This window comes from Taudactylus pleione, unplaced genomic scaffold, assembly GCF_031769625.1.
Source record: "Taudactylus pleione unplaced genomic scaffold, aTauple2 ptg000482l, whole genome shotgun sequence".
NCBI lineage: Eukaryota > Metazoa > Chordata > Amphibia > Anura > Myobatrachidae > Taudactylus > Taudactylus pleione.
Genome location: NW_028284884.1, coordinates 1,035,447 through 1,289,062, shown reverse-complemented (window position 1 = coordinate 1,289,062; position 253,616 = coordinate 1,035,447). Strand labels below are relative to the sequence as shown.

Sequence of the window (253,616 nt, the reverse complement as noted above, 5' to 3'; positions counted from 1 at the left end):
GCAGCTGACCCGGGCCACTTTCAGGCCCCTCCAACAAACCCGGGCCTGGGTAATTAGTATAATTAGTACCTGCCCCCGCCTCCCTGTCTGCGTCCCTGATAGCATGTACTATATAATAAGGGCCAAAGGACATTTTTTTATATTCCAGTTTTTAGCTATGGGGGAGATTCAATTAGCCACGATTTGTACTGTGCGTCCCCTGTTCCCAGATCAAGTGCCCAGAGTTATTTAATTAGAGGTACCTGTCTAGTCCCGATGCAGCACTTAATGTGGATTTTAACTTGCACCTCAACCTTAGACTAGAGATTTTTTCATTTTATCACACTTTTGAGAAGTTTTGAGAAGTTACATTTACATTATATTTGTTTGTCAGGGCCGTAACTAGTTATGGGCGTCCAGTGCTGTCGCACAGAGCTCAGAGGGTCTGAATCCTATGCATTATATGCAGTCGATGAGGCGTCTTGAGGACGCCCGGTCAGCGCTCCACTTACCGAAGCAGCCTGGCATGCCCCCTTTGCGAGCCATCATGACGTCACGCACTCAGTCGGTGAGGCCAGCACAGAGCACTGATGTGCCCAGTTATGGCTCTATTGGTTGCTATATTCATGTTCATATGCCAGAAATGTTCAGAGCAAATGCATTCATTAGATCATCATTATAGCAAAATACCATAATGTGGGTTGGGTATGGGATGCCGGTGTTCGGCATCCCGGCGATCAGAATCTCGACGCTCGCACCCTGACAGAGTTAGGATACTTGTCGGTCAGTATCCTAACCCTTCCCCTCTCCCTACCCCGAATCCTCTCTCCCTGCTGCCAAAACCTAACATCCCCCTTAGTGCCAAAACCTAACCTTCCCCTCCCCGCACCCTAAACCTAACCTTCTCCTAGTGCCTAACCCTAGTACTTACTGTCAAATTGCCTGCGGTCAAGATGCAGGTGCTAGGATTCTGACAGGTGTCAGGATTCCGTCGCCGGCATGATAAACGCCGGCATCCCGACAGTCGGTATATTGACCGCATTCCCCCTTAATGTACTTATAATCAAATTACAGTACAGTAAATTGTGTTAGCAAAGTCTGACAAAATTGAGACATCCAACTATGAGGCAGCGGCCGCATGGCCGCCAATCTCAATCCCGACAGCGTAATCCCAGCAAGGGTTTTAACATAGGCGTCGAAATACCGACGCCTATGTTAATCCCGACGCTGGAACGCCGAGGACGCCGGACCAGTCGTCCTCTCTGCCGGGTAAGTATTCACTTAGCCCGGGGATGAGGGGGTTAGGTTTAGGGACCCCCGGAGTGATTTAGGTTTAGGCACCCCCTTGGGGAAGGTTAGGGGTAGGCTAGGGGAAGGGGAGTTAGGGTTAGGCACTAGGGGGGAGGTTAGGGTTAGGCACCCCCCCACCCGGGAGGGTTAGGTTTAGGGTGCAGGGAGGGGGGGTAAAGTTTAGGCACCCATGGCGGTGAGGTTAGGTTTAGGCACTAGGGGAGGTTAGGATTAGGGGGGAGAGGGGAAGGTTAGGGTACTTATCTCCAGGTGTCGGGATTTCGACCCACCGGGCAGCCGCTGTCAGTATTTGATCTGGCGGCATTACATACCGATTCCGTCCGGGTCCATGTTCTCTGTCCCTGTGCAGCAGCTTGTACTTGCATTTGATGTCCGGACCCAGGGATGACAGTCACTCTGAAAATAAGCATGCTGCATCTATGACTGTCAGGCAATTTCCATTCTGGGTCTGTTTTATGTTGAACTAGAATAAACCAGTAGCTGATATCACATTAGAGGTGGTTACACAAGGGAAAGAAAGTGCTGATAGGACTGTTTCACATGTGTCCTCAGTATGACTTCAACTTATTCCAGAGCATTATCTCCATTGTAACTCTAGACTTCAGGTCCAAAAATGTTGATCACTTTTATGTTTATATATGATTACCTTTGGAATGTCACTTGCACATATTCTGATGAACAATATCATGCTTTCCAACATGATCTATTATGTCATCCTGTACACATTGTTCTGCACAAGTTTGTTTTGCCACTAATTTTCCAATTAAATTAAGTTTGGCTGAAAAACACCTTTGACATCAATTATTTAATTGAATTATTGTCACTGCAATTAGAGGACGTGCCACATCCATTCTTAAATAAGAATCTTTTATAAATTGCTCTGCCAAAGACTTAATGAAAATTGCACCTTAATATGAACAATGTTATTTAAATAGCAGGGCATAAATGAGGTCCCCATATATCTGCGACTGATTCCCACAATGGCCCATTCTGCTGACGTCGTTGCTGGAGGATCAGGAATATGCAACATGTTAAAAGATCTTGATTCCCCCGATCCTGACCCAGAAAATCCCAGAACCAGCAAGTCAGGGATTTTGCCCAAACTGCCAAAGATCAATCAATGATTTTGGTATTAGCAGAACAGGGATTTGTGGCTCAGATGTATGGGTCCCTTTTAATGTAGTTTTACCTGTGAAAAGCAGTAAGTCAATGTCCTACTCGCTAGAATAACCTACAGTATAGGGCCTGATTCCGAGGTGCACGCTAACAGTACCTGCATGCAATGGCAAAGTTCACAAAGTTGGCCAATGTTGGAAGTACTGCGCATGCATCCGAGTCGCACTGTGCATGCGCCCTGATGGTTTCCGCAGGAAGATACAGACTGAAATTGTACGCAGATCTATGCAATTTCGGTGTGTTTCTGGGAGGTAACAGGGGGGTGGCTAGCCAGAAGCGGGCATGCCCTAGTCAGTGACTGCGTCCAAAGATGCAATTGCACTCCCTGGCAGCCATGTTCAGATGGAGGGATTGCACCTCCGTAGGGTTGGTACAATCTCCGATGGTGCAATTATTGGTGCATTTTAAGACATACAGCAATGGATTAGTGCCGCAGCCAGTGGGCTTCTCACTAGGGTTGGTGCAATCTCAGATGGTGCGATTATTGGTGCATCTTAATACATACAGCGATGGATTAGTGCCGCAGCCAGTGGACTTCCCACCAGGAAGCCCATCAGTTGCTACATTAGCATAAAGACGCAGTAGCAGCAGCGTAAAAGACGGAGCCGCGACTGCAGTAGCGTGCACCACTGAATCAAGCCCATAGTGTAGATCAGTATGTGGTTTTCCTTGGTGGAAGCCAAATGTTGCTAGGAGGAAATTTAGTACAATGTGCAACTGTGATATCCAGCTGCACACATTACAGCTAAAAATGGTAACTGAACATTGCTACTTTTCCTGGTCATCTCTATGGGGTACACGGTAAAATTAATGATGTTACTGGTCATGAAGTGTCTTCACCCAACCGTTCTGGATCCACTTGGCATTCCTTGTGATGAATTGGACTCCCCCTTAGTATTTAGTTTATTGGATTTGATGAATCTGTACTGGAGCTGGAAAATTAGTGGCGGGACATTGTCTCATAGATATCAAGATTATGTGGGTCATCTTGGAAAGTACTGTATGCAGTTCGTGTGTGTGTTTGTTGTGTGAAACTTTAAATTATTGCATATTTTAGATGCAGCCTTGGATTTTTGTGTTCAGTATAATATTACGCAACCTACAACTGTTATATGGTTTAAAGGACTACTGTTATTTCTAATAACCATGTATGTAGGGAGTGCGTTATTCTATAATCCCATATATAAATATATTTTCTACACGAAAGTCAATACAGATATTATTTACATGTTGTTTGAGAGCTCAGGAGGTGTAAATAACAAATCAGTGTTGTATTCTAGTTGTAGAAATGTTTTCCTAAGAAACATAACAGCCCTTGTCCAACTTAAAATAGTGCCTGTACACAGAATGTTATTTATAAATAAATCACAGTTCTTAAGTATTTGTGAATGTGTGTCCAGTGTCCATACATTATTATAAAACAGGCATTTGCAGGAAGTTGCCACTAGTTACAGACAAGTAAACGTTATAGTCTTTAGATAGGTACACACGCACCTGACAGATAAGAGGAACGGTCCACAATTTTTTTTCTTTTTGGCTGACAGCTGAAAAGATACAGAGAACATCCTATTTCCTGTATACAAACTAAACCAGTGGTTCTTAAACTCGGTCCTGAGGATCCCACGCACGTCACATTTTCCAGGTCACCCAGCAGGTGTACAGGTGTATTCATTACTCACTGACACATTTTAAAAGATCCACAGGTGGAGCTAATTATTTCACTTGCAATTTTGTGAGACCTGGAAAATATGCACTGTTTGGGGTCCCAAGGACTGAGTTTGATAACCTGTGCACTACACAATTATCTGCACAGCATCGGCTCTTCAGGACCAACGTATGTCGTGCAACACTCCTCAGTGGCCTCTTTAAATGGTACACCTTTTTAGTACTGGGTTAGGCCTCTCTTTGCTACATGGTGAGATCATAGCATCATGCAGTTGCTGCACATTCTTGCTGAAAATCATTTGTTCTACCACATTTCAAAGGTACTCTACTGGATAGAAATCGGACGTCTGTGGAGTTCATTAGATATTTGGATTACACTGAACTCATTGGCTACATCCAGCAGGATAATTTTGACAATGGCGGCTCTTAGCTTCCTTGAGGAGGGGAGTTGCTTTCCTGACTGTAGTGCCCGTGTCTCACCCACTGTCAGATCAATTGCGCATGCACAATGAATCTGGCAGGCGCAGGAGCCAACTCACAAACACAGGCTGAGGCAGACCAGCTCAAGCGCACAACACCGGCCTTTAGTGACTGCATTAGGAGCCGGGTAAGGCCAACGGGAAGGCAGGAAAGTGACTTCCCACTGGAAGCACGCTCTCTGCTAATTGCTCCCCGTAATGCCCATCTTTCTTTTTCTTCTTTTTCTTTGTCAGGCACTAATATTCTGCCTGGCAACACTTTCTAATTGGCCAGCTGTGGTCAATGCTGCCTTTTATCCAGGGCCGGCTCTAGGGTTGTTCGACCACCCGCTGATCCACTCGTGGCCCGTGGGTGGTCAAATCAGGAGGTTGGGGACCCCCACTGATGCAGCTGTGCGGCGGTACCGGACCCCGGAGTCTGAATGGATGCTGCGCGCATGCACGTGGCATCCATTCAGTAACGGGAGGGGGCTGGGGGAAGCCCAGCTAGTGAGGCTCCCCCCCAGCATGACGTTATTTGGAGGCGTGCCATGCGGGCAGGCCTCCAAATACCATCACGTAGGGGGCATGGCCTATGGTAATTAGGCCACGCCCCCATTCTCGGCCGCGCAAGATTGTTGGGGCGCACTGTAGAGAGCCGGCACATGGTGCTCCGACCCCTGGAGCCGGCCCTGCTTTCATCTACCCTCTCGGCAGGTCAATATTTAGCACACCCCTTTTGTAAATCATAAATAAAGAAAGTGGGCTTCAGCTCATTCAATTAACAACGAGACCTAACCCTTTAGCACTCATTCTGTTGAGAATTTGAAAATACAGGAATAAGATTAGCTTACCACTGTTTGTCACTGTATCGCTAACAGCAGCCTTTTCAGCTTAGGCTTTGCTGAGACCTGTACAGTGAAAGTGCAATGCTCAAAGGCCATTACACAGCAGCCTATCGCTGGCAGTGGTCGGCTGCCTGCAATAGAGGGGGATATCGCTGGACCTGACCGAAGAGATAAGTTATAATTTAGCCCATTGTGTAGTATAAACAATAAAAATTACATTTATGAAGTGAGTAAGGTAACATTAGTATAAAATGTATGTGCATATATTAAAATCGGGTTGGGTATGGATTACCGGCGGTCGGGATGCCGCTGGTCAGAATACCGACAGTCAGTATCCCGACACCCATAAGGAAGCAAGGTAAGTCTAACCCTAACCCCTACCCTAACCCTCCCTTCCCAGTGCCTAAACCTAACCTCCCCCTTTAGTGACTAAGCCCAACCTATCCCTCCCCGCACCCTAAACCTAACACTTCCTCCCCAGTGCCTAAACCTAACATCCCCACCAGTGCCTAAACCTAACCTTCCCCTCCCTGCACCCTTAACCTAACTCTCCCTCCCCTAGTGCCTAAACCTAACCCTCCCCTAACTGGCGGTATTTACCTTCGGGATGCTGGCGGTTGGGATACTGTGCCGGGATCCCGACGCTGTCTGGATTTTGGCGCCAGTATTTAGACGGTCGGCATTCCGCACACATCCCATCAAAATATTGTCTATATTGGAATGTTCTATGGACACAGCTTTAAATGAGGATCAACCCTAAAAGAATGTAGAAAAACACATATAATCCCCTAAAATGTTAACAGAGTTTTCTTTATTACAAATGACCCTTACACAGATTGTTCCCTATTATATTTTTATTGGAACAATCAATCAATATTACCAACTGGAAGTGTCTGTTAATACCAATAAAAACATATATTTAGCCTGTAAAAATAATATTACCTGCAGAGCAGTGAATTACTGGCTGATATGGCCTTATATTTAATGGATTATTTTTAAATTATGTTCTATTACATCAGCACTATGGGTTATATATTTCTAGTCAATATTTGTGGGTGAAAGTTTTTATTTAGATTAATATATGTTCTTCTAATCTTCTCTATGTTATTATTAGTGATCCACATACTACATGCCCAGTTTTCACTCAGAACAACATAAATGACACACAAGATCCATACTGACGGTTACGCCCCGTCCAATGCCTGTATGCACGTTCCCAAACATAACTCAGTTTGGTCATTTCTATGTAACAGTGAGTGTGTGTCAGAGCTCATCAATGAGTAAAGCCACACAAATTCCATCATTACCTCTAGTTTGTAAACACATTTTATTTTTCCAAATGTTAGCAAGTTGTACTAAATTGCTATATAATATATGTAACTTTTTGTCCCTTTGTGGATAGAGCTGGCAGGTGGAATTGCAGCAGTTCAATTTCAGGCATGTCGTACATTGCTTGTAGTTAGTAATATATAGCATTTTTTTAACACATTTGTGCATACAGGACATGTACAATGATGCCTGATGCAAGTCCAGGAGGCAGAAAAAGAAATGCGGAAGGAGGATATCAGGATACTTGGAATCGTGTTTGGAGAAGCAGAAGCACTGATCTTGTCTGTTTTGTTGTTGGAGCTGGCAGATGGAATTGCTGCAGGTGGAGTTTAGGATTGCCTTATAATCCTCCTAGTTGGTCAAAGGGTATTTTGTCCACATATCTGTGCACATATTTGAGCAATTCAAGCATAGACCAACAAATGCTACACAGGCTGCCACAGCAATCAACAGCCACTTGACCATTCCAAAAAAGAATTCCTGGGTGAACCTACGCAGCTGATGACCTTCCTGATGGCACACATGATGCTGTGCCTACAGAGGTTCTATAGAAGCATCATCCATAGAGGCGTTTGTCTGTCCTGTTGGAAGAAGCCTGGGTGTCAGGTTTGCCATTGTGGAATCCCTTACTGAGGGGTTGTGATCTTGGATTTGGAAGAATTTGGGGTTAGAGGCCTGGATATCAGAACTCCTCATCCACAGATCTTGGACTTTGGCGAGACCTGGTCAAAGGTGCGGAGTCTAACCTGCAGGGAGGTGTTCACCAGTGACCCCTCCAAGTGGGATAAGGGTTTAGCTGTACCCTGCAGGCAGGTCGCGGTCCTTTGATCAGGTATCCAAAATCTGTGGGAATAGAGACTCGAGGAGTACTCCAGGAATAGCGTACAGATGCACTTTTGCACAATTGGATTGCACTTGAAAGGTACTTTGGAATTGGCACTTGAGAGGTACACTGGAAGTGGCACTTGAGAAATGCACTGAAAGTAGCGTGCTAATGCAATTTTGCACCACAGGGTGGCACTCGAGTAATACACAGGTAGTGGCATGCGGACGCACTTTTGCACCACGGGATGGCACTCGAGTTGTACACTGGTAGTGGCGTGCGGACGCACTTTTGCACCACGGTACAGCACTCGAAGGATGCACAGGTAGTGGCGTGAGAACGCACTTTTGCACCATGGGATGGCACTCGAAGGATACACAGGTAGTGGCATGCAGATGCTCTTGCACCACGGGGTGGCACTCTAAGGATACACAGGTAGTGGCGTGCGGAAGCACTTTTGCACCATGGGATGGCACTAGAGGGATACACTGGTAGTGGTGTGCGGACGCACTTTTGCACCAAGGAACGGCACATATAATGCACACAGGCAAAGATATAAGCACACTGTCGCTGGAGGTGAAGCACTCAGGCAAAGATGTTAGTCGCACTGCTGCTCCGGAAGACACTGGTAATTTGTACACAGGCAATTTGTATGTTGGTCGCACTGTTGCTCAAAGGAAACGCTGGAACTAATACATAGACAGAGATGTAATCGCACTGTTGCTCAAAGGAAACACTGGAGACTAGGCACACAGGCAGGGATGTTGGTCGCACTGTAGCTCCAGGAAACACGGGAAAACGAGAAAACCAAGGGAACCTGGAACAAGACTCTACTAGCACAGTAGGAGTGACAATTGTTGATCAGGCAACTTCCTGTTCCAGGATTCGGTCCTAAATACCCACAACCAGCTGGTCATTGGATCCTGAGATCAGCTGAGACACTAGCAGGACTGCCATTGGAGGAAACTGGTCAGGTGAGATGAACCAACATGGTTGCGCCCATGCCTGCTAAAACAGGAGTCTGGACGCATGAATGGAAGTCCAACTGGACCCCAGGGAGAATCCTCAGCCATAACCCACCACTGCCACTGACGTCTGAACACCTCGGAGCCTAAAGACACCAGTTCAGCGGTAAGTAAAGACAGATCCCAGGCCGGATCCTGACAGTACCCCCCCTTTCAGGGTGGACTCCGAACCCCAAAGACACGCACAAGAATACCTTCAAGAAAAATTTCCAGGAATGCAAGGAGGCTTCAAAAAACTTGAAGAATTCTTCACTAGGAGTACAAAAAAAAATGTTTGCTTAGTGCTAAGAACCTTAGCTGAAGAACTGGTTTTATCTATAGAGGAAGGTGGAAGATCTGATCACGAACACGAAGTCTCCTTGGTCTTTCATTTGGAGCCTTTTTCTTTCAGAAATGTAGATACCTCAGATATTTTAGTCAAACAAACTGGAATGGACAAGTCACTATCAGGAGTAGACATGGAACTACATTGAAAATCCACAGACTGATGAACAGAGGACATGAACGATATCGGTTGATGTTCCTTACTCAAACCAGTGTCACCTAATTCGTTATTATCAGTGAGAATATGTTCAGGAACAGATTCATCGCTGGACGAGGAATACATAGATTCAAATAACTCATTCTCATCTATGACCTTGATACCAAGACTCTGCCATTTTTCGTTTGGATTTATTACCGTCCCGGCTCATGACGAGTTAATTGGTTTCTTTGCTAATATCTTCCACAACTTTACCCCCAACGGCCTCTACTAGAGACTTCAGTCCTTTTCTCCCCAGAAAACCAGAGATTTCCGAGATCACAAATGTTAAATTTCCCATGTGATTATCCACTCCCCGAGAAGTCTGTTTGACTACAAAAACTTTAGGCCCAATTTTTAGAGAGATAGGGGTTTGTAAAGATCCTTCGGAAGTAGGAAAATAAGAATTCATAACTGAGATGGATAGATCACCGGAGGTTGCCTGCTCAGGCATAGTACTCGAAAACCCCTTCTGGGGTACAACATTTGAAATCCCCTTCAGGGGGATGAAACTTGAATCATAGGCCCATTCTTGGGGTGTGGTACTTGAAATGGAAACTCTCTCCTGGGGCATGAGACTTGTAACCCCCCCTTTGGGATGAGAGACTTGAAACTCTCTCTTGGGATGAGAGATTTGAGACCCCCTACATGGGGTACAGAGCTTGAACCCCCCTTTTGAGGTAATAGACTTGAGACCCCCTTCTGGGGTATGGAACTTGAAAAATCCTGCTGAAGTATGGGACTAGAAACCCCTTCCTGGTTTAAGACACTTGCAAACCCCTCCTGAGAAATCACACTTGAACCCCCTGTGTCACAGTGACACAGACTGCCCGCGGCCCGCATGACGCTGCTGCCCGGGGGGACATGGCACCCTGCCCAGCCCGCCACTACATGTGGATATAACTGGGACGCCAGTAACGCCAGTATATCACTCACCGCTGCAAGTGTATGTTTCAGGCTTGTTCTTTGAGACCATTTAATATTGCAACAGTATAGTTACTTGCTTTCAACTATAAGAAACAAAGATTCTCTTGTTACTACTAACATTTAATGAGCTGGGAACTCTGATTATTTCCACACAGGAGTGGTGATTTAACAGCTCTGCATGCATTTTAAATTATCCATTTACTCTTAATTCCATATGTCAATTTTGGCATATTAAGATCAATATTGTCTTTTTATAAAATATGCTATTATATCAATTGTGATTTTATTTTTTTATTTTATATTGTTTAGGTACTTATGTGAATAAAAGTATTTTGCTCACTATATACAAGCTTTCTGTATCCTAACAGAAAGCAAACACCAATATATGTTAAAATTTGATTGTGATTGCTCTATATCACTATGCACAGTATCTAAAGTTTCTTCTTAGGTACTATGCACATCTAATACCAGCATAGCTGTTATGGCGTCAGTAATCCGCTGTGCAACTGGGTGTTTGCCGTCATACTTTTTCACCAAAGGACTGTGTGACAGTCAATTGTTTGGTTGAACTTCTTGAACTACTAAAAGTAGTCTTCTTCCTGGTCCCCTTCTGGGATGAAGATCCACTCATAGCAACAGCAGCAGCAGCAGGCGTAACACTCAAGGATCCTTCTGAGGAACAATGGATAGGAGAGGAGCCAGTCCTTATTATATTGGATGCAGGACTACTTCCGATCACGAATTAGGATGTTGATGATGATGCAGGTGTTGGTGGTGGATATTGCAAGCGCTTGGATCCAGATAGAAGGGAGCAGCTAGGTGACACTGGGCTGATTGTTGTTTGTTTTTTTGTCCCCAAAGTTTCAATACCCTTTCCAATTTGATGAATGCGCTGCAAGCGATGTAACAGGGAAGAGGTTCCAAGATGGTTAAGGTCCTTACCTGTACTCACTGTTACATGGCAACAGTTACAAATGGCTTGGCAAAGGTTGTCCGGATTTAGTTGGAAATGATTCCACATGAGATGTGGATTTTTTGGTCCTTTGCCAAGGCATGCCAACAATGGGATTTTTCCCACCATGGGCAACAACTATTGCCTGATTGTGATTTACAGTTTTTGCACAAACATCCTTTGCATCAACATCCTCATCATCTTTGTTGTTATCGCCAACTACATAAATATCATTCTCATCCAATTCCACAGAAACATCCTCGATTTCTACGTCAGCATGTTAACTTGTGCTGCTCATCCCCACATTTGCAGAGGGCAAACAAATGGTGGAAGTAGGATCCTCTTCAAGTACAGTATTAGAAAGGTCAGGCTCACACATGGCAACCGCAGACACACTTGGACTCTCGTCTGGGAATCTATGACTTTTCGGAGATAATTTAAAACATTTTTGTACCTCTTCTACAAGCAGAAGGGCTTAAATCATCACAACTAGAACTGCCAGTCATAAATAAAGGCCAAGGCCTTATCCTTTCCTTGCCACTTCGGGTAGTGAATGGCATATTGCCAATTTTTTGTTTCTCTAAAGCTGACTTAGCTTTAGATTTTCCTTTAACAGAGTAAAAGTAGATTTTTTTAGCCTGACTTTTTGGCCTGACTTAAGCCCTGGTACATCGGCCTTCATAGATGACGTTGACAGCCTTGCATTGTCATCATGACTGCTGCCGGCAGCTACAAGACTGGTATGTGGATCCTGCTCTAATGTCATGTGACTGTCCTCCATACTCACTGCGGTCTTACAGCAGTGTCACCAAGCAATTATAGCGCAGCTAACGCACACAACCAACCACACACACAAAAAATTGATTTTATTTTCTCACTGGTGGTGTGGCTAATACGCAATTACGCAAACACAAAAAATTGTTTTTATTTTCACACTGGTGGTGTGGCAGGCTAACGCACACACACAAAAAAAATATTTTATTTTTTTCACACTGGGGCTGAAGAGCACCCCTGAACGAGGCAGCAGCCCCTTGATAAATGAGACACAGGTAGCACGGCACCACTGCGCACCTACGTTGCTGATAAGTGTGGCTAAAAGGTGCGCACACACACAGAAATAAAAATAAAATACTTAATTTTTTCGCACTGGGGATTAATAGCACCCCTGTTGGACAGAGCACCCTCTGGACAACACAGCAGCACAGCCAGCCCTTATAGACAACAGCCAGCCCATATGGAGTGGACAGGACAACAGCCAGTCCCAGTATATACGGATATTATAGACAACAGCCAGCCCCTATGGAGTGGACAGGACAACAGCAAGCCAGCCCCAGTATATTGACAACAGCCAGCCCCGCCCCCTATGGACATAAGCAGCCAGCCCCTGACACAACAGTAGCCTAGCCAGCCCCTATGCACATATGGAAATAAGCAACCAGCTCCTAACACAACAGTAACCAGCCCCTATGCACAGCAGAACAGAACAACACAGCACAGCTCCCAACTCCCTCTTCAATCTCCAAAGCCGGAATGAAAAATGGCGGCGATCAAAACCCGCGAGAATCCCACAGCGGGATGATGATGTTTTGCCTCGTTTTCAGATCCGAATCAGGCGGGAAAACCCGAACCGACTCGGATCTGACTCGGGTCCCCTTAGTTTGGGTGGGTTCGGATCTCTGAGATCCGAACCCGTTCATCCCTAATTGCTTTCCAAAGTTGGGGAGGGGTTAATGGAACTGGACCCTTTTCAAGTTATAGAGGTTCATTTAATAATCTTCAGCAATATGAGAAAATGTACTGTATGGACACTTCCCCCAGAATCACGATGGAGTGTACATAAAACTGTAGCCTCCGAGCTCGTATGGCCCTAGCAAGCATACCGCCAGGTTTATTGTCCCATAGGCAATATTTGTGCCTACATTTGCGCATACTGTATCTATTTTAGTCCTGTCTTGGAAGAATTTGTTAATGGATAAACTGGCCTAAGTGAGTTTGCATAGAACGCCTATGCCAAGAGAGGATTTATGGGAAGTTTCAAGGGTTTTGATTTCCGCTAAAATTTCAGTTTTTAGGGCTAACCTCTCTCTTTTCAGCTAGGACCATAGTTTTACCCCTAATCATGCAGTTGTGCACCTCCCACACCGCGACCACAGAAGTAGGTGAGACATCATTGAACGAGACATATTCAGAGATAGCAGAGTTAAGCTCATCTTTAATGCGAGGGTCATGAAGTAAGAGCTTGTTAAATCGCCAAGTCCATGGCCTGGGAGATGCAGGCGCAAAGTAGCTAAAACCAGGATGTGATCAGAAAACGTAATGTGGACAATTTCACTGTGAGAAAAGAACTGCAACCAGGAAATAATTAATACGTGAATACATAGAGAGGGGGGGTGGGGGTATAAAAAGTGACATCTTTCACAGTAGGATGCAAAATCTTCCACAAATCAACTAACTGATATTCGTGGAGATGCTGACAAATCCTACTATGGTCATGTAAAGGAAGATGGGGTAGTTGTGAAGAGCGATCAAGATGAGAATCGAGAGTTCCCTCTCTCAGTGCCTCCAAAAGTAGCAACACCTTGCTAAGAAACTGTCGCTGGCTTTGATTGGGAGAATAAATATTAACAAAGATATATGCCTGACTAAAAAGTTTACACGTAAGGACCTGGCATCTTCCATCCCCCAGGACATAGGTCGGGATGTACAGATGTAGCCAGCATCATTCTTGCCGCGATGCGCCTGTACAAGCACACGCATCAAGGCATAGCGCAGCAATCGCCAGGCTGCGAACACTCGCAGCTGGCGATTACCCCATTGAAGTCTATGGCGTGCACGTGCAACCGGCATGAAAGCAGAATCACCAAAGCTAGAGACTTTCCTGCAGGATTATTACTATAAAATATTTGTGGATAATAATAATATCCGAGTTTAGGGGAAGCTAGGTGTTTAAAGTAGGGATGTGCAGGCTCAGATAGGTTAGAATTTTCCCGCCAAGTTCTGATTTTTCCCGCCAAAAATCGGGTCTCAGAAAGAGGCAAAACATCATCTTTCATGGACAAACATCATCATTCCTGGACAAAGGTCCATGGAAGATGATGTTTGTCCATGAAAGATGACGTTTTGCCTCTTTCTGAGACACGATTTTTGACAGGAAAAATCTGAACTTGGCAGGAAAATTTTAATCTATACGAGCCTGCACATCCCTAGTTTAAAGTGAATTATCTGTAGAAAAGTTACATCCACTTGCTCAGTCCAAAGTTCCCATTTCAGGAATGCCGAGTCCCTTCACATATAAGGAATATAATTTTACATCAACAATCGACCAGGGGGCCATGGGAATAGAACCAGGAGGGGCCAGAAAAATCTGTCAGGGCAAGGTTACATATAAGTTTACACAATATAGAGGCCCTTGAGAAAAATGGTGCGGCAACACTGGAGGGAGGAGAAGGTGAAAGAGAAAAGAAGGAATAGTGAATAGAAAGGAAAAAGGAAGAACATAAGAATCAAAAGACATATACTTTCAAATGAGCAAATAGATAATGGATACATGAAGGAAAACCATATCCACCAGTGGACCAAGTGGGTCGAAACAAAGGACTCATGGGACAAAAAAGGTAGGCGGCAAAACAAAACTGGGGTTTAGCGGTAATGGTCACCAGTTGGGAACCTGCAAACAGTATACAGTAAGTATCTAGTTAACGATTACACAAATAAACATTTAGCAAGTATCACTAACAATACAAATGAAGACCTACAAGGCAAATGTAAAGAAAGCTGCAAAAATGTCAAAACAAAAATAGCAACATCCAGAGAAAAGGGTGAAGACTGCGGGGTATAGGGTGCACCCACCTATTCAGTGGAAGAACTGTGCAAACAGCAATGAAATGTACCGATAGCAAAGAAGAAATACATGCAGGGCCAAGCTCCAGCTGGAGCAGTGCCCTGTGCCAGTATTGGTTGGTGCCCTTAACCTCCCACTTGCGCCCATCCATTCAGTGCAGGGAGACAGCTGGGGGCAGCAGAGCTGATGATTGACTGCTGGGCTCGCCCCCTAGATAACGTTATTTGGGGGCATGCTTGTATGGCAAGTCCAGCACTCCGTCAGCAGCTGAGCTGCCCCCAGCTGTCTCTCTGCACTGAATGAATGCCGCACGCAGGGACTCACCGCTACAGTGCTGGATGGTGCAGAGGCTGCCACCCAGATCACAGATGAAGTCAGTGGTGGATCAACAGGAGGGCCCCAGATGTGAACCAAATAGCAGCCGCAGTGTCTCAGGAGCCGGCAGGGAGCACCAGGGAGAAGGGACAGCAGGCAGCCCACACAACCAGCACTTACGGTCACGGCTTGCAGGGAGAGATGCCGCAGGAGGTCTTCAACTTCAGAAGGCTGGTATCACGGTACCCTGGTCAGCACACCGCTCCGCTGGTAGATTGGGGCAGCAGTAGGTCTGTAGAGGAAGGGAGAGTCACAGTCCCGGACCCCCATCACAAAGGAAGACGTTGCTGGCACTGATCCTAAATTGAGGCCCTGACTTCAACTGGGTGAGTAGGCCACAACTTGTAAGGACGCAGGATGAATTCCCAGCTCTGTGGACCTTACTACCTGGCGTGGACAGGACTCAGAAAGCTGGAGGAGTCCCCAAGGGGCCTAAAGGGGAGATAATTGCAGACCAACCAGGAGCTCAAGCAAGGCATGTGTGCCCCAATTGCCTGCCAGGCCATATACAATTTGTCAATCTTTATTTATCCTTAAGCTGTGTACACACCTGTACAATCACACTTTCAATGAGATTGTACTTTCAAATTCACTTCTGATATGCGTGTACACACAAATAAAAAGGGGATTGAGACAGAAATGGGAGCTGGAGAGAGAGATAGGACAAAAGGGGCAGAGAGAGAGTGGGAAAAAATGGGAAGAAATATGAAAAGGTGGGGAAAGAGAGAGGAAAAAAAAATCTGCAACTCCAGCCACAAAAGCTAGCAACTCGGCAAGTGACGGGTCCACAATACTAGTGTGTCTATATATATCTTTAACCATTCATCAAGGAACTGTATACCATGGGCCTGAATCATAGATTTGTGTTAGTGGCACCACTGCTGCATCTTTGTGTGCACTATTTGTGTTAAAATGCACAAAGGCCACAGGAGGTGTCTTAAGTAAAGAGGCACTCACTACAGGCTTCTGTGATCCATTGGCTGAGTCCAAAGACTCAGCATTGGATCAACTGCCTGAACGTCGGACATCTGATTAAACCTCAGGCTACTCAGGATGTTCTGCAAAATCACCCTGTCTGGGCCAGTAAAGCTACAAAAATGGGCCTGACACACCCAAAGTTTTCTGGAACACTTCTCGCAGCCGCCCTTAAACGCCAACAGAACCAGATCTGCAAATGCGCAGTTCGGCTCCTGCGCTTGTGTATATCATTAAACATTGGAGATTTGCATAAATATCAGATTTACAAAAATGTCTGAATCATGCCCTATATCAGAGTTTCCAAAACTCTGCCTTTACAGTCCAAGTATTAAGGACATCCATGCTTGGGTCCAGAGGTACTAATTAAGGGCCTGATTCAGAGATGGATGGCAGGTGTATATCTAGGGGTCAGAGCGCCCTTGCAAAGTAATGGACTGGTGCCCCCTCCCCCCATATTTCTGAATTACATTCTGTTATTATAACATCTCCCCAGCCAACCCCCTTCTGTCTCCCCAACCAACCCCCTTCTGTCTCCCCAGCCATCCCCCTTCTGTCTCCCCAACCAACCCCCTTCTGTCTCCCCAGCCATCCCCCTTCTGTCTCCCCAGCATCCCTCTTCTGTGTCCCCAGCCATCCCCCTTCTGTGTCCCCAACCATCCCCTTTCTGTGTCCCCTGCCATCCTCCTTCTGTCTCCCCAGCCATCCTCCTTCTGTCTCCCCATCCATCCCCCTTATTTCTCTCAAGCCCATGTCCTACCACCCACATTTAGCCCCCAAAGCTCACATACTTACCATCTCTTCTGGCTGGGTAGTGGATTGATCCCATTCTGGCTGCAGCTGCGGTCAGCTCCTCAGTCTCACACGCAGCTATATGGCGCTTGTGACGTCATGACGCCACGCTCACCTTGTCTCAAAAACCCCCCCAAAACTTTATTCACTCATTGTACCAGGCAGCCGAGCTGCTAGGTTACTAAAGTTTCAATTAGTGCTTGCGGGGTCTTTTCATAGAGCAGACAAAAGTCCTGTTTTGTGGAAAACACAGCTTTTCTCTGCTTTGTACAATTTGCATAGCGGGGTTACCGTGGAGAAGTTTAGCGACGCCCCTGCTCTATAGCTGAATTGCATAACCATACTTTAGCTCTGCTTTCCGCTTCTCCTTTGTGTTCAGATTTCGCCATCTCAGGGTAGCGTGATCTGAACACCGCCACAAAGCGGGCAGGAAGTTGCTTACCTCCCTGTCTTCTGCCTGCAGTCTCCGGCGCTGGCTCTGCCCCCTTGATGCCCCAGCAGCCACTGCAGCCTCCCCTGACATGAGCCGCTATCGCATGCATAGGGAGGACCTGCCTTCGCCTCCCGGCTGCTCACCCTGGATTGCAGCCGAAGACAGGATTGCCGGACCCCTGGACAGCGCATGAAGACGTCGGAGAGGTAAGTATGCATGACTTGCTACTTAACAAAACTATATATCGCATCGAACCAATGCGATATATAGTGAAAAGTAACAATTAATTTTTTGTTATCTTTATGAATAGACCCCTGTGTCTCTTATATTCTGCCCTGCAGCACCTATGTGCACAGTGATCGTGGGGGAGGGTTGCGGTCGCGGGGGTGGGGGGGTTGTATGGTGAGACTGCAGATGAGATTCCCAGGGACAGAGCTTTATCGCAAGCTGTCCCTGTAGGGGATTTTTGATAAATCCATGTGATATTGCCTAAATTCGCAATGTGAATTTAGGTGAAAATATCACACTACAATCTGCATTTAAAATGCGGATTGTGGTAAATAGAGCCCTTAGTAAGATCTATTTGTTGATGGAAACAGACTGATGCTTTTCATTTGCTAATGTTTACAGGGATCACCCGAGCATAAAGACGCCCAGTGCTGCCTTATTACCGGCTTGCGACGACGCATACCAGCGTAAATATTGATAACATTGGCAGCCATCTTACCTGCTGCAGCCTTGGGAGCTCTTCTGACATGCAGAGCTGCGTATGCACTGGCAGTGGCTAATTTACGCATGCCCATGTAATGGCGTTTAAACGGACAGACACGGCTGCGTTTCTCAGACCACCACTGTCATCACCCCCAAACACTGTCAACCTGTCACTCACTCTGTGATGGATTCCTGTGTGCGTCCATAATCGCATGCAATTGCTGTGCGTGCGCAGTGCGACTTTCACACATGGGCAATAGCAAACAATTGCTCGATCTGCGAAAATATCTGCTTTGCATCAATCTCGGAATCAGGCCCATAATGATGACAATATGAATGTCATAATTGGCCGAATGTCGACATTTAATATGTTGACATTCACAATGTCAACAATGACAATATTGACATGACATAATGGGCCTAATTCTGAGGTGCATGCACTGTCATAGTTGAGCGATTATTTGCTACTGCGCAAAAATATTCAGAAAAACCCTACGCATAAATGTGCTGTTGCGCAGGGGAGCACTGGTATCAGAACTGGTGAGGGAAAACCATGGGCATACTGGGCCTGATTCAGACACGGTCGCAAGCGCTGTGCGCTCGCAACCAGGTCGATGTTGAGTGACAGCTCGCCCCCTTTGGTGGGCGGGCGGGCCGGGGGAGTGGCTGCCCAAAACGGAGGTGTTCCCATGTGAACGCCTCCATTTGGGGGAGGCCCCACTGACATCACAAGTGATGTCAGTGGGAGAGATTTCGGCTCTAAATATCTCTGGGGCTTGCGGCAACGAGACCCTACCACAAGGGTCTCGTCGCAAGCCCGATGGTCGCGATGGTTTTGACCATTGCGACCATCTTCCTGGCCGCTCGCTATAGCTGTGGGTGGTCACCCACAGCTATGCGAGCGGTCAGGAGGCCGTTCTAAAAAAAAAAAAAAAAAAGACTGGCCCTGATTCAGAGCGAGCGCTCTGTCAGAGCGTCCGGCTCTGAATCAGGGCCACTGGGTGGTGACTGGGAGGTGGCCTGAAGTGAATGCAAAAAAAATGTATTGCGTGGGCGTGTTATGGGAATTTCATGGGCGTGTCAGTGATAGCAGCTGCATTCTTAGACAAAGAGCTGCAGCCATAGAGGCCATGTTTAGACGGAGTTCAGACAGAGACACTGCACCTGCCATAGGCAAGTACAAGTGTTGATGGTGCACACAATAGTGTGCCAATGGTGCAGTGGATGGTAAGGAGTGTCTTGAATTACCGGCAATGTTGCACCTTTCAGCACAGCTGAAAGTAGGCAGTTTAGTCCTCACACATTCAGGTGCACGCTAACAGGGGCGGGGGTGAGCGATTGCGCAGTAGCATTTGCATTTTATCGCTGCCGCGACACCACTAAGATATGCATCCGCAGTGACGACTGCGTACACCTCTGAATCAGGCCCAATGTCAAATTGTGGATGTCAACAACAGAATGTTGAAAGACAATTTTTGCAGGTTTTTAGGGATATGGTTATTGTTAGTATTAGGCTTAGGCTGTGATTAGGTGTAGACAGGGCTATTTTTCTGGGAAAATAGGTTCAGGAACTGTGGGTGCAGCTACTGTGGGTGGAGCTATAGAAAAACTATTTTATATATGTATTTTATATACATATATATATTATACATACACATATATATATATATATATATATAGTGTTTAGAAAAGAGGGCACTCAAAAGGGACTTTAAAACAGTGGCATCCCTCCCCCGTGGTGACACAGACAAAAAAGGGGTTTGGCCTTGCAGGCAGGGGCATGGCCTCATAGGTAGGGGCTGTGGCTTCGTGGACCAAACCCCCCATTTTAGTCACTCCAGGGGTCCCGGAGATGCGGACTGCCCCCGGGGACCAGTCTGTGCAGTGCTGGCTCTCTCACTGTGTCAGGAGCCGAATGCTGCATGTAATGCTACAGTGCAGCAACGGGCTCCTGTCACTGAGGAGTCGGGACTGTGGTGTCCCCCGATGGCGGGTGACACCCGGGTGCAGCCCGCACCCCCCTTGTGACGTCACTGCTTTAAAATAAAACTTATCTTGTGGAAAATACATTTTGGCCCAGTACATTACGTCATAGTTAATGAGAGGTTCAGGAACTGAGGGGTCGATTCAGACCCGGACGCTAAGCTGTGCTCTCTTGCTGCCAAAAGGAGACGGGTATGCAAATTCCATGATCGCAATGTCTGGTGTTTGGACACCCTCTATGTCTTAGAGAGCGATGGCACAATGAGCGCACGCCGGTATAAAGACGCCCACTTTCCTTTCTTAGCACACGTCATCTCCAGGAAGTGTATGAACCATCGAGAACCATCGGAGCTGCTCGCAGCCCTTGAGGTAGACCCTACTCCATCAAAAGCACTGCGATCACTGCAGGCTGAAATACAACCAAGTGACGTGTACAATGACGCTTCCATGCCAATTATGCACTCCCATAAACCTCAGGGCCTGATTCAGACCCGGTCGCAAGCGCTGAGTGCTCGCAACCGGGTTGATGTTTGCCCACTGTGCATGCGCACGACGGAGCCGGCTCCGTTGTGCGCATGCGTGAGACCCGGCTAGTGAAGGGTGCTCCGTCGCTCTGGGTCTCACACCAAAGGGGGTGAGCTGTCGATGGTGATTGACAGCTCGCCCCGTTTGATAGGCGGTCAGGGTGGGTGGCTGGCCAAACGGAGGCATTCCTGAAGTGGGGGCGGCCCCACTGACATCACCAGTGATGTCAGTGGGAGAGCTTCCAGCTCTATTAGAGCCAGAAGCTCTCTGGGGCTTGCAGCCACGAGACCCTACCACAAGGGTCTCGTCGCAAGCCCGATGGTCACGATGGTCTTGACCATCGCGACCATCAACCTGACCGCTCACAATAGCTATGCGAGCGGCCAGGAGGCCGAAAAAAAAAAAAAAAAAACGCCCTGATTCAGGTGCGAGCGCTCGTACAGAGCGTCCGTCTCTGAATCAGGACCTCAGTTTTGACGGCCAGACACACCTGCGTTTGCAGCACCACTCCCCCATTCACAAGCACCTTCCCTTGTTACAACTTACCACCCACAAACGGCAAATTCTGTCACTCAAAGTAGTGCTCAGTCTTTGTGTTAAGAGCGTTCGACTCCCGATCGCAATGACTGGTTCGCGGCTTAGCATCCTTGTCTGAATCGGGCCATGAGTTCCTGCTGAAAAATAGCACTGGGTTTAGGCATAGTCACCTCACCAATGTAAATCTGCATGGTCGATATGCTGTCGACATTCACAATGTCTACATTCTCGCAATGCCGACATTATTTCAATGTTGTCATTTTGAATGTCGACATTTGACATTCCTATTCCTGTAGACATTCCTATTCCTGTAGACATTCTTAATGTGGACATCTTGAACATCAACATTTCATACCACACCGGTTTCTCACATCATCCAATATGTGAGAAACACTACGCAGCGCTGCAAAAGTTTTTTTACCTTTTCATTAGCTCAAGAGGGTGTGACCACGCCTCCTGCATTTAGGCCACGTCCCTTCACATGGGCCCGGCCGGGCTTTCTACGCCCCTGATCACGGCCACCCAGCAGCAGCAGGCAACTGGGGTGTGTGTGTCAGGTTGCAGCCTAGGATCGGCTGTTACTCACCTCAGCGCCGGCTTCTCCTGACCTCCCGACATCAGGCGTGGTGGCGGGTGGCACGCTGAGGATTATACCTGGGGTCTGTTAGGATATCCATGTGCTCGCTCCGCGATGTGGTTTCTGCGGTTCTATATCCTGATTAGCCCTTTACCCAATGGTAGCATTGGTTGCGGTCAGCTGACACTATCCTCCAATGGACTGCTACCTTAGTGTATTTAGCCAGGCTCTGGACAACAGGAAGTTGTCTGTACAATGTCATTACTTCCAGTGAAGACTTGCTGTTGCAGCGTTCCAGGTCCCAAGCTCCGTTGCTTCTAGTGATTTGTTCCTAGTGTTTATTCACGGTGTGTGTACTCAGGGCTTGATTCAGGTTGGTTAGCAAGGCTGCGTTCGCACGCAGCCAGCTGGTTTGTATTCTGCGCATGCGTATAAGATGCAGTGCGTGTGTGGGAAGCGATCGCAGTGAGCACGCAGAGTCTTCACATAGTGATTGACAGAAAGTGACCGTTTGAGGGTGGTGACGGGGGGTGGTCAGCGAAACACAGGCGTGCCTGGCCGTTTAAACGCTGTTACAGGGGCATGCATAATTAAGCCCCTGCAATAGCATACGCTGGCAGAGGTCTAGATGGCGACAGGAAGTTTAGCAGTTTCTGCGGTAGGGTCAGGTCAACCACAACTGTGCGAATGGTTCCGATGTTACTGATGTTTTTGTTGACTTGTGGATGCATGTCATGGGAAGTGGGCAGCTTTATACAGTGGTGGGCATCTTGGTATAGAGTTGCAGATGCCGTGCGTTATCATACAATTGGCATATTTTCGTAGCGAGCGGGGTGCGTGCGAACGCAGTCTTGCGATCTAACCTGATTCAGGCCCTTAGTACGTTATCCAAGTACCATCTCATCATACCATTCTCCTGTGCCAGTTCTGCGTCTGAAGCCACAGTGCATGTACTTAGTACGTCATCCAAGTACCATCTCATCATACCATTCTCCTGTGCCAGTTCTGCGTCTGAAGCCACAGTGTGTGTACTTAGTACGTCATCCAAGTACCATCTCATCATACCATTCTCCTGTGCCAGTTCTGCGTCTGAAGCCACAGTGTGTGTACTTAGTAAGTCATCCAAGTGCCATCTCATAATATCATTCTCCTGTGCCAGTTCTGCGTCTGAAGCCGCAGCGTATGTACTTAGTACGTCATCCAAGTACAATCTCTAGTACCATTCTCCTGTGTCAGCCTTGGGTCTGGGTCAACAGAGTGTGTTCTCATTACATTACTCCAGTACAAACTTCCAGTATCTTTTTCCTTTGCCTTCCCTGTCCTATGATAGTGTTCTTCCATTTGCCACATGTGCCGAATACCTGACCAAAAAGGTGCTTTCTGGTTGCAGCTTAAGCCCAAATACCACTTGGAGGGGTCACTGGTGAACACCTCCCAGTAAGTTAGACTCCAAGCCTTTGGTCAGGTCTAGTCAACATCTGGTACTAGTGGATAAGGAAGTCATTTATCCAGGCACCTCACCTCCTGTTCCTTTCCCAATCTGGATCCACGTCTTCCATAACCTCGGCAGATGGTCAGCATAGCCTGAGCATGACAGTGTATAAGTATGCTATGCGTATGTATGTGTTTGTAAGTATGTTGTGTGTGTATATATGTATGTGTTATATATATATATATATATATATATGTATATTATGGAACCCCCCCTAAAAATCCTGTGTTTGCCCCTGACTCAGCATGGAGCGGAGGATACAGACCATCAGACGGTGACTGTATGTTGTAGTGGTGCAGGATACAAGAGGTGAATAGTGTTTGGAATGCAATCTATATCTATATATCTGAGCTAAGTGGAACAGATCTATCAAGGCCAACTCAGCAGTGCGGCCGATGGCAGCTGTATATGTGTATGCAGTTGCATGGATTTGCCATGGCCCCGGTGGGCATCTCAATACATATCCCAACATCTGAGACATTGCATATGTTGGCACAGCAGCTGTATGCTGGGTCACAGCTGTGATTGCATTAGCGTACATATCTGAATCAGGCCCTATGTCCCATGTTGAGTAGTACTTCGATGTCATGGGCCAAATAAGACTATACCTCGTAATAGGCTTAAGTAAATCCTGTTCTCTGAGAAACCGGGGATAAGTAAAGTGAGAGCTGAAGCATATGCTCTTGTGGATGAGGCTAGTCCTGAATTGTATTTGTGTGCCAGGATGTCTAAGGCTTTATGTAGTAAAGAATTATGTTGTGATGCCTCTGAATTAGAACAGCATTCATTAAATTCTAAGAGCATAGTTCTATAAATGTAGCAGAGGCCGCGGGGAGAGGGCGTGACAGGCCCCCCGGCCAGATGATGGTTGTTCAGTGTGTATGAACAACCATCATCTGCATATATATCTGTTAGGTGTGTACCCAGCTTCAAGGTAAGTCTGTGAGCAGCCTAGTAATGTCGCCATCCACATAGCCTGGGGCAGTTTGTTATGGTGCTCCAAAATGAAATGTCTTGAAGATGGGTGTGGCCTGATAACTGCGGCTTTGCATGGCAGAGTAGCAGTAAACAAGTGTCGAAGCAACAAATGAGTATTTAGAGCTGAGTGAAAGAGCTTAAGCACTTGTCAAGCCCGGTAGTGAGGTGTTCTGGTATAAATTTAGACTAGGAAAAGTGATAGACGTAAACAGTTATATGTCACAGGTTGTAACAAAATATGGCAATATGACACTTGCTTCAATATTTCTTTATTAAGGAGACATTTTACAAAATAACAAAGACAACAATAAACTCACACAAACATCAAACACATTGAGGTGAGGAGGAAAGCACAGCCCATAAAGAGATACTCCTATGTACCTCACCCCATTCATTTCCTGAAAACATAAGACAAAGACAATATACATGCATATTTAGTCTGAGTATCCCCCACCTGGATACCCTTCTCTCAGAATATATGGCTTTTATATCTCAGCATGGCAAAAAATATTATACAGACAGCACGAGACGCAGGAGGGATCCACCCCTATTTCAGGGTGAAGGCCAGGATCTATTGCATGGATAAAAATCCGTTAACATTTAGCAGGTTACAAGACATCACTTCGACGCACACAAATGGGAAAATAATGAAAGTAAAACATACACCCACCCTTTTATACCCCTTTCTCTATGTATTTATATATATATAGATAGATAGACATTTTTATCTATTTATATATTTATCTATATACTTTAATTTCCTCTGTAGCATGCATACATTCAAAAATATAAATTAAAATGGAACACAAACCCCACTCTTAAGATTTATCCAAACATCTACCTTTCAAATTAACCTGTTTACTGTCAGTAAAGCCTACAACCTCCTCTGGCAGCCATGTGTTTTAAAAATGTTACCTATTTAACCTGTTTACATCATGGCAGATCTGATGGTTAATAGTCAGGAGATCAGAGGTCAGCACAGATTGTAACATCACTAAACAGGGATTAATACGTATATATGTGTTCTGATATAAAGCTATGTTACCTTCCTGTTTGTGGACATATGTTATCAGAAAAGATCTGCCAATGTAGTAAAGAGGTTAGAAGACCGGTATTATTCTGGTCTCATTCAATCTCTCAATCATACACCTATCCCCCATGCTGATATCTACAAGGTCTTACATGCATTTTATATACAGAATATCAAACACGCATCCCACTCCCCAGCAGACACACAAATATATCCGGGTACACAGACAGGTCTCTGATAATGATGTGAAGAATACACTGCCCCCTAGAATTTATTAAGATGCTTAATATGGCTGGTCTCCATTATCCATCTTAGCCTACCCTGTATAACCCATATTTTCCCATTTTACTTCATATACAATTCTTCTTTCTACATTTCCTATATAACCTAATTTTCTGCAGTTTTGCCATAAGATTTAAAGCACTGGTTTTATTAAAAGGCAAAACATGGCATGTATTGCCTACATAAACATCTCTGCTTTAAACCTGTCATTTAGTAAAGAACCCCCTTAATGTACAACCAGTTAAAGTAGTACATTTTAGGAAGCATTATTACCCATCTGACGACCCAGACATCCTTTCTAAATGAAAAGAAATACTGGAGTTACACTAGTTATCTATATAAAAGATTGATTCAAATAGTACTGCTTTGGGATGGTACGAGTATAGACTTCAGTGTATTCTAGTTAAAGATTCATATAATACAGCTCTGGAAAACCATCCTTGAAAGGAGATCTCCACTCCACAGCGGCAGAGAGGTACTTGCCACTGCTTTACTAAATGGCGGGAGAGAGGTACTTGCCACTGCTTTACTAAATGGCGGGAGAGAGGTACTTGCCACTGCTTTACTAAATGGCGGGAGAGAGGTACTTGCCACTGCTTTACTAAATGGCGGGAGAGAGGTACTTGCCACTGCTTTACTAAATGGCGGGACAGAGGTACTTGCCACTGCTTTACTAAATGGCGGGAGAGAGGTACTTGCCACTGCTTTACTAAATGGCGGGAGAGAGGTACTTGCCACTGCTTTACTAAATGGTGGGAGAGAGGTACTTGCCACTGCTTTACTAAATGGCGGGAGAGAGGTACTTGCCACTGCTTTACTAAATGGCGGGAGAGAGGTACTTGCCACTGCTTTACTAAATGGTGGGAGAGAGGTACTTGCCACTGCTTTACTAAATGGCGGGAGAGAGGTACTTGCCACTGCTTTACTAAATGGCGGGAAAGAGGTACTTTCCACTGCTTTATTAGATGGCGGGAGAGAGGTACTTGCCACTGCTTTACTAAATGGCGGGAGAGAGGCACTTGCCACTGCTTTACTAAATGGCGGGAAAGAGGTACTTTCCACTGCTTTATTAGATGGCGGGAGAGAGGTACTTGCCACTGCTTTACTAAATGGCGGGAGAGAGGTACTTGCCACTGCTTTACTAAATGGCGGGAGAGAGGTACTTGCCACTGCTTTACTAAATGGCGGGAAAGAGGTACTTTCCACTGCTTTATTAGATGGCGGGAGAGAGGTACTTGCCACTGCTTTACTAAATGGCGGGAGAGAGGCACTTGCCACTGCTTTACTAAATGGCGGGAGAGAGGTACTTGCCACTGCTTTACTAAATGGTGGGAGAGAAGTACTTGCCACTGCTTTACTAAATGGTGGGAGAGAGGTACTTGCCACTGCTTTACTAAATGGCGGGAAAGAGGTACTTTCCACTGCTTTATTAGATGGCGGGAGAGAGGTACTTGCCACTGCTTTACTAAGTGGCGGGAGAGAGGTACTTGCCACTGCTTTACTAAATGGCGGGAGAGTGGTACTTGCCACTGCTTTACTAAATGGCGGGAGAGAGGTACTTGCCACTGCTTTACTAAATGGCGGGAGAGAGGTACTTGCCACTGCTTTACTAAATGGCGAGAGAGAGGGATTTGCCACTGCTTTACTAAATGGCGGGAGAGAGGGATTTGGGAAAAATAATTACGAGTGGAGATTTCCTTTAAAACATGGTTAAAGGCAAGTTTGAGTGAAATTATTAAACAATTGTATTTTGTTTTGTCAATGAAAAACCAATGCTATGCCTTCCACTGCACAATCGTATCATTAGTTTACTAAACTAGACACTCAGGTTATGAGGACTAAATGCACCAAACACCTACCCCCAAAAATCTCCTTTCCAAAAACAGCACCTGATTACAATAAAGAAATCTTAGCCCTGCACCTTTTAAACATTTAAGTATCAGGCAACAGTTTCATAAAATGGGTTGTGTATATACAGTATGCTTTGTTTTACATAATAAAAATAATTGGAAATATAAGTATATCAAGTTTTCTGCAAAGAAAGACTTTGCCTAAAACTTCAATAAGTAGAAGCCTCTTCTGCAAGCTTTTAGTATATACAGTGAAATTGCTATTTATTATTTCCTATACAAACTATGAACACTGATTATACTATTACCATTGAATTTGAAGCTTTCAGGGCTACTACAGTGCATACTATATATACATACGTATAAGAACCAGAGTGGCGTTCTTATTTTTCATTTATATATTTTTATTTTGTTTACAAGTGATAGATATATATTTATTAAAGCAGCTCACACAAGGGATTTTAGGTTGCACTCAACACAAACCTTAACTAGATCTGACTGGAGCTATGGAGTTGTATTGACTTCAACTGTTATGGGAGATAGTTGCGTTGGAAGTTTTTTTGTATATATTTTTTTTACACCTTGCTTGGCTTAAGGTTAACAATAAAGTGAACGTTCCATAAGTCATACAAACTGTTCTATACATTACTAATGCTCTTTGCTTTTACATAAAGTATCTTACCATATAAAAGACAGTCATGCAAGCAGGTAGTACAACTGTCCCCATGACGTGACTAGTACCATGAATATAGTGACTTCTGTTCTGACCATGTACAATAAATCTATATATATATTACATTTATATATATAAAATACTGTATTTGCATGTACAGTTTAGACAACTCATGCACAATACATATGGTTCTAAACTTTAAAAAAAAAATGAGATTAGCACCCATTGGGGCCAATTCAAAGTTGAACGCAAGCCGGCCATAGCTATACCCGTATTGCGTGCAGGGAACTAAATGCAGATATTTGCCCGTTTGCTGAATTGTATGCATCTATGAAAGTATACATACATACATACAACTCAGCAAAGTCCGCAATTCTGTCTACATGCCCTTGCTCCGTTCTCACAAACCTTAGCCCACAAGTGAATGCCCCATTACCACTCACTTACGCCCTTTCAGCCGAAACTCCCAATTGCCCGTAGATGGATGCACTTGGCCACAGAGCACACACGATCCATCCGCAAAACGGACATGCATACAACTCTGCATCAGCCCCATCCTCCTTACAATAAATTAGATCTATTAGTATTCAGTCTCCTCTACTGGTGCAGTGTTTTACATTTCAGCCATTTATTGTATTCTACTTATACATGTACATACGGAATGAGCTTCAGGCATTCCACCTTACTACATAAGGAATATGCACTATGTCTTATATCCTGGCTCTGTCCAGTCACTAGAAAAAATAATGTGAGTGTGTTATATCTGAATGGACATATAACACATGCAGTGCAACTTGTGCTATGTTATGTTAATTGTCACTCCATCTGTATTATGAGCACAGAAACATTGTTGAGTACAGTATACAATTTTAATTAATTTTAAAAGGAAGGCTAAAATGTCCCATACACCATATTAAAATTGTCCATATGCTAAATATATAATCATCCCAAAAGGAATATTAAAAACTCCACCACTCTTTACTCCAATCAAATTTTTTTTTGTAGTGCCTATTAAGCCACCATTCCATTGTCCAAAGTTCATGTGCACAGCAGCTCTGTAAGATAAATTGTGAGACTGAGTATACTGCAACAACCCCCTAAGCAAGTACAATTGCACCTTTTTATCCTTTTTTTTAACATAAAAAACAAATCTTGTTTTGTGCTCGCCAGCAAAACCAAACACATTAGTGTAGGGCTGTGCAGCTATCCTGTACTGAGCATGATAAACCCCAATCTGCTCAACTCTCTCTCCCGCAGTCTATGCTTGGAGAATCAGTTACAAAATTACAAATGCAATGAAATAGATACTTGATGTCCTAAATCAAGGAAAATTGCATTTGCCTGTTCCTTTTTATACATTTGTACATGACCTATTATTATTTAGACATCACAATTTGGAAATTTCTTTAGTTTAGATTTCATATTTGAAAACAATATTACATAAATGTATAAATAGTTTACTACAAGAGTGCGTACTTGAGTCAATGGGTTGTTGCAACAGTATTTGATTTAGTCTTTAGTCTCTTTGGTGACAGGAGAAATTGGACAAAAGATTGGCATTTGGTATTGTGACTATAAAATACAGGTAGCAAGGAGTGCCTTACTAATAGGTTCATTAATAACACAGTTACTAGCAGGACTCATTAGCACAGTGTATGGGATATTTTAAAATTTAGATTATACACTAAACTATTATATTTTATTCTAGTTCATTTAGTCTGTTTGTGTTTTGTACTATGTTCATCACACTGGAGAAGTTGCCCATAGCAACCAATGAAATTCTAGCTAACGTTTATCAAGTACATACTATAAAATTATAGAATCTTATTGGTTGTTATAGGCAACATCGCCACTTGTTTTCTTTGGAATGTTTGATAAACCTCCCCCAAGAGACTAATAGCACTTCAGAATCATACTCTCAACTCTCTCTCTTTTGGACTGTAGCACATCTGGTCCCTTTTTTTTTTTTGCTGGATACAACTGAATGAATTCCAAGCGCCTTGTTGCTATATTATGCTTAAGTAGGCGACTGGTGATGAGAACAAACACGGAACACATTACGCCTCGTCTTTTTTGCTACACTCCTATGTACATTTGCTATTAGTGAATCCTAAAACTCTGCATCCTGGAATCATGTGATTATTATTTCCCATCTGTCCAACAGTTCTTAGTTACACAACCCCACTTAGTATGATAGCCATACAAAAACAATTTAAGGACCAATTTTGGCTCTCTTTACCTAAACCTGATTTTCTGCACAATAGCTCATCTGCTAATATTTATATAACACTTCACATGATTTTCCAAAACCACCTGCTGACAATGTAAACTTCTAATCAATGATTTTGTTTCCTTTTATTATTGGTAAGGAATTTGGTGACATATTTAAAGAAATATGTAAATTCATCCCAAGAAAAGAATAAAGCTGTTTGAGCTTTAATGTATAGGTAATTATGCTCCATCCTTGGCGGTATATCTGATGCTTGCCTTAAAAAAAATGGAAGACGTGTGATTCTGGTTAGGAGAGAGCTAAGATGACAAAACGCGCTCTGCCACTGGTGTACAGCACAGGGATTGATTTAAGAATTTGGTGGTTTGAATCGTGAAGTCTAGGACAGTAAATTGAAAATGCCTAAGATATACATATTATAAAATGAAACATTAAAATAAAACTGTGAAATCTATTTGTAAGTTACTATTATAAAAATTAATTTGCAAAAACTTATATTAATAATTTATTACACTTAATGCATAAGAATATAGTTCCTATGTTAGAATCATTACTCAATCCTTACTAAATTCTTACAAGAGACTGTATGATAAGAATGGTGCTTAAAAAAGTCATGTAATGAATTGGGGTGTCCCTCACTGAGATGACCTGTTTTATGAATGGCCCAGTAACTGTCTACAGCAATAGAATTTCAAACATGTATGTTTTGGAAGACCGGTATGTCAAACATTTTTCTTTTCCCACCAACTTAAAAGTACAATAGAAAAATTGTCTAGAACACATGAAAGAGGAGTACAATTGTCTACCATTCCTGTTCATCTTCAGGAGCTCGTTTACAATGGTAGGAATCATCCTTTTAAGAACCTATTTTTCCAGATTTGTTTGTAGCTACAAGAGTCTTCTATACAATTAAATTGCCTTATTTTGTTCTGCCACCCCTTAGATGTGTTCCATAAGTCCTGGCTGCTGTGATAGAGATAGCCGGTGGGTGAGCAGAAGGGGCTTGTAGCTTAAAGTCTGCACAGCAGAGTGTGAGGGTTGAAGTAATAGGACAAGGGGAATATTGTGTGTAAAGTGGCTCTTTACTTCTTACTGGCGAGTGCATGATCCACTTCTTCTTCTGGCTTCAGTGGGTGCCACTGGGCAATGGGGCGCCGTGGGTTGGCCAGCATATCTGACCAATGCCGGAGCTCGGTTCCTGAGGCACTGCATCCAACAAAGATCTTGCCAATAGCTTCATTCTTACCAAGTTTGTCGTAGTCCAAGACAGTGATTACAACTTGCACTTTCTGCAGAGTAGAAAAAAAAATTCAGTATTTATATATAAAACAATGTAGGCACAAGTACAGGTTTGATGGCTGAATAAGAGTAATGTGTCTATAAGCAATTATGTTAGAGATTAGTACCCAGTACAATTGGAAAGCTGTGTTAAGTTCTGCAGAATATGGTTATGCTGGTTTGTTTCACTGAAAGGTCTAAGCAAATTTGTGTTACTAGTCTTCAATTGAGAGTATGATTCCACAGGGAAATGGTGCAGGTTAATCTTTAACTAGGGTCCATTCCTGGGAAATGCCTGCAAACTAAAAGTGCAGTTAAATGTGCAGCGAGGAAGTAAAATCTCCAAAATTAAATGTGCAAAACTAAACGTTACATCACAGCTCAATATCCCATCCTTTTCAATGAAATAAATGTTTTCCTTTTTCTTCTAAATACTCCTTGGCTTAGCTTTATTTAATGGTTAAGTAAATCATAAGAGTAAAGGAAAATGAGTCATTTTAAGAATTGTATTCTAATGCACTTCTCTGTGAGCTATGGCAAAATGCAAGCCTTTTGTGCGGTGAGTATGGGCAGGCAGGGCTGCACACAGCAATGTACAGAAGAAGGCTTTTCCAGATGACACTTAGGGCCGGATTTAATTAGCTGCGGTACTTACTGCGGGCTTATAGCCCTGGATTTTAATGCCAGGAGCTATTCAATTACAAGCCCATTACCTTCGCACGAAGAGTCTGCGGCCATTGCGCATTAACACATAGATTTTGGCTTAAGTGCCCGGAGTTATGGGTTAACGTGTTTGCTGCAGCCGTGATAAGGGCAGAAAGACCACCCTTAGTTACACTTGCACCTCTTGTTTCAATTCTACTATTTCCCCACTAGATTGTTAGCATTCCCTGGGACCCATCCCTACCATTTTTTCACATCTCCATATAGTTTGTCTACCTTGTATGTTCCTGTTTTATATACAATCTGTTTTCCCTCCCACCCTCTGACACTGTTGTGCCTTACAAGAACAACAACAACATGAAGACTGAATGCACTATGTATGGAATACAGTAGACCTGTGATCTAGCAGCCTGCACAGAGAATTGGAAATACAGCAGGAATCAGGATAAATGGCGCCTGAGCAACTTTCACACTATGATGTGACCAAGCCTCGCCCCCGGCAAAACATACCTCATCCTATGAGGTCAGCTGCTAACGGCCGGGCACCATAGTTGCCAAGTCCGCTTATAACAAGCGGAATTGGGCTTGTTTTTTCCCCAGTTGCTTGTTTTTTGGCTTATTTTTTTTAGGTAGCTTCTTTTTGGACTTGATAGCCAGGTCCCACTACTAAGGTGAGCAAATGTTATATAGCTCTTTCACCAATCCATTTATGTTTAGCTGTCTGTATGTATATCTCTCTGTATATGTAGTTATATAGATTTGGTTAACTAGAAAGACTCGTTTAAACGATCAATAGAAGTTACATTTTCCCATATGTCAGTTATTTTGTTTTGACATGTTTGTTTAAATTACTTTTTTGTCCTGTACTTTACCGCACAGAGGGCCTGATTCAAGTGCACACTAGTTGCTTGGGAATCTGCGCAGGACCCATTCTGCGCATGTGCAGAACGGGTCCTTCTATATTGCACAGGCACCTGTATGCATTTGCCTGATTGACAGGCAGAGGAGTTTGTGGGGCAGAGACGGCCTGCGTTCCTGGAAACGGGGGCATGTTGCCTCTGTTTTCTGCATTCCCGGAAAAGGGGGCATGTAGCCCCCGTTTTCCGGGAGTGGCAAGGCTAGGAACTGCATCCATGGACGCAGACTTCCTGGCCTTGCATGATGACAACACGGCCAGCTTCAGCTACTGCGTCCTGACCAAAGGTGCAACCATCGCGATCAGTGGTTGCAATGGTGATCTCAGACTGCAACCTTGGACGCAGCCTGGGATCACAGATGCAGCAAGGAGATTTCAGGCACCTTCTGCTGCATTTGCATTTTAGGAAGGACAGAATTACAAAACATAATGTGTGCGGCTTTGCAATTCCATCCTATGCTGAATCAGGCCCCGAGTGCCCTGCGCTTTACTTCGCACATTGGAGTCTATTCGTAGAGCAGGGAAAAGCCGTGTTTTTGCAAATATTTATATGTATTTTAATAAAATGAACAATAACTTTGTGGTTTTCATTAAATTACCCCCACCCCCGTACCACCATATTACGTTGGACTTATGTTTTGGGCTTGTTTTTCACTCAAGAGTTGCTTGTTTCTCATTTCAGAGTTGGCAACAGTGCCGAGCACCTTCCTGAGATGCAGCGTGGAGATCCCCTCTGCCTTAGATGCCCGCTACTGTACCTCACACACATAACCACTGTACTGAGCAGCAGCATGGTGAATCTGCACCTACCGACAGCCCAGCACCAGCTAAGCTAAGTGGTGACCTGCAACTCTTGTCTGTACTACTCTCAGCGCTCTCTCATCAGCGCTGCACCCAGAACTGCGCCTGCAATGTACCATACAATAGGGGGAACTGCAGCAGATTAGCGCTGACTAGAAGTGCTCTCCTCTTTCTTATTTCTTCTTTCTCTTTCTTTCTCTTTGAGCAGCCTTGCCCGGTTCTATCATCCCTCATCCTCTGGCTACATGACGATGTGACAGCAGAAATAGGGTAATTAGTTGCTGTGTACACCTTTTTCTTGATTCACAATTGGATATGTGATAATCTATGCTACTTGTTATTCTGAATTGGATTTGTGATAATCTATGCTACTTGTTGAATATATAAGGAATGCAAAATCTCTCTACAACAATATATACAATTGAGAGACTAATAAGTCCTTAATGAGATAAGTGATTGATTGCTTTCATGTGTATGTGGAATACCGATGTGTGAATAATAAATTAGCTTAAGGTGTGCAAAGTTTATGCAATTACAATTAGAGATGAGCGGGTCTGGTTCCCTGAGAACCGGACCCACCCGAATTTCGGGGATCCGGGGCGATCCGAGCACAGCTCGGATCTCCCTGCCTGCCCCGGATCCCTGACCCGAGGCAAAACCTCGCGACCCCTCTGTCGAGTCGTGAGGTTTTGTTTTCAGCGGGCTTAACGCTGATTGGCTGAGAGAGCCGTCTGTCACGGCTCTCAGCCAGTCAGCATTAAGCCCATTGAAAACAATAGAAAGGAGGAAAAAAAGATGGCGACCGCCATCCCCGCTGCCTGACACCGCCGGAACCCCCCGCTGCCGACACCACCAGCACCCCCACTGGCAGCATCCCCCGCTGCCGACACTCCTGCACTGCTGCCCAACGTACTGAGGACAACGTCACCGACCCCCACACTGCCGACACTCCCACATTGAGGTAACCACCAGCATCCCTGCACTGCCGAAACAGTCAGCAAACCTGCACTGAGGACACCGCTGGCACCCCCGCTCTGCCGACACCGCCGGCACCCTGCATTGAGAACACCCCTGAACTGCCGACACAGTCAGCAAACCTGCAATGAGGACACCGCTGTCACCCCCGCACTGCCGACACAGCCTGCAAACCTGCACTGAAGACACCGCTGGCACCCCTGCACTGCCGACACAGCCAGCAAACCTGCACTAAGACACCGCTGGCACCCCCGCACTGCAGACACAGCCAACAAACCTGCACTAAGGATGCCGCTGACACCCCCGCACTGCCGACACAGCCAGCAAACCTGCACTAAGACACCACTGGCACCCCCCGCACTGCCGACACCACCAGCAAACCTGCACTAAAGACACCGCCAGCAACCCCCGCACTGCCGACACAGCAAACCAGCAATGAGGACACCGCTGGTACCCCCGCACTGCTGACACAGCCAGCAAACCTGCACTAAAGACACCGCTGGTACCCCCGCACTGCCGACAGAGCCTGCAAACCTGCACTAAAGACACCGCTGGCACCCCCGCACTGCCGACATCACTGGTACCCTTCACTGAGGACACCGCCAGTACCGCAGCACTGCCATTCCATGTACTGAGGACACCGTCAGCAATCCCGCCACTGCTGTCACAGTAAGTGCACTATTGGTGTATCCAAACCACACTGTATCCATGTTGGAAATTAGAAACTGAACTGCCACATATTAGTGCCGCCCACTGTGTCACTTAGCTTAGTCAGCCAGCTAGCTGGATGCAACCTTTTGGCCTTAACTAGATGAAAAAAATTATATTGTGAGGTGGTCAAAATTGATTGGAAATTACTGGAAATAAATGTTATTGAGGTTAATTATACTGTAGGATCAAAAACAGGCCCATTTTATGTGATTTTAGCTGCTTTTATGATTTTTTAAGAAAAAATCCAGATCCAAAACCAAAACACGAAAACAAAACATGGAGGTGAGGTTTTGGCAAAACCAATCCAGATCCAAAACCAAAACACGGGGGTTGGCACACATCTCTAATTACAATGCCTGTTGATCAATGTAATCAAACTATGTTTATCAACATCCATCAATAAGGAGACATATAGGAGATATACCATGTAATTGATATCTTTACAATTATCATACTTGTGTTGACAGTTGAGGCAACTGTGAGTTGGAAGGCTATCATCATATATCTAAGGTATACTATTTACAATTGCAGTAATCATTGAATGAGCTGGTTCAATCGCACGTGCAGGGTGTTTTGTGTTTTTTTTCAATATATAATTTTGCTGAAAATGCTTAACAATTACTCAGTTATCTGACTGGAATTTCGCTATGAAAATCTGCTATTAATACTGTATTGTCACAGAAGGGTATGGATTTCATATAGGAGGATCTTCATATATGGTTTTCTTTTTATAATGATAATTCTTTTTTTGTGACCAACTATATTTTAAAACTATATCATTAAAAGCTAATTTTTAATACCTTAATATTACAAACAAGCAGCACCCCCAAAAAAGAGTCTTCTTTTTCTTCTGACCAATTTGAGCAACTTTCACACTATGCCAGAAAATGCAATATGTGCTGGTCCAATAGTTAAATGATCCTTAAAGGATAATATATACATTAGAAGTGAGCAGAAGAAGAGCGGGGTTATAGTCTGCACTGACAAGACTGGGCAGTACTGTCATTCAGATAACATTTGACAAATCCCTGAACTGTAATTGACCTGATAATGGAGGTAAGTCCTCTATTATTGGTGGTACTTGTCTAGCTGAAAAGCATTAGGTGGACTCCCGGCAGTACCTTCTCATAATAGGCAGCTCAATGGTTTTTCTTTTTCGTTAGGTTTATGCATCTATCATATTGAACAAACCCTGCCCCTTGGTGACTGGTTCCCTTAAGAACTAGAAGTCATCTACCTGGATCTGCTCGAATGGAATCTCAAAACTGAAAGACTCATTAAAGTATGGGTTCAAAGTCTTCTTCTTCACTGTTGTCTTCTTCTTCTTCAAGCGCTTTCCATTCTGCATCAAATGAATCTTTACATAGGGATCTAGAAGGGAATAAGATTAAACTAAAAAGGGGCAAAGATAGCGATAACAATGATACATAAAATACCATAAACTCCTTATCATTGCTGTATATAACTCCATCCTCACTGTTCTTCAAGTTCACTTTCTATATGACCAGTTAGTCCAATGTGAATAGTTAGTTAACTGTTATATTGTCCAAATCTGCATAAATCTATTCCACACATTTACTTTAATGTGGCATGTAGTAAAATCCCATTTTCATTTAAAAAGCAAGAAAAGGCAGCATTTGACATTACTTATATGAAAGTTTGTTTATTAATTAACTGAATAATATAACTGGATTAACTAAAAGATATCTGCTTAGCTATTAATGCTTTTGGTACTAAAATGGCCGACAGTGACTGACGGTTTGGCAGACATGTTTTGGAGAAATCCAACGTGTAGATTGGTAAATTCATACAGAGGGGCAGAGTCAGTGCCGACCTAGCAATTGAAATGAGTAAAGTCTCAGCTTTTTGATCTGCATCACATTCCATCAAGAAGACACAGCACTAAACATAGGAGAGAAGCTTCCACTATCTGTAATAGAGTTTGGCACTATATGTGAGGTTACAGTGAACTATGTATTTTACCTTCCTGTGATAGAGTTTGGCACTATATGTGAGGCTACAGTAAACTATGTATTTTACCTTCCTGTAATAGAGTTTGGCACTATATGTGAGGCTACAGTGAACTATGTATTTTACCTTCGTGTAATAGAGTTTGGCACTATATGTGAGGCTACAGTGAACTATGTATTTTACCTTCCTGTAATAGAGTTTGGCACTATATGTGAGGCTACAGTGAACTATGTATTTTACCTTCCTGTAATAGAGTTTGGCACTATATGTGAGGCTACAGTGAACTATATATTTTACCTTCCTGTAATAGAGTTTGGCACTAAATGTGAGGCTACAGTGAACTATGTATTTTACCTTCCTGTAATAGAGTTTGGCACTATATGTGAGGCTACAGTGAACTATGTATTTTACCTTCCTGTAATAGAGTTTGGCACTATATGTGAGGCTACAGTGAACTATATATTTTACCTTCCTGTAATAGAGTTTGGCACTAAATGTGAGGCTACAGTGAACTATGTATTTTACCTTCCTGTAATAGAGTTTGGCACTATATGTGAGGCTACAGTGAACTATGTATTTTACCTTCCTGTAATAGAGTTTGGCACTATATGTGAGGCTACAGTGAACTATGTATTTTACCTTCCTGTAATAGAGTTTGGCACTATATGTGAGGCTACAGTGAACTATTTATTTTACCTTCCTGTAATAGAGTTTGGCACTATATGTGAGGCTACAGTGAACTATGTATTTTACCTTCCTGTAATAGAGTTTGGCACTATATGTGAGGCTACAGTGAACTATATATTTTACCTTCCTGTAATAGAGTTTGGCACTAAATGTGAGGTTACAGTGAACTATGTATTTTACCTTCTCTGTAATAGAGTTTGGCACTATATGTGAGGCTACAGTGAACTATGGGAGTCATTCAGACCCGCTCGTGAGCACAGCACGCTCGCAAGCAGGTCGATGTTACCCCAATGCGCATGCGCACGACGGAGGAAGCTCCGTCGTACGCATGCGCGAGATCCGGACTGCGACAGCCAAGCTGTCGCTCCGGGTCTCGCACCAAAGGGGGCGTGCTGTCGATGGTGACTGACAGCACGCCCCCTTTGGTGGGCGTGCTGGGGGCGTGGCTGCCAGACAGAGGCGTTCCCATGGGAACGTCTACCGTCTGAAGCCGGCCCCACTGTCATCAGTAATGATGTCAGTGGGAGTGATTTTGGCTCTGATAGAGCCAAAATCACACCTGGGCTTGCGGCAGCGAGACCCTACCGCAGGGTCTCGTCGCAAGCCCGATGGTCGCGATGGTCAAAGACCATCGCGACCATCTTTTTGGCCGCTCGCATATGCAGGAGGCCGCTCCATTTTCAGGTAGGAGGGCACTGATTCAGAGCGAGCGCTCTGGTCAGAGCGTTCAGCTCTGAATCAGGCCCTATGTATTTTACCTTCCTGTAATAGAGTTTGGCACTATATGTGAGGCTACAGTGAACTATGTATTTTACCTTCCTGTAATAGAGTTTGGCACTATATGTGAGGCTACAGTGAACTATGTATTTTACCTTCCTGTAATAGAGTTTGGCACTATATGTGAGGCTACAGTGAACTATGTATTTTACCTTCCTGTGATAGAGTTTGGCACTATATGTGAGGCTACAGTGAACTATGTATTTTACCTTCATGTAATAGAGTTTGGCACTATATGTGAGGCTACAGTGAACTATGTATTTTACCTTCCTGTAATAGAGTTTGGCACTATACGCTCGTTTATTTGTTAAAAACGCCCCCTGGCCGCTCGCACCATACGTCATGTCCGCTATTTATTAGATTAATCGAGTACATCGACCAGCGTATGAACTGCTCGCTATTCTTGTGGTTGGTGTTTGCTACCACAAATTTGCGAGCAGTTCTGGCTCTAAAATAACCCAGTGACGTGGTCATTGACGCTGCTGTTTTAAATATACACACCCATAAAACGCCCGTTTTGACCTTTAAGCACGCCTGCGTTTGGATCTCCACTCCCCATTTTCAAGCACCTTCCCCTGTTACCACCCACATACGCCTCATTCTGTCACTCAAAATAGCAGGCACTTGCTATATAGCGTACAAACGATTTTCGGCCGCACTGACTGGTTCGCGCATGCGTACTAAAAAGCGTACGCATGCGCAGATGTGCAAACATCGCTCGGAACGAGCGTACTGCCGCTAACGAGCGGCTCTGAATGAGGGCCTATGTATTTTACCTTCTCTGTAATAGAGTTTGGCACTATATGTGAGGCTACAGTGAACTATATATTTTACCTTCCTGTAATAGAGTTTGGCACTATATGTGAGGCTACAGTGAACTATGGGCCTGATTCAGACCCACTCGCGAGCGGCTGTCCGCTCGCAAGTGGGTTGATGTTATGGACTGAGCATGCGCACGACGGAGGGAGCTCCGTCGTGCGCATGCGCCAGACGCGACGAGCGAAGGAAAGTCCTTCGCTCGTTGTGTCCGATCAAAGGGGGCTTGCTGTCAATGTTGATTGACAGCACGCCCCCTTTGGTGGGCGTGCCTCCCTGACGGGGGCGTTTCCACGGGAACGCCTCCCGTCAGAAGCCGGCCCACTGACATCACTAGTGATGTCAGTGGGAGTGATTTTGGCTCTGATAGAGCCAAAATCACTCCGGAGCTTGCGGTTGAAAACCTCAACCGCAGGCTCCGGCTCGCAAATTCGATGGTCGCGATGGTCTCGACCATCGCGACCATCACAATGCACGCTCGTATAGCCTGTGGGTGGTGACCCACAGCTATACGAGCGTCCAGGAGGACGCTCCATGAAAATGGAGCCCGGCCCTCATTCAGAGCGTGCGCTCTGCTCAGAGCGTACGGCTCTGAATGAGGGCCAATATATTTTACCTTCCTGTAATAGAGTTTGGCACTATATGTGAGGCTACAGTGAACTATATATTTTACCTTCCTGTAATAGAGTTTGGCACTAAATGTGAGGTTACAGTGAACTATGTATTTTACCTTCTCTGTAATAGAGTTTGGCACTATATGTGAGGCTACAGTGAACTATGTATTTTACCTTCCTGTAATAGAGTTTGGCACTATATGTGAGGCTACAGTGAACTATGTATTTTGCCTTCTCTGTAATTGAGTTTGGCACTATATGTGAGGCTACAGTGAACTATGTATTTTGCCTTCTATGTAATAGAGTTTGGCACTATATGTGAGGCTACAGTGAACTATGTATTTTACCTTCCTGTAATAGAGTTTGGCACTATATGTGAGGCTACAGTGAACTATGTATATTACCTTCCTGTGATAGAGTTTGGCACTATATGTGAGGCTACAGTGAACTATGTATTTTACCTACCTGTAATAGAGTTTGGCACTATATGTGAGGCTACAGTCAACTATGTATTTTACCTTCGTGTAATAGAGTTTGGCACTATATGTGAGGTTACAGTGAACTATGTATTTTACCTTCCTGTAATAGAGTTTGGCACTATATGTGAGGTTACAGTGAACTATATATATTTTACCTTCCTGTAATAGAGTTTGGCACTATATGTGAGGCTACAGTGAACTATGTATTTTACCTTCCTGTAATAGAGTTTGGCACTATATGTGAGGCTACAGTGAACTATGTATTTTTCCTTCCTGTAATAGAGTTTGGCACTATATGTGAGGCTACAGTGAACTATGTATTTTACCTTCCTGTAATAGAGTTTGGCACTATATGTGAGGCTACAGTGAACTATGTATTTTACCTTCGTGTAATAGAGTTTGGCACTATATGTGAGGTTACAGTGAACTATGTATTTTACCTTCCTGTAATAGAGTTTGGCACTATATGTGAGGTTACAGTGAACTATATATATTTTACCTTCCTGTAATAGAGTTTGGCACTATATGTGAGGCTACAGTGAACTATGTATTTTGCCTTCCTGTAATAGAGTTTGGCACTATATGTGAGGCTACAGTGAACTATGTATTTTACCTTCCTGTAATAGAGTTTGGCACTATATGTGAGGCTACAGTGAACTATGTATTTTACCTTCCTGTAATAGAGTTTGGCACTATATGTGAGGCTACAGTGATCTATGTATTTTACCTTCCTGTAATAGAGTTTGACACTATATGTGAGGTTACAGTGAACTATGTATTTTACCTTCCTGTAATAGAGTTTGGCACTATATGTGAGGCTACAGTGAACTATGTATTTTACCTTCCTGTAATAGAGTTTGGCACTATATGTGAGGCTACAGTGAACTATATATTTTACCTTCCTGTAATAGAGTTTGGCACTATATGTGAGGCTACAGTGAACTATGTATTTTACCTTCCTGTAATAGAGTTTGGCACTATATGTGAGGCTACAGTGAACTATGTATTTTACCTTCCTGTAATAGAGTTTGGCACTATATGTGAGGTTACAGTGAACTATTTATTTTACCTTCCTGTAATAGAGTTTGGCACTATATGTGAGGTTACAGTGAACTATGTATTTTACCTTCGTGTAATAGAGTTTGGCACTATATGTGAGGCTACAGTGAACTATGTATTTTACCTTCCTGTAATAGAGTTTGGCACTATATGTGAGGCTACAGTGAACTATGTATTTTACCTTCCTGTAAAAGAGTTTGGCACTATATGTGAGGCTACAGTGAACTATGTATTTTACCTTCGTGTAATAGAGTTTGGCACTATATGTGAGGTTACAGTGAACTATGTATTTTACCTTCATGTAATAGAGTTTGGCACTATATGTGAAGTTACAGTGAACTATGTATTTTACCTTCCTGTAATAGAGTTTGGCACTATATGTGAGGCTACAGTGAACTATGTATTTTACCTTCCTGTAATAGAGTTTGGCACTATATGTGAGGTTACAGTGAACTATGTATTTTACCTTCCTGTAATAGAGTTTGGCGCTATATGTGAGGTTACAGTGAACTATATATATTTTACCTTCCTGTAATAGAGTTTGGCACTATATGTGAGGCTACAGTGAACTATGTATTTTACCTTCCTGTAATAGAGTTTGGCACTATATGTGAGGCTACAGTGAACTATGTATTTTACCTTCCTGTAATAGAGTTTGGCACTATATGTGAGGCTACAGTGAACTATGTATTTTACCTTCCTGTAATAGAGTTTGGCACTATATGTGAGGCTACAGTGAACTATGTATTTTACCTTCCTGTAATAGAGTTTGACACTATATGTGAGGTGACAGTGAACTATGTATTTTACCTTCCTGTAATAGAGTTTGGCACTATATGTGAGGCTACAGTGAACTATGTATTTTACCTTCCTGTAATAGAGTTTGGCACTATATGTGAGGCTACAGTGAACTATGTATTTTACCTTCCTGTAATAGAGTTTGGCACTATATGTGAGGCTACAGTGAACTATGTATTTTACCTTCCTGTAATAGAGTTTGGCACTATATGTGAGGCTACAGTGAACTATGTATTTTACCTTCTCTGTAAAATATATTGAAAATTGCACATTTTAATTTTGAGGCTTAGTGGTTCTGAAAGTTCCATTGTGTTAATGTCTAACAGGAACATTCTGGAAATTTTTATTATAACTAGAACCATTTTTTGTACATACACATTATGAAACTGTATTATTAAATGTATGTACACATGGATGTATAAAGTTTCTTAAATAATATAGGTGACAAGGTAAAGTAACACATTATCTGAAATTAAAACAAATCATAACAAATCAAATTTCGTGTCTCTGTCTTGGAAGGATTTCAAGGAATTAAGGCCCTCATTCAGAGCCGTACGCTCTGAGCAGAGCGCACGCTCTGCATGAGGGCCGGACTCCTTTTTCATGGAGCGTCCTCCTGGACGCTCGTATAGCTGTGGGTCACCACCCACAGGCTATACGAGCGTGCATTTTGATGGCCGCGATGGTCGTGACCATCGCGACCATCGAAATTGCGAGCCGGAGCCTGCGGTTGAGGTTTTCAACCGCAAGCTCCGGAGTGATTTTGGCTCTATCAGAGCCAAAATCACTCCCACTGACATCACTAGTGATGTCAGTGGGCCGGCTTCTGACGGGAGGCGTTCCCGTGGGAACGCCCCCGTCAGGGAGGCACGCCCCCGGCACGCCCATCAACATTGACAGCACGCCCCCTTTGATCGGACACAACGAGCGAAGGAAAGTCCTTCGCTCGTCGTGTCTGGCGCATGCGCTCGACGGAGCTCCCTCCGTCGTGCGCATGCTCAGTGCAGACCATCGACCCACTTGCGAGCGTACAGCCGCTCGCGAGTGGGTCTGAATCAGGCCCTAAGTTAAGACTACAGAAATGAGGAGAAGACCAGCCATGCCAGGAAACTTACACATAGGGGTATGGTAGTCACAGAAAGCAAAATGTTGAAGGATAAAATAATGACTGTATTTATCACTGATACATTAATCATAGAGAATAACAAAAAATCAGATATCACTTTTTAAGTGGATGCCATGAGGAAATCTAGGTTCAGAGGAAGCTGCAGTACTGGAGGTGAAATAGAAAATTGACTTGAACAATCATTTATCACTACTTCTCACCTGACAAGCCACCTACGTCCATCTTTTTCAGATTCTTGGCTTCCAGGATACAGACAGTCAGTTTTCCAGCCGTGGGAACATAACGTAGGGAAATGCAAATATCACCTAGCTTCTCAGGCTGAAAGTAAGGATCAGCAACAAAGTGATTGAGAACAGATAAGCATTTATGAAATACAGTTATTTAAAAGTGAATTTCTTTATCTATAACAGTTTACTACAGTGTCCTCTTGCATCCTTGCCGCTCGCGATGCAAACGTGCGCACGCATCACACCATGCGATTTGCCGTAGCTGCGTGCGCCACGGTACGCCATGCTGCATGCTGCGTTCGCACCATGCAATTCTATTGGCAGGTGCAAACGCAGTGCACGTCTCTCGCCATATGTGGCGCAATTTGCCGCACATTGCGGTAAAGATGGAAGTAGACATAACTGTATATACATTTTCTCATTAGTACACTTAGGGCAACATTTACTAAGCAGCGGTTTGACGGCGGGTTCTATTCTATTATAAACCCCGGCGGTTTGGTGGCGGGTTCCAGGGCCGGACTGGTCATCGGGCAGTTCTGGCAATTGCCTGAAGGGCCGATGGCCAGTGGGGCCGATTCAGCCGAGAAGCAGCAGTTTTGTTTTGAAGGAAAAGCACAGGAGCAGTGAAACGTGTTAAGCCACGCCCCCTTCATGACGTCATCGTCCCAGTTCTCTAGCAGTCCGGCCCACCTCTCAGTGTGTGGATGTGGATGGAATGGAGCCTTCTGCATGAGCTTCTTCCTCCCCCACGCAGCCCTGCACTCATAGCAGACACCTCTGCCAGCAACTTCTGATGGGAGCAGCACAGCATGTAAGCTGACTTTCATTGCAGCACAGAGAGATAACAAGACTGAAGGTAATAATACACACACTTGCAGAGTGGTATTATGTTAACCCCTGCAGTGCCTTTCAATGTGTACTTTAGCTGCCTGTCTTGACTGTACCATTTTCCCCTTTATTATTAAACAGGCTTTGAGCTGTAAGGGAACTTACAAATATCATTGCTTAATAGGAGACAGGGAGATTTAATTTGCAGATTCCTATCTTCTCTATTTGTATTCCATGTAATAAGGGGCAATACTACTGTGTAGCATAAAGAGAATGGGGAACACAACTACGGTGTTGCAAACTATGAATGGGGGCAGTACTCTTTGTCTTACTATAAATTGGGGGCCCTAATGTGTGGCATACTATGAATGGGGGCCCTATGTGTTACTTTGAATTGGGAGCCCTGCTGTCTCCCATGCTTTGAATCAGGGGGCCCTGCTGTGTAGTATAGTCTTGTTTGGGGGAAGGTGGTCAGTGATATCGCTTCAGCATCAGGCAAGCTGTCACTATGAGAAACCAGGCTCAGTGTCAATTGCCGCAGCCCCCTAACATGAGTTCAGGTGTGACTGTCATCAGGGCTGAAACTGGGAATTTTGTTACCCGGCAGACAGTAATTTGGCGCCGCCCAGCCCATCATAAGATGACCTTTTCTGACATAAATTTAATATCCATCCCTTAAATATATTAGTTAAGGTTCCTTAAATAAAACCATCAAATGTCCAAAAGATTTTATTAAAATTACAAATATCGACAGAACAAACATATTACACATAATGCCACATATTGTAATGCCCATTTACTCATAATGCCACATATTGTAATGTCCATTTACACATAATGCCACATATTGTAATGCCCATTTACACATAATGCCACATATTGTAATGCCCATTTACACATAATGCCACATATTGTAATGCCCATTTACTCATAATGCCACATATTGTAATGCCCATTTACACATAATGCCACATATTGTAATGCCCATTTACTCATAATGCCACATATTGTAATGCCCATTTACACATAATGCCACATATTGTAATGCCCATTTACACATAATGCCACATATTGTAATGCCCATTTACACATAATGCCACATATTGTAATGCCCATTTACACATAATGCCACATATTGTAATGTCCATTTACACATAATGCCACATATTGTAATGCCCATTTACACATAATGCCACATATTGTAATGCCCATTTACACATAATGCCACATATTGTAATATCCATTTACACATAATGCCACATATTGTAATGCCCATTTACACATAATGCCACATATTGTAATGCCCATTTACACATAATGCCACATATTGTAATGCCCATTTACTCATAATGCCACATATTGTAATGTCCATTTACACATAATGCCACATATTGTAATGCCCATTTACTCATAATGCCACATATTGTAATGCCCATTTACACATAATGCCACATATTGTAATGCCCATTTACTCATAATGCCACATATTGTAATGCCCATTTACACATAATGCCACATATTGTAATGCCCATTTACACATAATGCCACATATTGTAATGCCCATTTACACATAATGCCACATATTGTAATGCCCATTTACTCATAATGCCACATATTGTAATGCCCATTTACACATAATGCCACATATTGTAATGCCCATTTACACATAATGCCACATATTGTAATGCCCATTTACACATAATGCCACATATTTTAATGCCCATTTACTCATAATGCCACATATTGTAATGTCCATTTACACATAATGCCACATATTGTAATGCCCATTTACTCATAATGCCACATATTGTAATGCCCATTTACACATAATGCCACATATTGTAATTCCCATTTACACATAATGCCACATATTGTAATGCCCATTTACTCATAATGCCACATATTGTAATGCCCATTTACACATAATGCCACATATTGTAATGCCCATTTACACATAATGCCACATATTGTAATGCCCATTTACACATAATGCCACATATTGTAATGCCCATTTACTCATAATGCCACATATTGTAATGTCCATTTACACATAATGCCACATATTGTAATGCCCATTTACACATAATGCCACATATTGTAATGCCCATTTACACATAATGCTACATATTGTAATGCCCATTTACACATAATGCTACATATTGTAATGCCCTGAACACATAATGACCCCCCCTGCAGCAGTGCCCCTATAGTAATGCCCCTGTAGTAATGCCCCCTGCAGCAGCGCCCCTATAGTAATGTCCCCTGTAGTATGCCCCTTGCAGCAGTGCCCCTATAGAAATGCCCCCTGCAGCAGTACCCCAATAGTAATGCCCCCTTCATTAGTGCCCCTATAGTAATGCCCCTGTAGTAGTGCCCATATAGTAATGCCCCCTGAGATAATGCCCCTGTAGTAGTGCCCATATAGTAATGCCCCCTGAGGTAATGCCCCCATAGTAATGCTCCCTGTAGTGCCGCTTATACAGGAAAAAACAAACAAACAAATCTTACCTTAAACCCCGTTCCTGCGTCTGCCACCATCCGATCCGCCCGGCTGCTTCTCGGAACTATGGGATAGACATCATGATGTCTCTCCCACAGTGCCCGTGGGGGGACTACAGGGGCAGTAGCAATGTAAACATTGAGGAGTGGGCTGCATTGTAGAGATACATGGAGAGGGCTGCAAAGGAGACACATGGAGGAGGATTGCAAAGGGAGACATGTAGGGGGCTGCATAGGGAAACATAAAGGAGGCTTGCAAAGGGAGACACATGGGTCTCGATTAAATTAAAAAACAATGCAGAATAGCCCCGTGATGGATCTTCCAGAGTTATTCAATTCAGCGCGATGTTTGGACCGACTATGATATGGCCACCAATGTAGCAATGTATATTATCCATGTCCTTGTCCTGCTTTGTATTGTATTGTACTGTGAGTCACTTTTTTGGTTATGTACTGTGTAAGGCCCTGCGGAACACTTGTGGCGCCATATATATATAAATGATAATAATAATAAAGGGAGACATACAGGGGGCTGTAAAGGGAAACATGGAGGGGGCTTGTAAAGGGAGACACATTTAGGAGGCTGCAAAGGAAGACACTTGGGGGGTCTGCAAAAGGAGATGCATGGAGGGGGCTGCAGAGGGAGGCGCATGGAGGAGGCTTACAAAGGGAGAGAGGGAGACACAATAATATTCTTTTTCCTTGGATTTATGTGTAATATTTTTACAAACAAGTTAATAAGTATTTGTGTCCTGACCTAAATATTTATTATGTAATTTTGAACCAACTACTAAAAAGGGACCGCTTGGTAATTAATTTGGCTTAGGGGTGCCTTGAAAAAATCAATGAGACCCTAAGTTTGGGAACCACTGGTGTAGCGGTTTGGGTAAGGATACTAGGGTTAGTTTATGGGTTTGGGTTGGTGCATTAGGGATAAGATATTAGGGTTGGTATAGTGGTATTACATTATTGTTCAAGTACTGTATATACATGCGTTACTCTGACTACATTTCTACTTGGGTATTAGGGTTAGTTTCTGAATTTGGGTTAGGGTATTACAGTTAGGGTATTAGGGTTGGTGTAGCAGTTTGGGTAAGGGTTAGTTTAGGGGTTTGTGTTAGGATATTAAGAATAGGTTATTAGCGTTCGTTTAGCAGTATGGGGTAGTGTATTAGGGTTAGAGGTTATGGCTAGGGTGAGGTCTGTGGTTATGGTTCAGCTAGGGTCAGGATTAGGGTAAGGATTCATGTCATGGCCATTTACGGGGCATGTTTCTGTCTTCAGATGAGATCATGTATGTAGAGAAACATGGCATCAGCATCGTTACTGCCGCAACAAATAATGTAAAGGCCATGATTCAGGAATGAAAATATAGTGCTATGGATTGTTTTAGGGAGGGGGGCCCCATCTGGTATCTTGCCTAGGGACTTATGAGGTCTAAATTTGTCTCTTAATGAAATGCCAGCTTTACTTAATAGAACCAACCAAATAACAATGTCTGACTATGGCACATGTTTAAATCCCCTGCATGATAAGCTCTGTTGTGTGTTTAATTTAATACAGATAATGATGTATACCTGTATGTTGTACTAATATGAATTATGGGGGTCATTCAGACCCACTCGCGAGCGGCAGTATGCTCGCAAGTGGGTCGATGGTCCCCACTACGCATGCGCACGACGGAGGGTGCTCCGTCGTGCGCATGCGCGAGACCCGGCGAGCGAAGGACTTTCCATCGCTCCGGGTCTCGCACCAAAGGGGGCGTGCTGTCGATGTTGATTGACAGCACGCCCCCTTTGGTGGGCGTACCGGGGGCGTGCCTGCCAGATGGAGGCGTTCCTATGGGAACGCCTACCGTCTGAAGCCGGCACCACTGACATCACTAGTGATGTCAGTGGGAGTGATTTTGGCTCTGATAGAGCCAAAATCACTCCTGGCCTTGCGGTTGAGAAACCCGACCACAGGGTTTCACTCGCAAGTCCGATGGTCGCGATGGTCAAGACCATCGCGACCATCTTGTTGGACGCTCGTATATGCTGTGGGTGGTGACCCACAGCTATACGAGCGTCCAGGAGGACGCTCCATTTTAATGGAGGTGGGCCCTGATTCAGAGCGAGCGCTCTGGTCAGAGCGTCCGGCTCTGAATCAGGGCCTATATTTGTAAGCGCATACACTAATAAGTGGGAGGAGTCAGGAATAGTAAGGGGGAGGAGCCAGATGCTGACACGCGGTGGGCCTGTGTGCTTTAAGTGCCAGGGCCTATTTTTAGTCCCAGTCCGGCCCTGGCGGGTTCTATTCTGTTCTAAACCCCGGGGGTTTGGTGGCGGTTTTGCAGCAGTTTCTAAATGACAGCCCTGTTCTATTCTATTCTAAAATGTGTTTTGACTGTGGTTTGGCGGCGGTTTTCCTATCTGCAGATTTACTAAGGACAAAACCGCTGCAAAACTGCCATCAAAACACATTTTAGAATAGAATAGAACAGGGCTGTCACTTAGAAACTGCTGCAAAACCAAACCCCGGGGTTTAGAATAGAATAGAAACCGCCACCAAACCCCCGGGGTTTAGAATAGAATAGAAACCACCACCAAACCGCCGGGGTTTAGAATAGAATAGAAACCGCCGTCAAACCGCCGCTTAGTAAATTTTGCCCTTAGTTTCTCTTCTTTCATTTGTCCTAATATTCTCTATCCCTTTAACGCTTGCTTATCCCATTCTGAAAAATAAGCTATATCTAGTAAAAACTCTGGTACAACCTGTTGTCTACGGACTGGAGACATCTCTATACAAATAAAATGTTTCCATTGATTTAAAAATTAAATACATCTGTCTGTGAGTCTGCTTTAATAGTGTTTTTCTAAGCGTGAGCTTCATCATGAACCTCAATAAAATTCAAAACCGATCCTAAGCATTTTACTGAACAGCACCAATCAAGGGCTAAATCAAGTGAATTTATGCCTCTAAATATTTTTTGGGTCAAATTGGACAGGGGAGGAGAGTATATGTAGACATAAAGAAAAGAAAAACTTACAGGGTCTACACACTACGGGGTAAATTTACTAAGATGAGAGTTTGGAAGAGTTTGCAAACTCTGGAGAGTTTGGGCATTTTTTCCCACTCTCAAATTTACTAATGTCAAACTCGGGGGAGAGATCTCCTTTGCTACGATAAAATACTGGAGAGTTAGCAAACTCTCTTCAATTCACCATCAGCAAAGCTTGAGAACCTTTTCACTGGTGAAGATAGGATTCTGGAATTTACCAATCAGAGAGTTTCGAAACTCTCATGAGACGGGCAAACTCTCCTGTAAAAACTCGTGAAAAAAATACACCTGCCTGTGATCTGAGAGTTTGGCAGAAACATACAGAGATCGCTGTGATCCATGTATATTTCTGCCTGGAAATATAGAAAATAAATGTAAATATCAGAAAAAAAATTACATAGGGTTCCCCCCCTAAAGCTTAACCAGCCCCAGGCTTGCCAGCCTGTCCTGGTTTCTAAGATTACGTAGAACAAAATGTGTACGGTTCCTCCGTAATTTAGAAACCAACACCAGGCTGCAGGGACAGTCCTGATTTTAAATGTAGGGGGGAAAAAATTGCATAGGGTCCCCCCTATATTTAAAACCAGCACCAGACCCAAAACGGGCGGGCTGTAATGCCACAGCCCGGAGACCCTTTCACCGGGGCTCCGGGTCCAAAGCATTAGCAGCCCAAGCCGTCAGGCCAAGCCGGGGATCTCAGGGGAGGTTGGGACCCCCCCTCTCCCTTAACCCCAGGCTTGGTCTGAAGCCTGGGGCTCTTCCCTGCACCCCAGGAGCGTTGGGTAAACTATTGTATTTTACAGTGGGACTACAGGTGCCAGCATGCCTGCCCTTTGGCACTTGTGGAACTACAAGTGCCAGCAGACAGGCGACACCTGTACCTCCACTGTAAAATAAATAGTTAAATAAACACAAAACACACACACCGTGCAAAGTATAACTTTATTACACACACCTACCCATTCACAAATATTCACACATATACTAACCTATACCAGATGTTTCTGTCCCCTTCTCCAGTAGAATTCGTGTTGACTGGCCCTGCAAAAATGATTTCATACTCACCTATATTCTGGCGCTGGTCTCCGCAGTAATCCATGGCCTTTGTAAAACAAAAAGACGAACTTTCCGCACCACGCACAGGGTCTCAGTATGTGTGCTGCCACACATACTGATACCTCCCGAATGCCAGCTGACGGGACTGCACAGGGTTTGCATGTCCCGCCAACCAATCAGCGGCCGCGCTGACTGTAGAGCGGACGCTGATTGGCTCCGGCTACTGACAGTTCCCACGTGGGAGTTGTCAGTAGACAGAGCCAATCAGCCGCCGGTCTACAGTCAGCACGGCCGCTGATTGGCTTCGGCTACTGACAGTTCCCACGTGCTTCACCATCGGCCATCTCACTCTCAGCTAAACTCCCTTGTTTGTAAATTTGAGAGTCTCAGGAGCTTCAAATCACCCGAGTTTAGGTGACGCTAATCGAGTTGAAAAAAATGCAAACTCTCCCAGACTCGATTCTTAGTAAATTTAGCCCTACAAGTGCACTTAGTTGAGAGAGACGGAGAGCTGAAGAGGTTAGAACATGTTCCATTCGATTCAAGCAAGTACACATATGTGCACTATATGTGTTCACTGAACTCTATTATTCACATGTGCCTTTATGCTACGAAGTATACATACAATTTGTTTCCTCAGTCATTTGGTAGGTGTCATTACCTGTAAGTTTAACTTTATTTGAACCAGAATATTTTTGCATACAATATTTTTTGGTGCATTTTTTACAACATTATTCTAATGTTTTCACTGAATAATTGGAACCTGTGGTGGAAGTGTGGAGTTCTATAGGTCCAGAGAGCTTTCCCTTTCATCTTATCAATAGGGCTGAGTGAAATATGCATTCTGTTGGTATCTCTGTATGGTGCAGAATCACATATGAATGCAGGTCAGTCGACGCATTTCATTCCCAGCGCCAGGAACATTTTCAATACTCAGCAAGGAGAAGATTTCATTCACCTTGCAATGTCCACAGAATCCTGTTAGTGCGCATTGATCCATGCACAGGGCATCTTGGTATTCTCACTGAGAGAACCATAACAGGCAAGTTTTATCTGTCATATGGGACAGTTTATGAGCTGCATGTTTTTCCTGTGGATCCTTACATGCATATCATATAATGATTGATTTCACTATGTGTTCCTAAGTAATTGTTTATCCCTGGCAACCAATATACAAAGTTGAGGAAACTACAGAATCAGTAATGTTGTTGATTCATGTTGTATTGGGTGCTTCCCTAATTCAATTTAACTACAATCAATCATATAATTTTTAATACGATTTTATTTGTTTGTGTTATTTTTATTTAATATTTGGATTTTTAATGCATATCATATATTAAATATTGTTAATTTTGAGTAAGAGGCCTCCTTGCATTAAATAAAAATAATGCAGGTATATAAAAATGTACAGTTGGAACCAATGTCCATGTTGTTTAATATTTTGTAACAGTTTAAAAATTATTCCACAGAGAAAGAAAAGATGAAACACTGAATAAAGAAAAGAAACAACAAACAGACAAAACTAATTAAAATACAAAAACAAAGACACAATCGCTTTAGGCTGGTTGAAATGGATATATTATCACTGCAAAGTAACATCTATTTCCCTTTGTTCCCAGGAACGTAACATTGGATATCACATTAAAAGGACTCCTCTTAATATTTACCACTACTAATTCACTCTATGTTACATGTTCCTTATTTTTCCCTGTTGATTTGCTTCTATTTTTCTGTCACATTAGGTTTTATCGAGATGTCACTTTCTCCATTTCTTACCAATTTCTATTCCTGGAAATGCATCTTTTTACTCACCTCCTCCTTTTCTGCACTTTGCAAGTCCCTCCACTCTTCAATTGGCTGCCCCAGGTCTACTGTGTTCATAGTAACCTTCACCTCCCCAATGATGTCATGTTTGGAAAATCGATCAAAGTCATATATGGACATACATAGGGTCTTTCCACCAAGTTCTTGATACGGAATCTGTGGTAAGTTAAAATACAAATTGATTTAAAGAGTATCCACACAATGGGGCTAATACAGTGTTGAACAGTCCACCTATGGAGCGTATCTTATGTGAATTCACCATGTGTATGTACAAAAGAAAGGGCAATGCGGAGTCAGACGCATTTCAATTGCATCTACACATATCACTGAAGAGGCGGGGCTAGGGCATGAAGGGGTGTTCTCACATTGAGGGTGTGTTTAAAAATATGTGGGTGAGGCAGACCCAGATGTAAGCAGAAATACACCTTTTTGGATGCATATAGTTTGCAACTAGTATAGGGCAGGAGCAAGTGTTCATAGACGCAGACTGTTATTTTGAACAATGTACGCTTGTTTTGCTTCCAACTCTGCATCGAACACCATGTTTTCTCCTAACGGAATTGGTATGAAATACCGACAGATGGGATCAAGGAGGTCAGAATCCTGATGCCTGGATCCCGACAGGGTTAACATAACGACACTTGGAGGTCAGTATGCTAACCCTCCCCCTCTCCCTACCCTAACCCTCCCTCCCTGGTGCCTGAACCTAACCTCCCCCCAAGTGCCTAAACCTAACCTCCCCCTCCCCGCACCCTAAACCTAACCCTCCCCCTAATGCCTAACCCTAACTCCTAAACCTAAATGTATTACATCAACCCAGTGTCAAATGATACCTGTTATTCTACCTGATATATTTAAAATCTAAAAACTGGTTAAGCATACCACATGTGGACTAACTGCCACCAGCACCAACTACTGCATTATACATCTAATCAACATCACTCTGGCCAGTTATATTATACACTGGTGTATCAATTTATCTGGAGAACTACTGCTCCCAGCAAATTCCGCATGTGCATCATTGTGACAGTTTACACTATCACCTAGTGTCACCATCATTTCTGCTAATAATAATGAAGTGGTGTCAAGGTTACTGCTGCAAATAACTGATGTGTACAGTGCCTGTCTCCCATGTCACCGGTAGAAGAACCTTTTATTAATTAGGACTTTCACTATGTATATATCTGGGCACTAGGGCTACTGTGGGGTACGATATGGTAATATGGAAAGCAAGGAGATAATGTTGCACAGAAACTATTCAAATAGTTGCTTCTAAAGCTATTTCTTACAATGGGGTAATATGCTGGACATTACAGCTTTCGGGGACCACAATGATGCAATACAGGGGCTATTTTGGGACACACTGGTGTTTCCCACAGCAGACCGAAGGTTACTTAGAGGTGCATAGAGAAGAAATAGGTTTGCACTAGTGTTATTGTGTTGCACAATGGAGTAATAAGTGGGAACATCGAGTTACAAAATGATTGTAATTTGATTTAAACAAGATAGTTCCATAATGACAAATGTGTGCTAAAAGAGGGCCATTGTGACAAATTCAGAGCCAATATGAGACACTTAGATCCCAATGAGGTACATAGTTTTGCAAAGGCAAAGAAAATGGCTGCATTAGGGTCAGATATAAATACAGGTTAGACATAAATGAAGCGATAGGCTGGAAAACATAATTGATTTATTTCAGCTCATGCCTGTGGGGGAGATGTATCAAATCTTGGAGAGATTATAGCAAACAGCTTCTAACTGTCAATTTATAGGCTGTGCTAGATAAATTACAACAGCTAATTGGTTGCTATGAGCAACTTCTCCACTTTGGGCCTGATTCAGAGATGTATGCAAACCTGATGGTGTACATCTCCATGGTTCTGTTTGATATGCTGCAGCACCTGGGAGGGCACCGGAACTGTTCTTCAAAACAGATTTAGAGGTGTGCTGAGTCCAGGCTCTGTGTCATCAGACGTATACTTCTTGGATCCGGCTGTAAGTCTCAGCTTACTCATCCTGGCCAAAACAGCAGCTATCGTGACAGATGGTTGCAATGGTGATCCGAGGCAGCTTCTAAGGACGCTGCACTCGGATCACAGGTGCATGCAGGAAGTGTCTATTTCCTACAGACACCTCCTTCTGCATTTGCATTTAGTTGGGCGGTATTGAACAGCCGCTTCCTTGTGGCTGTGTAATACAGTTTATCTCTGAATCAGGCCCTTTATCTCTCTCTCTAAGATTTGATAAACTTCCTCCTGTGAGTCTATAGGCTTAATTCAGACTTATACGCAAACCCGATGATATGTGTGCAAGTACGATGGTGTGTGGTCTGTGCGCATGTGCTGCAATAACACTGCGACCCTGCTCGCCAAATCGGAGATGGGGACCGTTCCACAAGAGAGAGGCATGTCGCCTCCGTTCTGTGGGAGTGCCGAGGCCAGGGCCTGTGTCTTCTGCCGCAGACTTCCTGGCCCCGGCTAAGCAGTTCTGGAGGTCATTCTGAGTAAGCTTGTTCTTACTCAGATGTCCAATGACTGCGTCCTAAGACGCAGCTGCTGTGTGCATAGCGTACAACTCTGAATCCGGACCTATGTAACTTACATACCAATAAAGTAACACAATGTTAGAGGGAGGCTTCATGTGCACTGTGAGGATACGGGGTTCTCTCAATCACCCAGACACCGAGCAGATGAAAATAAAGTGATGGTTTATTTTTCCACAACGCACAGAAATAGATAATATGTAAGGACAAGAGGTAAAATACAGTGAACAGGCAGTATGCAGGTAGCAGTCCAGATAGGGCCAGTCCCATGAGAGGGTACCATTCTAGGACAAGTCCACAAAATAGCTAACGACACAGTTTCACACAGGAGAAACTATTACCCAATCCTCACAGCGGTAATAGCGTATTCGTCCACCCCAGCGTTTCCGGGATAACACACAGTAGAAACTATCACAGATCACACAGCAGTGATAGAGTACTCTTTCCACACAGAATATCCAAACATATATGTCCACACAAGCGTTTCTGGGGTACTACAACGTCGAAACTGTCACCGATCACGCAGCTGTGAATAGCGTATAAGTCCACCCAAGCGTGTGTGTTTGTCCACACAGAATTTCCAAATGTATACGTCCACACAGGACTGGCGATGCGTTCCACTAAGCACCTTGGTAGAAAGTCCCTTCTTAGCCAAGGTCAGCGAACTAACATGAGGAGCTGCCTTCTGTGACCTCTTTTGAAACCTTCCAATTTCCCATGATATTATGACCACCCAGAGGAGTTGCACCGTTCCCTGATTGGTGTGAGTCACTCATCCTCTAACTTTCTCCTACCTCCCCAGATACTACTTCCCTGAAGAACACCTGCTGGGTTGGCTCAGTTTAGTCTGCCAGACTCCCGTGAGGCACAAAGACAGGCAAATGGAAGGAGGTGTAGGTCCTGAGCGTTCCCTGCGGAGTTGGAAATTAACTTAGGAGGTCTTTTGTTCTGGGAGGTGTTACATTGCTCTGCTGGCCATGTATACAACAGAGATATGCACACGGCTAAACGTAAGGTCTTTTGTTCTGTGAGGTGTTACCAGTGGTGGGCTGGGCCAGGGGGCAGGGTGCCATGTGCCCCCCGGGCCGCAGCGCCATGCTGACCACGGGCAGTCTGTGTCTCTGTGACACAAGCTGCACCGGTGTGTAGCGCTGACCTGACAGAGTTTGGTCAGCGCTACATTGACTAACACACAGCCGCCGGCTCTGGCAGCTGTTTGTTTTGATCAGCAGCCAATGAAAGTCTCTCATTAGCTGCTGCTGCTGCGCCCACTGCAGGAGCCGCTCCGTCTTCCGGCTCCTGCAGTGGGTAATGGGAGAGGCGTCATGACGTCTCTCCCATAATGCAGAGTGGCCCGACCCGGGAGGACAGTCGGAGGAGCGGATGGAGGCGGCGGGTGCGGGGATTCAGGTAAGTGGGCTTTTTTTTTAAATTACGTGTGTCTACTGCGGGGGGCTGGCACTACAAGGGGAGACTACTAGGGGCACTACAAGGGGAGGGTACTACTACTAGGGGCACTACAAGGGGAGGGTACTACTACTACTAGGGGCACTGCGTAGGGGGGAGGGGACTACCACTGGGGGCACTGCATCGAGGGACCACTGCTGGGGGATCTATATAAAGGGCAATACTGGGGGTACTGCATAGGGGGGAGACTACAACTGGGGCCACTATTTAAGGGGCACTACATAAGGGTTACCACTATTGGGGGCACTGCATGGGGGTGGACTGCTACTGGGGGCACTGCATAGGGGGTACCACTATTGGGGGCACTATATAAGTGGCTTACTACTGGGGGCACAAGGGGCACTGCAGAGGGGGGACCACTACTGGGGGCACTACTGGAGGCCTGCATATTGGGGTCCTCTCCTGGGGCACAGGGGGGCACTACATATGGGTACTATGACAGGGGGCTGCCCCTAATCTTTATTTTTACTTTACATTAATCCCATATGGACCCGTCTCCTCCCTGGAACACTTGAGGGGGGGGGCCGTAGCACGCACGTTCTTCAGGCACCCTGGCTACACGCTACTCCTCTGCCAGGGCTGCCTGCATGCATTTTCCCCCCAGGCTAAAAGTTGCCAGCCAGCCCCTGGGTGTTACCTTGCTCTAATGGCTATGAATAAAACAGACGTATGGACAATGATAAACATCAAGGCTTACAAAGTATTAAAAATTACATTTACTTACATTATTACAGTATATAATATACCTGCTGCTGTAAAAGTATGTCATGTGAATGAACACACATACACTAGCACACGGAAGGGGAACACAAAGGGCTATTGCTGCAGGGACTGAGATGCTGCAAATACATTTCTAACACATAGCTCATGTCCTTACATTCCTCCCTCACTTTGTAGGCCTTGTTCCCAGGGTGGATCCCAAACATTACTGACTGGGCGAGGTGGGGTGCAGGGTAAAGAATTGTGTGGGTTAGTGGGCCACAGAGTAATGTAACATAAGACCCAGGCTCTGAGAAGCAGCCTAGTTAGGCAATGCGCAAGTACAGAATTACAATATAACATGTCCCCTTTTACCACCAGAGGATTTAGCAATTCCCTCAAGTCAGACGTTAGGTGTTCCCCCTTCACATTATCACAAACCTTTCTCCAAAGCATACCAATCGGACATTCTATTACCCTCACTTCTGGAACACAGGGGCAGTGGGTACCTTCCCCCACCCCACCTTGTACAAGTAATAGCTGCCCGGGGGCAGTCAAATATTGGGGCTCTGTACATGGCACTTTCCGTGGCAGTGTCCATTCCCTCCTCCCCCAAACACCAACTGGGGGGCTGACAACTTTCAGTGCAACATGTAGGCTCCTCAATGCCCAGGCCCCAGGATGAACCTTCTATCTGGAACAATGCAGTTGGTGGCTGCAGGGGAGCCACCAGGACAGGCTTGTCCTGTCCCAGCCCTCCCCCATCAAAAGCCAGTGTCTCACCTGTAACTTATTCTGGGCTGTCCTCCTCCTTGGTAACTACCTCTACTAGCCCGGTCGGCTGGATAACTGGTGGGGTACCACTCAGGGTTTTAATTGCTGAAAACTCCAAAATTATCTCCACAAATGCCTCGTGTTCTGTGAGATGCAGGGGGGCAGGTTGTGCAGTCCCTTCTCCCTGGGGTGGGAGAAGGGGTTGCAAGCGCTGTCTCCTGACATCCACCTGGTCTGTACTTGCTGGAATCTTACTAAGGGTAGGCAAATCCCGTGGCACATAGTTACAGTCCACACCACTGTCAGTGTTATTACAGGGTGATAACATATCCTCTTCTGGTTTATGCTCTGATGTTATGTTAACAGTTTTGGCTGTCCAAGTTCCGTTTAAATCACATGGTACGTACCAGCATTTTGCCTGCAACTCCTCAGTTTCCAAATAGCTAAACAGGAACAATTCTTCATAACATTCAGGTGGGGTTAGGATAGCAGGATATACACAGGGCAATTTCTCCTCAGCCTCCCCCAATGAAATAAAAGAGTCTGCCATTGCCACTCCATCATGATGGGCCTCTCCCAGCTGAATATGCTGAACAGCCTGGACCACGATGCCATCTGTGGTCGGGAAGTGAGATAGTCCTCCCCCAACCTCTGTGATCTCCTCTCGGACATAGATCTCCTGGCAGCTGGTTAATAGTGAATGCTTTGGTGGGGTCCCCCTGGTCCTGGAGTATACACTAGAGGATTTCCCTGCGAGTGCCGAATTGGACAGGGATGCCTTGCAGTTGGCATTCTGCTATCAACTCCTCCATGCTCATTTCTTCCAGAGGGGTTAGGGGCCCCACTGACAATGATTCTTCTCCACTGGTAACAGATAATTGCGGGGCAGACCCCTCAGTTGTCTGCCCGGGTTCCAGTGGTCCTATTTCGGATCTATCCAGGAGAACAATTTATCCTGGACTGGCCCTTCTGTCGTTGGAAATTGGCTTCTTTGTGTCATTTGGCCACTGTAGCAATCACTTCCTCCGTGAATTCTGCAAACTCTGGTTCATCCAGCAGATCCCATGCGACTGCTTCACTTCTGCAGTGCATGAAAGCATCCCCCAGATAACACAATTTGCCTGGTAAGCTGGATACTCTCCGCCCGCTAATCATCCTCCGAGCTTCATTCCAGTACTCCCACATGTACTGCATCTTTGTAATAATAACTAACATATCCGGCTTCCCAGCCTGCCGACATGCCAACGTACAACAGAGATATGCACACGGGTAAACGTAAGGTCTTTTGTTCTGTGAGGTGTTACCTTGCTCTACTGGTTATGAATAATACAGACATATGGACAATGCTAAACATCAAGGCTTACAAAGTATTCAAAATTACATTTACTTACATTATTACAGCATATATTATACCTGCTACTGCAAAAGTATGTCATATGAATGATCACACATACACTAGCAGACAGAAGGGGAACACAAAGGGCTAAAAAGTTAATTAATCGCTGCAGGGACTGAGATGCTGCAAATACATTTCTAACACATATCTCATGTCCTTACATGCACTTTTAGATTCTGGTGGAAAAACAAGAGATGTAGAAACGAATGGCATGCTCTTTTACTTCTATTAACAATATATATATATAGATATATGGATGGTTACTGACCTTAAAAGTGAACGTCTCATTAAAGATGGGGTTAAGTGTCTTCCGATGAACTTTGGTCTCATACTTCTTCTTCTTATCTGGCAAAAAGAAAATCTTCACATAGGGATCTGATGTACCTCCCATGTCCAATGCAGGTAATTCCGTGGCCTGTATGACCCCAACTTGGATCTATTTGAAAGGATAGAAAGGGATAGAAAGTAAATTGCATATAGGAGTGTAAAACAATGATCCTCACTGTAAATGTAACATGGCTGATATTATAGCTGATAAATGGTGGTGTTGCTATAAAATACATCTAACAACATGTGCAATATTATTAGCCATCTTTAAATGACTCAACATCTTCCCCATTCCCAATACGTGTATTTCTTTAGACTCAGTCGGACCTGCCGTTTGTGTACGCTCCGCAGAACCTTGACCCGGGGATGCTGGGAAGAACTTTGACCCTGGGAGCCTGTTCTGGGCCTTCCACTGGATGGATTTGGAGGAAAACTTCACAGAGGGGTGACAATTGGTCTGGGATGCCTAATACAGTGGTTGGGGTCCCAGTCAGACCTCACGGCGGAGTGAACTGGACAGAACTTTGACCCAGGGAGCCTGTTCTGGGCCTTCCACTTGATGGATTTGGACACCACCACATAATATAACTTAATAACTTGAAGATTTAAACCCGGTCAATGCCGGGTACTTCAGCTAGTTACATAATAACAAGAAGATAGATATGTGGCATAATGTTTCGTAACGTATATATTTGCTACCTACACAGAGAGATTTGTGGCATAAAATCTATTGCTATGACAATATTATTAGAAATTGTATTGATAACAGCAAGGTCAAGAGAAAGTCTCCAAAATACCTGGTTATTTTGGAAGTCATAGTCCAGTGAGAATTGTAGCTTTCCAAGCTTCTCTTCTTCCTTCTCTTCCTCCTCCTTATCCTCACCTTCTGTTAAACCAGTCTCTGCATCATCATCATCATCCTAAGAAATCTGCAAAGTAAATGTAACTTTTGTTGACTTTATTGTTACTGGATCAATTCATTAGCCAAGGAAACTACTATAGTCTTCACTGTGCAAACCCATTACTAGAGCTCATACATGATCTGCAGGTGTCTTGTCTACATGCATCCTGTCCACATGGTACCAAACAAGATACATCCCTGTGTGTTCTCCTTGCCCATCACAAAGTAGCAATAAGAGGTAATATTATCACTGTACTCCAAGTTAAAGATAATTGGGTCTGATTCTGATTTACAAATTATGTAAGAAAGAAGAAGTAACTGTGCACCTGGACAAACCATGTTGCAATGCAAGGGGTGCAAATACATACTTTATTTGCATGCAGGGTAAATACTGGCTACTTCTGCTTGCAGCCAACAAATGCTGTAGTTTTATAATTGGACTGCAATTTAGATTTGAGCTAGGACACACCCTTCTCAAATCTAAATCTCTCTGCACTTTTTACATCTTCCCCACCTGCAGTGCAACATGGTTTTACCAAAGTGTACAGTTGTACCCCTTTCAGACTTAAGCCTAAAACCCATGTCCCGGGTCTGGCGTAAGTCTGAAAGGTGTGACCCGGGTCCATGACCTTGCTCGTTAGTAGGGTTTTTCCCAGGACTCGCAACCCGGGTCAACAACTTGGCTCAACTGTGAAAGGTGTGAACTGGGTCTTGATGACCTGGGTCACAATTAAAACAAATTAATTGGCCGGGGACAGTGGCGCTTGGAGATGAGATCATCTCCAAGCACCTACTGAATGCCGGAAGACATGGGTCACTGCAAGACCCGAGTCCGGTGTGAAGCGTGGCGACCCAGGAATAACCCGGGTCGTAGCCCTAAGTGTGATAGGGGTAGCCCGGCTTCAACTCATGCTCGGTGTCCTGGGTCCGAGCTGGATTAAACCCAGGATTTTAAGTCTGAAAGTGGTATAAATTGCTCTTTCTTACTTTATTCCCAAATCAAAATCAGGCCCATTGTACATATAATGCAATACTTAAGCAATTGTGAGCCAACTCCAAATGCTGTAATCATGCTATAATCTGTATGAGGTAAAATTTACTAAAGGTCGATTTAAAAATCGTTCTAAATTGATCAACATCAATGGTTTTTCCTAATGCAAAATCCACATATTTATCATCCCTACAGATACTAAGTATGCGGATTTAGCATTAGGAAATCCCATCAATTTTGATAAATTTTAAATCGATCAAAATCGACCTTTAGTAAATTTAGTTCTATGTCTGAAGGATTGAAGGTGGTATATGCAGTGATTCTGGAAGCATAGCAAGTAACCGTGCATGTTATATGAAAGTGAGAGCTGGTAGCAACACATGCCAGGAGCAGAGCATGCATCATTCCCCTATGAAGCCCGCTCAGATCGGCCTACAAGTTTCCCAATTTAGGGTTTTATGTATCAAGTAGTGAAAAGCGTGGACTAGTGGAGAAGTTGCATCCAATCAGCTTTGAAGTAGCATTTAAGTACAGTCTATAAAATAGTAAATAGGAGTTGATTGGTTGCTATGGGGAACTTCTGCAATGGTCCACTTATCCATGCTTTTCACTGCTTGATACATAAACCCCTAAGTTTTTGTTTATTTATAACTGTCGCCTACTGTGAATTACTAGCTGGTAATGGAAAAGCGATCGTGGGGCATTATCAAAGATGAATACGCACATTTTTACATCTACATCAAATCCTAAACCATATTGAAAATATGTGTTTCTATAGCTTACCACACCTTCTACCTATGCAGTAACCCACAGTGTAAATATATATTCCATCAATAAGTCACATTTAGCAATAACTATAAGGAGCAGGGCCGTAACTAGGGTGGTGCGACCAGTGCCATGGCACAGGGCACCGCAGGGCAGGGGGCGCTGTTTGGGCCTGTCAATTTTATTGTTTATTATCATTCACACTTGTAGCTTCCTCTTCTTTTATCCCCAGCATCTCCTGGCCTTCCCTATCTCTTCCTCGCTCTTTCCCATGAGGCCATGGCCCTTCTTCAGGTGCACTATCTTATGTCCCTATTTAAAAAAATATGGGGGTGGCGCCAATGCTCTCTCTGGCACAGGGTACCAGGGTGCAGGGCTTTGGTTTGTGCTTCTATTCACAGAATATGTGTCATACAGTTCCTGCTACTCTTATGTTTTTCTCTAAGATGCAGCTTTAATGAAGACTCCTAGGGATTACAAACAGAGACAAATAAATTACCTATATATTTGGCTTCCTATATTAACTGTTTTTTATATATAGTTTTGGAGGGTTTACAGTTCCTATATTGTCTCAAATTATTAGAAATAAGTAAACTGTAGATCAGAACCATTTACCACAAAAACATTTTACAATCTGAGAAGATAGAATATCTACTGAATAGCGTATCAGCCCAGTTGATGGACCCAGCATTGCTCAAAATGTCTGCTTCAAAAATCAGCACATACAGATAGTGTACAGTATTTGCTCTCATACAGTATGCTGATATGCTGAGGAGCAGCATGCATCACATGAGGCATGCATCTGGTCTATACTTGCCTACCCTCCCAGAATGGCCGGCAGGCTCCCGAAAATTGGGTGGTGCTCCCGGCCACCCACCAGAAAGGTGGATAAGTCTCCCAGGTTTGGGGCCACCCAGCCGTACACAGGCGCCCGATGATGCGATTCACGTCATCGTAGACCACCCCCCCCCCCGTTCCACAATGCCGGTAATATCGGTATTGAATGGTGGGAGCGGGGCTACGAAGTATATTCCGAAAATCATAATATATGCCTGGGCAACAAAGAAAGCAGCTATATTTTTGCAAGCAACCAATAACAAGTAATTCACTAGTGCTGGGGACTGCCGTCATCGTCATCATCAGGTATATGCATGTCCCCCCTGACCTCCTGCATGTATTATGGCTAACTCAGGCACATATATGCATCTGTGTCCCGATCTACATGACCATTCTCTCTGTGTCACCCCTCTCCAGGCGCAGGCGGATGTAAGTGCCAGTGTCACAGAAGTCTGCATAGGTGTGTGTGGGCAGCACAGATGGTGTAATGGTTAGCATTACAGCCTCACAGCACTGAGGTCGTTGGTTCGATACCCACTACGGCCCTAACTGTGTGGAGTTTGTATGTTCTCCCTGTGCTTGCGTGGGTTTCCTCCGGGTACTCCGGTTTCCTCCCACACTCCAAAAATATACTAGTAGGTTAATTGGCTCCTAACAAAATTACCCCTAGTGTGTATGTGTCTGTGTGTGATAGGGAATATAGAGTGTAAGCTCCACTGGGGCAGGGACTGATGTGAATGGCCAAATATTCTCTGTAAAGCGCTGCGGAAAATGTGTGCGCTATATAAATAACTGGTAATAAATATATATATATATATGTGTGTGTGTGTGTGTGTGTACCCCTTGTGGGAAAATGCAGAGCGATTTCACACAAGGATATGGTACCCACATTGGCGATACTCATCAGGGACGTGCAGTCAGGGTAGGAATAGGCATAGCCTCCCCTGTCATACTCCTGAGAATTGATATAAAAAAAAATTAGAATAATGCAAAGAAAATATTTATAACTTATAAACACCTTCTTTATTTATTGTAATCAGTTTTATAGTTAACACTCACCAGCTTTGTGGAGCTCCCTAGGACTCCAGTATTGTCAGAAACTGCTTGCAGAGCAAGGGCTGTAAGCTGCACAGAAAGAGAGCTAATAGAGGCATGTCTCCGAGTATGGGGGCGTGTATTGAGTACTGATGGACACCTTGGATGTTTCATGTGACCAGAAAGTGCACTGCAGTCTTTAGAGATCGGAACTCAGTCAGCAGAAGCAAGAGAAGACACAGTGATGCAGGTGAGAGAATCAATGGACACTGAAGCCTAGTGTAGTGAGGGGAGAGTTACAGTGAGTAGGAGGTGAGACAGGATCCCATCTCCAAATGTGCCTCCCCAACCATTGACCTTACCGCACATCACTGATTCTAACTCTGCATCAGCCCAGTAAGTTTATTATATTGATTGCTGTCAATTGTAATTGCTTCTGCCATCTCTATTCCTGATTTATTGATCTCTGCTGCCTCCTTGGTGATCGTAGCTGTCACAGAACAACTGTCCTGACTCTTATTCAGTAGAGCACCGAGCTGGATACAGTTACGCCAATTGAATAGTTATGGTTGCCACCAACTTATTGGTTTAAAATTTCTGCAGTGGCAGCTTCATGTTTCACATTACCACCTTCTGCTGTCTCTAATCCAACCATACAACACCAATGGTTGTTACACAGCAATGCCAGTGACCAATGACTGCTTTATTATTAGCGGCTGATAATGCTTCTGTGCAGCCACACACACTTTCCCCACCAGCAATTATAATTGCTCTTCAGCTACCTTATGTATTATGTGCTCCCCACATCACTCAGGTTGTAAGCCTGTTTGGGCAGGGCCATCTTTATCTGAAATATGTGGTGAATGGACAATATGCATTATTATTAATTCAAACATTTCAGTTTTCTCTTATAATATTGTGCTCAGTTTAGCATCATTTATAGCTTAAACTGATCTCAAGGGAACCGGTATGTAACCCCGGTAGCTGAATAGCTGCCGTATCATACACCGACACCAGAAGACCAAAGGAGGCAAATCCCGACTTAGGCTGGAAAGGACACTAACCCTCCCCCTACCCTACCCCTCCCTTAGTGGTGCCTAACCATAAACTCCCCCCTAGTGCCTAACCCTAACCTCCCCACTTTAGTGCCTAACCCCCTCTCCCCACACCCTAAACCTATCCCTCCCGGGGAGGTGCCTAACCCTGACCCCCCTTTTCACTACCCTAGCCCTCCCGGGGGGTACCTAACCCTAAGTCCCCCCAGGAGTCCCTAAACCTATTATGATACCCCTAAAGTGGTTACTGTCCAATTTATAAATATATATGTATGTACTGTATGTACACTGAAAGAAAACATCTGCATGTTTGATTCAAAATCAGTATATGTCTTGCACTGTGTTAAATAGTAAAAAATGGAAATTAATATGAATGCACAGTTCATAAGTTTAAAAAAAGCCTGTCAGTTTATTTATATATTAAACCCCCCTCATGGAAGGGACATTGGGGCAGGCTGCACTCGCTGGACTGTGGGAGCTGAGAGGCACGCAGCACAGGACACTGCAAATGTAGTCGCAGTCCAGTGGGCTAAAGCGTCGCGTGCGGGTGGCGGGAAGAGGACCCGCACGTCACCGCTGCTATAAGAGAGCACTCGCGGGGGCCGTCGGGAGTAGAGCTGCCTGAGGGGCACAGGAGAGCGGGTGAGGTGCGCCGTGCTTACCGGAGGCTGTGTGCAGGGACAACAGCTTCCAGATTCCGCCCCAAGCAAGTTTCCGATATAATGACCAAGCAAGTTTCCGATATAATGGCCAGTACAGCTACTGTATGGTACTTTTTGTTAATAGAGGAATCGACTGAACTGATATACCCAGTCTCTAGCTAAACAGCAAGTTGAACACTTCACCATTAGTAGTTAAATAAACAGCAAATTCTCTCCTTATACTATCTACGGGATCGGTAGAGCAGATCCCGACAGGTGAGTTTTTTAAGTATTACTAACCCTAATCTCCCCTAACCCTCCCTTAGGGGTGCCTAACCCTAACCCCCCTGTAAGTGCCTAAACCTAACCTCCCCTTTCCCTAGCCTAACCCTCCCGGGGGGGTGCCTAACCCTAAGTCCCCCCCAGGAGCACTTAACCTAACCCCCCGCCTGCGAGGCTGTCCGCACCCGGCGCCCAACGCCTGTCATTAGTCCCCCGTCAGGATTGCACAGTCGGGAAGCCGGCAGTCGACATTTCGACTGTCGGCTTTCTGACTGCATCCCCTGTCTACTGAGAAGGGGCAGAGGTTAAACAGGCCCATTGATAATCAAGCTTTTCCTGAGGTAAATCGAACTGACAAGAGAGTATAGAAGGATCCTTCAGTGAATATAGCCAAACAGCTCACTGCTGCTGGAATGCACATTTGCTACATATAACCTGAGAGACAGTGACAGGAAAGGGCAGCTCAGGTTCTAAATAAATAAAAATAGTAAAGGATTGTATTATTAAATAATGAAAGATCTGACAAGATTCAGCTTATTATATAAAGAACCATGAGTAAGGTCAGAATATTACGTTGATGCTAGGCAGAGTCAGCCACATTGAGAGAAAACCACAGGAGTATATTCAAACTAGGGAGGGTCAGTTGTCTTCAGGGACAGCTACAGCCTACCTAAAGTACTTCACAGGCCCGGGCTTGCAACTATCAAGAGTAAGCATAAGAGTCAGTGCAGTAGTCACAACTATCACCAGGTAACAAGAAGAAACATTGTCAGGCAGCTATTTATTCAAACGTGCACCAACACAAGGGGTACTGGCCAGACTCTGAGGGACTTGAGAACTCCTAAGACTTGTTATCTGTTGGAGCATAGGGCCTGAGTCAGACCTGTTCGCACGTAGCCCGCGATGTTTGCAATCTGTTAGACGCAGTGAGCGTACTAGACCATGAGATCGATAAGCGTTCGCACCCTGTATACAGACGCATCACTAGCAGGAGTGACAGGACGTGCCTTTAGTGGGAGGTGACAGGGGGCGGTCAATGGTAACGGGGGTGTGGTGGTGCGAACGCATGCATGTCTGAACTCTATTTCAGGGGCGTACATAATTAAGACGCATCGTCAGCATACACGTCACATGGCTGATTTACACACAGCAGCATAGTGCTTGCTGTAGGGTATGGTCAGCCACAAGTGCTGCGTATGGGTTCGATGTTACTCAATGTTACTGATTGTTTAATACACTTCCTGGAGATGACGTGTGTTACGAAGGGAAAGTGGGCTTTTTGCGTCAGGCTGGTGGGCGTCTAAATACATACCGCGAGCGCACAGCAAGACATAGTGGGCGTGCTAATGTCTTGCTAGCGATCATAGGATTTGCATACTTTGGCAGGTGACGGCTGCATGCGAACGCATCTTAGAGAGCAGGTCTGAATCAGGTCCATAGTGGGTCGATGGTGCTCTAGTGCGCATGCGCACGATGGAGGGAGCTCCGTCGTGCGCATGCGCGAGACCCAAATAACGACGGGGTAGCCGTCGTTATGGGTCTCGCACCAAAGGGGGCGTGCTGTCGATGGTGAGTGACAGCACGCCCCCTTTGGTGAGCGTGCCGGGGGCGTGGCTGCCAGATGGAGGCGTTCCCATGGGAACGCCTACCGTCTGAGTCCGGCCCCACTGACATCACTAGTGATATCAGTGGGAGTGATTTTGGCTCTGATAGAGCCAAAATCACTCCAGGGCTTGCGGTCACTGAGACCCTACCGCAGGGTCTCGTCGCAAGCCCGATGGTCGCGATGGTCTTGACCATCGCGAACATCATCATGGACGCTCGCATAAGCTGTGGGTGTTAACCCACAGCTATGCGAGCGTCCAAGAGGCCGCTCCAATGTTAGGTACGAGGGCCCTGATTCAGAGCAAGCGCTCTGGTCAGAGCGTCCGGCTCTGAATCAGGCCCTTAGTTCACTAATAGAGATATTTCTGTTATTGCATGTATAGAGTTACTTACATTTAAGGTTAACCGTTCGTTTCCACAGTACAAGAACAGAAGTGTTCCGGTTTAATAAAATCTCCAAGACAAAGCTTGTGAATTAATATGACTAATGTTATTAGTGTGACAATACTGTTATTGTTATAAGTAATTGATACTTTGTGAAACGAACATTGTTGAATAAATTCACCCAATTGTTCAATTTATTGCCTTGATCTGACTCGAATAATTTGGAAGATTCCCAGACGAACCAGAGACCGTGTGCCTGGTAAGAAAACAATCTATTACACCACATCTAGAAATATCCGTATCGTGTATATAGGTTGAGTCTCCCATATCCAAAATGCTTGGGACCAGGTGTATTTTGGATATCGGAATATTCCATACTTTGGAATATTTGCAAACCATATTGAAATGTCTTAGGAATAGGGCCCAAATCTTAACACAGAATGCATTTATACTTTATATACACCTTATACACACGGCCCGCAGGACATTTTATACAATATTTTTAATAATTTTGTGTATCAAAATAAGTTTGTGTACATACATGAAATTAATTTATGTTTCATAGACACCTTATACACACAGGGCCTGATTCAGAGCCGCTCGTAAGCGGCTGCTCGTTTGCCCACCTGTACATGCGTACAGATCGTTATACGCATGCGCGAACCAGTCAGTGCGTTCGAAATTCATGTGCTCGCAAAATAGCGAATGCCTGATAATTTGAATGACAGGAGTAGGCGTATGTGGGTGGTAACGGGGGAAGGTGCTAGAAAACGGGGAGTGGAGATCCGAACGCAGGCGTGCTTAAAGGTCAAAACGGGCGTTTTATGGGTGTGCATAATTAAAACAGCAGCGTAATTGACCACGTCACTGGGTTTTTTTATAGCCAGAACTGCTCGCAAAATTGTGGTAGCAAAAACCAACCCCAAGAATAGCGAGCAGTTCATACCCTGGTCGATGTACTCGATTAATTTAATAAATAGCGGACATGATGTAGGATGCGAGCGGCCAGGGGGCGTATTTTTTGAAAAAACGACCGCAAGTTTTGTTCGCTCGTTCAGACCTAGAGGCGTGAACAGACCGCAAAGAGCGAACGGTTGATTTGAATAGCCACCCCTATTTTCTGGACGAGCGAGCGCTAATTGCGTCCGGCTCTGAATCAGGCCCACAGCCTGAAGGTTATTTTATACTATATTTTAATAATTTTGTGCTTTAAACAAAGTTTGTATACATTGAACCATCAGAAAGCAAAGGTTTCACTTTCTCAGTCATGCTAATATTCCGTATTTCGGAATATTTGGATATGGGACACAACCTGTATCACACTAACCCTTCTTTTATTGTCACTTTGACATTTTTCTTAAATTGTAATGTGACAATATATATTTACAATTCATTCTATTCTTGCATCATTTTTTAAAATCTTGATTATAGAACATTTATTGCTTTTATATATAAACATTTTATCTAATGACAATTATATTAATTACAGATGTTTGCACTAGGCGGGTATCCACTAATAGATATACAAACGAGAGCACGATTACGACATTCCAGTCGTGCTCTCGTTTGTATATCTAGTGATGTGCCTAGACTGAACATTCACTCGTTCAGTCCCGGCACATCCCTCCATCCCCGCACATGCTGAACCTGACGAGATCGTCAGGTTGACCAGCATGTACGGGCGATGTTGGGTGTCGGAAGCGACCAGCGGGCACGCGCATTGCTGGATGCTGGACCAAAACATGCCCGATGCATGCACGATTTACAAGCGATTGCACAATAACGACGTCGTTATCGTGCATTCGCTTGTTAAAATCGCCTAATGGATACCCCCCTTTAAAGTAGGTGTTTCTTTGTACCGAGGTGAAAAAAGAATAAGAACCACTGTTATAGTACACTCTGGCTCCGCCATCTGACCAGGGGCAGTTTAAGAGAGGAGGGGGCCTGTGTGTAGCCTCCGTGTGGTCCCCCCTCCTCTCCGGCAGCGAAGTAGACTGCTTTTGTGCATGGTGCCCGTGCTATGTTCCTGAAGACATCCACACTACAGAGAGGTAAATATAATTATATGGGTGCAGGGTGTGCAGTGTAGGCCCCCCTGGTCCCAGGGGCCCATGTGCATCGCACGCCCTGCACCCATAATAAATACGCCAATGCATCTGACTACCTTTATATCTACCTTTTCTCTGTGCTTTCTATTTGCTAGATTACTGTGACTCAACTGTACTACATCTTGCTGCTGCTTTTAATTCAGTTGCCTTTCTCACCAATACTTGTTCATTGTTTTACTTGGACTGTTACCAAATAAGCTTCTGCCTTACTCCTATTATAAATTTGACTTGAATTCAGAGTAGAATAACATCAGTGCCAATGTTTCCTCAATCAATGCCATATATTTTTCCAGATGCTACTCAGTGAGTTTAGAAATGAAAGGCTGAAGGTACTGATCATTATAAATCATCTGACAGAAGACAGATCGGAATTCTTCCTATGTGGGAAAAGACTGTGATATTCTAGATCTCCATGCTTTTATAACTGGACTGGATCATGTTTTTGACAACTAAACTTGCTGTAATGTACTACTGAACTATTATCATCATCAGTTTATTTTCATCAATGTCTAGATATGTGGGTGTTCATCTCAAGGTAAGGTAGGATATTTCTGTGTGCTTATCTGATCTGTTACAGGGCAAGATTTAGATCTAGAGATTACATTAGGTAAAGCTGGGTACACACCTAACAGATATATCTGCAGATCAACTAATCTGCAGATAGATCTGCTGATGATGGTTGTTCATACACACTGAAGAACCATCATATGTCATCTGGCCGCGGCGCGTCCCCTCCCCGTAGCCTCTGCTGCGAGTGTACGAGCGGCCGGATAACCGCCCATACATACAGCACGATGGACAGGTATATCTACAGATATATCTGCCATTGGCTGTACAAAACAGCCGAAATGATATGTCTGAACAACTTCGTTCACAGACATATCGCTGGTACACACTGGCCGATGAGCACACGATATATTGGCCGATCAATTGATCGGCCAATATATCTGCCAGTGTGTACCCAGCATAAGAGATAAGTCAGACAAAGACCAACCATTGGTCATTCAAATCTCGATTTTTCTACTGCAGCATGCAGATGGTAGGGTCAAGTGGCGTATCCAGGGCAGGGCACGTGCCCATAGCGCCGCGGCAGCCCAGAATGTGCACGTTATTTCTATCTGCCAGGGGCCGTCAGGCTGTCCGCGACTACCACCGAGTGCCTTTTTTTTCCCACTCCCCGTCCCTGTGTGACACAATGCATTATGTATCATCATGTCTGTCCCCCGCTGGTTAATAGGGTATTTTTAGGAGGTGGCGGGGATGTAAGCGCTGCCCGGCCAATGGCAGTTAGGAGGGGGCAGACCGCGGTTGATGCCTCATAGTAACAGCAGCAGGATGTGAGGCCACATGTCAAGGGTGGGCGGGGATGTCCCCTCAAGTGACTCCCTGTGATCCTGGTCCCGCCTGACTGGCTCTGCCCCTGCATGGTGGTTTGTGTGTGTGTGCGTGCGCTAGGAAGGGGGAAGGGGAGTGGGGAGAGCAGCGATCTATGTAGGGAGATACCTATCTGTGTCGGGGGCTGGGGGAGATCTGTGAGGGCTGAGGGGGACTTCTATACTAGGGGGAGATCTGTGGGGGGGGACTTCTATGCTAGGGGAGATCTGTGTGAGGTTGTCTGAGAGCGGACTTCTATACTAGGGGGAGATCTGTGTGAGGTCTGAGGGGGGACTTCTATACTAGGGGGAGATCTGTGGGGGGACTTCTGTGCTGGGGGAGATCTGTTTTAGTAGGGGAGACTGCTGGGGAAAATCTGTGGGGGAGGGGAACTTCTGTGCTGGGGGGACATCTGTGTGCGAGCTGAGGGGGGACTTTTATGGTAGGGGGAGACCTGTGGGGGGAACTTCTAATGCTAGGGGGAGATCTGTAGATCTGTGGGGGGCTTCTATGCTGGGGAATCTGTGAGGTCTGAGGGGAGACTTCTATACTAGGGGGAGATCTGTTTGAAAGAGGGACTACTGTGCTGGAGGAAATCTGTGTGTGTGGAGGCCTTCTGTGCTTGGTAAGATCTGTGTGAGGGCAGAGGGGAGACCTCTACGCTGGGGGAGATCTGTGTATGGGGGGGGGAATTTCTGTGCTACGAGGAGATCTGTGTGTTAGAGAGGAGCTGCGTGTGATGGAGGGAAAGCTGAATATGAATTTTTATATATATATATATATATATATATATATATATATATATAAAACACAGGGCCCCAAACTAGTATCTTGGCTAGGGCCTTGTGAAGTCTTAATCAGACTCTGGGGTATATTTACTAAAGTGTGGGTTTTTAGAAGTGGAGATGTTGCCCATAGCAACCAATTAGATTCTACTTGTTTATCTAGAACATTCTTCTCATTTATCTAGCACCTTCTAGAAGATAATAATTTGAATCTGATTGGTTGCTGTGGGCAATACCACCACTTTGAAAAACCTGCACTTTAGTAAATATACCCCCCTGTCCAGCCTCCTGCAGTCTCTGAGGTGTGAGGACTAGGAGACATCACAGGAGTAAGTGGGGAGTGTGGGACGTTCAATGTCATGGGAGGGGTTAGTAGGAGTAGGAAAGGGTGGGGAAGTAGCCTGCCGGAGCCAGCGTCATTGGTTATGTGGGGTGTAGATGGAGGCATCATGTTTGCGTAGAGATCTCAATCAACAGGGTCCCGTGCCCAGATGTCCTGACTCAGCATCACTGTGTAGTGTGCAGGGATAGTTCCATAGAGGAGCTGATGGCTTGAAAAGCGCACCAAACCAAGGGCAAGATATAATTAGCCACAAAAACATAACATTTTCGCATGTGCAAACTTTTCGCATCCTTCGCCCAAATATGTTACTTTTCACTGCTATTGCGCATGCGGCTTTTCGGGCAATCCTACTACAAAAGACTCGATGCGGCATTTGCCCAAAAATAATACGGTGAAAAGTGCACCTGAAAATGGGGAAATGTGTCTGTACCCCCAAAAAAGTTAAACTAACATTGGGTTATTGTTTAGAAGTGTATTGGGCAAAATCAAAAGGTTTTGGGTTTTTAAATTGTGTCAAATGGCTGTTATATGCATTTTTCCTTAATAGTGGAAAATAATAGAAAGCAAGTTTTTTTGGACAAAATAAATGCTGCAGTTAAATTAGAGGTACATAAAAATGTGTGCAAGTATATTTTTGTGTCATTTTAGGATACTTTAAAAAGCAGTTAAAAATACACCTGCTACAGCCACCTGCAATCCCATAAACACTTGTCCCATCCATACAGCCTCCCAAATTACCTACCACACTACTTTAAACCCATTTTCCAATACTTTTTACATTTTCAAACCAAAAATTACGTCATTATTAGGGGGAATTAAGTTATTTAAAAATATTTTTTGCCTAAATAGTCATTAGGAGGGGTGTCCAAAGGGTTCTGAACCATGGGCCTGGTTCAGAGCCGCTCGTAAGCGGCCGCTCGTTTGCTCCGAGCGATGTTCGCACATCTGCGCATGCGTATGGGTTGTAGTACGCATGCGCGAACCAGTCAGTGCGGTCAGAAATCGTGTGCTCGCAAAATAGCGAATGCCTGCTATTTTGAGTGACAGGATGAGGCGTTTGAGGGTGGTAACAGGGGAAGGTGCTTGAAAACAGGGAGTGGAAATCCGAACGCAGGCGTGCCAAACGGTCAAAACGGGCGTTTTAAGGGTGTGCATAATTAACAAAGCAGCGTCATCAACCACGTCACTTGGTTGTCTTTTAGCCTGAACTGCTCGCATGATTGCGGTAGGAAAATGCTACAAGCACTGCGAGCAGTTCATAGGCCTTTCGATGTACTCGATTAATCTAATAAATAGCGGAGATGACGTATGATGCGAGCGGCCAGGGGGCGTTTTTTCCAAAATAGTGAGCGCATGTATCGTTCGCTCGTTCAGACATAGAGGCGTCAACAGACCGCAAAGAGCGAGCGCTTAATTTAAATAGCCAGCCCCTTTTTCTGAACGAGCATCCGCAAATAGCGTCCGGCTCTGAATCAGGTCCCATGTCCTCACATTTGTAGCCCAAAATAGGGGTTTTGCACATTTTTTCACGTGATCTGAGATGGTGAAAACTATTAGCCGCTTTTAGCTGCGCAAAATTTACATGTGCGAAAAGATGCGGCTAATAGGATAGCACGATACGCATTTTTGGGGAAAAGTGCGCACAAGTGTAAACTTTTTGCGGTTAATTGAATCTAGCCCTATATGTCTTACATCATCCACTGTGAGGAGATTGAGGGAGAAGCCTGCAGAATCAGGACAATCCAGAGCTCTCAGTGTCAGCTCAGCTACTCACTGCCTGCAATTTTCTTCTGCTTGTGTGCACTGCACTATTTTGATTAAGAGAAGAAGACTGTCTACTTTTAGGAGCCTGGTCCTGGAGGGTTTATGATCGTAGCTCAACTGTAAGTAAACTCTGCGCTGGAGTGACACATGAGCAGCTAGAGTGTATTACAGTATGTGGCCCTGGCTTTTTCAATGTATTTTATGTGGACCTGTTTTTTTCAATACATTTATGTGGATCTGGCTTTTTCAGTGTATTTTATGTGGATCTGGCTTTTTCAGTGTATTTTATGTGGATATGGCTTTTTCAGCGTACTGTATGTAGATCACGGGTTCCACTAACCTAACATACATACTCAGACATGTTGAGGAGGATAGTGGGCCTGCGCTTGTAACATTCTTAGTGAAGAATTAAGGATGTGTCAGGAGGACATGCCCCTTCCCTGGTCAGCAATGCCCCTTTTGGGAGCGCGCGCAGGAAAAATAATCCCACACCTCGGCGCCCAGCCCTCCCGCCGGTCTGCCGTGAACACTAGTTTCTACACATTATGCTTTCATAGAATTTTTTCTTTCTCAGGGGGCGGCGCCATTTTTTTATTTGCCCAAAAACTCTAGTTACGCCTGATTTGATATAAACAACATGAATTCATAGAACCATGAAATGTTTTCTTGGCACACAGCAGGCCTAATTAATACCAATTGAGCATCATTTAAATGCGCCACGTTAATACAGTACTGTTGCTGACTATTCCTGGTCACAGTCTACCCATCATTTAACTCCAGCAATGGAGGAGATGTATCAAAAGAGATAAAGTACCAAGCAATCAGCTTCTAGCTGCCATTTTACAGGCTGCGGGGGAGATGTATAAAGGGGCGATACTGCCGCTGTGAAATCGGTAATTACTCTGACCATTCTGACAACTGTAGCTATCGCTTTTGACAGCTGCAGCTGTCGTTGCCGCACCACATAGCACTGTCCCTGGCTGTTGGACCCGACAACCAGGGATTGTGCATACAAAAAATAATAAAAGTTTTTTTTATTGAACCGTGGGTGCTGCTGGGAATTCCTGACTGGCGCATTCGCAGATTCACTGAAAGCGCCTTCACATGCAGAAAGAGGGAGACTGCTAATCGCCGGAGAGGTGAGTTAACACTCTACCTCTTCGGGAAATGAAGTTGTAAAACATCCGGGTGGTATCTGGGCCTGCTTAACCACGATAATGGGCGAAGAAGGTCTAGAAAATCAACGATCTTTAGCCGCACTTTCATACTTCTCCCCCTGTCTTTAAAAAATGACAGTTAGGAGCTGTTTGCTTGGTACTTTATCTCACTCCAATATTTGATAAATCACCCCCTAAGTCACAAAGCACATAAAGTCTCCAGCTGATTCCATGAGAAAATGACAGAGAGTTCAGTGTTCTTTAATTGCCTACATAGTTACCAGATCTCAATCCAATAGAGCACATTTGGGATGTAGTGGAGTGGGTGATTTGCAGCATGAATACACAGCAACTGCATGATGCTGTAGTTTCAACAAGGACCAGAATATCTAAGAAATGTGTCCAGCAGATTGTTGAATTCATATCATAAATAATTTAGGCTGCCTGGGGGCAGGGGAGGTAATGGTAGGTGGCGTTCCAGTACTGTGACGTCTTGAAAATACCCAGACCTGCATAAGTTGTTAACTGACATCTCACGAGTCCATGGCAAGGCAACGTGAATTATCTGAGTTTGAACCGGGCATGATAGTAGGTACACAACGGATTGGACATTCCATTTCCGAAGTTATGCGAACATTTAACATTCCTCGATCTACAGTGTCACATATGTACCGTGAATACCTCATGGAAAGCATTACCACCCACAGTGGACAGCGCAGTGGGCGACCACAGGTGCTTAATGATCGTGACCAGCGGCGCCTGGCCAGAATTGTCCGTGGTAACAGACAAGCAACACTGGCTAAAATCACAACCACATTCAATGCAACAGGTACTAGATGTATATCCAGCAGGTCAGTGCAGCGTTAGTTAGCTTCCATGGGATATGGGAGCAGAAGACTCACCACAGTTCCCCGATTAACACTACGACACAGTGCCTCACCCAGGCTTGTGGGCTAATTGGACCTTGGAGGACTGGCAAAAGGTGGCGTGGTCTGGATGAGTCACGGCTCCAGATGTTTCAGGCTGATGGTAGGGTTTGGGTGTGGCACAGACTCCATGAGGCCATGGACCCCAGTTGTCAACAAGGCACCGTGCAGGCTGGTGATGGTTCTATAATGGTGTGAGGTGTGTTCATGTAGTATGGATTGGGTCCACCTGAACACATCATTGCAACTGCTACGTTGCATTGCTTAAAGACCATTTGCAGCCCTTCATGGACTTCATATACCCCTATAATGAAGGAATATTCCAGCAGGCATTGTGTCATTGTCCCAAGTTGTCCAAAAATGGTTCAAGTAGCATTCTGGAGAGATCCGATGAATAGTGTGGCCACCACGTTCACCCAACATAAACCCAATCGAGCACTTATGGGATGTGGTGGAGAGGTCCATTCGCACCCAACATCCTGCACCTACAAATATCAGGGAGCTGTGGGAACCTATCTAGACGACATGGGTCAACATCGCTCCAGAGGTCTTCCGTCACTTGTGGAATCGATGCTACACCGAGTTGCTGCACTTCGCTGGGCTACAAGGGGTCCTACGCGATACTAGCCATCTATCTCATGATTTTTGGCACTTCAGTGTATATGACTATGATTAATGAGCTAAAAGACAGATTTTCTAGTTTGGATTAAAAAATAACAGATTCACCAAAGTAATTGTCTTAATATAGAACAGGATTTTGCATTGCAGAGAATCATGGGAAAAAGAAGATACTGTGGGCGGAATGCATGACATCAGCAACACCGGTATGCATAAAGAACACCGCAAAGGACCGCTCTCTCGGTAAAAGCGGCCCTTTGAAATGGAGGGACTTCCGGGTCTATAACCCAGTCCCTTTGGCATCCTTCTACGCATGAGCAGAAGGACGCACGCGCCGCGGGGGGTGCAGGCAGGGATTTGATTGGATCCCTCTCAGAGCACTCTCCCGATAGAAGCCCATAGGCTTCTATAGGCTAATGCCATCTCCTGGAGATAGTGTTACCCACTGCAACCAAGCCCCGGAGTTATCCGGGGCTTGGTGCATATGAGAAATTTCTTTATTTATTATCAGTTATTTATATAGCGTACACACATATTCTGCAGTGCTTCACAGAGAATATTTGGCCATACACACTAGGGTAAATTTTTCTTGAGGGCCAATTAACCTACCAGTATATTTTTGGAATGTGGGAGGAAACCGGAGTACCCGGAGGAAACCCACGCAAGCACAGGGAGAATATACAAACTCCACACATTAGGGTCGCAGTGAAAGCGGTCATAACCGCATTTTCGGGGTTTGGCCGCATTTCTACCTTTGCTGCATCTCGCCCTGTATGTTAAAAGGACATGTACAGCCAATGGAGTTGAAGGGTACAATCATAAGGTACTTGAATAATGAGATCTGTCTATTATGGTGTAGGACAAATTAAGAGCTGGTGCCCGAATAGACATACATACATACATATAGTACTAACAGGGTAGCAGTTTCCTAAAAATATTAGTTTTGTTACTTACCTATGCAAAAAGTATTTTCTGTAGAGATTTTAACCCCCCCAAAGAGTACAATATTAAGTTAGACTGTAGATTAATGGTGCAACCTGCAATTCTTTGCTTAGGTAAAGATGACAGCAGTAGTGCAAGTAGCAGTGAGGTAAATGGCTATGGAGGCACTGCTAGTTTCAGAGCCAGATTTACACATACATATATGAACCCAAGGGTTCATGTGGGCATTATACAAAGGTGCACCAGTATATAGTGCTGGAAGTTTGGTGTGTTTTGATTAGGGATGTGCAGAAAACAGGGCGGATTAAGGTCTGTGAGGGCCCCTGGGTAACAAACATGTGGGGGCCCTTATTAAATATGGATGAAATGGGAGTATGCGCAATGGGGACAGTATCGCTCTTAAGCGATACTGTAGATTGACAAACAGCGATAAGCTAAGCTTAGCGCTGTTTGTTAAATACTGAAAGGAGGACATAACCCCTTTAGTGAGTGCTAAAGGGGATATGTCCAGTGGCGGATTGGCCATAGACTTCAGCGGGAACTTTCCCGGTGGGCCGACGGCTCAGGGGGCTGCTGGCTGCAGATTTTGTTCATATACAGTCAGGTCCATAAATATTGGGACATTGACAGAATTTTCAGATTTTGGCTCTATTCACCGCCACAATGGTTTTGAAATGAAACAAACAAGATGTGCTTTAACTGCAGACTTTCAGATTTAATTTGAGGGTAATTACATCCAAATCGGGTGAACGGTGTAGGAATTACAACAGTTTCAATATGTGAATCCCACTTTTTAAGGGGCCAAAAGTAATGGGACTATCAACTCAAAAGCTATTTCATGGACAAGTGTGGGCTATTCCCTCGTTATTTCATTATCAATTAAGCAGGTAAAAGGTCTGGAGTTGATTCTAGGTGTGACATTTGCATTTGGAATCAGTTGCTGTCAACTCTCAATATGAGATCCAAAGAGATGTCACTATCAGTGAAGCAAGCCATCATTAGGCTGAAAAATCAAAACAAACCCATCAGAGAGATAGCAAAAACATCAGGTGTGGCCAAATCAACTGTTTGGAACATTCTTAAAAAGAAAGAACACACCGGAGAGCTCAGCAACACCAAAAGACCCGGAAGACCACGGGAAACAACTGTGGTGGATGACAAAAGAATTATTTCCCTGGTGAAGAAAAACCCCTTCACAACAGTTGGCCCTCAAGAACACACTCCAGGAGGTAGATGTATATGTGTCAAAGTCAACAATCAAGAGAAGACTTCACAAGAGTGAATATAGAGGGTTCACCACAAGATGCAAACCATTGGTGAGCCACAAAAACAGGAAGACCAGATTAGAGTTTGCCAAACAACATGTAAAAAAGCCATTACAGTTCAGGAACAACATCCTATGGACAGATGAGACAAAGATCAACTTGTACCAGAGTGATGGGAAGAGAAGAGTAAGGAGAAGGAAAGGAACTGCTCATGATCCAAAACATACCACCTTATCATTGAAGCATGGCGGAGGAAGTGTCATGGCGTGGGCATGTATGGCTGCCAATGGAAATGGTTCCCTTGTATTTATTGATAATGTGACTGCTGACAAAAGCAGCAGAATGAATTCTGAAGTGTTTCGGGCAATATTATATGCTCATATTCAGTCAAATGCTTCAGAACTCATTGGACGGTGCTTCACAGTGCAGATGGACAATGACCCGAAGCATACTGCAAAAGCAACCAAAGAGTTTTTTAAGGCTAAAAAGTGGAATGTTATGCAATGGCCAAGTCAATCCCCTGACCTGAATCCGATTGAGCATGCATTTCACTTGATGAAGACAAAACTGAAGGGAAAATGCCCCAAGAACAAGCAGGAACTGTAGACATTTGCAGTAGAGGCCTGGCAGAGCATCACCAGGGATGAAACCCAGCGTCTGCTGATGTCTATGCGTTCCAGACTTCAGGCTGTAATTGCCTGCAAAGGATTTGCAACAAAGTATTAAAAAGTGAAAGTTAGATTTAGGATTGTTTAGTTTGTCCCATTACTTTTGGCCCCTTAAAAAGTGGGAGGCACATATAGAAACCGTTGTAATTCCTACACCGTTCACCTGATTTGGATGTAATTACCCTCAAATTAAATCTGAGAGTCTGCAGTCAAATCACATCTTGTTTGTTTCAATTCAAAGCCATTGTGGTGGTGAACAGAGGCCAAAATATGAAAATTCTGTCAATGTCCCAATATTTATGGACCTGACTGTATATGTATGTATATATGAGTTGGCACTTCCAGGTACAGATGCGGCCGCGGGTCATAACAGAGCAGGAGAGGCGGTCCGGCCGGAGTAGAGGAGGGTGGCCCCTTCCCTACTCCTTTCTGACACTGCTTATTGCTGGGGCTTTGAATACCGACTCAAGACACTGCCTGTCCAAAAAGGATCAATTTCTCCAGAGGTTCCTCATTGCTGAGATATCATATAGGTAAGAAAATAACCATTCACATGCGCGCTCTGTTTTTCCACTGGAGAGGGACTGGGGGCATGCAATTCAACTCCCAGTGAAGAGGGCATGCCCCCAGCATGACTAAATGGGGGAAAAATGGCTCGCAAGCACAAAGCCACGCCCCTTGTCACAAAACCACGCCCCTTTTCATGCACATAGGCCCACTGTAGGAGACTTTTCCAGGGCCACTTTAAATTCCCAATCCGCCCCTGGTTATGTCTCATTGTAAAATGGGGCTCCACATGAAAAAAAAAAAAAAACACAGACACACGAAAAAAAACACACTATAAAAACCCACAGGAAAAAAAAAACACATATAGGCAGCTACATGATATATTACTCACCAGTTGCGCAGTCTAATCCACATTGCAATGCACATACTGCCCCTGATTCACATTACACCACATAGTAGTGTCTCTTATTCATGTTACGACACACAGCAGTGCCACTTTTACACAATGCCCACAGTAGCGCCCCTTATACACAATGCCCTCGGTAGTAGTGCCCCTAATACACATAATGCCCACAGTAGTAGTGCCTCTTACACAAGGCCCACAGCAGTAATGTCCCTTATGCAGTGCCCCGAGGTAGTGGTAGTGCCCCTTATGCAGTGCCCCCAGTAGTGGTAGTGCCCCTTATACAGTGCCCCCAGTGGTAGTGCCCCTTATGCAGAGGCCACAGTAGTGGTGCCCTTTAGGCAGTGCCCCCAGGAATGGTGCCCCTTATGCAGTGCCCCCTATGTAATGCCCCCATTAGTAGTGTCTCCAGTAGTCATGCCCCCTCTGGTAGAGCCCCCAATAGTAATGCCGCAGTAGTGATGCCCCCAGTAGCAATGCCCCCTGTAGTAGTGCCCCCAATAGTAATGCTGCCTGTAGTAGTGTCCCCAATAGTAATGCCCCCTGTAGTAGAACCCCCTGTAGTAGTGTCCCCAATAGTAATGCCCCCTGTAGTAGTGTCCCCAGTAGTAATGCCCCCTGTAGCGAAGCCACGTACACGAAAAAAAACAAAAAAAACCCCTCCACAATACTTATTATACTTATTACCTTAAGCCCCGCTCCTGCGTCCATCTGGCTGGCCACTCCTCGGAACTATGGGAGAGACGTCATGATGTCTCTTCCATAGTGCACTGCACACTGCATAAGCTGGAGCTCAGGTGTGAGCTCCAGCCTCTGGCTGCCGCTGCGGGGTGAGAGCCAGGCGCCCACTGGTAACAAAATCTCAGCGGGCGCCAGGCAAATGAAGCCTCCCTGCTGTGCCAGAGTTAGGTGGGCCGGAGAAGGCGTCTCCCGTTTCAGCCCACTTTAACCCCTAGTGGGTGTGGGGGCCCCTTATGTGTGGGGGCCCCAGGACAACCACCCCTGTCGCCCCCCCCCCCCCGTTAATCCGGCCCTGGCAGAAAAGGTAGACAGGGGAGGCAGTGCCTCACCTGTCATTCACTTTTTACTCCAGGGTTTTGACCACAAAACCCATCAGAACAATATAAAGAAGACACTTATAATATTTTCTTTAAATTCTTCCCATAACCTCTATAGTTAAAACTGTGGGGTATACCTAAGTATGACAGAATAGGCTCTGCCTCACCTCACCACACGTCACTGTCAAGTAGATACATTTCTTGCCATAGCCAGGCGCGCACACAGGGGGGGTTTCCAAGTACCTAGAAACCCCCATGCCCGCCGATCCAATCGCTACACACAGGACTGGCGAAGGATTTCTCTGAAAGAGGCATCCTTCATCTATATGATATTGGCTGCGGATCTTACCAGCCACAGCCGCCGCTAGCGCTGCTCTGTACCCCAGCTTCCTGGTCCGGATCAGGCTGGTGGTCACAGCACTGACAGTCACATAACATGTCATTTACTGTAATGAGGCTGCTCCCTCCTCTCCTTCCTCAGCTGAAGTGCATGGGTTCCCTCCTCCACTCCTCTGCTCGCCCCATTTACACTTTCATCTTTCCCCTGTCCGGGTTAGTTTGCAGATCCTGTGCATACAATATATCCTGTTAATAACAGGACATATTATTAACAGGACATTTTGTATGGACAGAATCTGCAAATGTCTCATTTTCTCAGATTGCATTTGTCTTATTGTCACAGGGTCCATCCTTCACATCAACACAATACAAAACCAGATTCACTGAGCAGACACTTCATCAGCCAGGTGAGACCTGTAAGTAAGAAGATCTAGTGTCCCTAAATGCAGAATAGACGCATTAACCATTGCTGTATACAGACAAGACTTCAGTACATATATTCCAAATTTCCAATCATATACACTTTTATTGGCCTGTTAGGGATCTTTATGTGTGCTGACAGCTAACCATGGCTGGAACACAAATATTGTAAATCTATACTGATTTCTTACTATTCAATAAAGATGGGAGGGTTGTGAGTCCTCTGAAAAGCAGGATACAAAACATGCATTTATATTTGCTGCTGGGCCTATGAATAGCAAGCTAGTTGATGAGCTATGTTTCATACCAAGGTATATTTGACACTATATTCTTCACGTATGAATCTGACAGGATCCTCATATCCCTGCTGTCTGTAGCTGCCAGCTCTACCATTTCTACATATTGAAAATGAATCCTAAAACTATCAATAAATGTTTAGAACATTTATTTTCTATTCGCAATCACACAAATGGACTGGTAACTTCTAATGTGTCTAATGATAAGGAGAGTAAGTTGCTATTGCTCCACAACTGGCTTACTGGAGTTGCAGGTGCTGTCCGATGCATAGGCAAACACCAGTGGGTTTCAAGTTGCCCAGAACCCCCTCCTCCCCTCCCTCCAGGCCAGCGGCTGAAATCATGACCACAATAGCTATATTGTATAAGAAGATTTTACTAGAACTGTGACCACAACATGCAGTATAAGAACTGAGCACACTATTAGCACACCAGACTAGACTATAAGTGCTCATTATGCCCCCTCCTTGGGTTGGCCACACTATAAACTGAAGCATATGGAAACCCCCCTCTACAAATCCTGCGTTTGGCACTGATAGCCACACTAAACAAGGGGTGTGGCCATGTGTCAGAAGGCGTGTCCGCTCAACACTCCCAGTTTCTCTGCACTCCTGGGTAAGCCCAGCAGCTCACGAGTCAGTCTGGGTGTCAGGGTACATCTCACCGCCGAGCACTGTAACTAAGGTAGTAGGGGTAGGTATGGTGCTACCAATTTCTTAATGGTATTTCGTAACGGCCCGTACCGGCCTACTTTCACTACTAGATGGCATCTCATATTTTAGATTAGACACTGGTTATAATAAAAATTTAGCTACCTAGATTTAGACATACTGATGTTTGGAATCAATATTTTTGGACCTATAGCCGGATCTTTGGAATCTAGTTCTTTGAAGTGCTTGCTTTTACAGTGATCATGGCACAAATCACTTAGGGCAGAATGCATGACGCATTGCGATGCGATGCATTCCGCCAGTCATCGCAAGCATGCCGGCGTTGGCAATGCCAGCATGCATGATGATCCCCCAAAGGACCGCTCTGTCAGTAAGAGTGTCCCTTTGCACTGAAGGGACTTCCGGGTCTGTGACCCAGAAGCCCCTCCGACATCCTTCTGAAGGACGCACGTGCCGCTGGGAGGGATCCGAGCACTCAGTGGAGAGAAGCCCATAGGCTTCTATGGGTAACGCCATCAAGAGGATGGCGTTAGCCACCGCAGTCAAGTCCCGGAGAGCATCGCACTCCGGGGCTTGGTGCATATGAAAAATGCGGGCAAACCCGCATTTTCTGGGTTTGACCGCATTTTTACGCTTGATACATCTCGTCCTTAGTGACATTTTTGTGTGGGAACAATCTATTTTACAAGCAAGATACATTACTAACGGCTATATTTTAGAATGAGCTTTGTTCTGTATTTAGAAAATAATGGTAAGCTTAGCTTACTGCTGTTTGTGACTATACCGCTTATGCCATCTATAGATTTGCCGTCAATGGGAACCTAGCAAAATCCTTTGCAGCTTGAGCGATGCCTTCCAGCTTTTGCTGAGTCCCTGCTGGGTGAAAGTATAATGCAAATGCGCAGATGGCCGACAGGAATGTGCAATACTCAGCAGCCCATCGCCGGACACCACGGGATCTTGCCGGAGATGTAAGTTATGTTAAGTACCGGCTGCATATTTGTTAGTATCACTGGGATCCTAAACAAAATATGCCTTCTGTAATAAGGACTATTATTTAATGGAGCCATAAAATGTAACTGATAGTTTGCTGACCCCACATACCCTTATTAAATTACAGACCATCCTGATAGTATAGGTAATTGTTGACAGAATGACCAAAGAGACTACTGTAGCTAATATTGGATATAACGTGTATCCAGTGAGAAGACAGTTAAATGGTTAATGGTTTTCTACCAGCTCTAGCAATAAGGTTTGGAAATGTCTTCTCTTAGTGCTCCATCCCTCCAGGGAACTGTTATAAGACACAGTGTATTCTTTTGTTCCTTAGATGGTGACGTAGTCTGTTTTAACCATGGTTAAATCAAGGTTAAGACAAGACAGAGATAATTTTTCTAATCTCATTGACATAATAGGAAACATTTAGTGATAGTTATTTCAGGTTATTAACAATGTGCTCCTAACTGATGAAGGAATGTTAAAATGCAATCTGATAATGTGAATGTGTTTTTATTTTCTAAATAATAATTAGATTAATAATTAGATTAAATTATGTGATTATGGGTCCTGTGAAGGTGTAGAGGATGTTTAAAATATAATTTATTTTTAAAAGGTACATTCTAACTTTGAGTAAACACTGTGATGAAATGTATGTCTTATCTTCTTTCAGAATAATATAAAAGGTAAAAAAAAAATCTCTTCCCTTCCGTAAATACTAGTTGCTAGTATTCGTTGCTAAAGTCTATAAATTGGATATTCAGGACCATTATTAGGAAATTATATAGGAAAAAATTTAAAATTGAGAAATTTAATTTGTCATTGTATGGACAACAGCTAATACTATATTTCTGGTACAATGAGTATAGCACAAAATACATTAATTTAAAAACATACTGATTAAAATATATTTATTAAAATATGTTTTGTATCACAAGTGATACTGCTGTTTGTTCTTGCTCAATGTGCTGGAGACATTCTATGGGAAACTGCATCCTACCTGCCTTTGAGCAATTCAATATGAAACGCATTACAGAGTACAAGGTTTCTTATCAGAATTCTTTGGAGAACTTATTAAGAGAAATTGGATTATGCTATATTCTGATATTAGATAATTAGTTAAGATCTCTTCAGGAGGTCAATCAACACCAGTTTTTGGGGGATATCCGCAAATATTTAGTATCATCCCAATGTATGAAGGAGGGACCACAGCAGATATCTCAGATATCTGCTGTGGTCTCTCCATTTCCCACATCAGCAGCAGCACCCAGAGGTTTCTATGGAGGATGCAATGCTGTTGGATTTACCAAGCTCTGGAATGCGAAGCTCTCCGGAGTTTGGTACCCACAGCTAATGTGATCTGAAGATGGCGTTGTGCTGCTGTAGCGTACAGGCTACACTTTGTAAAATTTACCAGAACCCTCCCAAGCAATGGCTACATTGCATGCATGGTTAGCAGACCGCACATGTGCAGGAGTCACGGCACAGGAGTGAAGAGACAGCTGATGCGTGCCAATAACAGGAGAAAGGTGGAGGCATTGCCCCTAGTAAACAATCATATTCTAGTTCACATTTATTTACCTGCATATACTAAATAAATTAAAGCTATTTTGACTAAAGCTGCAATATCTATTGATACCACTAGATGGAGATGATGTACATGTTTAACAGAAAGATTGTGTAAATTAGAAAGAATGTGTTCCCTACAGCTTAACATTTTGAATGTTTGAAAATCATTGGATATAGATAGAATGCTGCATGTATAGATAGATATCTGTAATTAGGGTGTGTCATTTTATTGTGACTTGCAAAGGCACCAGTGGCTGTGGTGGATGGAGGGGAGAGGTGGTGTGGAGTGGATAGATGGTGATCCTGGAAATGTAGGTGTATTATTATTATCCTTTATTTATATGGCGCCACAAAGGTTCACACAAGAAAAACAGTTATTAACAGTATAAAACAATGAAGGACAAGAACATGGTTTATAAACATTGCTGCATAACACAGAAATAAACAGCAGGGTGTCATCAACCAAGTGTTAGGTGCCATTGTGGGGAGTTAGGAGTAAATGATAGTATAAGTATAGGAAGGAGAAGCTTATGCGGGAAGAGGGTATGTGATACTATAAGTAATCTGGTGATGTATAGTAGGGATGAAAGGGTGGGGTTCCCAGTGCTCAATCTGTGTAGAGATGTGTGTGCTGGTGTCTGTGTTGGTGTGTGCGCATGGCTACAACCTGACAGTAGAAGCGATCTGCTCTATAACTTCTGCCTGCTACTAAGAAGGGCTTACTTTCTCTCATCCACCGTCCACTGGGCCTGATTCTGAGTCAGACACTGATTGCACGCAATACCAATATGCACGCAGTTGGCCAATGCTGTAAGTGCTATATTTGTGTCCGAGTTGCACAGCGCATGTATCCCGATAGTTACCGCACTGAGATGCAGAACAAATTTAGATGCAGAAACTGTGGATTTTATTGGGAAGTAAAGAGGGGTAGCTAGGCAGGCGCTGTTAGCAACAAGCCCGCATCTAACTGTTCACACAGGGCGCCATGTTCAGACCGAGAAATTGCATCTGCCATAGGGCTGCACCTGCCATAGCTGGCAGCGCGAGTAGAGACTCTGGGGGCAGCCCAGCATCTCCGAGAGTGCTGGGCACACCCCCAGAGTGATGAAACGGGGACTATGCAATGAGACCACTCACGTCCCCCTGCCAGCGATGCTACGCCCTCTCTTCGGTCACGCACGCAGGGGTCCATTGGCTACACTGGGGGGGGGTCACTGATAAGTTGTATCTTTTGATTGGCTATCTGCAATTGGAATCTGTGTCCGCAGGATCATGACTGAGTTATTTATTGGTACTATAGATTCCTTATACATATTTTTTGAAAGAGGTAAGAAATGTATGACTACTTATTAATGATATTCTGCTTTTTTGTCTCTTATTTTATTTTCTGCCCTGCAGCCTTTCTCATTGACCATTCACTGCCTTTCATTAGGACTCTTTTGTTCCTTCCCCTACACCTATCTCATATGGTAACCCCTTAAAATTATCATGCATTATACATAATTATATACTGAATTGCGATGATTGACCTTATAAAGCAAAAGTCAATAATTCTAAATAATAATTGAAGAATTGTGAAAAAGGTATTATATGTTGTTGATACTTGTTTTTGGACCATGGAAATATTTTACTGAAATGGTAAAATACCCAAAAAAAAGTTATGCAGTCAGGTCCATAAATATTGGGACATTTACAGAATTTTCATATTTTGGCCTCTGTTCACCACCACAATGGCTCTGAAATGAAACAAACAAGATGTGCTTTAACTGCAGACTTTCCGATGTAATTTGAGGGTAATTACATCCAAATCAGGTGAACGGTGTAGGAATTACAACGGTTTCTATATGTGCCTCCCACTTTTTAAGGGGCCAAAAGTAATGGGACAAACTAAACAATCCTAAATCTAACTTTCACTTTTTAATACTTTGTTGCAAATCCTTTGCAGGCAATTACAGCCTGAAGTCTGGAACGTATAGACATCACCAGACGTTGGGTTTCATCCATGGTGATGCTCTGCCAGGCCTCTACTGCAAATGTCTACAGTTCCTGCTTATTCTTGGGGCATTTTCCCTTCAGTTTTGTCTTCATCAAGTGAAATGCATGCTCAATCGGATTCAGGTCAGGGGATTGACTTGGCCATTGCATAACATTCCACTTTTTAGCCTTAAAAAACTCTTTGGTTGCTTTTGCAGTATGCTTCGGGTCATTGCCCATCTGCACTGTGAAGCGCCGTCCAATGAGTTCTGAAGCATTTGACTGATTATGAGCATATAATATTGTCTGCTTTGTCAGCAGTCACATCATCAATAAATACAAGGGAACCAGTTCCATTGGCAGCCATACATGCCCAGGCCATGACAATACCACCACCATGCTTCACTGATGAGGTGGTATGTTTTAGATCATGAGCAGTTCCTTTCCTTCTCCATACTCTTCACTTCCCATCACTCTGGTACAAGTTGATCTTTGTCTCATCTGTCCATAGGATGTTGTTCCTGAACTGTAATGGCTTTTTTACATGTTGTTTGGCAAACTCTAATCTGGTCTTCCTGTTTTTGTGGCTCACCAATGGTTTACATCTTGTGGTGAACCCTCTATATTCACTCTTGTGAAGTCTTCTTTTGATTGTTGACTTTGACACATATACACCTACCTCCTAGAGAGTGTTCTTGATTTGGCCAACTGTTGTGAAGGGGTTTTTCTTCACCAGGGAAATAATTCTTCTGTCATCCACCACAGTTGTTTTCCATGGTCTTCCGGGTCTTTTGGTGTTGCTGAGCTCTCCGGTGCGTTCTTTCTTTTTAAGAATGTTCCAAACAGTTGATTTGGCCACACCTGATGTTTTTGCTATCTCTCTGATGGGTTTGTTTTGATTTTTCAGCCTAATGATGGCTTGCTTCACTGATAGTGACAGCTCTTTGGATCTCATATTGAGAGTCGACAGCAACTGATTCCAAATGCAAATGTCACACCTAGCATCAACTCCAGACCTTTTACCTGCTTAATTGATAATGAAATAACGAGGGAATAGCCCACACCTGCCCATGAAATAGCTTTTGAGTTGATAGTCCCATTACTTTTGGCCCCTTAAAAAGTGGGAGGCACATATAGAAACCGTATTAATTCCTACACCGTTCACCTGATTTGGATGTAATTACCCTCAAATTAAATCTGAAAGTCTGCAGTTAAAGCACATCTTGTCTGTTTAATTTCAAAGCCATTGTGGTGGTGAATAGAGGCCAAAATATGAAAATTCTGTCAATGTCCCAATATTTATGCACCTGACTGTATATACTTTAGACTGTATATTGCATTTTCATGATTTATATGGACATAAGATACTTTAATTTGATCTTACTTTTTCTTCACTCAAAATATTTTAATACTTGTTGATCAATATATGTTCATACTTGTTGGTCGGTTTTTAGAAATAAGTTATTAAAAAGTTTTATCAATCTACAACAGAGTGCCCCACAAAGCAGAGTTGCTCTTTCATTTCTTTGCTATTGATACATAACCTTACTCTGGGGAGCACCACCAGACCGTTAAATCTACCTTAGACATATTTGTCAATAACGAACACATCATTTTAGTATAACTGTTAACAGAACTACTCTTCCTGGGCAGAATGCAACAAGCATCGCATTTTCAATGTGATACATCCTGCCACTGTTTATGACCCGGAAGTCTTTCTGCGGATGCGCGGTTGTTGGCCTGTGCATGCGCAAGCCATGGTGGCCACTGGGAGGGATCTTATTGGATCTCTCTATAAATTATGCGGTAAGAAGTCCATAGGCTTCTATTAGACAATGCCATTTATGGATAGTGTTGCCTATGGGGTACAAACTCTGTAAAGTTTTGTTTTCCGGATCTTGGCGCATTCGAGGAATGAGGTTAAATTTTAGGAAATGGTAGTTTTCGTAGTTTCGACAGCATTTTGGGCTTGATGCATCCTGCCCCTAGCCCAATGCAGGAAAACTCCCCTTTTCCCAGGATTTTTACAATGATGGAACATATCAAATGAGTATTCACAAAAGAAGGAGAATTACATGAATTACATGATTTAATCACACAACCAATTCTCTCAGCCTGTGAAGTCCATTGAAACTACCACTAGACTAAAACTACAATGTACTTCTACTAATATTTCACAACTGTGTTGAGAAGTGATTTTCCAGGGTGATATACGTATATAAGTAGCTGACTAGTTTGTTATGCAGGGAATATTTATATTTAATCGTTCTTCTAACTGAAGTAGGATTTGTTTTTGAGTTTTTATTTGGGGTGAGGGCATTTTACCCACAACGCAGAGTAAATCTTGTACAGAAAATAACCACTGTAACTACTACTGACACAATACAGTGCCCTCCAACTAGCCCATTAACAAACCATGAATGATATGTACAGTGGTAAATGGCACCACCTTATTGTATACCCATAAAAACTGTAAGGGGTCTATTTACTAAGCAGTGTTAGCTAAGAAGAGTGAAAAGTGATAAGAAAGTGATTAGGTGCCAGCCAATCAGCTCCCAACTGTCATCTCACAGGCTGTGTTTGAAAAATGACAGTTGGGAGCTGATTGGCTGGCACCTTATCACTTTCTTATCACTTTTCACTCTGTCTCCTAACACTGATTAGTAAATAGACCCCTAGGTCTTTAGCTTATTGGGAAGTACTGAGTATACCTCATGTGATAAGCATCATTGAAGCAGTAAATTTCTCTTACCTATGTATCCTATTAATTAATAATTAATAACAGTGCATTCAAATATGGCTATGTTTCTGTCTTGTGTATACATCAATGCACACTCACATACATGTTATTTAGGATTACTTTTGCAGTAATTGCATGTTCACTTGCAAATGTGCTTGCTTAAAATAGCAACATGTAACATCACTTCTTACATGCTACCATTTTAAGACCAACCTTTTGTTCATTTTAACTTTGTAATTTTTTCTATAAATGGGGCTTCATCAACCAGGGCCAATTTATTTAAGGATTAACTGAAAATTCAGGTTTGTGTGGAAATATCCTTTAACTCACGAGATGTAAGGGGAAATCCTCCAGTACAAGAGAGGGGAGCGCTTCTTCATAGTAACAATAAATGAACAGCTGCTGCTGCCTCTGAGACAAACTGCATCATTACCATCATAATTGGATTACTCTTTGTGCCCGTTATTGTGCATTATCTGCACATACACTGGAGGAAGCCTACTGGACTATACCTATAAGGAGCGGTGAGCCCCCATATCCTCATACACTACATTTGGCAGAACACTATAACAACTTTGCATACCGCCATTTCATTATACTACTAGTGACTACTAGGGTTAGGCACTAAGGGGGGAGGGTTAGGTTTAGGCACTAACGGGGAAGGTTAGGGTTAGGATGCAGGGGAGGTTATGGTTAGGATGCAGGAAGGGAGTGTTAGGGGGTGAAGGAGGGAGGGTTACTATACTTACTAAGCCCCTCTTGGACTCTCAGCATCGGGATGCCGCTGTTGGTATTTTGACAGCCGGCATCCTGACTGACGGTCTCCCATACCCAACCCCTATAAACACCTAGCATTACATAACCAGCATTTATTTGTTTTTGTTTTTTCAGTTTTCCTAAAATAACAATCACCTAATTAACTATCTAAAAGGACAAGCTCAACAGAAGAATAATTGTAGATGAGATGGCTCAGTGTTATGTGACTAAAGGGAAAATATATTGCATGAGTTGAACTTTTATGTTTAATGTGCCTTTGTTACATATACGCCTCATACAATTTCACCTAATTACATTTGTTTCAGGAGTCGGGCTGCCGGATCACAGCGGAGGGTCCGGAAAGCTGCGCTCCGTCTGACCGGGCTCTGGCACACTCTGCTGTGTGCGCGCTTTCCCCGCAGCTGTAAGCGGCGTCCGCTGCACGGGACTTCCTAATGCTGCTGGAGGGATTGCCGTTAGCCCCGATTCCTCTCTCTTCCTCTACGCTGACTTCTCCTGTTCATGGGCGCAGCCATCTTGGATTGGTCACCTGATTCAGCATCTGCTAATCCTGCTTAACTCCGGGGTCAGCTGTGAGTAGTTGTCCAACCAGCAACATACCCTTCCTGGACTCTCAGTCAGTGCCTGTGCCATACTTGCCTACCCTCCCGAAATGGTCGGGAGCCTCCCGAAAATCGGGTGTCGCTCCCGACCCCCCGGAAGAGGAGGCAAGTCTCTTGGCCGGTGCAGCCCACCCGCACACCCCGCTTGCGTCTGCCCCCTGCTAGCATCACCACTTACCTGGTCAAAGTGGCTGGGTTAGCAAGGCTGATGACGCGATTTGCGCTGAATCGCGTCATCCTGGCCGCGCCCCCAGCTACACAACGCCGATAATATATGTCCCGCCCCCGAAAATGGGTCACGCCCCCTTTCTCCCCCCCTCCTGGAAGAGGCAGCCAGATTGTCGGCAAGTATGGTCTATGCACGTCTCCTAAGGTTTCCTTTCGGCTCCTGCTGGATCCATGTTTGTTCCTGACCCAGTACACCTTGTCTATTTACTGAACCCGGTTCAGTACTCCTAAACCAGCTTTCAAGTCATCATTTTACTGAGCATTGCTCAGCACCACTTTGTTATCTTTAAACTGAGTCTGTCTCAGTAAGGACTTTGGACCTCATTCAGATCCGCTCGCTAGATGCGATCGCTCGCATCCAGCGTATGCAAATTTGTCAAAGTGACGACATGGGAAGCGATCGCTCGCCAAGGCATAAGCACACCCACTTTGGCTGTGCGAGCAATCACTCTGTGTATGCAGACACCCATTAGCGTATGTTGAGATGCCCACTAGCGCACGTCATCTCCAGGAAGTGTATTAAAACATTGGTACATCGACCACCATTGGTAGCGAATGCAGTGCTTGTGGTTGCCTTACCCTGCCGCAGGCACTGCGAGGACTTCAGTGTAAAAAGCAGCCATATGACGTGTACTATGACGCTGCCTGTTAATTATGTGCCCCTTAAAAACGGAGTTGAAACACTGAGGCACACCTGCGTTCGCACCACCACACCCCCTTTATTAGTGTCCTGCCCCTGTTACCACCCACAAACGGCCTCTCCTATCACTCATTTCACTGGGCTGTCTTTGGTGAGACAGAGTAGTTCACGCACGCGCAGAACGAAGCGTGCGCATGCGCGTTCGCTAACCATCGGGCCGCTTGTGAACGCACAGCGCTAGTGAGCGGTTCTGAATGTGGTCCTCTGTCTTTTACCTTGGCTCAACACAGTGCTCCAGTATACAGTCTCTGGTACCATCCACAGATCCAAGGTCCCCAGCATCTATCAAGTGGAATACTCCCAGTTCTGCTACTACGGATCCCTGCTATTCTCGACTGAGTATAATCCTATACCAGGACTGGTACTCCACCTTTACCACTTCATCCAACTGCAATCATCCTGAGCGTCTCGTGTCAAGTTCCAGCTTCTATACAGCCTGCCTTTGCCTATTGTCCCTATAACCAGCTCTCCTAAGCCTGTGACGTCCTATAAGGAAAACATATCTCAGACCTCCTCAGTTTGTGCTGCCGGTATCACAGTCAGCAAAGCCTGTTCCATCACGTGAGGCCAATTTCCCTAGAATCGTAACAATTTGTGGGTATAGAGCTCTAGCACACATGCCCACTAAATTCAGAAAACATCCCTTCCCCGGCATCCTCTTAAATATTGAATTAATGTAGACTCTGAATGCATGGTGGAAACATGTGTCTGTGACTGACTGTCCTTATGGTAAAGCTGGCCACACATCTACAGATTATCATTCCAAATGGCCAATAATTTGGCTGGTTGGAACGAAAATCTGGTAATGTATGGGTGCAAATGACAATTGACTGTTTGCTCACAAACGCCACAAAACGGATGAAAAGGGTCGTTCAGGCAGGTTTCGTTCCAACCAGCAAACTCGTATGAACTGTGCACTTATGCACCCAATATAGATGTCCAAAAATAACCTTGTCCTCTTAAACAAGTAAATAGAAAAGGAGGCTTCCTTAAAAGTGTGAACAATTTGCTACATCTCAAAAAACTAGAAGGAATTCAATGTAATATACTACGTTTTAAACATTTGTCCTTTATTATTCAGTAAAGTCTATGTTATATCCTGAAAGTCTATATTTACACATACTTCACTTACAAGAAAATAACACTTCATTAGTAAATCATTAATATCAAATTATAATTTCTCAGGAGTTGTAACAGAAAATATTGAGTCAAATAACATAGAAGGGAAGTAACCTCAGTGTATACTGCAAGTGTCTGGCACAGTGCATCCAGAAAGTATTCACAGCGCTTCACTTTTTCTACATTTTGTTATGTTACAGGCAGCCTTATTCCAAAATGGAATAAATTCAGTTTTGGCCTCAAAATTCTATACACAATACCCCATAATGACAACGTGTAAAAAGTTTTTTTTAGATATTGCAAATTTAATAAAAAAAAAAAAAAACTAAAAAAATCACATGTACATAAGTATTCACAGCCTTTGCCATGAAGCTCAAATTTGAGCTCAGGTGCATCCACTGAACATCCTTGAGATGTTCCTACAGCTTAATTGGAGTCTATCTGTGGTAAATTCAGTTGTTTGGACATGATTTTGAAAGGCATATTCCTGTCTATATAAGGTCCCACACTTGACAGTGCATGTCAGAGCACAAACCAAGCATGAAGTCCAAGGAATTGTCTGTAGACCTCTGAGACAGGATTGTCTCGAGGCACAAATCTGGGGAAGGGTACAGAAAAATTTCTGCTGCTTTGAAGGTCCCAATGAGCTCAGTGGCCTCCATCCGTAAATGGAAGAAGTTCGGAACCACCAGGACTCTTCCTAGAGTTGGCCGTCCGTCTAACCTGAGCGATCGTGGGAGAAGGGTCCTAGTCAGGGAGGTGACTCTGTCAGACCTCTGTGGAGAGAGGAGAACCTTCCAGAAGGACTACCATCTCTGCAGCAATCCACCAATCAGGCCTGTAGGGTAGAGTGGCCAGACGGAAGCCACTCCTTAGTAAAAAGCACATGGCACCCTGCCTGGAGTTTGCCAAAATGCACCTGAAGGACTCCCAGACCATGAGAAACAAAATTCTTTGGTCTGATCAGACAAAGATGCAACTCTTTGGCGTCAATGCCAGGTGTTACGTTTGGAGGAAACCAGGCACCACTCATCACCAGGCCAATACCAACCCTACAGCGAAGCATGGTGGTGGCAGCATCATGCTGTGGGGATGTTTTTCAGCGGCAGGAACTGGGAGACTAGTCAGGATAGAGGGAAAGATGAATGCAGCAATGTACAGTGACATCCTGGATGATAACCTGCTCCAGTGCGCTCGACCTCAGACTGGGGCGACGGTTCATCTTTCAGCAGGACAACGCTCCTAAGCACACAGCCAAGATATAAAAGGAGTGGCTTCAGGACAACTCTGTGAATGTCCTTGAGTGGCCCAGCCAGAGCCCAGACTTTAATCCAATTGAACATCTCTCGAGAGATCTGAAAATGGCTGTGCACCGACGCTTCCCATCCAACCTGATGGAGCTTGATACATGCTGCAAAGAGGAATAGGCAAAACTGCCCAAAGATAGGTGTGCCAAGCTTGTGGCATCATATTCAAAAAGACTTGAGGCTGTAATTGCTGCCAAAGGTGCATCAGCAAAGTATTGAGCAAAGGCTGTGAATACTTATGCACATGTGATTTCTTAGGTTTTTTTTTATTTTATTAAATTTGCAAAAATCTCAAAAAAACTTTTTACACTTTGTCATTATGGGGTATTGTGTGTAGAATTTTGAGGACAAAAATTAATTTATTCCATTTTGGAATAAGGCTGTAACATAACAAAATGTGTAGAAAGTGAAGTGCTGTAAATACTTTCCGGATGCACTGTATGTGGCTCACCTATATGGCTTTTAATAACGTTGGTTTGAATGTTAAGAATGCGTATTTATTTGTGGATTTTATGCATACTATCCCATATATATGGGGATAGTTCTTTTGTTCTGAATAATTTTTTTAATATTTTTATATACAAGTTATTACCTTTATTGCACATACGTATTCATTTTTGGTGAAACACATACTGGTGTATGTATGAATTCTTTGTATATTTTAGATCTTTTTATACACACTGTGAATTGCACTTTTATATACTTACATTTTTTTTTTTTTTTATTAATTTTCTAATATTACTATGGGTATTAAGTGATTTGGAGATATTTAGTAATTTGTGAAATTCATGTATACACTTAGCACTTTATATTTGTAACTTAGCACTTTGTATTTTGAAATTATTATTGGAAATACACAAATATAAGGGCATTTAAGCACGTTAGGCGCTCTACTCCAGATTCAATATTTAGATTTGTCTATATGTAACAGATCAGCACTGGTACAATTTTTTCTGGTTGAGCTGACACCCATATTATTGGGGTGTGCTTTAAATATATCTGGGCCTGATCTATATAAGCCTGTACGCCTATAAGAATACACTTATCAGGATTGTCATTAATAAGGGTCTGTCTTATAGCGTCGCTGTAATGAGAGAGAGAGAGAGAGAGAGAGAGAGAGAGAAAGAGAGAGAGAGAGAGAGAGAGAGAGAGAGAGAGAGAGAGATGGAGCTTTCACAGGATTTAGGACCACTACAGTAAGATATACCATTCAGTCTATGACGTGGTACACACACACTGACTGACACAGACAGAGAGGCACACACCTCTATCACTAAAAAACATGAGTGCAGCAGGCAAATAAATACAGCCAGCATTATTTATTAAAGACCACCCTCCCCCCAGTAGTGCCCCTTATACAGTGCCCCCAGTAGTGCCTCTTATACAGTGCCCCCATAGTGCCCCCTTATGTAGTGCCCCCAGTAGTGCCCCATATACAGTGCCACCAGTAGTGGTCCCACTATGCAGTGCCCCCTGTAGTGCTCCTTTTACAGTGCCCTCAGTAGTGCCCCCAGTTGTGGTCCCCCTATGCAGTGCCCCTTATACAGTGCCGCCAGTAGTGCCTCTTATACAGTGCCCCCGTAGTGCCCCTTATGTAGTGCCCCCAGTAGTGCCCTATATACAGTGCCACGAGTAGTGGTCCCACTATGCAGTGCCCCCAGTAGTGCTCCTTTTACAGTGCCCTCAGTAGTGCCCCCAGTTGTGGTCCCCCTATGCAGTGCCCCTTATACAGTGCCCCCAGTAGTGCCAGTGCCCCCAGTAGTACCCCTTATACAGTGCCCTCAGTAGTGCCCCTTATACAGTGCCCAGTAGTGCCTCTTATACAGTCCCCCAGTAGTGCCAATGCCCCCAGTAGTGCCCATTATACAGTGCCCCCAGTAGTGGTCCCCCTATGCAGTACCCCCAATAGTGCCCCAAGTAGTAGTCCCTTCACACCTATGAATTGCCCCTTGCATATATAGGACAAAGACACAAAAAAAAAACAAGCACTTGCCGCTGTCCACTCCTCCTGGCCTGCTCTGCACTATGGGAGAGACGTCATGACGTCCCTCCCATCACCCACTGCGGGAGCCGGAAGATGGAGCTCATGAGTGCCCTCCAGGCCGGCTCCAGCTGTGGGCGCAGCAGCCAATGAGAGTCTGTCTGACTCATTGGCTGGCAAGACAAACACACTGCCGCCAGGTAGTATGAGTGTACTACCCTGCGCCAGCGGCAGTGTGCTTGTTACTGTGTAGTGCAGACTGCACTCACTGAAGTCCCCACTACATTTACTGATCGGCGGGCAGGGGTTTTCTGGGTACTCAGAAACACCCCCCCCCACCTGCGTGCGCGTATGAATTAGGGATATACAGATGTGCCCTTACACATCTTTGCTGCAGTTGCGCTAAAAAGCCCCTCTTGGCGTGCCAGGTCCCGTGAGACTCTGCTAGCACTGGGAGACTTTTTTGCATCTTTGTTTGCCAAAAATGTTTCTAAATCGCATTGCGATGTGACTAGGACACACCAGCAGACTGTGCTGGTTAATTTGATATTCAACACTAGTATATCTGTGTGTAACTGAAGCTTACAGCAGCCTCACCAGGTCCTGGCAGCTTGTTAGGCCAAGAAATCTGCGTCCGCCGACGCAAAACCTGGCCTCGTCCCTCCCGGAAGGCTGGGGAGGCACACATGTATAAACACACAGTCTTTATATCAAAACTCTGGAGCATGACAGGAAGTATGATAGGGGAGGGAGTATGACAGGGGAGACCCTGGCCCCTGTTTCCGTCCCTACTCCACCTCAAACACATCAGCCTGTCAACCATCGGGTTAGTGTACATTTCTGAATCAGACCCCCTATGCAATTTCTTTATCATTATCTCTCCTTGAGCCTGGCAAGATCAGAAACAGACACTGAGTTTTTAATGAGGACCACAAATGAATTCATATAGGTTACAATTACATGTATTTTGGTATGCAGTCTGGAACTTAAATAAATAGAATCACTTTTCTCGCCAACAATATACCTTCCCCTGGACATACTAGGAAATTACTGGTCTATATAATCCATAACCTTCATCTGGAGGATTCAGGAACAAATATAAATAGCAAGTTTATAAAATATGAAGAAACAGGACCACGGAAATATCCTAAACAGGGAAGTTTCACTTTCACAATTTGGTGTACATGCACATGGCATCTTATTTGTACAGTCATTTAAAAATCATTATATAAATTACACACATACACTATAGCAAGCTTTCTGATTCTCTGTATATATAGGCATGTATGTATTGAAACAATCCCTGCCGTTCTCCAAACAAATGACACCAGGCTGTGCTGCTTGCTCTGTAAGCCTGCATATGTGTGTCTCATGCACCATGTAGGCTATGCCAAGCAAATACACAGCCCTAATTCTCCCTAGTATATATGTATGCAGGTACACACCTTCATAAAACGAGGGAAAAAAATATCTTTTTAGTCAGAAGTAGCAAGTAGCAGCACTTAAACTAACTAAGGTAAAATAATTGTGAACATAATATTTGCAAGTTTACCCATTTAAAGCTGCACTACCACCTGGATAGAGAGGAGTATTATAGATCTGGGGTCTATGGAGCTGCATTGTGCAGCCGTTTATTCCTGGGCTGTGTGATGATTTGGAAAGGGTCCAACCAAGAAGCCGCAATCACAGGCTTTACAGCTTTTCATGGGTCTCCCAGGTCAAATCCCTGATCTTCAACCATTTCAATCTGAAAATTCATCAGAAATGTACTCCACTTTAGGTGGTAAAGCAGCTTTTAAATGTAAGTAACAAAAACAAATTGTATCTATTCTGCAAATAAAAGACAACGAAGAAGAGATGTGGACACATAAAGATCATACCATTATTCAAGGTTACAATAATATGCACACTGTGCTGGTACCTGGCTGGGAATAGCTATAAAGAAAGGGCATGCTATTAGGCCATAGAGAGGCATTGACATCTCTTTGTACCCAAGCCAAGATTCTCTCATGTGTGCAGTGATACCAAAATGAAATACCTCTGTTTGTTGATACACTAATCATGCATATGCACTTACCAATATAGACAGTTATCATGATGCAGCAAGGGGAACATATAGACATCAGTTGGTGACAGTGGAAAAAGACAGGGAAGCAAGAAAAAGAGAGGAAAAGGAGCTGCAATTAGTGTTATCTGGGCAGTAATGTTATGGCTGAGTGGATGTTAGAATCATTGTATTCAGTAAGAGGTTACCAAGAATTTAGGATTTCTAGGTGACATAAACGTAACACAGAAGCAGTATAGTTGTAAGATAAGTGACATTATTACAGAGCGTTTCTCACAGACTGCTCTGCTGGTAGTGGTGCCGTTAGTGTCTTGTCTCAGGGGAAGTCAGTGCAGTGTTTATTGTGATGTTGTATCAGACATGTTAGTAATACTCCAGCAGTATAATCAGCTGTTACCTGCCCGCCAGACCCTTTCATATCCTTCATGTTCATAGCATTTTTCTTCCCTTTTCCCTTCTCCTTTTTTCCTTTCTTCTTTTTGCAGCAACATTTCTTACAGATACAGAAGCAGCAGGTGATGATCAGTAGCCCAGCTACTACTGCGATGGCTATGATGGCCCATGGAGGCACTGCAGGAAGGAGGGACAGTGAGAAACATACAATGATTATGAAGAGACTCTCTCTCACACACACTGCAGTGACACATACTATAGTACATGTACATATATCCCACATGTCCATCTGTTAGTGGAACAGTCTCACATTTGGACCCAAATTCCCTTTTCTCTCTTTCTTTCATTTGTGTCCCTTTTAACCACTTATCTGACAATTTAATTATTTTCTGGCAAATGGGTCATCAATAATTTTGTTTTTACTTAATTAAATTTCAAACATTATTCTAAAAATAAATTTGAATATTTTGTTGAACAAAATACAGTATGCCTAGAAGGTGCATTGCACATCCATGTCTATAGGTTGCCATTATAACATTATCTTCAACCCCACCAGTGTCAATAAACCTGGCATGTGACTGTGCAAGACAAAGTCCAACTGGCCACCATGCCAGGTAAGTGGCTGATAGGTGAATTATAGATGTGTATTGATAGACTCCCGGAATCACTCCCAGCTGTTAATGCTTGGTTCCTGAATTTATGATAATATGTATCCTTCATTGTGTGTTTACCGTTTCAACTGTGTACATGATAAATGTGCAGGAAACTTCATAATGTCTGCAAACTTCCCAGAGCTCCCAAGAGAGTAGATCAGCCTCCCAGATCCATCCACTTCCCATCGAAGTAGGCGGTCGGGTGACTTAAAATTACTATTCGTTGTGAATCACCATATTGTGGCCCCATCCCCCACTGACTAAGGTCGCAATAATGAATTTGCTGTACACCCTGCATTTCACACCAGCGGCTCACCGGAGGACATTTTTAAAATGTCTGCAATTATGGTGTACATTAAGCTATGTTATTTTTGTTGGGATATACTACACAAGTGGATACCGCAGAGGTCATGCGCACTCACGTGGAATCTTATTGATCTGATTCATAAGCTGCTGTTGGATCTTTCTGAAGGCATCAGCGCCTTTGTCCCCAGATCCAGCCACTGCAGTGGAATTCTCCTGTGAAACAATAGGCGGCTCTGTGCTGCTCGGCACTGCTGTATGAGCCTCAGCAGGCTGCTCTGCTTTCTTGAACAGGTTGAAATGCATGATGGCTGCAAGAAAAGAAGCATACATTTATCAACAACTGCAGGCACCAACTAGGGTGTCTAGTGTTAGTTATTAATGAAACCTGAATAAAATTAGTCTATGGCATCAGCATAAGGTGCTACCGTTCAATGTAACACTGCTAGCACTCTAGCAGTGCTAAATAATCTACAAACATCAATGTTGAGTGGAAGAAGTACTTTGGTTACAGACAAGTGACAATTCTGTAAGGCTGAGCTTTGCCAAAGACATTCTTCAACTGCAAGAATCAGCGTGTAAGAGATAAAAAAAAAGCCTGAACAATGGTTATTGTTCTGCACTGGGAGAAGACATTTATTATTCTGTCTTCTAAGCAATTATATTTTGCTACTTGAAATATCTGCATACACTTTAAAATACATGGAGATCACAATGTAGGATGAACGGTCTGGGATCAACACAACCAATACCAAGATGAATCTCTAGTAAATGCACAATGAAACAGTCTGAACTGTAGTATTCCAACACCTTGTTGCGCTGCACAGTACAGTGAGCATCAGTTTCAGGATGATAAAGAGCATATAAATAAAGTTCTCTGGCAACTAACATTGCCCACACATAGGATGACCCAAAAGCATTCCTTATACATCAAGGTAATGGTTTAGGGGCCTGTTTATTCATTCTGGCTAATCTCTTGAACCACTGAACAGATTTTAATGGGGTTTTCACTTTTCTATACAGCATTGGTCGAGGAAGGTTTAGGTGTATGAACCATTCACCTGTGACAAAAAGGAACCGAGCAGTGACAAATTTTCTGAAGCAAGTCACAGAAAAAACTGTTGTGCTGTGTGAGTGACTGACTGCTGTTCCAGGGTTGAGGGCTGCGCTCTGATTGGTTCTCAACGTCTCAGAGAGCCAATCAGAGCTAGCAATGTGCCCTGTTGCTTAGCAACAGCCTAGAGAGGGTTGGGAGTCAGAGACTGAGAATGGTCATGTCTGAGGGAGACAGAGAGTGAGAAACAGCCTTGAACGAACCCACTAAGATGTGAACAGGAGGCACCTCCCATGGAAGTAAGCGCTGTTCTCGGACAGGGGCACCACGGCGAGGAAGCTCAACAGGAAGATCAGGAAACACAGGGGGCTGTGGAAATATGCACAGGTGCCCCAGCTCCAGGGACATGCCGATAATGCTTATGTTAGCTGCAATACAAATCTCTCATCCATGATGCTCTTGCCCTTCCTAGCACAACTCAGTGGCAGGGCCCCAGTCAACTGCAGGGCAGCAGCAGAGGGGTTTGTGGTGACATTGGTGAGATGCATGGGACAGGAGTGAGAAGCAGCAGCTTGTGGTGAGATGCAGAGGCCTTTGGTGTGATACAGGGGGCAGTAGTGAGAAGCAGGAGGCAGTAGTGAGATGCAGGAGGTTGTTATGAGATGCAGGGAGTAGGAGTAAGAAGCAGGAGACTGTCGTGAGATGCAGGGGACTGTGGTGACATGCCATAGGTTATTATGACATGCAGGGGGCTGTGGTGAGATGCAGGGGACTGTGGTGACATGCCATATGTTATTATGAGATGCAGGAGGCTGTGGTGAGATGCAGGGGACTGTGGTGACATGCCATAGGTTATTATGAGATGCAGGGGACTGTGGTGAGATGCCATAGGTTATTATGAGATGCAGGGGGCTGTGGTGAGATGTAGGGGACTGTGGTGACATGCCATAGGTTACTAAGAGATGCAGGGGGCTGTGGTGAGATGCCATAGGTTATTATGAGATGCAGGCGACTGTGGTGACATGCCATAGGTTATTATGAGGTGCAGGGGGCTGTGGTGAGATGCAGGTGACTGTGGTGACATGCCATATGTTATTATGAGATGCAGGGGGCTCTGGTGAGATGCAGGAGACAGTGGTGACATGCCATAGGTTATTATGAGATGCAGGGGACAGTGGTGACATGCCATAGGTTATTATGAGATGCAGGGGACTGTGGTGATATGCCATAGATAATTATGAGATGCAGGGGACTGTGGTGACACGCCATAGGTTATTATGAGATGCAGGGGACTGTGGTGACATGCCATAGGTTATTATGAGGTGCAGGGGGCTGTGGTGAGATGCAGGGGACTGTGGTGACATGCCATAGATTATTATGAGATGCAGGGGGCTGTAGTGAGATGCAGGAGACAGTGGTGAGATGCCATAGGTTATTATGAGATGCAGGGGGCTGTGATGAGATGCAAGGGACAGTGGTGACATGCCATAGGTTATTATGAGATGCAGGGGACTGTGGTGACATGCCATAGATTATTATGAGATGCAGGGGACTGTGGTGAGTTGCAGGGGACTGTGGTGACATGCCATAGGTTATTATGAGAAGCAGGGGACTGTGGTGACATGCCATAGATTATTATGAGATGCAGGGGACTGTGGTGACATGCCATAGGTTATTATGAGATGCAGGGGGCTGTGGTGAGATGCAGGGGACTGTGGTGACATGCCATAGGTTATTATGAGATGTAGGGGGCTGTGGTGAGATGCAGGGAACTGCGGTGACTTGCCATAGGTTATTATGAGATGCAGGGGACTGTGGTGACACACCATAGGTTATTATGAGATGCAGGGGGGCGGTGGTGAGAAGCAGGGGACTGTGGTGACATGCCGTAGGTTATTATGAGATGCAGGGGAGCTGTGGTGACATACCATAGGTTATTATGAGATGCAGGGGGCTGTGGTGAGATGCAGGGGACTGTGCTGACATGCCATAGGTTATTATGAGATGCAGGGGGCTGTGGTGAGATGCAGGGGACTGTGCTGACATGCCATAGGTTATTATGAGATGCAGGGGACTGTGGTGACATGCCATAGGTTATTATGAGATGCAGGGGGCTGTGGTGAGATGCAGGGGACTGTGGTGACATGCCATAGGTTATTATGAGATGCAGGGGACTGTGGTGACATGCCATAGGTTATTAAGAGATGCAGGGGACTGTGGTGACATGCCATAGGTTATTATGAGATGCAGGGGACTGTGGTGAGATGCAGTGGACTGTGGTGAGATGCCATAGGTTATTATGAGATGCAGGGGGCTGTGGTGAGATGCAAGGGACAGTGGTGACATGCCATAGGTTATTATGAGATGCAGGGGACTGTGGTGACATGCCATAGATTATTATGAGATGCAGGGGACTGTGGTGAGTTGCAGGGGACAGTGTTGACATGCCATAGGTTATTATGAGATGCAGGGGACTGTGGTGACATGCCATAGATTATTATGAGATGCAGGGAGCTGTGGTGACATGCCAGTGGTTATTATGAGATGTAGGGGGCTGTGGTGAGATGCAGGGGACTGTGGTGACATGCCATAGGTTATTATGAGATGCAGGGGACTGTGGTGACATGCATAGGTTATTATGAGATGCAGGGGGCTGTGGTGAGATGGAGGGGACTGTGGTGACATGCCATAGGCTATTATGAGACGCAGTGGACGGTGGTGACATGCCATAGGTTATTAAGAGATGCAGGGGACTGTGGTGAGATGCCATAGGTTATTATGAGATGCAGGGGACTGTGGTGAGATGCAGGGGACTGTGGTGAGATGCCATAGGTTATTATGAGATGCAGGGGGCTGTGGTGAGATGCAGGAGACAGTGGTGACATGCCATAGGTTATTATGAGATGCAGGGGACTGTGGAGACATGCCATAGATTATTATGAGATGCAGGGGACTGTGGTGACATGCCATAGGTTATTATGAGATGCAGGGGGCTGTGGTGAGATGCAGGGGACTGTGGTGACATGCCATAGGTTATTATGAGATGCAGGGAGCTGTGGTGACATGGCCATAGGTTATTATGAGATGTAGGGGGCTGTGGTGAGATGCAGGGGACTGTGGTGACATGCATAGGTTATTATGAGATGCAGGGGGCTGTGGTGAGATGCAGGGGACTGTGGTGACATGCCATAGGTTATTATGAGATGCAGGGGGCTGTGGTGAGATGCAGGGGACTGTGGTGACATGCCATAGGTTATTATGAGATGCAGGGGGCTGTGGTGAGATGCAGGGGACTGTGGTGACATGCCATAGGTTATTATGAGATGCAGGGGACTGTGGTGACATGCCATAGGTTATTAATAGATGCAGGGGACTGTGGTGAGATGCAGGGGACTGTGGTGACTTGCCATAGGTTATTATGAGATGCAGGGGACTGTGGTGACACACCATAGGTTATTATGAGATGCAGGGGGCGGTGGTGAGAAGCAGGGGACTGTGGTGACATGCCATAGGTTATTATGAGATGCAGGGGACTGTGGTGAAATGCCATAGGTTATTATGAGATGCAGGGGTTGTGGTGAGATGCAGGCGGCTGTGGTGACATGCCATAGGTTATTATGAGATGCAGGGGGCTGTGGTGAGATGCAGGGGACTGTGGTGACATGCCATAGGTTATTATGAGATGCAGGGGACTGTGGTGAAATGCCATAGGTTATTATGAGATGCAGGGGGTTGTGGTGAGATGCAGGGGGCTGTGGTGACATGCCATAGGTTATTATGAGATGCAGGGGGCTGTGGTGAGATGCAGGGGACTGTGGTGACATGCCATAGGTTATTATGAGATACAGGGGGCTGTGGTGAGATGCAGGGGACTGTGGTGACATGCCATAGATTATTATGAGATGCAGGGAGCTGTGGCAAGATGAAATTGCTCCCGTGCAAAGACGGGCCGGGTCGCTAGTATAGAATATATATCTAATATACTGTCACTTAATTCATCAAAATAGCTCTAACAGTTGTCCTTGGTCATCTGCTATATGGAATAGATATGTGGGGTAAATTAATTAGGTTTTTTGGAGTGCCTGAAATCGCCGCACATGGGAGGGAAATTGTCTCTCCAAACACCCAGATTTATAATCCAGCTAAGCATAAAAGTGACCTACAGTCAGACTACTCAGATGCAGGGCGAAAAGGGATAAACATTACCCTTCTTTTCTCACAACAAGATCATAAAATATTTGAATATAATAACAATGGTTTTGTTCCTAGGTTTGGTTAGCAGCTTTTTGAATATTCTTGATGTATTCCCCCCAAAACCTGTAACCTGTACTGTATTTTGCTATTGTTTGTTTGTCTACTCCAGTAAAACACTTTAGGCCTGATTCAGAGATTTTCGCATAGCCGATATTTATGCCGATCAAGGGATTGTTTGTCATTGCGCATGCATGAAAGCGCATTGTGCATGGGCAGTGATTGCATTGCGATTATGCTCCTACAGAGGAACCACTCGCAAAGTGAGTGACAGGTAGTTAGCGTTTGGGGGTGACTTAGCCCAAAGCATTTAGTGAGAGGAGATGCTTTGGAAAGAATGCAAAGTGAGGTTTCCACGTCTCATATTTAGTGTCCTAGGGTGTCACTGGCATGAGGCTCATAAACTAGACAAGACGCGAAAAGGCGAAATAGCTGAAAAAGTTTTGCCTATTGCCTCTTTTCGCCTGTTTGCGTCTTATCTCCAAATTCAATTCCGGGACCAATTTGCCTAAGCGGAAACTTAATGCACTGAAACAGGCGGAAAGTTTCTCCACTGAATGGCAGGAGAAAAAAAGTGCGAAATCTATATTTTGAGGTACAAATGTGGGGAACTGATTCAGAACCCTTTGGACCCCCCCCCCCCAAAGGACAAGTCAGCCAAAAAAAAAAAATTAAAACCTTAAAACACCCCAAAAAAGACAGTGGGGGGACAAGGATAAACAGTAGCAAAATAGGTTTCTTGGGGTAGGCTGTATGATGAGGTGTTTTTAGGATTGCAGGTGCATGTTGCAGGTGGATTTTTCACATTTTTAAAAGTGCACTTTAGAAACACAAAAATATGCTATCACCCATTTTCAAGTACCCCAAATTTGACTGGATTATTTATTTACTACAAAAATATGTTTTCTATAATTTTTCACCACTTTTACCAATATGCTTCTAGAAAGCTTTTAACACAAATTAAGGATACATAGTACATTTATTAGGGCTAATATGATTTCCAGTGTCTTATTTTGGGGTACAGACTGATTCCTCCAATCTATTCAGTGCTTTCAGCCTGTTATGCATTCGCCTATTTGCATTTTCGCCTGTTCTGCAACTGAATACGGCGAATCGTGGGGACGCGCATGATACGAATTCGCGTCTCAAACAGGCGAATGCGGCGGAAAATGTCATAGGCGAAAAGTTTCCGACTTTTCACCTCTAATTGAATTTGGCCCTAGGGGGAGGGTTAGGGGTTAGGTACTGGGGGGAGGGCTAGGGTAAGCACTAAGGGGGGAGGGTTAGGTTTAGGATGCGGGGAAGCGGAGGTTAGGTTTAGGCAACGGGGAGGGAGGGTTAGGGTAGGGACAGGGGGAGGGTTAGAATACCAACCAACGAAATGCCATAAACTGACTATTTTATAAAACACAGGCCCTGACTCAGGCTTTTTTTTTTTTTTTTTTGTGCTGCCTCCTGGCCGCTCGCATAGCTGTGGGTGACCACCCACAGCTATAGCGAGCGGCCAGGTTGATGGTCGCGATGGTCAAGACCATCGCGACCATCGGGCTTACGACAAGACCCTTGTGGTAGGGTCTCGTGGCCACAAGCCCCAGAGAGATGTCAGCTCAAACAGAGCTGGAATCTCTCCACTGACATCACTCGTGATGTCAGTGGGGCTGCCCGCAAACGGCAGGCGTTCACATGGGAACGCCTCCGTTTGGGCAGCCACCCCCCGGCCCGCCCACCAAAGGGGGCGAGCTGTCGCTCAACATTGACAGCTCGCCCCCTTTGGTGCGAGACCCGGAGCAACGGATTGCCCGTCACTAGCCGGGTCTCGCGCATGCGCATGACGGAGCTGGCTCCGTCGTGCACATGCGCTCTGGGCCACCATCGACCCGGTTACGAGCGCTCATCGCTTACGACCGGGTCTGAATCAGGCCCACTGTGCAATATCTACAATATAGAAAAATTGTACAGTATTTATAACATAGTGACATTTATAACATGGCACCCTGCATCATCTCTACAACACAATACACCGCTACTACCTTAAAACTCCACTCCACTCCAATAACAATACAATAGTACAAATTAATATCAAACAGATCTGAAAATCCAGAAAAAACAAACAATTACAGCCTTATGTTTTACTGTATCTAATTATTTATATATTTAGTAAATAACACCATGTCCACAGCTGAATAATATTGATAGACAAAACAGTCCACAATCCAAAGCTGGATACACACTATACGATGTGTACCCAGCTGACGGCACAATGCGATGGAACGACATATACCGTACGCCGTACACACTACACGACCCGGTGTATGGCAGCGTGATATATTGTTCCTTGCTGTATTTAGCAGCATGGCGTTGTTCATGGCATAGTCCCATCTGCCATGCAGAACAGCAGATGGAACGATGCGATGGACTGCCCTGCAAGCGTGATTGGGCATACACACTATATGAATCGCATTATACATCATTATGATCTGCGTCGGAACAATATATTGTAACATATATCGTAGTGTTTATTCAGCTTTACACTATAAACCCTCAATCACATCATATAATACAGTAAACTGCAGCACTGTTCCAATTTAATAATAGCATTGACAGAATAATCCAGACGTATAATTGAGATGCGCAGCAACACATTGGATAAGCACATGGCCACCAGATACATAACTACCAAACAGCCATTGTAACACCATGTATCACATTAACACAAATTAACCTCAATTACACCATCGTACCACACCAAATAAACACAGTAATTAGTATAATACAGCTAGATCAAATATTTCCAGGAACAGTCAGTCACCTCAGCCGGCAATATCACCATACTACACTGATGACAGAATATATCAACACACTGAAGCACTACATGTGATAACCATTATACTGTCCAAAACCATCACACTGATATACAGGGTAAAATGACATTACCAGCACATGAAGGTTCTCTATCCATAACCCCAGTATACAAATATTTTAAAAGATTCTACAGGTGTACAATTCCCAAAGAGTAATGAAAATGCAGTGTCTTTTTATGCAGCTGCAACAGGATCCCAGGCCAGTCACCTCTGGCCTGATTCAGCAAGGATCGCAATTGCAAAGCTGCACGCAGGTTAGAATACCAACCAACGAAATGCCATAAACTGACTATTTTAGAAAACACTGTGCACAGTATTATGCTAACAGTGTAGTGCTAACAATGTAGTATGGTGATAGTGCCAGCTGAGGTGACAGACTGTTCCTGGAAATATTTGTATTATGGTGTTATTTACTGCATTTGTGATCCCAGCACTGCGATGCGGGCGCAGGCTGGGAATACCTTCGCAACCATCGGTGATGGACGGCACAGCTTACCCAGGGCCTGATTCAGCATGGAACGCAATTCTGCTTATACGCATGCAACGCAGTTGCTAATATCGGCGGTGATATGCATATGTCTGCATTCATATTTCGATCGCAGCCTAACATAGGGACGCCCACTACCCCTTACTCACATCCGTATTCTTGGGCAACATAGCAAAACAATCGGTAACATCGGACCCATGCGCACAGTTAAGGCAGGTCAGACCTCACTCAGGAATTGTTTACTTTAGCGCACGCTATGAGACCTCAGGCTTCATCTGGTATTGCTGATGAAACGCACTGACACGCCTGCGTTCGCCCGACAAACTCTTCGTCACCACCCACAAATGGGACTTCCTGTTAATCACTCCGCGTGGTCACTACGATCACAGTCTCGATCGCGGTGTCTGGTTTGCGCCCGTGCACTGCGATGCGTAAGCATGTGCAGTGAATATTAGCCGGCCGATTGCGTGCCTATAAGCAACTATGATCCTTGCTAAATCAGGCCCTCAGGCTGGCCGGCTTGCGAGCCCAGAAGACTGCGTACGTCCACGCAGTCTCTGGGCTGGCCACTACCAGAAAAGGGCAGACGCGCCCCGTTTCTGGGAATGCCGGCCGCCCCCGGACCACCCCTTAAATGCCTCTGCCTGTCAATCAGGCAGAGGCATTCAAGGGCTTGCGTGCCATTGAGCAGGACCCATTGTGCACATTTGCAGAATGGATCCTGCGCAAGCGTACATTCCCGATAAACGGGAGTCTGCGTTCAGCAGTGCACGCTGAATCAGGCCTCCAGTTCAGTTCAGTCCCAAAGAGTAGTCCTGTAAAGATCAAGGCTGCAAGTCTAATAACACTACCAGCAAACCACTGGGTCTCCTGAATCAGTGCAGGGTACTTGAATGGCATGTAACTGATTAGTCTTGAGTGAGACCGTAGCGACTGAAGTCCATTAGCTGAAAGAGACATCAGGATCCATGTAGGGCACAGGCCAATCTGTGCTGCTACTATTACACAGTCCTCTCCTATCCACCCGAGTACTAAGACCAACCTCTCCACTCCAACACATTGCCCTTAACCACATATATCTAAAACTGACGTGAATGATTAATATTCTCTTTACACCACTTCGTAATATAACAGTACTATGTAAATAATTGGTAACAAATAAATGGGAAGACATTCCAAACTACTGGCAGTACCTTTCCAGGTGCCTGGAGAATCCTGATCAGAGTTTCAAAGTTTAATGGTGCATAAACACGGGACGATTAAAATGCTCGATATGAACGATAACGATATTGATTATATCGTTATCGTTCACACTGTGCATTTTTTGGTCCCTTCCAACCCACCAATGATCTGCGATGCGCGGGAACGTATGGACGATAACGATATCGCCCATCGCCGTGCATGCAGGCCAACCTGGTCGATATCGACCAGGTTACCATAGGGACCCACGATCGTTGATTGTGAGTTGTTGGTGGGTTGGTGGTGTGCTGGATGATCGATATCAATCATCCAGCACTGCAGGAAGGTGCAGGTCGATCAGTCAGCGATATCGTTATCGCTGACTGATCGTACCGTGTGTATGCACCATAAGAAATGTTGAAGGTTTCCAGGTAAACATGAATCTATGCTATCACAGTGAAAAGAATAGCTAGCTGTGTAGTATTAGCAGGAATCCAATTTCTGCTATACTGTAGGGTCAGGATAGGTTTGAGTAATATAACCTTAGAAAATGTCCTAATGTCTGCTTGGAAAGTACCTGCTTGGCTGCCTTTCTTGTGACTGAATGAGCTTCACTGATGCATACTTGCATACTCTCCCAAAACATCCAGGGGATACAAGGATTTTTGGGGATGTCTGTGGCATCCCAGAAGACTAGGTCACCCTCCCACATCCCACCTAATGGGCTGGATGGGGAGGTGCAATGAAGCAATTCTCTTCACAACCACTGTGCCGTGAGAGGGCTGGGCCAAATAAGGAGAAGTGTCTAGCTCTGCTTCCACAGTGATTACCTGCACCTTTATAAGTTGGCAAGTATGCTCTAGTTAGTTCTAAGCCCCAATTCCATGTATAATTAGATCTCTCTACTGCCACTTTGTCATTTCACCCCTTCAACTAAGCTTGTGCACTATATTAGGGTTTGCTTACATGTGAAAATGAGAGTTATGGTAAAAAACTTACCTTTGTTAACTCTCTTTCTTCGAAGTCCATAGGGTCCACAGGGAGACATTGGGGTGTAGGTGGGACCTGGAGGACCAGACAGCAACAGCAAAGCTTTTCACTCCGAGGTTAAAGACAGACGGGCTAGGTCTGGATGTAGACAGGGACCCTGAGACAACAGGTCTACTCGGAAGTTGAAGAGGAATGTCTATGGAAAGTCTTAGAAGATCCGAGTACCAATGACGTCTGGGCCAATCCGAGGCTATTAAAAGGACTGTGCCTCCTTTCTGTCTGAATTTCCGAAGCATTCGAGGAAGAAAGGATGTTGGAGGGAAGAGATATACCAACTGGAAAGTCCATGTGACCGACTTGGCGTCTATGAAGGCTGCATCAGGGTTCTTCTTGCTCCATAAACTGGAAATTTGTTGTTGTGTCTTGAGGCCATGAGATCCACTTCTGGAAGACCCCTTTTGTCCACCAGAAGCTGAAAGACTTCTGGGTGTAGAGACCATTCTCCTGCATGCACGTCGTGACGGCTGAGGAAATCCGCTTCCCAATTGAGAATCCCTGTGATTAACACTGCGGAGACGGCTGGGAGATTGCCTTTGGCCCATGTGAGAATGCGGGACACCTTTGTCATTGCTGACTGACCTTTGAGTGCCCCCTTGATGATTGAGGTAGTCCACAGCCATGGCGTTGTTGGGCTGTACTTGTACTGGTCTGTTTTTCAGAATATTCTGAACCAGAGTGAGAGCTCTGCATATGGCTCGAAGTTCCAGGATGTTGATTGGCAACATTGCCTCGATTGGGGACCATCGGCCCTGAAGGGAGTGTAGTCCTGTTACTGCGCCCCACCCTTGGAGACTTGCGTACATGGTGAGGAAAGCCCAATACGGGATCCAAAAGGGACGACCCTGGTTCAAATGGGGAGTCTGTAGCCACCAGGCTAGGGACAGGCGAACCTCTGGGGGGAGGCTCATCGTCTAGGATCTGAGCGGATGAGGTAGTCCGTTCCACCTTGAGAGGATCAGGGGTTGCAGGAGCCTGAAACTGAACGAACTCCACCATGTCAAAGGTGGATTCCATTGATCCCAAGGCCTGCATTGCAGAGTGAATAGTCACTCTGCGACTGTGAAGCAGTTTGCATAGTCTGTACTGTGTCACTGAAATCTTGTCTACCGTCAGGAAGATTCTCTGAACTCGAGAGTCCAGGAGGACTCCCATCCTTTGAGAGGGTGTCAGGGAAGACTTCTTCCAGTTGATCAGCCTGCCTTGCATGTGTAGAAAGGTAATGGTTACCTGCACATGGCGTTGAAGAGTCTCTGGGGAGCTTGCCAACAGCAAAAGATCGTCCAAGTATGGGAGCAGACTGATCCCTTGACGACGAAGTAAGGCCATGATCTTGGCAAAAACCCGAGGGGCCGTTGAGAGGCCAAACGGTAGAGCCTGAAATTGGTAATGTTGCCATAGTATAGCAAACCAGAGATATTGTTGATGAGAAGGCACTATAGGCACATGTAGGTCAGCGTCCTGAATGTCCAGGGAAACCATAAAATCTCCAGGATCCAAAGCTAGGATAATAGAACGGAGAGTTTCTATATGAAACTTGGGCACCCTGATAAACTTGTTCAGAGATCTGAGATTGAGGATAGGCCGATGAGATCCATTGGGCTTCTAAACTAAGAAAAGGGTAGAATAATAGCCCTTGCCCCGTTGTGAGGAGGGGACCCAAATTATTACTCCTGAATTCAGTAAGGACTGAATGGCTTTGTGGAGCATCAGAGCCTTGTTTGAGTCCGATGGAGGTCCTATGCAAAAGAACTGTTGGGGTCAACTCAGGAAGGAGAGGGAGTATCCGTGGGAGACCACTTCTATTACCCAGGCATCTGACGTGGTCTGATGCCAAACCTGGGCGAATTGAAGAAGTCGGCCTCCCACCCTGGGAGTCCCTAGGGAGAGGTCCACCCCGTCAGGCTGTAGGCTTGTCCGTAGACTTGTCTGGTGGACATCTAGTAACCCAGGCCTATTTGGCCCTATGCTTAGAGGCCTTGGCTGACGTCTGGTGCCATGGAAAAGACTGACCTTTGGCTTTTCCTTGAGGGCGAAAGGACCGAAAGGATGACGTCCGAGGCTTTGTATTATATGCAGAGGGCAGGAACGCCGTCTTGTTAGCCGCCAAGCTAGTCACAATTTTATCTAGTTCTGGACCAAATAGGATGTCCCCCGAATAGGGAAGAGACTCCAGAGCCTGTTTTGAATCTGAATCTGCTTTCCAGGAACGGAGCCAAACTATACGATGGGCCACTACCAAAGTGGCAGATATCCTGGAGGCCAGGAGAGCCATATTCATAGCTGCCTCACCTAAGTAGGAGGCTGCATCCCTAATGTGAGATACATAGGAGAGTTGTTCCCGTGAAGCATCCGAGGGAAGTGTTTCTTCTAGGGCTTCTGCCCAACTCTCAATGGCTTTCACCACCCAGGCCATAGCCCTAGCAGGATGAGTAATAGCTCCCGTAAGAGAGTAAATAGATTTATGACAAGCTTCTATACGTCTATCTGTAGTCTCCTTAAAGGAGGTAGCACTGTGAATGCGGAACGTGGCATTTTTAACCAAACGAGTTACACGAGAATCCACCGCTGGGGGAACTTCCCATTTAGTGCAATCAATAGCTGGAAGAGGGTAAGAGGAACTGAATAGTTTTGGGATTTTAAACCCTTTACCAGGCATGATCCATACTTCACCCATGTGATCAGATAGTTGGTCTGATTGAGGGAACTCTGGTAAAACTACCTTTGTTGTTATAAAAAGTGCATTCTTTTTCTTTGGAGCGTGTTCATCCTCTTCAATTTGTAAAATGGATTTTACAGCTCTAACAAGAGCAGGTATATCTAGCTTAGAGGGTGGCTCCTCTTCTCCGGAGATGGAGTCAGAGTGAGAGAGGTCTGCATCTTCCGCCTACCCAGATGATATGTCAGAATTAGATAACTGAGCGGACTGGGAGGAAAACAGCCCGTTTAGAGGGTTTGGTAGGTAAATGCTTTGCCTTGTGTAGCAGTTGCTGCAAGGCTGTAGAAGTAGTAGCCAAACTCTGTACTGAGGTAGACAGCATGTCTATCCATGGGGGAGGCAAAGGATTTGCAGGGAGTACCTGCTGTGGCCATCCCACGGGCACTGCTCTCTGTTCCGAAATTTTAGCCAGCATTTGTGAAAAGGCAGCCCAGGGAGGGTCCCGAGGGAGAGACACCGGGGCTGAGGGAGCAGGGGCTGTGGCTGAGGGACCAGGGGCTGTGTAGCAATTAGTGCAAAGCCCATCCTGAAAAAAGTCTCCTGGGGCCAATCCCGCTGAGCAGGCTTTATAGGACAACAGAATAGGGGCAGGATCCAGAGGCTGTTTATTATTCTTTCCTCTGCCAGCCATAGTAATGATACAATGCAGTAAACACATTGCAGTATGTGAAATATGGCACAATGTAGTGTGCAAACGCGCTCTATATGACCCAATATTATATGAAACAGCGCTATATATGGCACGATGTATTATGCAACAGTGTTAAAAATGACAGCATGTAGTATGCAGCAACGCTATATGTGGCACAAGGTAATGTGCAACAGCGCAATATATGTATATAAAGGTACCACAATAGAGTGTCCAACTGGTAGCCCCCCTGGAGTGACAGCACTTTATAAGTTAGTTTGCAAAAGCGCTACATCTGATACCAGGGAGCGTGCTACCATATTAGAACTGGCACCATGTAGTGTGCAATGCGGTGTCTAGTATGTGATAGCCCTCACAAATGTGAGGTACAATGAACCTCTGTACCTTAGTATGACAGGGTACAGTAGAAGAGATAGTTATAACTGACAGTATAGAAAAGAAGTTAGCGCTAGCACAAGTCACATACAAATCAGAAAGAAAACTCACATTTTCTGCAATGTGGCTGGTAGGAAATAGTGCTGTATGACCTGGCTCTTGGGAGAGGTATACAGAGAGACTGGACCCAGCGATTACCGGAGACATGCTTGCCTAAAATGGCTGCCGAGTGTCTCTAAGGGGGCGAAGGGTGAAAGAGGAGCAGCCCAGGGAACACCAGGAACGCAGTGGAATGGCGCCCTGAGCTGGGGGAGGGGCTGCAGGGAGAGCGCCTTTTTCCCCTGGCTGACGTTACGCACCGGGTCCCCTGGCCTTAATTATGCTCTTGCGCCAGTATGTTAATGCCCCGGTGGTCTAGTGGAGTGGTGGACTGCCTCCCCAGTGTCCACAACAGCGCCTCCGGTCTGTCTCCGGAGACCAGAGGCAAGACTGTACTATTATGCGGGTCCCCGCGAACAGGGTTCCGCCTTACCTGTCTCCTGGATTCCGGGCTGCAGTCTGGGTGTCCAGGGAGCCTGCTAGCTATTCCCCCTTGGAGCCCCGCCGGGAGTATCTAGCACAGGCTTGAAGTCACGGCGCCACAGAGGGCTGATGGGATGGCAGTACCTTTATGGTAGAATAAAAATTTAATAAATTAAAATAAAAGCTTGGGCTGCATAAGGCAGCCCCGTTATAATGGTGGCCCAGTTCCTTGCCGGACACCAAAGAAACTGTGAAAGTGAAGCGCCCTCAGGCTGTGGGTAGGGTACAGGGGGAAGGACCGAAGCATCCTGGGATTGAAATGCTTTGCTGTTGGGGTCTGGTCCTCAAGGTCCCACCCACACCCCAATGTCTCCCTCTGGAGCCCTATAGATTCTGAAGAAACAGCGGGTCTACTCTCCAAGAATGTCCCAGACTTTTTTGAATTAGCAGGAGACAGTCCGGAAAAGGCAGCAAATTGTCCTGTAAGGGGTTTTACCTACATACAAAGTGGGCAAGGATATGTCGTGATTCCACAAAACATATCATTAAGCCCAGCCCACCAGAGTGTAAACTAAGTGGGTATGGGCACAATGATGTATTTAGTCATCATATGCCTTGCCAGCTCGATTATGGCATCGTTAACCCATGTCCAGTTCTTATAGCATCCCAAATTTTGTCTAGCTCTACCAGATGACTCCTAGGAGAGTAGGCCAGCTTCCTTTGTTGAAGCAATTTGCGTTGAATTGCGGATTTGTATAATGGGGTGGGGGATCACAATGACACTATTGTGTCACCATTGCTCCCCACGCACAGACCTCCCTGCACCTCTTACCTGGCAGCCCCCTCATTCACAATGCATGTCTGAGAAATTTTGTCTTGCCTTTAGGTCCTCTCCTTTTATAATTTCTTTCATTAACTGCTGTCTATTGTAATCATCATTGCAGGTAATATACAATCATTGTAGGATAAACTGATGCCCATAAATATTAAGTTAGTGTTAGCAATATAGGAGATTAAGGGGTCTAGTTGCTAAGCAGTGTTAGGAGACATAGGGGTATATTACCTAAGGAGTGTTAGGTGAAGTGAAAAGTGATAAGGTGCCAGTCAATCAGCTCCAAACTGTCATCTCACAGGCTGTGTTTGAAAAATGACAGTTGGGAGCTGATTGACTGGCACCTTATCACTTTTCACTCTTCACTTCTCCTAATGTCATGCCTTCAGCATAGGGTTTGTTATGTTACACTAATTCACATTAGCAGCCCCACCTAGTGGTAAGGACAGCAGCAGTTTAAATCTGATCTATTTTGTCCTTCTTGACATTCCATAGCAGTCTAGCAATGCATTCTGGGCTAAAGGAGCTGTAAGCAGCCATTTTCCTTTTCACATGGTCCCAGACAGTCATCATTACATATGCTCAACCTGGTACAGCATCCGATGGTGAGTTCTAAGCTTCAACCTTGCCATCATATTGTAGATCTGCTTAGCCAGTTATGTTATGCATGTTAGCTGTACTATGTGACATTGCAGCCTGTACTTTGCATACTGTATGTTTCATGTTGTTTGCATATCCCATGTTATGTATATGTTTGCCTTGCATTCCCATGTATATATAGTAATTTCTTTTCATTGTTTGTTTGTTTACAGTTTTACCACATCACTTTCAATATCATTACTTATCATCACATATCATCTCATCACATTACTTATCATTTCTACGCAAGTTCCTCTATCGAATAATAAACTCAGTTTTTCAGATCACATCTGACTGGATTATTGGAAGATGAAGTATTGGTTATGCTGGCTGCTCCAAATTTGTCAGACACTTATAGGGGTATTCAATATGGGTGCGATAACATCGTTTTTGCGTTAATATCGCAATTATGACGTCATTATCGCAGGTTTTACTTTTACACCCTATTAAATTTCAAAGACTTATCGCAGTTTTGACAAGTCTTTGATAAAAAACGGTGATAAGTTTTCACCATTGAATAGGTGTCGAAAAAAGTGCACAATTGGGGTTTAGGGGTGCAGGCTTAAAAAAAATAGCCTGCACCCCTGAGAATGACATTTAAAAAAGAACTGTGTCAAAAAAAGTAAAAAAAAAAAAATAGGGACACCCCAAAAATTAACTTAAAAATTGGGGTGCAAAAAAAAAAAGTGGGGAAAAATTGTTAAACAATAGGGAAATAGGTTCAGGGCTATTCTGCAAGTATACGGCAGATGTTTTGAAGAATAGAATTATAGCGGCAGGTGCACAAATGCAGAATTTTTAAAAACTTACTTTAGGGACATCAAAATATGCTAGTACCCATTTTCATGTACCCCAAATTTAATGGGACCACTTAAAAAAACGAAAAAAAATAACCTAAGTGCTCTTCTGCATCACTTCTTCAATGTCGGGAAAAAAACACCTGCTGCGGCTATTTAAATCCCCGACTTTCAATTAAAGGCTAAAACGGGGGTACCCATAGTGTACCCCCATGTTTTTACAACTTTAGGGGGGTCTTACAATTATTTTAAGGAAAAATTCGTAACTTTACGCAAATCCAACTTCGGAGTTTCCCGTTTTCGTTAATTTTATATTGAATACGGGGATAAGCGGGACGCGCACCAGACTTAATGCAGGAAAAAACTCCGATATGAAACGTTAACTTCGGCAGTGAAGTTAACATTTCATATTGAATACCCCTCTTTGTGCGGGGCAGTACACCTAACACTGCTTAGTAAATAGACCCCACAGTGAAAAGTGATAACTCTGTGATAAGGTGCCAGCCAATCAGCTCACAACTGCCATCTCACAGGCTGTGTTTGAAAAATTACAGTTGGGAGCTGATTGGCTGGCACCTTATCACATACTTATAATTTTTCACTCTGTCTCCTAACACTGCTTAGTAATTAGACCCCTAACACCTAATATTTCAGAATATATAATGCTTGTTTTAGCCAATTAAGCATCAAGCACAAAAAAAAAGAAAGAAAACAAAGTGAGTTCATAAATCATTTAAATACTATAAATACTTGAAGGATTTGTGTGTTTCTCTGAATGTATGAGCAATTTAGTTTTTTTCAGTGTATTTAAATCCAGGTGTATTTAAAAATCACAGAAGCTGCCTAAAAAATAAAGGTGCAAATACACATTAAGAGTTAGCGCCTGCAAAACCCAACCAGAAATGTAAAGAAATTAAAAGGAGAGATAAGAAAAGACACCACCCTCTCATTGCATTGATAATACAGGCTATTAGCCTTTCATAATAAGAGCCTATTGATTTTTGGGAGAGTGAAATCTTAGCAAGACAGAATATTGACTGGAATGCAAAAGTGAATGAGAGGAAAGGGGGGTGGGGGCAGCATTAGAAACTCTTCAAGAAAATGTCTCATAGAAACCTGTTTCATGCAAGAAAACCTTACAAAGATTTGTATACTTTTAAAACTAACTTATTTTTTTTTTACAAAAAAACAGCTAAGGCATATATTAGTAAGCAGCGAGTCACTGCTGAAACCAATTTATAAAATGGGTTACCACTGAGATATTATAATTTTTCATGTCGCCCCTTAAATTGCGGAGTTGATGGTGTCCCCAGAGTATGTTCTGGGGACTGCAATCTCTGCAGGTTCGAAAACTGCAGTTTTTAAAGCAAAGCTAATGCCATTTGAGGATAGCCTTGTTACTTACCTTGGTGTGTCCACTTCCAATGCACTACGTGCAATGGAAAATATTCACTGGCCATGCACGGCCTTATCGGCTCATGCATAGCCAGTAATGAGAATGAGATGCAGAGATATAACTGCGTCTCCATCTTGACCATGCGCAGTAAACTTTTAAGTTGTCACTGCCACAAAGCCTTACAGCGATGCGTTGCGCCACTGGCGTGTGCTTTTGTACTGGGGCCAGATTTGCGATTCACATCGCATGAGGGCAATACTTTCAAGAATTGTAGCGGTAACCTGTTTAGTACTGCCACGGTATAGACAATTTCTGCTGCATGTATATATCTACAGTCTACCTCCAATTACCTATTAAACAACATCATGTACTGCTACCTCACTACTACAATATACAGTATATGCCTTACCAGTGGCAGAACCTGGGAGTGGTGGGCCCAAGGGCAAAAATATGCTTGGAGTCCCTCTCCTCTGCCTCACCCCAAGTTCATAATATGCCACACGGCAGTGAGTGACAGAGAAGCAGTGGGTGACAGGGAGAGACACAAAGTGAGAGAGAGAGACAGTGGGTGACTAGGGAGATGCACTAACCCTTGGAGAGTGATTATGTAGAGAGTGATAAAGTACCAGCCAATCCGCTCCTGTCAGTTTATAGGCTGTGTTTGAAAAATACCAGTTAGGAGCTGATTGGTTGGTACTTTATCACTCTCCACTTTATCACTCTCCAAATTATTAATGCGGTAGTTGGTGTCGAAGAGGCAGTGGATGACAGGTACAAGCACACAGTCCTGCGCAGTGCAGAGAAATGAGGAGGTGTACCTTGGTGTGGTTGGGAACACAGTGGCCTCTGCTCTGTCTGTGAGAGGGAGGCTGTCTGTGAATTAGAGGCAGACCCCTATGAGTCCAGCTCAGATGGCAGACTGAAGGCTCTTCACACACAAAAGGGCAACCCCACCTCCCTAAGGTAAGGGGCAGGTCCCTCTGGTTGTGGGGCCCACCATGCTCCCAGTGCTGGGCCAGTGGGCCGACACTGATCAAGATGGTGGGGCAGCGGGCCAGGGAAAAACATATTGCTGGTCTGTGCAGCGTTGTACCCATTAATCCCCAGGATGCAGTGCACCTGCTGTACCACTGGTAGTTTCACCCATATGCCTTACCAAACACAAAACTACTCTCTTTTAGGAACCTATTTATCAACAGGCCCCTTACCCAGTGATAAGTAGAATTTATTCACTTATTGTCACAATTTTCCATAAGTTATCATTGGGACGCTGATCACTTTTCAGTTGTCTCTGTGCAGCCCATATTTGGGCTTTCAGCACAGCAAAATGAAACAAAAAAAACCATAAAATAAATAAAAAGGTTTAAATATAGATATTTTTTTTTTACAAGAAGTATTAGAATCTGTACACATAAAAAATGCTTTATTAAAAGAATAAAGCATTTGTAAACAATTTGAATCTGTTTTGTTATCATGAAAAGCCAATAACAAAACAGCTATTGCAGCGATAAGTAAAGCTACAAAACAAGTACTGCCGCAATACTTGTTAAATTAGCTTCCTCAAACAATTTGCATCGGAAAACCACTGTCAGACAAAGGCCCGTATTCAATTAGAAGCGAAAAGTCCGTTGCCGGACTTTTCGTGTCATCGCTGGTTTTGGATGTGAAAAAGTATCACACTCGTCCCGGCTTATCCCCGTATTCAATTTCAAATCGGCGAAATCGGGACCCGGCGAAACTGAAATCGGCGAAAAGTTCTGACAGTTTTTGGGGACATCAGCCTGACACTCCCCAAAAGATGCACTGACATGGGGGATCACTCTGGATACCCCCAAATAGCCCAGCTGAAGGTATTTGGGGTTTTTAAATGGTCTCAATCGGAGCTATATAGCGTTTTTAAAGAAGAATAGCATTTTGGAGGTTTTTTTTTTTAAATAACTAGTCCCATCAAATTTGGGGTACATGAAAATGGGTACTAGCATATTTTAAAGTTGCTAATGTGAAGTTTTAAAAAACTTGAAAAATCCACCTGCCACAACCACCTGCAGTCAAAAAAACACTTGGGGCATACTTGGGAACCCCCCTGAGTCTATTTCGCTAGTTTTCAAGTTTGTCCCCCAACTTTGGTTTGTTTCGCCCCCAAAACAAAAGTACTTTTTAAAAAAAACAAAACATTTTTTGACACAGATTACCTTTAGGGATCTGTCCAAGGGGTGCAGGGTGGTTTCGGGAAGTCTGCAGCCCAAAACCCCAAATCTGCACTTTTTCTCGCCACCTCTTAATAGGCAAAACTTTTCCGCCAGGTCTGGTGTATTGACTTTTCGCACCGGCGAAAAGTCGGACTAATTGAATACGGGGATAAAGGAAAACGTTGAAAATTACGTCATCGGCGAAAAAGTATCGCCGAAACTGACTTTTCGCTTCTAACTGAATACGGCCCAAAGTTGGAAATTCGTAGAACAGATGGGAACGGTCACTGGCTGCAACTCTCTCATGTATAGGGCCAAGCAAATTAAAGCCTTACTAACCTTATTGCCCATTGATAAATATTGTATAACTACTTAACACATAATTGCCCAGTTTGACGGAATGTCTGGGAGACTCCCAAATTAGAACAGCAGACAGAGAACACGCTGTATTGTGTCATCAAGCCTCGGCAATGGATGTAAGTACCAATTGCTTCATAACTCCCCTGCCCTGCTGTGTACACTACTGTGGGCTTGATGATGTGCCCACCTAGAAAAGCTCCAGTCACTTGAGGACAAATCAAAAGGTGAGCTAAAAACAATAATAACAAATAAGGGAGAGATTTATCAAATCTTGAAAAGAGAAAGCTGGAAAAGTTGTCCATAGCAACTAATCAGCATTTAACTTGCATGGTTTTAGGGGCAACGGTCAAAATCCCAGCAAAGGGGATGCTGACGCTTAGAATACCAGCGCTGGAATCCTGATACCTGTCAGAAACCTGGTGTCAGCATCCCAAATGCCTGCATCCCGAAGGTAACTAGCTGGGTTAGGGGGGGATTAGGGGTTAGGCACTAGGGGGAGGGTTAGGGTGTGTGGAGGTAAGGTTTAGGCACTGGGGAGGGTATCCATTGGGATTTTGACCGCCGGGATCCCGAGAGTCGGCATCCCGTACCCAACCTGTATTTAGCACATCCTGTAAAATGACAGAAGCTAATTGGATGCTATGGGCAACTTCTCCGTTTTATCTCTCTCCAAGGTTTGATAAATCTCCCCCATAATTACTACTTCTTCTCTCCCTTCATACGTGGCCATCAGATGTAACAGAAACGACGTATGAAATGTAGGCAAGTATAACTAAATATTATATACATTTCTGTTTTATGTTTGTGAGTGTATGCATGTGTGTGTATTATTGTACCATTCATGTATATGTTCAATTTTGTTTTTATTATCAATTTTTTTAATCTTTTGTTTCTAATAACTCTCTATTAAGGTTTATTAATGGAGGCTATGTTGTATTGGACTGTCTCCCACTAGCTAGCTAGTTGCAGGGATCCTGCTCCCTCTAATTCATAATATGCCACAAATTAGTGTCCCCAATTTATAGTATGCCACACAGCAGTGTCCAGATTCATAATATACTATATCAAAATGTCCCAACTAATATGCCACACAGCAAAACTCCAAAATTATAATGTACCTCATGGGATGCAGTCAGGACACTGGCGGGCTTTATCCCACCCGCCGATATCCCGACACCGACAGCCCGATGCCTATCAATAGCCCCACTACAAAATCCTGACACCCAGCATACTGAACGAAGGTAAGCCAGTGGTCTTATCATCTAGCCGCGGGAGGGGGTTAGGGACCACCGGGGGGTCTTAGGGTTAGGCACCCCCAGGGAGGGTTAGGGTAGGGTAAGGGGGGTTAGGGTTAGGCACCACTAGGGGGGAGTTAGGGCCAGGCACCCCCGGGAGAGTTAAGTTGAGGGTGCGGGGAGTGGGGGTTAGGTTTAGGTACTAACTGGGGATCTTTAGGGTTAGGCACTAGGGGGGAGGTTAGGGTTAGGCACCACTAAGGGAGGGTTAGGGGGGAGAGGGGAGGTTTAGGTTACTTACAAGCCCCAGTCGGGAATTAGGTCCGTCGAGGTTCCGCTGTCGGTATTTGATCCACCGCCGGCATTAAATACAGATTCCGTACCTCATAATACTGCCGCAATTCATAATATGCCACAAAGTCATTATGCCACACAGCTGTATCCCATAATTATGTTACACATCAATACCACAAAAAATGCCACATATTGTGAGCCAATACATGATATGCCATACATTTGTGCCCTCAATACATATGACACACAGCTGTATGCCTCCTAGCCGTGAATTAAGCCGCACAATTCCCCTAAAACATATGCCACACATGTGCCTCAAATTCTTTATATGCCATACAGCTGTGCCCCCAATACATTATGCGACACATTGGTGCCCCTATATGTGAGCACCCATCCCGCCCACACACACACACACCCTGTCAGCACTCATTAACGCACACATTAAACCTTTCAGCCTGACAGGACTAATTAACCCCCACATAAACTCAACCTACCAGCACTCATTAACCCCAACACACACACTCATCCTGCAAACACTCAATAAAACCAACCCCTTACACTCATACACAAACTAACCCTATTTGTACTCACCCTATTTGTACCACATACACCAACATACTCAACCTGTTATCACTCATTAACCTCCCACACACCCTGCCAACACGCAATAAAACCAACCCGTCTACAAATAAACACACTCACCCTACCAGCACTCATTAAACTCTCCTCCACACACTCACCCTGCCGCACTCAATAAAAGCAACCCACACATGCTCACCCTGACAGCACTCATTAAATCCCTACAAACACACGGAATGGGTATGAAATACCGCCGGCGGCAGCCCGAAATGAGCAGAGTTCGAAGCAGCGGAAGCCCGACAGCGCTGGAAATCCCGATCGTGGATAAGTGAGTATCTACTAACCTAACCTAACTCCCCTAACCCTCCTTAGGGGTGCCTAACCCTAACTTCCCCCCCAAGTGCCTAACCCTAATCCCCCCTCTAAGTGCCTAACCCTAACCACCCCCTTCCCAGCTGCCTAAACCTAAGTCCCCCGGGGGGGTGCCTAACCCTAAGTCCCCCCCGGGGGTGCCTAACCCTAACCCTCCCTCCCCCTAGCCTGACCCAAACCCTCCCGGAGGGGGGTGCCTAACCCTAAGTCCCCCCCGGGAGCCCTAAACCTAACCCTCCCCCCCTCGCGGCGCCCGGCATCACTACGATCGGAATGCCGGGCGCCGGTCTCCCGGCGTCGGGGAAATGCGGGCGTCTACATGTAGACGCCCGGCATTTCACCCTTGCCGGGATATGACAGTCGGGAAGCCGGCTGCCGGTATTTAGGCAATCGGCTTCCCGATTGCATACCAAACACAGACAACATGCCAGCACACATTAATCCCCCCCAGGCACACCTACCCTGCCATGGTCATTAACACCCCCCCCCCCACACACACACACCCTGCCAGCAGACATTAACTTCCCCCCCACACACACACACACACACACACACTCACACTCAACCTGCCAGAACTCAATAAAGCCCCACACACACTCACCCTGCCAACACCAATGAAACCAACCCCCCTACCAAACAAACACAATAACCCTATTTGCACTCATTAACACACACACACACATAAGCCCCCACATTCTACACACATACTCACCCACCCATTAATTTTTTCTCCTCAACATAAAGAAATAACAGATATACCTTACCAGGCTCCATTCATCAGTAGCTCCTGGTGTTGTCTAGAGGGGCCGGAGCTTATTATGTGAGTGACAGGCTGGCACCCAGGGGAAGGAAAGGACTGGAGAAGAGGGAAGGGGCAGCCACCACTGCTGCTCACTCTACCTCACTGACAATTTAGAGTCCAGTGCCGGGGGTGTTACTGCGTCAGTCTGGGTCATCAGTCGGCCGGGACTGAAAGAGACCTCATTTTTTGTGAACTCAGCGGCGCCCTTCAGTGGCTGGTACCCTTAGGCAGCTTCATAAAGCTACCCAAATATATATATATATATATATATATATATATACACATATATATACATATAAACAACACAATTTATAGAGTTTGGCGCTCACAGTAACCATGTGATCAACCACTGACGGTGCCCTCACAAGTCGGATAAATAAAGATTGTAGAAGGTGCGGCACTCCAGGCATGTATAAGAAATACTTAAAAAACAGGCTCAATATATCAACGTTTCAGTTCTTATTATCCTGATGACAGTTAATAAGAATTGAAACGTTGATATATTGAGCCTGTCTTTGAAGTATTTCTTATATATGCCTGGAGTTCCGCACCTTCTACAATCTTTATGTATGTGTATATATATATATATATATATATATAATATATATATATATATATTATATATATATATATATATCTTCATGATTTAATCCCCAAAGAGATCTAAAACGAGGCCAGCACACCATAGACTTAGTGTAACAAAAAAATAATATATTATAGTACAGCCATGTTTCATCGTGTAAGCATATAACGCATGTCACAACTGCTGTGCAGTATGGTTCCTATCATACTTATCGATGCTTGGTGACCAAATGCAAATAATCAGTAAAATGCCCTATGGCCGTTTCGCTGGTATAACCACCTTCATCATGAACCAAGTTGATTTAGTTTGTGCGGTTTTTCCTCTGTGACTTGTATGTATGTATGTACTGTATATATATATATATATATATATATATATATATATTGTAACACAGGGTATTGAAATGAGGACTCCAGACAGACAGGTACTCGGTGAAGCACTGTCTTTTTAATGGAAGCACACTGCACCTTAGCATAACAGAAAAATAAGCAAACAACATAAAAGTAAATGTCTTAGCACTCCAGCCTATCGCCTGGTTAGCTTATCCAGCATCAGGAGCAATGAGCAACAGGTGTGTGAGAGTTTTAAACCCTTCCTGTGCTGCTGACTTCCTGCTGGTTCTGGGCAACCTGGAAAACAAGAAGTTCCATATATCCACTTTGAGTTGTGCAGACCAGAAAACCCAGAATTTCAGACTTCTATTATAACTGTTATGAATTCCAGTGACCACTCCTAGTAAGCCATCTAGAACTCAGGCTTTCAAGGTTTTTCCACCACTAACAACCGCCCGTTGTTCCTTTAGAGACCAATAGCTCACCGAGACTTAGGTGGCCGCCTGGACTTACTGCCCGGAGTAGTAGCAGCCTACAGGAGTGTCGGTTGGAATCCTGTGATGAGGGAAAAAGTTGGAACAGGAAGAGTCAATGGTGTAGCTTAGAGAGGTGCGGCTTGTGTGGCGATGGTGCGGCAAGTGTGCGGATGGTGCAGCAAATGTGCTGATGGTGTGGCAATAGCCAATGGTAGAAAGTTGGTAGTAGATACTGCGGCTTTGGGAGCCGATGGAGTGGCAAATGTACCGATGGTACGGCAATTGTGCCGATGGTGCAACAATAGCCAATTGAAGAAAGTTGGTAGTAGGTGCTGCGGCTTTGAGAGCCGATGGCAGCATGCTAGTATTGGTGCGGCTAGGAAGCCGTAGAAGAAGCTGGAGAGCTGAAGACAGCACAGAAGCTGCTAGTGCGGCAAAGATGCAAATGATGCGGCAAGAGCCGATGGTATAAAGTTGGTAGTAGGTGCTGCGGCTTTGAGAGCCGAATGCAGCATGGTTGTATTGGTGTGGCTAGGAAGCTGTAGGAGAAGCTGGAGAGCCGAGGACAGCACGGAAGCTGCTGGTGCGACTAAGGTGCCATGGTGCGGCAAAAGGCGATGGTAGAGAGTTGGTAGTAGGTGCTGCGGCTTTGAGAGCCGATGGCAGCACAGTGGTATAGGTGCAGCTAGGAAGCCGTAGGAGAAGCTGGAGAGCCTGAAACAGCATGGAAGCCACTACGGGAAAACCAAAATCTTCACCACGAGGAGGAACAGAACACTGACCACGCAGCCAAGCCAAGGGAACCCACAGGAATGCTATAGTCGGCGAGGCGGCAAAAGGCCAGTGTGTACAAATAGGAAGACTATCCAATCAAGCAGTGCTAAGGATAGCATGTGACGTCCTGAGGTGTGCCGATCGCCTAGGAACCAAGAAAACCGGAACAACAAATCCAGGGAAGGCGAACTGCTCAAGGGAGACAAGTCGTGACCTTGACTTGTAACAGTACACCCCTCTTGACGCGGGGTTGAATAACCCCTAGAACCCCGTTTGTCCAGGAAAATCTCGGAAGAAAAGTCTCTTCAACCTGGGAGCATGCAGAGCAGTTTCAGGAATCCAGGAGTGCTCCTCCGGATCATAGTCCTTCCAGTGGACCAAGAACTGCAGACGACCCCTGGAGATCCTTGAGTTCAAGATCTTCTCCACCACAAACTCGTGTTGCCGTGAACCACAACTGAAGCAGGCCTGGATGGGAAGTTGGGTTTGAATTTGGTTGAAAAGAAAACCGGTTTGAGCAATGAACAGTGGAAGGTGTTATTGATACGGAGAGATTTGGGTAACTGAAATTTGAAGGCTACCAGGTTCACCTGTAAAATGATGCGGAATGGACCAATGAACCTGGGACCCAACTTCTGTGTAGGTTGGCGATGCATATTGTTTTTGGATGAGAGCCAAACCAAGTCGCCCTTCTTAAACCTACACGACTTCCGATGCTTGTCGGCAGACTCTTTGGAGTGGAAAGATACCTTCCGAAGGCTTTGAAGAACCTTGCTCCAACTACAATGGAGCCGAGAAACAGAAGATGAGACTGGTGAACTGGAGTCGAAAGAGTTTGCTCTCGGATGTTTCCCGTGACACAAAAAAAGGACATACCGAAGATGCAAAATGGCATGTGTTGTTATGGGATACCCAGTCATCATGGTACTTGGAGACGTAACAGCGTAGATATTGCTCCAGACACTGGTTGACGCTCTCAGTTTGTCCGTTTGTCCGTGAAGAAAGGCTAAGGTCACTGCCCAGGGAAGCACAGAAAGCTCTTCATAACTGTGCCACAATTTGTGTTCCTTGATCCGACACGATATCCATTGGTAGGCCATGTAGGCAAAATATATGCTGGAGAAACAGGCCGGAGAGTTCTTTGGCAGAAGGAAGTTTTGGTAATTTTACTAAAACGGTCCACCACATCCAGATCACAGAACATCGAGAAGATACCGGAAGGCCAACGATAAAATCCATAGCAATGTGAGTCCAGGGTCTCCTAGGAATGGAAAGAGGAAGTAGCAGACAGGAAGGAGCCATCCAAGGTGTTTTGTTTCAGGTAGACATCACAAGTCAGGACAAATGCATGCACATCTTTGGACAAGGAAGGCCACCAGACTGAACGGGAAAGCAACTCCATGGTCCTACTGATGTCTGGGTGACAAAAAGCTTGACGAGCATGAAAATCCAATAGGACCGATTTCCTGAATCTTTCCGGAACAAATAGCAGACTAGAAGGCTTATCTGGAGGTGACTCTAACAGACAGGCCTGAATGAGCTCAGACAAATTTCAAGTGATGACACACTGGAAGAAGGGGTCCAGAATAATAGGTTTACAGAAAAAAAAAAGGGATTTTCCCTCCAGCACACTACAGCAAAATCAACAAAAATACTTGAATCCTACATGACAACTTTGGGGGCCCCAAGCTTCTACATGTACTGTTATTATGCAGTACATTAATTTGTAATTATATGACCCAGAGTGGGTGCTACTATTAGGTAGCAACAATTATTTTGGGGTGAGCGTCTGGGCGTGGGGCCCCCGAAGTTGTTCTGGCTGGGCCTTTTTTCAGGGCATCACCACTTCATTCACATAGATATTTTTTTATCACCTTTCTATTTGTCTATTATTTATGTAATTTTAACCCCTTACCATTAACACATTGATTTATCTTTACACAACTATACTTTACACTTCACTTTCACCTTTTTTCCATTTTTCGTGTGATGCCCTGGGGATAGTCCTTGGCTGGATTCTTTTGGGGTTCCCTGCGTCTCGGACGTGAACCCCATAATGTTAGGGACGCTGGTATAGAGGAGCCTTGACGTTGGCCCAGCGCTTATTCATATATTTGCAAATGTATGTAAACCAATACCTCTGAATTTCTATTATCATATAGGATTCAAGTATTTTTGTTGATTTTGCTGCAGTGTGCTGGAGGGAAAATCCCTTTTTTATTTCTGTAACTCAGTGTAAACCCCACCCTTTACAAGCACCTGTGCAATGTCATTAAGTTGATGTGAGCGACCACCATACTTTTTGTTTGCAGAATAATAGGTTTGTCTGTACTGAAGATCTGCTATACAAGTTCGAAGCTCCTGGAGAGAGCCTCAGCCTTGACGATTTTCGACCAAGGATGAAAAGAGATGAGGAAGTTGAACCGGGTGAAAAACAATGCCCAGCGTGCTTGCCGAGAATTCAACCCCTTAGCAGACTGAATGTATGAAAGGTTTTTGTTGTAAGTAAGAACCATGAACCGGTATTTGGCCCCTTCCAGCCAGTGTCTCCAGTCCTCAAAGGACCACTTGATCGCCAGCAACTCCCGATTTCCCACATCGTAGTTGCGTTCTGCTGAGGTGAACTTGCGAGAAAAATAGGTACAAGGGTGCAACTTGTTATCAGCAAGATCCTTCTGAGACAGAATGGCTCCAGCTCCCACTTCAGAGGCATCGACTTCCAGAATGAATGGAATTTTCGGGTCCGGGTGCCGAAGCACTGGAGTTAGAGTGAATGCAACCTTCAGGGCTTCGAGTCGTGGACCGCTTTGGATTACCAGTTTGAGATGTCTGCCTCTTTCTTGGCCAACTCAACAATGGGTGCAACAATGGTGGAGAAAGATCTAATAAATCTGCGTTAATAGTTAGAAAAACCGAGGAACCGCTGGACTGCTTTGAGAGTAGTTGGCTGAACCCATTTTGAAATTGCCTCGACCTTACCAGGATTCATGGAAAAACCTTGGGAAGAAATCACGTAGCCTAGAAAGGAAACTTGGGTGACAACAAAATCACATTTCTCTAGCTTTGCATTGAGGTGATTCTCACGCAATTTCTGTAGAACTAGGCGTACATACTGATGGTGTTGGTCCAGTGACTGAGAAAAGATAAGAATGTCATCCAAATAAACAACCATGAATTTTCCCAGGAATTCTAGAAGAATGCCGCCGGGGCATTGGATAGACCGAACGGCATGATCAAGTACTCATAATGTCTGGTGTGAATACTGAAGGCCGTTTTCCATTCATCCCCACTCCTTATTCTGATCAAGTTCTATGCTCTTCTAAGGTCTATTTTTTGAGAAGATGCTGGCCTGGCGCAGCTGATCAAAAAGTACCGAGATGAGAGGAAACGGATAGGAGTTTTTGATGGTGATGTTATTCAGACCTCTGTAATCGATACATGGACAAAGAGACCCATCCTTTTTCTCCATGAAAAATAACCCAGCCCCCACTGGTGACTTAGAGGGTCGGATAAATTCCTTTGCCAATGCGTCTTTGATGTAATCTCTCATCGCCATGTCCTTTGGAACAGAAAGGGAATACAACTGACCTTTGGGTAATTTGGCACCCGGTATTAAATTGATTGCACAGTCGTAAGCCCGATGGAGGGAGGACATCTGCCAGCTTCTTGGAAAAAACAACGGTGAAATCTCGGTACTGGAGTGGGATGGCGAGAGGAACCTCGGCAACTGCAGGTTGAACTGTCCGAACAGGCAGTGCTAGACATCGAGTCTGACAGGCATGGCTCTATTTTATTATTTCCCCAGAGGACCAACCCACTATGGGGTTATGATCCATGAGCCAGGGGAGACCGAAAATGACAGGGGCCAAGGGACAATGGAGGAGATAGAAAGACATGGTCTCTGAATGCAAAATTCCAACTGACAGAGAGGAGGTGTTTTAAATTTAACATGACCTGTCGAAATCAAACCTCTATCCAGTCTACAGACTGGGATTTTCTGATCCAAAGGGATAGCTGGTACACCCAGTATGCAGAAAAAAAGGAAATCCATGAAGTTGCCAGCCGCCCCACAATTGAAACTTGCCGAAGTAGTCAGAGTGGAGCTAGCAAGTTGGATGGCTGCAGGAACCAGCACTGAGGTTTTGGAGGAAATGGGAGCCAGGCCTAAATGCAATGCCTCCTGAACACCTAGGCCTTTAATTTTACCGGTTTAAGCAGACAATTACTCATGGTATGCCCCTTGTCTCTGCAATACATACAGAGGCCTAGAGACCGTCTTCTGCATCTCTCTCTTCGGGTGATAAGCGAGATGCACCAATTGGCTCATCTGTGTCCGAAGGGGGAACCCAACTGAAAGAACAAGGCGACCTGGTGGGTGGGAAGGTTCTGTTCTCGTCCCCGTTCCCGTAGACGCTGGTCAATCCTAATGGCCTGCCGCATGAGGTCATCCAAGGACTCAGAAGGAGAATGCTGAATGAGAATGTCCTTGATGGCCTCAGAGAGTACAAGATGGAATTGGTTGCATAGAGCCGGATCATTCCAAACCGAGTCGGTTGCCCATCTGCGGAATTCTGTTTGAGGGAACATAATGTGGACTCAGCCAGAGCAGTTTGGTCCGGGTCATCATATAACAGGCCTAAGGCCGTGAAGAAGGCATCAATGGTCTGTAATGCAGCATGGGTTGAGGGCAACCCGAAGGCCCAAGTCTGTGGATCCCCCTGAAGCAGAGAGATTACCAGTCCCACTTGTTGCAACTGTGTCCCTGAAGAGACTGGACGAGGCCTAAAGTATAGTTTGCAACATTTGCGGTAGTTAAGAAACTGTCGGCGATCCCCAGAAAACCGATCTGGCAGGTTCATTTTCGGTTCTTGGAGAGGAACTGGAAGAACAGGAGAATGGCTCTCTTCGACACGTAAGGAGAGCTCCTGGACCTTCTGAGAGAGAACCTGAATTTGAGCTGCAAGCACCTGGGCAGGGTTCTGCGCCTGTTCCATGTTAGCCGTAGCTATCAATCTGATATTACTCTCTTTCTTACACTTCTTTGGGCCGACTATAATGTTATGAATTCCAGTGGCTACTCCTAGTAAGCCATCTAGAACTCAGGCTTTCAAGGTTTTCCACCACTAACAACCGACCGTTGTTTCCTTAGAGATCAATAGCTCACCGGTACTTAGGCAGTCGCCTGGACTTGCTGCTCGGAATAGTAGCAATTTACAGGAGTGTCGGTTGGAATCCTGTAATGAGAGAAAGAGTTTGAACAGGCAGAGTCAATGGTGTAGCTTAGAGAGGTGCGGCTTGTGCCGATGGTGTGGCTTGTGTGTCAATGGTGTGGCTTGTGTGCCGATGGTGCGGCAAGAGCAGATGGTAGAAAGCTGATTATGAGTGCTGCAGCTTTGAGAGCCGATGGTGCGGCTTGTGTGCCGATGGTGCGGCTTGTGTGCCGATGGTGCGACAATAGCCGATGGTAGACAGTTGGTAGTAGATGCTGTGGCTTTGGCAGCCACTGGTGCAGCAAATGTGCCAATGATGCTGGAAATGTGCCAATGGTGTGGCTTGTGTGTCGATGGTGCCGCAAGAGCCGATGGTAGAAAGCTGATTATGGGCCTGATTCAGACCCACTCGCAAGCGGCTGTCCGCTCGCAAGTGGGTCGATGTTATGGACTGAGCATGCGCACGACGGAGGGAGGAAAGTCCTTCGCTCGTTGTGTCCGATCAAAGGGGGCGTGCTGTCAATGTTGATTGACAGCACGCCCCCTTTGGTGGGCGTGTCGGGAGCGAGCCTCCCTGACGGGGGCGTTCCCACGGGAACGCCTCCCGTCAGAAGCCGGCCCACTGACATCACTAGTGATGTCAGTGGGAGTGATTTTGGCTCTGATAGAGCCAAAATCACTCCGGAGCTTGCGGTTGAAAACCTCAACCGCAGGCTCCGGCTCGCAAATTCGATGGTCGCGATGGTCTCGACCATCGCGACCATCACAATGCACGCCCGTATAGCCTGTGGGTGGTGACCCACAGCTATACGAGCGTCCAGGAGGACGCTCCATGAAAATGGAGCCCGGCCCTCATTCAGAGTGTGCGCTCTGCTCAGAGCGTACGGCTCTGAATGAGGGCCTATGAGTGCTGCGGCTTTGAGAGCCGATGGTGCGGCATATGTGCCGATGGTGCTGCAAATGTGCCAATGGTGTGGCTTGTGTGCCGATGGTGGGACAATAGCCGATGGTAGACAGTTGGTAGTAGATGCTGTGACTTTGGGAGCCACTGGTGCAGCAAATGTGCCAATGGTGCTGGAAATGTGCCAATGGTGTGGCTTGTGTGTCGATGGTGCGGCAAATGTGCAAATGGTGCGGCAAGAGCCAATTATATAAAGTGGATTATGAGTGCTGTGGCTTTGAGAGCCAATGGTGCGGCAAATGTGCCGATGGTGTGGCAAATGTGCCAATGGTGCAGCTTATGTGCCGATGGTGCGGCAATAGCCAATGGTAGGCAGTTGGCAGTAGATGCTGCGGCTTTGGGAGCCGATGGTGCGGCAAATGTGCCGATGGTGTGGCTATAGTGCCGATGGTGCGGCAATAGCCGGTGGTAGAAAGTTTGTAGTAGGCGCTGCGGCTTTGAGAGCCGAAGGCAGCACGCTAGTATTGGTGCGGCTAGGAAGCCGTAGAAGAGGCTGGAGAGCCGGAGACAGCACGGAAGCTGCTAGTGCGGCAAAGGTGCAAATGATGCGGCAGGAGCTGATGGTAGAAAGTTGGTAGTAGGTGCTGCGGCTTTGAGAGTCGATGGCAGCACAGTTGTATTGGTGTGGCTAGGAAGCCATAGGAAAACCTGGAGAGCTGGGGACAGCACGGAAGCTGCTGGTGCGGCTAAGTTGCCAATGGTGTGGCAAAAGCCGATGGTAGAGAATTGGTAGTAGGTGCTGCAGCTTTGAGAGCCAATGGCAGCATGGTGGTATGCTAGGAAGCCGTAGCAGAAGCTGGAGAGCCGGAGACAGCACGGAAGCCACTACTTGAAAACCAGAATCTTCACCACGAGGAGGAACCATGCAGCCAAGCAGAGGGAACCCACAGGAAAGCTATAGTCGGCGAGGCGGCAAAAGGTTAGTGTGTACAAATAGGAAGACTATCCAATCACGCAGTGCTAAGGATAGCATGTGACGTCCTGAGGCGTGCCGATCGCCTAGGAACCGAGGGAACTGAAACAACAACATCCAGGGAAGGCGAACTGCTCGAGGGAGACAAGTCGTGACCGCGACTTGTAACAATAACTGCAGAATGTGCTGGTCTTGTTTTCCTCTCCCTTGGAGGGAGCTTATCCCACCAGAATGTGGGCAATTAAGGTGAGAGACAGCCCCTCTCACCACAATATATACACTGCATATGTCCAAAGTCAGGCTGTGGCCCTGATGACCAGGGCTGACAGCAATGTGGCTCTTCTAGACTTCCATGGAGCCAAATGCAAAGTTATTAATTTTAAGCATATAACGTATGTTTTTATATACTATTAACTGGGTTTTAACACTAATGGTTTAAAAATAATGTGACAAGCATTTTCTTTATCTTTTTACAATCTTTATATTGCCTTTTCCATTAAAAAACATTAAGGGTTGGTAACTTATGATGGAACTATAGTAACACTCGCACAGTACATAAAACACTATGCTGCATTATTTAAATACATCTAACATTGTTAAATTAAGGATAAAGGGCTCGATTCAGACCCGCTTGCTAGATGCGTTCGCTCGCTAGATGCGTATGCAAATTCCGCGAGGCAGGCAATCTCACGGCAAGGCATTAGCACACCCACTATGTCTTAGCGTGCAAACGCATTGTGTATGCAGACGCCTACCAGCCTGTCTTAAGACGCCCACTTGCGCACTCCATCTCCAAGAAGTGTATGCAACCATCGGTAACATTGAGTACCATCGGATGCATATGCAGCAATTGTGGCAGACCATACCGTACCGCAAGAACTGCGAGTGGTTCAGTGTAAAATTCAGCCAAGTAACGTGTACTAAGACGCTGTCTTCAAATTATGCACGCCTCTGATACGGTGTTAAGATGCTCAGGCACGCCTGCGTTCGCACCTCCACTCCCCCGTTTCTAGCGGCCAGCACCTGTCACCACCACATGCTTCTCCTGTCACTCCTTCAGCCGGGCTGTCTAGCGCAGCGAGCGAACGCTTCCCGATCCCTCGCACTGGTTTTGCGCACTCGCACTGCTATACATACGCGCAGAATGCAAACAATTGGCTGGCTGCGTGCGAACACATCCTAGCGAGCGGGTCTGGATCAGGCCCAAAGTACAAAGCTTTGTCTATACTTTTAAATAACATTTTTTTCAATGCCTTGTGTACAAGCCCAGATTTATCCCTACACTCATGGTGATGAGTATGATTTTCATCACCACTTATTGCAGCAATAAAAAATCACTTAACATAATTTAAAAATAAATATCACTGAGGCAGCTGAGCAAACTCAGCTGTGTTGACAATACTGGCCCAGCACAGCAAGAGTTAACTTAACGCTTCATCTGACAAGTCATCTGCATATGTGCGCATGTATCAGTCAGCTCAGTGGAAATTAAACCAATAAATTTAAGTTTCAAAATCAATAAAATGCATTTAAAATTTTTGAAAAATGTTTTAAAAGAGTTCAAAGTTACATTAAACGGGTAACCACTGAAAAGAACTCCACTAGCATTTAAGTATCCTTAGCTGTTGCATTGCAGGCCTATCAGAGCCAAAATCACTCCCACTGACATAACTAGTGATGTCAGTGGGCCGGCTTCTGACGGTAGGCGTTCCCTTGGGAATGCCCCCGTCAGGGAGGCACGCCCCCGGCACGCCCACCAAAGGGGACGTGCTGTCAATCAACATCGACAGCACGCCCCCTTTGATCAGACACAACGAGCGAAGGAAAGTCCTTCGCTCGGCGCGTCTGGCGCATGCGCACGACGGAGCTCCCACCGTCGTGCGCATGCTCAGTGCACAACATCGACCCACTTGCGAGCGGACAGCCGCTTGCGAGTGGGTCTGAATCAGGCCCAAAGGCTTTTTATTACTCAGTAGAGCAGAATGGGGGCCTCCAAATCATAAGTAATTCTCAACTGCCATGGTGATAAAATATTCATAACTGGAGGGGAAAAACGCTGATATAAAAAATGACACAACTCTGTGAGAAGTAATAGTATACTCAGGGAGGAGGCGGCCAGGTCAGCGTAGCGGAGGAAGATGAAGAATTGAAAACGGAGCGGGGACGTGACCGTGCGATCGCGTCATCGTGGCCTCGTCCCCGCTACACAATGGTGAGATTATGTCATTGTGAAGCAGGGGGCGGGGCCATGACAACGCGATTCAGCGCAAATCAAGTCATCAGTCTCCCGTTGCGGGTGTGTGTAGGGCTGGTGTGGGGGGTCCAGGGCTATGCGGCTGGCTGGAAGACTTGCCCACTTTCTGGGCAGCGGGAAGCACTACCTGATTTTTGGGAGCCTCCCGGCCGTTCCGGGAGAGTAGGCAAGTATGAGTAATAGAGGGGATGTAGTTATGAGAGCCGCCGGTCTCAATACCGACATCCGAATCCCGGCAAGGTTTAGGGAGCGAAGCGGGGTTAGGTTTTAGGGTGGAGGTTAGCGTTAGGCACCCCTAGGGAGGAGGATTAGGGTTAGGTACCCCCGGGGTGAGGTTAGGGTTAGGCACCCTCCTCGGGAGTGTTAGGTTTGAGTGCGGTGGGGGGTGAGGGTTAGGCACCTCGGGGGGAGGTTAGGGTTAGGCTCTAGGGGGAAGGTTAGGCACCACTAAGGGAGGTTTAGGGTTAGGGGGGGGGAGAGGGGTAGGGATAGGATACTCACCTGCCCTTTCGGGATCTTCTCCCTTCGAGCTGCCGGCTATTCAACCGCCGGGACTTCATACCCATTCCGTAATCTATGAGTAATTGAGTATTATTGAGTAGTATGAGTAACAGATATACTAATGTATAGGAGTTTAGCCTGGTGGTTACTCCTTCTCATCCAATCTGTGTTTAACACTGCATATACAAGTTTTATTGTGTTTACAATGGGGCTGATTCTGAGTCGGATGGATATCTTTGCAAGAACATAAGCAGCGAGTTTCAGCTTACAGCGCAGATGTGAATTTACAAATTTTTGCTTATCGCTGTCCTATTCTGAAGCTGGCCATACACCTGCATGATGAGGGCCGATGTGACTCACAATGCCGTTTTCCCTTAAACTCCCCGGAAGCTCCCTGGCAGTCCCGGCCACACGATGTACATACGATCTCACTATATGATGCATCGTGCGTCCGTCATGTGAAAGGCTTGATTTGTTAAATAAAAAGACTGATGCGCGCACGTGGAGATCCGTGATGCATGCATCTGTCTGTAATAAAATAAGTACAGATGCAGGGACGGTTCAGTGAGAACCATCCGTGCATCTGTGAAAAAAAAAATAAAAAAAGTGTTTCTAAATTAAAAGCGGCGTGCAACCAGCCCCGAGCTTTTAGGGACCCAGTGCTGGTTGGGCAACATACGGGGGACAAATGACGTAGGGGACGAAGATGGATTGCACAACTGATCACATGATACGTTTTGACGACTGCGGGAGCGCGCATCGCATCGTATCCTACCTAAAAAACACACGATTTCCACACGATCCATCGTACGGTGCGTTGAAAATCGAGGAATCGCCCCGAAATCTGGTAGGTGTATGGCCAGCATGAGTCAGACGCATCTGACTGGTGTATCTTACTAATTTAATATTGTCCTGAATCCATGTTTTTATAACATGTATCAAATTCTAACTTGGTATTTTTTTAATGCTACATAACTATTGACAGAGGAGAGTGTGAGAACTGAAGAACTCCCTATGGATGAGCTCTTGAATCAAATCTTAGTGGTAGGTGGTAAGTGCTGAGGTCATTTTTTCACACTTGCGCTGGTCAAATTCGAACATCAATATTAATATTTTTTTATGCGGAAGGCTGTGTATTTTCAGAAAATACCATTATTCTTTTTACTCACTGTAATGTCAAAAAAAAAATAAATGTATCCCAAATGGAAATGTAACCCAAATGGCCACAAAAGTGTTTGTTTTTTTTTTATTGAAATTTCAAGAAAGGGAACCTAAAACAAATATAGAAGTCTATTTACTAATCCTTGGATGGAGATAAAGTGGATGAAGATAAACCACCAGCCAATCAGTTCCTAGCTGCCATGTCACAGGCTGTGTTTGAAAAATTACTGTTAGGAGCTGGTTGGCTGGTACTTTATCTCTGTCCACTTTATCTCCATCCAAGGCTTCAGAAATGGACCCCAAAATTCTTTGCCATCTTATAAACACTACAAATAAATACGTTGTGGTTCTTTGTTTCGCCAATAATCCACCTTTACATAATTATAAAAGTAGGATCCTTTGTGTAGATTTTAATAAAAAGATCTGCACTTGAAATGAAAATGCATTTTTGTTTCTAATTTTTGCTGTCTCGATATAAACGCTTCCTACGTGTAGGAAGAATATTGTAGCCCAACAAGTCCTACGATTTTATAAACTAGTCAACCTACCACATTAAATGAGGGACCATTTTTCTTTATTTGACACAAGATCAGGGAGATGAGTGCTGTAGACATCCCCTCCCCAATCTGTGGAATTTTTTTTTTTTTTTCATATGGCTTTTCATTTATTGGGCCTAATTCAGAGGTGGACGCAGTAGTGTAATGCTGCAACTTTTGTATGGGAATACCACAGCTGATGGGTGTCCTATTGAAATGCCCACCGGCAGCAGCATGAATCCGACGATGTGCGCACAATGACACGCCATCGTAGGTTCGAACGGCAACCACCGGCAGAATGTCCATGGGTTTATGGCCGCTGGTGTCATTGAAACTTTGTCTTTAAACGCAGTTCTTGACACTGAAACGCTCCCAAATACACCCATGGCTGTCAGCCACCCACCCAGTCACCGCACAGGAATGTCCATCAAAATGACATGAATCTCCATATGTATCCCCCAGCGGTAACCATCGGAAAAGTATAACCTCTGAGTCTGGCCCCACTGTCAATAACTAGTAAAGGGTGCACATTGTTTGAAAGAGGAGACTCCCCTCTTTCAAAACAGGGTGCCCGTCTATGTGCTCTTCCCCATCTATGGAAAATTATATTTTTCTGTAGTGCTAGGTGATATTGCAGGTGATTACCAAACAATAGCTGCTAATGGGGCCACATAATTTGAAAGAGGGGACTCGCCTCTTTCAGCTGCGAGTGACCCTAAATTTACAGATGCAATTATGTACATGATAGGGCACATAGTGCCCTCCCACCCATATACGGAAAAATTCTATTTTCTGTACCACATGGTAATTTTGTCTAGTGATCGCAGCTACTTGTGGGCCACATAATTTGAATGTATCACATTTGTTGAACTTGACAAACGTGTGAACTGAAGACCAAGTGGCTGCACGGCACAATTGTGACGTGGAGGCTCCCCTACCGGCCGCCCACAGAATGTGTGGAATGAGCCGAAAAGGACGAAGGAGGCCGGCGGTCGGCACTAACATAAGTCTGCTGAATAGTCAGCCGGATCCAACGTGCCAAAGTCTGCTTAGACGCTGGTCAACCCCTCCAAACCGCATTATAGAGGACAAAAAGTGACTCAGACTTACGATGGGAAGCAGTCCTGTCAACATAGATGTGGAGAGCTCGAACCACATCCAAGGTAGAAGAACCACCAGAGTCCTCCACCAAAGACGGCGCCACACTAGGCTGATTAATAAGAAAAGCCGATACTACCTTGGGAAGGAAGGCGGCTACCGTCCGGAGTTCCGCCCTATCAGCAAGAAACACAAGGTAAGGTGGCTTATAGGACAGAGCACTCAAATCCGAAACTCTACGAGCCGAAGCTAGAGCCAGGCAGAGGACCGTCTTCCAAGACAAGTACTTAACAGCAACCTCTTCCAAAGGTTCAAAGATGGACGACTGAAGAAACAGAAGCACTAAGGGGGTCATTCAGACCCGCTCGTGAGCGGCAGTACGCTCGCAAGCGGGTCGATGTTCCCCCACTGCGCATGCGCGAGACCCGGCGAGCGACGGGCTCTCCATCACTCCGGGTGTCGCACCAAAGGGGGCGTGCTGTCGATGTTGATTGACAGCACGCCCCCTTTGGTGGGCGTGCCTGCCAGACGGAGGCTTTCCCATGGGAACGCCTACCGTCTCAAGCCGGCCCCACTGACATCACTAGTGATGTCAGTGGGAGTGATTTTGGCTCTGATAGAGCCAAAATCACTCCAGGGCTTGCGGCAGCAAGACCCTACCGCAGGGTCTCCGTCGCAAGCCCGATGGTCGCGATGGTCAAGACCATCGCGACCATCATCATGGACACTTGCATATGCTGTGGGTGGTCACCCATAGCTATGCGAGCATCCTAGAGGCCGCTCCATTTTCAGGGAGGAGGGCCCTGATTCAGAGCGAGCGCTCTGGTCAGAGCGTTCAGCTCTGAATCAGGCCCTGAGTTCAAGTCCCAGGGAGCTATCGGAGGTACAAAAGGAGGCTGCACATGCAAGACCCCCTGAAGAAACGTCTGCACCTCAGGAATGAGGGCCAATTTCCGTTGAAAGAAAATGTTCCAAGACGAAGGCTAGAATCCAGACCCGTCTGAAGAAAAAGCAGAAACCGGGACAACCGAAAAGTCCTAGATGGAAGATCACGACTGGAACACCTCGAGATATAAGAACACCAGATACGATGATAATGCGCAGCCGAAACTGGTTTCCTGGCGCGTAGCATGGTGGGAATAACCGAGTCTGGTATTACTCTGCGTCTTAGGATATCGGTTTCAAGAGCCACCCCGTTAAACGCAGCTGCGCTAGGTTGGGGTGTATGAAAGGACCCTGCTGTAGCAGATCCGGGTGCAGAGGAAGGGGCCACTGATCATCTGACAATAGGGACTGAAGGTCCGAGATCCAACTTCTCCGAGTCCAGTTCGGAGCCATGAGAATGACAGAGGCTGAATCGTGTTTTATCCTTTTTAGCAGTCGAGGAAGAAGTGGAATCGGATGAAAACGGTAAACTAAGTCGTAGATCCACTGCCTCCTACTGCATCCTATTGCCTCTGCCAGTGGATCTCGAGTTCTTGACACGTATTCCGAGAGCTGATGATTCAATCGTGATGCCATGAGGTCCACCTGAGGACATCCCCATCTACGTATCAGTGTGTTGAACACGTCTGGATGAAGCTTCCATTCCCCGGGGCGGTTTAGGTAATCTGCTTCCCAGTTGTCCACACCCGGGATGAATACTGCCGACAGGATTACTGAATGGCTCTCGGCCCGCCGGAGGATCTGAGTTACTTCTCGCATGGCCATGCAACTCCGAGTCCCTCCTTGGCGGTTGATGTACGCGACGGGCGCCGCATTGTCGGACTGAACTCTTACCGGATGAGTCCTTAGAAACTCTGTTGCTTCTATCAGAGCATTGTAAATCGCTCTGAGTTCCAACACATTTATGGGCCACTTTTTTTCTAGAGGGGACCATCGACCCTGAAAGTGATAATCGAGGACTGCTGCTCCCCATCCTTGAAGGCTGGCATCCGTTGTTACGAAGATCCAGTCTCACACTCTGAATCTTCGGCCCGCTAAAAGATTGTTGGATTTTGTCCACCAGAGAAGGGCCACTCTGGTAGCTGGGCTCAGACGGATCTGCCGATGTAGGAGCAGATGAGACCCTGACCCCTGTGTTAGTAGGTCCAGCTGAAACACCCTGGAGTGGAACCGCTTGAACTGTAGTGCCTCAAAAGCAGCTGCCATCTTCCCCAGGAGAAGCAGACAAAGAAGTAGGGACACCTTCTTTGGTCTGAAGACCAGCTGAAATAACAACCGGATATCCCAGGCCTTGTCTATTGGATATCCTCTGTGATGCTGTATCTAAGATCATGCCCAGAAACAGGAGCTTCTGGGACAGATTGAGATTTGATTTCTTGAAGCAGATTATCCAACCGTGTTGGATTAGAGTCTGATATGTCAGGAAGGCATGACTTGTTAGAAGAGCTTCCGATTGCGCCTTGAGTAACAGGTCGTCCAAATAAGGGATTATGGGCCTGATTCAGACCCACACATTCGGGTCGATGTTGGCCCAGTGCGCATGCGCACGACGGACGCGGCTCCGTCGTGCGCATGCGCGAGACCCGGATAGCAACCTGCAAACCGATGCTATGGGTCTCGCTACAAAGGGGGCGTGCTGTCGATGGTTAGTGACAGCACGCCCCCTTTGGTGGGCGTGCCGGGGGCGTGCCTGGCCAGACGGAGGCGTTCCCATGGGAACGCCTACCATCCGGGGCCGGTCCCACTGACATCACAAGTGATAGAGCGGAAAGCACTCCAGGGCTTGTGGCAACGAGACCCTACCACAAGGGTTTCGTCGCAAGCCCGATGGTCGCGATGGTCTTGACCATCGCGACCATCTTCCTGGCCGCTCGCTATAGCTGTGGGCGGTCACCCACAGCTATACGAGCGGCCAGGAGGCCGCTCTAAAATTAGGAAGGACGGCCCTGATTCAGAGCGAGCGCTCTGTCAGAGCGTCCGGTTCTGAATCAGGGCCTATGTTCACTCCCGATGACCAAAAGAGAGCAATGATGACTTACATGAGTTTGGTGAAGATGCGGGAGCCGAGGATAATCCGAACGGCAATGCTCTTGATATCCAGGGATAATAGGAACTCTCCTGGTTCCAAGCTCGCAATAACGGGACTGCAGAGACTCCATTGCGAACCAATACATCTTCAGATACAGGTTCAATGACTTGAGGTTCAAGATGGGCCTGACCGATCCATCCGGTTTGGGTACTACAAAGAGGTTTGAGTAAAACCCCGTACCTCGTTGATGTTCTGGAACCGGAACTAGCACAGATGATACTACTAGAGACTGGATAGCCTCCTGTCCTTGTCTGCAGGTATTGGCAGACTTGTAGTGAAGTACCGAGGTGGAAGGGGGACCTCGAAGTCTATGCGGTACCACAGGGAAATTAGTCTGCGAATCCACGGTTCTGGTGAGGTCTGGTTCCAAACTTGTTGAAATATTTGCAGGCAGGCTCCTGCCGTTCTGCCACCTGTTTCTCAGCTGGTTTAGGCTCCTGTCTATGTGCAACCGTATGTGGGCGACCTCTACCTCTGCTGCCTCTTGCTTGTGAGGGAGCACCTCTGGCTCTACCACGAAAGGAATGTGGCGCACGAAAGGAATGAAACGAAGGTCCAGTGTAAAATCTTCTGGGAGCCGGTGCAGTTGACGGGAGGAAGGAAGACTTACCCCCCATGGCCTGGGATATCCATTTATCTAATTCCGGGCCAAACAGCATGTCGCCATTGAATGGTAAACCCTCCCCCCACAACGCTTGGATTCTGCGTCCGCTTGCCAGGCGCGCAACTAGAGGGATCTGCGGCCCGAAATAGCAGAAGCAGATATGCAAGCACTAATCTGACCGATATCTTTTGAGGCTTCTCCCAGGTAAACTGCAGACTCACGGATGTGTTCTGCTAGTAGGCGTAACTCTGCTCTGGAAGTACCAGAGTCCAAACCTGTAATCAACTGGTCAGCCCAGCAAACCACCGCCTTGTTAACCCAAGCAGTAACAAGGGTGGGCCTAAGTTGAGCACCCGCTGCGGTATAAATAGATCTTAGCGTTGTCTCCAATTTACAATCTGAAGGATCTTTTAGTACTGTAGCTCTCGGTACTGGGAGTGCTGTTTTCTTAGAGAGACGGGAGACGGACGCATCTACTGGAGGGGGTGTTTCCCACTTCTCCATCATGGATGATGGAAAAGGGTAGCTAGACGGAAACCGGCGCGGAATTTGGAACCATTTATCCGGTTGTTTCCAGGCCACTGAGAGCTGCTGTTGAAGATGTAGTGAGAACGGAAAAACCTCCAAGCTCTTTGGTTGTTCATGAAATAATTCACACTCCTGGGATGCAGAAATTACATCCTCAGGTAAGTTAAGGATTTTTCTGACCACCAAAATTAGAGATTCCACCCCAGGAGAGGTGGACTCCAACTCTAGATGGGTCTCGTCCTGTAACGCTTCCTCCAATTCACCTTCCTCAGTATCCTCCGTAGCGAGGAATTCCTCGTCAGACTCTTCTGACTGGAAAACAGTCGATAAAGGACGCTTTTGTCTCGGTCCTTGTAAGGAAGTGGAGGGTGCGGACACAGCTGTACCCATCACCTGTACCAGGGTGTCAAGAGACTTGGGCCCTCATTCAGAGCCACTCGCTATTTGCGGTCGTTCGTTCTAAAACTAGGGGTGGCTATTCAACTGAACCGTTCGCTGTTTGCGGTCTGTTCACGCCTCTATGTCTGAACGAGCGAACAAAACTTGCGTTCGTTTTTTGGAAAAATACACCCCCTGGCCGCTCGCATCCTACGTCATGACCGCTATTTATTAGATTAATCGAGTACATCGACAAGGGTATGAACTGCTCGCTATTCTTGGGGTTGGTGTTTGCTACCACAATTTTGCGAGCAGTTCTGACTATAAAATAACCCAGTGACGTGGGCCATGACGCTGCTGTTTTAAATATGCACACCCATAAAACGCCCGTTTTGACCTTTAAGCACGCCTGCGTTCTGATTTCGACTCCCCATTTTCAAGCACCTTCCCGTTACCACCCACATACGCCTCTTTCTGTCACTCAAAATAGCAGGCATTCGCTATTTTGCGAGCACATGAATTTCGGCCGCACTGACTGGTTAGCGCATGCGTATAACGATCTGTACGCATGCGCAGTTGGGCTAACATCGCTCGGAACGAACGAGCGGCCGCTTACGAGCGGCTCTGAATCAGGCCCTTGGTTAGCCCAGCAACCCAGGGAGGCTGAGACTTACGCGCCTCAGCTAACTCAGACGTTAAATCCGTCATTACTCCTACCATGTCAGCGGCCCATGTAGACGCAGGTGAGGCAGTATTAGCCATAGGTGGATCAATTGCTATACAAGCATCACATAACGTGGACCCTGTTACACCTAGAACAGACAAACATCTTTTGAGACGCCTTTGTTCTGTTTGACATGGATACACACAGGGCCTGATTCAGAGCCGGACGCTCTGACCAGAGCGCTCGCTCTGAATCAGGGCCCTCCTACCTAACATTGGAGCAGCCTCTTAGACCACCCACAGCTTATGCGAGCGTCCATGATGATGGTCGCGATGGTCAAGACCATCGCAACCATCGGGCTTGCGATGAGACCCTGCGGTAGGGTCTCGCTGCCGCAAGCCCTGGAGTGACTTTGGCTCTATCAGAGCCAAAATCACTCCCACTGACATAACTAGTGATGTCAGTGGGGCCGGACCCAGACAGTAGGCATTCCCATGGGAACGCCTCCGTCCGGCAGCCACGCCCCTGGCACGCCCACCAAAGGGGGCGTGCTGTCACTCACCATCGACAGCATGCCCCCTTTGGTGCGAGACACCGAGCGACGGCTACCCCGTCGCTCGCCGGGTCTCGCGCATGCGCACGACGGAGCTCCCTCTGTCGTGCGCATGTGCATTTGGGTACCAATGACCCGCTTGCGAGCGTCCTGCGCTCGCGAGTGGGTCTGAATGAGACCCACAGTCACCACACAGAGAGGGACAGAGTATAAACAGAAGTAATGAAAACAGAAGGCTGGCTTGGGACACAGAGGAGGAGATACACCCCACTCCCTTCCTACAGAGAAGGAGATACACCCCACTCCCTTCCCACAGACCAGATTCCCTGCACTTACAACCCCATTGTATTATGCACAGGTTCTGTACCAGAGACTTCTGTACTTAACTTGTAGCTGCACTCTGAAGCCAGGAATGGGGAGCAAGAGAATCCAGCCTTCTGTAGGTCTGCTGCACTCTTCCTGTATAAGGGAGAGATGCAGGCATTTAATAGTTAAAGAACGGCAGCCACGCTGTTTTCTGCAGCCGCTTGCCACGTATAGAGAGAGAGCCCGCGCTGATTAGGCTCCGCCCCCTTCTTCATGCCTTAAGGGCTCCAATTATGGCTGCTATGTGGCCATTACCTCCCCCTCCGCGCTACACCGCGTGTATCAGCTGGGAGAAGGGAGAAGCAGGGAGCCGCGTGTAGCACTGTTTAACTGCGCTATGCATAAAACAACACAGCGCAGACATGCTGTGTTAGCGCTGCACAGCAGGGCAGGAGCCGAGGGATGCGCAGCTTGATACTCACTGCGTGTCTCCTGGGGTCACTCTCGGCAGTGCAGCAGTCTTCTCTTCTTCCTGTGAAGACTTGCTGTGGCGGTAAGGCGCTGTCAGGAGCTCTTTTGGAATGAACCCTGTGCACTCCTTCCTGATGTTTTCTAAAACACCAGGGTGCCAGGTACCCGGACCCCACCTTTTAGATAGGTGGCGAAGGGTACCTATTGAATGTAAAAGATGCTTTAAAATAAAAATTAAAAAAAATATGTATTGCTGGAGCACAGCATAATGTGACCAGCTCCTAGAGGCACATTTTCTAAACTGAAGGCTGATGGTGCATAGAGGGGGAGGAGCTTCACACTTCTAATTATTTAAAGTGCTAGCTCCAGTTATCCAAAACCCTATACCCCAGCGTAAGCACCTCCAGTGTCCCCTAGTGGATGAAAGAGAAATATGGGTACCCATTCAGTTGCAGCTGTCACTATGAGGGTGATAGGGCACTACGAGCAGAGCCAGTGCTACCAGAGGCAGCTTTAGACACCCGGCTAGGGTGCCGGCCCCTGCGGGACGCCGGTTGGTTTGCCAACAAATTGTAGCCGCAAATCTTAGCAGCTGCAGCCACAGCTAGACCTACACTTTGCCCCTGCTTTCTGGTCCGGAGAAGGCTGGCCACAGCACTGATAGTCATATGACTGACATGTCATGTGATATAATGAGGCCAGCGCTGCACATGCACCTGGTCCCTGTTCCTTCCTCTCCTTCCTCGGGTGAGGTGCCCTGATCCTGTCCATCATGATGGACTGCAGGGACATTGGAATGGGGATACAAAGGGACAGCTTGCACCTACCACCATTCAGCTGTGTAGAGGCACCCCACCACCTCCCCAGTGGTTCTACTTCCTCACCAGCAGCACAGAACCTGCTTCCTGAGTCTATGTAAGTGTGGCAACAACATGGACAGTGACATTGGTAGAAGATCAGCAACAGGTAAGTGGAGCTGGGGATTGTCACAGTTTAGGAAAGTTAGTAAGAATGTGGGTTTTATTATGGATGTGGATTTTATTATAAGGGTGTGGATTTTATTATGAGGGTGATGGGGTTAATGTAATATAAACAATGAATGATTTAATATTTTTATTGGGGTTAAAGAGGGTTTTTTTATTAGATCAAGCAACTTAATAAATATAAATGTAATTAACTGATGATATGGGGGTTAATTATTGGTGGGTATGGGGGAGCTAATGATTATTAAGAGGCTAAATAGGCTGAATGGGTTTGCTACAATGATGCTAAAAGTGTCACTTAAAAAGTAAGGTTGTATGGCGGTAACAGGGCTTTAGAGTGGTCTCAAAAATGCTCTCAGCATTGTATGGTGGTCACGAAAATGCTCTTAGTATTTATTGTATGGCGGTCACAAAATGTTCTCAGCATTTAATGTATGCAATCAGAAAAATGCTGTCCGTATTATATGGAGGTCACACAAAAAAGCTGCTAGCACTGTATGGTGAAAGCCCTCAGTAAATAAGGGAGGTCACAAAAATGCTCTCAGTATTGTATGGCGATTACAAAAAACTATTTTTGTAATCACCATACAATACTGAGAGCATTTTTGTGACCTCCCTTCTTTATTGTGTGGTGTTCACAGAAATGCACTCAGTATTTATTGTATGATGGTAACAAAAATTATCGCAGTATTTTATGATGGTAACAAAAATGCTCTTGGTATTGAATGACATTCACAAAAGTGTTAATATTTTTGCAATATTGTTAGTGCTATTTTTCTAATTTATGTTGCTAATAAATCTAAAACTAAATCTAAAAAATATTTTAATAAGCTAATTTTATGGATACGCGTAATGTAAATGCTATATTTCAAAGAAAAAAATCAATATAGGAATTTCTGCTAGACTGTAGTTTAACATTTTTAAACGTTTTCATCTGTCTGTCACCAGAAGTTTTAAGGAAGAACAAAAAAATGGGTGGAGCTATTACGCAAGTTTGAACCCTTTATCAGTTCTTCAATACTCTAATTGTCTGGTGCTTCCCACAAGGTAACTATCTATGGTGCAATTTCATTTGTAATTTTCTCATTCTTTGCCCCACATTACCTACAAATGTCTTAAACCACCAAAGTTCACTTCTTCCCATTGAAAAATAATCAGTAATTATGGGCTGGTTAATAGTCACGTGTCAATTGGCTGCTCCAAATCACAAAGTTAGTATCGTATATAGGTGGTGATTCAATTCAGCGCAATTTGAAAAGCACCAGGAAGGAGTTTCCAGAGCTATCCAATTGTCCCTATCACGCCCTGCACTTAGTCGGGAGATACCGGATACCGCGGCTTAAGCCGGGTGTTTAGTTACGGTAACCGGCATTCTCCATTTTAAGTGCCAGCTGCGATGCTGTTAGTGCACACGTAAAGCCGGAAAACAGCATTGTGGCCCTAGTTTAGCTGGATTTCTGCTCGCACCTCAGCAGGGTGCGAGCAGAAATCCTCTAATCGGGAGTTTAAAGTGTGGTCAATTTAATAGCTCCGGGAACTACTTCCTGGCGCTATTCACATCGGGCTGGATTAAATCACCCCCATAGAGTCTCTCTCAAAGTTCTTCATTGTTTGAATGTACTACAGAACTGGATCACTACATTGTTAACTCTTTATTTGCCAGACAGACCTACATACAGAAAATGGCATAAGACTTATGTAGCATCTCATTAGCAAAACCTAATTGAAATACAGATTGCACATTACTAGGAAATCCCACTACAGCACCCTACTTTAATGAACAACTAACATGATACCATGTAGGACATTTGGTAATACCCAGGGTTTTAAATTTCTGCATGAGCTCCTCTGTTTTTTATTTCTGTACTTTCAGTGCTTTCATTTATTTAAACACATTTGTATTTAGTGCTTATACACATTTTTTGAATGCTAATTACTTAGTATCACAGGATTCTATGTTAACAAATTATTGTTTCTATCAGAGGCATATCTGTGATGGGAGCAGTGTGTTCGGGGCATGCAAACCCCTCACTGTACACACTGCACAGCCTGCACCCATTGCCAGGGGAGCAGAGAGAGGAGGTACTAATTACGCAGGCCCAGCTGCTGAGGGGAACAAATATACCCCTTGGCAGTGCTCTGTAACTTGCGGCACAAAGGTACTGGTGACGTAAAGTCATAAGCATTTCAATTGCATCTACATTTACATGACGCAACCAGGCAGTAGCAGAAAGTTCTTATCTTTGCATAGTTTAGCGAGGAAGTATTGACGCATCTATGGGTTATATAGATTGGACTAAAGCAAAAGTACACTTATTTGGATGTACGTCTTTTGCATCTAGCAAAGGCTAGGTGCAAGTGTGCACTGATGATGACTAGTAGCAAACCAGGCGTACACATAGGATTGGTTGCATCCTGAGATGTGTACAAATGTGCACATGGGCGAATTGTCAAAGTCAAATATTAAAACTGAATGAAGAATAATAATAAACAACTTTCTATACGTTTAATTCATATGTTATATTTTCTATATACTTAAATATTGCTTTTCAATATCAAGCATTGTTGTATATAAGGGGCCTATTCATCATCACTTAATTTATACATTTTCACCTAATTTTGTATAATTTAAGTGTCAGCCCCGTTCATCATTCCTATAATGCAGGAGATATCACAGATATCTCCCGGTTACAATTGTGCATCGATAATTTCCATAGTCCATATACTAAATAGTATAGGGATGTAGAAATTATGAAATTCATCAAGTTCCGAAAAGCATTTTTTTCGGAACTTGACAGTGATATTGTACGCCACTCTGAGATAGCTTACAGCATCTGATACAGCAAAGGGATCTGAAAAGATCCCTCCCTGCTGTGTCCTCTTACCTGCCTGAAACTGCATACCGGCTCCCAGAGCAGTCTTCCTGTGATCCGTGGGGAAAAATGGCACAGCAGCGGCCAGCGGCGCACCTACAATGGGCTGCTGGTGTGACCGGAGAGAGGTGGTTCCCTTCCTTCTCACCATGTCTGACCGGACCAGGCCCAAGTATTCAGCAGCAGCAGCATATTTGCTTAATAGGCCTCCCGCACGGCAGCGGCAGCAGGGGTCCTGCAATGGGCTGCAGATCTGACCATGGGGTGGGGGAGCAAGTCTCCGGCGGCAGTAGCAACTTTACCAAGTTGATCCACAGCACAGCAGCAGGGGACCTACTCGGTGCAGCAGATATGAGCGGGGGGGCACAGTCTCCGGTGGCTGCAGCTTTATGAGGATGGGGGGGTGACAGACACCGTCCAGCAGGTTTGATGGGGGCAGGTAGATAGGCGGGGGAAAGGAGGTGTCTCTTCTCCTGCTCCAGTCTAGGCTCTCTTCGCAGCCTGTCTTCAAGCTGTGCATGCGCATTGTATTGGTGGTACTCTTTGTATTTCTTTGTGCGAATAAAACTTTTGGAATTTGTTACTCCAAGCAGTCTGATCAGACTTCACAATTATTTTACTTTAATAGAATATATGTGTGTCAGTGTGCCATTTTTCTGATTCCAACTGTCAATGTGCCAATGTTCTAAGACTCCAAAAGTCAGTGTGCCATTGTTCTATGATTCCAAGGTGGACATTTTCTAAGCGGTCTAAAGTCCCCTACACACTAGACGATATCGTGAACAATTGCCTGATTCCGACGCATCTGAACAACATATCGTTTATATCGTCCAGTGTGTACGCTCTATCACGATAGATGCGCACTCCTGCCGGTCATTGGTCGCATCTTTTGTAAATGCAGGAAGATCTGTCAATCTTGCTAATGATTCCCCTCTTATCGTGCAGTGTGTACGCACTACCGAAGGACAAACAATATGTCATTCAGACCTGCACGATGCAGTCATTCCCATACCGTTCCCATACTTGCTTAAGACACAGATGCATGCACAGATCAGTGATATGTGTGAATGTATCTGTGTAAAAGCTTGTAAAGTGTAAAATAAAATAAAAAATTACGTGGGGTCCCTCCCTAAATCACAACCAACCCCGGACGTTACAGAGCCAGTCTTGGTTGTAAAAATATGTGGGACAAAAGACGCAGGGGTCCCCTGTATTTAGCACAACCAGCACTGGGCTCAGCGAGCTGGTCCTAGTTTTTGAAATACAGGGGAAAAACTTAGTAGGGGTCCCCTGTAGTTTCCATAACCAGCACCGGACTCTTTCTAGCGGGGGTGTAATTCCACAGCCAGGGGAACCCTTTCACCGGGTCCCCCGGTCAAGCATTACACCTGACTGCTAGTCAGCTCAGGCAGGGGATCCCAGGCCCTGGGGTTATCCCAGACACCCCTGGCTGGTGGGTGCCGGGGACAGCCCCGGGTGTGTATAAAAAATAGATGAACTAATATTGTCTTTTGCTAGAGAACTACACGTCCCAGCAAGCCTCCCCCGCATGCTGGTACTTGGAGAACCACAAGTACCAGCTGCGAGGCATTAAGGGTCCGCTGGTACCTGTAGTTCACCTGCTAAATAAATATTAAAATAAACACAAGACACACCGTGACAGTATAATTTTATTAAAACATACATGCACTATATCGCTAGTTCAGGAGTTCCAGGGAGTTCAGGGGAAATCGTTAATGACATTGCATCGTTTGCAAGTCGTGTAGTGTGAACCCAGCTTAAGGCGAAAATCAGCCAGACCACTCACAGCCAATCAGCGGCCTGTTGCCATGGTAGAGAATGATGACTTGACTCACAGCCATAGAAGCGACAGAACACACTTGGGTTCCGTCACTTTCGGGAGAATAGCTATATGTAGCTCTTCTACGTCCACAAAGATTGGCTTTGAGTTATTTTTATTTTCACCCCCCCCCAGAATGCCTACTGGAGAAGAGGACCGACTGGCGCCTAGGATGCCTACAAGACAAGGGGACTCACCGGCGCCAGGGAGCAGGTAAGTATGTAGTGTGAGTGGGGGTGAATGAGACAATGAATGTGGAAGAAAATAATAACACATACGGTGTGTGTGTAGTGTTATTTTTATATTTCCTTTACAGGGGGACTATAGGTAAAGATAAATGGGGTTCTGTGCAATAGATGTTAATTAACACACTTCAGTATAATACCCTTTTACCCATACTTGACCACTTTACAGAACTCCTCCCCAAGAGTAGCACGGAGAGGAGATTCTGCAAACATCTTCGGGGTACGGGTCCGGACGGAAGACGCCATTAGGCTTGTTTTGCACCATTTTAGCCCCGCCCCCTCCCAACGGACCCATAAATTCCTAGTAAAATCTCCCCATCCTGCCCACTTCCCTAGGAAGTGTGCGGGATATCTATCTACATATCTGGGGTTGGGGGGGGCTACCTGAAAAATTGGGAGCCTCCCGCGACTTATGGCAGTGTAGGCAAGTATGCTTTTACCTGAATGAACAGGATAACAAAAATTAGTGGTATCAAAGAGAAGTGAGGATTTATTAAAACATAAAACCAAATAAATGGTACAATAAATAAACATGCATTCAAAATGACATACATAAAGTGCATATGAAATTTCATACATAAAGTGCATATGAAGCTAGAATACGGGGTATCCACTGAGTCTCTCACCCACAGTTGTGGTTGCGGTGGGCTTATGAGCAAGTCCTGGATGCTAGATTGTTTATCACCAACGCAGCTGACATAAAAACGTCCAGTGTGGGCATATCATGTCCACAGCATGACATCCGGAGAACGCATTTTGGATTACTAGAAGCCCTCCTCAGGTGCGGATCTGTACCATTTATTAAATTTTATGTTTAAATAAATCTTCACTTCTCTTTGATACCACACTTTTTTATTATCCCGTTCATTCGGGTAAAAGGGTATTATACTGAAGTGTGTTAATCAACATCTGTTTAAGACAGTAGTGCCAGTATTGCACAGAACCCCACTTATGTTTATCTATGCTTCAGAAAGTAAAGGCCCCCATACATCAGCAATTGATTGCAGCAATTGTGTATAAAATTCTTTCCCATTTTCAATTGATTGCAGATTGCAGAATTGCTACAATCGATTGAAAAAGGGAAAGATTTTTGTGGGCGTGGCTTGGCTGCTAAGGGAAGCGGACGCATTTTTTGCAGCTCCTCAAGATCCCCTTCTAAGTTACCCCACTGGGGCTGTTACTACTATGCAAGTGGGCCCCTCCGTCCTCCCCTTACCTCCTGCTCCCTTGATAGGTGCCTCACTGAACTCCGGGAACGATTCCCGGCTCTGACGGTGCCGCGGCCTACACCAGCTCCAGAAGCCGGGGACTCAATTTCGGAGCCCCGCGGATCGGCGGTGTCGCGGCTGCGGCCGGACGTCATTGCGAACCCCTGTCCGCCCTCTGGAGCCTGCTAGCGGTGTGAAGATCTGGGGAGGGGTACCCCATACCCCCGAGGGCCCATAAGAGTAATCGCAGCCGGAGCCGCGAATCGCGGGAGCCGCCATCTTGGCTGCAGGCCTGCGTTCAGGATCAGGCTGGGCTTCCTGCAGTATAACCTGGCCACCCTCTCCCTGCTGTGCAGCCTCCCCCCTGCTGAACCTGCTCCCCTGACTTGCCCTGAGCTGATAGCCTGGGGTTGTCTAATCCAGCTCACCAGGCACAGACTTCTGCTGGGCTGTGCTGCTTCCCTTCTGTCTCCAGGGGCTGTAACTGTCATCCTGCCAGACTCCTCACTCAGCCTGCTACGCAGGCATCAACATCTTGCCTCCCCCCAAACCCGTGGTTAATGCTTCACAGCTGGAGTGATTTATTTTGATGTGACAGGCACCATCAACATCACCTGTCAGCTTACTTTATTGGTGACACTGCTGGTCAGTTCACTAATTTTGGAATACTCTGTGTGATTGCAGTCCTCATATTGAACTACGCGGAATCCTAATTTTGTTGGACTTGGTTAAATATTATAAAGAATATGGACCTCATTCAGAGTCGGTCGTTGCGGCCGCACGGTCGTACGGGAAAAGGGGGCGGATATGCAAATGATTCCCTCGCAAGTTGCGTCCCTAAGTTCGGATCGGTAGCTGGCCGACCATGGGGAGGAAGCGGCCGGAAAAAAAAAATACGCCCCCTTCTCGTACGCATTAAACGTCATCTCCGGGCACATAAGGATTAATCGAGACCATCGAGAACCATCGGAACTGGTCGTAGAGCTTAAGGTTGACCATACCCTCTCTTAAGCTCTACGATCATGTCAATGTAAAAACCTTCCGTGTCACATGTGCCATGACGCTAAAACGCCGTTCGCATAATTAGGCACGCCTGCGTTCGGATCTCCACTCCCCCGTTTTCAAGAACCTTCCCCTGTTACCACCCACAAACGCCTCATCCTGTCACTCAAACTACCGACCTGGCTGTGTTCAAGGAGAGAGAAATTTCTGATCGTAGCAGCAAGTTTGCGCACGCGCATTGCGAACTTTACGCATGCGCAGTTCAGCGAACATCGGTGGCGTACAACCGTGCGGCCGCAACGACCGACTCTGAATGAGGTCCTATGTTCTTTGATATAATGTGAATTACAAGCCATCTAGTGGTCGTAGTATATATTGCAAGACCAAAGTGTTTTGAAGATCCTCGGTTGTGATTTTGGCCTTTTGACACTTTATTCTGAAGAATGGACAAATACGTAACTTCAACGCCCGCTCCTAAAAATCAGCAGGGTAAAAGTGGAGCCAAACGTGTGGACATCAACTTGCAGCATACTGAAAACGTTCCTACGACTCCTGACCCTAATGCCACCCCTTCAGCTTCGGACTCTCTGGTATCCCCCGTTCCTTTATCGTATGCGGAGGTGGTCAGAGCCATTCAATAAACTGTTGGACCGTTATTACAAACACAAGCTGACAAATTTATGGGCGCAGTAGCGGACAAAAAATCTCAATTGTCCTCTATGTCTCATCAAATCTCTAAAAATGAAAATCGTATCGGGGCTAATTTTCATGACATTGCGGAATTAAAACAGCAAGTGTCCTCACTTACTACCACACAGCAAGAGGGGGCCCGGATATTGCTAAATTTCTACTATCTGACCTTCCTGAGCTCCTTGGCATTTCAGAAGAAGTTTAGGCCCTTTTCGTGACTCTCATAATACCAGGCCACGCGCAGTCATCTTCAAGTGTCTAAATTTTCGCCATAAGGAACTCATTTGGTCTACAGCCAAAAAGAAGGGCCCTCTTTCCTGGCAAGGGTATCTCTATTTCCAGAACTACTCTGCAGAGGTCTCTAGAGCTCGCAGAGAGATGTCTCCGGTTTGTTCTCAACTTATTCAAGCTGGTAAACGATTTGCTCTTCTATATCTGGCTCGGCTACGAGTATTAGCTTCACAAGGTCCTAGAGACTTCACCAATGTAGCTGATGTTCAGGAAGAGGATGGCGCCGCACCGTCCTCCGATATGGATCAAAATACTTGAGTATATTGTTATGTAATTTATATGCCTTGCTTTTCTTGCCTAATATTTGAATGGTTGGTCGGCGTTCGATTCCTCATTTATTTGGATGATATTTATTTTTTTTGTATAGTCCACAATTGAGGGTTTTTGGCTCACTGTATCTAGAATGCCTTCACAGATACGTCTGTCCACATATAGGTATATGCTTACGCAAATCAAACATATTGGTTTTGAATGCATTATTGATTGTAACCTTGATCTTCTTTTGAAGTGTATTCTCTCTTTCATAATTTTGCTGTTCCGATTTAATATTGGTCTATTGGTTCTCAATATTTGTCATGTTCTATAACTATGTCAACTAGATGTTGACGATGCTTCTCTTTTTCAATTACATGTTTTCTATTTCTGTGTTTTTTATTTTCTTTTTTCCTTTTTTGTCCGTTTTTATTTTTCTTAGTTTTTTTATTTCCCAATTTTTTTGTGTTTGTGTTGAGGGCCCTGGTGCAGTGTATGGTCTATTTCTGCTCACTATTAGATGTGAAATATGTATAATTTTTCAGCTTTATATCCTGTCCAATTTGAATTATGCCGGAACTTAAATTGTGTTCCTGGAATGTGGGGGGGATTAATTCTCCTGTGAAAAGGAAGAAAATACTTTTGTATCTTAAAAAAAATGCAAATAGATATAGCATTACTGCAGGAGACGCACCTGACAGATAGCGAGGTTGTTAAATTGTCTTCACTGGGTTTTACACCTCCAAGGCCAGAGAGGTAGCGATACTGGTCAGGAAAGATTTATCTCCCCAGGTTCAATCTAATATAGTCGACCCCGAGGGCCAATATGTTATTAGCAATATATCTATTTTGTCTGAGACTCTGGTGCTTTGTAACATTTATGCTCCCACAGCTTATTCTAAAGTTTTCTTCCGGGGATTGTTGGCAAAGTTATACCCATTCACTGATTCGCAGTTATTGGTAGGCGGGGATTTCAATTTAACGGTACTACCTGCTATGGATAAATCTCATAACCCTAAACGGATTCCCACTCCCAAATTAGGTTTACAATTTTTTATTTCTCAATTGGGTTTAGTGGATAGTTGGAGGATGCATCATCCTACTGATAGGGACTTCACGTGCATGTCAGCAGCACATGGTACCTTGTCCCGTATTGACTATATTTTGCCGACCAAATTTTATTTTATTGCACCTATATGTTTATCTGATCATGCACTTATATGGTGCACTATTGCAACATCAGTAGATGTGGGATCTTGTCGCCAGTGGTGCTTCCCATCATACCTTTCTTCCTCCATAAAATTCCGGAATATGATAGAAGCGAAGTGGCAGGAATATGTTCATGATAACCGGGAACATGTTTCTGACCCTTTCCTGTTTTGGCAGACGGCAAAGTCTGTTTTGCGTGGAGAAATTATTTCTTATGTTTCCAAATTTGTTTCCAAATTTAGGAAAGATATTTCAGCTTTATATCTGCAATCCCAGGAAAGATTAACTGCCGCTTATGTAAATTTTAAATCCTTCCCATCCCCTAGTAATAAAGATGCTTATATACAGGCAAAGATTCAGTTTGAAGAGGTGTTGGCACAACAGTCGACTCGACATACCTTCTCTACTAATTTCCAATTTTATAAGCATTGGAACAAATCGGGTCGACTTTTGTCTAATTTAGTGAGGACCACACGCTCATCCACTGTAGTCTCTGCTTTGAAAAAGCCGGATGGTACTCTAATTTATAAAGGGAAAGATATAAATGAAGCTTTTAGAGACTTCTATGCCTCTTTTTACTCACAAGGTCCTATTGATGAACTCTAAAAAGCTACTTTTTGGACAGATATTCTTAAGACTAAGAAATTCTTAAGACTATTGTGGGATTGAAGCCTCTTAAGGCCCCGGGGCCGGACGGTCTTTCCGGGGAATTCTACAAATTATTAGCTAATAGAATAAGTGACACATTGTGTTTAGTCTTCAATTCCATCTTGAAAGAGCGCAGATTACCCTTATATTTTAACTCTGCAGTTGTCAGAGTTCTGCCCAAACCCAAACGAGATCCGGAGGATCCGGGATCATATCGTCCAATATCACTGCTGGATGTCGACTACAAATTGTTAACTAAAATCTTGTCGGATCATTTGAAATACATTTTACCTACTATTGTTTCCAATGACCAGACAGGATTTATCATGGGTCGCCATTCGGTAGTTAATATTCAGAAAGTGCTGGCAGCCGTACAAGCTCTTGGTTTCTCAGGTGCTCCTAGGTCTCAGGCTATAATTTCTATGGATGCCGAAAAGGCTTTTGACCTTGTCACTTGGGACCACCTGTTTGAACATTGAAGAGATTTGGATTCCCTGGTGAGTTTGTGTCAATATTACAAACTTTGTATCGTGACCCACTCACGCAGGTTTCTACAAATGGTTACTTGTCTACCCCTTTTGACGTTCAGAAAGGCACTTGACAAGGTTGTCCTCTCTCACCCCTGTTATTTGCAATAGCCCTTCGCCAGCATGAGGGATTTAGAGGAATTTCTATTGGAAACGTAATGCTGAAGGTGTGTCTCTTTGCGGATGACATGCTCTTGTTTGTGTCAGATCTCACAAACTCTATTACTGCTATTTTGGAACTACTGTCGCGATTTGGTTCTTTTGCTGGGTATAAAATTAACCTACATAAATCGGAGGTCCTTTATATGCATGATTCAGGGCCCCGCCTTTGTCTCTTTCTGCAACATGCTTGGAACATTTCCGACTGGCTCAGCAAGCTATTAAGTATCTTGGAATCTATATCCCGGCTAATATCTCTAAGTTGTATACGGGTAATTTCACCCCAGTGACAGCTGACATAACTAAACTATTGGACATTTGGCGACACCTTCCATTATCTCTCCTGGGCAGAGTTGCATTGTTGAAATCTGTCATATTTCCTAAACTGGCCTATCCTATACAAATGTTGCCAATACGATTAACCCGTTTCGATATTACTCAAATTACTCGCCTATTTTTTAAGTTTTTATGGAGGGGTGGGAAACCACGTATATCTAGAGCTAAAATGTATTTGGGGAAATCGGATGGAGGATTAGCTGTTCCGCATGTCTCTGCATTCACCAATGCAGTATTTTTTCGATATATACGCGATTGGTTGACGGTTGTGAAACATATACCCATAAATCCCTGGAGGAAGAAATAGCTTATCCCTATTCTTTGTCTGCTCTACTTCATACTCCCAGATCACATCTCCCACCATTGATGCGAAATAATATTTTATTTTTTTGACACTTACCTAGTCTGGTTACAAATTAACCGAAAGCTTCACAGGCGCCACACTGTATCTCAGTATAATACGTTCTGGGATAATCCTGTTTATTCCTGGCCTAGAATATGCTGAATACCTGGTCTGGAGGGTGCGGGCTATCGCTGCCATTTGTGATGTGTTTGATCCAGGAGGTCAAATGTATTCTTATCAAGATTTGAAGTCTAAATTTTTTCTTACTAATAGAGACTTTTTTATGTTTCTGCAACTTCGTCATTTTATACAATCTTTACCCCCTCCTATGTTGAGGGAGGAATATAATGATATTTTACGGCCCTTATTTAAGTTATCCAATACTGGGTATTACAAGACACGGTTGTTATACCCCTATTTGCTTCCCGCGACAGCTGAGGCTCTATGGGAGAGCTGCATCCAAAATTGGTCCTCAGAAATACCACAAGTAGACTCCCCCAATGTTTTATTAAAGCATACTGAGAAGATTTTAAGAATTCTCCATTCAGCTATTTGGCAGGAAGTGCATATTAGGACCATTCATAGGGCATATATGTCCCAGAGTCAGAGGAAACATGTTGTTGAGGAGGAGTCAGGCTGCTGCCCAAAATGTAAATTCTCACGAGCTACTTTCTTCCATAATATGTGGGAAAATTAGAAAATTTTGGGATAAGATTATGGTATTTGTAAATAAGATATGCGCCTTACATCTTATGAAGGACCCACTAGCTATGTTATGCACCAATTTTATAAATTGGGACCTGCAAGGTCGTAAAATGGAATTGTTGCCTTTTCTTACGATAGTGGTAACTGTGGCCAAGAAAGCTATCCTCCGTAACTGGACAGTTTCCACAGCACCATCTCTTCAAGCAGTTAAAACCATATTGCTACAAATACTCTATTTTGATAGAAGAGCAACTATACCTGATGTTGAGAAGGGGGTGGTTCGCTTTTACGCTAAATGGGGTATATATATCGACTCCCTGGTTTCTGATATTAGAACTCATATAATGAGATTATTTGAGACTACGAATTGGTCTCTACTTCATAATTTGGAGTGATGTTATATATTTAGATTCTTTGTCTCCTATAGAGGAACAAGTGAGTATATAAAATAAAAAATTGTTTTTGAAAAAAAAAAAGAAAAAGGGAAAGATTTTTATACACAATTGATTGCAAATTGCACAATTGCTGCAATCAATTGCTGATGTACGGGGGCCTTAAGGTGTTGTCTTCCATCTGTTGCTAATTAGATTGCTTTCTCTTTAACCACTTAACTGACAATTTTTTTTTCAGAAAACTGCTCATAAATGGTCGTTTTTTTTCTTATTTTAGAGTTTAAAGATTATTTTTAATAATATATTTAAATATGTTATTTAAAAAAATAAATATCTAGGGGGTGTTTTGCAAACCCCTCATCCTCCCGTGTCCATAGGCCCCCATTATAAAATAACTGCCCACCCCTATAGGCAATAGACCCCCCCAGTGGTCATAAATCCTAATAATAATACCCCCCCACACCTTAATAATAGCAAAGAATCAACCCACCCCCAGTGTAAAAAGACCCTCTTTCTCCCCCATCCTCCTCCTCCCCTGTGACAGTATAATGTTTTATTATTATTTTTATCCCCCCCTCCAGAGTCATATTTCTCTTTATTACCCCTCCCCCCCTCACTGATGCTAAATCATCCCACTGGTTACCACCTCCCCACCAGCCCCCCGGGCATACACCCCCTCCCTAATATGCAGAGCGCAGCGCAGCTTCTGTCAGGGGGGACTGATGAACAGTCCTCCCTGCTGAAGCTGATCAAGTGTGTCCTCTGACTGTGTGACTGTGGCATTGCCCCCTCCCCCGCTAGTTGGGCCTGGTACAGGTTCATAGATATATAGGGAACCCCCACATATTTTTTTCCCTGTATTTCCTGAACCAGGACCAGCTCAAAGAGCTTAGTGCTGATTCATGGAACTATAGGGGACATCCATGCATATTTTCCCGCATATTCCCTGATCCAACACTTGCTCAAAGAGCCCGGTGCTGGTTATGCTTAGGGAGGGACGACCCCACATATATATATTTTTTTAATTTAACCATTTAGTGCAAGGGTGGCCAGACTTTTGGACTCTGTGATCTACTTTTAAAGCTAAAAGACTTCTGTGATCTACCAAGCACGAAAAAGGGTGCATGGTATGCAAAAGGGGGCGTGACCTTGCAGCTAGGGGTGTGGTGTTTGTCCTGCCGAAATCACACAAAGTATCCATAATTCAAATTACGCCACACAGCAGCACAATGTTATTCACATTAAACCAAATGGTAGTCTCCCTTATACACGTTACGACACACAGTAGTGCCCCTTATTAACAATGCCCACAGTAGTGCCCCTTATACAATGTCAACTGTAGTAGTGCCCCTTATGCAGTGCCCACTGTAGTAGTGCACCTTATGCAATGCCCCCTGTAGTTGTGCCCATTATACAATGCCCCCATTAGCTGTGCCCCTTATAAAATGCCCCCTATAGTTGTGCCCATTATGGAATTGCCCCTGGGAGTTGTGCCCCTTATGCAATGCCCCCTGTAGTAGTGCCTATTATGCAATGCCCCCAGTAGTTGTGCCCCTTATGCATCTATTTTTTATTCAATTTTGACCCAAATTTGCTCCATTTACATTAGCAGACACGATTCTTGGTAAATGCCCATGTTGTTTTCCTGTCTATGGAAAGTACTTGCAAGTTTGGCCGATGTTTTTTTTTCTGAGAGATTTGTGTTTTGTCACCCGTGTTTGCCTTTAGTAACTCTCCGTATTTAAAAAAAGTAAACTCGTCTGTGAATGGCATGTTGGACAGACAAGAGTCTTAGTAAATTTACAGGTTAAATTTAGGGTTAGGCACCCCCCCCCGGGGAGGGTTAGGTTTAGGGTGCGGGAAGGAGGGGTTAGGCACCGCCGAGAGGAGGTTAGGGTTAGGCACCACCAAGGGAGGGTTTTGGGTTAGGGGGGGAGAGGGGGAGGGTTAGGGTACTTGCCGCCTCTGTCGGGATCCTGAACGATCAGCCGCCGATATATCATACCGATTCCTGACTCGTTTGTTATGTGTAAAATTGTAGTAGGAATCCAAGTGTCAGTATGCTACTGTTCTGTGATTACAAATATTAGTGTTCTACTGTTCCTTGGCTTCAGGTGCCAGCACAGGGCGGCACCTGCCACCCTGCCCCCTGATCGCATGATGCTGAGCCGTCAGCACTGGGAAGTATGTCACTGCCCAGAACATCCTCAGGACATCCCAGTGGCTGTACAGGCTCCAGGGTGTGTGTCTGCATAGTCAAGGCACCCTGCTAGCCAGATGCAGGGACAGTAGGGCAGAAACAGTTCCCTTGGCACCGCTCACACGCCCTGGGTGCCAGTGCGCCATTGTTCTGGGATGACAAGTGTCAATTTGTTATTGTTCTATGACTTCAAAGGTCAGTGTGCCATTGTTATGGGAATCCAATAACTAGAGGGCCAATGCTCTGTGATTCCAAGTGCCAGTGTGTCATTGTACTGAGATAACAAGTGCCAGTGTGTCATTGTACTGAAATAACAAGTGTCAGTGTGTCATTGTATGGAGATAACAAGTGTCAGTGTGTAATTGTACTGAGATAACAAGTGTCAGTGTGTCATTGCACTGAGATAACAAGTGCCAGTGTGTCATTGTAATGAGATAACAAGTGTCAGTGTGTCATTGTCCTGAGATCACAAGTGTCAGGCTGCCATTGTCCTGAGATCACAAGTGTCAGTGTGCCATTGTCCTGAGATCACAAGTGTCAGTGTGCCATTGTCCTGAGATCACAAGCATCAGTGTACCATTGTTCTGATTCCAAGTGTCAGTGTGCCATTGTCCTGAGATCACAAGTGTCAGTGTGCCATTGTTCTGGGATCACAAGTGTCAGTGTGCTATTGTCCTGAGATCAAAAGTGTCAGTGCGCCATTGTTCTAGGAACACAAGTGTCAGTGTGCCATTGCCCTAAGATAATAAGTGTCGGTGTGTCATTGTTCTGGGATTACAAGCATCAGTGTACCATTGTTCTGGGATTACAAGCATCAGTGTACCATTGTTCTGGGATCACAAGCATCAGTGTACCATTGTTCTAATTTCAAGTGTCAGTGTGCTATTGTTCTGGGATCACAACAGTCAGTGTGCCATTGCCCTGAGATAACAAGTGTCAGTGTCACATCGCCCTGAGATAACAAGTGTCAGTTTGCCATTGTTCTGGGATCACAAGTGTCATGTGTGCCATTGTTCTGGGATCACAAGCATCAGTGTACCATTGTTCTGGGATCACAAGCATCAGTGTACCATTGTTCTGGGATCACAATCATCAGTGTACCATTGTTCTGATTCCAAGTGTCAGTGAGCCAGTATTATGGGATCACAAGTGTCAGTGAGCCAGTATTATGGGATCACAAGTGTCAGTGTGCCAGTATTATGGTATCACAAGTGTCAGTGTGCCAGTATTATGGGAGTGTCAGTGTGCCAGTATTATGGTATCACAAGTGTCAGTGTGCCAGTATTATGGGATCACAAGTGTCAGTGTGCCAGTATTATTGGATTGTCAGTGTGCCAGTATTATGGGATCACAAGTGTCAGTGTGCCAGTATTAAGGATTCACAAGTGTCAGTGTGCCAGTATTATGGGAGTGTCAGTGTGCCAGTATTATGGGATCACAAGTGTCAGTGTGCCATTGTTGTGTGACTCCAAGGGTTATATTTACTATATGTCGATTTTGCTTTTTTTGAGCGTTTTTCAGTCGGTTTTGCAATCTGCTTATTTACTAAAGGCCAAACTGACGAGAAACCAACCAAATTACCAACTTTAGAACACAATAGAACATCGGCTCACTATTAATGTTTTTTTAGTTACAAGAATAGAAACCCCAGATTTACTATGCGTCGTGTTTAGAACTGTCCAAATAATAAACATAATGTGGCCCTCTGACCAGACCGCTGAATCACATCATTGTGGTCCCACCGCCTCTTCACAATGCCTGTAATAGCAGTACTGTATAACAGGTTCAGGGCCATGATGATGCAGTCATAACGTCCACTTGGCTACTCCATGTGGAACAAGTGGCTTACACAGGTTATATCTACTGTGGGGGCTGTCAGTTTTGAGCATTATACTCTTTTTATATAATTGCCTAACTTGAGGTCTATACATGGGAGTGAGCATTAATTTATGTTCCCCCAGTAATTGCATGAAAGGTGTATTATTACTGTATTAATTTATTAATTAATATTGTTTGATCAATTAATGTATACTTTTACATTAACCAAGCTGTACATATATTATTCTACTAAAGCAGCAACAAATTATTATTATTATTCTTGGGGAGGTTACAAATCACTTTATTACACTAAAGTGGATGTTAACTCTTTTTTGTATTTTGCCCTACTGTTCTGTAACTTGCTGCGCAGATACCACTTGTCTACTGGACTTGCCAGTCGGCAATATTTCATAGGGGTGAAGCTAGTCCTTTTGTCACCGACGGCAATAACTCATCTTGGCATGCCCATTCTTCCCTCCACCCCCTTTCACGATCCCCCTCCTCCCAGCCCTCCTTAAACCATCACCATCTACTAAATAGCCTCATATATAATTACCCATCATTAGTTAATCCTTAGCCTAATATTAAATTATTATTAGTAGTAATAATAATAATAATAATAATAATAAATAATAATATTATCTAGCAGCCATACAAATCCCAGTGCAAAACCCACCCTTGATCAGTTGATGAGTAACTGGTCTCAGTATACATACTTCCAGGGCACCGCACATTCTCTGCCCCATACTAATTGTCAATGGCTTTTTAAGCTAAAAAGGAAGATATGTCTAAAAAAAAGGGAAAATAGTTTCTTTCATATTAAGTAAAAATAAAGTAAGTAAATTATCTTGTGAGATTTATATTCAGTTACGAAAAAAGGATGCAGCATTGTATAACCTGCAATAACATCAGCTGGCTAAGTGACCCATGGGGTCGCGCAAGCCGGCCGCCGCAGGTACAACAAAGAGGCCAGAAAATCTCCGTCAGCCGATGGAGGTCCTGGCCTCTTCCCTCCACCCCAATGGCGGCGACTCCCGCTCACAAATGGTCAATCATTGACAAAGCAGGGGGTATACAAATACACGTTCGATTTGTAACGCCCCCTGACACATCCCCTTGTAACGCCCCCTAACACATCTGGCTGCCTCGGTTCGGCAAGTATGTGCTGAATACAAATGCCGATATCCAGCCCTCTCCCTGGACAATACACAGGGCAAAAATTAACTGTAGGTTGTGTAACTAATACAGTGGCGATACAAGGGAGGTGCAGGCCGTACCCGGGTGTCACCCGCCGAGGGGTGACACCAAGGTGTAGACTCCCCATCAGTGACAGGAGCCGGGTGCTGCCCTGCAGCATTAAGTGCAGCACTCGGCTCCTGTCACAGTGAGGGAGCTGGCACTGCCCGCAACTCCGGCACCCCCCACCACCCCATTGATAAGTTTGACCACGGGCCGGTAACCGGGTTCTGGCCGCGAGGCCACGCCCCTTCCCCCGAGGCCACACTCCCTCCGCCGCGCGCATGGTATTCCTCCCTGCACTGGGTGTCAACGCTGGGAGGGACGCCACTGAACTAATACACCAGTTCAAAGGCGCATGTAGTAAGCGGCTTCCTGGTGTGTAGCAACCCTGTACCTGGAACTAGCCACAGTCAGCTCCACTCTGAATGGCATGTCTCTCAAGTAGCAGCACCAGTGCCTGTGTGCCCCTGCTACTCAGCCAGTGCAATGCTCCTCAGTTTAAACTTGTCCGGCCTTGTCTCCTTCCTCCCTATGGGCAGGGCCGGCAACATAAATCTTGGGGCCCAGTACACGGATAGCTCTAGGGCCCCCCTCCCAATCATACCTTACCTCCTCTCCCCCCTGAAACCCAGCCCTGAGGGTGGCATAAAAAAAAATTATATACACACATATATATAGTGCCTTGCAAAAGTATTCACCCCCCCCCCCCTTTGCAATTTTCATGTTTTGTTGCCTAAACAACCTGGAATTAAAATGGATTGTTTGAAGGTGTGCATCATTTCATTCACAGAACATGCCAACAACTGTGAAGTTGTGTTTTTTTTATATTGTGAATCAAACAACATTTAGGGCAACATAACAGAAACCTTCAGCGTGCATAACTATTCACCCCTCTAAAGTCAGTACTTTGTCGAGCCAACTTTTGCGGCAATTACAGCTGCAAGTCGCTTTGGATAAGTCTCTATGAGCTTGCCACATCTTGCCTCTGGGATTTTTGCCCATTCCTCAAGGCAAAACTGCTCCAGTTCCTTCATGCTGGATGGCTTCCGCTAGCACACAGCAATCTTCAAGTCTGACCACAGATTCTCAATTGGATTGAGATCAGGGGCGGGCCTAACACCGCCGGACATCGCAATTGTACAGATCGCATATACACTAACTAGAGATGAGCGGTTCGGATTCTGTGGAATCCGAACCGCTCCGAACATTGGGGATCCGAGTCCACCAGAACCCTGTTCGGGTGTTCACCGCCTGACTCGGATCCCCGTTCGGGGCCGAACGGCGGCCGCCTGATGTCGGATTCTCACTAGAGAATCCGACATCAGGTCTCCTCGCGTGTAGGGCAGAGCGCAGTGATAGCGCTCTGCCCTACACAGACACAGACACACAGCCGCCAGCGGCAGCTGTGTGTTTGTTACAGCAGCCAATGAGAGTCACACAGACTCTCATTGGCTGCTGCACGGAGGGAGCCGGCTGGAGCTCACACATGAGCTCCGTCTTCCGGCTCCCTCCTCAGCGTGTGAGAGCGGACGGCGCGGGAGCGGGGATACAGGTAAGTTTTATTTTTTTAATTTTTTTACTTGTCAAAGGTCCGGGGACGCTACTGGGGGGGGGGGTCTGCACTACTGGGGGGGTCTGCTACTGGGGGGGGGCTATACTACTGGGGGGGCCATACTACAGAGGGGCCTGCTACTGGGGGGGCTATACTACTGGGGGGGGGGTCTGCACTACTGGGGGGGGGTCTGCTACTGGGGGAGGCAATACTACTGGGGGGGGCCATACTACAGAGGGGCCTGCTACTGGGGGGGGCTATACTACTGGGGGGGGTCTGCTACTGGGGGGGCCATACTACTGAGGGGCCTGCTACTGGGGGGGGCCATACTACTGGGGGGGCCTACTACAGGGGGGGCCATACTACAGGGGGGGCCCATACTACAGGGGGGGCTACTACTGGAGCAGCCTACTACTGGGGGGGCCTGCTACTGGGGCAGCCTACTACTGGGGGAGCCATACTACTGGGGGGGCATACTACTGGGTGGCATGCTAATGGGGGGCATACTACTGGGGGGGCCTGCTAATGGGGGACATACTACTGGGGGGGCCTGCTAATGGGGGGCATACTACTGGGGAGCATTCAACTGGGGGCACTGCATAGTGGACCGTACTACTAAGGGGACTGCATAGGGGGCACCACTGCTGGGGGACATTGTGTAAGGGACACCGCTACTGTGGGCATTGTGTAAAAGGGGCACTACTGTGTGTCGTAACATAAATAAGAGACACTACTTTATGGTGTAATGTGAATCAGGCCCTATGTGCGGTGTAATGCTAATAAGATTGTGCACTGTGACTCCTAGGGCCGTAGCCCACTTTGTAAACAAGTACTGTGACTCTGCTGGCCGTACCCCACTGGGTGGGTGCACTACTTTTCATTTCTGCCACTGCTGTGTGGCAATGTGTCATAGATGTGCTTTATACTGTGGTGTCTGTGTCGTTGTGCCGCTGCTTTGTCGCTTAGTAACCAGTCAGCTCACTGCAACCTTTGGCCAATAATGTTGAAAACAATATTATAAGCTGTGATATGGTCTAAATTGACTGGAAATTAATGTTATTGAGGTTAATAATACTCTAGGAAGAAAAAAAAGACCAATTTATGTGATTTTAGCTTTTTTTGTCAATTTTTGTAAAAAAATCCAAATCCAAATCCAAATCCAAAGCCAGTCACCGCAGTTTGGCAAATCCAAATCCAAATCCAAAGCCGGACGACGAATTAGAACCAAATCCAAATCCGGCAAAAATGGTCCGGCGCACATCCCTAACACTAACATATGCGATTTGTACAGCAAAGGACAGCTCTTCCGATAAGAGCTGTCCTTTGCGATCTCTCCTGCACAGTGGACTTCCGGGTTTATGACCCGGGAGTCCATCTGCGCATGTGCAGTGACAGGACGGCCGCGGGAAATGCTGGGAGGGATCCGATCGGATCCCTCATACCAGCGCAATGAGGTAGAAACCCATAGGCTTCTATAGGGTAACGCCAGCAATAGCTGGCGTTACCCACCGCATTACAGCCCGGTGGCCAGGAGATTGCTGCATACGGAAAATGCGGTAAACAGGGGTTTTACCGCAATTTCCGTTTGGTGCATCCCGCCCCTGGACTTTGACTAGGCCATTCCAACACATTTAAATGTTTCCCCTTAAACCACTCGAGTGTTGCTTTAGCAGTATGCTTCGGGTCATTGTCCTGCTGGAAGGTGAACCTCCATCCCAGTCTCAAATCACAGGCAGACTGAAACAGGCTTTGCTCAAGAATATCCCTGTATTTAGCACCATCCATCTTTCCCATACTTGCCTACCCTCCCGATTTGGTCAGGAGCCTCCCAAAAATCGGATGCCGCTCCCGACCTCCCGGGAAGGCAGGCAAGCCTCCCGGCTGCCGGCGACCCCTCCTATCCCCCCGCAATTACATGTAAAGCCCCCGCAGCGGGGGACGGCGGTGACGCGATTCACGTGGAATCGTGTCATCTTGGCCCCGCCCCCTGCTTCACACTGCCAGTAATATCGGCAATGTGTAGCGGGGCGGGCCAAAATGACGTGATTGTGTCGCTCCGCCCCTCACCCGCAAACACTCGTCGTCTGGCCGCCCCCACCCCCGTTTGCTGGCCACGCCCCCCCAGTCATGCCGCCCTGGCTGCTCCCTCCCGGAAAGGGCAGCCATATAGTCGGCGAGTATGATCTTTCCCTCGACTCGAATCAGTTTCCCAGTCCCTGCTGCTGAAAAACATCCCCATAGCATGATGCTGCCACCCCCATGTTTCACGGTGGGGATGGTGTTCTTGGGGTGATCGGATGTGTTGGGTTTGCGCCAGACATAGCGGTTTCCTTGGTGGCAAAAAAGTTAAATTTTAGTCTCATCTGACCAGAGCACCTTCCGCCATACATTTGGGGAGTCGCCCACATGCCTTTTGGCAAACTCAAATCGTGTCTTTTTATTTTTATCACTAAGTAATGACTTTTTTTTTTCTGGCCACTCTTCCATAAAGCCCAGCTCTATGGAGTTGTACGGCTTATTGTGGTCACATGCACAGATACACCAGTCTCTGCTGTGGAACTCTGCAGCTCCTTCAGGGTTACCTTTGGTCTCTGTGCTGCCTCTCTGATTAATGCCCTCCTTGCCCGGTCTGTGAGTTTTGGTGGGCGGCCCTCTCTTGGCAAGTTTGTTGTGGTACCATGTTCTTTCCATTTGATGATGATGGATTTGATGGTGCTCCGGGGGATCATCAAAGATTTGGACATTTTTTTAAAACCCAAACCAGAATTGTACTTCTCAACAACTTTGTCCCGGACTTGTTTGGAGAGCTCTTTGGTCTTCAGAAAATGTGTGTTTATACTGACAGATCATGTGACACATAGATTTCACACAGGTGGACTTCATTTCACTAATTATGTGACTTCTGAAGGTAATTGGTTGCACCAGAACCTTTGAGGGGCTTCATAGCAAAGGGGGTGATTACATATGCACAGGCCAATTTTCAGAATTTTATTTATAAAGATTTTTCTTATGTATATTTTTCTCATTTCACTTCACCAAATTAGACTATTTTGTGCAGATCCATCACATAAAATTCAGATGAAAAAAATAAATACATTTCAGGTTGTAATGTAACAAAAAAGGTAAAAAGCCAAGGGGAGTGAATACTTTTGCAAGACACTGTATATATACACATTATATATACAGGTTGAGTCTCCGATATCCAAAATGCTTGGGACCAGGGGTATTTTGGATAACAGAATATTCCGTATTTTGGAATATTTGCATATCATAATGAAATATCTTGGGAATGGGACCCAAATATACACACATAATGCATTTATGTGTTATATACACCTTATACACACAGCCTGCAGGTAATTTTGTACAATATTTTCAATAATTTTGTGGCTCAAACAAAGTTTGTGTACTAACATAATATTCATCTATGTTTCATATACACCCTATACACACAGCGTGAAGGTAATTTTATACAATATTTGTAATAATTTGTGCCTTAGACAAAGTTTGTGTACACTGAACCATCAAAAATCAAAGGTTTAATTTTCTCAGTCAAGCCCAAAAAATTCCGTATTTCGGAATATTCCGTATTTCGGAATATTTGGATATGGGAGACTCAACCTGTATATATATATATATATATATATAATATATATATATATATATATAAACACATATATACACACATACATATACATATATATACACGTACACACACACATATATATATATATATATATATACACGCAGGGCCGCAACTAGGGGGGGGGCTGGAGGTGCACGTGCACCAGGTGCCGGATTATTCAGGTGCCGATGTCCAGTTCCGAAATTATGTGCGGGGGCGGACGGCATGAGCGGTCACCCCCGTGACCACCAAACTTGCTATACACATCCCCGTAGTGCCGGCGCAAACCACTCACTGGATCCTGCAGGCTGCCACTGCGCCTGTCAAGCAGTATTACATGCAGCGGCAGCCTGCTGCAGAGAAGTGTGGCTGAGCCTGCCTGACAGGCTCTTCGCACAGCCCCACCCCCTGCTGTTTTAACTTCCCTCTCCCTTCCTTCCCTCTACTATGCTTCCCGCTCATCTGCTGCGCTGCACCTGACCGGTGACCACTCCTCCGTTGGAAGCAGGAGAAGCCTGGCTGGAAGGGCCTTGACAGGAGCCGGAGTGCCAGTGACTGCAGAGGGGCTGTTTGGATAGTCGGGAGGCAGCCAGGCAGCGGGACTCCAGAGAAGATGCGGACAGGTGTACCCGGTGGCTCTCTGCGCCGGGAAAGAAAGGATAATGGAGGTAAGTCTCCTGGCAAGGGTGGAGGGGTTATAAGTTTGTCCAGGAAGGTGGAGGAGGGTTCTAAGTGCCCAGTATGGAGGAGAGGGTGGGGGACTAAGTGTACCCAGCAATGGAAGGGGTGGGGGGTGCTAAATGTGGCCATTGAGAGAGGGGTTGCTATGTGTGCCCAGATGGTGGGGGTGAGTGTACCCAGGGGATAAGTTTGCCTAGTAAGGGCAAACTAAATGAGGGGTTGCTATGTGTGCCGAGTAAAAAGGGGATGATTGTTAAGTGTGCTCACTAAGGGAAGGGAATGTGTCAAGTGAGCCCAATAAGGTGAGGGGTTCAGTCCTGGCACTGTCCTGTCTCGGTCCTGTTGCTGTCTCCCCTGTCCTGGACCTCTCACCTCTGTCCTACCCTGCCCTTTTTGTTCTGTCACCTCTGCCCTGGTCCCGTCACCTCTGTCCTGACACCTCGGCCCTGGCTTTATCCCCTCTCTCCTGGCCTTGTCACCTCTTTCCTGTCCCTGTTACTCCTTTCTGCTGTCCCGTCTGTTCTGTCTTGGCCTTGTCACCTCTATCCTGGACCCTCTATCCATATATAGATATATATCCATATTTATATATATATTAATATTTATATATTTAAATATTTATAGATAGATGGATATTAAATTTATGTCAGAAAAGGCCATCTTATGACGAGCGGGGGTGGGCGCCAAATTACTGTCTTGCCCCTGGTGACCAAAATCCTAGTTTCGGCCCTGAAATACATATATATAACATCCACTCTGCTTATACCCATTAACAACCACTCTGCTTATGGATTCAGTATGATTTACCACCGGCCGCATGGCATATTTCCTAACCTATTCTACCCCCTAACCCTAACCCTCCCTTAGGGGTGCCTAACCCTATCCTGCCCCCCAAGTGCCTAAACCTAATCCCCCCTCCCCCGCTGCCTAAACCTAAGTCCCCCAGGGGGGGGGTGCCTGACCCTAACCGTCCCCCGGGGGTGCCTATCTCTAACCCCCCCTTCCCCTAGCCTAACCCTAAACTCCTGGGGGGTGCCTAACCCTAAATCCCCCCCGGGAACCCTAAACCTAACACCCCTCCCACGGCTGTCTACGCCCGGCTCCCCGCTTACCTTCGATCGGCAAGCCGGGTGTCGGGCTCCCGGCGCAGGTAAAATGACAGGGTCAGGATTTTGACGTGTCTCGACTGCTTCCCCTGCTTATACCCATTTTTACATAGTATATATTTGGAAGTAGCAGCAAAATGAATGTAAAAATAAGCTGATTTACCACACCACAATCTGTTGGTTGCTGCATTGCCAGTCACTCTGGCATCTGGGTGCGACTGCCAGGGAGGGTGTTTGTAGATGGAGAGGTGGTGCTGCAGGCCTGCAGTCGCTGTGCTATAACTGAGTCGGCACCTGGGGCAGCGTCATGCGTTCAAAAGCACAGGCCAGTACAGGACCGCCGGACCGGACCAAGTGACAGCGGTAAGGGGGTGTTGGGTGGCTTAATGGTTTTTATTTTGCCTATTTGGACGGGCACCCAGACCATAAAGTTTCTACATAACTATTAGGTAGCATGGCCCATTTTGTGCCCCTGAACATCAGGGCATGGGACAGGTTCACCCTTGGTACACTCCCCTGTCGCCGGGCCTGCCTATAAATGGCCTGTGTCAGTGCGCAATATCAGAGCCACTGTGCAGCTGATCTAGAGAGTGATGATTGATCATCAAGCATCATTTAATCCCAAATCAATTGGCTTTGACCAATGGATTTCAAAGGGCAATAATAATTAATGCTAAAACACACCTGGGTTAAAGCCGCTGATCATCAGCAGCATTGTAAATCCGACGGATAGTAAATCTATCCCAATGGGCTAGATTTACTATTCAATGGTTAAAGCCACCGATGATTGACAGCTTTGACTGATGGATTTAAGGCAGCAACATAACTAAATGCTAAACTAGCCTGGTTTCGCATTTATTTCGGTTGCCCCTTTAAATCCAGCTTGTTTAGATCATCAGCTGCTTTGACAAGCCACTGAATAGTAAATCTAGCCCTCTGAGGCCTAAATAAGGAGCTATCTCTTGCATTAGGACAATTAACATAGTATAATTATGGTGATAACTTTATTACTGCAAAACTGTGTGTCAGTACAGGTTCCTATCAGAGACACTGTCCCGCCAAGGTTTTTTTATTAAATAGCCCATAAAAATTATTTGTTATCACTGCAATATTCTGCAATAACAGATCAGATCCGATCGGATCCCTCCCAGCATGCCCAGCGGCTGCCGCGTCAGTCTGCACATGCGCAGATGGACTCCCGGGTCATAAACCCGGAAGTCCACTGTGCAGGAGAGATCGCAAAGGACAGCTCTTAATGGAAGAGCTGTCCTTTGCTGTACAGATCGCATATGTCAGTGCATATGCGATCTGTACAATAGCGATGTCCGGCGGTAAGTATTAGTGCATCCAGCCCCTGATGTGTCCCGAAAAATAATCCACTGTAAGTGCAGTTTTTTCACTTTAAAAAAGGCGAAAACACATGTCTGCTAGCTTATCGCGGACTCTATGTGTTTTCGTGAGACATATCCTATTATTTCGTTCAAAATAATAGGATAGGGTGAAAATAAAAATTGGCGAAAACCGGGGATAATCTGTGAAAAATCCCCGTTTCTCGGCGATCGCGGGGATCAATTAGCGCCCGAACAATGTTCGGGCTAATTGGATACCGCTCTCAGGGTCCAAAATTACTGCAAGTGAATTTTAAATACAAACAGTGGGAGAAGGGAGGCAAACATTATCTTGCCTAGAACCCCATTTGGTCTAAATCAGTTTCTCATTGTAATAATAAAATAATTGAGAGGTTCAGTAACAGAGAATTGTGTACTGTTGAATCAGGTCATGTTTAATGGTGTACATACTGTATATAATGTAGGCATGTGCAGGGCTGCTGGGAGATCTATTGGGGCCCAATTATATGGGGCATGACCAAGCATATGAAAGCGTGGCCACATTCCATTGTGAGTACCATGGACTTCTTAACATGCAATGCCTCGAGATGACTGGCGCATGGCTACACCATCTCCTGCATTAGGTAATCTAGCATTGCAGACCACAGTCCCCAAAATCAATGAGGACTGCAATCTGGCCCAATTTTACAAGCTCTGTAAAGCTTAGTTTTTCAGAGATTTGCCCCAATGGCTAATATAATATAGCTTATCAATTATAGCGGATCCCTGAGTGTGTTACGCATGGCTAAGGGCGGGATGTACTACAAGTAAAAATGCGGTAAACCCGGTTTTACCGCATTCCCCGAATGTACTAAGAAAGTGCTTCATCCCGTTAGGTAACGCCACCTTTAGGTGGTGTTTCCCAATAGAAGCCTATGGGCTTCTTATCGGGATGCTCCTGGCTGGGACAGATCCGATCGGATCCCTCCCATGAGCCCCCGCAGCCCGCGGCCTTCTGTGCATGCGCAGAAGGACGCCAGCGGGACTTCTGGGTGTTAAACTCTTATCGGGAGAGCTGTCCTTTGCGAAATTCTTGGTGCATACTGCGGTAATGACCCGCGGTATGTACCCGAAGTCAGGGGGAATGTACCGCATCGTGAAAGCAATGCTTAGTACATCCCGCCCTAAATGAGAACAAACTCATCAGTAAAGTGATAGCGAAAGCTATCACTTTACTTCTCACTCTTCGGCAGGAATGGCTCTTGTAGAAGCCACTGTCCCAGCAAGAGGATCTTTATTAATTGCCCTGAAAATACATCTGTTATCACTGCAAATAGCAGGAATAACAGATGAAACTTATCAAAGCAAAGCGCCATTGCTGAGCCGCAACTAGACTTTTTGGTGCCCTGTGCCAAAGAGAGCATTGGTGCCCCCCCCTTCCCCATTTTTTAAATAGGGACATAAGATAGTGCACCTGAAAAAGGGCCATGGCCTCATGGGGAAGGGCCAGGGAAGAGATAAGGGAGGCCAGGAGATGCTGGGGATAAAAGAAGAGGAAGCTACAAGTGAGAATGAAAATGTGATAATAGATAGGGAAACTGACAGGCCCAAACAGCGCCCCCCGCCCTGCGGTGCCCTAGTTATGGCCCTGCGCCATTGCATCTTAAATAAACCTTCATACCTGGCCAGTGTGGGGGGGGGGAGGTGCATGGCCTAATCTGTCTCCTGAATTTTTGCCTTGGAATATTAGTAGGTATGTGAGACTATTGCAAACTGGGTCTGACCCAGAGATGGCGGCTAATGCGATCACAGCTGCGTTTTGTATGGAATGCAGCTGCGAAAATATGCTAATATTAGCCCGCCTGCATTTCGCTGACCACCCCCACTGTGAACACTCCCAAACACTCGCTTCCTGTCAATCACTCTGCGATGGGTCTCCGTGGCCTGCGTGATCGCAGTGCAATCGCAGAGCTGCCTTCGCGCACTGCGATGCATACGCATGCGCAACAGCAAACAATTGCTCCATCTGCGTGAAAATTGCATTAGCGTCCATCTCTGAATCAGGCCCACCGTACAAGCAGCCAATATTGTTTATACTGGCACAGAGCAATACTGCTGACATAGGGTGCCACTTTGCTATGTGGCACTGGGAATGACAGTGTGCTGTCATGGATTGTGCTGTATATTAACATACAGTAATCACAGTATTGATATGGGGCTATACTGCATTTTTTTATATACTTTTTTTTTCCATAGAGAGTAGTCTAAAGGCCCCCATATACCAGCAATAAATTGGAGCATCTGTGTCTTGCAGATGATTGTGTAAAACAATCTGCAATGTATGGGGTATGGGGTTCACAGATCGCAGATTCTGACCAAAAAGAGATTAGAATTGGTGAATCAGGTTGTCCAACATGTTGAATTTCACAGACCAATCTGGGCTGTAAATTGCTAATGTATGGTAACAATCAGCCGATTTGCAGACCGTTACTAGTAAAATGATGAACATTTTAAGATTGGCAGATCTTTCCTGAAAATGATCTGCAAATCACTGAAAAATATCTGTAATGCGTGGTCGCAGATTGGGGAAAAAAAATCACAGAATCTGTAAATCGTTTTTTTTGTTATTGCTGATGCATAAGCACCTTTAGGAGGGATGGGGTTTGTTTCAGGTGGCAAAGGTGAAATTTGTACATTGCCAAAAAGGTGGCCTAGTCATACAAAACAATTTCACAGTTACAATATATCTGCATAGAATAGATGGTTCATGATTCTGATCTTCGGGATGTGAACCTCATTATATAAACACATGCAATTGTGCATAACGGTTGTACAAAGCTGATACTCCTTATAGGACTGCAATGTGGCCCCCACTCTATCTTACTGTATTATATCATCACTTTAACTATACCACATGCTAAAATCCAATAATATTCACTTTACACTATAAATAGTTAATAATGTAAAAAAAGATATGCTTGCAGCATGTTGAACCTTGACATGAATCACAGTAACTAATTATGTTAAAAGGTTATGGATGTTGCTGTCTCTCAGTGCAGACCTTTCAGAAGCAGAGATGCTCTACTGCACTGAGTAAATGACCTTACTGTATACACACTTCACAACCGCTAGGTAGATATAATATTATTAGCATTATTAATAACATTTATTTACGTAGAGACAGTGTATTATACAGCAGTTTAAATAGCACCGTAAAGATATATCCTGATCATTTTTACACATCCTAAAAATGATAAAAGGGAAAAAATAAGTAAATAACTCCCTATAATTATGTAATAATCTTCTAAAACCATTATATAAAGTATTACATTAAGTGCTGTTAAAATAAGAATGTATTTGTAAAGGGTAGCAAATGTATCTGCACCCCGATACTTGTGGTGCAGAACAATGCTTACTTGCAAAATTCTGTACATAACACTCATGCTTATTTCTATATACTGTTCCTAGATATATATGGAACCATTTTATCTTGCAGCACTGCACGCGAATACATAGTAGAGTTATATGTGCACAGTGGTTATATATATAGATATATATATATATACATATACATATACACACACATATACACACACACACACCACCGCAGTATCTCCTGTCCACATTTTGTATGCTGACAGATTGACAGATAATGTGCTGCTTGGAGCATCTCAGATACGGTAGAAGCAGCACTACTGTCAATGTAGCAAGTTTGCTCCCACTGTTCAGCAAAGTCACCCCTCCACTTTCCCCAACCAACATATTAGGGAGTTCCACTTACACCCGTACAGCAAGAAGCACCCCGATTTTCTGTTACAGCAAACATATGTCACATATTAAAATTATGCATGTAGGCAACTATCATCCACACCATGAAATGGTATAATAATAATAATATTTGGTAAATCAGGTTGTAGACAGGTGATTGTTGTCATATATATCGTACAGTAAATACACTACAAAAATACGGATGATAAAAAAATAGCGACATTACAGTATGCCATAAGTAAATATCTCCTGGGCGTTATAGGGTGATATAGATAAGCTATATACCGAATGTCTATGCCACAGCCTGGATTTAAACCTGATTTGCATTTTAAATCCTTTATCGATAAATAAAAGTCGATTTAAAAAAAAAAAAAGAATTTGGAGTTAAGAAAATAATGGCCATGGACCCAGGGTATGTACAGTACTAATTCTGGGCATTGGAGCTGTCAGCCTTCAGAGAATAGGAGGGGGAAGGGCAGTGCAGAGCGCTGATGCTGCAGAATTTGTGCAGAGCAAAAACTAAGACAAATGTTGGGATGTTAGAAGGGAGGGCAAAACCGCAGAGCCAGAACACGCCCAATTGATTAACCACCTCAGCGCCAGAGATCTGCAGTGTCAGCCCCCCACCCATAATTAACACCTCCAAAGCATATTTTTTTAATAGCCAGGACGCAGACCGTCTGACAAACATGCATACTACAAATACACAATTACACCAGGGACTACACAACGTTACACAGCTGCCCATTATGTGCGTATTGTTGTATTGTGGTGGTGTTTACCTGTGTGTGGAGTTTCCTGTCCTGCTTGCCTTTCTCTCGCCCGGTTATCTGCAACTCTGTCTGCAGTAGTACAGAGACACGCGTGCTCCCTTCTCTCCCCTCCCTCTCTCTCCCTCTCCTAATTCCTATTCCTCCCACGTCTCCCTGCATCCCAGTCCGTATTGGTCAGTCTCTGGTCCCCAATATGCAAAACTCTTTAGTCCCAGTGGAATCATCAGTGACCCAGATGGTGACTGGAAGAAATCATTCACCCTTACCGATTTCTCTTTCCTTTTCAATCACAGATAGGGGTTATGTCTGCAGGATGAATATAAATTCAAAAATATACCATGTTAATGCGTCTTATTTATTTGACTATATATATATATATATATATATATATATATATATATATATATGCACATAGGTAAATAGGTAGATTGACAGACATACATATCTATTTAAGGTTATTCCATACCTCACAGAGATGAAAATGTTTGGGGATGCTTGTTGCAAATTCAAATAAAACACAGCTCACCATATACTACTAAACATTCAAACAGTAATATACAGAATTGCTGCATGGTTAACCCATGAAGATTTGGGCTCAAGAGGTATAATTGGAAAAGAGTGAGAAACAAGGGGATGTACAGTAAGTCCAGAAGGGATAGCCTATATAAAAGGAAAACAAAATTGTAACATGACTGAATAAATACAAATAGCTCAAAAAATACAATTAGAATCATAATATAAAATATACAATTCTATTCCTCATATTATTATTGGGATAAATGCCTTATGGGTATATTTATCAAGCTGAGGGGGCTTTGTAAGCTTTTCTCAATTTATCAAAAGATTAAGGGGTATTACTAATCGCGGAACTGACGTGATTATTAAGGTTCCATATCGCTGGTGATATATTAATATTTAATGAAAATATACCCGCTATGTACCAAGGGGAACTCACAGAGACAGCAGTTGCGGTAACCGCTCTCCCTGCGAGTTACATCCCTGGCATATTGTAGAAGTCTTCTTTAGTGGAAGCTGACACTACGCATGCTCACAATGTCAGCTTCCGCTGACATAGATCTCCATAGATTTAAAGCAGTAGTTTAATAACACCATCTGAAGATGGTGTAAACTCCAAAACCGAAAAGCTTCAGGTTTTGGAGTCTGGTACATAGGGTGGGGATTGTAGTCCCCATTAATAATAATGGAGACTGTGATCTGCAGTGCTAATTAGCACTTAGCCAGAGATTTTTGTGAAATCTCCTGCATTGTTCCATCAATACATAGGGCTCTATTTACTACAATTCGCATTTGTAATGCAGATTGTAGTGTGATATTACCAACTGAATTCGCATTGCGAATTCAGGCAATATCACAGGGATTTACTACAAATTCCTTGCAGGGACAGAGCTTGTGATAAAGCTCTGTCCCTGCAAATCCCCTCTGGAGCCTTATCACGGTATTTTCGCAAAAAATACCGTGATTAAGTGCCCGCACATGCGCCGACCGACGCCGCTGCTACCCCCCCAGCGGCGCTAAGCCCTGCCCCCCGCGATCGCAGACCCCTCTCTCCCTTACTTACACTTACCTGCATGCTCCAGGCCTCCGGTGATGTTCTCCATTCCTCCGGTCAGGTGATTTCCCATACTGCACTGGGGCCCGATCACCTGATGACTGGGCAGCAGTGAACTGTGGGAGACCGGCTGACCGGAGGGGAGTCATCCCCGGAGGCCCGATCACCGGTCCCTGGAGTCAGGTAAGTAATTTTTTTTTTTTACAATTTTTTTTTTTTTTTTTTACAGTAATCAGCTTGCGGTCTGTTTAGACTACACAGCTGATTACTGGGACCGACTCCCGGCTCTGCTCATCCCGTTAGAGCAGGCCAGGAGGCCGGTAACCGGGGGAAACCCTGGATAACGCCACCTCCAGGTGGCGTTATTATCACAGGGCTTTCCCCGATATTTTTTTCACATTTATTTTTACTAACTCTGGTCGGATCACATTTCCCATTACAGTTATGGGAAATGCGATCTGCTTTACTAAAAATAAGTGATACTTAGGGGTTGGAGTAGAATTTTAAGAATTCTACTCCAATTGCCCTGTAATAACTATAGGTGATACTAAAATAATGTGAAAAGGGTGTGAAAACACCCTTTTTCACTTTATTTTAATAAAAATAATGTTAATAAATAGAGTCCATAGGAACTATACATAAAAGTATGCAGACACTGCAGTTTCTACATAATTTTATAACAAAAAAGATTTGATACATATGCCCGTGACAGCAGAATGTATCAAGCATTGCATTTTGAATGCGATACATCCCACTACTTCAGTGGCGTAACTAGGGCAGGGCGAGCAGGGTGCGTGCCCTGGGCGCCGTGGGCTCCTGCAGTGGGTAATGGGACAGACGTCATGATGTCCCATTATGCTGAGCGCGCCAGCACGGGAGGACTGGCGGGCGGCGGCGGGAGAGGTGTCGCGGTCCGGAGCAGCAGCGTGGATTCAGGTAAGTATGTTTTTATATATTTAAAAAAAAAAACCTGTCAGCACTACTGAGGGCACAACGGGGGAGGGGGGTGGCTACTACTGGGGGGACCTCTACTGGGGTGGGGGCACAACGGGGGGGGTGGCTACTACTGGGGGCACCATTATTGGGAGGACCTCTACTGGGGGGGGGCTATTACTGGGGGCACCATTATACATAATGACACACACAGACACATAGCACTGTACTTACCTGAAGTTCCTTGCGCTCGGCACTATGGAAGAGACGTCATGACGTCTCTCTCTACAAACACTGTGGGCAGGGGCAGAACTATGGGAGACAATGGAGGCGCCTGCCGCCGGGCTCCAGCTCTGAAGGGGCACCTCCTCTATTGTCCACAACATATTCACCCCACTTAGGGCTGTAACTATGTACCTGGAGTGTACCGTCACGGCAGCCCAATACATGACACCCCTTCCCGGCACCTGACAAGCCACCATACACTAGTGAGAGCTCCATGTCATACATCAGCTGCCGCCTCCGTCTATCTATAGTCTGTCTGCATGTGAAGTGCTACATTACAGTGTCAGCGGCTGTGACGGGGGGCTCCAAATTATTGCTTGCCTCCGGGCGTCTGGAATGAACTTACGCCACTGAGTGACAGCATCATTACTATGTGACTGCATCATTACTATGTGACAGCATCATTACTATGTGACTGCATCATTACTATGTGACAGCATCATTACTAAGTGACTGCATCATTACTATGTGACAGCATCATTACTATGTGACAGCATCTTTACTAAGTGACTGCATCATTACTATGTGACTGCATCATTACTATGTGACACCATCTTTACTAAGTGACTGCATCATTACTAAGTGACAGCATCATTACTATTTGACTGCATCAGTACTATGTGACAGCATCATTACTAAGTGACAGCAGGGGCAGAACTATGGGAGACAATGGAGGCGCCTGCCGCCGGGCTCCAGCTCTGAAGGGGCACCTCCTCTATTGTCCACAATATATTCACCCCACTTAGGGCTGTAACTATGTACCCGGAGTGTACCGTCACGGCCGCCCAGTACATGGCACCCCTTCCCGGCACCTTAGAAGCCACCATACACTAGTGAGAGCTCCATGTCATACATCAGCTGCCGCCTCCATCTATCTATAGTCTGTCTGCATGTGAAGTGCTACATTACAGTGTCAGCGGCTGTGACGGGGGGCTCCAAATTATTGCTTGCCTTCGGGCATCTGGAATGAACTTACGCCACTGACTGTGGGAGCCGTGGAGATGTGGTTTTAGGGAGGGAGATGCCGGGCGCCCACCGGTGACAAAATCTCAGCAAATGGAGAAGGCTTTGACGCCTCTCTAGACAGACACCTCCCTACTGTGCAGGGCCAGCTTACCGTAGTGCTCCGGCCCTAATCCTAATCGTAGCATAGCTATCGTGGGTGCAGGGGTTGCAGCTGCTACAGGGCCCAAGACGTTCTCCCATGGTCCGCCTCTCCCCCTGCACCAAATCATGCTGTAGATTGAATGGCCTACTGGAATTGAGGGACAACCACAGGCCATGTCAGGCACACCCCTCCTCCTAGTGTCATAAAGACAGATCGCATCTGGCATGCCCCCTACTCTCATCATTAGAGACAGACCACGCCAGGATAAGAGCCTATGTTGCCCTGACTACTGTAGCAGCTGCCACAGACACCACTGAGAAGGTGCTGCCCGTTGCCCAAGGGAGAGCCCTGCACTGAGCTGTGACAGTCTGCAATAGTGAATACTGCAGAAAAGCTCACACTGGGAGGTGGGCCTGGCCGGTAGGTATGCCCACTCCAAGGTGCGCTGTGGAAAATGGTGTCTGTATAGCAGCTAGAGGGGTTTCAGGGGGCTTTCAAAAATTTGCTATGCGTCCCACAAAGTTTTAGTTACTTACTGTTATGACGCATGAAATTCACTAATATGAATAACCATGTCGAGAGAGGTTTCTCTTGAAGCATTGGGGCAGGGACCCTTGCAAAATGTTGCTATGGGGCCCTCAAAGTTGTGGCTATGCTCCTGACTAAGGCTATTGACAAAACAGTTCTGAACGGAAGGTAGTCAGTTTGTCTGCATTCACAATGTCGACAATGTAAGGTTGACCAGAGAATGCCGACACGGTAGTAAAGTTATGTCAATAGAACATGGGCTGATTTATCAGGCGGTGATAAGCCATTTAGTGCGCACGTTAACCCCATTGGTATCACCTCATATGGGTGACCACCCACAGCTTTAGCAGGCGGCCTGGTGATGGTCGCGATTATCGCGATCATCGGGCTTGCGACGAGACCCTTGTGGTAGAGTCTCGTCCACCGCAAGCCCCAGTGAACTTCCTGCTCTAATAGAGCAGGAAGTTCACTACTGACATCACTGGTGATGTCAGTAGGGCCACCCACAAACGGTAGGCGTTCCTTCAGAAACGCCTCAGGACCTGATTCAGCAAGGAACGCAGTTGCTAATACGCCCGCAATCAGCCGATTGTTGCCTACTGTGCATGCTTATGCATCGCAGTGCATGAACTTGCCATTGCGATTGGGACTGCGATCACAATGGCTACACAGACCCATCGTGATTGACAGGAAACGACATTTGTGGGTGGTAACGGGGGGATGGTCGGGCAAACGCAGGCGTGCCAGTGCGTTTGAACGCCGTTGCATGTATAAATTATCCACTACGATGCCATACGCAGCCTGAGGCCTAATAGCGCGTGGATGTTAGCAATTTCTGAGTAAGATCAGGGCTTGTGCAAGTGTGATGTGTCGAAGCCGGATGGTTGGCTGAGACCAAAATTGTAAAATTAATATCTGCACAGCGCCATTTTGCGTTGTCCGCACAACGCCATCTTACGGTGCCTACACAATACCTCCGTGTACTGTGCTATGTTGTTATGATTATTAGCGTCATGCGTCTGCCACTGCCCTATGTTAAAACTCCTCATTATACAAATATGTACATTTATTAATACATATAATACCAATAACTCCACAAAGCACGTTTCATACTGTACTGCACAATCATGTAGACGCACAACGCATACTAGCGTCTTTACTTAATATCCCTACACTTACCTATTGCACATTTGTATTAAGAGGTTCCTAGCATTAAGGTTAATAGTTAGAGGTTTTATTCGCTATTAGTTATGTTTTGAAATGAATGTATTTGAATATCTAAGGTATAGTACATAATAAGCAGACCATGTTTGGTGCCATTCTATACCACTGTTTATTTGCATATCTCCGGTTCCATCGGCATGGAGATCGCAACATGCGTCTGCAAGTTATGAATCATAGAGAGTTAGGTATTGAAATGTACTCTGTAATGTAATGTTTATTAGCCAGTTTAGACTTGATCTTCACCGGGAAAAGATACACAAAGAGCCGTTGGAGGGCTGAACTACCACTGTACAAACTGACCTATGAACTACATCATAACAGAAGAACCAAGAGGAAGAACCAATGGGATTATGCCAACTCGTTTCTATTGTATTGCCCACTCTCTGGCCCTGATTCAGAGCCGGACGCGCTGATAGAGCTCTTGCTCTGAATCAGGGCCGTCCTTTTTTAATTTTTAGAGCGGCCTCAAGACCATCGCGACCATCGGGCTTGCGACGAGACCCTTGTGGTAGGGTCTCGTTGCCGCAAGCCCTGGAGTGCTTTCAGCTCTATCAGAACCGGAAGCACTCCCATTGACATCACTTGTGATGTCAGTGGGGCCGGCCCCAGATGGTAGGCGTTCCATGGGAACGCCTCCATCTGGGCAGCCATGCCCCTGGCACGCCCACCAAAGGGGGTGTGCTGTCACCCTTTTGGGTGAGACCCGGAGTGACGGCTTGCCCGTCGCTATCCGGGTCTCGCGCATGCGCACAACGGAGCCGGCTCCATCGTGCGCATGCGCACTGGGCCAACTTCGACCCGCTAGCGAGCGCTCGCGAGCGGGTCTGAATCAGGCCCTCTGTACGTTAAATATTCAAGCGCTCTATGTCCAGTAGTTAGTCATCATATTCTTTCTTTTGACGGAGGCTTCATCTTTGATGGCGGGAAATCTGGATCCAGAGCGCTTGCGTATGTATCGACTGTACCTTGTTAATGTATAATCTTTTGCGCTAATTGTATCTAGATCAAAACGTGTAACTGCATTCTTTTTTGTAAATAATAACTTTTTGTGCTTTGAAACCACACTCAAAGTCTGGAAAGCAATTATTTCTTGTGAGACTTGCAATGCTAAATAGCGACATTTGGGTATAAAGATTATTAGGTATTCATAGTTGGGGGCTCGTAGTGAACTACCGGAATTTACACGATAACACATGGTTATCGATCTCTCAACAAAGGGTGGAAGGCGCCATATGCAGGAAAGAACGCACTGTGGACCTGATTCAGACCTGGTCGCAAGCGCTGAGCGCTCGCAACCGGGTCGATGGTGGCCCAGAGCACATGCGCACGACAGAGCCGGCTCCATCGTGCGCATGCACGAGACCCGTTGCTCTGGGTCTCGTACCAAAGGGAGCGTGCTGTCGATGTTGAGTGACAGCACACCCCCTTTTGTGGGTGGGCCAGGGGAGTGGCTGCCCAAATGGAGGCGTTCCCATGTGAACACCTCTGTTTGGGGCCGGCCCCAATGACATCACGAGTGATGTCAGTGGGAGAGATTTCGGCTCTATTGGAGCCGAAATCTCTCTGAGGCTTGCGGCAACGAGTCCCTACCGCAAGGGTCTTGTCGCAAGCCCGATAGTCGCGATGGTCTGGACCATCGCGACCATCTTCCTGGCCGTTCGCTATAGCTACCCACAGCTATGCGAGCGGCCAGGAGGCCGTTCTTAAAAAAAAAAAAAGACCGGGCCTGATTCAGAGCGAGCGCTCTGTCAGAGCGACCGGCTCTGAATCAGGGCCTGTGTTCGAAAACCTGCTACCAGTCAATGTTGAGAAACCAATATCCGTTATTGTGTGAGTTCAAGGAGCGTTGATTAGCATACAGGGACAAGGAAGGAAAAGTTTGTTTTCTTTCATTAATAAAGTTTTGTGTTAGAGGGTAATTTGCACAATAGCATACGCATATTTCCTGTGTTGCTGCCACGTGTTCAAACTGCCATTGTATTCATAGCGTGATTGCTTGTTAAACCTCTGAATTACACTACTATATTTAGGGAAAAGGTTTAATTTTTTTTCTGCGCAGAAAAGGTGTATGTAATTGTAATGTGTGATTGTAAAGTGGAGGCTACTGTCTGTTAAGCCTAGGTTGAAACTCAGTAGGTAGGACAGTTCTAGCAATCACCTGCTCACATCATGGCAGTAAATGCTTTACTGGAGGAAGAAAGTGAGCTCTAGGGTTCAGGTCATACCTGTAGTCTAAAGCCAGTCAGGTTAACTGGGAGTACTGGGGAAGAACCTTTAATGATGGTTGATGTAGCTGGTACTAAACATTCTTTTCTTGTAGACACAGGGGCGACCAGATCAGTGATAAAATCTCCATCCAATTTACAAGTGACCAGCAAAACTGTACCAGCAATGGGTGTAACGGGTAAAGTGCAGCATTATCCTTTAACCAAATCTGCAGAGGTTACTATCGGGCCATTGCATACCAGGCATTCCTTCTTCCTGGCAGCAGCAGCTCCTACTAATCTTCTGGGAAGGGATTTGTTGTGTAAAATGGAATGTGTAATTTATTGTACCCCTGATGGTATATTTTTAAATATCCCAGAAAGAGTTGCGCATGAGGTAAGGGATATATTGAACACTCCACAAAGGTTAATGCTTCACTCTACCATCCTAGAGCAAAGTCCATTACAGGTAAAGTAGATGTTATCTCAAATATCGGGTTCCCTTTGGACCAAAGATGGACAGGACACTGGATTGATGGCAAATGTAGCTTCCATAATGGTAAATCTAAAAAGTAGTAGGCAAGCTCCAAAAATTCCCCAGTACCCGTTAAAACCAGAGGTGGAGTTAGGGGTGTATCCCATAATTGAGAGATTGCTCCAGCAGGTGATTTTAGTCTGTACAGCAAGTGTAGCCAATAGTCCCATCTTTCCGGTGAAGAAGTGTGGTGGTAGGGGTTATAGGCTAGTACAGTACCTTAGAGGGGTTAATAAGGTAGTAGAGAGCCAATTCCCTATAGTGCCGAATCCAGCTGTCATTCTCATGCAGATCCCACCAAATGCAACCCATTTCACTGTCATTGACCTCTGTTCTGCCTTCTTCTCTGTCCCTCTTCATCCTGACTGTCAGTATTTATTTGCCTTCACATACAAAGGGGTACAATACACATGGATACAGTTGCCCCAGGGCTTCATAGACAGCCCCAGTATCTTCTTCCAGGCCTTACACGACTGTTTGCAATCTTTTCAACCTGCCAATGGATCTGTTCTAATACAATATGTAGGTGATTTATTGTTGTGTTCTGATTCGTTTATGTCATGTTTAAATGATACTAAACTACTGTTGCTTCATCTCTCACAGACAGGACACAAGGTTGCTACGGACAAATAACAGCCATGCCAGACTAAGGTTAAATACTTGGGACACTGCCTAACCCAGGGGCTACGACATCTGACTACTGACCGAATTCAGGCCATAGAGACCATGACTGCCGCAAAACCAACAGCAAATCCGTACCTTCTTGGGCATGTGTGGATACTGCAGATCATGGATCCCAGGTTTTTCTATTTTGGCTTTACCATTACAGGACTTAGGCCCTCATTCAGAGCCGTTCGCTATTTGCGTTCATTCGTTCAAAAACAAGGGGTGGCTATGCAAATGATCCGTTCGCACATTGCAGTCTGTTCACACCTCTAAGTCTGAATGAGCGAGCAAAACATACGCTCTTTTATTTCTTAAAAACGCCCCCTGGCCGCTCGCACCATACGTCATGTCCGCTATTTATTAGATTAATCGAGTACATCGAACAGGATATGAACTGCTCGCTATTCTTGTGGTTGGTTTTTTCAACCGCTATTTTGCGAGCAGTTCTGAGTTAAAAAAAACCAAGTGACGTGGTCATTGACGCTGCTATATTAATTATGCACACCCATAAAACGCCCGTTTTGACCTTTAAGCACGCCTGCGAACGGATCTCCACTCCCCGTTTTCAAGCACCTTCCCCTGTTACCACCCACATACGCCTCATTCTGTCACTCAAATTAGCAGGCACTCGCTATATTGCGTACAAATGATTTTCGGCCGCACTGACTGGTTCGCGCATGCGTACTAAAAACCGTACGCATGCGCAGATGTGCGAACATCGCTCGGAACGAGCGTACTGCCGCTAGCGAGTGGCTCTGAATGAGGGCCTTAGTCTCTTCCTCAAAGCCCGATCATGTTAAACACACAGAGGAAACAGAGCAGGCTTTCCTTAACCTTAAGGACAGTCTGACAAGAGCACCTGCATTGGGAATACCTGATTATGAAAAACCTTTTTGAATTATATTGTACGGAAGCTGATGGTTGCGCAGCAGGTGTCCTCACACAAAAACATGGTGATGCAAGTAGACCCATAGCATACTACAGTGCACAATTGGACACTGTGGCAAGATCACTCCCAATGTGTTTAAGAAGTGTAGCAGTGACTGTTCTATTGGTCAGTAAGAGTGAGGATGTAGTATTAGGCCATGATATGATTGTTTATACACCCCATGCTGTATCTGCTTTGCTGAATTCTGCCCAAACCAGACATGTTTCCTCAGCTAGCTTCACGAAATGGGAACTAGCACTAATAGCACCTGCAAATATCACCATTAAATGGTGCAGTATGTTAAACCCAGCAACGTATTTACCATATGTGCCTCAGGATGCACAAAGGGTGGAAAGAGGTGAGTCACTGGTGGAAGGTGAGTTCTGCAGGTATATTGATGCACATGATTGTATGGAATATTCGAATCAGACCTTTACTGCAAGACCTGACATACGTGATACACCTTTAGAAAATGTAGATGTGACATTTTACACAGATGGGAGTTGTCATAGACAAACTGACACTGGAGAGTTATGTATAGGTTATGCTGTGGTAAATGACGAGGACGTTATAGAAGCCGAACCCCTTGGTCCACCTCACTCAGCCCAAGTGGCTGAACTGGTGGCATTAAGGAGAGCGTGTGAACTGGCAGAAGGTAATATCTACACTGACTCTAGGTATGCCTTCGGGGTAGTGCATGATTTTGGAGCTCTTTGGTGTCTGAGAAATTTTATGACAGCAGCAGGCACACCAGTAGCACACTCATACCACATAAAAGGACTGTTGACAGTAATTCAAAAACCAAAGGCAGTAGCCATCATTAAGTGTAAAGCCCATACATGTGAGGATGATCTGGTGTCACTGGGCAATAATAGGGCAGACGAAGCTGCCAAATGGGCAGCAGGTTTAAGAGTGAACATGCCAATTAACCAAATGATAATGTTTCAAACGATTGATATACAGAAATTGATTGAGATGCAATATTTGTGTTCCATTCAGGAAAAGGCAGTCTGGAGATCCAAGGGATGTGGGCAAGAGTCCTCTGGACTCTGGAGAGATGGACAAGGTAAGCCAGTGGCACCCAAGGCATAATACCCAAGCTTGGCTGAGGCAGCGCACGGTCTGACTCACCTGGGAAAGCAAGGTATGTGCAAGTTGGTCAGGGCATATTGGTGTGCACCAGGTTTCTCTTCCCAAGCTGAAAAGAGGGCAATGTCCTGCTTAACATGCTTGAGGAAGATCAATGGAAAAACAATACCAACCAAGCCATTTCACATCCCTCTGACAGATGGACCTTTTCAGGTAATACAAATTGATTTCATCCAATTACCACCCTGCAGAAACCTCAAGTATGTATTAGTTTGTACAGATATGTTTTCTAACTGGGTAGAGGCATACCGAATTGCCACTAATACTGCTGTGTTCACTGCTAAAAAGATTGTACAGGAGTTTGTATGCAGATACGGTATCCCTAGAATTATTGAAAGTGATAGGGGTACTCATTTCACAGGAGATGTCTTCCAGAGCATATGTAAATTGATGGGTATTAATAGTAAACTTCACACCCCCTATCGACCACAGGCCAGTGCGAAGGTGGAGAGAATGAACAGCACTATTAAGAACAAACAAAGATCATTGCAGAAACTGGACTGGGGTGGCCAGAAGCCTTACCGCTAGTCCTTCATAGCATCAGGACAACTCCTAGACCCCCTCTTAATCTGTCCCTTTTGAAGTACTGTTTGGTAGACAACCTCATTTGATTATAAGTCCACAGGAAGATTTGAAGAGTAACAATGAGGTTACTGTAAAGTATCTTATAACAATGAGTAAACAGTTGAAACAGCAGCAGCAGAAACTGAAATTGTTGTCACCTGATATGCCAGAAACAAACTATCATGATGTTGAACCTGGACAATTTGTTATGATCAGAAATTTCTTACGCTCAGGTTGTCTGACTAGTCGGTGGGAAGGTCCATATCAAGTATTGCTGACGAGTACAACTTCCTTGAAAGTGGCAGAGAGAGATACCTGGGTCCATTCCACTCACTGCAGAAAGGTCAACAAACCGTTGGAGATACAAGGCTGAGTCGAGGCAGATAACATAGACCTGTCAATTGCGAGCCTGTTCCGGGAGAGTTAAAAGTTGCAGTGAGACACCTGAGCTAAAGAAATTTGTAGATCACTGTTCCAGCAATAGAGTGGTGTGCTGGAGTCATGTTTGTGTCTTCTTCCAGAGTTTTCAGCATCCTAGTTTGTTTCGGGATTTCTGGTTTCTGTGACAGAGGACAGATGATGGAGAGGGGAGCTGATGGTGATATTGATGGAGTGGAGTTGGGAGAAGGAGTGGTAAACCAATCAGGGCAGTATCTGACCAAACTCAGTACAGTAATTGCTAAGAGATCTGTTAGCCTGTGAACTCGGAGACAGTGTGAAGATTTATGATCTGAGGAATATTGTATTTGTGAGTTTTGTGAGTCCCTATTTGATGAGAGATGCACCCAATGGTACCAACCTAAGTATAACCAGTATTGGGGGGGTATCCTTTAGAGGATTATCATACCATGGTGGGCAAAGTTTTAAACCAGACTGACTGTTGGGTGTGCTCTCACATGCCTCAGGGACAACATAATGTAGGGTTAGTGCCATTCCCATTAAATGTCTCAGGTTTTAGAATTACAACAAAGGAAGACGCTGGATGGAAAATTTCTTATGTCCAAACCACCTCATTTTTAACTCCACCAGTACCAGGTAGATAGATCACTTTTGTGTTTGAACATCACCAACTTCAACAAACCAGGAAGTTGGGAGGTGACTGGGAATAACCAGACGATGACCTTCTCACTAAGAGCTGATAATGAATTTTGAACTTTTACGCACAATTAGATTAAGTGGGAGACACTTCCGGTATCGGTATACACATAGTGACACCAAATAAATGGTTGGTAGGGTACCAGAAGGCTACTGTGCCAGGGTTATACAACCAGAAACGTGTGTTAGTCAGATGTGAGAACTTGAGAAAGAATCATTTGCTAGGGAAATGTGTTTAATGATCATGATGCATTCTATTCCTTATGTTCTCTCCGATGATGTGTATTATATATGTGGAAGGGAAGCGTATAAGTGTCTCTCTCCATGTTCAGAAGGTTTATGTTACCTGAGAAGGGTACTCCCAGAGGTTATGACCCTTACACATGGTGAAATGCTTGGTATTCATAAAAACACACGATCACCATATCTTCACACACAGTATGAACACAGAGACAAAAGAAACATGATACCTGGTGATGTACATAAAGCCAAACAGTTGATTAGTGAAACAACTGGCTTTCAAGTTTTAGTAGCATTGGATCCCACCAGGATCGCTCGGGGTACTTTAAATTTTAGATACATCCAAGACCTTGCTAAATTAATAGATAACATCACCGAGATGTATGATGACACGTTTAGGTACACAGGTAAGGAGTTACAGGCCTACAAGAAAGACCTTGTACAACATAGACTAGTATTAAATTATTTAACAGCTGTCACTGGAGGGTACTGTGTGACCTTAGCCACCCCAATTGGTGTAAAGTGTTGCACGTACATCACCAATAACACTAGTGACCCCAAGGAGGTGATAGATTGGAAGATGGATGAAATTATGCAGCTAAAATGGGAATTTCGGAAGAACCATAGTGCTTCAGTGGCTAAAGTAGAGGAAAAGGTAGAAGAGTGGTTCTCTTGGTTGAACCCTGTAAAATGGTTCTCCGGTCTAGGAGAGTGGGTCCAGGAAGTGGTTGCTAGTGTAGGTAAACTCCTGATCCTCATATTGGTTATCATCTTAGTAATTGGCTTATGTGTCAGATGTGTTCCTACTGTATTGAAGTGTGGAAAATGTAATGCTAAGGCAAACCGGGAGAATTAACTCATGATGGTGGTAAGCAATGATAGTATGAATACCAAGGTAAATAAAGAACTGTATTACAATCCTGAACTAGAATGTACCATCAGATGATGTATAGATTTAGCCATGCATGAAATACATTATTTAGGGTGTTTAAAATAACATTTAATAATATATGTCCCTATCCCCTTCAAGACTTCCTTTATAGGTTAGATGCATCCCCATATCTTTCCCATGATCTTCCAAGATCCATGGTGTGCATATAAGGGTAGTTTTTTGTCCCTCCCAGGGACACCTTATTAATGGTTTAATGACCACAAGGTGCCATCCCATAATATAATATTAAATAATATTTCATAGTGTAAGCCTGAATAAACTATAAGATTAGAGTGTGATAGCATATTTTTTGCTATCAAATGGTGGACTGTTGAAGCCGGATGGTTGGCTGAGACCTAAATTGTAAAATTTATATCTGCACAACGCCATTTTGCGTTGTCCGCACGATGCCATCTTGCAGCGCCTACATGATACCTCCGTGTATGGCGCTATGTTATGATTATTAGCGTCATGCATCTTCCACTGCCCTATGTTAAAAGTCCTCATTATACAAATATGTACATTTATTAATACATATAATGATTAACCCCACAAAACACATTTCATACTGTACTCCACAAACACGTAGACGCACAACGCATACTAGCGTCTTTACTTAATATCCCCACACTTACCTATTGCACATTTGTATTAAGAGGTTCCTAGCATTAAGGTTAATAGTTAGAGGTTTTAATCGCTATCAATTAGTTGTGAAATGAATGTATTTGAATATCTAAGGTTTAGTACATAATAAGCAGACCATATTTGGTGCCATCCTAAACCACTGTTTATTTGCATATCTCCGGTTCCATCGGCATGGAGATCGCAACATGCGTCTGCAAGTTATGAATCATAGAGAGCTAGGTATTGAAATGTACTCTGTAATGTAATGTTTACTAGCCAGTTTACACTTGTTCTTCGGTGGGAAAAGATACACAAAGAGCCGCTGGAGGGCTGAACTACCACTGTACAGACTGACCTATGAACTACATCATAACAGAAGAACCAAGAGGAAGAACCAATGGGATTATGCCAACTCGTTTCTATTGTATTGCCCACTCTGTACAGTAAATATTCAAGCGCTCTATGTCCAGTAGTTAGTCATCATATTCTTTCTTTTGATGGAGGCTTCATCTTTGATGCTGGGAAATCTGGATCCAGAGTGCTTGCGTATGTATCGACTGTACCTTGTTAATATATAATCTTTTGCGCTAATTGTATCTAGAACAAGGCGTGTTACTGCATTCTGTTTTCTAAGTAATAACTTTTTGTGCTTTGGAACCACACTCAAAGTCTGGAAAGCAATTATTTATTGTGCGACTTGCAACGCTAAATAGCGACATTTGGGTATAAAGATTATTAGGTCTTCATAGATGGTACTCTACTCGATTATACCGATGGTTTTGCAGTCTTGCTAAACATTACAGATGTGTGTAAGTTAAAGTGGACGTCCTTATGTTGTGCTGAGATTGCATTGCGACCGCAGTGGCTTAGCATACTTTTGCAGTTGTACTGTGTGCGTAATCGCTAATGCATTCGCAGTTGCATTCCATAGTGAATCAAGTCCTCAGTTGCACACAGGTTTACAAATGTTGCAAGCCCCAGCGGTCTGTGTATGCTAGCAATTTTGTCATTTCCAGTTGTTTTATGTGAATAAGAATACAAATTGTGAATGAAAAAGACATAGTGGAGAGTCGGCAAGGACCTGGTGCACCAAGAGGGGCTTTTTGTCGCAACTGAAGCCATAGTTAAAAAGGAGACATTTGTAGGTAAGGGTTCTTTATTGATAAAATCTTATGTGCCAAGAGTCCCCCTTATGGGTCAGCTCAGAGTCCCCCCTTATGTGCCAGCCCAGAGTCCTCCAAATATATGCCAGACCAGAGTGCCCCCTTATATGCTAGCCCAGAATCACCCCATATATGCCAGGCCAGAGTCCCCTCCTTATGTGCCAGGCCAGATTCTCTCTTATGTGCCAGGCAAGAGTCCCCTCCTGATGTGCCAGCCCAGATTCCCCTCTTATGTGCCAGACGAGAGTCCCATCAACATATGCCAGCCCAGAGCCAACCTTTATATGCCACCCTAGAGTCTCCCTCTGTATGTGCCAGCCCAGAGTTCCACCCTAATGTCCCAACCAAGACCCCCCTTTATGTGCCAGCCCAGAGCCACCACCTTATGTGCCAGCCCAAAATTGTTGTCCCCTTATGTACCAGTCCAGAGCACCCCTTATCTGCCAGCCCAATGCCCTCTTATGTTACTTACTTTTTCTTGTTTGTCAGTCTGCTGCTGAGTCTTACTCCTCACATGCCACTGCAGTCTACACTCCATCACGTGCAGCTGTAGAGGAAGCCATTCCCTGCAGTTACATTGCCAGGCCGGACTCTGGAGTAATCTCGGATGGTCTCCAACAGGGGAAGGCTGTGTTTGGCCTGCGGGCCATAGTTTGGTCGCCGCACATTAAAGATTTTTTACTGACTTTTTCTTTTGCTCTCTCAACCCCAAATGTATTTATTTTTTATTTATTACCAATTATTTATATAGCACACACATATTCAGCAGGGCTTTATAGAGAGTTAAGTGTACCACTCCCAACGCCATTTGACAAGGCCTACACTTTAATGTAATGCACAAAGGTGGTGAAGGAGATATTTTGCTCATCAGGCATATGTATTTCCCAACATACTGAAAAACAAAAGAGTAGTTAAGATCAAAATATCCCAAAACTAAAAATTCCATTTTGGACAAAGTTTGATAAATTAAAAATATATGCAAAATATTGCTCCCCAGTGATATATTTTATTGGGTGATAAACCCAATTCGGAGAGTCCCCAAGTTTTGCAGCAGTCACGTTAAGCTGAATCACCGGGAAAAATGCTAAATTTTGGAAGATACATTTTACAAAATACAGTACAAAAGTAAATAATCAGTTTCATTTGATTTAAATAAAAAACACAGTAATAATACTGGAAATGTCAGAATTATTTTACTCGTTAGCCCTTGCTTAACAGTTGTATTCTTTTTTCCTGAGAATTGTTGGGCAAAATTTACTAAGCAGTGGGTTCTAAACCCCGGCGGTTTGGTGGCGGGTTCTATTCTGTTCTAAACCCTTGGGGCTTGTTGGCGGTTTTGCAGCGGTTTCTAAATGGCAGCCCCTCCATAGGGACACCTATGGAGCAACAAGCGTGAGTTCACTACCTCTTCACAACAAACACTGCTGCCTGCATAACCAGGACATTCAACACTGAACTACTTGTTTGATCATTGCAAAGAAATCACCACGTTACTTGCTACTATTTGTGCTCCCTCACTTTTTCACTAAAAACTAACTTTATATTTAAACCAATGCCAAGTAACCTCTTTAACCTTGCATATATGATCTGATTTACCATTGCTTTTTGCCTAGTCTCACAACTTCATACTACTAATACAGTCTCTTTTATTACTAACTTTCTAAACCCATTAGATCACATATATTCCCCTCAATAAAAAAACAAACAAAAACTTTTGGAATCGAGCATACATATTCACCAATGGTGTTCTTTCACCAGCATGTTTACTAAATCTTTAACACTGCTGTTCTCATACAGACACTATTCCTACTTCCAGTTTTCCTCCCTGTTCTTACCTGATGCACACCATGACCATGTTTTCTTCAAATTCTCCCATTACTCAGTGCCTACCTAATCCTTTATTCTGCTTCCTGTTCCCACCTCTATCCTTCTCCCCTACTCTCCTCAACTTCTTCATCCCTCTGCTTCCCTCCCCCTCCTCTCCTGTTACTCCACTTTCATTCTTTTCTCCCCCACAATGGTCCTACTACCCCACCACTAAGCTCTGAACCCACCCTCCTCTCCCCCGATCATCTCACTACACCTTCATCTGCATCACACTAAACTCCCTCCCTTTCCTACAAATGCATGTCATCTCTCTTGCCTACTGATTACTTCCATCCACTACCACCTCCAAGATCTCGCCCGTGCTGCTCCCCTACCTCTGGAACTCTCTCCCTATCAGACTCTCCACCTCTCTACAAATCTTCAAGCGGGCTCTCAAGACCCACTACTTCAAAGCCCTTCAGCTCTCATCCTAATCTGCTGCTTACATGCTTCGTCCTCACTGTCTACCCTATCTGTGTCACCCCTGACTGTATGCCCCTCCCCTTTAGAATGTAAGCTCTCACAAGCAGGACCCTCTTCCCTTATGTGCCTCTCCTTCCCTCACTCATACGATCATCTACTCCAAACTCCCCAAAAGGGCACCAAATACTTGATAGCTGACACCCTTCTGGATGTTATGATCGCTATTGCAGCAATGTTTATAAACTATGACCACCCACAGCTTTTTCGAGCGGCCTGGAACCCGTCGCAATTATCGAGACCATCGGGCTTGCGAGGAGACCCTGTGGTAGGGTCTCAGCTCTAGCAAGCCCGAGTGGACTCCCTGCTCTAATAGAGCAGGAAGTTCACTACTGACATAACTAGTGATGTCAGTAGGACTGCCCACAAACTCCAGGCATTCCTACAAAATGGGGCGAGCTGTCAATCAACATCGACAGCCACCCCATCTTGTAGCGAGACCTGTAGCGACGGAGCAGCCGTCGCTGGACGGGTCTCGCGCATGCACACGCCAGAGACGGCGCATGTGCAGTGGGGGACCATCGACCCGCTTGCGAGCGCTGTGCGTTTGTGAGCAGGTCTGAATCAGGCCCTATGTTCTTATCCTGTATTATTTTGTACTGTAAGTTGCTGTTTTCGGGTTTGCTTATTTGTTTATGTACTTTGTGAGGTGCTGTGGAACCCTTGTGGAACCCTATAAATAAAGGATAATAATAATAATAATAATAATAATAATAATAATTGATGTAGTTCAGTATAGCAATGAATGATTTTAGTAATTAATTGCATTAGCAATTAAGAAAATGAAGTCAATTAACATTCATTGTCCCAATGTAGTACAATTTAGTGCTAATGTTTATTTCAGACAATTAATTTTTTGTTTCCTAATAAATTAAATCAAATTGAAGGCGTTTCAAGGGTCAACTGACCTCTTCATCAGAGTAGGTTGTGATGTTCAGTATGAACGTTAGTAGAAAGCCAGTGCTGTCTGGTGCAGTTTATCTTTACTTTCTAGGGATAATCCAAGAAACAGTCCCATTTAACAAAGCAGTGGGACATCAACACGCAAATCATCTTTGGAGTAACCAAAGGTATACCGTAGGTATAGATAGCCCTGGTAGAGTGTGTGCTAAGATTGTATGTCTCCTGCACTGCATAAATCACTTGACACAAGGTGTGAATACTTTGCAATGGACCTTTTATAATTTCGATTCTCAGTCATTTTTCACTAGGGCATATATTTGCAATTAGATAAAATGTTTAGGCACCACTATATGCAAAAATAACAAATATGCTTTAAAGAAGATTTTTAAACAAAATGGCACATATATAGAATTCAACTTTAATATTAATGTCTTACATATTATAATTTATGAAATTTTTTAAATTGACAAAACTATAGTTGACGTGATTTCTTTTATGTTCTTTTTTTAATTAAGTTTTTATTCAAAGGGTAAGAGACAGTGCTCAATGTACCAATGCAGAGGTCCATCATAACATCAACATATCTGTGTAAAACAAATATAAGCCATAGATGTTAGAGTACTTTAAGTGAGGTATTTTTGATACACAACATGGAACTGGAAAGCAGCATGTATCCTTAGACCTTTGTAAGAAAACATATAGAAGTGTCTACTCATCCAGTTATAATATTTTAGAGCAAAAAGATAACTTATGAAACTTAAAGAAAGAGGATAAGTAGAGTAGTGTGGTGACACATGCAGAGGGGGGAAGAACAGAGTGGAGGGAAGGGGGTTGGAACCGGTCCAGCTAGACACATCCGAGGCTCTACTGAACATCAGATACTTATTCGTATATGTGTAAGGGTGTGAGATTTGTGGTGTAGAAGATTGCTAGTAAAACGCCAAATGGATTTTAAAATGGCTCCCATGTATTAGGGAAAGTATTTGAGAAGTCATGCAGAATGCTAGTCATATATTCCATTGTATATATGTGTCACACTTTGGCTATAACCAGGTCTGGCAACAGAAATATTGGGGCCCCAGTACATTGATGCCTTTGGGGCCCCCTTCCTCAAACCCCCTCCCCCCACCAGCCCCCTCCTCCCAAGCCTCCCAAGCAAAATAATTAGGCACATTGAGGAAGCAGACTTGGAGCTGGTATTAGGTGACTCACAGTCAGTCAGCTCCTGTGTCCATGTGGGTCAGTCCTCATCCTCTGTTCCTTTTTGATCCACTGCGTGTCTCACAGATTGCCATAAGATGGGGAACAGGCCTGCCAACTGAGTTTAGCTTTGGCACCGCCTGCATCATCTATTGAACTAGCACAGAGGACAGCTGGTTAAGCACACTGTGACTCCTCTCAGAGGAGGAGTTACTTGATAATCAGGCTGCAACACTGGTCGGCAAGAACTGTGTGCAGGGTCGTGATGGAGGAGGAACTCGTCCCCCCCCCAAATACAACTGATGAAATGCAGTTCCATCCCATTCCAGACCACTTTAATCCTTGGTTGGTGTGACCCTGAGTGATTGGGGTTCATCCTGGACTTGAGGCCCCACGAATCCTTGGGTCCTAGATGCCCACTGTCGCCATGCCTGGTAATAACTCTTCTAAGCCATGCCTGGTAATAACTCTTCTATATTTGGCACTGCTGTTTGTTTTCAACAGCCCATATTATGTGTCTAACCAGTTTATATTAATGACATGTGGCATCCTGGATGCGTTGGGTGGGATGCATGATGCATCGCACTCGGGATGCGATGCATCCCTCCAGTCTTCACATGCATGCCAGTGTTGGTAACGCCAGTGTCACAAGAAGGTTAAGTACTTGTCGAGATGGACCCGGGGAGGATTCAGGGGAGTTTATAGGAGCAGACATCTGATATTGAAACGACGCTGGTCTGAGATGTGTGTTGCTCATAAATGGCCCACTGATGATGAATAGATGCTGGAGACGAGATACACCAGGAGTGGACTACGGATATACCAAACAGGTATCTGGGATGTCCGGGAGGATCAAAGACTGTCATGATAGCTTAAGCAGGGCTCCCTCTGGAGGTGGTAGTAGGGAGTAGTACCACTGGTATGCAGAGTGTCTAGGAGGCTGGAACCTGAAGCAGTATACAATATGTGAGACTCAGCAGGAACAAGGAATAGCAGGGAGCTCAGAGAACTCACCCAGCTAGGCTGGGAACAACGTTGCACTGGCACAGAATAACTGCAGTTCAGCCCTTAAGTACCCAGAGGAGGTGACAATGGTTGCTAGGGGCTCCCAGTAATGCTCTGGATTGACCGAAAGGAGTCACCTGACCACATACAAGATGGCAGCGCCCATGTTGCGCTGCAGCGCTGCCAAGGTGTGCAATGCTCACACTAGTAGCCAGGACACTATGCATCCAGACCCCTGTAACATACATTGTGGACCTCCATGTGCCTGCACCCCCACCAGAAGGACCCCACCAGGTAAGTGCTGCTGACGCCGACCCCTCACAGCCCTGGTCGTGACAGTACCCCATCCTTTACGTGTGACCTCTGGGCACTTCTTGGGTTTTTCTGGGTATTCGGAATTAAACTTAGCCACTGGACAGAGTGCTTTGACATCCTCACACTTCACCCAACATCTCTCTTACGGTCAGTAACCCTTCCAATCCAGGAGATACTGGAGTTGACCATAACGGACTCGAGAATCCAGAATTTGTTTTATCATGAATTCCTCCCCTCTTTCGTTATGGACCTTCGGAGGTGAAGGCAGAACTTGAAGGAATCAGTTAAGGATCAAGAGTTTGAGCAAGGAGATATGGAAGGAGTTTGGGATCTTGAGGTAAGTGGGAAGCTTCAATTTATAGGCCACTGGGTTGATTATCTCTGTAATAGCAAAAGGCCCAATGAAGCGAGGGGCAAACTTCATCGAGGGTACCCAAAGTCGTAAGTTACGAGTAGTGAGACAAACTTGATCCCCTATTTTCATGCTGGGAACAGACCTTCTTCTCTTGTCTGCCCATAACTTGTAGCAACTGGATGTCTTCATTAAAGAGGAGTGGATTTGGGGCCAGATTCGGGAGAATTGTAGCAAAGAATTGACTGCTGGGACATCAAATACTGGAAGATTTTGGAACCCAGGGACTCTGGGATGACGGCCGTAGACCATGAGAAATGGGCTTTGTCCGGTGGAGGAGTGATATGAACTATTATGTGCGAATTCCTCCCAGGGTAAAGAATCCACCCAATTGTCCTGAGAAGAGGACATATAAATTCTTAAGAATGTCACTAGGTCCTGATTCACTCTCTCCGTGCACCCGTTGGTTTGGGAGTGATAGGCCGTGGAGAACTTTAGCTTGACCTGTAGCACTGAACATAAGGCTCTCCAGAATTGGGCCACATACTGGACTCCTCGGTCTGAAACAATTTTGGTTGGTAACCCATGCAGACAGAATATGTGAGCGCTGAAGAGTTGAGCCAGATCAGAAGTGGAAGGTAGTTTTTTGAGTTTTATATAGTGCACCATCTTGGAAAAATGGTCGATCACTACCCAGCTGGTAGTTTACCCGTTAGAGACAGGGAGGTCGGTTATAAAATCCATGGATAGATGAGTCCAGCGACGGGTTGGTATGGGTAGCGGTTGAAGTTCTCCGGCAGGAGCTTGATGGGATGTCTTGTGCTGAGCACATTGGGTGCAAGAGGAACTAAATTCAGATATCTCGGCCTTCATGGCAGGCCACCAGTAGGACCTTTGGAGAAATTCTCAGGTTTTGTGAACCCCCATGTGGCCAAAGAAGCAAGATTTAAGGGCCCATGTTAACAGTTGCTTCCTGAGTTCGGGAACCACGAAGACTTTCCCCGGGAGAGGTTGAACGTTGATGGCAGCAAAAACTTTAGGTTCCAGAACTGAAGACACTGCAGATTCCTCTATAGTGTTCTCGGAGGAGAGAGAACATGATAGGGCATCAGCCTTCAGGTTTTGTGATCCTGGTTGCTAGGGGCTCCCAGGAATGCTCTGACTGGATTAGCTGAAAGGAGTCACCTGACTACATCCAAGATGGCATCACCCATGTCGCGCTGCAGCACAGCCAAGGTGTGCAATGCTCACACTAGTAGCCAGGACACTATGCCTCCACTCCCCTGTAGCATGCAGCGTGGACCTCCATGTACCTACACCCCCACCAGAAGGACCCCTCCAGAGCAGCCAGACAGGTAAGTGCCACTGATGCCGACCCCTCACAGCCCTGGTCGTGACACTACCCCCTCCTTTATGTGTGACCTCTGGGTACTTCTTGGGTTTTTCTGGTTTTCGGAATTAAACTTAGCCACTAGACGGGACGCATTGACATCCTCACTATTCACCCAACATCTCTCTTATGGTCCATAACCCTTCCAATCCAGGAGATACTGGAGTTGACCATATCGGACTCAAGAATCCAGAATTTGTTTTATCATGAATTCCTCCCCTCTTTCATTATGGACCTTCGGAGGTGAAGGCAGAACTTGAAGGAATCAGTTAAGGATCAAGGGTTTGAGCAAGGAGATATGGAAGGAGGTTGGAATCTTGAGGTAAGTGAGAAGCTTCAATTTATAGGCCACTGGGTTGATTATCTCTGTAATGACAAAAGGCCCAATGAAGCGAGGGGCAAACTTCATCGAGGGTACCCAAAGTCATAAGTTACGAGTAGTAAGACAAACTTGATCTCCTATTTTCATGCTGGGAACAGACCTTCTTTTCTTGTCTGCACCTAACTTGTAGCGACTGTATGTCTTCATTAAAGAGGAGTGGACTTGGGACCAGATTCGGGAGAATTGTAGCAAAGAACCGACCACTGGGACATTGAAGACTGGAAGACTTTGGAACTCAGGGACTCTGCGATGATGGCTGTAGACCACAAGAAATGGGCTTTGTCCGGTGGAGGAGTGATATGAAATGTTATGTGCTAATTCCGCCCAGGGTAAAGAATCCACCCAATTATCCTGGGAAGAGGACATATAAATTCTTAAGAATGTCTCTAGGTCCTGATTCACTCTCTCTGTGCACCAGTTGGTTTGGGGGTGATAGGCCATGGAGAACATTAGCTTGACCTGTAGCACTGAACATAAGGCTCTCCAGAATCAGGCCACAAACTGGACTTTTCGGTCTGAAACAATTTCGGTTGGTAACCCGTGCAGACAGAATTTATGAGATATGAAGAGTTGAGCCAGATCAGAAGTGGAAGTTAGTTTTTTGAGTGGTATATAGTGCACCATCTTGGAAAAACTGTCCAACACTACCCAGATGGTAGTGTACCCATTAGAGACAGGGAGGTCGGTTACAAAATCCATGGATAAATGAGTCCAGGGATGGATTGGTATGGGTAGCTGTTGAAGTTATCCGGCAGGAGCTTGACAGGATGTCTCATGCTGAGCATATTGGGTGCAAGAGGAACTAAATTCAGATATCTCGGCCTTCATGGCAGGCCACCAGTAGGACTTTTGGAAAAATTCTCAGGTTTTGTGAACCCCTGTGTGGCCGGAGAAGCAAGATTTATAAGCCCATGTTAACAGCTGCTTCCTGAGTTCGGGAGCCACGAAGACTTTCCCCAGGAGAGGTTGAACATTGATGGCAGCAAAAACTTTAGGTTCCAGAACTGAAGACACTGCAGATTCCTCAATAGTGTTCTTGGAGGAGAGAGAACGTGATAGGGCATCAGCCTTCAGGTTTTGTGTTCCCAGACAGAATGTTAGAGAGAAGTCAAACCGGGAGAAAAAGATTGCCCACCAGGCCAAATAAGGACTGATTCAGTGGATGTTCTTTAAGAAGAGTAGGTTTCGATGGTCTGTGAGCACTGAGATGGGATGTTTAGCCCCTTTGAGTAAATACCGCCACTCCTCGAAAAAGTGAGTTTGACTGCTAGCAGTTCTTGTTCTCCTATGGGGTAATTTCTTTCCGCCGGTAGGAACTTTTTGGAGAAGTATCCACAAGGATGGATTCGGTTGTCCTCGAACTTCTGGCACAGTACTGCTCCAACTGCCTCAGTAGAAGCATCCACCTCCAAGAAGAAAGGTCTCTCAAGGTCAGGTTGTCTCAGGATGGGAACAGAGATAAATGCTTGTTTCAGCAACTGTAATGCTGATTCAGCTTCGGGGAGGCCATCGAGCGGGAACCGCTCCTTTCCGAGTCAGCGGATATGGGTGCCACTAGGGTAGAGAATTCCTTAATGAAACATTTGTATTAATTGGCGAATCCTAGGAACCTCTGGACTGCTTTCAAGGAAGTAGGATGGTGCCAGTGCAGAACGGCTTGCACCTTCTTAGGATCGATTTCTAGCCCAGATCCGGATATTATATATCCCAAAAATGAAATGGAAGGAACCTCCAAAACACTTTCTCAATTTTGCAAAACAAATGGTTTCTTCTGAGACGGGACAGGACTTCTTTCTTCTTCTTTCTTTCTTTCTTTCTTCTTTCTTTCATGTGTATCCGATGCTCATCCAATGAGTAAGAGAAAACCAGGATGTCATCGAGGTACACTACCACTGAGGAGTAGAGCAAGTCTCTGAAAATCTCATTAATGAAGCTTTTAAAAGCCACTGGAGCATTGCATAACCTGAAAGGCATAACTAAACACTCGAAATGTCCATCGCGAGTATTAAAAGCGGTTTTCCACTCGTCACCAGGTCATATTCGGATGAGGTTGTATGCTCCTCACAAGTCCAATTTTGAAAAAACTGTAGATCCCTTGACCCTATCAAATAACTCAGTGATAGGGTAACGATTTTTCACTGTAAAATTGTTCAATCCCTGATAGACCGAGGCCCCCATCTTTCTTGGTTACGAAGAAGAAGCCTGCACCGGCTGGGGAGGTAGAAGGTCTGATGAAGCCGTTTTGCAGGTTCTCCTGAATATACTCAGACATGGCCTTGGTCTCTGGTAGGGGCAAAGGGTAGGTGCAGCCACATGGTGGGGTTTTCCCTGGTATCACTCAATGGGGCAATCCCAGTCTCGATGTGGGGGTAAGGAATCCGCCCCGGCTTTACTAAATTCATCACAGAAAGATTGATATGGACACGGAAGTCATGAATATTCTGACAATTCAATCTTTTTAACAGGTCTGATACATGGTAGATAAGACTCATGACACGCCTCCCCCAGGACAGAATTTGCATAGTGTTCCATTCAGTATTGGGGTTGTGTTTACTCAACCAAGGATAGCCTAGGATAATCCTGTGGGAGGCTTTAGGAATAACCAGAAATCAAGCCCCATCGTATTGAACTGAGTTATCTTACTTTATGGGGCCCCAAGGTTAAAATAAATATATGTGATTGTTTTATTCCATGTAAAATACTGTTGACACTGTGAACTGTTTGTGTAATGCTTTAAATTGATTGTAAATATAAGAAATTTGTTCTGCTATAGAAGTGTTTTATTATAGGGATAATACAACTGCATAAGTGTAATATAACAAAGCATTTATTGTAAGATACAATTGTTTATGCTGATCAACCAGAAATTCTTTCAGCTAATGATGATACTATTTACTGTAAATAAATTGTTTAAAACGTTATTGTGGTAAAAGTTATAAGATAGTATAATATTGTCTGTGTGCAACAATCCTTTATCTCTCAGTGGAACCTGCATTGAAGTGATTAGAACAGAATAATATGTTTTGGTAAGAAAGACACCTCTCGACACAATAACCTTACCTGAGTATCACAATCCTGTCAAACGTTTTCTCAGCGTACAGAGAAAGCAAGAGAGTGGGAGTCCTGGCACAGTTAATGGAGTGAATGAGGCTGTTGGTGTGATGTTTATTATCCCGGAATTGCCTCCATTGAAATGAAGCCCACCTAATTGCCGTGAAAAAGCTGGGTCAGCACTGACTTTAAGTGCGTTGCAAGTATTCTGGCATACATTTTAGTATCCATGTTCAACAGTGATATCGGGCTTTAACTCTTTTACAAATTGGTGTCTCTTTGATTAAATTTATTAATATTTTAGTGACATTTATGGTAATGTGTGGTTCTTTTGAAGATTAGATGGTTGTCCATGCAGCAATTTTGGGGGTTACCTGCAAATATTAACAATCCAACGAATGTCCCGACAGCAGCCCCAGCCCCCATATGATTCCATGGGGGCTGCAAAGCTGTCAAATTTACCAAGCTCCGGAATGCGAAGATGGTGTTATCCTATAGTATTGAAAACAGGAGATTATTGAAAGCAGGCAAGTATCTCCGACACTGAGAAGGTACTTTATAGATCAAAACTTCATTGTGACAATTCCGCTATGCAAAACTAGTCCCTTATGGGAAGCTTACGGGAAGCTGAGCAATATAGGACTGTTAAAGGTAGTGTCAGCATTTAAGATATAAGTGGTCAAACACCCTCTTACCCAAACATGAAATGTGGCCTACAATTGGCAAATAAGGAATGATCCAACAAAAAATAGATAATAATCAAATGATTAACTAGTTAGGTTAAAAGGCATCATAATACAACTCACTATTGTCATGGATAAACAAAATTTTACAAAAACAAAATTGTTTACAATTGTAGAGAACAATGGTTAGAAAAATAATTTTAAATATATATAATTAAAAATAAACTAAAAATACAGTATCACAAGTTAAAAATCAGGCTTAAAAAATAAAGCATAAATTCAATTCTCACTTAAAATTGCACTTAAAATAGTCTATGGCCTACTATTTCACAAAAATTACCTGGAGGGGGTTCCTCTGGAATCTTCCAGTACTGGTACAGTGAAGGGCAACCTGATACACTTCAAGAGCCGCATGGGCAACCATCTAACCTTCAAAAGAACTACACATTACCATAAATTTCACTAAAATATAAAATGTAATCAAAGAAGCACCAATTTGTAAAAACAGGTTAGCAAACTTTGCATTGCAAGATAAATAAATGTTTTAAGCTATAACAAAGTCTGACAAGTAATTGTGACTTTTGTTTGACTAGGTTTTTAAGCCTCCTCTTAGGAACCTGACAAGGTAGGCTGACCCAGCGGTCACTAGGACCTGCCAGAGTCAGCTAGACATGCCTAACATCTGCTCTACTGAGCATGTATGGTGTCTCCACATGTCTTTACTCCCTGACATTCTAAGGGGACGGTCATACACAGAATAACCACAGCACACTGAGCCACAATACCAAATAGCAACTACCCTGTACCAGCACTGCTACCTTAATAATAATAATAATAATAATAATTTTATTTATATAGGGCTTTTCTCCTAAAGGACTCAAAGTGCTTTACATTTGCCTTTACAGCACAAAACACAAAATAAGCTTAAACCAGGGACATTAGTGAAATGCTTGGGTGAAGAGGTAAGTCTTGAGTCTATTTTTGAAGGATTCTAGAGTGGAGGCCTCTCAAACTTTGTGGGGAAGTCAGTTCCATAAGGTTGGAGCCCCAAAACTGACAAATTCCGGGAGATTCTAGGTACTGTTAATAGCCCTTTGTCAACGGATCGCAGTACTCGTGTGGGACGGTATGGAATCAGAAGCTGCTTTAGGTACCTTGGGCCATGGTCATGTAGGGCTTTGTAAGTTATTAATCCAATCTTGAAAACAATTCGCCATCTGACAGGCAGCCAGTGAAGGGAGTAGAGGGTGGGTGTTATGTGGCTGGAACGGGGCTGGTTGACTAATAGCCTGGCAGCTGCATTTTGTACCATCTGCAAGCGGTGCAATTCTTTTGCTGGGAGTCCAAGGTAGAGGGCGTTGCAGTAGTCTAGGCGTGGTGATATACTTTAGGCAGATCTTCTGAGGGAATTAAGTGCTTGATTCTGGGTATGTTCCTCAGATAAAAGAATGAGGATTTGATTGTTTCTGATACCTGATGTTTAAGTGTCAAGCCACTATCCAGGACAACACCAAGATTCCGCATATTTCAGTGTTTTGTAATTCTGATCCTCCAAGCATAAGTCCTGTTGGTTGGCTATACTGTAGCCCTGACTTGTGACCTATCATAAGGACCTCTGTTTTATCAGGGTTCAGTCGCAGCCAACTGGCACTCATCCACTCCTGAAACTCAGCTAGGCAGCCATTTAGGGTTGTTATGGGGTCCTTTGTACCTGGAGCAAAGGACAGGTACAGTTGTGTATCATCTGCATAGCAGTGGTACACCAGGCCATGACGTCTGATTATTTCACCCAATGGTAGCTTGTATACTGCAAAAAAGCACAGGGGATAGTATAGAACCCTGTGGGACACCGCATGAAAGTGGCACTGGTGATGAAGAGTTTACTCCAGAAGAAACTCTCTGTGATCTGCCGGTCAGAAATTATTTGAACCAGCTAAGGACTGTGCCATCCAGTCCACAGAAATTTTTTCAGGTGCTCAATTAGAATCCCATGGTCTACAGTATCAAATGCTGCTGAAAGATCCAGAAGGATTAAGATTGAACAATCACCTCTGTCTCTTGCCATTAGATGATCATTAAGCACACATACCAGAGCTGTTTCAGTGCTATGTCTTCTCCTGAATCCTGACTGGAATGGATCATAAATATAATGGGTAGACAGGCGGGTTTCCAGTTGCATTACCACTACTTTCTCAATGACCTTTCCTAGAAAAGGAAGGTTTGATGCTGGTCTATAGTTGGTCATGCAGTTGGGTTCTAAATTAGGTTTTTTAAGAAGTGGTCTAACAAATGCTTCCTTTAGTGGTTCTGGAAAAATGCCTGTTGTAAAGAGCATTGAACTATTTTTGCAATTACAGGGCCAATCATTTCCATACACCCTAAGAGAAACTTAGTTGAGGCAGGGTCCAGATCACAGGTGGTGGGTCGCAACAGTCTGATAATTTTGGCAATGTCTTTTACATCCATTATGTTAAAGCTGTTCCAGGGAGACAGGTGGCTTAACTTTGCAGGCTTATTAGTTTTGCAATCCTTTGATGGCACTGTGTGGATTCCAGCCCGAATGGAGGATACTTTATCTGCAAAGAATTTTGCAAACTCATTGCATCTGGACTGGGAGAGGGTTTCATCAAGCTGCAGGCATGCTGGTTTGCAAAGTATCTCCACTGTACGGAAAAGCTGAGCTGATCTACTATTTGCTGCCTTGATCTCATTTGAAAGGAACTCTGTTTTCTTATGGGTGATTGTTGATTGATATTCTCTAATATGTTTGATTAGTGTTAACTTTACCAGGTTAGTCTTCTTCCATCGTCTTTCAAGTCTTCGCCCCCTTTTCTTGAGTTCACTAACACTATTGTCAAACCAAGGGGCTTGACCTGTGGTATTCGGGGTCGTATACTCACAGGGGCAATAATATCCATTGCAGCTGTCACATCTCTGTTATAGTAATGGACTAGAGAACAAGGATCTTCACAGGTACCCATTCCCGCAGAAAGATCCAGGTTTGCTGCAAGAGCCTGGGGTTCATGCCCCTCCTTGGATGATACCTTGTCAACTCCATGGGTAAAGTTTTATTTTGAGGGGTTGCAACTGAGAAGCGAATTGAGTCTGACCACGTGACTGGGTTTATATTTAGGTCAGAGACTTCTAATCCAATCTGGAAGACAAGATCAAGACTGTGGCCACTTATATGAGTAGCTGAAGGAATGACTTGTGTGAGGCCCAGAGCATTCATTGTGCACAGGAGATCTTGGCCAAGGTGAGAGAGCTCATCATCAACCCATGCATTGAAATCACCTTGGCTGAGTTAATTTACCCTGGGTTAACTTTCTGTCAAGAGGACTACTGCTCCCAGCACATCCTTTCACATTTCATATTGATAGATATATTAGCCCTAACAGGTTGTGTCTCATGTACGCTATCACAGCTTATTCTGCTAATATTTCTTGCCTTGAAACAGTTTCAATAGCAAAATGTGCAGATGTGGCTACAGAGGGATTATTTATGCAGTCTGACACTTACATTTATTCACATGAAACATGATTAGGGAGCCACTTCTCATATCCATTTGTCAATACAGCCCACTGAATCAGACCACAGTCCACTTCAGCATGTAGTATTCTCTGCAATACAGGAGAAGCATCAAATAGTAGAACCTTTAACTAAGATAAGTATACATTGGCAATTCAGAAAAATGTATTATACCATATTGTGTGATCCCTTTGCTGTATTGGTTTGTGTTTTAATCAATAATAAGTAAATGACCCTTTTTAATAACAGTAGAGAAAACATCACAACAGTGTATTGGAAGGCTTTTTCAGTTGGTACCCTTTGATAATGTTAAAATGACATATTGGAATTACTATAATGACTATTGATTATGAGTGGGATGCACTATGAGGAAAAATGCGGTCAAACCGTCGAAAATGCTGTTTTCACAGGTTTCGACTGCATTTCTCCTATGCACAAATGATTTGCTTTTCGTTGCTTGGTGCATATGGGAAATGCAGATAGACAATACTATCTATATATGGCGTTGCCTAATAGAAGCCTATGGGCTTCTCTTCTGAGTTTTCCCTGAGAGGTGTGAAATCCTATTTAAATCTCCCTACGGCTGTCAACGCCACGTGGACGCACCTGCGTATGGCGATACGCCATTGTGAATGCACAGTGTACGCAACATGTGATTCATACGCAATACCTTTATTGCAACACCACCAGTATGCATAATAGTCACTATCTTCATATCAAAATACAATGTGAATTACAGTGCAATATATATCACAGCATAATAACCTTATGTGAAAGCAAGTGAACACACACCAGTTTCTGTGGTCCAATGCACAAAAGTAAATATTGTATTGAAAGTATATATAACATTATTATCACAAGTTATACAGTGGTACAATATAGTTCAAGAAAGAGGTCAGAGTTACAAACCAGTATACATACATTCGCATGTGCTCCCTGGATCCAGAGTACAGTCGTCACCAGATAACTGGTAGATACAGCTACTACTCTCTGGATCAGGGGAGCCTAATTTATACAGTTAAATTATGGGTATATATAATAGCAGGCTGTGTCTTCCATTGGTCCAGGGGCAGGGCGTTTCCAGTTCACTGGGGGTCATTGGTTGGTTCAAACAGTGGGCGATGCCTAGGCTCAGGATGCTGTTACAGGTGTTCATCTCTGGGTTTCCTCTGAAAAGCTAGTTCAAATCAACCATTGTTATTTGCTAACATAAATCCGGCATTGCGAATATCTGCTTGCCACAATGTGCGATAGTCTATTCACAACCACCGGATTACTGCTAACACAATTCTGTACATTATGACCCCAAACACGATGTTAATATGTGATGCCATCCCTGTACTATATATATAGCTATTTTTCTTCTCTTTAATATATTTGTATTTTGGTGTAAACCATTGGTTGTATGTGTGACTACTATGTGTAAATTATTCCGTAGGAGGCAGGTTGTGGGTAGGAGGCAGGTTTGTATTGTGTGAGCCACGAAAGCCAGGATATATATAATACATTGGACATGTCACCATTAATTCTAATATAAATGTCTAATCCGTTCTATATATACATACTGAATAAAACCGCAGTAATGGTCATATATAAATTACAATAGTGTAAGATACAGGGAGCTAAGCTAAACTATCTTAAGGGAAATATGCAACCATTATAGTGGTACAATGGTTATAGTAAGATAATGATTATGAAAGGCAAGTTTGGTTTGAAGAAATGTTTAAAAATGTATTGGGAATAATTATGTTAGATTAATGTGTGGCCAATCAAATTAATTTCTCATGGCCACAAGGGGCCAATTGTTGAAATTTAGATATTTAGGAAATTATTCATAATTTTGGAATATCAGGATTAGAGATATTGCCAGAATTAAAACATTGTTTATTGTTATTTTGGATAGACTGTATATATATATATATTAAAGTGAAAAATAGATTAAAAAGGTTTGAACATACTGTATAAGTTAAATGTTTAGTAGCAGGTATTTAGATATATGCTTTAATTGTAAGGTTTAGTAATTGTGTAAGAAAAAGGTTTTTACTGCTTAGACCAACAGACACTGGTATGTATAGGTGTATGCATACAGTTCTAATCAGGATCAAAGTATTGTACCTTTGGTAATTATAAACTGACATGTCTATTGTCCAGTATGGGTCAAAAGAGGAGCCATGATATCAGCAGATAAGAGGTCATATATTTTGGTGGATCCCAGGCATGAAAAGCTTATTTACAAATCAAACACAACCAACCAAAGGAGGATTATTAATGAATAGAAATACCACCTTTTATGACACCCTGTCTGCTGGGGGGAACAACAAGCCTTATTGTTTACAAAACCTTGGAATTTGTTACTTAACAACATGGTGTCAATAGAATGGAATAAGGTTCCTTTGAAGAAAGTGATGTATGTGTATACAAAGTATGTGTGTCAAATAAATACACACAGGTTATGGCTCTTTGAAATATGCCATGAGAATATACCAGTTAATGTTAAAGTCTGGTATATAAGTGTATTTTAGTATTTTAATATTTTGACTTCGACAGTCCAGCCTTTGATAATCGCCATAAACTATCATACCTAAAAAAAACATATTTAATACATACAAACACTAATTGATAACTTAGGTATATGTATACATATCTATATCGCAAGTCAATCATCAACTATTCAATTGGTGTCAGGGACTACCGGGGTAAACCTTTATACGCAATCAACGGATCCTCTGGGGATCATTGGTAGGATGTGGGAACTCATCTAACCTATAAAGAATGCTTGGGAAAATTAGGACTACATTTTCTATGATGTCTGATGTAACATTTACTATACATATAAATAAGCATGACTAAACCTATTCACATTTCTATTACTTGATTGTGCTTTCGATTTCAGGATTATACACCAAATCTGCCACATTTTCAACACTGCCCCTCCTCAGACTCATTAAATTTGTATTTCTGGTTGCCTTCTTTTGCCGGGTCATAATTGGAACACATTTGAATATCAGGCTGATAAGTATGACGACACCCAGGATACAGCGTAGAAGTTTCCCTACATTCATCACCATTTCTTGTGCCCACTCTCCTAACCCAGAGAACCACTTGAGCAGGGTCAACCAGGTGACCCATCCAATTAATTCCTTGCCCATGGCAGCTAAAGTGAGGTTGTGCTTCCTCCTAAATTCCCACTTCAGCTGCAGTATTTCATCCATTTTCTGCTCAATCACCTCCTTCGGATCATCTGTACTATTGGTGATGTAAGTGCAGCATTTTACTCCATATTGAGTTGCTAAGGTTACACAGTACCCACCCGTTACAGCTGTTACATAATTCAAAACCATCCTGTGTTGCACAAGCTCTTTCTTGTAGGCTTGTAACTCCCTACCAGTAAACCTGAAGGTGTCATCATACATCTCAGTGATATTATCAATCAAATTTGCCAACACTTGGATGTACCTATAATTTATAACTACTCTGGCAGTACGGGTGATATCTAAAGTGAAGAGGAATTGAATCCCAGTGGATTCCTGGATCAAATTTGAGACTAAGGGGTCTCCCCTTTCTATCAGTTGTCTTTTATAAATGTGTTCATAATGAGTATGGGTATAAGGAGGGGGAGAGTTGTAGTGAATGTCTATCATTTTATCATGTGTAAGGGTCATGATTTCTGCTAGTGCCCTTACAAGATAGCATAAACCTTCAGAGTTTGGAGAAAGCCACTTGTAGGCTTTCCTTCCACATATGAAATATACATCATCTGGGAGAACATAAGGAACAGAATGCATCATTATCATTGAACACATTATTCTGACAAAGAATCCTGTCCCCATCTCCCCATTTGGCCAGTACACGTTTCTGGTTGTATAATATTTGCACAGTACCCTAGTGATACTCTGCCAACCATTACTTTGGCGTATCTACGTGTGTACCTATACCGGAAGTAACTCCCACTTGCAATAATTCTGCATACAAGTTCAGAATAGATAGGTTCATTATCAGCTCTGTGTGAATAGGTCATTGTCTGATTGTTCCAGATCATCTCCCAATTTCCTGGTTTTCTGAAATTGGTGAGATTTAAACATACCAGGGATCTAGCTACATGGTACTGGTGGAGCTTAAGACTAGGGGGTCTAGATATATTATATTTCTTGTCCACCAGTCTCCCTCCATGTAATTCAAGTGCCTCTGCTAACTTTAATGGGTATGGCACTAATCCAGAATTACTCTGTCCTTGAGGTACATGTGAGCACACCCAACACTCTGTTTGATTTAGAACCTTACCCACTAATGGATGGTAATCACTCAAAGGGTGTCTGTCAAATTCGACATTACTACTCAACTGACATCTTTGGATGCACTCATCCTCAATTATGGGTTCGCAGTACTTAACAGTATTCCTCAGACAATAGCCCATCACACTGTCTCCAAACTCCGTGACTGCCAGACCTCTTACTTATTCCGGCTCTGATCAAAGTGATAGACCGATCCTGGGATTCTACGAAGTTCTTGTCCTCTCCATCAGAACCACCTCCAGACCCATACTCAACTTCTCGGGGCCTCTCACAAAAACAAAATGTCCTGATCAAAATACAAGTACAAAGGGAAAACAGGAACAAAACAATTCTTGATTGAAGACACTCAATATTGAAATAACAGTCCCCCAATAACTCTCTGATATGCTCAGGTAAAGTTCAACAGTGCTACCTTTCAGTCCTCCCCGAACAGGTTCTCAAGCGATATTAGTGTGGATTCACCTTTTTCTGCTTCACGAGTTCTCTCCGGGTTAGTGACCTTCTTGCAATGGGAGAAGTGGACCCAAGTCTCTCTCTCGGCTACTTTCAGTGATGTCGTGCTGGTCAACAAAACTTGGTATGGCCCTTCCCACCTGTCTATTAGGCAACCTGAGTGTAGAAAATTTTTAATCATAACATAGTCCCCTGGTTCAATATAATGACAGTTACTGTTTGGTAGGTCAGGAATCACCAGTTTCAAGCTTTTTTGCTGATTTCTCAACTGCTGGCTCATCCTGACAAGGTATTGTACTGTCACTTCACTGTTACAGTTCAAATTGTCCTGGTGATCTATCATTACATGTCGCTGTCATCCAAAAAGGATTTCGAAGGGTGATAGGTTAAGCAGGGATCTGGGAGTGGTTCCAATGCTATACAATATTACTGGCAGTGCCTCTGGCCACAAATAATCCTGTTTCATTCATCACTTTGCTCAATTTGTTCTTAATAGTGCTGTTCATTCTCTCCACCTTCGCACTGGCTTGGGGTCGGAAGGGAGTATGAAGTTTACTATTAATGCCCATAAGCTTACACATGACCTGAAAGACTTCACCAGTAAAATGGGTACCCTTGTCACTTTCAATAAGTTTAGGGATAACATATCTATACTAGGGGTGTGCACCGGCCACTTTTTGTGTTTTGGTTTTGGATCTGGATCTTTCTTCGTGTTTTGGATCTGGATTAGTTTTGCCAAAACCACCCTTCCGTGTTTTGGGTTCTGGGTTTTGTGTTTTGGATCTGTATTTTTTTGAAAAAAAGCATAAAAACAGCTAAAATCACAGAATTTGTAGGTTTTTCTGCTCCTATGCTATTATTAACCTCAATAACCTTAATTTCCACTCATTTCCAGTCTATTCTGAACACCTCACACCTCACAATAGTGTTTTTATGTCCAAAAGGTTGCACCGAGGTAGCTGGATGACTATGCTAAGCGACACGAGTGGGCGGCACAAACACGTGACCCATCTAGGCGTGATACTGCAGTGGCAGACAGGATGGCAGTTTGAAAAACTAGGCCCCAAACTGTACATAATGCAAAGAAAAAAAAGAGGTGCAAGATGGAATTGTCCTTGGGCCCTCCCACCCACCCTTATGTTATATAAACAGGACATGCACACTTTAACAAACCAATCATTTCAGCACCAGGGTCTGCCACACAACTGTGGCTGAAATGATTGGTTCGTTTGGGCCCCCACAAAACAAGCTGGCAATTAATCTGTCCCTGCACAAACTGGCTCTACGGAGGCAAGATGTCATCCTCATCCTCCTCATCCACCGATTCCTCACCCTCTTCAGTGTGTACATCCTCATCCTCACAAAGTATTAACTCGTCCCCACTTGAATCCACCACCACAGGTCCCTCTGTACGTTCTGGAGGCTGGTCTCCCTGGAAGAGCTGATAATTCATTTTGATGAACATCATCTTCTCCACATTCTGTGGAAGCAACCTCCTACACCTTTCGCTGACAAGGTTCCCGGCTGCACTAAACACTCTTTCAGAGTACACACTGGAGGGGGGGCAACTCAGGTAAAATAGAGCCAGTTTGTACAGAGGCCTCCAAATTGCCTCTTTTTCCTGCCAGTACAGGTATGGACTGTCTGACATGCCTACTTGGATGCTGTCACCGATGTAATCCTCCACCATTCTGTCAATGGTGACAGTATCATATGCAGTGACAGTAGACATGTCAGAAATTGTTGCCAGGTCCTTCAGTCCGGACCAGATGTCCAAACTTGGTCCTGCCTGCCCTGCATCACCGCCAGCGGGTTGCTTAGGATACCTAAGTTTTTTCCTGGCAGCCCCAGTTGCGGGAGAAAATGAAGAAGGAGCTGTTGACGTGTCACGTTCCGCTTCAGCTGACAGTGTGTTCACCAGCAGGTCTTTGCACCTCTGCAGGCTTGTGTCGGCTGGAAAGAGAGATACCACATAGGCTTTAAACCTAGGATCGAGCACGGTGGCCAAAATGTAGTGGTCTGATTTCAACAGATTGACCACCCTGGAATCCTGGCAAGGCGAATGAAGGGCTTCATCCACAAGTCCCACATGCCAAGCGGAATCGCTCCGTCTTAGCTCCTCCTTCACTTTCTCCAGCTGCTTCTGCAAAAGCCTGATGAGGGGAATGACCTGACTCAAGCTGGCAGTGTCTGAACTGACTTCACGTGTGGCAAGTTCGAAGGGCTGGAGAACCTTGCACAACACGGAAATCATTCTCCACTGCGCTTGAGTCAGGTGCATACCCCCTCCTTTGCCTATGTCATAGGTGGATGTATAGGCTTGAATGGCCTTTTGCTGCTCCTCCATCCTCTGAAGCATATAGAGGGTTGAGTTCCACCGCGTCACAACCTCTTGCTTCAGGTGATGGCGGGGCAGGTTCAAGAGTGTTTGCTGGTGCTCCAGTCTTCGGCACGCAGTCGCTGAATGGCGAAAGTGGCCAGAAATTTTTCGGGCCACCCAAAGCGTCTCGTGCACGCCCCTGTCACTTTTCAGAAAATTCTGCACCACCAAGTTTATTGTGTGAGCAAAACATGGGACGTGCTGGAATTTGCCCAGATGTAATGCCCGCACAATATTGGTGGCGTTGTCAGATATCACAAATCCCCAGGAGAGTCTAAGTGGGGTAAGCCACTGGGCGATGATTTCCCTCAGTTTCTCTAAGAGGTTGTCGGCGGTGTGCATCTTACTGAAACCGGTGATACACAGCGTAGCCTGCCTTGGAACGAGCTGGCGTTTCTGAGATGCTGCGACTGGTGACACTGCTGCTGTTGCTGCGTAAGGTAATACATCTACCCAGTGGGCTGTCACAGTCATATAGTCCTTAGTCTGCCCTGTTCCACTTGTCCACATGTCCGTGGTTAAGTGGACATTGGGTACAACAGCATTTTTCAGGACACTGAGGACACTTTTTCTGACGTTTCTGTACAGTCTCGGTATCGCCTGCCTAGTGAAGTGGAATCTAGACGGTATTTGGAACCGGGGACACACTACCTCCATCAATTGTCTAAATCCCACTGCACTAATGGCGGATACCGGATGCACGTCTAACACCAACATAGCAGTCAAGGCCTCAGTTATACATTTTGCTTCAGGATGACTGCTGTCGTACTTCATCCTCCTCGCTAAGGACTGTTGGAGGGTCAATTGTTTAGTAAAAGTAGTGGTGTTCCTACTTCCTCTCTGGGATGATGAACGACTCCCAGCAGCAGCAACAGCAGCAGCGGCAGCAGTAGGCGTAGCAATGCAGGATCCTCCGGAGGAATCCCGGATAGGAGAGTCAGTCATGCCAGTGACATGGCCTGCAGGACTACTTCCGATCCTGCCTAAGGAGGAAATTGACGAGGAGGGAGTTGACGGTGTGGTTTGCAGGCACTTGGATACAACGGGATTTAGGTGTCAGGATTTTTTCTGTGTTTGTGAATTGTGTGCGCAGTAGTCGCACGTGCATCAACAAAGTAGTGCCAAGCGTGCGCCTGTGTCATAAGTAAAGGGCCAGATGGCTTGACCGTTAAAGGGTGCTGTAACCCCCAAAGTACACTCCAGTCCAAACCAAAAAAAAATATATTTTCTGTGTTTGTGAATTGTGTGCGCAGTAGCCGCACGTGCATCAACAAAGTAGTGCCAAGCGTGCGCCTGTGTCATAAGTAAAGGGCCGGCTGGCTTGACCGTTAAAGGGTGCTTTAACCCCCAAAGTACACTCCAGTCCAAACCAAAAAAAAAAATATTTTCTGTTTGTGAATTGCGTGCGCAGTAGCCGCACGTGCATCAACAAAGTAGTGCCAAGCGTGCGCCTGTGTCATAAGTAAAGGGCCGGCTGGCTTGACCGTTAAAGGGTGCTGTAACCCCCAAAGTACACTCCAAACCAAATAACAAAATATTTTTTCTGTGTTTGTGAATTGTGTGCGCAGTAGCCGCACGTGCATCAACAAAGTAGTGCCAAGCGTGCGCCTGTGTCATAAGTAAAGGGCCGGCTGGCTTGACAGTTAAAGGGTGCTGTAACCCCCAAAGTACACTCCAAACCAAATAACAAAATATTTTCTGTGTCTGTGAATTGTGTGCGCAGTAGCCGCACATGCATCAACAAAGTAGTGCCAAGCGTGCGCCTGTGTCATAAGTCAAGGGCCGGTTTGGACATCTGGTCCAGACTGAAGGACGTGCCAACAATTTCTGACAAGTCTACTGTCACTGCATATGATACTGTCCTCAAAGCAGCAGCGACAAGCGTGGGTCTGTCTGTTAAAGGGTGGTGTAACCCTCAAAGTGCGCTCCACAAACAATAAAAAAATTCTTTTTTTTTCTGTCTTTGTGAAATGTGTGGGCAGTAGCCGCACCTGCATCCTTAAAGCAGCAGCGACAAGCGTGCGTCTGTTAAAGGATTACATCGGTGACAGCATCCAAGTAGGCATGTCAGACAGTCCATACCTGTACTGGCAGGAAAAAGAAGCAATTTGGAGGTCCCTGTACAAACTGGCTCTATTTTACCTGAGTTGCCCCCCCTCCAGTGTGTACTCCGAAAGAGTGTTTAGTGCAGCCGGGAACCTTGTCAGCGAAAGGCGTAGGAGGTTGTTTCCACAAAATGTGGAGAAGATGATGTTCATAAAATGAATTATCAACTCTTCCTGGAAGACGAGCCTCCAGAATGTACAGAGTGACCTGTGGTTGTGGATTCCAGCAGGGACGAATTAATACTCTGTGAGGATGAGGATGTACACAACACTGAAGAGGGTGAGGAATCGGTGGATGAGGAGGATGAGGACGACATCTTGTCTCCGTAGAGCCAGTTTGTGCAGGGACAGATTAATTGCCAGCTTGTTTTGTGGGGGCCCAAACGAACCAATCATTTCAGCCACAGTCGTGTGGCAGACCCTGGCGATGAAATGATTGGTTTGTTAAAGTGTGCATGTCCTGTTTATACAACATAAGGGTGGGTGGGATTTCCCAAGGACAATTCCATCTTGCACCTCTTTTTTTTCTTTGAATTATGTACTGTTTGGGGCCTAGTTTTTCAAACTGCCATCCTGTATGCCACTGCAGTTTCACTCCTAGATGGACCATGTGTTTGTGCCGCCCACTCGTATCTCTTAGCATAGTCATCCAGCTACCTCGGTGCAACCTTTTGGATATAAAAACACTATTATGAGGTGTGAGGTGTTCAGAATAGACTGGAAATGAGTGGAAATTAAGGTTATTGAGGTTAATAATAGCATAGGAGCAGAAAAACACACAAATTCTGTGATTTTAGCTGTTTTTATGCTTTTTTAAAAAAAAAATACAGATCCAAAACACAAAACCCAGAACCCAAAACACGGAAGGGTGGTTTTGGCAAAACCAATCCAGATCCAAAACACGAAGAAAGATCCAGATCCAAAACCAAAACACAAAACACGAAAAGTGGCCGGTGCACACCCCTACTTTACTTATGACACAGGCACACGCTTGGCACTACTTTGTTGATGCACGTGCGGCTACTGCGCACACAATTCACAAACACAGAAAATATTTTTTTTTTTGGTTTGGACTGGAGTGTACTTTGGGGGTTACAGCACCCTTTAACGGTAAAGCCAGCCGGCCCTTTACTTATGACACAGGCGCACGCTTGGCACTACTTTGTTGATGCACGTGCGGCTACTGCGCACATAATTCACAAACACAGAAAAAATATTATTTTTTTAGCACTTGGGGGGAGCACCCCTGATGGACAGAGCACCCCCTGGACAACACTACAGCACACCTTTAGGACTGGGACACTGCACAAGACTTTGGAGTGGACACAGCCCCTATGGAGAACTGACTGCACAACACAGTCCAGCCAGCCCCTATGGACTTTGAAGTAGTGGACACAGCCCCTATTAACAACAGCAGCACAGCACAACACAGCCAGTCCCTATGGACAACAGCAGCACAGCGCAGCACAGCACAGCACAACACTACTCTGCACTACACTACACAGCCCAGCCAGCCCTAACTCCCACCCTCCCTCTTCACTGTCCACAGCCGAGTGAGAAAATGGCGCCGACGCGGGTACCTTATATAGGATCCAAAACCCGCGAGACCCGGAAGGCGGGATGATGACGTTTTGCCTCGATTTCAGATCCGAGTCAGGCGGGAAAAGGCGAGCCTGACTCGGATCTGCCTTGGATCGGGGGGGCTCGGGGGGGTTCGGATTTCAGAAATCCGAACCCGCTCACCCCTAATCTATACACAAATTCTTGTACAATTTTCTTTGCGGTAAACATGCCAGTATTTGAAGCAGCAGGGAATGCCTCTACCCAGATTGAGAATACATCAGTGCACACCATATCTGAACTAAATCCTCCCTCACCAGTGTTTTCATCCTCCACCCTTTGTGCATTACAAGGCACACAAACTATAAGGTATTTTTAGCAGTCATACAAGATCAACAGTAAACTGTTCTACTTTATACTTCTACCCAGTCCCAATACAAAAGGTAGTTTAAACTGTTAATAGATGGTTATATGTCATCATGCAGAAAGCGTTAACATTTACTTCAATTGTGAGGAAACAAAACAATAATACGTTATAATTTTTGAAAAAGGCATATAACAAACATGTTTTTCTCTGGTGTAAAGTTGGGAAAAGAAAATGATAATAAATATATATATATATATATATATATAGCGCTTAGGTTTATAATGCTGCATGGAGGCTTTTTAAATACAGCTTAACTACAGGTACCTTTTAAAATACCTTAAACTTAACTCATGTAGTAACATAAATAGTGTATGGACATCAAACATATACATATAATATATCTGGGTTCAACAAACTTAAACAAAAGTTTTAGAGACATATTATGTGATAGGGGTATGATTCTAGTATCTGGCTACATTTCTATATTATTATCATTTAATAACAGATCATAATTAATAACTAATTATAAACCATTTAATAACCTACTTGCAAGTTTTCCCAAGATTACTGTATATACCTTTTAAATTATTTGGATAATTAATTTATAAATGAGTACACACAGGTATGAAATAAAGTAAGGGAAAGTATATTTCAATAACAATTTCTTATTCAATAATATTCACATATATGTAAAACAGTATTATCACATTTGCAATATTTCAATATGTTTTAACAATATGTGTGTATGTGTGTATGTATGAGGAGATTGTAAAAGGGTAGATATATTTCTTCATGCATTTAGAGCAAATATGGGACTTGATAAATTGGGGAATACGATCTATCTGAAGAAAATGCTTATGGGGAAAGAAAGAGAGATAGAGAGAGATATGATAGAATAGAGAGAATCTTGTGTGTGGGTGCTATGGGGTATGTGAGAGTTTGAAGATTATATGGTACATGAATTATATAACTAATATATATTCTTTGGAATAAACACCATATAAGGGATGATACATATCTACCATCTCTGTTCCCTTTATGTGTTATTTTGTAGTGGTCATGTGTGTGTTTTCCAGAGCCTAGATACTTACCGTCATTAGCCTCTCTGTCCTTTCTTTCTTGTGCTTACTTATGTTTTTATCATGTTGTAAGGCGGATTCCCTAAGGGCATCTACAGTTATACCCCTCCAATTGGGCAGTGAGGTTTGTACCCTTGTTTTTAAAGATTATTTAAGTCCATCCATTAGTACTGCGACAGCTACTTCCTGGTGATGTATATCATCTTTTATGTTGGCTACCCCAGTATATTTAGCTATTTCTTGTAATGGCCTTGTAAAAGAATCCTTTGTGGTCTCATTATCTTTTTGTTTTATAGTAAAGATTTTCTTCCAGTCCACTGCAACTGGGAAGTATGTGGCCAGTTGGATTGTTATTTGTCTTACATTACTTTGGTTGTCTGCATCAGATAAAGATTTGTCCTCTTCCAGTCGACAATCTTCAATACATTTTTGGATGTCGATACTGGTAGGAAGACAAGCTCTCAGCACTATCTGCCAATCTTTATTAGTAGGCTCATGAGCATTACCCAAGTCCTTGATAGTCCCAAGTCCCAAGATTTGACCCCCGTCAAATCTTTTCTGGGGTCTGGAAAATCTGTGATAATGGACCGCAATTCGGACCTAGTCCAAGGGCAATACATGTCTACATTTGAAACAGGAATTACCCCTTGCCTTGTCTGCTTGCCCACTGGGAACTGCTATTGTGCGAACAGGGTGTATTCCTGCTACTGCACTAGTTTCCAAATGAATTCCGGACCTTACCGTCTCGGTACTATGGATGGCACCATGCTTACCTGCTTCACTGGTCCCAGCCACTTCTCCTACATCTGCTGCAGCCCCTCCTTTACTTTGGGAATATTGCCCTTCTTGGATGCTGAGTGCATGAGAAATGGCCGAGACCAGGGTAGGGTCATCATCTCTTCCTGAGTAAAAACTTTCCAAATTGGTTAGTACAGGGTATAGGTTACAGTTATTTTCATTTTTTATAGTTATACTGATTGTAACTCTTTCCCCTCCCACATATGGTGGCGGTGGTGCACTGTTAGGATCTGCAGTTAAGCAGATCATATTGCTTGGAGTTCCAGCCTTTGTTACCACTGAGACACTGCACTAATTACTGCCTTCTGTGTGCAGTGTCAGGTGCACTAATTGACTCTCCTGTCTGGACACAGCCCAGGTGCACAGTAATCTGTCATTAAGGGAGACTTGCTTTGATAGGACTCTCGACCTCATTCAGAGTCGGTCGTTGCAGCCGCACGATGGTACAGGCAACGATCACAAAATCCGATCGTACGGCAGGTCGATCGTAAACAAAGTGACGCCCATTCGTTAGCACTGCACCTCCTCTAGCTACCGACTGATCTGATCGAACGAACAAGACAATCGTAGTCAGGGGCTGTCATTCACTGTATGCTAATTATGTTCTGATGTTTGTGGCCGTATGTGTTGTTTTGATGGTCACATGTCATGTTTACATGGACTATCGATCAGCTTGTTATTAGCTTGTTGTCAATTATCTAATTAAGAGTGTTTAACTCTTGCTGTTCTTTAAAACAAGTTTTTTTTCATGTGTCAATAAACTTTATTGTTCATTTCGCGGGTGTTTTCTCCGTTGTCTTTTTTTCCCCAAAATTTAAAAAACAAAGTAATGTTTATTATCTGTGAATGTACTGTTGCTAATTCTGTTAAATTTAAAAATGCATGTGCATTTTGCGTTAGGATCATTTGCACTCTTATATTTGCATTTGCACACTGCGTGTTTTAGCCAATCAAATCTTACCTTATTTTTTGGGGCACATGATTAAAGGGTTGGCCAATAGTGTTTTTTTTGGAAACTGAGTAAATATTTTAGCCAATCATCTTTTTTTCACCCCATGTATATTTCATGTTTTCTGAAAAATCGGCCATTGCCATCATGAGTGCCGCGGCCTTTACCAGGAGAGAATTATTGATTCTCATCCAGATCATGGACAGGCGGATTACGACCGCACAGCCGCCCATTTCCAACTGCATAAAGCGGGCGGCCTTTGCGGAGGTGAGGCGAGCCCTTCACAGTGCGGGATATAGGTTCAATATCGCGCAACTAGAGAGGCGGTGGTCTGATCTGCGCCATCGGTCGCCAGTCGTTTTGAGAAATTTGCGGGCGCGATTACGCAGACGTAAGTATGCATTTGTATAAATGTTATAATTAGTGGACTGTTAAAAATGTATGTTCCTTTGCCAATTCTTTTAGTAAATGTAAAAAAACCCCTCCTGTATGTTGTCCCTATTGTCCTGAGTGTGTAAAGTGTGCTTGTATAGTGTAGCCGAAAGTGAAAACTAAACTTTTTATTTTTTAATATCTTGAAATTTTAGAAACACAGCGGAGACAGAGAAGGGCCCGCAGATTTGGAGGAAATGCAGGTCCCAACCTGCAGCCCTCACCCTCACCTTCCCCATCCGCTCAACCCAGCCCTCCCTCCTCACCACCATACTCCCCCAGTAACCCTCCCTCTTCCAATACTCACCGAGTATTCCTCCCTCCCCTGCCCACTCATCCCAAATATCCACTCCCGTGCCCGAGTCCACATCCCAAATATCCCCTCCCTTTGATGTTTGCCACTCCATTTCCTCTCCAACCATTCCCTCAACTCCAAATTACTCCCCATCTCCAGCACCATCTCCTGCACCATCTACATCGGGGGTTTTGCTACAACGCTCTGATGGTATGTGTTTTGTAATCTTTTTTTTTTTTTTTGGTGTTGTTGTTATCCATGTTTTTGTAAACATTTTTGGGCATTGTTTTTTTTTTTATTTCAGTATGGGTGTCAAAATCATTGTGCAGTAATGCTGTTATTCAATATTTTGTGCTTATGTTTTGTGCCTGGGCCTTTTTTTTGGGGGGGAGCCCAAAAATGTATGCCTTTTGGGGTTTACAAAATGCTTTTTTATTGGTGTAAAAAATTATTACATTTGGATTAGTATTTTATATTTAAATAAAACATGTCACAGAACTTGGGAAGGTGATAGGAACAAGACTACCCTTGTTAATGTTGTGTACACTGTGTTTAAAATGTACTAAGATGTAACTTCATTAGGAAATGTTATGTTTGCCATAGCAAACAAACACATTGTATTTTTGGATTATCAAGAACATTCTAGAAGTGAATACGTGCATTGTGTTTTAAGGATATGGCCATCATGACTTAAGAATATACCTCCCATTTTTTTTAACAACATCATAGGGGTTTTTTGCTTATGCCACATAGTTAGGGTTTCCAATTGTTTTTACACCATAAAAGTATCAACATATTAATAATGTTGTGTGGATGAAACTTTCAAACACACCCTAACATCATTGTGTTTTCCCACTTTTTGGGACATTGACTAATGTTTAATGTTCAAATGTTGGTCATTTTTAAGACGTTTTTAACCTACAAATACATGTTTTTGTCCTCAGATCTAACCCACATCATGGTGCAAATTAGGGAGGAGCTGAGAAGAACAAGTGGCCATTTATTGGAGGCCTACTGCTGCCTCCAGCATATTGTGGGGAGTTTGGAGCATTTATAGTTTTTTTTTTTCATCTTTGTACATTTAAAAATTTATTATATTACAGTAAAGTTTTTGTTGCAAAAACATTTGTCCTCTTTTATTTTCAAAATTAAAGGGTGTAATTCAGCATTTCAAACACTTTGTGAACAAAGCTGGGTGCCTTTCCATAGAGTAACAAATTCAAAAATGTTTTTGTAAACCTTAAGAACATTTGCAGTAATGTTGTTTAAAAGTTTTGTTTGGGTTTGGCCTACATTATCCACCTCAAAATGGCTTTCCTAAAAAAAACCACACCAAACATTTTTTTTTTTGGAAAATATTTTATTAACTAACAAACATGTTGCCAACATGCTTTTACTCATAAAAAGCATTTCATCACAGAATCACACATAAAAAATGTCCACAGGGTTTTTCCAAATAAAATATCTGGCTTACGCAGACATAAACAACAATAGTAAAAAACAAACAGAAAATTTTGATGAAAAAATACAAATTAATAAAAGAAAAGGCAAATTAACTAAACATGTTGGGGTATATCCGGGCAAAATTTGTTAGTTCTCAAACAGTACAGGGTATTGCCAATGGGTTCCATTAGTTTTGCAGTTTTGGAAAGTTTTTTGATTTTGGTGGAAGAAAAAGAAAACAAAAAATTAGGTACACCTTAAAATACATTTGCTCTAAGTGTAAAAAACAAACTAAATGTAAACATTATTACCTAACAAAATGAGAAACAACAGATTCACGTCTGGACCCCCGACAGCATCACAACACCTTCCTCCGGGGGGCCATCCTCTGGCAAGGCATCCTCTGGCTGCATGGGTACTCGACTCCTTATTGCAATGTTGTGTAAAATCCCACACAGGACCACAATGCGAGAAACCATATCCGGTGAATACATGAGGGCACCACCAGAGTGATGGAGACATCGGAACCGGCCCTTTAAAAGGCAGATACAGCGCTCCACCACCTGCCTGGTGGCAGTAAACGTGGCATTATATAGAGTTTGTGGCCCTGGTGTGGGATTCAAATAAGGAGTCAGCAGCCAGGGCATGCAAGGATATCCACTATCACCTGATGGAAATGGAACACCAAAAGATACATAAATTGACCATGAAAACATGTTTACACTATTACTATAGCTACATCCTTGATTTATACTTACCAAGAAGCCATGCATCACCAGCTTGCAGTGTGCTTAATTGTGGGCAAATCCCTGAATGCTGAATGACGTACGCATCATGGCTGCAGCCTGGAAATTTGGCATTCAGGGAGAGGATCTGGAGGGAGGCATCACATAGCACCATTACATTTAGCGAAAGGAAATGTTTACGGTTCCTATATATTTGTTCCCTGCATGCAGGGGGCTGAAGTGCTATGTGAGTGCCATCCACTACCCCTATGACATGTGGAAAGCCTGCAATGTCAAAAAACTTCTGCTTTGCCACATCAAGGGCTTCCGTATCCAAAGGCATACTAATAAAATCTGCTATATGATTGAAGAATGCATCTAGCACACGCCTCAGGATCCATGAAAATGAGGGCTCGGAGAGGCCACCCACCAGCCCCACAGTGGTTTGGAAGGACACTGAGGTGCAGAAATGTAACACCGCCAACAACTGTGTAAGTGGTGAGATTGCTGTTGGAATGTGAATCTGACTTTCTAGATCATTCTTTATTATTGAAAGAGTGTCTAGTATAATATTTGGACGCAGGCGATAAGTGGTTACAACCACATCATCAGGCATTCCAAAAAGGGTGACATGTGTTCTATATATCTTGGCCCTTGCACACCTCCTATGCCTACGCCCAGGAGGAGGCTGAGGAAGGTTGGTGGGGGGCAACATGGTCACTATTAGCTGGCCCACATCGCTCTGTAAATGTAAAAAAAAAACAAAAAAGTGTTTTTGAGAATGATTTTGGAATATTTTACCAAAAATACTTAGCTTAGTAATAATGGTGCATATTCTTACAGGGTCGGGCAGTGCCATCTTCTGGAACCCCTACAGGTGTATTTTGTGTAGGGTTTTATTTTTTGGGGACGAAAAAGAAAATAATATGATTTGTTAAAAAAAAACACTATTACTACTATTATTGTTAAAACAAACCTTAACTTTTAAATTGGCCAATAATAAAATTTGTAAACTTTATTATTTTTTAGCAATAAATTAAAAACTGCATTATTAAATGTTTAAAAATGTGCAAAAAACACTTCAAAATTAATAAAAACTAATTTTTAGGTTTGTTAAAATAGACACTTACCTGATTCAAGTACAAACTGGACTGTTAAACACCTTAAATTTAAAAAAAAAACAAGTTAAAAATTTATTGAATAATGTTCTTTTTTTGGGTTTATATAACCAAAAAAAAATTAAAAACCTTGCAGTAGGCTGGCACACTTATTGGAGTCTTCAAATAACATTGGATTTGGGATATTCCAAAAGCACGGCCACCCAAACACACCAAGTAACCGGGTTTGGCAAATGTATGCACCAAACAAAATTAGAAACAAAAAACCAACAAACCAAAAAAATGAAAAGAAAAACCACCACCCAAAATAAAATTAAAAACAAAAAAACACCACCCAAACCAACCAACCAAAAAAAAAAAAAAATTTGAAAAAATATGAAAAAAAACCACCCAAAAAAATGATAAGAAAAACCACCACCCAAAATAAAATGCAAATTAAAAAAATCACCACCCAAACAAAAAAAATAAATAAAAAGTACATAAAAAAAAAACACCACTCAAACAACACACACAAGCACCACTCAAACAACACACACAAGCACCACTCAAACAACACACACAAGCACCACTCAAACAACTCCAAACAATGTAAACTCTAGCAATCCCTTCCTGCACCACAAATCACTCCAACTACAACCCACAAGTAAGGGAACATTTGGCTTTGCCTTAAATAAGGACAAAAAAACACTATTATTGAATCATGCAGGCAAGGTGTGCATTGTACGTAGGCAAATAGGGATGCACGGGTAACCAATCCAGGGATGCGCTCACATCTAGCCAGGACATGCACCCTGCACCTGAGGTCTTCATAGGACAGCATCACTCCTGGAAATTAATTTCTAATAGGACACGATTCCCACAACTATCAACGTGTGGTTGCGATCCTAGACACCGCCATAACCTCTTTTTGTTCAGCGTTTTACTGTGGTACCTTTCTGGTTCACACACTTATGCAATTCTCTTTCAACTGTCCACATACACAAAAACTATATTTTCGGTACAGAAAAATCACTTCACAGAAACAGATAGTTCTTTCCCAGAGGTTTTACACTTTGTTGTAAAATATTACAGTAATCCTATTCAAATTGGATAGTTATATTTTGTCAATATACATATATATATATATATCTTAGTTTAATGTATTAACCCATTGCTAATAGTGCAGCAAATTTACACACACTCAACCGTACTTGCGTTTCACGCCACTTGTGTGTCTGCGTACGCACGCATGTATATCGTTGCATGCCTGTGTACGCAACTATCACACATTAACAATCAAATCTGGCAATAAACGTAAACTGCTGTTAATGATTGGTACTTTTATATGCTTCCATGTTCCCCACAAGCACCGGAAGTTACCCAGGCAGACAACTTCCGCTGCATGCTACCTAAATGTTTAGGTGCGAACGGAGCTTTTGTTATCTCAGGCCTACGCAAGTATTATGCACTAATACGCTCACACAGTTTTATAATTTCAAACAAATTAACTTATCTGATTTGATTCAGACTAAAATGAGTGCTATAACTTATGGCAACAGTACAAGGACATAATTTATACAGTGTGCGTAATTTCGCGCCAACAGACCAAAGTAATAGCTTTTCTTTGTTGTCCCTCGGTTTGCACCAGCACCTCTGAGACTATACAAGACAGACGTGGTTTAACGACATTAGATCATTTTAAAACAAAAATTGTTTTAGTGATGCGTCTCCACCCTTTGTTGTTAGACCAACGTCTGAGTAGTCCTGTTTGTCCGCGAGTGTGAGATGGACTGGACAGAGCCCCCAGCTGTGAAATTCTATTTAAATCTCTCTACAGCTGTTGAAGCCACGTGGACGCACTTTGCGTATGGCGATACGCTAATGTGAATGCACAGTGTATGCAATGTGTGATGCATACGCAATACCTTCCTTTATGCAACACCACCAGTATGCATAATAGTCGCTATCTTCATATCAAAATACAATGTGAATTACAGTGCAATATATATCTCAGCATAATAACCTTATGTGAAAGCAAGTGAACACACACCAGTTTCTGTGGTCCAATGCACAAAAGTAAATATTGTATTGAAAGTATATATAACATTATTATCACAAGTTATACAGTGGTACAATATAGTTCAAGAAAGAGGTCAGAGTTACAAACCAGTATACATACGTTCGCATGTGCTCCCTGGATCCAGAGTACAGTCGTCACCAGTAGTCATACAGCTACTACTCTCTGGATCAGGGGAGCCTAATTTATACAGTTAAATTATGGGTGTGTATAATAGCAGGCTGTGTCTTTTTCCATTGGTCCAGGGGCGGGATGTTTCCAGTTCACTGGGGGTCATTGGTTGGTTCAAACAGTGGGCGATGCCTAGGCTCAGGATTCTGTTAAAGATGTTCACCTCTGGGTTCCCTCTGAAAAGCTAATTCAAATCAACCATTGTTATATGCTATATTAAACATAAATCCGGCATTGCTATTATCTGCTTGCTGCAATGTGCGACACTCTATTTGCAACCACCGGATTACTGCTAACACAATTCTGTACATTATGACCCCAAAAACGATGCTAATATGTGATCCCATCCCTGGACTATATGTATAGCTGTTTTTCTTCTCTTTAATATATTTGTATTTTGGTGTAAACCGTTGGTTGTATGTATGACTACTATGTGTAAATTATTGGGTAGGAGGCAGGTTTGTATTGTGTGAGCCACGAAATCCAGGATATATATAATACATTGGACATGTCACCTATTAATTCTAATATAAATGTCTAATCCGTTCTATATATACATTCTGAATAAAACCGCAGTAATGGTTATATATAAATTACAATAGAGTAAGATAGAGGGAGCTAAGCTAAACTATCTTAGGGGAAATATGCAACCATTACAGTCGTACAATGGTTATAGTAAGATAATGATTATGAAAGGACAGTTTGGTTTGAAGAAATGTTTCAAAATGTATTGGGAATAATTACGTTAGATTAGTGTGTAGCCAATCAAATTAATTTCTCATGGCCACAAGGGGCCAACTGTTGACATTTAGATATTTAGGAAATTATTCATAATTTTGGAATATCAGGATTAGAGATATTGCCAGACATTGTTTATTGTTATTTTGGATAGACTATATATATACAGTATATATATTAAAGTGAGAAATAGATTAAATAGGTTTGAACATACTGTATAAGTTAAATGTTTAGTAGCAGGTATTTAGATATATGCTTTAATAAGGTTTAGTAATTGTGTAAGAAACAGGTTTTTACTGCTTAGACCAACATACACTGGTGTACATAGGTGTATGCATACAGTTCTAATCAGGATCAAAGTATTGTACCTTTGGTAATTATAAACTGACATGTCTATTGTCCAGTATGGGTCAAGAGAGGAGCCATGATATCAGCAGATAAGAGGTCATATATTTTGGTGGACCGCAGGCATGACAAGCTTATTTACACATCAAACACAACCAACCAAAGGAGGATAATTAATGAATAGAAATACCACCTTTTATGACACCCTGTCTGCTGTGGGAAACAACAAGCCTTATTGTTTACGAAACCTTGGAATTTGTTACTTAACAACATGGTGTCAATAGAATGGAATAAGGTTCCTTTGAAGAAAGTGATGTATGTGTATAGATCAAATAAATATACACAGGTTATGGCTTTTTGAAATATGCCATGAGAATATGTCAGTTAATGTTAAAGTCTGGGATATAAGTGTATTTTAATATTTTTGACTTCGACAGAGGGATCCCCCATTCCTCGCACATGTATAAGCCGATGGCCGCACATGCGCATAAACCCTGAAGTCCCCACACCACAAAGGACAAATCTTATTTGAAGAGCTGTCCTTTGCCTAAATGATAATATATACGGCATTACTAAACACCGGTATGCATGCAATCATTGGCGGGATGCATCACATCCAAAATGCGATTCTTGAATCATCCCGCCCTGTATATCTATCAATCTCCAGAATTCTTACACCTGAGAAACAAATGTTGAGATCAGGTATATGTACAGAGTGGATGATTCTGACTACAAGGTTCCTATTTTTTCTTTTATATTCTTCTGAGGCCCTCACTCATGCTAAATGGGGCACCAGTTTTACACCCTTGAAAAAGTCTCCATGGGGGATGAAACGCTTTGGTGAAACATTCATTCATTCATCCCACTAGACCATTGAACTTTGAGATTTTAGTTGCCTTAATTTGCCTTATTCATTGCACTGAACATTATATGTGCATTGGATTTAGTTTAACTGCGCCAGCAGCCTATGCTACTTCCTTTTGGGCATTTTTGTATTATAAATAAAGGATTGATACCTTTACCTCAAACCCTCCTTACACACACGCATACAGCAGAAAGATCACGGCACGGAAACCTGTGGACCAGCAGACAAGCATCAAACCGGGTAAGTGCACACTACCTTACCTAAATATGTTTGCACAGTAGTGCTCACAAGTTCGTAATGCTGTGCTATCTGTAATTTCTGAGGCGGAGAGATGGTTCTACATGGCTGTATCTAATAAATGGAATTTGAAGACTACATATACATGCAGATGCTACTATACCTAGAGGAGTTTTTGGATGAACACCCAACACACATTTTTTGCACACATTAGAATATCCTTCCTACAGCATATAGAGTTTTCATAAACATACAGTAGTACATATTAACCAGTACCCTAGATAGCAGCTAGGGGTACAACATAAACCTTTAATAGCGTTGACAATTATCACCATATCTGTACAGAAACCTAAAGTTGAAAAATACAAGGGATTTTCAGTGATACCTTGATTGATTAGATGTTATAAGACTGTGATTTTGGACTCAAATCACTCATCACACATGCATGCAGTTACAGTATATTTAAATATGTTTTTACTTTCTAATTTGCACTATTGTCATGATTTTTTCAGTTGTTTATTTTGCTGGGTTTTTTAATGTAAATCTGATTAATTAAATATGTTTTTTATCAAATAAATTATATTAAAAATTAAGTTTTTTCTTATTTATCAAATTAATTGGCCTGTTTGTTTGTCTGTCCGGTTATGCATTCAGGCACCCCTGCACTGGAATCGTTATGATATACCGATGGAGGAGATGCCGGCTAAACCTAACCCTTACCCCTTTAGTGCCGAACCCTAACCCACCCCCCTTAGTGCCTAACCCTAACCTCCCCCCTCCCACAGCCTATCGCAAAGTCCCTCTAGGGTGCCTAAACCTACCCCCCCGGCTGATACTTAACTTGCCCTGGTTTTCCTTATGATCGGGATGCTGGCTACCGAGATTCCGATGTCAGCATCCCCAGTCATGTTGGGTTTCCGATGCCAGTGTTCTGTTGGTGATTGGGATTCTGGTGCTGGGATTTTGCCAGTCAGTATCCTGATCTTAGGGATATTAACCGCATCCCCCTGCACCGAAACCAACGTGAATTGTCCAAGTTTTAGAGGGCTAGGGTCCCGGTCGGACCTCCCGTTGGCCAGAACTTTGACCCGGGGAACCTATTCTAAGCCTTCCACTGGATGGATTTGGATGACAATGTCACAGAGTGGTAACATTGAATCCCAGAAGACATACTGTACTAGGGGGTTGAGTACCAGGTTGGATCTCCCGTTGGTGTACGCTGGGCAGAACTTCAGCTAGTATGTACATATATGTCCAGGGCAGTGCTAGGTCCTTCTGCTGCTTCCCCAGACTTGCTCCAATGTTCTTGAATGGTGCCCACATCTGAAATAAAAACATGCAGCTCAGACAAGATAGCCCTGCTGCCACATTTAATGGCTTACTGTGATTGCTGTTCCTGTATATGCTGTAGTAATAACACACAACATACATATACATGTATGACACATATTATTATTGGAAATCCCCCTATAGAAATCCTGTGTTTGCCACTGCATGTGATTACACATTTTTATTTTCTAAGGTATTCCGAGCCATTTCGACATTATTTGAAGGTACTGTATGTTAAATATAAAATACAAATTAGTACATGATAACTGCTTTTATAGTCTAATAGAAAACAAATAAAACAATAAACTTTTTTTTTATCTCTTTATTTATAAAGGTAGAAGACAGTCAAATACAAAAAAGTAAATTACACACAGCAAAAGAAATGTATTAACAAAAAAGTACAAGGTCACATATAGGTAAGAGTGGCAAACATTATGTTTAACAATTAAAATACAAAACACGTTTCAAAGAGACTCAGAAACTTTACTATGTGATACACCAGGATAGATAATAAAAGACGTCAAACTACCTTGTCTTCATGTGTTTTTTATTTTTAATACTGGGGTGCAGTAACCAGTAACATCTGACAAATACAATAATGGATATAAGATAAGCGAAACTGGGTTGGGAGGGGGACACACCTGGCAACGGAGTCAACAAAGTACCAAAAGCGAGACCAGATTTAACAGAGCAAAAAAGATAAAACTCGATTCTGAAATTCTAAGATAAGGATCAACCATGCCTGGAAGGGTGAAAATACCATGGGATCCATAGTTTGTGAAAATGTAGAATTTTGTTGTGGAGGAGAGCAGTGATATATTCCATGGAAGCAGTGTACCAAATTCTATTGATTAGCACAGGAATAGAGGTGCGCATTAGGTTGTTTCCAGTTGGTGGCATTAAGAGTTTAGCAGCATTAAACACATGTTTACATAGCATGTTTAAGGTTTAGAAGTATCGGGAAATGGTTTACATAACAAGACATGTAATGGATCTTTATTAGGTACAAAGCTGAAGGTACTGCCTATCAATGACTAAACTTCATCCCAATATGTAGAAATCACTGGACAGTCCCACCATGTATGAAAGTAGGAGCCTCACCAGCAAAGGTCTGATGTCAGTGCATAGATGGAATTAAGTTTTTCAGAGACCATGGCCCTGATTCAGACCCACTCGCAAGTGGGCGTACGTACGTTCGGGGTACGTAAAAAAATATTTAAATTCAAGCACTCGCTCGTATTTTCGTACGCAGCTAAAAATCCGCCCCAAACTCAGGCGACCCCTCCTCTAACTAACGAGCGTGCCAAATAGCGAGCGTACATCCCCGAAATGGCTTGAAGGGAACGCACGCACAAGTACAAACCGGAAGTGGGACTGTCAGATTCCGATGACCTGCTCGTTTTTTCTGCCTACCTCCCTCAATCGTATCATGTCAATCAATGTATCAATTAGCTTAATTGTTTTTTTTTTTTCAACACAATGCAATAAACTTTAATCTTGTCCGTGTTTGTATTTGCTCGCAGAATACGTACGGCTGAAACCTTCGCTTTTATTGTTCAAAAGACATGTTAGCCCCAATTAAACAATTGTTCTATTTGTTTGTCTCCCCACAATTTTTCTGTGGTTCATTTCTTTATTTAAATTTGCTTACGCATGTCACTGCATCAAGCCTATCATAACTCTCAAGAGATTTGTGGCCCTGTCGAACACATGACTCATACACTAACCAATAGAATTTGTCCTGTTAATTTCCCAAATACATTAGCCAATCAAATTTTTTTGGGGTGCTTTATTAAAAATATTTTGCCAAACAAACACCATTGCCATCATGAGATCCGCCGCATTCACCAGGCGCGAACTGCTGGTGCTGACGGAGGTGACGGACAGGCGGATCACCAGTCAGCCTTCACCCATCTCCAATAGGCGAAAGCGTTCCGCATATGCGGAGGTACGTCGACGCCTGCGCTCCTTCGGCTCTCGCCGACATATTGGCCAGCTGGAGCGCAGGTGGTCGGACCTGCACCGGCGGACGCCCCGCTTGCTGGCATGCTTTCGCATGCAGATTGCGGAATGTAAGTGTTCTGGACTGTGGTTTTCAAGTTTATCTTGTGGGCCCTAACTGCGTGTGCATGTTTTCATGTCTGTCCTATTGAGTCATTGTAGTCATATCTGCATGTGCATGTTTTCATGTCTGTCCTATTGAGTCATTGTAGTCATATCTGCATGTGCATGTTTTCATGTCTGTCCTATTGAGTCATTGTAGTCATATCTGCATGTGCATGTTTTCATGTCTGTCCTATTGAGTCATTGTAGTCATATCTGCATGTGCATGTTTTCATGTCTGTCCTATTGAGTCATTGTAGTCATATCTGCATGTGCATGTTTTCATGTCTGTCCTATTTAGTCATTTTTTGTTGTTGTTTTTTTTTTTTTTTTTGGATTCCTGTTGAAACTAACCACAATTTTTTTTTCATTTTTTAGGGGCACAGCAAACACTACGGCGGCATCGCCAGACAAGACGCCGGTCCCGGCCCCTCTCTCCAACCCCCAGACCCTGTGGCCGAAATTTCAGGCCTACTTCCCCTCCAGCCCAATTCCCCCTCTCCTCCATCCGTCCCTCCTCCAAATACCCCCTCCCAGGATTCCTCAAACACCTTGCCCCTAGGTTTGGGGAATGTAGCCACCTCCGAGGTGGTCCAGGGAGTGGCTTCTGGCTCTGGCGTTTTTGAGAACGGTATGTTTTGAAATTTTATTTTGGACACCACAAACTGTTTGTATGTAATCATGTGTCGTCCCCATTTTTTTTGGCTTTCTGTCGCCTTAGGGTATTTTTGGGGGTTGTCTTTACCTGTTCCTGCTGATGTCGCCTTTTTTTAGGGCCCTTGTATTTTTGGCCTACGACATTTTGGGGTTCTGGGTTTTATCCGTGTAATGTTTTTTTGGCCCACAAGCTTTTAAGTTTTGGTTTGCTTGTTTTGTGTTTTTATAGAATGTTGCTTCATTATCGATTTAGTAATCCCCAAACTTTTGTCACCCACAGAGGAACAGAGGCGTCGGGAACAAATATTTAATTGTGTGGGCCGTATGCGGGAGCAGGTCACCGGGCTTATGCAGGGCCTTGACCATCTGTTGGTCCTCCATAGGAATTAGTTTTTATTTTTTTTTATTTTCTAATTGTTTCATAATAAATCAGTTTTAAATCAAGCTCTGTCTCATGCGTTTGGAGTAAATCCAAGATTCTTTACACTGACATAAGTAGACTCTTCAAGCAAGGATTGCCACAGAATCTCACTACAGATTGTGTGTTGTATTTTGAATGCAAACAGGCACAAGAAACACCTCCCAGTACCAATGTCATTTTCCTTTTTTGTGGTGGTCAACATGATAGTTTACACCATTTTTCAGGTTCCTATTTGGTGGCCAAACTGCTTAGGACAATCTTACGAAGGCAACTGATTGTACAGGATTCCTTGTTGTGTTGGTTAGTACCCCGAAAACATATTACATTTTAGCTCCACTTGCTTCATTACTGGGTTACCCCTTAGGTAAAATTAACGTTTGGGAGTTTGTTTACACTTGCTTCTAACGTGCCCAAAAATGAAACAAATTACACTCTCCAAATATTTATTCACAACAGAAATCAAAATACAAAGTGGTCACTCACAAACAAATCACACAGTGATAATCAGAAATACACCACATACCAAAAACACGAAACAAACACACAACAAATCAAGAACTGGTTGACGAAGGTCCATGCCCACATGATTTCAAAAATATGGCGTTGCAATATTGGTGTCAGAATATATTCCCGAAGTTTCCACATAAAGGTTTTTGAAGGGTAGCAGGAAGTAGTCATCGTGGGAGTGCCAAAGATTATGCAAGCAAACAGAAGATGGTGCAAGAATTAATATCAAAAAAGATGAACGCTAAAAAACCGTAACACATTGGGTATACACACTGTTGTTTGGTCAATAATTACCTAAAATATCGGGCCACCACATCATCGCGTATGGCCCCCCCACATACTGACCTCCGACCAACCTCGGGGGGGCCATCCTCAGGTAAGGCATCCTCTGGCTGCATTGGAACACCACTCCTTATGGCGATGTTGTGAAAGATCCCACACAGGACCACAATTTTCGAAACCATATCCGGCAAATACATGAGCTCACCACCAGAGCGGTGGAGGCATCTGAATCGGCCTTTTAAAAAGCCGATACAGCGCTCCACCACTTGCCTGGTGGCTGTAAGTGCGGTATTAAACTCACTTTGTGGACCTGGTGTGGGAGCCAAATAAGGAGTGAGCAGCCAGGGCATGCAAGGGTATCCACTGTCTCCTGTGAAAAAGAATAGACAACATCAGGATCACTGTGTATCAAGCTTAACATTGTTATGTACTAAAGGTCTACACTTACCCAGAAGCCACGCATCACCAGCTTGTAGGTTGGTTAATTTGTGCCATATCCCTGATTGCCAGATGACGAAGGAGTCATGTGCACTTCCTGGTAATTTTGCATTCAGGGACAGGATCTGGAGGGAGGCATCACATACCACCATTACATTCAGGGAGTGATAGTGTTTTCGGTTGCGAAATATTGCCTCCAGCCGTGCTGGAGGCTGAAGTGGTATGTGAGTACCATCCACAACCCCTATGATGTGTGGGAAGCCAGCTATTTGGTAAAAATTGGCCTTGGCCACACTAAGGGCACCCATATCCAAAGGCATTTTAATAAAATGATGGAGGTGCTTGAAAAGTGCCTCCATCACTGCCCTCAGGATCCTGGAAAAGGAGGATTGTGAGATGCCCGCCACTATTCCCACCGTTGTTTGAAACAATCCTGAGGCACAGAAATGTAACACTGCCATAAATTGCGTAAGTGGTGGTATTGCTGTTGGACTGTCAATTTGCCGCTCAAGATCACTCTCTATTAATGAGAGAGTGTCTATGATGATTTTGGGAGGAAGACGGTAGCGTCTTAAAACCTCATCATCGGGCATTCCAAAAATGGTGACACGTGTTCGAAATATCTGGGGCCTTGCAAGCCTACAATGCCTACGCCTGGGACGAGATTGAGGTTGGTCGGCTTCCGGGAGCATGGCCAGAACAATCCGCCCAAGATCAACCTGAAATGGCAAGATTGGAATGTAAGGCTTTGGACCCACCCCAAAAGAAAGTTAAGAACAACTTAGCTTGATGATACCATCCATTGCTGCTTACATGCCGGGGTATTGTCATGATACGGCCAAACTGAAATTAATCCAAAAAATAATTAGAAAAATTTTAGTGTGTGCATTTATGTTTCTAAATTTTGTGATAGACAAAACTTAAAATATGCGAAACACACATTTGGCCAAAGAGCAAAACGACATTGCACACAGTACATCAAAATGGGTTGAAATGTAAGCCAAAAAAGCCAATGGGCAACCACCAAAAATTTAACAGGATTAATAAGCATTTAAAAATGCGCTAATTAGTTCGCAAATACAAGATAATAAACAAACAGAGAAAAATGCGCTAATTAGTTCGCAAATACAAGTCACTATACAAACAGAGAAAAATGCGCTAATTAGTTCGCAAATACAAGTCACTATACAAACAGAGAAAAATGCGCTAATTAGTTTGCAAATACAAGATAAAATATTGACTTACCAAGAGCAAATATATAAGATTCCAAATCAAAAGGTCTTTGGGTCCGAAATTAAAAAAATGCTAAAAGATATGAAATTGTGGATCACAAAATTAAAAACAAGAAGAAACACAATGAGACAACAATTGAACCAAAGTTAGACTTCACAAAACTTACCAAATCAAGAAACGAGGCCAAAAAAAAATATACCAAAAAAGCGAACGGAAAATTAAAACGCAAATCTAGCAAACAAAATAAACTCCAAACGCCAACTCCTTTATCCGCAAACAAGAAACTCCAACCAAGGTAACCTCCAACAATCCAAAAACGCCACCTCGACTCGAGACACACCAAGCCATAAATAGTGTTTCGTTTCCCGCACAAATTAAGGAGGGATCATAGGAACGCACAATCAATGATGCGGCAGCAAAATAAGGACGCATGTATAAATACGTCACGAAAACACATTTAAATTCTGGTGTATTTCTTGTTTGGACCTCAGACATGGCTACAGACCAGGGAAACAATGCCCAAGAGTCAGGCGGTAAGTCTTTCATGCATTTTGTATCAATGATTAATTTGAAACATAAGATTGGGCAAGTTGTGAATTAGAGAAATCTGAATATTTACACAAATAGGTGAGGAGGATGACATGGAAGAGGCTGCTAGGCCCAGTATTCCGGCCAAAGCTGCAAAAAAAAAAAGGCAGCCACATTTCACAAGAAAGGAGATGGAGGTTTTGATTCAGAAGTGTGTGGACATCCTGCCACAGGCAGACAGGAATATGAGTATAAGCCAGAAGTGGAGAATGTGGGAAGAGGTAGCCGTTGCTGTCAATAGGGTGGGTGATAATGTCCGTCTAGCCCGGGATGTCAAACGGCGGTAAATAAACACTTGCCCCCCCTAAAAACAAACCCCATTTTAAACAAAAGGATAATGGCTTCCATTTTTTCCCACAGATGGGCTGACTTCAAATATCGCCTAAAGCAAAAACTCGTGGACAGGGCTAGGCATGCAAGGGGGACAGGTGGGGGTCCCACCCCTGTGTCATTGGAGTTGACAGATTTAGAAGAGCTGGCACAGGGGTGTGTGCAGCCTGTGGAGGTGTTTGGCGTGTCCAACATGGATACGGACATGCCAGACTTTGCGGCTCCTCATGTTGTTCCAGGTAAATCTTGTGATGTCACCAACTCTGAAATGTTAGTGTGCCAATATGTAGATTCTAATGTGAGTCTTTTCTCATTTTTCCTAACAGAGACACAGGCGGATGAGTCTGCTCCAGAGGGGAGCCTTGGCCGTCGAATTTCTGCTGGCTCTGCAGGGGAGGAACCAGTACATCCGGCTGAGGACCCTGCAGAAGCCAGTCCAGGGCAATCCCCCTCGCAGGCAGTGGCCCTCCTCACAGAACTCAATTTCAAATCGGATTTCCATACGGAGATGATGCAGAGGATGGACGCCAGTCTGCTACGGGTGGCTGAGGCCCTGGAGCAAAATGCTGTGGCCAACGTGACCATTGGTCAGGCCCTGGTGGAAAATACCAGGGCCAACATCCGCATCGCCAATGCCCTGGAGCAGCTCGTTCGCCAGCACATGGTGGAGCCGACCTCCCTTCCTGCCGGAACATCAGGATCCTCCACCTCTGGCACAACATCAGCCAATCCTCCAAATGTGCCTAGCCCTGTGCCTAGTCCAGAGGCCACAACATCTGCCTCTGGACAGGCAAGCCCGATGACATCCCGGACCCGGTCTGGCGCCCTCCCTCCCCCAGCCAAACGGGTGAAAAAACGGTGACAGCAATGGCGACTTTTCCCACACTCCTTCTGTGCTTGGCTCATATTCCTTTCTGGTCAAAACTTCCCTCTCCTTTCTTGTGAATTGTTTTTAATTTTGTGTTCTACATTTCATAAATCTTTTATTTTGGCCCAATTATTGTAACTTTGAAAATGAACCCTGCAAAAAAACTTTGGGAAAAAATTTTAGAATTGTGATTTTTTCTTGGAGCAATAAAAAAAAATTAAAAAACTGACATTGTATTCTCACATTATTGACAAAATGGATTACATTTAATCCTGGGCCAAAAGGCACAAACTGGCAAGAACCACATTTTACATGGCCCCCCAAAAAAGGGCTCTTTAAGAAACGTTTCAAATTTAACATAACGAGGCAAATTCAACAGGCCAAAAGAAAAAGGTAAAAACCAAAAAAAACATGATGACATTATTGTTGCAATAGGCCCTAACCAACAAATTGTGCCCAAAAGAAACAACCACAAATGTACATAAATTGATTGTGTAATCATCACATTAGCAGCTATGATTTCCACCTGCGTACGCTTTTGTGCTAACACAAAAAACTGCTTTCAAAACACATACCAAGCCGGTTTTCAATCCAACACTAATTGCTGTTCTGACCACCCGCGATTAATCGCAGCAACATCGTGGAGTGCCGGGATGGAGGAGAAGGCCATCGCCAATGTGGTCGAGTAATCCAGACCCTAAGCTGTACGAGCATTTTGAAGGGAAAGAGGATCATCCAGTGACGTATGAGTCGGTCCGTACACATTTTACGCTCGCATCTGCTAATGTATGTACGCCCCAAAAACGCCTCGCCACGCCTGCGTTTTTCCATCTCCACCCCCGTCAACACCCAAAAACGCCCTGTTCTGTCAATCACATTTGACAGGTCACTTCCTGTACGCTATTTGACGAACGAGACCAAAAAAATTCGCAATCTGCCATACGCACATGCGCAGTGTTACACCGACGCATGCGCGGTTAGTCAACATCGGAACGCAACGAGCGTACTGCTGTTTGCGAGTGGCTCTGAATGAGGGCCCATATACCATCTGGTATAAAGTTTGTAAGCATTTTCCTTAAGGTTGGTATTAAAGTTGGTATTAATGGATGTCTTAGAAACCAACTGTCGAATATCTGACCACTCTTCATCAACCAGATTCCTATTTAGGTCAGTCTCCAAAGCTAGTTTAAATCTTTGAACTTGGGGGGGTACTCTGCCAATAAGGAATATAGAATGGAAATAGCACCATTACGACTAGGGCAGAGACGCTCAAAAGTGCAGAGTTCCCTGAAACAACGTGACTTACTGAGGGCTTTGATAAAACTAGTGATCTGCAAATATGCAAAATGGTGTCTAGTTTGTAGTCAATATTTTTCACACAATTCATCAAAAGTTTGATTGCAAAGTCTATCTAGTGATACCTATAGCAACCCAGAGGCTAGTGATACCTATAGCAATCTGGAAACTGAGGGTGTCTCCAGAGGGGTGTCAGTGGTGACTGGTATGGGATAAAGTCTAACAGTCTATTTACTCAGACCCAAATACTCAGAGTGGTCTTAACACAAGTGATAAAAGCAAGTTGTCAGGTGACCAGGATATCTGTAAAGGAAAGGTTAGCACGGCCGGAGAGTAAGTGGATACACACAGCAATAGTGTATGTCTTTTTTTATATATCATATCATATTCAGAGCATGCGTCACTGTTTGCCAAATTTTTTTATCAAGGTCACGTACACACTGTAAGTAATTATTGTATTAATGGCAGGGGGCAGCATTGTATTATTAACAAGCAAATAACTACTGATTTCTGGACTTTTCTACTATAATTGGCAAATATTAAATAGTCCTTGTTCATTGTTCATGAGAAGGTACAGATAGTGATATTCCATTGCAATATTGTATATATCTCTTTGCTACTGCTAACAATTAGCCCACAGAAGTCTTTGGTGAGAACTCCTATTTCTGCATGCCAGCATATATTTGAACAAAGCAATATTCATAGTTTAACTCTATCAGTCCCCTCTTTTTGTTCAAATTACTACATTTTAAATAATCTGCCTTTCCAATATTGATTGGCTCCCATAGTGACCCATATGTCATGGCTCGGGAATGCTAATGAATCATATCTACATACTATCTACTGTTATTCATCTAAAAAGAAACCATCTGTAATGGGAACTATTCATGAAAGGTAAGAGCACATGTAATGCATATGTAATGCACTCAGCAATCAGTCTAGGTTACTTATTGATAGGAATGGGATCAATCCCTATCTTACATATGCAATGGGAGGAGCATTGCATCAAATCAATAGAACATGGGTATAAAGTCTAAAATTTTGAAGAATCAGATAAACTGGAGCAACATGTGAGATGGCTGCATAGTCCATCAGGTTGTTGGAGGTCATAATGGATGCAGTAAGGACTGATTGAAGTATACCAAGGTGTCCCTTGAATAGCCAGACCAACAATAATGTCAGCACCTTTATCCTTGGAAGAAAAACATTTCAGTGTTAGCAGCTTCTTAAAAAGCCATATTGCTTTTACATAAGCAAATAGTATGAGTGCCAAGCCTTGAAAGACTAATTTGCTGGGTTCAACCAGGAAAACCATCCCTCATTAGATCCTTCCTATGCCTCGATATTATGAGTCTTCCTAAAGTCATTTTTAAGCTCCTGAATTTTCTGTATGTGACTGAGATCACTAAAATTATCTGGCATATAATTACAACAAGCAGGTCCTACAATCTTGCACATACCTCCTTGTGCTGCTGTGAGGTAATCTAAAACTAACTGATATTGGTGTAGAACCTTAGTATGAAATTTGAACGTGTCTGAGCTTATCTGGTGAATATCAAGAATTTGGTCCATGACATTATCAAACAGTTTAGCAAAGTCTTCTAAATGGAATGCTACTTCTGTTGCAGTGATAGCATACTTATAAAACCATCCTCCAAGCTGAATCATATTAGTGGCTGACTTGATCTGTTCTCTTTTTCTGCCTTTCCTCCCAGGGGGATACCATCATGTAGGCAGGGAATGCTGCTTTGGGAAAAGTATTCATAACCCAAGTAGTGGGGCTCAATCATGCTACTGCGCATGACCCTAAACCTTGTACAGGCATGTACGCATTATGGCCACATATAAAATACATTCCAGGTTGGAGCTGGACATGGCCTATGGAAGTAATCTGATATACCATCCACAATAATAATTGTGTCTTTCCTGGGACAGTTCTGAAGAACAGCTGTATATGTCCGATTTGGGTTGGAGCAATTATGTTTGATCATAGAGGCATTGAGGTACCCAATCTGAAGGTCACATCAATAGGGAGCCCATTGTCTTTATATAATCAAGTGATCTTTTATGTAATTTGTGATCTATGGGCCTTCTACCATGCGGGAGAGGCCCAGCCTACAATGAGTAATCCAAGTACACTTAAATTGTATCCATCATAAATTTTAGGTAATAGAACCTGTTTGGTGATGTTATTTATATAAATGTTGGATAATGTTTGTTACTTTGAACAGGGTGACAATAATGGCCATATAAAGCAGGGTTCTTGCTGATATAGGTGAATGTGTGCAAATCCAAAAATCAGTCAGGTTACCTAGTTGTGCTAAAGTATAATGCATCTGCAATAGTCTATTGTCCCAGTCTCGCTTGCTACTAGCGAGAAAAATGACTGAAGATAGGCTGCGATTGTTATGAATAAAGCCCATATTATCACAGTCAAACCGATACAGAAAATTCCACATCCTACTATGCAGGTCCACAGACCTTTGTCTTGTTTGGGACCATTAAGTTGGTATCTGTTAAGCATTGTGTTGTGAAACAATACTTCCCTTCTTAATCTTCTTGCAATGTGATGTGTTGATCCAAATATCTTGTCCTGTCACCCCAGTCAGGGTAGTGAGAAGAACTTGGTAGGGGCCTTCAAATCATGGGTCCAATCTTTTCCGCACATCTTTCTTTATGACCACCCAGTCACCAGGCTCCAGGTCATGGGTTTCTCCTGAGAAATTGGGATCTGGAATAGAGGCAGACACTTGTTGGTGTACATTGGTTAGTTCTTGTTGTAAGTGGATAACATATTGTGTCATGTCTGCATGCTCATGCTGCAATTGCTGAGGAAAATAACATCCTGTTCTAGCTGGAGACCCAAACAGTACCTTAAAGGGGGTAAGTTAATGCTTCCCACTGGGACTATGAATGATTGAGAATAGTGCCATGGGTAAACATTCTAACCAGTTCCTTTGGGTTTTAGCCATTAGTTTCTGTAATTTAAATTTGAGTGTATAGTTCAGTCTTTCCACCCTGCCACTGCTTTGGGGGTGCTATGGGGTATGTAGGGCCTGTGTGATCCCCAGGCTGCAAAGATTTGGTTTAAAATTTCCCCAGTAAAATATGTACCTCTGTCACTCTCTATTACCTCAGGTACTCCATATCTACAAATTACCTCTGCAATCAATTTTTATGTTACTGTTCTTGAGTTTGCTGACATGGCAGACCAGGCCTCCGGCCATCTAGAAAAGAGGTTCTTACACACCAAAACATACTCATATCCTGCTACTTTGGGTAACTGTATAAAGTCAATCTGTTATTTCTGAAATGGGAAATATGTCATAGTGGTAGCCTTAAGAGGCATAGAAACTGTTTTCCCTTGATTACATAGGATGCATATTGTACAGCCCATGGTATAGGCATGTGCTTCCTGCATGAACACAGGAGCTACCCAATGTTTGTTTAAAGTATTGACCATAGTATCTCTGGAATTATGTGCTCTCTCATGAAGTATCTGAGCCACGACTTGGTAGAGTGGGGCAGGCAATGGCATTGGTCCACCATCCACCTCCCTTTTCTTTCCTCTGCTCCCAGTCTTTACCAGACTGCTATTTCATTCTATGGGGCTTGCGCTTGCATTTTCTGCAGTAGGCTAGGGTAGAATAGTTCTACTGATACTGTTAGCATGTTAACTGGGGGTGGTTTCAAGGTGGCCTCCTTTGCCGTCCTGTCTGCTAATGCATTCTCTATTACCTCCATAGTATTATCTCAGGTGTTTGCCTTTACCTTTATAACAGCCACTTGCCTAGACAACTGCAGCACAGCAAACAAGGATCTAATGCAATCTGTATGTTTAATATGCTTACAATCATGGTCATCAGGGTAAAAAATTGGGGTACCTGAGTCTCCTACCCCATAACTATCTCCTGCACTGTCATCTGCATCATTATTATCATTATTTTCCCCTTTTTTTGGACCCAGCAGGAATAGGGTAGCAGGGTTCAAAACTGTACATCTTTTGATGGTGATATTGGATGGTATGACTAATGGTACTTCATACTTGGTGAGTCTAACAGCTGAGAGGGGTCTGGTTTTGACCTGATTGAGTATTTCAGTGACTGCATGTGGTACCTGTATTGTAAGTAGGTACACTAAGATGATATCTGCCACTTTGTCAATAAGTATGGCTTCAGAAGCAACAGCATGGACAAACAAGGGTGCTTCTCTTATTACAGGATCCAGCTGTAAAGAGTATTATCCAAGAGACCTTTGTTTTCCCCCATGTTCCTGTGTCAGTACACCATGGGTCATGGCCTGAATTTTCATGACAGAAAAGTGTAAAGGGTTTACTATAATCAGGAAGTGCCAAAGCTGGGACACTAAGGATGTAATTTTTTAGTTGTGTGAAAATTAGGTATTGGTTGTCTGTCAGAACTATATATCCTTGCTTAAGATCTCCTTTCAGAGTATCATACAGTACCTGAAGTTTCTGCGATGCATTTGGAATCCACTCCCTACAATAGGTTAGAAACACCCTGTACTGTTATAATGTGCTGGGGAGTGGCACCTGTGAAATGGCCGTTCTCCTTTCAGCTGTAATGTGCTTGGCTCAAGTTGATATACAATGCTCTAAAAATTGGACTCGAGTTTGTACCAATTGTAGTTTGTCTTTAGAAGCTTTGCATCCCTTCTCTGCTAAGAATGTTAATAGTGAAACAGTATCCTGCATACAATCTTGTTTAGTATCTGAATAAGATCATCAACATATTGAATGAACACTGTGCTTATATTACAATGGTGCCATTTTTAAGGACTAATGACATGGCTTCTGAAAAGGCTGAGAGTGATGTAGCCCCTCTCTGTGGTAATCTAGTGCAACAATACTGCTTGTCTGAGTATTTGAAGACCATTATAAGTTGGCTTTCCTCTGTCAGCAGAACTGAGAAGAAAGAATTTTCCAATCTGAGGCAGTAGGAATTTGTTTAAGCAGCATGTGAGGATTGGGCATGATAGGGCTATCTATCACCATCCTTTTATTGACCTCTCTAAGGTCATGAACCATCCTGAAGGATGTTGGCTCACCTGGTTTTGTTTTAACTGGGAACAGGGACATGTTCCACGATGAGTGGCAAGGCTTTAGTACCCCAGCCTGTAAGTATTGTTGTATCCGCTTGCCAATTGCATTGGTTTGGTCTGGATTAAGAGGAAACTGTTTCATAAGCACAGATTGGACATTGAGTTTGAGTTGTATAGACACTAGTGTAATGAGAAAGAGTCCCACATCAACTTGTGGCCCAAAGTTTATCTGGAATTTGGGTCAGAATTTCCTCTACATCGGTGTCTGCCTAATTAATGTGTGCATCTAATGTCTGGGCATACATGTAGGTGTCAAAATCAATAGCCTGCGGGTTGCCTGCCCCAGTTGTAACAGCTATAAAATACCGCTGGCCGCATGGCCAGGAGTTCAAATCCCAGCAGCATCAGGCAGACAAATGAAGAGATCCCGGCAGCGGCAGCCCAACAGCGCTGGAAATCCCGATCATCCATTAGTGAGTACTTACTAACCTTACCTAACCCCCCTAACCCTAACCCTCCTTAGTGGTGCCTAACCCTAACCTCCCCCTGTGCCTAACCCTAATCCCCCCTCTAAGTGCCTAACTCTAACCTCCCCCTGGGGGTGCCTTACCCTAACCCTCCCTCCCCCTAACCTAACCCCCCCAGGGGGGTGCCTAATGCTAAGTCCCCCCCGGGAGCCCTAAACCTAACCCTCCCCCCCCCACGGCTGTCCACTCGTGGCACCTGGCATCCCTTCGATTGGGATGCTGGGCGCTGGAAAAATTACAGCCATCTAGATTTAAATATCCATCATTTAACCATCGCCGGAATAAAGCAGTTGGGAAGCCGGCTGTCGGGCTTACATCAGCCGGCTTCCCGATTGCATCCCCTGTATACTATGGCTGCTTCAAGGTCTGACAATAAGTCTGCACCTAATAAATTGACTGGGCATGTCTATGACACTAACACCTGGGCTACCACTGATTTCCCTGTAGGAAATTGTACTAAAAGAGATTTGGTTCTTTTTAATGGCATAGTAGTGTCAACTAAGCCAATGGCATTAACACAATCATTAGTTATTTAGCTGAGAGGAATCTGATCTGTCCTTACAATGGTTTTGGCAACCCAACTATCCACTAGGTAGTGTATAGTCACTTCATGTTTTATCTCTACAGGTATTGTGCATTGAGATCCTGAAACATTGGGTATCACCATGGGCAGAGTGGATACGTGGGAGTCGTTTTCCTATTTTACTTTTGGTTTGTCCTCCTTTTGGCTCTGACCTTTTGCTGTCAGGGATGGACAATCTCTTTACATGTTGCCATGCTAATAGCAGTGGAAGCAAAGGACCTTGCTTTATGTCTCTTCTGCCTGCGGTTTCCACTGTCCCTGTCTAACTCTTCCTGACCTAGGGTAGTCTCTATTGTTTCTGTTGTCTGTGGTTATAACATAGATAGGCTGAGGGGCAAATTTGGTACACCTTTCTGTTCTCTCTTTGTGATCTTGCTCATGGCTCTCAAAATAGTGAAAAGTGTGCTGGGTGCTAGGGATCAGGGGTGGATTGGGTGCCGGGATGCTGGGCCATTTCCCACTGGGCCAGTCCCTTTGTTCCATATAGTGGCTGGCGGACACCTTTTACTCACACCTCCCGCTTGCTGCCATGATCGGAGCTCAGTTCAGCTCCAGTCGGGCAGAAGCTTGAGTAGTAGTACACACACTGTAGCTAAAGAAAAATGGCCATCGGAGGAGCTGCTGCGCTTGCCCAGCGGCAGAAGCTCCTCCCATAAGCCTTTGCGGAGCCAGTTAGTCACCACGGATGACTCCGCCTCCAGCCTGCCTCCAGGACCATCTCCACTGGCACGCTCCAGTCTGTCTGCAGTAAGCTGATGCTCTGACTGATCTGCATCTGCACACCAAGCAGCCAGCACAGCAGCACAGCCCAGATAGAAGGTAATCAGTCAAAATACACTGTATATGTGCAAATAACACCCAGCTCTCTCCCTCTATCCCACACAGCTCCAAAGATGACCCCCCCAATCGTGGCACCCCGACCCCCCCCCTCCCACACACAGGTTCGCTTTCCTGCTTCTCTCCTCATAGGTCCAAACACTTCTCCCACCCCCAATCGCTGCATCCCGACCTCCCCCACACAGGTCCCCTTTCCTGCTCTTCACCTCATAACTCCAAACACTTCCCCCCACCCCCACACAGGTCCCCTTTCCTGCTCCTCTCCTCATAGCTCCAAACACTTCCTCCATCCCCTGCTGCAGCCTCCCCTCCTTCACACAGGTCCTCTTTTAAAGTGAAAAATACATGATTTCAATTGGAAAAAGCAATTTATCTTTATTATAAAATCTTTGGTCACCTGACCAACCATAATTCATACATAAAAAACAAAAAAAGGCAAAACATCGTGTGTAACGTCTTAGTACTGCATCAATCAATCAATCAATCAATCATAACTGTGTAGACTAGGAGTTTTATGGAACTATAGAAAGTCCCCCATATACTGTATAATTAATAATGCTCCAAATATTTAAACAAATAACAGTTTTATTTACATAAAAATTGGTCCACGATTAAATGCAGGTAAACAACGTACAAGAACAAAATAGTGTAAACTCTTATCTGTCCATCTTAAGAGGGTCCAGGATAACCCTGTTATTGTTTTGTTTTTTATGTATGAATTATGGTTGGTCAGGTGACCGAAGATTTTCTAATAAAGATAAGTTGCTTTTCCATTTGAAATCACGTATTTTTCACTTTATCTTTATGATTAGTCCACCTTCTTGGTGCTTGGGTTTTTCACTGTTCTATTGATTTGTATATATGGTGCATCACCCTATATGATTATTATATCCTAGCAGCCACTCATATATGAGATAAGGTGTGCTTTGCAAAAATATACACATATTTTTTGTTTATAGGATTATTGTTTGTCACTTGTGCGCTCACTATTATATTTTTTTCTCATATATATATATATATATATATATATATATACATATATATATATATATATATATATATAGATACAAACAGCTGCGTCAACTTCAAAAGTGGACATGCCAACAGCTGGAAAACAAATATTCCATTTTCACAATTTTGCTGTTTACGAAGGAATTGTAGTTCAACTAAAACTTTTGAAGATCAGATGGGAACATACTCAGAGAGATTTCGCGAAAGAGACTACCCTGAAGAAATCATAAATGAAGCAACAAATAAAGCAAGTATCTTAAAACGTGAAGACCTTTTATTATACAGGCCAAAGAACACCAATAAAAACAAAATCATCTTCGTCACCCAGTTTAACCATAAAGAAAAGGAGATTAGAAGAATTTTTAACAAACACTGGAATATTCTAAAAACAGACACAATTCTCAGCAAAATACTCCCAGACAAACCCATACTAGCCTTCAGGAAAGCTAACAATTTAAAGAATCATCTTGCCCCAAGCAACTTAAGACCTTTGGAAATAATATCCACAAAATGGATTAAACAGACAAAAGGTTTTTTTTAAATGCAATAATTGCAATGTATGTAAGCTGGTTAGCACTATCAATACAAAATTCTCTAATCATGATAATACTACTTCATTTAATATAAAGAGCCGTATGAATTGCATGAGCAGCTGGGTTGTATATGTTATAGAATGCCCATGCCATTTAAAATATGTTGGCAAGACAAAAAGAAATATTAGACAAAGAATTCAGGAGCATGTATGTGCTATTAGAAACAAAGTGGAAAACCATTCCGTCCCAAAACATTTTAGTAAATACCATAATGCTGATCCTTCAGGATTAAAGTATAAAGCAATAGAGCATGTTCAGCTAGGGGACAGAGGAGGTGACAGGGATAAAAAACTGTCACAACGGGAGATGTTTTGGGTTTTTTCTTTAAATACTATGGCTCCCTTTGGTTTAAACAAGTCGTACGAGATTGCACCCTTTCTGTAAACTGTTTTAACTATGCATATTTTCCATGCACGTTTCAAATGTTATATTTATTCCTGAGATGGAGAGTTTTATGCATGTATATGCATGTGTTTTTTACATAAATGTATGTGTGTATCGTGTCCTGTATATATATATATATATTTTTTAAAAAACAACAATCATGAGTACTATGCTGCTATAATCTGTTTTATCCACTAGATGTCATGTCTTATATACCTTTTTATACTTTTTAAAAATATATTTTATATATATTTATAATTGCTGCTAAAATTATATATTGTGTCAATTGATATGAAACATCTGTATTCCGTGAAGTTTTATATATATCTTCAAATATTTATTGATATTGGTATTAAGACTTCTGGTGTAAGAGAAAATGGAGTTATATGTCTCAATAATGAAATACTACAACTAAATGGCCGCCACATTCTGGAACACTCCTAAATAGAATACAAAAGTTTTGTGTCAATCCCGTTGAGAAGGACATTACTTCCAATAGGTGGAGCTACAGGTATCAAGTCCTAAAGAATATATAATCTTGTCCCAAGCAAGGTTCCCCACTGGTCTGCGGGTAAACACAACATGGCAGAAATGTCCGCACATAGCGCTATTGCACAGGCGCTAGGTAAACACAAGATGGCGCCAGATTATAGATGCCGGCATTCTCACGGACTAATAGTGAATCCCGTGCATGCGTAGTGGCATGCAAAATGGCAGCGATTATTGGAAATGCCGTGTATGGAGATCCTGTAATTACCCTCATAGGTATATAAGACAGCTACATGATTTTATATATATTCTCCTGATGAAGTCCAGACATTATATAAAGGATGAAATGCATTGAGGACCAGGGTGTACCCCGTTGTTCTATGACCAGCGATTACCAGATAAGCCCAATATCTATTTTATAAATGTAATTATTCATTTGTATGTGCGTGTATTATTCTGTGATTAAATTTTCTTCAAAAACTACTATACTATGAGAGTACCCCTCCTTTTGCTTTTATATATGGTTCTGGATTAACTATGATGGGCATTGGAGAATGAGAGGAATCCTCCTTGTGGAACAAGATAAGGACTATATACAAAAAAACCCAATGCGCATTTACTTGAGTTAATACGGTATTCAGAGTGTGCCATTTATGCCCCAATTTACTACACTATAAGGCACTTTTTCTCACTCTTCTCTCTTTCATAAAATTGGAATCATTCAACAAGTGATTTATTGGACAATATTCAGCTGCCACTGTGAAGACAGGATTATAGTGAACTAAGGGCCTGATTCAGAGCCGGAC

General features: G+C 44.3%; 1 protein-coding gene and 1 pseudogene across 1 annotated transcript; both read right to left on the bottom strand.

The window, feature by feature from the left end:
• Nucleotides 1-27,215: 27,215 nt before the first annotated feature.
• LOC148502814 (synaptotagmin-2-like) lies at nucleotides 27,216-180,066 on the bottom strand. The gene is made up of 9 exons (XM_088449335.1): nucleotides 179,973-180,066; nucleotides 102,314-102,505; nucleotides 101,243-101,415; nucleotides 61,445-61,567; nucleotides 60,589-60,756; nucleotides 53,431-53,598; nucleotides 44,169-44,286; nucleotides 36,879-37,012; nucleotides 27,216-31,586 (listed from the first exon to the last, which is right to left on the bottom strand). The coding sequence occupies exons 2-9, from the start codon at nucleotides 102,498-102,500 to the stop codon at nucleotides 31,380-31,382; spliced, it is 1,278 nt and encodes a 425-aa protein (XP_088305461.1). The 5' UTR covers nucleotides 102,501-102,505; nucleotides 179,973-180,066; the 3' UTR covers nucleotides 27,216-31,379.
• A 33,666-nt stretch (nucleotides 180,067-213,732) lies between these two features.
• Nucleotides 213,733-215,890, bottom strand: LOC148502813 (uncharacterized; annotated as a pseudogene).
• Nucleotides 215,891-253,616: the final 37,726 nt, after the last annotated feature.

Bases quoted from the DNA above. Each gene is read 5' to 3' on its own strand.
- LOC148502814 (XM_088449335.1), bottom strand. From the start codon at position 102,500: ATGCATTTCAACCTGTTCAAGAAAGCAGAGCAGCCTGCTGAGGCTCAT. The intron at 61,568-101,242 runs GTAACAGCTGAT...CAGATTTCTTAG, and splicing joins TGAAAGGGTCTGGCGGGCAG to GATGATGATGATGATGCAGA. The intron at 60,757-61,444 runs GTATTTTGGAGA...CCTTTCAAATAG, and splicing joins ATGACTTCCAAAATAACCAG to ATCCAAGTTGGGGTCATACA.